General features: G+C 41.8%; 22 protein-coding genes, 1 long non-coding RNA gene and 1 other non-coding gene across 50 annotated transcripts; 12 read left to right on the top strand and 12 right to left on the bottom strand.

Annotated features, from left to right (window-relative positions):
- Positions 1 to 8,015: 8,015 nt before the first annotated feature.
- zgc:112496 (uncharacterized protein LOC541336 homolog) lies at positions 8,016 to 10,758 on the bottom strand. Its single transcript, XM_046369056.1, has 6 exons — positions 10,343 to 10,758; positions 9,855 to 10,027; positions 9,544 to 9,637; positions 9,187 to 9,346; positions 8,721 to 8,873; positions 8,016 to 8,371 (listed from the first exon to the last, which is right to left on the bottom strand). The coding sequence occupies exons 2-6, from the start codon at positions 9,986 to 9,988 to the stop codon at positions 8,196 to 8,198; spliced, it is 717 nt and encodes a 238-aa protein (XP_046225012.1). The 5' UTR covers positions 9,989 to 10,027; positions 10,343 to 10,758; the 3' UTR covers positions 8,016 to 8,195.
- wdr24 (WD repeat domain 24) lies at positions 10,463 to 18,412 on the top strand. 2 transcript variants are annotated; one of them, XM_046369053.1, is made up of 12 exons: positions 10,463 to 10,522; positions 11,002 to 11,103; positions 11,460 to 11,521; positions 11,714 to 12,197; positions 13,238 to 13,415; positions 15,010 to 15,682; positions 15,809 to 15,918; positions 16,004 to 16,119; positions 16,252 to 16,356; positions 16,497 to 16,837; positions 17,145 to 17,329; positions 17,667 to 18,412. In XM_046369053.1, exons 4-12 carry the CDS (start codon positions 11,717 to 11,719, stop codon positions 17,833 to 17,835), a joined length of 2,358 nt encoding a protein of 785 aa, XP_046225009.1. In that variant the 5' UTR covers positions 10,463 to 10,522; positions 11,002 to 11,103; positions 11,460 to 11,521; positions 11,714 to 11,716; the 3' UTR covers positions 17,836 to 18,412. The 2 variants fall into 2 exon arrangements, with proteins under 2 accessions (XP_046225009.1, XP_046225010.1); XM_046369054.1 differs by lacking the exon at positions 10,463 to 10,522 and adding an exon at positions 10,598 to 10,843.
- Positions 18,413 to 20,916: 2,504 nt separating this feature from the next.
- Positions 20,917 to 26,692, bottom strand: anks3 (ankyrin repeat and sterile alpha motif domain containing 3). Of its 3 annotated transcripts, none has more exons than XM_046367920.1 (16): positions 26,590 to 26,692; positions 26,060 to 26,269; positions 25,774 to 25,972; positions 25,508 to 25,629; positions 25,340 to 25,421; positions 25,093 to 25,210; positions 24,808 to 24,963; positions 24,533 to 24,658; positions 24,256 to 24,371; positions 23,979 to 24,146; positions 23,726 to 23,850; positions 23,406 to 23,547; positions 23,035 to 23,305; positions 22,842 to 22,913; positions 22,631 to 22,734; positions 20,917 to 22,509 (listed from the first exon to the last, which is right to left on the bottom strand). In XM_046367920.1, the coding sequence occupies exons 2-15, from the start codon at positions 26,230 to 26,232 to the stop codon at positions 22,652 to 22,654; spliced, it is 1,953 nt and encodes a 650-aa protein (XP_046223876.1). In that variant the 5' UTR covers positions 26,233 to 26,269; positions 26,590 to 26,692; the 3' UTR covers positions 20,917 to 22,509; positions 22,631 to 22,651. The 3 variants fall into 3 exon arrangements, with proteins under 3 accessions (XP_046223876.1, XP_046223875.1, XP_046223877.1); XM_046367919.1 differs by having other exon boundaries at positions 22,643 to 22,734; XM_046367921.1 differs by having other exon boundaries at positions 22,643 to 22,734; positions 24,012 to 24,146.
- A 394-nt stretch (positions 26,693 to 27,086) lies between these two features.
- lg11h8orf33 (linkage group 11 C8orf33 homolog) lies at positions 27,087 to 34,211 on the bottom strand. 3 transcript variants are annotated; one of them, XM_046369048.1, is made up of 6 exons: positions 33,623 to 34,211; positions 28,897 to 29,009; positions 28,279 to 28,787; positions 28,099 to 28,189; positions 27,790 to 27,936; positions 27,087 to 27,503 (listed from the first exon to the last, which is right to left on the bottom strand). In XM_046369048.1, the coding sequence occupies exons 2-6, from the start codon at positions 28,922 to 28,924 to the stop codon at positions 27,280 to 27,282; spliced, it is 999 nt and encodes a 332-aa protein (XP_046225004.1). In that variant the 5' UTR covers positions 28,925 to 29,009; positions 33,623 to 34,211; the 3' UTR covers positions 27,087 to 27,279. The 3 variants fall into 3 exon arrangements, with proteins under 3 accessions (XP_046225004.1, XP_046225001.1, XP_046225003.1); XM_046369045.1 differs by lacking the exon at positions 33,623 to 34,211 and adding an exon at positions 29,659 to 29,870; XM_046369047.1 differs by lacking the exon at positions 33,623 to 34,211 and adding an exon at positions 29,541 to 29,644.
- Positions 30,064 to 32,520, top strand: h3f3d (H3 histone, family 3D). 2 transcript variants are annotated; one of them, XM_046369051.1, is made up of 4 exons: positions 30,064 to 30,205; positions 31,299 to 31,440; positions 31,539 to 31,692; positions 32,066 to 32,520. In XM_046369051.1, the coding sequence occupies exons 2-4, from the start codon at positions 31,313 to 31,315 to the stop codon at positions 32,192 to 32,194; spliced, it is 411 nt and encodes a 136-aa protein (XP_046225007.1). In that variant the 5' UTR covers positions 30,064 to 30,205; positions 31,299 to 31,312; the 3' UTR covers positions 32,195 to 32,520. The 2 variants fall into 2 exon arrangements, with proteins under 2 accessions (XP_046225007.1, XP_046225008.1); XM_046369052.1 differs by having other exon boundaries at positions 30,075 to 30,205; positions 31,302 to 31,440.
- Positions 34,212 to 34,358: 147 nt separating the features above from the next.
- Positions 34,359 to 35,859, bottom strand: lg11h16orf91 (linkage group 11 C16orf91 homolog). Its single transcript, XM_046369050.1, has 2 exons — positions 35,641 to 35,859; positions 34,359 to 35,230 (listed from the first exon to the last, which is right to left on the bottom strand). The coding sequence occupies exons 1-2, from the start codon at positions 35,727 to 35,729 to the stop codon at positions 34,903 to 34,905; spliced, it is 417 nt and encodes a 138-aa protein (XP_046225006.1). The 5' UTR covers positions 35,730 to 35,859; the 3' UTR covers positions 34,359 to 34,902.
- Positions 35,860 to 36,149: 290 nt separating this feature from the next.
- LOC124048348 (uncharacterized protein C7orf50 homolog) lies at positions 36,150 to 51,827 on the top strand. The gene is made up of 6 exons (XM_046369049.1): positions 36,150 to 36,311; positions 36,648 to 36,798; positions 36,925 to 37,059; positions 50,171 to 50,400; positions 50,682 to 50,763; positions 51,139 to 51,827. The coding sequence occupies exons 2-6, from the start codon at positions 36,664 to 36,666 to the stop codon at positions 51,307 to 51,309; spliced, it is 753 nt and encodes a 250-aa protein (XP_046225005.1). The 5' UTR covers positions 36,150 to 36,311; positions 36,648 to 36,663; the 3' UTR covers positions 51,310 to 51,827.
- On the bottom strand, positions 38,315 to 49,374 carry LOC124048346 (G-protein coupled estrogen receptor 1-like). Of its 3 annotated transcripts, XM_046369043.1 has the most exons (5): positions 48,878 to 49,374; positions 42,048 to 42,094; positions 41,219 to 41,564; positions 40,404 to 40,692; positions 38,315 to 39,984 (listed from the first exon to the last, which is right to left on the bottom strand). In XM_046369043.1, the coding sequence occupies exon 5, from the start codon at positions 39,762 to 39,764 to the stop codon at positions 38,751 to 38,753; it is 1,014 nt and encodes a 337-aa protein (XP_046224999.1). In that variant the 5' UTR covers positions 39,765 to 39,984; positions 40,404 to 40,692; positions 41,219 to 41,564; positions 42,048 to 42,094; positions 48,878 to 49,374; the 3' UTR covers positions 38,315 to 38,750. The 3 variants fall into 3 exon arrangements, with proteins under 3 accessions (XP_046224999.1, XP_046225000.1, XP_046224998.1); XM_046369044.1 differs by lacking the exons at positions 42,048 to 42,094; positions 48,878 to 49,374 and having other exon boundaries at positions 40,404 to 41,827; XM_046369042.1 differs by lacking the exons at positions 38,315 to 39,984; positions 40,404 to 40,692; positions 41,219 to 41,564; positions 42,048 to 42,094 and adding an exon at positions 45,687 to 46,929 and having other exon boundaries at positions 48,878 to 49,340.
- A 2,693-nt stretch (positions 51,828 to 54,520) lies between the features above and the next one.
- Positions 54,521 to 60,280, bottom strand: gnptg (N-acetylglucosamine-1-phosphate transferase subunit gamma). The gene is made up of 11 exons (XM_046369041.1): positions 60,120 to 60,280; positions 57,441 to 57,495; positions 57,266 to 57,333; positions 57,045 to 57,099; positions 56,751 to 56,834; positions 56,525 to 56,618; positions 56,223 to 56,337; positions 56,025 to 56,107; positions 55,611 to 55,736; positions 55,361 to 55,442; positions 54,521 to 55,214 (listed from the first exon to the last, which is right to left on the bottom strand). Exons 1-11 carry the CDS (start codon positions 60,184 to 60,186, stop codon positions 55,132 to 55,134), a joined length of 912 nt encoding a protein of 303 aa, XP_046224997.1. The 5' UTR covers positions 60,187 to 60,280; the 3' UTR covers positions 54,521 to 55,131.
- A 29-nt stretch (positions 60,281 to 60,309) lies between these two features.
- Positions 60,310 to 66,490, top strand: tsr3 (TSR3 ribosome maturation factor). Its single transcript, XM_046369040.1, has 6 exons — positions 60,310 to 60,704; positions 61,283 to 61,493; positions 61,729 to 61,922; positions 65,130 to 65,297; positions 65,519 to 65,573; positions 65,694 to 66,490. Exons 1-6 carry the CDS (start codon positions 60,584 to 60,586, stop codon positions 65,860 to 65,862), a joined length of 918 nt encoding a protein of 305 aa, XP_046224996.1. The 5' UTR covers positions 60,310 to 60,583; the 3' UTR covers positions 65,863 to 66,490.
- A 355-nt stretch (positions 66,491 to 66,845) lies between these two features.
- pdpk1b (3-phosphoinositide dependent protein kinase 1b) lies at positions 66,846 to 79,518 on the top strand. The gene is made up of 14 exons (XM_046369035.1): positions 66,846 to 67,460; positions 73,565 to 73,837; positions 74,086 to 74,128; positions 74,301 to 74,438; positions 74,589 to 74,733; positions 74,939 to 75,036; positions 75,175 to 75,250; positions 75,412 to 75,480; positions 75,633 to 75,729; positions 75,915 to 76,088; positions 76,272 to 76,495; positions 76,683 to 76,740; positions 77,005 to 77,157; positions 77,347 to 79,518. The coding sequence occupies exons 1-14, from the start codon at positions 67,437 to 67,439 to the stop codon at positions 77,458 to 77,460; spliced, it is 1,686 nt and encodes a 561-aa protein (XP_046224991.1). The 5' UTR covers positions 66,846 to 67,436; the 3' UTR covers positions 77,461 to 79,518.
- Positions 79,519 to 79,712: 194 nt separating this feature from the next.
- kctd5b (potassium channel tetramerization domain containing 5b) lies at positions 79,713 to 113,857 on the top strand. 4 transcript variants are annotated; one of them, XM_046369036.1, is made up of 8 exons: positions 79,713 to 80,587; positions 98,413 to 98,521; positions 98,675 to 98,766; positions 101,890 to 101,985; positions 102,174 to 102,278; positions 109,730 to 109,855; positions 111,103 to 111,170; positions 111,744 to 113,857. In XM_046369036.1, exons 1-7 carry the CDS (start codon positions 80,366 to 80,368, stop codon positions 111,145 to 111,147), a joined length of 795 nt encoding a protein of 264 aa, XP_046224992.1. In that variant the 5' UTR covers positions 79,713 to 80,365; the 3' UTR covers positions 111,148 to 111,170; positions 111,744 to 113,857. The 4 variants fall into 4 exon arrangements, with proteins under 4 accessions (XP_046224992.1, XP_046224994.1, XP_046224993.1 ...); XM_046369038.1 differs by lacking the exon at positions 102,174 to 102,278; XM_046369037.1 differs by lacking the exon at positions 111,103 to 111,170.
- Positions 113,858 to 118,531: 4,674 nt separating this feature from the next.
- On the top strand, positions 118,532 to 129,738 carry ube2ib (ubiquitin-conjugating enzyme E2Ib). 5 transcript variants are annotated; one of them, XM_046369029.1, is made up of 7 exons: positions 118,532 to 119,039; positions 127,522 to 127,601; positions 127,781 to 127,864; positions 128,110 to 128,182; positions 128,535 to 128,644; positions 128,734 to 128,813; positions 128,941 to 129,738. In XM_046369029.1, the coding sequence occupies exons 1-7, from the start codon at positions 118,937 to 118,939 to the stop codon at positions 129,002 to 129,004; spliced, it is 594 nt and encodes a 197-aa protein (XP_046224985.1). In that variant the 5' UTR covers positions 118,532 to 118,936; the 3' UTR covers positions 129,005 to 129,738. The 5 variants fall into 5 exon arrangements, with proteins under 5 accessions (XP_046224985.1, XP_046224988.1, XP_046224986.1 ...); XM_046369032.1 differs by having other exon boundaries at positions 118,936 to 119,056; XM_046369030.1 differs by lacking the exon at positions 118,532 to 119,039 and adding an exon at positions 120,375 to 120,508.
- Positions 129,739 to 142,690: 12,952 nt separating this feature from the next.
- Positions 142,691 to 149,129, bottom strand: LOC124047601 (interleukin-21 receptor). The gene is made up of 8 exons (XM_046367918.1): positions 148,980 to 149,129; positions 147,804 to 147,948; positions 147,257 to 147,459; positions 145,893 to 146,053; positions 145,639 to 145,807; positions 145,440 to 145,527; positions 145,252 to 145,330; positions 142,691 to 143,502 (listed from the first exon to the last, which is right to left on the bottom strand). Exons 1-8 carry the CDS (start codon positions 149,047 to 149,049, stop codon positions 143,080 to 143,082), a joined length of 1,338 nt encoding a protein of 445 aa, XP_046223874.1. The 5' UTR covers positions 149,050 to 149,129; the 3' UTR covers positions 142,691 to 143,079.
- A 10,251-nt stretch (positions 149,130 to 159,380) lies between these two features.
- Positions 159,381 to 166,223, bottom strand: si:dkey-220f10.4 (tubby-related protein 3). The gene is made up of 12 exons (XM_046367917.1): positions 165,947 to 166,223; positions 165,352 to 165,508; positions 164,845 to 165,087; positions 164,419 to 164,559; positions 163,562 to 163,708; positions 162,052 to 162,221; positions 161,653 to 161,814; positions 161,321 to 161,433; positions 161,009 to 161,123; positions 160,791 to 160,889; positions 160,438 to 160,609; positions 159,381 to 160,212 (listed from the first exon to the last, which is right to left on the bottom strand). The coding sequence occupies exons 1-12, from the start codon at positions 165,986 to 165,988 to the stop codon at positions 160,079 to 160,081; spliced, it is 1,695 nt and encodes a 564-aa protein (XP_046223873.1). The 5' UTR covers positions 165,989 to 166,223; the 3' UTR covers positions 159,381 to 160,078.
- Positions 164,111 to 164,239, bottom strand: LOC123989649. The gene has a single exon (XR_006830604.1). It is a non-coding gene; the product is annotated as a small nucleolar RNA SNORA17 (small nucleolar RNA).
- Positions 166,224 to 166,341: 118 nt separating the features above from the next.
- phkg2 (phosphorylase kinase, gamma 2 (testis)) lies at positions 166,342 to 182,562 on the bottom strand. Of its 4 annotated transcripts, none has more exons than XM_046369022.1 (10): positions 182,337 to 182,562; positions 179,072 to 179,180; positions 171,526 to 171,701; positions 171,362 to 171,416; positions 171,165 to 171,230; positions 170,903 to 171,066; positions 170,672 to 170,762; positions 170,381 to 170,534; positions 170,074 to 170,199; positions 166,342 to 169,889 (listed from the first exon to the last, which is right to left on the bottom strand). In XM_046369022.1, exons 2-10 carry the CDS (start codon positions 179,164 to 179,166, stop codon positions 169,644 to 169,646), a joined length of 1,173 nt encoding a protein of 390 aa, XP_046224978.1. In that variant the 5' UTR covers positions 179,167 to 179,180; positions 182,337 to 182,562; the 3' UTR covers positions 166,342 to 169,643. The 4 variants fall into 4 exon arrangements, with proteins under 4 accessions (XP_046224978.1, XP_046224977.1, XP_046224980.1 ...); XM_046369021.1 differs by lacking the exon at positions 182,337 to 182,562 and adding an exon at positions 182,187 to 182,330; XM_046369024.1 differs by lacking the exon at positions 182,337 to 182,562 and adding an exon at positions 179,618 to 179,666.
- Positions 166,666 to 169,277, top strand: ccdc189 (coiled-coil domain containing 189). 3 transcript variants are annotated; one of them, XM_046369028.1, is made up of 9 exons: positions 166,666 to 166,843; positions 167,058 to 167,081; positions 167,190 to 167,255; positions 167,330 to 167,493; positions 167,607 to 167,677; positions 167,842 to 167,958; positions 168,067 to 168,145; positions 168,236 to 168,328; positions 168,467 to 169,277. In XM_046369028.1, exons 3-9 carry the CDS (start codon positions 167,212 to 167,214, stop codon positions 168,625 to 168,627), a joined length of 729 nt encoding a protein of 242 aa, XP_046224984.1. In that variant the 5' UTR covers positions 166,666 to 166,843; positions 167,058 to 167,081; positions 167,190 to 167,211; the 3' UTR covers positions 168,628 to 169,277. The 3 variants fall into 3 exon arrangements, with proteins under 3 accessions (XP_046224984.1, XP_046224982.1, XP_046224983.1); XM_046369026.1 differs by having other exon boundaries at positions 167,058 to 167,092; XM_046369027.1 differs by lacking the exon at positions 167,058 to 167,081.
- Positions 182,563 to 182,889: 327 nt separating the features above from the next.
- On the top strand, positions 182,890 to 196,908 carry rnf40 (ring finger protein 40). The gene is given in 21 exon segments (XM_046369020.1): positions 182,890 to 182,910; positions 183,929 to 184,077; positions 184,180 to 184,347; positions 184,461 to 184,521; positions 184,524 to 184,685; positions 184,935 to 185,132; positions 185,790 to 185,911; positions 186,118 to 186,264; positions 186,590 to 186,664; positions 186,885 to 187,004; positions 188,810 to 188,989; positions 189,666 to 189,801; positions 190,138 to 190,259; positions 191,139 to 191,398; positions 194,102 to 194,219; positions 194,428 to 194,577; positions 195,044 to 195,256; positions 195,562 to 195,687; positions 195,871 to 196,011; positions 196,250 to 196,351; positions 196,499 to 196,908. Coding segments are annotated over 20 exon segments (2,916 nt in total). The 5' UTR covers positions 182,890 to 182,910; positions 183,929 to 183,939; the 3' UTR covers positions 196,676 to 196,908.
- A 718-nt stretch (positions 196,909 to 197,626) lies between these two features.
- LOC124048336 lies at positions 197,627 to 210,883 on the top strand. Its single transcript, XR_006841205.1, has 5 exons — positions 197,627 to 202,221; positions 207,869 to 207,967; positions 208,070 to 208,213; positions 208,386 to 208,434; positions 208,629 to 210,883. It is a non-coding gene; the product is annotated as an uncharacterized LOC124048336 (long non-coding RNA).
- Positions 210,884 to 212,959: 2,076 nt separating this feature from the next.
- znf646 (zinc finger protein 646) lies at positions 212,960 to 222,020 on the bottom strand. 3 transcript variants are annotated; one of them, XM_046369017.1, is made up of 4 exons: positions 221,834 to 222,020; positions 217,228 to 220,016; positions 215,701 to 216,828; positions 212,960 to 215,434 (listed from the first exon to the last, which is right to left on the bottom strand). In XM_046369017.1, exons 2-4 carry the CDS (start codon positions 219,810 to 219,812, stop codon positions 214,819 to 214,821), a joined length of 4,329 nt encoding a protein of 1,442 aa, XP_046224973.1. In that variant the 5' UTR covers positions 219,813 to 220,016; positions 221,834 to 222,020; the 3' UTR covers positions 212,960 to 214,818. The 3 variants fall into 3 exon arrangements, with proteins under 3 accessions (XP_046224973.1, XP_046224971.1, XP_046224972.1); XM_046369015.1 differs by lacking the exon at positions 221,834 to 222,020 and adding an exon at positions 221,429 to 221,533; XM_046369016.1 differs by lacking the exon at positions 221,834 to 222,020 and adding an exon at positions 221,338 to 221,510.
- Positions 221,969 to 225,220, top strand: znf668 (zinc finger protein 668). Of its 2 annotated transcripts, none has more exons than XM_046369018.1 (2): positions 221,969 to 222,131; positions 222,749 to 225,220. In XM_046369018.1, the coding sequence occupies exon 2, from the start codon at positions 222,773 to 222,775 to the stop codon at positions 224,771 to 224,773; it is 2,001 nt and encodes a 666-aa protein (XP_046224974.1). In that variant the 5' UTR covers positions 221,969 to 222,131; positions 222,749 to 222,772; the 3' UTR covers positions 224,774 to 225,220. The 2 variants fall into 2 exon arrangements, with proteins under 2 accessions (XP_046224974.1, XP_046224975.1); XM_046369019.1 differs by lacking the exon at positions 221,969 to 222,131 and adding an exon at positions 222,142 to 222,268.
- Positions 225,221 to 225,446: 226 nt separating this feature from the next.
- On the top strand, positions 225,447 to 227,707 carry gjz1 (gap junction protein zeta 1). Its single transcript, XM_046367916.1, has 2 exons — positions 225,447 to 226,228; positions 226,476 to 227,707. The coding sequence occupies exon 2, from the start codon at positions 226,505 to 226,507 to the stop codon at positions 227,210 to 227,212; it is 708 nt and encodes a 235-aa protein (XP_046223872.1). The 5' UTR covers positions 225,447 to 226,228; positions 226,476 to 226,504; the 3' UTR covers positions 227,213 to 227,707.
- A 1,507-nt stretch (positions 227,708 to 229,214) lies between these two features.
- Positions 229,215 to 240,693, bottom strand: LOC124048332 (circularly permutated Ras protein 1-like). Of its 4 annotated transcripts, none has more exons than XM_046369013.1 (22): positions 240,466 to 240,693; positions 237,890 to 237,982; positions 236,563 to 236,668; positions 236,033 to 236,155; positions 235,533 to 235,769; positions 235,234 to 235,338; positions 235,010 to 235,084; positions 234,761 to 234,834; positions 234,336 to 234,515; positions 234,065 to 234,106; positions 233,785 to 233,874; positions 233,356 to 233,507; positions 233,116 to 233,197; positions 232,891 to 233,021; positions 232,607 to 232,691; positions 232,349 to 232,455; positions 231,910 to 232,028; positions 231,684 to 231,801; positions 231,292 to 231,432; positions 230,722 to 230,815; positions 230,566 to 230,595; positions 229,215 to 230,341 (listed from the first exon to the last, which is right to left on the bottom strand). In XM_046369013.1, the coding sequence occupies exons 3-22, from the start codon at positions 236,651 to 236,653 to the stop codon at positions 230,255 to 230,257; spliced, it is 2,163 nt and encodes a 720-aa protein (XP_046224969.1). In that variant the 5' UTR covers positions 236,654 to 236,668; positions 237,890 to 237,982; positions 240,466 to 240,693; the 3' UTR covers positions 229,215 to 230,254. The 4 variants fall into 4 exon arrangements, 3 of the variants coding, with proteins under 3 accessions (XP_046224969.1, XP_046224970.1, XP_046224968.1); XM_046369014.1 differs by lacking the exon at positions 240,466 to 240,693 and adding an exon at positions 238,216 to 238,233; XM_046369012.1 differs by lacking the exon at positions 240,466 to 240,693 and having other exon boundaries at positions 237,890 to 238,295.
- Positions 240,694 to 241,305: the final 612 nt, after the last annotated feature.

Genomic DNA, 241,305 nt, shown 5'->3' with positions numbered 1-241,305 from the left:
CACATGTCATATGAGCTATGTGGCAAATGAGACCGGATGACAAAGCCAAACTGTTTGTGCAAGAAAATGCTTGAGAAACGCTGGACTGTCGCTCTCAGGCGACATTAGATATTTGTTGATAAACACATCTTAAAACCTTGTTTGCCAGATAGAATATTTCGACACACGTTACTACATGGTTGCCAGATTCTAAATCCCCCCCAGTGTGGTGATGCCTGACGACAGTATATTTTGGTTAATGACACATTTTGGATAGAGAAACCTGCCACAAATTAGCTCATTGACTGAATCAAGAAATTGCTAAGCTTTGACTAATCTTGAAATTCCATTCACTTATTTAATTTCTGTATACTTTTTTTCTTCAGTCTGTAGTCTATCTCATTTGGAAGGTTTCTTCTGACTGCTTTAGAACACTTTTAGAGTTGCCAATGCTGACAATTGGTCTCAGACATAATCCTCAGCATACATGATTATGTCACTGACAGAGGATACAGGCATACTGAGTGTGCCATAACGAATAACTCTATGAAAGGTGAATTCTATCTAAGAGGAGGATAATTGTGCCTCGTAAGCTAAAGAATCCATAGCACACTAACCCAGAAAGGCATAGGGCTGATGAAAGGGCTATAAACTAAATACTGATGTTATTGTAAAACACATAAAACTGTTTAAAGGTCCAATACAGCCATTTTTATCTCAATATCAAATAATTTCTGGTTAACAATTAAGTACCTCACTGTGATTGTTTTAAAAATGTACTTCTTAGCAAAGAGCAATATCTCAATAAATAATTATGCTCGGACTGAGTGAGGAGTGGAAAACTGAAAACTAGCTGTTAATTTCAGAGAGGTACTTATGGGTCTATTAACGAATTGATGTCACCAGGCAGGCCAAAACTCCATCCAACCAAAACAGGCAGACATTTCAGGTGGTCTTTTCAAACAGCTCTTACACTAAAAAGGCATTATCATAATTTTCACAGTATTATTCCAACCTCATAGTGTGGAAATATACTGTATATAAAACAAAGGAGAATCGGGTTTTTGACTGCACTGGGCCTTGAATAGGAATCTTCCAGGAAATGAAAACTAAACGACTAAAGGGGTGACAAAAGCTGAAGTACAAGGTACAAGCTTCTATCTCCCCACCCTTAAAAACGCACCCAGGTCTCAGTTAAAACAGGCTTTTTAATTGTATTTTTAAATCACTGTATGTCTAATAAATCCCTGTATGTGTTTATTTGATAAAAATAACTCAAAAGATATATGTTTTATCATGTATTTCTCTGAGACTCTTTTTACCATTGAAATGTGTGGGCATGTCAATACGAATGTAAATATATTTACATACACAGCCCTGATTGGCGTATTGGATCTTCTAGACTCCAGAGCCTACCCCGCTTACCCCTTCAAAGTAGGAGGCATAGAGATCCTATTAAATGACTAATCCCTCAATGTTGCAGCCATTTTGGTCAGGGAGAAATCCAAACCAGTCTAATTAGAATTAATGGCAGTAAAGTCATAGGTGATGTATTTTCTGCTTTTCCTTATGCTGGAAAATAAAAGTAAGGCATGTGATATATCAGAAGTTGTTAAATAGAAATACTGGAGTCACTAAAACTCGTTTTTCAACCAGTCCACAAATTCCTTGTTAACAAACTATAGTTTTCGCAAATCGGTTAGGACATCTAGCTTGTGTATGACACAACTAATATTTCCAACAATTGTTTACAGACAGCTTATTTCACATATAACTCACTGTATCACAATTCCAGTGGGTCAGAAGTTTACATACACTAAATTGACTGTGCCTAAATTGACTGTGGATGTATTTCAAGGCCTACCTTCAAACTCAGTGCCTCTTTGCTTGACATCATGGGAAAATCAAAAGAAATCAATCAAGACCTCAGATTTGTTTTTGTAGACCTCCACAAATCTGGTTCATCCTTGGGAGCAATTTCCAAATGCCTGAAGGTACCGCATTTATCTGTACAAACAATAGTGTGCAAGTATAAACACCAAGGGATCACGCAGCCATCATACCGCTCAGGAAGGAGACGCGTTCTGTCTCCTAGAGATGAACGTAATTTGGTGCGAAAAGTGTAAATCAATCCCAGAACAACAGCAAAGGACCTTGTGAAGATGCTTGAGGAAACAGATTAAAAAAGTATCTATATCCACAGCAAAACGAGTCCTATATCGACATAACCTGAAAGGCCGCTCAGCAAGGACGAAGCCACTGCTCCAAAACCGCCATAAAAAACCTGACAATGGTTTGCAACTGCACATGGGGAGAGATCATACTTTTTGGAGAAATGTCCTCTGGTCTGATGAAACAAAAATAGAACTGTTTGGCTATAATGACCATCGTTATGTTTGGAGGGAAAAGGGGGAGGCTTGCAAGCCGAAGAACACCATCCCAACCGTGAAGCACGGGGGTGGCAGCATCATATTGTGGGGGTGTTTTGCTACAGGAGGGACTGGTGCACTTCACAAAATAGATGGCATCATGACGGTGGAAAATTATGTGGATATATAGAAGCAACATCTCAAGACATCAGTCAGGAAGTTAAGGCTTGGTCGCAAATGAGTCTTCCAAATGGACAATGACCCCAAGCATACTTCCAAAGTTGTGGCAAAAGGGCTTAAGGACAACAAAGTCAAGGTATTGGAGTGGCCATCACAAAGCCCTGACCTCAATCCTATCGAAAATATGTGGGCAGAACTGAAAAAACGTGTGCAAGCAAGGAGGCCTACAAACCTGACTCAGTTACACCAGCTCTGTCAGGAGGAATGGGCCAAAATTTACCCAACTTATTGTGGGAAGCTTGTAAAAGGCTACCCAAAACATTTGACCCAAGATAAACAATTTAAAGACAATGCTACCAAATACAAATTGAGTGTATGTAAACTGCTGACCCACTGGGAATTTGATGAAAGAAAGAAAAGCTGAAATAAATCACTCTACTATTATTCTTACATTTCACATTCTTAAAATAAAGTGGTGATCCTAACTGACCTAAGATAGTGACTTTTTACTAGGGTTAAATGTCAGGAATTGTGAAAAACTGAGTTTAAATGTATTTGGCTAAGGTGTATGTAAACTTCCGACTTCAACTGTATACAATGCCTTCGGAAAGTATTCAGACCCCTTGACTTTTTCCACATTTTGTTTGGTTACAGCCTTATTCTTTTTTTTCATCAGTCTTCTACACACAATATCCCATAATGACAAAGCAAAAACTGGTTTGTAGACAATTTTGCTAATTTATTAAAAAATAAACTAAAATATCACATTTCCATAAGTATTCAGACCCTTTACTCAGTACTTTGTTGAAGCACCTTTGGCAGCGATTACAGCCTCACGTCTTCTTGGGTATGATGCTACAAGCTTGGCACACCTGTATTTGGGGAGTTTCTCCCATTTTTTTCTGCAGATCCTTTCAGGCTCTGTCAGGTTGGATGGGGAGCGTTGCTGCACAGCTATTTTCAGGTTTTTGCTCTGACATGCACTGTCAACTGTGGGACCTTATGTAGACAGGTGTGTGCCTTTTCAAATCATGTCAAATTAATTGAATTTACCACAGGTGGACTCCAATCAAGTTGTAGAAACATCTCAAGGATGATCAATGGAAACAGGATGCACCTGAGCTCAATTTCGAGTCTCATAGCAAAGGGTCGGAATACTTATGTAAATAAGGTATTTCTGTTTTTTGGTTTTAATAAGTTAGCAAACATTTAATTATGGGGTATTGTGTGTAGATTGATGAGGAAATTGTTTTATTTAACCCATTTTATAATATGGCTGTAACATATCAAAATGTGGAAAAATTCAAGGGGTCTGAAGGCACTGTATATATATATATATATATACAGTTTATACAGGTTTTATACCAATTTTCTGTGCAAATAGCCTCTAAAATAGACCATCGAAATGCTTGTTTACTTGGAAAGCTGTGAGTGCTATTATATGATACAATATCAGTACTTGAATTTACAACATAACTGATTTCAGCCAGTGGATTGACGGCATTGTTTGAATGGCAAACTGACAGTTCATTTTCAAATTAATGTAATCATTCCTCTAAATCTGGCTGGCTATCTAGCTAACAAACATACAGTGCATATAAATTCTTCAAATTCATTTTTTAATACCAAATCTTATCACAGCACTGGCAAACCATGGTTGACTGTAATGTCACGATATGGGCCAAAAAACTCCATCCCACCGGATTTGATTTCCAAACAGTTTTTACAGTAAAAGGGCATTATGATAATCTTCACAATTTCAGTGTTATTTCGACCTCATAGTGTTTTTTGTAATGACGTTTTTAACTGCACTGCCCCTTTAAGTTAGTTGATCTTAATGTATGATCAGTCTCAAATAAGTCTCCAACTCTGTATTCATCGACATGCTCATTTTTCCCTCTCTCTTTTCACCATGGCATATGAGGCAGCCGTCAGGGGAAATAAGAAGTGCATATATCCTAATTAAGCAGGCAGAGAAAAGTCGTCAGGAGTGGTTTATTATCCATCTGTAAGCCAAATTACCTGGCCCTAGGCCGCCTCCAAAGACAGCAGCACTAACAACACATCTTTTACAAAAACCCATCCAATCCCGCTCTCCTTTTGGCTATGAAGCTGTCTGCTTCATCCAGACAGCCGAGGATCTGGGGGGAGAGGCATAAACACTGTAATGAAGGAGCAAGTGTCATCTACAGGCTGATATGTGACAACTTTGCCGTGTGCCAAAGTGTGACTGTGAGCGATGCAGGGAGAGGGGGAATAGAGAAAGAGGAATGGAGGTGGCACAACTCATAAAACACCACTGGGGTCGTAAAGCAGCTGTGTGTGCCTTCATATCTTGTCGTGTGCCCATCACAACGCCTCGGGCGTCGGAAGTGATGTATGGCTGTTACGCAGGGCTCAGTTCTAACAGAACCTGGGGCTCCACCAGTGTAAAATCTCTTCTTCTTTCAGTAAATGTGACAGGCCACATGATGTTGATTTGATTGCTGTCTTTTGTTTTCATCTACATAGGTGGGCCTGGTGAAGAATAGCATGAGTAGAATAGGGGCAGCCAGCCAATCATACAGTATCATGTGATCCATTTTATTAGAACACCACCACCACCTTTTTAGTGAGCGGTCTGAAGACCCCCCCTCATATATTTGTCAGTGTCCATGAATAGCCTAACACCTTGAAGGTAGGATTGTTGTTGAACCACATCCCAATGAAAGGACGTCACTGTTAAAAGAGAGTGGAACCAACGTACCATCTTGCCACGTGCCCTCCATTTTCCTTGGAGGCGTCAAACCCCTTAGTTGACATCATTCTATGGAGCCGTTCTCGAACAACTTTCCCTGTTCATTCCTTCTCTGCTTGTCCGTGTCTAAATGCAACAACTTTTGTAGCAAGCATACTTGAGAATTTATACTGTTATTAGATATTCCCTACCCCATGTGTTTTGTCATAGGTGAGCTTTTTTTTTTTTGCACTTGTCGTAACGTGATAAACTGAACATGTCATCGTGCCAATATGTTATAGTGCCATTTTGCTCTTTATTTGATGCTTTCATAGGTATTACCTTCTTACCACAATCCGTTGTGCTCTTACGGATAATGCCTTGTTACATCCAATGCATCTACACCCTAAACTTGTCTGTTGCGTTTGTGTGTGATTAAAGGAATCCAGTTAGGAGGATCACTGCACTGCATCACTGATCTGATCTGTATATTTTATGGATATGTAGATCAACCAACCTTAATGATATCAATATGCAGTATCTGCTTTAAGCTGATGCTTGTGACCAAGCCTTCTCCTAGTATGTGTCAGCGGTGTACTACTTGAACATGGGGTACTGTAATGCAGTACTGTATGAGGCAAGCTACTGTAGCTCATTAGCCAGATAAACTTATTTTCAATAAGAATCGAAGCAAGCAAACCAGCACATTACTTTCTCAGTATCCTTCTAATACAAAGAAACTTGATAGCAGTGGAATCCACACATGGTTTGACCAACATACAACTATCAACAGTTATCCAAGTTGTTTTCATCCATCTCTAGACCATTATAATACCAGTATATGGAGGTTTTGAATGCAGAATATGGTACAATATTATGGATAATTGAGGCAGTTTGGTTTAAGGTCATGTGTGCTGCTGTGGTAGTTTTCACTGGCTGTTATCTTGCATTGATAAAATGGTGCCAAGCTTCGGCAGTTAAGTTTCCAAATCCAGACCAGAGGTTGTACCTATACAGCTTTACAAAAAAATAATTGTAAAAAATTAGCAAAGAGGCTATTTTTCTCTGGGTCACCAAGAAACAAATGAAAACTAAATTTAATGTAAATATGGATAGTTTATATTAAAGTCCTCATTCATTATTTCATGATGTGTTGTACTTTTTAAATGTTCTGAACTGAACCATTTTCTATTGTATATATTTTGGTTTTATTTTGTACTGTTCATTGTATTTGCTTTAATTTAGGAACAATACGAATAAAGAACAATACTGTGGAAATGTCTCATCATCCCACCGCTATATTTATTATACGAGCCACCTTGTACATACACTACATTATCAAAAGTATGTGGACACCTGCTCGTCGAACATCTCATTCCAAAATCATGGGCATTAATATGGAGTTGGCTCCCGCTTTGCTGTAATAGCAGCCTCCACTCTTCTGGGAAGGCTTTCCACTAGATGTTGGAACATTGCTGCGGGGACTTGCTTCCATTTAGCCACGAGCATCAGTGAGGTTGGGGACTGATTTTAGGTGATTAGGCCTGGCTCGCAGTCAGCTTTCCATTTCATCCCAAAGGTGGGGTTGTGGTCTGGGCCCTGTGGAGGCCGGTCAAGATCTTCCACACCGATCTCAACAAACCATTTCTATATGGACCTCACTTTGTGCACGGGGGCATTTTCATGCTGAAACAGGAAAGGGCCTTCCCCAAACTGTTGCCACAAAGTTGGAAGCACAGAATCGTCTAGAATTTCATTGTATGCTGTAGCGTTAAAATTTCCCTTCAGTGGAACTAAGGGACCTAGCCCGATCCATGCAAAACAGCCCCAGACCAATATTCCTCCTCCACAATACTTTACAGTTGGCACTATGCATTGGGGCAGGTAGCTTTCTCCTGTCATCCACCAAACCCAGATTTGTCCGTCAAACTACCAGATGGTGAAGCATGATTTATCACTCCAGAGAAACATTTCCACTGCTCCAGAGTCCAATGGCGGCGAGCTTTACACCACACCAGCCGATGTTTGGCATTGCCGACATTAGGCTTGTGTGTGGCTGCTCAGCCATGGAAACCCATTTCACGAAGCTTCCAACTAACAGTTATTGTGCGGACGTTGCTTCCAGAGGCCGTTTGCAACTCAGTAGTGAGTGTTGGAACTGAGGACAAAGCGCTTCAGCGGTCCCACTGTGAGCTCGTGTGGCCTACCACTTCGTGACTGAGCCATTGTTGCTCCTAAACGTGTCCACTTCACAATAACAGCACTTACAGTTGACCAGGGCAGCTCTAGCAGGGCAGAAATATGATAAGCTAACTTGTTGGAAAGGTGACATCATTTGACAGTGCCACGTTGAATGTCACTGAGCTCTTCAGTAAGGCCATTCTACTACCAATGTTTGTCTATGGAGATTGCGTGGCTGTGTGCTTGATTTTATACACCTGTCAGCAACGGTTGTGTGGCTGAAATAGACGAATCCACTAATTTGGGGCGGCAGGGTAGCCTAGTGGTTAGAGCGTTGGACTAGTAACCAGAAGGTTGCAAGTTCAAATCCCCGAGCTGGCAAGGTACAAATCTGTCGTTCTGCCCCTGAACAGGCAGTTAACCCTAGGCAGTCATTGAAAATAAGAATTTGTTCTTAACTGACTTGCCTAGTAAATTTTTTTTTTTTGAAGGGGTGTCCACATACACTATATATACAAAAGTATCATCAAGTGGCACTACACATTGTGGGTACATGGGGTGAGTTAACCAAGCACCAGATGCTAACTAAATACTGTTTAAATATTTAATTTGGAAGTTTATTTGCATGTTACACTGTAAAACTAGACATACCGTAAAGACAAAACACTACGGCAATAATGTTGAGGTAGCCTGACATTCTTTCATCCCAGTCATATTCTCTATTGTTAAATTAAAGGATTTACAAGGTAGTTTTCTGAAGAAAAAAAAGTTTACTTGGTCCTCTGTCTCTTAGCTGGCCTGTCATTGGTCTCCGGGTCTGACTTATTGGGAAGGCTGTTCTCTAGATTCACATCCTTCAGCAGGGGGAGCTGCAGCTGATTGGCCACCGCCCATGCCCACAAACACAGCTCCACCCTATGGGGGGTCCAGTCCCGCTCGCTGTCCACTGAGGAAGATGGAGGCGGGTCAACAAACAACGTCAGCATAGATTACGACATGGGGTTACCACATCCCGGGTATAGTTCCCCCCCCTTCTGTCTCTTACACACACACCAGGAGGAAGCCTAATGCACATGGAGCAAAACTACAATGTTGCAGATAGATAATATTTGGACCCACTAAATATGTATCCACAAATGTGCATCACACACACACACACACACACACACACACACACACACACACACACACACACACACACACACACACACACACACACACACACACACACACACACACACACACACACACACACACACACACACACACACACACACACACACACGCTATCTCACCTTTGTTAAGTGTTTGTGTGTGTGTAGCCATCTTGTTCAGGTAGAGAGCATAGTGCCTGGGTGTGTACTGGATGGGCCCCAGTCCAGGGATACTTCCAACGGCCTCGTCGGCCATGAATGCAGCCTGCTCGGGAGCTCCTGCTGCCAATACAGCTGGAACACAAAGGCCAGTCAAAGATAGTCCAAGTTAAACTGTGCCCCTTACCAGATCGCTGTAGTTTCCTGAATATTAACTATGCTTTAACAGAGTGTTGGGAACCTCCGTCCTGCATTTTGAGCTTTGTTCATATGATTGATATGCCTAAATCAATTTTTCCCATTAAGGTGACTGAACCAACATTGTCTAGGTTACTTTTTTTCTACTCTTGAAAGGAAGAAAACATGTCAGCCTTCTCGGTCTTGTCAGTCTTAAAAATTGCCTAAAAAGTGTTTTCTCATCCTGCGAACCAGACAGAGTGCTGCTGACCTGAGGCGGTGGCTGGGCCCAGGGCTTTGAGAGAGCTGAGTTCTGTGATGGCTGCCTGGACGTCAGGGAGGAGACTGAAGGCCTTTCTAGAGCACTTCTCCACCATCTCATCACTGTTCGAGGCCACGAGCTGCTGCAACCGCGGACGGAACTTCCCCCTCTGCAGGTGATACAGTGCCAAGACATTTCACAACCAGTCAGGGAGCAGGGAGTTTAAAGAGATTTCTTTGGTCATGGACAGTAAGGAAAGTATAGTTACTAGAATTTTAATTTTAATTTCAAATTATTACCTGGAATATCAGAAACATTCACTTACTACTTAGTCAATAAAGCTATGCATCTATCTGCACTACTTACAGTGAGCTTCCACTCCATCAGTTTCACCAGCTCTGGTTGGGTGACGTATTTATAAGCACGCCCAGCGATGGCTACAGGCAGCTCCTCTTGATACCTGGCCAGAGATGAGGCTCAGACTAAATATCCCATGTTTACTTACATCAATCAAAAGGCATGCATAAATGTCATTGAAGGATTCCCCGTCCTGATAAATTGAAAGCTAAAATCTATGTGTGTTTATGTTAATTAATGTGACAGATTGACTGTAGTTGTGATGATAGTCTGCTCTTCATTGATACCTGGTAATGGGATCATATATGTGCCACACTTACCATTTATCCAAGGGAAGCAGTTTTCCAGACTTCTTGCCCTTCCCAAGGGACTTGGCCTCCACTACCTCCCAGTATTTGCCATATAACTTTCTCCAGACAGCTGGGTCTTCGCAGGTGAATAGTGTTCCACTCATTGCTTTATAAAGGGTTAATGTGCCAAAACCACCTCAGACCTGAGTGGACATTACACAGGGGAATGTTGTTATTCCTCAAAACTCCTGAGGGAGGAGGGCCTTTTCCCCTGACACACTGCAGATGGCAGCTGCTATCTAAACCTTTATATACATTGGAGAACAGAACAAGCCTCATTCTCAGTTCACAGGTCAATAGGCCTACTCTCTGTTTTGATATTCATTCTGACCCAAAATAGACTATTCAATAGATATAGGTGCATGAACTGAAACTGTATGGGAAGAACAAGAAACATGCATTCAGCTGCGACTTCAAAGTCATGATGTCAGAATAATAAAAGGTAGAAAAACACTTACCATCCACATGTATAGAACATTAATAAAATGTTACAAAACAAAGTATGAACGATGAATGAATTCCTTTCAGAACATGTACTTCCGTTTTGTTATGCTTGTTTTCGCTAGATTCATGGTAGTAACAGTTACAACTTCCGGTTCTCCAGTGCAGTGAACAACATTTTTTTTTTCAAAAGCAAGGTCAGTCCTCCAAAATTAGCGCCAATTGTTGTGCACTGAAAACATTTATATTGGGAAATAACTGTACCTTTCTCGTCAACTAATATTTTGAACCTGCTAGTAAAATAATTAGCATCATGTCATCCGACTGCTATGTTGCAACTAACGTTAAGTACTTTAGCAAGTTAACGTTAGCTAGCAAGCTTTATAGTCAGCTCCCAGGTGATGTCTGCTTGCAAATTAGACGACAAATGTTCCTTATTGAAATGCATTCATTGGCTGTGTCTCAGTCTTGTTGTGAGGTCATATCGAGAACGTGAACGACACAATTAGTATAGCTAGGTACGTTAGCTACCCTAGCCAGATCCTAGCTAATATTTATAAACATTTCAAATGGCAGGTCGTAAACTTCCCTAAACATTGCAAAGCTCAGTGGATACATTGTTTTCAGCAATGAATGGTCATCTTAGTTTTATGCGCCCCTCTGTTCTAATCTGCAGGAATCTGGAGAGCTGGGAGCATTAAGCAGTCCGCCATGCACTTCGGGCAAAGTGGGGTGAATATTCTCTTGAGCCATGTTATAGAAGACTATTGGGTTGTAGGTAAGTACTGTTTGTTGTAACTTGTGAATGTTTAATCTGGTTGCAGTAATTGTCTCAGCCTCAGTGACGTATCAGTGTAGCTACTCTTTAAAGATCATTTGATTTTGAAGAGTTGCAATGACAGTCAGGGTTTTTGCTCCAGCTTGGACCTCAGCACCTGAACAGGAAGGGACTTTGTCTAAGTAGATACTGGTTAGGCCTAGGTACTATCAGGTTGTGTCTGGCTGGTTGGAGCAAAAACCTACAGACCCACTACTGAATGGGTTCCCTTTCTCTACTCTACAAGATTAACATATACGTGTGGATGATTGTTGAAGTGGAGGATAATGACACTTTTCTCTGGTGACCTCTGACAGGACTGTATGAGGAGGCCTCTGTGTTTCTCTAGAGGCAGAGAGGATCGCTGCTGCTGTTTGGAGTAAGTCCATTGAAATGAATTAGAGATTACAGGGTCTTATAAATATGTGACAGACCACTGCCAGCAGCACAGCTCAAGTACCAAACTGAGCTCTCTTCATAGTAGCAGTGCCATCTTCTGGCGAAACTATGGGCATTCTTTTGGAATTTCCCAATATAATTTCTCCAACCACCCTTCTTTGTCCCCCACCAGGCCATGGAGAAGATGTCGCGGGTAACCACAGCCCTGGGCGGCAGTGCCATCAGCGGACGCACCATGTTCTGCCACCTGGACGCGCCCGCCAACGCCATCAGTGTGTGCCGCGATGCCACACAGGTGGTGGTGGCCGGCCGCAATATCTTCAAGATCTACGGCCTGGAGGAGGAGCAGTTTGTGGAGAAGCTCAACCTGCGCGTGGGCCGCAAGCCCTCGCTCAACTTCAGCTGTGCCGACGTCATGTGGCACCAGATGGAGGAGAACCTGCTGGCCACGGCTGCCACCAACGGGGCGGTAGTCACCTGGAACCTGGGCAAGCCGTCGCGCAACAAGCAGGACCAGCTGTTCACCGAGCACAAGCGCACGGTCAACAAGGTGTGCTTCCACCCCACCGAAGTCTACATGCTGCTCAGTGGCTCCCAGGATGGCTACATGAAGTGCTTCGACCTGCGCAAGAAGGAGTCCGTTAGCACCTTCTCAGGTATGTGTGTCTGTGGATAGTTCTTGCACTTTTGAGGTTGAACCTAGGAGTAACATTTTGAGTGGAGTGTAGAAATACCTGCCTGGTTTCCCGATAGCGATGCATTTTCGGTTTACAAGTGTTTTAACGATGCATCATTCTTACAATGGCCGAAGATGTAACATGCGCTTCCCAAAACACGACGCAGAAAGAACGTTCGCTGAGTGCGTTGTTGGAGCATGTATCAATACTGATAGGAAGAAAGGCAGCACTGCTCTTTGATCCGCTTTCTCCATTCAAATCTTACCTTAACATAATAATTATTCCACAATACTGACGACCGATCAGCTCCTAGAGTTATCACCTTACGGCTGCAAAATATTGAGGTGGCATATTCTAATGCTTACCCTATAATGCACTAAATTTCCGATTTTAATTTGGAACATCATTGCGCACATGTTGTTACACATTAAATACATTGAGGCAAAATTACAGACAGTGTAGCATCGAATAGAACTCAATTGACTGAACATGAAATTGATTCCCATATGATTTAAATGTATATGCCTATGTAGGAATGCAGTTCTCAGTTTTCATTTAGAACATCTTTTTCTCCGTCACTTGCAAAGACATTGGCAACTTTGTATTTATAGTCAACTTCTTTCCGAAGTTATCGGTGGTCACAGAGAGACAGAAACAAGTTGATTCTATGTTGAGCAGAGATCTTCTGTGTATAAAGTGACGCAGTGATGCACTTAGCTGTTCTATGAGTGGTCTGTGGCAGTTGGTAAATAACAATAGTTTTTGAAGTGCGACTTGGTTTGGGAAACGATGGTTTTGGGAAACAGCTGGGTGATTTAACGATGCTCCTACGAAGGTTCTAATCATGAACTTAACCTTGAGATGCTTTTGGGAAACCAGGCCCTGCTCATGTCCAGGAATGCCTCTGGGATACAAAACAAACAGCATCTTATTAGTTACTAAATAAACAACATAGTCGCACGACATGGTAATGTACCTGGCCTGAGAACATTACTGTTTATCAATGTTATTTTTTTCAGGTCAGTCGGAGAGTGTAAGAGATGTTCAGTTCAGCATGAAGGATTACTTTACTTTTGCTGCTTCCTTTGAGAACGGTAACGTCCAGCTGTGGGACATCCGGAGGCCTGACCGGTATGAGAGGATGTTCACAGCCCACACCGGCCCTGTGTTCTGCTGTGACTGGCACCCCGATGACAGGTAGGGAGAGGCTTTTAGAGAAAGACATGTTGAAAATGCATTGATGTTTGCATTGGTTGACCATTCATCTAACGTGAATTTTCTTTAGATACAATAATCATTCTTGCTTACAGTGTGGCTGTTGATTCACCTGATTCACCTGAATCAACAGTAGAGGTCGACCGATTATGATTTTTCAACACCGATACCGATTATTGGAGGACCAAAAAAAAGACGATACCGATTAATCAGCCTATTTTTATTTTATTTATTTATAATAATGACAATTACAACAATACTGAATGAACACTTATTAACTTAATATAATATATCAATAAAATGAATTTAGCCTCAGATAAATAATGAAACATGTTCAATTTGGTTTAAATAATGCAAAAACAAAGTGTTGGAGAAGAAAGCAAAAGTGCAATATGTGCCATGTAAAAAAAGCTAACGTTTAAGTTCCTTGCTCAGAACATGAGAACATATGAAAGCTGGTGGTTCTTCTTAACACGGGTCTTCAATATTCTCAGGTAAGAAGTTTTAGGTTGTAGTTATTATAGGACTGTTTCTTTATACCATTTGTATTTCATATACCTTTTACTATTGGATGTTCTTATAGGCACTTTAGTATTACCAGTGTAACAGTATAGCTTCCGTCCCTCTCCTCGCCCCTACCTGGGCTCGAACCAGGAACACATCGACAATAGCCACTGGTGGCATCCCTAAGTCTAAATATTACTGTCACATTGTACAACCTTCAATGTTATGTCATAATTATGTACAATTCTGGCAAATTAATTACGGTCTTTGTTAGGAATAAATGGACTTCACACAGTTCGCAACGAGCGATCCAACCTGCTGCATATACCCTTACTGCTTGCACGGAACGCAAGAGAAGTGACACAATTTCCCTAGTTATAAGAAATTCATGTTAGCAGGTTTAAAATTATATACTTGTGTATTGGTTTTAAAGGAAGGCGTTTATGGTTAGGTACACATTGGTGCAATGCCAGTGCTCTTTTTGCGAATGCGCTTGTTAAATCATCACCCGTTTGGCGAAGTAGGCTGTGATTCGATGAGAAATTAACAGGCACCGCATCGATTATATGCAACGCAGGACACGCTAGATAAACTAGTAATATCATCAACCATGTGTAGTTAACTAGTGATTATGTTAAGATTGATTGTATTTTATAAGATAAGTTTAATGCTAGCGAGCAACCTACCTTGGCTTCTTGCTGCCCTCGCGTAACAGGTAGTCAGCCTGCCATGCAGGCTCCTCTTGGAGTGCAATGTAAGGCAGGTTGGTTAGAGCGTTGGACTAGTAACCGGAAATTTGCAAAAACAAATCCCCGAGCTGACAAGGTAAAAATCTGTCGTTCTGCCCCTGAACAAGACAGTTAACCCACCGTTCCTAGGCCCTCATTGAAAATAAGAATGTGTTCTTTAACTGACTTGCCTAGTTAAAAAGGTGTAAAAAAACAACAAAAAAAGGCCACAATCGGTGTCCAAAAATACCAATTGTTATGAAAACTTGAAATCGGCCATTCCGATTAATCGGTTGACCTCTAATCAACAGCCACTTTGCTAATATATTGACCTCTGTCTGCAGGGGTTGGCTGGCCACTGGTGGCCGGGACAAGATGGTGAAGGTGTGGGACATGACCACCAACCGGGCCAAAGAGATCTACTGCGTCCAGACCATTGCCTCGGTGGCACGGGTCAAGTGGCGTCCTGAGAGGAAGTGGCACCTGGCCACCTGCTCCATGATGGTGGACCACAACATCTACGTGTGGGACGTCCGACGGCCCTTCATCCCCTTTGCCACCTTCGAGGAGCACAAGGACGTGACCACGGGCATCGTGTGGCGCCACCAGCATGACCCCTACTTCCTGCTGTCAGGCTCCAAGGACAGCACACTCTACCAGCACATGTTCAAGGACGCCAGCCGGCCCGTGGACCGGGCCAACCCCGAGGGGCTGTGCTTCGGCCTGTTTGGCGACCTTGCCTTCGCCGCCAAGGAGAGCCTCATTAGTGGCGACTCCAACAGGAAACCCTACCCGGGTGGCGACCGCCGCTACCCAATCTTCTTCTTCAAGAAGCCCGATCTGACGGAGCAGTTTGCCCATGTGTCCAGCGCCCTCAGCGTGTTCGAGTCGTCTCTGGAGAGCAGGCGCATGGACTGGTTTGTCAAGACGGCGCGCCTCTACCTCCTCGGCGGCAAACCCTTCGCCGAGCTGTGCGACCACAATGCCAAGGTGGCCAAGGAGCTCAACAGACCTCAGGTTGGTCAGTCTTCCCCTCAGAGATGAGCTGCATTCATTTACACATATCCAATTAAACATTGTTGTGGAACTAAGTAGAGTTTTAAGGATCACTAACAAACCTATTTCATATTTCCCCATTTGAAGGTTTCCACTACATGGACTATGCTTCGGCTCATGTTCTCAGATCCAGCGAACCTCTCGACACCTGGTCCAAATAACATCAGCAAACTGGGCAACCTTCCTTTAATGAACAGGTACTGACCACAGGCTTTTACATAAAACGCATGAGCTGAAAAATAGTGTGGACAAACTAAAATCCTGTTTTTGTGTCCGCCCAAGTTTCAGTATGAAGGAGATGGGGACGGAGAGCAGGCTGGACCGTAGTAAAGGAGAGAGCAGACAGGACAACATTCACCTGGAGCCTGGGAACTCGCTCATCAACAGCAACAACGACGGTGAGAGTAAACTCTAAAAACATTCACGTGACCGAAGAAATTAATCAACATATAGGTTGTTTTTGTGAACCACATTTTACTATGATGGATGCAATAGATGAGTAAACAATACAGAGATTTGTCCCACTGCAGAGAATGAGGAGACCGAGGGGAGTGAGGGACAGGCGGAGTACATGTTTGGTGACGCTGAGCTGGATGACGATGACCTCTACTCTATGGAGCACGAAATCCAGGCCGGTGAGTCTGACCCCAACACAGGTCGTATACATTCGACACTGATGCCATTTCAATGAAGGTTACAGCCATGTTTCATAGCTAGTCTATGATCTAGGCTTAGTACTTTCTGAGCATTATTCTTCTCTCTCCTGTGTTTTCAGTGGAAGAACAGGAGTACACGCTCCCCCAGGAGGCCTTCCCGCTGCGCCACGAGATCATGGACAACCCGTCGGTCCCGGAGCACCTGCAGCAGGACAAGGCCGACTCGCCGCACGCCAGCGGCAACGAGGCGGAGGTCATGTGCCTGACGCCCATAGAGTCCCTCTCCCTGATCGCCATCTCGCAGCCGCTGTTCAGCCCACACCTCCCTTCCCGCTTTTTTTGCCCCGTGGTCAGAGAGATGCTGAGCCACTACGCCGAGCAGGGCGACGTGCAGATGGCGGTCTCGGTGCTCATCGTCCTGGGAGACCGCATCCGCAAGGAGATCGACGACCTCACTCAGGTCAGAGCTAGGGATATAACAGTTGTTATGGTGAAGAACTGAAGCTTTCTAATAGGAATAATGTTGAGAATATGTATGGTTGGTTCCTGAACCAGAATACAAATTCAATGATTGTGTTGCATAACATTAATTTGGATGCTCTTGAGAATTCTGAACGATTTAACATAGCTGATTTAGTTTACAAATAACTGCTTGATTGACTAAATAATGATGGAGGTTAGAGTCTTGGTAATCTGCATGTGTTCCAAGCGGACAAATATTTTGTTTATTTCTGCATGTTCTAATAATAGCGGTGACCCTATTTCAGGAGCACTGGTACATGTCCTACATTGACTTGCTGCAGCGTTTCGAGCTGTGGAACGTGTCCAACGAGGTCATCAAGCTGAGCACTTGCAGCGCCATCACCTGTCTGAACCAGACATCCACCACGCTGCACGTCAACTGCAGCAACTGCAAACGGCCCATGAGCAACAGGGGCTGGATCTGTGACCGGTATAACTTTGACCTACCTAACACAGTAAATGGTTAAGTGAAGCGTTACTAACCTAATGAGAAACAGTGCAACTAAATGGCAAATTACATATTTCTAGATACTCTCAAATCAAATGTATTTATAAAGCCCTTTTTTACATCAGCAGATGTCAAAGTTCTACACAGAAACCCAACCTAAAACCGCAAACAGCAAGCAATGCAGGTGTAGAAGCACAGTGGCTAGGAAAAACTCACTAGAAAGGCAGGAACCGAGGAAGAAACTTAGAGAGGAGCCAGGCAAGAGGACATTTGGAAAGTTGTGCAATATAGCCACTCCACTTCTTTTCCCGTTCCCCAGGTGCCACCAGTGTGCCAGTGTTTGTGCTGTGTGCCACCATGTGGTGAAGGGGCTGTTTGTGTGGTGCCAAGGCTGCAGTCATGGCGGGCACCTGGAGCACGTGATGAACTGGTTAAAGAGCAATTCTCACTGCCCGGCTGGCTGCGGACACCTGTGTGAGTACACCTGACCCTCAGCTCCACCCCCTCCCAGCCAGCTCTCTGTGAGAGGGAGCGCACCTCACCTGGCTCACACTGGCCTGGGTCTCACACTCCAGGCTGGCCTCTCCAAAGACTGGGGTCCACAGGGGGGTGGCCATGGTAGCAGGATGGCTGTATTGGAAGATAGGTCGGTAAAACTGGAGTCCAATTCATTAAACCAGTCGGAGAGGAGAACGGGGGATCATGTACCTACCTTATGGAGCACTGTTGAAAGTTTGAGATGAGCCCGCTGGCCTATTCAGTGCTCCCTTTGACAATGACAGAAACTCAAAGTTAAGTGAACACAATAATGTATGTGTGTGTGTATATATACAGTTGAAGTTGGAAGTTTACATACACCTTAGCCAAATACATTTAAACTCAGTTTTTCACAATTCCTGACATTTAAACCCAGTACAATTTCCCTGTTTTAAATCAGCTAGGATTACCACTTCATTTTAAGAATGTGACATTTCAGAATAATAGTATAGAGAATGATTTATTTCAGCTTTTTTCTTTCATCACATTCCCAGTGGGTCAGAAGTTTACATACACTCAATTAGTATTTGGTAGCATTGCCTTTAAATTGTTTAACTTGGGACAAATGTTTAGGGTAGCCTTCCACAAGCTTCCCATTCCTCCTAACAGAGCTGATGTAACTGAGTCAGGTTTGTAGGCCTCCTTGCTCGCACATGCCTTTTCAGTTCTGCGCACAAATGTTCTATGGGATTGAGGTTAGGGCTTTGTGATGGACACTCCAATACCATTATTGTTCTTAAGCCATTTTGCCACAACTTTGGAAGTATGTTTGGGGTCATTGTCCATTTGGAAGACCCATATGCGACCAAGCTTTAATTTCATGACTGATGTCTTGAGATGTTGCTTCAATATATCCACCTAATTGGGGCGGCAGGGTAGCATAGTGGTTAGAGTGTTGGACTAGTAAACGAAAGGTTGCAAGTTCAAATCCCCGAGCTGATAAGGTACAAATCTGACGTTCTGCCCCTGAACAGGCAGTTAACCCACTGTTCCTAGGCCGTCATTGAAAATAAGAATTTGTTCTTAACTGACTTGCCTAGTAAAATAAAGGTAAAAAAAAAATCATAATATATATATCCACCTAATTGTCCTTCCTCATGAAGCCATCTATTTTGTGAAGTGCAACAGTCCCTCCTGCAGCAAAGCACCCCCACAACATGATGCTGCTAACCCCGTGCTTCACGGTTGGGATGGTGTTCTTCAGCTTGCAAGAACCCCTTTTTCCTCCAAACATAATGATTGTCATTATGGCCAAACAGTTCTATTTTTGTTTCATCAGAACAGAGGACATTTCTCCAAAAAGTATGATATTTGTCCCCATGTGCGGTTGCAAACCAGTCAGGCTTTTTTATGGCGGTTTTGGATCAGTGGCTTCTTCCTTGCTGACCGGCCTTGCTGACCGGCCTTTCCGGTTATGTTGATTATAGAACTTGTTTTACTGTGGATATAGATACTTTTGTACCTGTTTCCTCCAGCATCTTCACAAGGTCCCTTGCTGTTGTTCTGCGGTATGACGGTATGACGGCTGCGTGGTCCCATGGTGTTTATACTTGCGTACAGATGAACGTGGTACCTTCAGGCTTTTGGAAATTGCTCCCAGGGATGAACCAGACTTGTGGAGGTCTACACTTTTTTTTTGAGGTCTTGGCTGCTTTCTTTTGATTTTCCTGTGATGTCAATGCACTGAGCTTGAAAGTAGGCCTTGAAATACATCCACAGGTACACCTCCAATTGACTCAAATGATGTCAATTAGCCTATCAGAATCTTCTAAAGCCATGACATCATTTTCTGGAATTTTCCAAGCTGTTTAAAGGCACAGTCAACTCAATGTGTAAACCTCTGACCCACTGGAATTTTGATACAGTGAAATAATATGTCCGTAAACAATTGTTGGGAAAATGACTTGTCATGCACAAAGTAGATGTCTTAACCGACTTGCCAAAACAAAAGTTTGTTATCAAGAAATTGGAGTGGTTGAAAAACGAGTGTTAATGACTCCAACCTAAGTGTATGTAAACTTTAGACTTCAACTATATATATATATATATATTATTTATATATATATATATATATATATATATATATATATATTGTGTGTGTGTACATACATACACACTGTACTGTACCAGTCAAAAGTTTGGACACACGTACTCATTCAAGGGGTTTTCTTTATTTTTTTAACTATTTTCTACATTGTAAAATAATAGTGAAGACAGTGAAACTATGAAATAACACATATGGAAACATGTAGTGACAAAAACAAATCAAAATATATTTTATATTCTAAAAAGTAGCCACCCTTGGCACACTCAACTAGGTAGTCACCTGGAATGCTTTTCCAACCATTTTTAAGGAGTTCCCTCATATGCTGAGCACTTGTTGGCTGCTTTTCCTTCACACTGCGGTTCAACTCTTCCCAAACAATCTCAATTGGGTTGAGGTCGGGGGGTTGTGGAGGCCAGGTCATCTGATGCAGCATTCCATCACTCTCCTTGGTCAAATAGCCCTTACACAGCCAGGAAGTGTGTTTTGTGTCATTGACCTGTTTGAAAAACAAATGATAGTACCACTAAGAGCAAACCAGATGGGATGGCATATCGCTGTAGAATGCTGTGGTAGCCATGCTGGTTAAGTGTGCATTGAATTCAAAATAAATCAGACAGTGTCTACAGCAAATCACCATTACACCTCCTCCATGCTTCACTGTGGGAACCACATATGCGGAGATCATCTGTTGACCTACTCTGCGTCTCACAAAGACACGGCGGTTGGAACCCAAAGTCTCAAATTTTGACTCATCAGACCAAAGGTCTGATTTCCACAGGTCTAATGTCCATTGCTTGTGTGTCTTAGCCCAAGCAAGTCTCTTATTATTGGTGTCCTTATAGTGGTTTCTTTGCAGCAAATTGACCATGAAGGCCTGATTCACACAGTCTCCTCTGAACAGTTGATGTTGACATGTGTATGTTACTTGAACTCTGTGAGGTGCTGAGATGCAGTTAATTTCAGATTTCTCTGGGTCTTCCTTTCCTGTGGCAGTCCTGATGAGAGACAGTTTTATGACTGCACTTGAAAAAACATCCATTGAAATTTTCCAGATTGACAGACCATGTCTTAAAGTAATTATGGACTGTTTCTCTTTGCTTATTTGAGCTATTCTTGCCCTAATATGGACTTGGTCTGTATTTTCTGCATACCACCCCTAACTTGTCATAACCCAACTGATAGGCTCAAACACATAAAGGAAAGAAATTCCACAAATTAACTTAAGGCACACCTGTTAATTGAAATGCATTCCAGGTGACTCCCTCATGAAAATGGTTGAGAGAATGCTAAGAGTGTGCAAAGCTGTCAAAGCTAGCTACTTTGAAAAATCTAAAATATATTTGTTTTAACACTTTTTGGGGTTATATGATTCCATGTGTTATTTCATAGTGTTGTCTTCACTATTATTCTAAAGTTGACAAGTAAAAATAAAGAAAAAGTATTGAATTTGTGGGCGTGCCCAAACGTTTGACTAGTACTGTATATTTGCTGAAATGTTAAAAATAATTTTTTATTGTGTATTGCTCAGCTGGGTGGAACAGTTTGCTCTTCTAAATGAATAATTTGTGTATGTAAATAGCGATAAAGATGTCGGTCTTGATGTGGCCTTTATTCATCAGATAAGGAATCTCCAGCACTGTTTTCTATGGCAATAAAATATTTTGAAACTCAGCTGTATCATAAACCAGTCGGTGAGTGACCTTTTGAATGGGACATATTGCCATAATGCTTACGGAACTAGAATTTGAAAAGGAATAGATTACACAGACTAAATTGTGCTTATACCTTAAACATGTAATTAATAATGAAAGTAAGACTGGTATACTACAATGTTGAAAAATTACCATTAAGATAAAATTGCCTGGAAAGTTAACCTAATAATGCACAGGTTTTAGACTGCCACGACAGTATTTATTGCGCTTTTGATTACACACATTCACTGAAGTCATACTTAACATATATGAACATGAACAATAAAATGGAAAGTTTGAAAAAAATAAAACCCTATAAAACACAGTTAAACATTATAGAAGACAGTAACACAGGCGTGGTGAAAGATTAACAAGGGAGGTTACATTCAGCAGGACGACACTAACATAAAACAAAACCATATTTAAAAAAAATAAATCTAAAATGATCAATTCATGTACATGTATTCTCTTCATGTCAAAGATCAGGTTCGTTAGAAACATGAGTGATCTTTATTTTGTTTGGCTGCATCATTGATCACAGCATGCATGTGTCTCATACATATAGTATAGGATCTACAGCCTTGCTGGTTTATCAGCTTTCCCCCGACTGCACCTCCTAATTCAACTGAAGCAGTCCACCATCACCAGCACAGGCATGTGAGGGACAGCTGCCCTTGCCCGTTTGTCATATCCCTGCAGTAGCTGCCAATGGCCTCTTCCATCTTTGGCCAGGCTAGAGGCCACAACCCCTGTCCCATTCGGGAGCGCCTGGGAACACTGGTCCTCATCCCACTGTATCCAGTCAGGCCAGCTGGTCTGGCCCACTCCCAGTCCATTGAGTGTGTTCAGGGTGGCATGTTCACCCTCCGTCAGCATTTTCAGGAAGCCTTTTGAAGACAGAATTGAGACCCAGAATTTCTTACTCATGTTGATTGGGTCCTAGTTACCTAAAGAATGGTTAGCCATTCATGTTGATGGTTCGCTTTAACACCTAACGTCTATACCCACCCAGACACTCACCAGTACTGCCTAAGGCTGTTCCCAGCTGTCTGTGACCTTCTCTGGGACACTCAGTCTTCTCAGGTTCTGCAGGACAGCCTGGAGGGTCTCCCCTGGCAGGATCAAACAACCAGACACACTCAGACAACAGTAACTCTCATAACAATGGTTAGCATCCGAGCACTGGATAGATTTGAAAACCTGCGATAGTTTGTCCTACCTAGCTCCTCTTCATACGAATCCAGTGTTGTCATTAACTCCGAGATACTGGTGGACTTCAAGCCTTCTCCACCTGAGGGAAAGAACGAGAAGAGAAATAATAAGTTGCTTTCCAAAGGAGTGGCAGAAGGATATTTGGTTTTGTGCCCATGCAAATGACCCGTCATCCAACAATGCAGCTCACGGCCACCCACCTTTTCCACCAGTATCGCCTTTCAGTTTTCCATCGCCGTGGTAAGGACTGCCGTTGCCGTCGGCACTGAGGCGAGACAGGAGTTTGCAGCGGCAGGCGCGGGCCTTTTCTAGCACGGCATTCATGTCCTGGGCCAGCCTGTGGTTGTCTACCAGCTCTGTGTGCACCTTCCTCCAGGCCATCTTGTACTCCATCAGGCATCCCTCCATCACTGTGCGCAATTCTTTCTCCTGAGACATCTGGCCCTGCAGGCCCTCCACCTCCTCACACCGCTACACCAGAGAAGAAAGAGGGGTTGGGGGAGGAGAGGAGCGATGAAGTGGTTTAGAAATAAGGTTTTGGTTAGTTTTTGCTTCTTTATCGTGTAGACACCTTATGTAGCTGAATGGCCATCTCCTGCATCTCAGCCTCCAGCTGGTCAGCGTAGGCCTGCTCCAGAGCATCACTAGGTGGCCGGGCACTACTGTGCCAACGTGCAATCGCTGAGGTCATCTTGCGCTTGGGTCCAAAAAGCCTGCAGTGGAGAAAACTAAGTAAATCAGAATGGAGAGACGTGCGATATTCTATACTGCCTAGAGTAGGTCTGAGATGGACAGAAAGTCAGTAGCCGATAGAATGTGGATATGTCACAGACACTACGAGTGAGAGCTTCGGAGCCAAAGCTAGGTATGTGAGAAACCACGGCGACTTACGTGATTCCCACTTCCTTAAGGTCATTCTCTGTGAGGGTGAGGAATATCCTTAGGTCAATGTCCTGTTCCTCCAACAGGGGGAGGTACTTGGAAAAGCCAATCTGCTCCAGGAACTCAGCCAGATCCTACAAGAGGGCAGGGGTCAAAGGTCAGGTATAGATCAGACACTGCTCGAGGGAAAAACACAACAGAACTCACTGAACAGCATGAAATATTCATGAATGTATAGTGATCCAACAACACTGACACGTGCCTTGGGACCTGCATAGTTGGGACGACCACCTACAGGCGAGCGCATCCCACAGTTCCCTGGGCCACCGGGCTGCACCGTTTCACTGCTGCTACCATGGCGACCCTTGCCTTTACCGTGATGACCCTTGTTTGCGCGGCGGGAGCAGCTCTTTTTAGCCTGATCCGAGTCCTAAAAAGGACAAAGGTACATTGTGAATGGAGGACAAAAGGGCTCAATGGAATCACCATTGTGGTATGTGAATGCGTCAATGTGCAGTCACCGTGCCGTGTGTGGTTACCTCGTTACTCTCCAGCGAGCCCTCCCGGCTAAGTCCGATCACGCGGGGAATTCCCTCGCTGCTGCTACTGCTGCTCCTCATGGTGGGCATGTCGTTATCAAAGAAGGGGCTCTCATCTATAGCGGAATCACAGCAGCTGGATTAGCAACATGGCGGAATGGGTAGAAGTGTAGACTGGTATTTCTGTGTAGAGGAAACGTGTAAAGTTGCTGCTGTTCTAGGACGATCTAGTGACAAATAAGTGAACAGTTAAGTGTGCTTAACTATGTAGCCATACCTCTGCTGCTGTTGCTCTGACCATCCAGCTCGTTGATAGGCGAGGTGACGTCACGGAAACACATGCCCTCACTCTGCTCCCCGACATCACGGAATGCAATGTATCCCGGGGGTGCAACAGCTGGCTCTATAGGAATGTGAATAATAGCTATATCAAACAAGGTCCAACAGGACAGTATCTAGCAGCAGAGCAGTAATTGGATTCAGCACAACCATTTTAACTTCTTCTGTGGAATAGATACAGCTGTAATATAGAAGTAACCTAAAGAACGCTACCTGAGTGTTTGCTGGGGCCACCCACTCTGAATTTGGCAATGGCTTGAGGCCCATCGTGGATGCTGGGGCCCTTGGCTCGGCTGCGACTCAAGCGACTCAGTCTGGGGGGAGCACTGCTGTCAGAGTCCTCCGACGAGCTCAGGTCCTCAAAGTGTCCTATGGGGGACAAATGTAGGTGCAATGAGAACCTAAACTGCTCCACCACAATTGTTCCAAAAGTTGAGGTACAAAAAGGTATCAGATTTAAATGAGTAATCTTCTTAGTATGCAAGTCCTCCCCTGCACCTGCTTTGGCTTTAGGAGAGCGCATGTCAATGAGGCTGGCGATCTTTGTGTGGCCGTACATCATAGCGAGGGCACGGGCGGTCTCTCCTTTGGCGTTCCGCTCATCTACTTTGACACCCTGAGACCAGATTTATCATATACAAACTAGGTTTAGTACCCCTTCAACAGATTTGCATCAGGTACGTATTTGAGACTAACATATGAAAATGACAGTACTGTAAATACTAGCAAACGGAAACCTACTCACATGGTCAAGGAGGCATTGTACAATGATTTCATGTCCAGAAGCAGCAGCCTCCATCAGCGGAGTGAAGCCAGACCCTGGCTCTCTGCAGGTGAGAAACGTGTCATTACACACCTCATGATTGAATAGTGGGACATAGATGGTTGTATTAATTTGACTGACGATACTCACCTCACATTGACATTGGCATTGCTATCCAACAGGAACTTGACCATCTGCTGGTGGCCAGTGCTGGTGCAGTGGTACAGGGCTGTCCAGCCTCGAGAGTCCTTCAGCTCCAATTCAGCACCTTGCTTTTGGGAGATAAAACAATTAGGAAATTGTTTCATAGTGTACAATAAAACCACCACCACCCATTACACTAAAATTAAACCTAAACTAAAGTTTATTTATGGTGAAAATGTAAACAATTGTTGATTCAGAAAAGTAAATCTGACCTGTATAAGGAAGTATGCAATGCTTTCATTCCCACAGCTCGCTGCCAGCATAAGGGGTGTCAGACCTTTGCCAGTGGTGGCATTAACGTTCACTCCAGCCTCCAGCAAAAGATTAGCAATGTTGTCATGCCCAATATATGAGGAATACATCAGGGGAGTCCAGCCACCAATGTTGTTGCTGTCCAAATTCACCTCCCCTCTAAAAAAGACATAGCACGAAATTACTATCAATGAGTGTTGAGAAGCATCCAGTCTCTCTCACAAACACAATTGATGAGGTACTCACTTTTTAATACACTCTGATACCACATCATACTGGCCAATAGAGCAGGCGGTGTGGAGGTCGAGGGGAACATCCAATTCCTCAGGTCGTACTAAAGTGTTAATGTCCCCTAGCCACAGGGAGAGACTGACACCAAACTGCTCCGATTCACTCGCCTCGTCGCTCAACTCCGACATTCTCAACCCAGACCAGCTCCCACTGCACGGCTGTAATCTGCACACAAGATACCCAATTTAGAAAGGATGCCATGGAGGAATGTTTTCTAGCGAGCAATCTTTGGCCTGGTCTCATACTATATGTGTTGTAGCCAACTCTTCTGTCATTGTCATGTAGCTAGCTAAGAAAACAGGCTAAGCAAATGTGTAGCCCCTTTTTGGATGGTGCTAACAACAGCTAACTAGCTACGTTAACGTTAGCTAGCTTATCTAGCCATTTTAATATAGAAGCACACGCATAAAGTAAAAAACTAACAGAGCTGTTGGACAGAAGAAACAACAGTTATATTAAGCAATAGTTTAAACATTTAAACTTACCGTAAAAACGAGTTTTTCTTCAGTTGCCTAGTCTTCAAGACTTCTCGTTTGCTTGTGTTACAATTACATTTGCTCGGGTGACTGCCCAAAGTTGTGTAGTCAATATTCCTGGTAGTTGTAGTCATTTTTCTTTGAGAACTTAATGCCTAAAGTAAACATTTGGGTGGGTAACTTCATTTCCCATGATTCCTAGCTCCAGAAACAGTCAAGGTTTTGTGGAAACTCTCCCCAGTCAAGACTTTTTGAACCTCATGTACAGTATATTTACCCCAGTCATACAGTATTTGATTGATAGAGATACACTAAATAAGTAGCAAGAGAAACTATGGCATGAAATAGTACACACTGAAGCTGCCCCATGGGCACATTTGTAACGTTGTTCTCCCTCCTGAACTCAAGACCATTGTTGCTGGACAATGCTAACCTTTCAGTTTCAATAAATGTAGAGATGGTCGTAGATTGATGTAACTTCAATGAATTAATGCGTGATGCAGATATTTACCCAAATAATCAATTTTATTAATCAAGAGGTTTACAATACTTAATCAAACCACAAACAATAGCATTATAATCAACCGAAACCATTATTCAGATGGAGAGCATTCAAGCAAAGAACTTTAAAAATGGCTTAATTTGTATTCCTCTATAGAGTAAGACTGATTTCTTGAGCAAATACTTCCCCAGAGCAAATCAGAGGAAGTTAAAGCAGAACTCTTCATTAGCAGGAGTGAAGACAAAAGTTGAGTTCTCATGGTTCAGCACACTTGTGTTTGGAGTCTGTGCCTGTAAATTATCTTGTTGACACTTTGCATTTAATTTTAAGGGTAGAGTCTCTGTTCTACCTTCCGCTTTCCTGTGGAAAATAGACTTCTTAGCAGGGTCTGCCACTACTTTGACCTGAGCCGATGTCATTGCTGCAATATAAAAAGATAAATACTTAGTTGCCACATATTTCTATCTATCATTTGCAGTATTTCTGGTCTGACTTTAGTGTAAGCTGCATGTTTATTTTTTTTTACTTCAAGCCTGTTTAAATTTGAACTTCTATGTGTCTTGCTGTATCGTTAGATATTACTGCACTGTTGGTGCTAGGAACAGAAGGATTTCAATACACCTGCAATAACATCTGTGAAATATGTGTATGTGACCAATAAAATGTGATTTGTATTAATATCTGACTTTCTCTCTCACTCCACTCACCAGCATGAATTAATTTGAACTGCTTGTGCTTCTCCTCCTCCATCTTCTTCCTGTAGTCCCCAGACATGGCCCTCATCACCTGCCTCTTCTTTGCCAGGGGGGCTTTGGAGCTGCGCAGCGTCTTAAGGGCACGAGAGGCCTCCTCCTCTACAGACAGCAAAGACTCAAGATATAATCCCACATCAAACTTTTTATGCATCTCATAACAATCTACTTCTTCACTGTTTTTATGAAAATCTCACATTTGAATATACTGTTTATCGTACACTTCAGAGATCAACTGGATTATAGAGTCTAAACTACACCCACTCTGTTTTGGCGTAGCCTTCAGTGTAGCCATTCCCGACTCTAGCTGCTCAATGCACCAGTCCAGCTCTCTTTTCAGCTGCTGTTCTGTAGTCTGAAAAATACAACCAAAAGTTGAACTGATATACACCAGCCACACTGAATCAAATGTAAATATTAAATTCAAACAACACCATCACCCACCAGCATTGTGCCATCCTCCCCACGAGTCCCTTCTGTGTCTGTCAAGTTTGTCATCTGTTTTTGCTGTCCTTCGCTGGCAATTTTCTTATGACCAGATTTCTTATTTTTCTTGGCTTTAGAAGATGTGGTTGGTTCAGGTGCTTTAATTACTTGTTGAACGTTCTGGCCCTGAGGCTTTTCCTCTTCAGGCTCTTTCAGGGCTACATCCCCTGAGGGTACTGGTGTGCCAATTTCTTTCTCCATCTCCCCTGGTATACTAACAGGGATTTGGAAGTTGAATGCAAAACCAGAACCCTGTTCTGTAGAAGTGGTGGATGTTTTTGTCTGTAATCCTGCAAACTGGTGTTTCACATCTGAAAGGGCAGTTTCTGCCCCCTGTGCTGTTGGTGCACCATCAGGGAAGAAGTTGAAAGTGAAAGAGTTTTCACTGCGTACCCAGAGTTGTTTCTCTGTTCTGCTTTGTTGGTTCTGTTCACCTTGGGCAGTGTCATTCACCCGAGGCTCAAAGTCTGCTCCAAAACATTGACACAAATACAAGCACATGAAGAGACACAGTATTAAAACATCCTACAATGCATAATAATGTAAAGGAATTTATTGTAATGACTTGTGTCCTACCTATGACCAGTGTCTTATGCTCTGTCATGATTCACTCAGCACCAGCTATTTCCAGGTGACAACTCTGAAGACACTCATATAACTTCTGTTTCTCTCAAATGAGATGTAGATTGCTGCAGAAATATTATGCCAAAGCTGAACATGGCATCATGACATAGCTGAACATGACATAAAGTGTAACTAGCGGATGATCAAAGTATTGTTTTTGCACCCCTAAGGCCCTTTCTCACCAAGTCTGTTGCGTTTTTTGTACGAATTGTTGTTTATTACGATATAGGCTAATGATATAACACCAAGCTTAGCCTATAGCTCTAGGTCTACCTGGCTACGGCTGCTGAGTGTAGGCAATGCTCGCTGGGAAGCAGTTTCCTGCGCTTCCCTCAATGTGCTTGCGTTGCCATGTCTAGACACAATTGTATATGTTACAGTTACCTAGAATCAGTTTGTCAAATGATGATGGGGTTAAAAAAAAATAAAACAAGCAAAAGTTTACATGCTGTTTATCATATACTTCCCTGTGCTGAGACACGAACACGATCAGTCTGTCAGACAAGTTTACCTTTGTGATAAAGATCGTGTCCCTGAAAACAATTCCTATTGGTCAACATATATTTTTGGAAAGCGAAAATACGCAAAAATCAAACCTGTTTCGAATAAATAATGGCCAGATTGATTGCAGCAGGACGATATTTCACAATTGGTGTGAATGGCGTCGTATTGATTTTTTTGACGGACCTGGTGAGAAAAGGCCTTTATGCTCACCTTTGAAAAGATTCACAACGCTATTTCAAGCAACCAAATAAAAATGTTTGGTAGACTTTCTTCGAAACGACAGGCATGCACCACTGAGCTGTATCAAATACATGTGTGACTAATCCTAACTGTGGCTATGTATGAACCGGGCATGTATCAAGCATTGTGTACACGTCCATCGTTATTCCGAAATGGCAAAGTTTCCAAATACTTTTGGTTCCGCTTTTCATATTTTTGTTGTTGCCAGATGCCACTTTCTAGATTAAAAATTAACTAAAGTGTTACGTTTAAAATGTTTACCGGTAGGTTGTTTATCATTAAACGAGTCTCACACTTCGCTTGGATGAACTTGTTAGAAATTTGATTCAATTAGTAAAGAAGACTGCGTCATTGTGGTTTGACCAATACAAAGCGTTTTGCTGATGTTTGTGGGCAGGTCTACAAATCAGACAAAAAAAGTATAAATAGAATGTGCGGTTTCCCCTTAACGAGCAGTCACCGAAGCGGTTCAAGACGGTATTTGAAAAACATTTGAAAGTCTGTTTTGGTTACAGAGGTAGCTATATAATATTTTATCTAAATTAATACGGTGTGTGGTTCATGTCAATGTTCGTTTTATGTCAATGTTCGTTTTGATATTATTTAGGTATCCAAAACTATCAAGCGAGGTTTTGTTGTTAGCTAGCCAACGTTGGCTAACGTTACTGTAAAACAGAACTAGTTTGTCTCGACAGTTAACTACAGTACCTACCAAGCATAGCGTGTTTTAATGTTTACGATTTGCGACATACAAGCGACTCGTTTTGATTGTGTTGTGTGTTCTACGATTTTCGCTGAGTACGGTAATTTACCTCAACTAGGCCTTGAAGGCCATTGTGTGGCAATGGGAATATGATTCCTCGTTGTAGGCGCCATGTTACAAAATGGGCAGCTGCCTGGCATCTTCGAAGATAAACGAAACGTGTAGGTTACAAGCCGTGTAATGGTGGCTTGAATAGCAGATTAACAGTAGTTGGTGCGCACATTTCTGAACTAGCGTTCAGTTTGGTTTGCCCTTAACAATATAGTAATGAGTAGTTAATTACTGATTTTGATTGTCGTTTTAGTACCACGCCGTGGGTAGTTAGGTATCCTAACTAGACATTTTACATCGCTAACGTTAGTTTCAATTGACCCGCCACTGCTTCAGATAGTTGGCGCCCTGCTTCCAGTGTGTTCAACCATGTCCTGTTCCTGGCTAACCGACTTGCCAGTTATCAAGTGGATATCTAGTTATCGCATATTCCACACGATTACAATTATATTTTCCACAGAACGTTATTATGGAACTACACAATGCCTCAATTTGTCATTTTGGTGCTTTATTTTCTTCTATTATGGCTGTCGTTTCCTACTAGCTGCGGTAACTAGCTTGGCGGCGTTAGTAAAAGGCCCGTATATGAAGCTAATATTAGTCCATTGTCGGTATTGACTTTAGGTGCATGCCAATTGATACCTTTTTACTGCAATAATCTAGTGCACCCACACTAGCCAGGTCTCAACGGGTCAATTTTCTGTCCTTCAGTAACCTTGACTAAGGATCATATTGATCATACTTTAATACTATTGCCACCTTGTGCCTTACACATTTGATGTTGATGTATTTTCAGTAGTCAAGTAAGCCATGGCACGTACTAAGCAGACCGCCCGTAAATCCACTGGCGGAAAAGCGCCCAGGAAACAGCTGGCCACCAAGGCTGCAAGGAAAAGCGCACCATCTACTGGCGGTGTGAAGAAGCCTCACAGATACAGGTAACACTTCACCTGGACCTTCTCGATTTTCTGCAGTGTTGGACTTCTGGGCAAATGTTGACTGGCCTGCAGATACTTATTTTAAATGTGTTGTGTAGGCCGGGTACAGTGGCTCTGAGAGAAATCCGTAGGTACCAGAAATCCACTGAGCTGCTGATCAGGAAGCTGCCCTTCCAGCGTCTGGTCCGTGAAATTGCCCAGGACTTCAAGACTGACCTCCGCTTCCAGAGTGCAGCCATTGGCGCTCTGCAGGCAAGTGAACTTTGTTTTGGATTGGAAAAGATTAAGTTTGGGTTTAGTGACATGGGTGCTAATTTTAGAATTGCCCATGTTAAAGTGTTGGACCAACCAAAGTGGTGAGTGTGAGTGAACTTGGTTGTAATGGTTTGCTGCTGCACTAAAAAAGATACTTTGGGAGCATGCTAGCAGGTACCATAGACTTCCAGTCATAGCACTAAGGTCAGTTAGCATTAGCTCACAACTTCCTTCATACTGGAACTACATAAAAATAGTCTCTACAAATTAATCTGACTTGGGAATTAAAGAGCACGTTAAAAAATCAAGTATCCCTTTAAATTAAGATGTAATTGTTACTTTTCTGAGAAATGCTTGTCTTCAATTACAGGAAGCCAGTGAAGCATACCTTGTTGGCCTGTTTGAGGACACCAACCTGTGTGCCATCCATGCCAAAAGGGTCACCATCATGCCCAAAGACATTCAGCTGGCCAGGCGAATCCGAGGCGAGCGTGCATAATATGAACACTTTTTGAACTCTCTCTTTGGAGGGTGACTTGGTGGGCGGGCATGGTTGGGGCTGTGTTTTCTCTGAACTATGAATTAGTATGTACTAGTTTCAATTAATTTTTTAATGTCTCATTGGTAGGATAAAGGCTTGTGATTTATAGTACAGAAGTAGCAAGTGTCTTGCCAAACATTCCTAACCTCTCAGGTTTTGAAAGTGTATTTTAGAAATGGTTGATACCTTCAGGTCATCTTGTAATGTGCATGAGTCATGTGGAGTAGAACTGTTTTTAAATCTCATTTTGGCCATTTATTGTAAATAAACTTTCCACTACCTCATGTTTGGTTTTATTACCCCCTCTATGGACATTCTGGGCTGACTGTACTTTCTTGGTATACCTTGAGTGAGGGCTAGTAGATGTTGACCAGGTGTTGTAACGTTAATTCTGTAGAGTTGCACATTTACAATTTCTTTGACATTGTGTGATCTTTGTCTATAAAATGTAATCGCTCAGCAATTTCCTGGTTGCTGAAACTCTAAATTCACCCAATTTCTGTTTTGAAAAGTGTGAAGAATCGTTATTTTCAAACCGCTGTGATATTTTCCATAACCAAAAATTCATCTGGTGTACCAAACCGAAAGCAAAAATGCTAATACGGAACTTGCCGTGAAGACAATCTTAACAGGACTGGTTAATTTGCTCTCAATTCATTTGGTTGGGCCAACGACTTGCGACAAATGCGTTGAACTCGTTTACGCATGAAGTTAACCGCGTTGCTGTAAACCTCAAGTTACTACGTGGAATAGCATTGCGGTTAAAATAAGTCTACACATGTGAAAATGAACGCCATGTTACATTATGCCTTTTTGTTGGCGATATTTTTTAAATATGCAGCTGTATAAAGGGCAAATACAAAATGGACGTCCCGCCTCTTCGGTAGAAAACGGATAGCCCTTGAAATGAAACCAGGCTCATTAATAAACAAACCTATGGACGCAAGGACTGACCATGATATGAACATGGTTTTAACCACGTTGAGGCTATACAGGAGTTTTTACATTTCAATGTTGATAAACATTCAAACAAGCTTTTAGGTTCTCATGGAGTCCCAACTAAGCTCGGGGCATTAAAGAAGCAATGTAATTTAAGTATCAAATGTTTGAGCATGTGTCCGTTAGGCCTACGGAAGTTATCTGCATGAATTTGAGCAATAAAATCCTCATTCGATATGCTGGGATCCGCCCTGTTCAGCTGTTGCAAGAGCGCTTTTGTCACTGGTAAGAGGCAGTTCAGTGATCGAATTCAAACATTGGGTTTAAGACATTTAGATTTGTGAACCGCCAACCACAATCCATATGGCGCAAATAGCTAAAGCAGAGTGCAGTGTGCTTAGATCAAGTGATATCGGTATCGCCTTAGACTACACTTGTCATCCTTACCGCTAAGCGTTTATTGCAGTTGGATAATCTTTGGATGCCCGTCGCAGTCGCACCATCGGAAGACATAATTTGGGCTGTGTGTTAAGACTACGTTACCCAGCAGGCTACGCGGGAGGCAGATGGTTAAGGAATGCCTTGCATGGCTAAACATGGAGTTTTCCAGCTGAAGTAAATTCACTAAACGTAAAACCTATGCCCCGGTTTGTCGTAAGGAACAAACAGGCTGTAGCTTACAAATGCATATTCCTGCTCTTTTCCCGTGAACCAAACAGTGTCAGACTCGCTCAGGTGCAACCACTTAAAATGTGCTTTTTCGATGCTGATTTAAATTTGAGAAAAGTATTCTTTGCAAACATCCTTTGAATATGAAAAGTAGTTCTCGAATCTAGTTTTTCAAAAGTAATCTGAATACAATATTTTTGCTGGTAATGTAACTGATTATAGTTGCCGTTTTTGTAATCCCAACTCTGTCCATAGCCAACACTTTCCATTTTGGCGAGCATGCGCAAAAACCAGAGTGAGCATGTTCGACAAAGCAATCAGTTGAAAATGTGATGGGTCCCCCTAAACTTTTTGGTATGTGGAAGCTTGAACGCCAAAATGCTTTGTGCGCCACACCACACAGCATTTTACTCAAATCATTTTGGAAACCCCTCTGGTGGGGAAAATTTGAGATCATAGAATAGTTGCACAAACCTGTCGCCAATTGGATGGAAATGTATACCTAGACTGGTAATTAGGACTAAATTGAGGCCATTTTAATTCAAGCAAAATTACTTATACAAAGCAAACATGCTCAGTTAAAGAACATTTGAAAACCAGAGGTTTAAAAACCACAAGTGGCTCTACTAAAGGCATTTCTTCAAATACATGAACTACAATTACATTTCTGCATTTGCAAAACATTCAATGTAACAACTTGGTTAATTTCACTCAGATTTGCTTAGTGTACATGTCATTCTGCAGAGGCTTGATAATGGCGCCTGCAATTGTATGTCAAGTATAAACTGCATCAATGTTACCTTCACACCATTCTGACAACTAAATGTTCATCATAGATAGTCTAATCTTGATGAACAATGTAATGACAATTGGATTTGGGACCATAACTATTGAGCCTCTGCACTTATGGACACAGGTGGACAATAGCCAGAACATTACAATACATTTTATGAACATTGCTCATCAGCCTGGAAGCATACACCAATTGTGCATGCCATAGACATGGCCTAATCTAGCTCAAATTGTCTTAAATTATACATTTTTTTAATTGCACAATATTATCTAGATTTGCTTTGTTCTTCATCTGAGAGTAAGCCAGGTAACTGTTCATAGAGATTCTTCTCAAGCTGTTCATCAATAACCGTCTCGCCCCTCAGTGCGCACCACAGCAAGAAGCTCACCCCTAAGAGACTGATGGGGAGGACTTTCCACCACGGCCGCTGATACTTGCTTCCCAGGGACTGGTCTACATTCCAAGTCTTGTGACTGGCTTTACTGCTAGAGAACTTGATGGGTTGACTAAACTCCTCGTCATCCTCATCTGCTGGTTTCTTTGACTTAGCCAGGCAATGGGAGGTCAAGCAGAGGGTCCGTATATGGTTCAATCTCAAAAGAAAAAAGGAAAGCAACCTTTTTAGAATCTACAAAAACACTTAAAAAGCCAAAGTGACAACTGTTACAAAATATCAAGAAATTGAAATCAATACAATAGTGCTGACGCAGGAAATGTAGCTAACTAGCAATCCATGTTAACTAATGCGTAAATCTCACCTAACTGATCAAATATGAGGTGCCGGAAGCTCCAATAGAGCTCCCAAGTCAAATCGGAAGGTCAAATAACCAATGACAGTACATTGGGAACACTCATGCGAGTGATGATTTTAAAACCTGAACCAAATGTGTACTACTTTGCTAGCTTGCCTCTGTCAGGTTTGACTCATTGTCATTGAACCACTCACTGTCCATTAACGTGAACATAAATAGCCATCTGGCTATATTTCTCATATTGTACATACCTCAGCTTTGTCTTGATACCATCAATCACAATCCTACGACACAGAGAATATTGTGACGAACTAGACAAAACACGTCCTATTCTCGACATTTTGTAGAATGGTCATGTCATGGCAAAATCCTCAATTCGAAGCAGGTCATGTAACATTTTGTTACACATATAACAACGAGCAAGATATTTCACCGGATGTATAAATGTGATGCATCCGGCTGACGTTTCCACTCACGACCAAATATGGTGATGACAAGAAAGCCCAGTAACCGGCAGTGGGCGAAGATGGAGCGAGAGTGAACTGCGTTTTGTAGACTTTACCCTTTGCAAAATAAAAAATAAAATAAAAGCCGTTGTCTAGGAGAGAAAGAGCGAAGAGGCCTTGAATTGTACACTATAATCCTAAATGCTAAAGATCACAAATGCAATATACTGTGCTTGCATAAAATGTTGGACAATATTGTCATTCATCGTCATCTATTGAAATTGCAAGAACATTCACCTTGAGACTACAAGGCCCAGCATACTTAGGAACATAACTAATCTCAAATCACCAATCACCGAACTGAAATGACTATTTGACCAATCACAACAAGCTAAGCGACAACACTTCCTGATTCACAAAACGCATGTTGGTGTTCATGCTGCTGAGGTCAACGCGAGTACAATTATTCTGTTACCGTAAGTTTATTCTTATTAGTAAGTTATTAACATCTTTTGAATGTAACCTGCTGTCATTTTTTCTAACATGAAGCAATAAAGCATGTCAAAGATGCTGAAACTAAATGGCAAGCTTATAACGTTAGTGTGGTGTAATTAGCACTGTTGATAGCTAACGTTACAATAGCTAGCTAACTAGTCAGTGCAAGTGTCATAGTTAGGAATAATGAGCTAGTTTTCAAAGTAAAATTGTAGCTGAACGTCATGAGAATCATGATTTTTACCTTGACATATGTCAGTATGCCCATTGTCTAACACTGTACTGTGACGTTAGCTAACTATGCAATTATGTTTCAGGAACAAGTTGGCTATCATGGCAAAGAGTAAATCATGTGAATCAGATCCCAAAAGAAGTGGGTGCAAAAGGATGAAGTTGAATTCAAATGAGAGAGATGTCTGCATTGATGAAAGCAAAGTGAAAAAGAAAAGGAAAAATACTGACATTGAGGCAAGTATGGTAACAGTAATATGGTGATTTTAAAATGTAAAAGAGATTGCATAGAGGCATATGTCATTTCTTGTAAGCGGAGCTCATCATGATGAGATATTAAAATAAGGTCTTGCACATTCCAAGGAGGCTCCTATACCAGTCCCCACATTGTCAAAGAACACTTTAGAGGAAGTGGTGACAAATTCAAGGAAAAACAAACAACAAGCAGATGATGCACAGAAGGAAAAGAAGTGGAAGAAGAAGAACAAAACTACTGGGGTAAACTGCTATATATTCCTGCTTTATTCATTTAATTTACAGAAACATTTTTGTATGGTGACACCAGTAGATGGTGTCACACACACACACAGCTTTCTAGACATTTTTCCCCATGTAAGTGATCAGAATTATATATATTTTTATAATTATGAGATTATCTGAACACTCTGTTTCTCATTTCATTTATGTTGTAGGTTAGACCCTATTTTACATAATCTGAGGTATTTTTGTTGTGCTCGCCATCAGTTGAGACACAGCATGCCCTTCAATACAGGGTGGTGGGTGTCATGTTTTTGCTGATAAATGTTCTAAAATGGGAATACAATTGAAACATTTTTACTTTCAAATGGTAGCACAAAAATGGTTTGGAGGTCCACACATCAGAGAATGTTTATTTGAATGGGATTATCAGTTTTAAATTACACCTTCAATCTTCTCTAGGAAACCTGTTGGAATCATAGAAATAAAGATAATAGAATATACATTTCCATTTAAGTAGACATTTGACGATGGGTGGACAGGCACCCATTTTTGTGGTAGTAATTGGAAGTTCTAAATGTCAATTTATATTATATTTCAACGATGTACTAGCTCAATTGTAGTGGGTTGAAGGGATATATCCATTCTATTTCTATGATTGAAATGACACCCACCCTTATATTCAAGAGTATGCTGTCTCAACCGATGGTGGACACAAACACCTCAGATGATCTAAAATGGGTCTAAACTTATAAAATATGCGACAATGAGGAAAATCAGAGTTTAAGCTTTTTTTTAGACGTTAAAGTTTAAAATGACAAATGTTTAAAGAAAATAGTTTGACAACCCTGTTTGTAAGCTTCCATTCAGCCACGAGCAGTAGTGAGTTCGGGCACGGAACTCAGGCCTGGTAAGCAGTTGGCATTCCAATTCATTCCAAAGGTGTTCGATTGGTTTGAGGTCAGGGCTCAGTGCAGGCCAGTCAAGTTCTTCCACCCCGATCTCAACAAACCATTTCCGTATGGACCTTGCTTTGACAATGCACGGGGGGGGGTATTGTAATGCTGAAACAGGAAAGGTCCTTCCAGAAACAGTTGCCACAATGTTGGAAGCACAGAATCGTGCTGCTGCTCGGCCATGGAAACAGCCGATTTTTACACGCTACGCACTGGTCCCATTCTGTGAGCGACTGAACCGTTGTTGCTCCTAGACGTTTCCACTTCACAATAACAGCACATACAGTTGACCGGGGCAGCTCTAGCAGGACAAACATTTGAACAACTGACTTGTTGGAAAGGTGGCATCCTATGACTGTGCCACATTGAAAGTCACTGGGCTCTTCAGTAAAGCTATTCTACTGCCAATGTTTGTCTGTGGAGATTGCGTGGCGTTGTGCCTGACTTTATAGACCTGTCAGCAACAGTGTGGCTGAAATAGCCGAATCCACTCATTTGAAGGGGTGTCCACATACATTATATATACACAAAACTATCTATGGAAAGATTTAAGTCAAAAGGAGTAAGGTCAGAAAGTGATTGAAATCAGACACACCACTTAGCTGTCCAGGGCACACGTATGTTGGTGAGTTTTGATTTGAAGGATGGATGGCTGGTTTGTAGAGGCAGCAGGAGCGTTGGAGAGGTTGTGTGGTGGGACTTGTACTTTTAAGTATGGGATGGGGGCAGGAGCTTGCAGTGGGTAGGCTAGAGGGGCTAGCTACTCCAGCAGGAGCTGTCTAACTTGGCCCAGCTGATGTTTTCCTTGATGAAGCTCCTTAGCTTGTCCTGGAAGGTCTCCCCCAGGAAGCTGTAGACCAGGGGGTTGAGACAGCTGTTGGAGAAGGCAGCAAGGTTGACCATGTGGGCCGTCAGAGGGTAGTCATGCCACAGCGTTCCATCCACATCGCCTCTAAGCAGGTGCACGCTGACAAACATGTTCTGCGGTAACCAGCAGGCAAAGAACACCAACACGGCCGCAGAAATCATCCTCAAAGCCTTCCGCTTCTGTGGCCGCCGCTGCAGCCCACTGTGCTCCCTTTGAGCGTTCACCAGAACCAGGGCGATCCTCCAGTAGCAGAGGCCCAGCACGCAGAAGGGCAGCAGGAAGCCCAGCGTGACCTCCAGCCACTGGATCTGGGATACGTTCGCAAAGCAGAAGTAGAGCTCCCCAGCGTGCTGCACCTGGGCCACAGTGAAGGGCAGCAGGGTGAGCAGGGCGGAGGTCACCCAGATCAGGCAGCAGGTCAGGCGGGCCCGGGGCATGCTTCTGCCCAGACTCATTGAGCCCGCCAGCACCACAAACCGGTCAAAGCTCATCCAGGTCAGGAAGAAGACGCTGCTGTACATGTTGACCTGCAGGAACAGGGCCATGAAGGTGCACAGGGCAGCCATGTCATAGTAGTGCTCGCTAAGGTTGAACACCTCGATCAGGGAGTCAGCCACTAGGACCAGGTCGGCAGCTGCCAGGTTGACAAAGTAAAGGTCGGGGGCGGTCATGCGGCCCCTGTGGCTCAGGTTGACGGCCAGGATGAGGACGTTCCCGATGAAGCCCACGGGGAAAAGGAAGATTGTGTAGAGGCAGGAGAGGAAGACGCTGATGGTGTAATGCTGGTAGGGGTCAGGTTCCTTTCCTGCCAGCCCAGAGGAGGTGGCTGAGGAGCCATTCAACTGGTCTGTGACGTTGCTATAAATCGCAACGGGATAGTCCATGTACGCGCGCACCTCCATGTCATTGTCTGGTGTCTGTCTGTGTCAAAAGTTACAAGCTGTCATTTTGAGCCTGCAGTTGAACTCTAGCCCCAAGTTGTCATTTACGATGGGGTATCAAGGAGTTGTTGCCAGGTAAAAATCCCACATCAATAATAACCACTGCTAAGAGACTCTTTGTTTCTCACTAGAAACGCACTCTCTTGGTTCAGGTTGAAGGGTTGATGGCTCACTCACGGTGCTAAGAAGGGGATAAATAATGAAATGGGTCAACTTAAATAAATCAAATTTTATTGGTCACATACACATATATTTATCAGATGTTATTGCGGGTGTAGCGAAATGCTTGTGCTCCTAGCTCCAAAAGTGCAGTCGTATCAGTGCCCTTCAGTTGGTTTAAGTAACAACAACAAAAATAATTACTTGTTATTTATCGGAGAAGGTTTGTCCTTCGTTCTTGCGGATGTGTGAACAACCATCAATGAAAGCATGAAAATTATGCAGTAGTAAACATTTTGGAACAAAGGTAACTGGAACCGCACACTACCTGTACAGTGGCTGATGAGGACATTTCTATGGCAATATCTTTACCATATAAGAGAGAGCCAGTCTGAAGCACTTGCCCTTTAGAGGGCGAGGTAAGAGGAAAAGCAAACTTACATTGTTGACTTCCTGTGTTGTTTTCATTACCAGAATGCTTATGTCGAGATCTTTCTCACTCAGTGTAGAGGTTTAACAACAATCACCAATCAATTCTCATTAGCTTCCAACGACTGAGGCTGTGTAGACTTTCTTTACTTGCTCATCCCCCAAGTCATTTGACGTCACCCGCTCCTCAGCGTAAATAGAGATGTATGCAAACAGTCCTCTCTCTGCTGTTGTCCTCAGCTATAGCCGGTCTTCTCTACTGATTCTTCATGATTTTTCACACAGTTTTACTGTTTTTGCTCTATGGAAGGAATTTTTATTCAAGTATAATCATCCATGCACGAAGGGTGGATCATTATGTAGAATGTTCAAATATATAAATAAGGGAGTCACTGGGTATGGGTAACTTATGGGGCAACTCTGGAAACTGCCTCATATTTACACAAAACAAGATGGATGGCAGAACTGGTATGCTGTGGTGGAGAGTAGGGTATGTTGAGCCATTTTTTTCTTTTTACATTCAACGTCAAGGGAAACAGTTATGTCTAACAAAGATATCTACATATATTTCAGGATGTTGTGTATCCCTGGAAATAATACGATTTCATGTAAACATAACTGTTTTGAAAACATAGCTTGTCCAATAAAGGGTCTCTGTGTATGGGGTAAGTTGGGCATAGGGACAGGGTAAGTTGAGCCACCTTGGGGTAAGTGGGTGGTAGTTGTCTGTGATGGTAGTGGTAGGTCAAAGTTCATGGAATGGGGGTGTGATATATTTTAGATCTATATCTGAATGTAGGCATACATTTATGTTCAATATCACTTACCCTTCCATTTCTTCACCAGTTGTCTGGGACATGGATGTTATTTCGATGTGCCAATTCATGGGCAAGTTCTCTGCATTTGACACGAATCAACCCATAAAACTGGTCAGTGAGATCAGATAAGACCCTGCTACTCTATCATATCCTCTTTGACGCAGGTGCATGTTCATATTCTTTTGTCAGTGTTCCTCTTCAGTGTCATTCAGTTAGAAGTTGCATCCCTTTGCTGCTACTCGAATGTACTTTTCCCCTTCTCTCACTTCCTGTCGCTGCTCTCTCAAGAACCACAAGGGGGGCTAGACTTTTGCTTGCTTTACGTTTGTATACCTAGTGCATGATGACGTCTGCTCTGTAACAATAAAAATGCACAATATTTTTTTGTTGTTCATATCCATGACACATTGCAATAATAGTGTGCATAAAACGGACAGAATTGTATCATTAGTACGGTGACCAACTTACCCCAAGACAAACATTTTTACTATATTAGTCCACACAGCTACAAGGATGCACATTCATGCTAGACTTAATCTCCATTTAAAACATTTTTTTTTAACGAGGCAAGTCAGTTAAGAATTTCTTATTTACAATGACTGCCTAGGAACAGTGGGTTAACTGCCTTGTTCAGGGGCAGAACCAAAGATTTTTACCTTGTCAGTTCGAGGATTTGATCTAGCAACCTTTCAATTACTGGCCCAATGCTCTGACCACTAGGCTACCTTGTAGCTTATAGAGACCCCAACTGATGTTATAAAACAATACAAGCATCATGAAACTCATAACCCCAATTAATTTGACTTTCTGAAAATCATTTTGGACTAAACTTGCTTACCTCTCCATGTGGTTTCTTCCTTCAGACTCCATTTTGTTTATGGCTTCCTAGAAACAAGGCATGGCTCAATTAACTCTTTGGCTCAACTTAACCCACTCTCCTCTATATAAAGTAATGCCATCACCTACTCAACACAACTTAAGGACATGTTTTCACTGTTGGAAATGTTCTTGTGAGATCTGTATTTAAATATATCTGAGTTTGTCAATCCATTTTCAGGTGAGTCTCTGCCATCTATGAATAGGAAGCCCCTGGCTACTACCTAAGGATGCATGAACTATATCCAGTCCAAAAGAAACTTACACCAATGTTTTGGCAAGCTTCTCTTTAGTACATTCCTTTAGTAAATACACTGCATTTGGAAAGTATCTAGAACCCTTGAGTTTTTCCACATTTTGTTATGTTACAGCCTTATTCTAAAATTGATTAAATTGTTTTTTCCCCTCAATCTACACACATTGCTCCATAATGACAAAGCAAAAACAGATATGTATAATTTTTTGCACATTTTATAAAAATGGAGAAATCACATTTACATAAGGTTTTCATCAAGGACCGCTCTGTACTTTGCTCTGTTCATCTTTCTCTTGATCCTGACTAGTCTCCCAGTCCCTGCCTCTGAAGAACATCCCCAAAGCATGATGCTGCCATCACCATACTTCACCGTAGGGATAGTGCCAGGTTTCCTCCAGATGTGACACTTGGCATTCAGGCCAAAGAGTGCAATCTTGGTTTCATCAGACCAGATAATCTAGTTTCTAATGGCCTGAGTCTTTTTTTGGTACCTTTTGAGAAACTCCAAGCAGGCTGTCATGTACCTTTTATTGAGGAGTGGGTTCCGTCTGGCCACTCTACCATAAGGGCCTGATTTGTGGAGTTCTGCAGAGATGGTTGTCCTTCTGGAAGGTTCTCCCATATCCACATAGGAACTCTGAAGCTCTGTCAGGGTGATCATCGGGTTCTTGGTCACTTCCCTGAACAAAGCCCTTCTCCCCCGATTGCTCAGTTTGGCCGGGTGGCCAGCTCTAGGAAGAGTCTTGGTTTAAGAATGATGGAGGCCACTTGTTCTTGGGGACCTTCAATGTTGCAGAAATGTTTTGGTACCCTTCCCCAGATCTGTGCCTCGACACAATCCTGTCTCTGAGCTCTATGGACAATTCCTTTGAGCTCATGGCTTGGTTTTCGCTTTGACTTGCACTGTCAACTGTGGGACCTTCTATAGACAGGTGTGTGCCTTTGCAAATCATGTCCAATTAATTTAATCTAATCAATTTAATTTACCACAGGTGGACTCCAAGTTGTAGAAACATCTCAAGGATGATCAATGGAAACAGGATGATGCACCTGAGCTCATTTTCGAGGCTTATACCAAAAGCTCTGAATACTTATGTAAATCAGCTATTTCAGTTTTTTTTATTTGTAATACATTTGCAAAAATGTCTAAACGTTTTTTGTTTGTCATTATGGGGTTTTGTGTGTAGATTGATGACAAAAAATATATAATTGAATCAATTTTAGAATACGTCTGTAACGTAACAAAATGTGGTAAAAGGGAAGGTCTGAATACTTTCCAAATGCACTGTATTTCCTATGTAAGGTGTTTTCCCACTATTCAGTCATCATATTGTGACATTGAGTTTGAATGGGTTTTTGTGTAAAACATGTTTATGCAAACACCGCCACTGTCTGTTTCTTGGAAATGTTGTGTGTCAAATAGCAAGTCTAAGTGTAGAAACATTAGCACATGTCAGTTGAATTAGTAGAAATAGTCTTTCCAATGATTGTTCATGGTTTATTTGTCATTGCACAACTTCGTTTTACTCTTCTTCGTTTGAAATTTCACTATCATCATATTACAAAAGTCACCAATGAATTGTACAGACATCGTTCGATTTGCCGAAAAAAAGGTTTTCATAAACAAAAGTCAGTTGGTTGGTGAAGTAACAGTATGCTGATCATACATGAAGTAAGATTATAATCATTACATTGAAAAAGTTACAAAAAGTACATTGGAAAACAACTGTCGGAGTAACACTATTTACAGTCTTCCAATTCATGCCAAAATTAAATGTAAACAATCAGCAACTAAACTTTCAGAATGTATCCTTGCTTTTAAGTTTTATATATATATATATATATACAGTGCCTTGCGAAAGTATTCGGCCCCCTTGAACTTTGCGACCTTTTGCCACATTTCAGGCTTCAAACATAGATATAAAACTGTATTTTTTTTTTTGTGAATAATAAACAACAAGTGGGACACAATCATGAAGTGGAACGACATTTATTGGATATTTCAAACGTTTTTAACAAATCAAAAACGGAAAAATTGGGCGTGCAAAATTATTCAGCCCCCTTAAGTTAATACTTTGTAGCGCCTCCTTTTGCTGCGATTACAGCTGTAAGTCGCTTGGGGTATGTCTATCAGTTTTGCACATCAAGAGACTGAAATTTTTTCCCATTCCTCCTTGAAAAACAGCTCGAGCTCAGTGAGGTTGGATGGAGAGCATTTGTGAACAGCAGTTTTCAGTTCTTTCAACAGATTCTCGATTGGATTCAGGTCTGGACTTTGACTTGGTCATTCTAACACCTGGATATGTTTATTTTTGAACCATTCCATTGTAGATTTTGCTTTATGATTTGGATCATTGTCTTGTTGCAAGACAAATCTCCGTCCCAGTCTCAGGTCTTTTGCAGACTCCATCAGGTTTTCTTCCAGAATGGTCCTGTATTTGGCTCCATCCATCTTCCCATCAATTTTAACCATCTTCCCTGTCCCTGCTGAAGAAAAGCAGGCCCAAACCATGATGCTGCCACCACCATGTTTGACAGTGGGGATGGCGTTTTCAGGGTGATGAGCTTTGTTGCTTTTACGCCAAACATAACATTTTGCATTGTTGCATAAAGTTCAATTTTGGTTTCATCTGACCAGAGCACCTTCTTCCACATGTTTGGTGTTTCTCCCAGGTGGCTTGTGGCAAACTTTAGAAGACACTTTTTATGGATATCTTTAAGAAATGGCTTTCTTCTTGCCACTCTTCCATAAAGGCCAGATTTGTGCAATATACGACTGATTGTTGTCCTATGGACAGAGTCTCCCACTTCAGCTGTAGATCTCTGCAGATCATCCAGAGTGATCATGGGCCTCTTGGCTGCATCTCTGATCAGTCTTCTCCTTGTATGAGCTGAAAGTTTAGAGGGACGGCCAGGTCTTGGTAGATTTGCAGTGGTCTGATACTCCTTCCATTTCAATATTATCGCTTGCACAGTGCTCCTTGGGATGTTTAAAGCTTGGGAAATCTTTTTGTATCCAAATCCGGTTTTAAACTTCTTCACAACAGTATCTCGGACCTGCCAGGTGTGTTCCTTGTTCTTCATGATGCTCTCTGCGCTTTTAACGGACCTCTGAGACTATCACAGTGGAGGTGCATTTATACAGAGACTTGATTACACACAGGTGGATTGTATTTATCATCATTAGTCATTTAGGTCAGCATTGGATCATTCAGAGATCCTCACTGAACTTCTGGAGAGAGTTTGCTGCACTGAAAGTAAAGGGGCTGAATAATTTTGCGCGCCCAATTTTTCAGTTTTTGATTTGTTAAAAAAGTTTGAAATATCCAATACATGTCGTTCCACTTCATGATTGTGTCCCACTTGTTGTTGATTCTTCACTAACAAAATACAGTTTTATATCTTTGTTTGAAGCCTGAAATGTGGCAAAAGGTCGCAAAGTTCAAGGGGGCCGAATACTTTCGCAAAGGCACTGTGGATAGATTTGGTGGTCTTAAAAAAGGCATAATATTCCTGAATGTCTGGGATGGTTATTGACCTAAGGGTTATAGTCCTGAGTGTCAGCAATCTCAATATGGGGTTCCATGATGTGTCTGTGGGTCTGTCGGCCCCCCAGGCCCCGGCAGCAGTCGCGGAGTTGCCTGGTCACCTCCAGAAGGCTTTCCCTGCACGGCCTATGCAGCAGGAGCACTAACACTAGACACACACAACTCCCAGAGAACATCACAAACTCGGACACGTGCATGAACGCCCTCTCGTGATAGCTGAGATCACCAGCCTGCTGCATCCCTGCCCCCCTTACCAGCACAATGCCATGGAATAGCTGACATACAAATATCACCACAGCCACTGCCAGGAACACCGGACCTTCCTCTGATCCGGAGAGGAACCGGCTGCTGGATTTCCATTGGCGGACGCAGCCGCCTGTCAGGAGTCCCAGAAGGAGGAGGTAGGGAATTAGGCACCCCAGACAAAGCTTCGCCATGGCATAAGACCTTCCTGCCTCAGTTGGGTCTATAATACATATGCCCTCCAAATGCAGTTCCTTGGAGGGGCCTCTGAGTCTGGCCAGCACCAAGGAGCACAGGATAGAAACCAGAAGCACCAGAGCCACACAGACCCCAGGCCTCTTCAGCAGGGTGTGAGTTGGGGTGTCGAAGGTCAGGGCGTATCCCATGAACACCAGGAGCAACAGCCCGCAGAGGGATGCCATGTTGACGGTGAAGGCGAGCGCAGCACAGCCGATGTGTGTGGTCACCAGGTAGCTGGGCCGGTGTGCTACGGAAGAGAGGGAGAGGAGCAAGAGAAGGAGCTGGGAGCTGGAAAAGGCCCAGAGCAGGGAGTCCAGCCAGGCCAGGTACCTCTGGGCTCTGTAGGACCGAATTAAGGCGTAGAGTAGAATGCACGCCGAGGCCAAGCCCAGCACGGCACAGAGCGCATAGACGTAGTTGGCCCTGGATGTCAGGTCATTGGCTGCGATTTTGGCAAAGAAGTCTGAGGTGTTGAAGGGGCTGGATGTTGAGGTGTTGTTGAAGGGTTGCATGTCGGTGCTCATCTCAGTCTGGGGCAGAAAGTCTGTTTGATTTGCCTTGTGTCCAATGAGGGGGAAAAAGAACACATGGCAATTTAGAACAATAAGTGAGTACGCAATCCAATTTTCATTGATGAGATTACACAACACTGTTCCAGTTATAACATCACCATCTAATGTTCAGTCACTGAGCAAGTTACTTTGTTTCTGCAGTTACACACCAAAGACGACATTATAAACAATGCCAATACAGTCACACCAAATGAAGAGTTGATGAAACGTATAGATATGAAGAAATATCAAAACCGGTGTCAGAAGCCATGTGTGCTTTCACAGGGTGTTACTGAATGAGTTTGGACTGGTATCCAGAGGAGTTCTGAACTCAGCAAAAAAATAAATGTCCTCTCACTGTCAACTGTGTTTGTTTTCAGTAAACTTAACATGTAAATATTTGTATGAACATAAGATTCAGAAACTGAGAGACAAACTGAACAAGTTCCACAGATGTGACTAACAGAAATTGAATAATGTGTGCCTGAACAAAGGGGAGGTTAAAATCAAAAGTAACAGTAACAGTCAATGTCTGGTGTGGCCACCAGCTGCATTAAGTACCGCAGTGCATCTGCATCTTAATGTCGTTCTATTTCTGAGAGATACAGAGGCGCTTCTATCTCACCACAGCAATGGCCACGTGCCGGTCTATAGGCTGCGATGTTGCATAAACCGAGGCCGGTCCAAGTTCATCCTGAAAATATCAGGCACGTTTTCACATTTACGTTATTTAGGTAGTAGGAGAATTACAGAGGAGGCAACTTGAATTACCTCTGATTGCTTTAATTATAACTTTTACATTGCAAACTGTGAAAATGAATTTTTCATGGGAAGAAAGGTACCGGATCCTTGCAAATGGGTTCCCGGAACAAAACAGTCCAAAACTGAGTGGAGCAGGATCGGCTCAAATTTAAATGCAGGTTGTGTTGACTTTCCCCCAAACATAACGCTTTGTATTCAGGACATGAAGTTAATTTCTTTGCTAGATTTTTGGCAGTTATTGTAAACAGGATTATTGTAAACAGGATGCATGTTTTGAAATATTTGTATTCTGTACAGGCTTCCTTCTTTTCACTCAGTCATTTAGGTTAGTATTGTGGAGTAATTACAATGTTGTTGATCCACCATCAGCTTTCTCCTATCGCAGTCATTAAACTCTGTAACTGTTTTAAAGTCACCATTGGCCTCTTAGTGAAATCCCTAAGCAGTTTCCTTCCTCTCCGGAAACTGAGTTAGGAAGGACGCTTATATCTTTGTAGTGACTTGTTGTATTGATATACCAATAGGTGCCCTTCTCTGCAAGGCATTAGAAAACCTCCCTGGTCTTTGCTGTTAATTCTGTGTTTGGAATTCACTGCTCGATTGAGGGACCTTTACAGATAATTGTATTTGTGGGGTACAAAGATGAGGTAGTCATTCAAAAATCATGTTAAACACAATTTTTGCACATAGAGTCCATGTAACTTACATGACTTGTTGTGAATTTTTTTACTCCTGAACTTATTTAGTCTTGACATAACAAAGGGGTTGAATATTTATTAACTTAAGACATTTCAGCTTTTTATTTGTAACTCATTTATAGGACTAAAAACATAATTCCACTTTTACATTTATGGGGTATTGTGTGTAGGCCAGTAACACAAAATCTCAATTTAATCCATTTTACTGCACTTGCAATTTTGTCCCCGAAAGAGCATCACACTAAGATGTTACCATTTCATTCAGTTTTGCAGAAATGGCAAATTTTCCAACATATAAAAACGACACACTGCCAGCTCTGTGTTGGCTCTCTCGGCAGTGTAGAGAACCTCCCAGTCCCTTATTTCTCATAGACAGTATCTAAGAAGACATTGGTTTGTGGACTATCACCACATAGACCTCCCCATACCCTGCTTTGAGTACTTCAAGTTGGGAGGAACTCACTGCACACAAAGCAACAAATGTTTCCGCTTACCATTTTCACTTTCGGCTGGCTTCTTCTGTTTTATTTTCAGTAACTCAGTCTGCCAAGGCGATCTAAAGTCTCATTCTCTGAGATTGATGCATGTTGCGTGGATATAGGCGAGCAGAGCAAGTCATTAGGTTTCAGTGGAGAGGTTGTTGTATTTTTATTGGCTACACCCAGCCAGCATATTCTGAGAATGACGTGGTGGCCACGTGATCTAAAATCTTTTCCTCCCACACTTGTTTCTTGTGGGTTTCTATAGTCATAAAAATAAAATGTCCCTTGTTTGAGTTTGTCTGAGAAGGTGTCTGTGTTTTTCATATGAAAATACACTTTTTTTTTGGAAGTAATAGGGTTTACTTTTCCAAGAAACTAAATCCAAAATGCTACATCTTTTCAATTCATCAATCTTCTCTTGTACAAAGATACATGTGCCCTTTGCCTCTCGACACAAGTTCCTATTTTTCCTAAAGTGTTTCAGTGAAACGCAATGGCTTTGTTTTGTTTTTAAATGAAGTCTGTGGAGAAGGTCAATTGACTTTTTTCACAGTGGAAAATGCTCTGAGCATCAATGGAACTATTTTCACTGGACTTATTTCAAACTGTGTACGTCAGATTCACCCCTGTAAATACACAGAAATGGAAAATGCCTGAAGGGTGTCTGTGGTCTCGCTGTAGCTTGAATCGACACCCTGCTCTCTTACCTTCTCTTCTGCTCTCTCCCTATTTGCTCCTTTTAGTTCTAACAGCTTGAAATGTTCTTACTCCTTAGTCTTTTAAAGTGGCTCAGTATACTTTCACACGGACTATGATCTTCATTTCAGTAATGAGACAGCTGAAGTTGCACGGACTATTTTAATTGAAAAGTCATGTAACGATTGGCATGTGATGGAAGGCTGTTTATTTTCACTTTGCTAGAGACAGGATGCGAGAAGGAGCTCTTCCGATTTAACCTGAGGTGCGGTTGACCATATTGAACTTCAGAATGTGTCTTTCGCTGGCCTCACTTTGCTGTAGATACAGGAAATGGCCCTTGAACAGCCAAGGGACAGGAAGTAGCCTCAGCCCAGCTTGAGGCAAGGTTGAGAGGCAAGACACCACTCACTTATGTTTTACCTCCATCCCTTAGCAGAATGAGATATGAAATTCATCTGATATGTAGTTAAGTCCAATAAAAGTATTTTAAAAATAATCTTATCCAGTACATTGTGGAGATAATAAATATGACTGTGTGATTTAAAAAAAATCCCATTATGAAATAATTTTTATGAATAAAAAAAGACATCTGGTTTTGTTGAGCAGAGTCCCAAGCCAATCATAGTCCCAGCTGCAGCAGAAGATGAGGAGGAAGATAAAGTGATGGAGGGAGAGGAGGACTTGAGTCCAGAGGAGAGACGAGTCCTCGAGAGGAAAATGAAGAAGATTCTGAAAAAGGAGCAAAAGGATCAACTTAAAGCTGAAGGGAAGACAGAAGACAAAAATGAGGCCTCCAAACCCATTGCTCCCCAACAGGCGCTAGACTACCTTACCTGGTAAGTGAGGAGAGTGCACCATATGAATCACACCCACACACTGCGACTTCAAGTAAAACGGATATCTTCTCTTTATTGCACTCTTCACTGCTGATGTTGCTGTATGTTGGACATAAATGTCCCCAAACACATTCCAAATGGAGTACTTACTGTGCAATCAAATTTGCTACAGTACTGGATGATCACAGTAAAATGTAGCTTATTTGCAACCTTAAATACAGCATGGTCTTTCTTGAAGGTGAGCTCTGGCTTATCTATTTTGTCTTTCTCCATCTTTGCAGTTGGGCTGAGAACCGTAAGGAGTGGAGGTTCCAGAAGACCAGGCAGACGTGGTTACTACAGCACATGTTTGACTCAGAGAAGGTAAACTGTCGTAAGACCTGAGTGGAAACCCTTTTCATCCATCTAATCAGATATTGATTGTGCTTTTTACAAACACTTTTCTTGCGTGTAATCAAACCTAAACCTCCAAAGAGCAATCTTAGGGCTCCCCCTGTTGGGAGAGGTTGCTTATCTGTGTTGAGTGTCTCCTTTCAACTGCCAATTAACAGACATGGTTTTCTGTGCAAATATCCCTCCCTCACTGTTATGACACCCGTACCTGTATCTCACCTGAAAAAGAACATATAGCCTTTATAATATGCTAATTAGATAGTTATTTATTTTAAAATCCTAAGAAGTCAATGAGGCCGTAACTTTTCTTACATAAGGACAAAATCACATTCTCTGTCTCCACAGATCCCAGATGAGAACTTCTCTGTGCTTCTGTCTTACCTGGACGGGCTGCGTGGGGGGGCCAGGGACACCACCGTGCAGAAGGCTGAGACATTGGTGCGGGAGGGGGAACAGGACACAGATGCCCAGCAGAGGATACAAAGAGCCAGGGAAATCATCCAGCTGCTTTCCTGACTAACCACTACCATTATTCTAGATGATCAATCAAATACCACCACAGCACCACCACCACCACACTCAAAGGGAATAGTCAGTTCACTAGATTCTTATCTGCTGGTTTCTCAATTAATGCAGTGTGGTATATTCACTGTGTATAGAAAATTAAATGGCAACCAGCCATGGTTGCTGGAATTGTGATACCAATGAATTCCATATTATGTTCACACTTCTGTTAAGTATTGTGATGCTGTATGTTTTGTTATGACATGATGTAATGTGAATATATCCATGGTTTCATGTAATCAAACTTGTCATTTGCCAGTAGATGAGCCATTTAAAGCTGCAATATGTAACTTTTTGGGCAACGCTACTAAATTCACATAGAAATGTGAGTTATAGATCTGTCATTTGTCTAAGAAGCAGTAGATCTGTTCTATGTGCGCTATGCTTCTTGTGCTTAAGTTTTGGTTTTTACTTTTGGTTTTGTACACCATCTTCAAACAGCTGAAAATACAATATTTTTGGTTATTTCACAGCGGTTCAGATTGTACAATGATTCTCTACACTATACTTGCTTGTTTGGTCACAAACTGAAATTAGGCAAACTATTTGAATTTGAGTAACCAGGAATTTATGCATAGTGACTCTAACCATTCACAGTACTCCAGTCTAAAGCCGATTGTTAATCTTGCTGGGGATGATGAGCCCGTTTGTGCTGCATCTGTATCCTCCATGTTTGTTTGACCTGTAAAAAAAAATGCATATGCAGTAAAACAATTTTTCTGTTACAAAACTAACACATTTTATTCAGTCTTGCACACTAGACTGCTATCAAGCCACTGTTTAACTGTTGCAGTACAACAAATACAACTTTTGGGACTACTGCAAGACTTCTTGAGTATGCAGTTTGCCCCTGCGGGTGTTTTGGCCAATGGCTAATAAATTCAGTTGTGACTGCGATCAATGCCGAGAGGAGACAAGGGCCCGGTCCAGCATCAATTGTACCAGTATAATAAGAAACATAACAGTTCCACCTTTCCTTTTAGAAGGTGGGTAGCATAAACGTAACCATAGATTTGCATCCATTTTGCATACCCCACCCTACCATTAGACATCCATGTCTTCATCACTGGAAAATATAAATGGTTGAGTTTGATATCACTTAAAAGCTTACAAACAGGTTTGTCAAAACTATTTCATAAAAAGTTGTTTAATGATATAAAAGCGTATAAACTCATGTTTCATTGTCGCATATGTTGTAGCTTAGATCCTTCTGTGTATAAAGTTGACATGGGAAGGCAAAAATGATCTAACGATGCACTTAGTTAATTAGAAAACAGCCTCAGACCAGCTATCATTTTCAAATGCAACTTTACTAACGAGTGCTCTGAGGAAGGCATTAGATTACAATGTTTGACCATCACTCCATGCCATCAGGTGAGTATGTATTAATTATCAGCAATTGTCTATATGGTGTTGATGGCTATAGCTGATCCTTCCCTCCACCAAATAATGGCAGAGATAGGAATTAAGATGAATCGTTCAATTGTTCAATCATTCTCAATGGTAATGTGATTATAAACTGGGTGGTTTGAGCCCTGAAAGCTGATTGGCTGATTAGAATCTGGTTACCAACATATCAGACCGTATACCACGGTATGACAAAACATTTATTTTTACTGCTCTATTTAGGTTGCTAACTAGTTTATAGTAGCAGTAAAGCACCTCGTGGGTTTGTGATATATGGCCAATATACCACGGCTAAGGGCTGTGTCCAAGCATTCTGCGTTGCGCCGTGCATAAGAACAGCCGGTAGCCGTGGTATATTCACCACATACCACCCCTCGGGCCTTATTGCTTAAGTATACTCTATATCTGTAGAGAAATTGGTGGGTGTACTGCGTATACCTGTGAATGGCCACCACTACACATCACTTGGTTATTGAAGCTGGCAGTGACACTACATATATAGGCAGGCACAACACTGCTGTCCTTCCTTGCAATGTATGACTCTTTCCGCTTTCATTCTTTCTTCCCACCCTGCCTCCTTACACCCAGTTTTAAGCATTTCATCCCTCGTTCCCTCCCTCCACAGCTTTAAGCGTCAACCTCTCCTTCCTTCTATCCCTCCCTCAAGCCCTTGGCAGTCCCCATAATTGGAAACATTCCCTTTAATTGATTTTTTAAAATTACCATTCCTCTTCCTTGCCGAAAGGGTTGTCCTGTGTCTGAACTAGTTTCATTTGGCTTGTTGTATAATAACATAATTCCATCTTCATTCTCCACTCCATAGAGACTCTGGGTGCATAGTTAGTCCCTTACAATCCCTCACATGTTCAGTAGAGAAACACATCAGCCCATGGCCCAGTTCCCCAAAAGCATGTCAAGGCTAAATTAATCGTCAGAACCTTCGTAGGAACATCGTTAAAACTCAAATCAAAATTCGAATACAATTTTATTGGTCGCATACACGTGTTTAGCAGATGTTATTGAGGGTGTAGCGAAATGCTTGTGTTCCTAGCTCCAACAGTGCAGTAATATCTAAAAAATACACAAATCTAAAAGTAAATCATGGAATTAAGAAATACAGATATATTAGGATGCGCAATGTCGGAGATCAGAGTGTGTATATAGATGGTACCAGTCAAAAGTTGGCACACCAACTCATTCAAGAGTTTCTTTATTTTTACTATTTTCTACAATGTAGAAATTGGCACAATTGGCCCAGCTTCATCCAGTTTAGGGGAGGGTTTGGTTGGGGAAGGCAGTCATTGTAAATAACACATGGAATCATGTAGTAGCCAACATTTTTAAACAAATCAAAATATATTTAATATTTTAGATTCTTCAAAGTAGCCACCCTTTGCCTTGTTGACAGCTTTGCACATTCTAGCAACCAGCTTCACCTGGAATGCTTTTCCAACAGTATTGAAGGAGTTCCCACATATGCTGAGCACTTGTTGGCTGCTTTTCCTTCACTCTGCGGTCCAACTCATCCCAAACCATCTAAATTGGGTTGAGGTCAGGTGATTGTGGAGGCCAGGTAATCTGATGCAGCACTCTATCACTGTCCTTCTTGGTCAAATAGCCCTTACACAGCCTGGAGGTGTGTTGGGTCATTGTCCTGTTGAAAAACAAATTATAGTCCCACTAAGCGCAAACCAGATGGGATGGCGTATCGCCAGTTAAACAATAAGAATATATGTAAACAGCCTACAAGAAGAAGCCTGTTTAAGCACCTTTTTAATGTCATATGACAAAATAATTGGCATTTGGGGTCCCGAGTGGCACAGCAGTCTAAGGCACTGCATCTCAGTGCTAGAGGCATCACTACAAACCCTGGTTCGATCCCGGGCTGTATCACAACTGGCTGTGATCGGGAGTCCCATAGGGCTGCGCACAATTGGCCCAGCGTCATCCGGGTTAGGGGAGGGTTTGGCCAGGGAAGGCAGTCATTGTAAATAACAATTTGTTCTTACCTGACTTGCCTAGCTCAAGGCTGTAACTTTTCATTTTCTTAAATGTATTTTCTGGATCAAACAATTTACATCTTCAGTGTACTTCCTTTGATAGCAGAGGTATGTATGATTTCTGTCCAGACAGACAATAGAGTTGAAAAATAAATATTCTAAGGATGTAGCTATGCCATTGGGGAGTACAGATACACCTCACAGTCAAGAAAACATGGTTGTTTATCTAAAATTGTATTTAGAATAAACTTTTTTTTTTTTTAACTTGAATTCTCTAATGTGTAATTGCCATGTTTATTGTGTGACATCTGCCTTCTCTGCTGTTCAGTTAGTGGCCTGCAATATTTTGTGTAAATGTCTGGAATCCTCAGAGTAGGTCTGCGATGAGGCCGTTGTCCCCTCTCAGGTGCCGATTTTGCACAGTCACACTCACTGGAATCTTCGCCTTAGCTGTCCGTAGAGGGAGGGAAGGGTGCAAACATGTTAACATTATGGACAAATGCAATCATAACATGTTACTTACGAAGGGATTCATTTCCTACATCTATTCATGGAGAAGTATGGACTTGTACATTAATAATAATGCTCTGACTCACCTGCTTTTGACTCATGGGGAATGTTGTGTTGAGTGAGGAGACCTTGCAATCTCTCAATCTCTTCCCTCTGTTTACGGACATCCTGTATAAAACAAGCATCCGTAGAAATGTAAACTAATACAGCTTCTCAATGACATTTAATGTATATGGATAGCTAAACTAGAGCATTAGCTGAAAGCTCTAAATGTCAGGGCTTCCATTTACTACTCATGGTCACGAATGGTTTTTGGATTCTCTCCAGTGAACCTACCTCATTGCACTTCTGCAAGGAATCATGCGTCTTTGAGGTAGTTGTGATATCCGGCTTCTCCTTTACCTTTTGGTTCTTTAGGAAACCAGCATCCTCAAAAATATCCCTCAGTAGATTATTGTAGCCCTGTAATATACACATACACGTTAGAGGACTTCTTAAGCGCTTTCAAGACAAGAAGTGAAACTCCAGAGTGGATTTCGCCCAAATAGACCTGATTCCTATTTTCTCCACTAATTGGCTTTCAAGCACCGCCGACCGCTCCGTTGGGTTGAATTCCGCCTCATTGAAATTGATTAGGCCATCCCGCCTGCCGCTTTGTCTGCGAACACCTTTAAACTCCTGTGTAGTCCTACACTCATAAGTGCTATGAAAGGGCAAGGTCAATGCCTATGTTAGTAAGTAAAGTCGTACCTGCTCAGTAATGAGGTTCTCATAGCGGGCCTGTTCGATTTCATCCCATTCCATCTGCAGCTTGTCACTCAGAGTTGGGTACACTTGATGAGAGGACACATGTGTGACTCAGAACGTAAACAAGCACCATCTTAAAACGTTAAAGATGAAAAAATATATATATATTTTTTAAAGAGTCCCTGCTTTTGCTCGTCTTACCTAAGAGAGAATGTGGGTGGCATACAAGTGGGGTCTCAAAGCTTAGAGAATACACACAGGTAGTGGGCTCTGACACTTGAGCCAACTTGCTACTTCCACCGCAGGTCAGAATGACCTAGTGAAACGAGAGAAAAAAAAATGTTTTCACAAAGAACAGTAACCGCAACATTCCAACTCTGCAATGTCTTTAAAGGCCTTTCACAACGCTCGCTGACCGGGTTTGCACGTTTTACTCACAAACGCTCGCCAATCCTGCTTTGTCAATTGGCCTCTGGGAGGAATGAGCACAAGCAATTTATTACCTTTGTTTGCCTATTTTTATTCCCACAGGCATCTCCCTCTCTCATCCACATGGCCAAAAAGGTGTTGTTCACAATCTCCCACTCCTGCCAGATTCTGTTGGAAAGACAAAGGGTGTAAACTGATGAATGGAAATAATGTATTCACAGGATAACATGCTTCAAATGAATCTTATTCACTTGATAGGATGAGTGCAGTTTGATATTGTGTTGTGGAGGATCCACTCACCCCAGTATGCCACTGTAAGCGTTCCACCTGAATGACTGCTCATGCTGGGTGATGTTGTGGAATGGACAGAATTCATATTTATACCTAAACAAAATAACACAATGATTTATTTTCAAATATACATATTTTCTACACATGTCATCTTGCAGCCTTGACTAGCGGTGAATCAAACAATTGGAAAACTGGTACAGAAATCAAAGATGAGTCCTAAACAGTTTGATCGAAACTTTGCCATAATGTTCACTGCAGCAATTAGGTGTTAATTTTGTAGGCGCTCAGTTTCCCAGTACTTACGTGGACTCTATGTAACTGAAGCACTTTCCTGCTAGTCGGCGGAGATGTGCTGGTCCTATAAAGAAAGGATTAGAAATGTTATGAGAAGAGCACAAGTAAAAAACAGGGCTGTATGTATACTGTATACAGTGCTAGGTATGGTCATACTGAATGCATGCTAGGAATGGTCAGTTTAGACAGACAAGTAACTGCCAAAATAAAAGGAAACATATTCTTATTACCTGACACTGGGCCTGGAGTCACCTTGGGCTGGAGTCTACTTCCTTGGGCCAAAAAGGGATTGTTGAGCCTAGAGAAATAGGAGAGAACCACATTACACTGACTGAATTAGTATGTTTTATACATTTAACTTTTGAAACATATCTAAATGCAATTATAGAATAACATATGACTTACCCAAATGTATTTGGTTCCTCAACAATCTTCATTTTACCAGCAAATGAATAGGGGCCTAAAATATAATAATTAATATAATTTAATAATAAATAATTTTAACAAGAATAAACCATCTGCATCCACACTAAAATTAGAAACATTAGAAGAAGACTGAGGAGAACTTTGAAACTATTGTGCAATCCTTTAAAGCACCATTTTTGGGATGGTCCTCCCTCTAACATTCCGAGCAAGAATTGAAATAATAAAAAATGAGTTGCTCCTACAATCAATTACAAACTGAGCACGTTGCCTCAATCTACCGCAAGGTTTTTTAAAGAAGATCAATGAACTGATCACTAAATGTATATGGAATTCAAAGCAACCTAGCATTGCCCTTGAGAAACTAATGATGTCAAAATATAAAGGAGGCATGGCACTTCCAAATATTAAAAGATATTGCATATAACAAGATAAACCGTATACTGGCTCTACCCACCAAAAGAACCCCCTGTTGGTTAGTAATTGAAGAAATATCCCACCCCATGCCACTTAGATTGATAGATATTTGGGAAGTATTCCCTATGCAAAAAAGGCCATCCAAAAATATCTGCTTCTTGGAATGTTCTTAAAATTGTTGGAAATAAAGACGCAGTTTCCATATGTACCTCTCTCCAAGCAACCATCTGGAGCAATCCACACATATTAATAAATCAATCACAGATCAGTATTGTGGAGAGGTTAGCTAGAGATGGGAGTTTGCATAGTGGCGGATTTGTATAAAGATGGTAAAACTATGGATCTGAATGAACGGAAGGAAAAGGCCGGCTCTATCAACCATTTTGGAATCCTTCAGATTGTTCAGGCAGTCAAGTCAGAATAAATAACCATTTATATATAAACATGAGTTTAAAGTATTGGAAAATTTCATAAAGGATGTCCATTCCAAAAACCACCTGGCATCAAGTGTATAAATTCTTAAATGAAAAACAAGGGCACTACACACTTCCCTTAAGAGAGAAATGGGGTAAAAATGTGAATATTCATATACAAGTAATTGAATGGGAAAGGGTATGGAAAAACTGTTTTAAACCGTGCAGAATCTAAAACACAAATGGTTCAGTGTTATATAATTAATAGAACCTACTGGACACAAACATACACATGGCAAAAATGACAACCGACAGCAAATGTTGAAGATGTATATCAGATGATGCTGGGCTTGCGCATATGTTGGTCAAGTGTTCTAAACTGGAAGCATATTGGAAAATAATATTCTCTCTATTTCTAGGAGCAATATAAAAACAGACTACACACAAATGCAGCCTTTATCTTGCTGGGAAAATACCGCAAATGCTCTCTCATAGTTAAAAGGGTCATTTTAAGGCATTGGAAAAAAGAGGAACCGCCATCATTTGCAGAATGGCTCCAGCTGTCAATGAATAGCCAACTGTAACATTTTTGAAAACTATTGCAAATGGACATGGAAAGTCACATGAATACGAACAAATTTGGGCTAAGTTTATAGCTACTGTCTTGAAGTGATCGAAAAACGGGGAAATGTATGTAATTTATAATTAATACTAGTGTGTATTGATACCAATTGCTAATATGTAATTGGACACAAATCATGCTCATAATGTGAAATTGCTCAAATGCTAATAGTTTACCTAATTTCAGTTTGTGTACAATTGTGTTATCTAAACCGCTGTGAAATATATTTTCAATAACCAAAAATATTGTGTTTTCAGCAGTTTGAAGCTGGTGAACAAAACCAAAAGTAAAAAAAGCAAAAACTAAACTTCAGCACAGAAAGTACAGAAATGGCGCGTATAGAACATACCTACCGCTTCATTTCTATTCTCAATGAGATTGACAGATCTATAACTCACATTGCTATGTTCATTTCATCAGGTCACCCAAAAATAATACATATTGCATATTTAATTTAAAAAGTTAAACATTTGAGTGACAATTTGTCAGCAGGGTTAATCATGAATATAAAAGCATATACATGTACAATAAAATCTAGAGCCACATAATGTGAAATATATACAGTACCAGTCAAAAGTTTGGACACAACTATTCATTCCTGAGTTTTTCTTTATTTGTACTATTTTCTACATTGTAGAATAATAGTGAAGACATCAAAACTATCAAATAACACATATGGAACCATGTGTTAAACAAATAAAAATCTATTTGAGACTCTTCAAAGTAGGCACCCTTTGCCTTGACAGCTTTGCAGTCTTGGCATTTTCTCAAACAGTTTCATGAGGAATGTTTTTCCCCAACAGTCTTGAAGGAGTTCCCACATATGCTGAGAACTTGTTGGCTTCTTTTCCTTCACTCTGCGGTCCAAATCATTCATCCCAAACCATCTCAATTGGGTTGAGGTCTGGTGATTGTGGAGGCCAGGTCATCAGATGCAACACTTCATCACTCATGATTACATGTGTTATTTCATAGTTGATGTCTAAACCTATTATTCTACAATGTAGAAAATAGTAAAAATAAAGAAAAACCCTTGAATGAGTAGGTGTGTGCAAACTTTTGACTGGTACTGTATATATTTAACTGCTCTATATTTCGGTTACAATGTTTGATTTCGCAATACGCTCCTCTAAAACCTAACCCGGAATAAACGTTGAAACGACAGATGCTGTTTTGTTTGAGTACATGAATTAAGTGAAAAATACTTACTCAGCAGGGTAAGACAGAGCAGATATATCCATAGTAAATGTAGTATTCTAGTAGATGTATAATACATTATTAGTGGACTTTCATTTACTTCTTTACTAGCTATATAATCCGTGGCTATTCTTTGTTTGTTTTACAAGTAGTGGCCACGTGACCATTAGGGAAACATGGGAAGAAGTCAGCTGACCATAATACACGGTCTGCGCGTGCGTGTTAGTGCTTCCTCGGTACAGCGTGAGCACATGAAAAGTGAACGAAGTTGTTGTTTATAATTTTATTTAGTCAACTAAAGCGATACAATATAATCTCAAAACAAGAAAACACATGTTTTCTATGTCATCTTGGTAGCTTGCTTGGATGTTTACTTCTGTAGGACCAGTTGATTCAAGTGCTACAAAGTCAGGTTAACGTTACATTTTTTTTCTCAGTCAATAAACAGTAGGTAGAGAGAGTCTGACAGTTCTGACATGGGGCGAAAGAAGCAGGGTAAATTTGAGCGCCCAGTGAACAAGGGGAAAGATAAACGACACAAGATGAAGGGGAAATCTCTTGAGTGTTTCACAGAAGAAATGCATGATGCATTGCAAGGTACAGTATGCCTCTTCCCGAAACATGTGTCACAGCTAACCAGTCATGTTGTGTGTATGTGTGATCATATAACTTCAACCTGGTCTCAGAGCATGTCGTATTATTCTGTATGTAAATCCGAGACTCCATTCAGAATTATATGTTACGTTTAGTATGGTACGTATTCATTTGTATGATCTGTTTTGTATGACATGTTACAAATTACAATTCGTATTATCTGTTACTATGAGTTAGTGGTTAGGGTTAAATTTCGGAGATAGGGGAAGGGTTAGCTAAAAGGGTTAAGGTTAGGGGAAGGATTAGCTAACATGCTAAGTAGATGCAAAATACTTAGTAATAAGTAGTTGAAAAAGAAGATACAATTTAAAGTTGTCCGTGATAAGATTTGTTATATGCGTAGCCATCCACCATGAGCAACCACCCTCTTTTCGTTTGTTGCTTTAAGTAACCAACTGTCTTATGTAACCACACCAAACGTTACGTATCATACTAAATGAAGTCCCTCGGATTTACGTATAGAATAATATGAAATGCTCTGAGACCAGGTTGGTAACTTGGTTGGTTTTTCTCGGTTTCAGCCAGCCTGCATCCTGATGATGCAGGGGAGGCTGCCCAGGTGAAGTTGCCCTGCCCCCTGGCCATGTGGGAGCTGGGCCACTGCGACCCAAAGCGCTGCACAGGAAGAAAACTGGTCCGCAAAGGCTTTGTTCACAACCTACGCCTCAACCAGAGGTTCCATGGACTCATTCTGAGCCCCATGGGCACCAAATACGTCTCACCAGCAGACAGGTGAGTGATGCTTTTGACATGGCCAAAACCCTAAGCACATCATTACCACTGATAGATCAAAGGGCTGGATATAATTTGACCATACCTTTACCCTTTCACTGTCTGTGAGATCAGGACATGTATAACCGACCACAACCATCAATTTCTAATCAAGATTATTGGGGCATATCGCAATAGTATATGCAAGTATTTGTGCTGTTGAAGTCAGAGTCCTGTGTTTCCCTTTATTTTTTAGGGACATTGTGGCTCAGAATGGACTTGCTGTCATTGACTGCTCTTGGGCTAAACTTGAGGAGACGCCCTTCAATAAGATGATAGGTAGTCATCCTCGGTTGCTACCATACTTGGTTGCTGCCAACCCAGTGAACTATGGGAAGCCCTGCAAGCTGTCTTGTGTGGAGGCTTTTGCTGCCACCTTCTGCATTGTAGGTAAGACATGAGCTATTCTGCAGTTGATTCATAACCTGTGGTGTCGTATCGCATTTACCTGAATAGAAGATTTAACACAAATGCCCAGTGGTCAGATGACGCAGATGCTAAGCTACAGGACTGTTTTGCACAGACTGGAATATGTTCCGGGATTCTTCCAATGGCATTGAGGAGTACACCACATCAGTCACTGGCTTCATCATTAAGTGCATTGGTGACGTCGTCCCCACAGTGACCATACGTACATACCCCAACCAGAAGCTATGAATTACAGGCAACATCCGCACTGAGCTAAAGGGTAGAGCTGACGCTTTCAAGGAGCGGGACTCTAACCCGGACACTTATAAGATATCCCGCTATGCCCTCAGACGAACCATCAAACAGGCTAAGTGTCAATACAGTACTAAGACTGAATCGTACTACACCGGCTCCGACACTCGTCGGATGTGTGGCAGGGCTTACAAACTATTACAGACTACAAAGTGGGGCACAGCCGCGAGCTGCCCAATGACATGAGCCTACCAGACAAGCTAAATTACTTCTATGCTCACTTCGAGGCAAGCAACACTGAAGCATGCATGCTAGCTGTGCCACTAGAGATTCTGGGGTCGAGTCCAGGCTATGTCGCCAGGTGTGCGGTGTTTTCTCCGACATATTGGTGTGGCTGGGTTTAGTGGGCATGGTGTCAAGAAGCAGTGCGATTGTGTTTCGGAGGATGCACAGCTCTCAAACTTCATCTCTCCCGAGTCCGTACGGGAGTTGCAGTGATGGGACAAGACTGTAACTACCAATTGGGGAGATAAAAGGGTAAAAAAATAATAATAAACCATGTTTTTGGGGAAAAAAAATAAATGCATGAGAGCATCAGCTGTTCCGGATGACTGTGTGATCATGCTCTCCACAGCCGCTGTGAGTAAGACCTTTAAACAGGTCAACATTCACAAGGCCGCAGAGACAGACGGATTACCAGGATGTGTACTCCGAGCATGCGCTGACCAACTGGCAAGTGTCTTCACTGACATTTTCAAACTGTCGCTGACCGAGTCTGTAATACCAAAATGTTTCAAGCAGACCTCCATAGTCCCTAAGGTAACCTGCATAAATGACTACCGACCCGTAGCACTCACGTCTGTATCCATGAAGTGCTTTGAAAGGCTGGTCATGGCTCACATCAACACCATTTTCCCAGAAACCCTAGACCCACTCCAATTTGCATACCGCCTCAACAGATCCACAGATGATGCAATCTCTATTACACTCCACACTGCCCTTTCCCACCTGGACAAAAGGAACGCCTACATGAGAATGCTATTCATTGACTACAGCTCAGCGTTCAAAACCATAGGGCCCTCAACTCATCACTAATCTAAGGACCCTGGGACTAAACACCTCCCTCTGCAACTGGATCCTGGACTTCCTGACAGCCGCCCCCAGGTGGTAAGGCTAGGTAACAACACATCTGCCACGATGATCCTCAACACAGGGGCCCTCAGGGGAGTGTGCTCAGTCCCCTCCTGTTAATTTTTTTATTTTGTATTTTTATTTAACCAGGTAGACTAGTTGAGAACAAGTTCTCATTTACAACTGTGACCTGGCCAAGGTAAAGCATAGCAGTGTGAACAGACAACAACACAGAGTTACACATGGAGTCAACAATAAACAAGTCAATAACACAGTAGAATTTTCTTTTTTAAAGAGTCTATATACATTGTGTGCAAAAGGCATGAGGAGGTAGGCGAATAATTACAATTTAGCAGATTAACACTGGAATGATGAATGATCAGATGGTCATGTGCAGGTAGAGATACTGGTGTGCAAAAGAGCAGAAAAGTAAACAAATAAAAACAGTATGGGGATGAGGTAGGTAAACAGGGTGGGCTATTTACCGATGAACTGTGTACAGCTGCAGCGATCGGTTAGCTGCTCAGATAGCAGATGTTTAAAGTTGGTGAGGGAGATAAGTCTCCAACTTCAATGATTTTTGCAATTCGTTCCAGTCACAGGCAGCAGAGAACTGTAAGGAAATGGTTTTTGCAAACTATTACTCCCTGTTCCATGACTGCATGCCCAGGCACGACTCCAACACCATCATCAAGTTTGCTGACGACACAACGGTGGTAGACCTGATCACCGACAACGATGAGACAATCTATAGGGAGGAGGTCAGAATCCTGGCCGTGTGGTGCCAGGATAACAACCTCTCCCTCAACGTGATCAAGACTAAATAGATGATTGTGAGCTACAGGAAAAGGAGGGCCGAGCATGCCCCCATTCTCATCGACGGGGCTGTAGGGGAGCAGGTTGAGAGCTTCAAGTTCCTTGGTGTCCACATCATCAACGAACTGTCATGGTCCAAACACACCAAGACAGTTGTGAAGAGGGCATGACAACACCTATTCCCCCTCAGGAGACTGAAATTATTTGGCATCGGTCCTCAGATCCTCAAAAGGTTCTACAGCTGCACCATTGAGAGTATCCTGACTGATTTCATCACTGTCTAGTATGGCAATTGCTCGGCCTCCGACCGCAAGGCACTACAGAGGGTAGTGTGTACGGTCCAGTACATCACTGTGACTAAGCTTCCTGCCATCCAGGACCTCTATACCAGGCGGTGTCAGAGGATTGCCCTAAAAATGGTCAAAGACTCCAGCCACCCTAGTCACAGACTGTTTACTCTGCTGTCGCACGACAAGCAGTACAGGGGTGCCAAGTCTAGGTCCAAAAGGCTTTTTAGCTTCTACCCCCCAACAACTAATTAAAATTGCTACCCAGACTATTTGCATTGTCCCCCTCACCCCCTATTTTACACTGCTGCTACTCTCTGGTTATTATCTATGCATAGTCACTTTAACTCTTACCTACATGTACATATTACCTCAATTACCTCGACTAACCTGTGCCCCTGCACATTTGACTCTGTACTGGTACCCCCTGTATGTAGCCTTGCTAGTTATTTTTCTGCTGCTTTTTAATGATTTTACATTTCAATTTTTTACTTAACTTATTTTTCTTAACTGCATTGTTGGTTAAGGGCTTGTAAGTAAGCATTTCACTGTAAGGTCTACACCTGTTGTATTTTGCGTATGTGACAAATAACATTTGATTTAATCTATACAAATGAATTGGTTTTACCATCAGATTAACTTTAGTAGTGTTAAGTGTTGGCAGTGTCATGATCAATCATTAATTAACATGTCTTAAATGCAGGTTTTCAGGACCTGGCTGTGATTCTGCTAAGGAAGTTTAAGTGGGGGACTGTGTTTCTGGATCTGAACAAGACTCTGCTGGATCGCTATGCAGCTTGTCAGTCAGAGGAGGAGCTGCTGGCTGTGGAGAAAGAGTACCTTAACACCCCTCCTGAGAAAGAGGAGTTTGGTAAGTTACTGTTGGAGAAGTTTGGGATCAAATCCCAGGAAATATTTGGAGTTGAATGAGGGTTTGTTACAAGAAGGTGTTAAGACTGGTATGCCTTCGGAGAGAGCACTATTGATGTCATACATATAAAGCTTAGTCTTTAACATATTTTACTTTGAGTGTTTGTGTATTTCTTCAGAGACTGTCTTGAACCAAAAATGTCTAATCCATTGTCTTTGCAGATCCATTTGATGTTGACTCAGGGAGAGAATGCATGAATCTCAACAGACCCCCTCGGTAATAAAGACCCATTGCTTTGTATTGAATTGAAAATCATAATATATTTAATTAATTTCAGTTTCACATTTGTTATGCAAACTTTGTTGGTAAATGGTATTGCATTTCATCTTTGTTTAGTGTTGCTGAGGAAGAGGATGATACAGAGAGTGATGGTGAGGAAGCTGGAAGTTCTGGAACATCAGAAGATGACAACGGTGATGTCAAAGAGGAAGAGGACGATGGGGGAAAGGATAGAGAAACTGGAGATGAGGAGGAAGAGCCAGGAGAGTCATCAAAAGTGCAATGAAAAATGTGGATATTACTAGGGACTTTGAGGAGAATGGCAAGACTTATTCACTATGTGAAATTGAGTCCCTTTGTTTACTAAACATTGTATAGGTTTACATGGACACTAATTCGATATTAAACGGATTATGGCAATTGGCCAAGTATGGCAATAGGCATGTAAACAGTTTACTCTGATTATCTTAATCGTCATATGGTTACAATCGAAGTAAGCATATGTCGATTAAAACACCTGGTTTTCTGATCAATATTTTGAATTATTAGGACATATATACTGCGTTATCCTCGTTCTAGTAGTGTATTTGATTTGCCAGCACCAGTAGGTCAAGCCTCCCTCTTGAGGGAGTGAAGTGAGTTTGGAAAAACTGAAAGTAGGCTATACATTTGGAAATACTTTTCAAGTACAAACTATATGTCCGAACTCAGAATCGAGTAGGTTTTGCAAAAATAACATGTTCTACCACAGCGACCGTTTATTTTGATTGGTGATTTTTATGCATTTATTTCTCATCAGGTAGCCTGATTCCAGATGTGTCCATGTAAACAGGATTATTAGGGAAAACGTTCATTTTGCAAAGCATGTTAACGTTTTAAACGAACTATTAAATTAATCTGACTATCAACAATAATCGTATTATTGTGTGCATGTATCCTTAGACAGTGTCTATACATTCTTAATTCAGTCAAATTGAATGTAACACAATTACGCCTCTTAATACATGTTTATGTGTCAATTATGTGAGTTTAAAAAATAGGATATTGTAGCGAATTTAACCCAACACTTAGTGACATTGTCAAGGTGTAACGGTTAAGGTCTTGGTTTTGACGGTCGCTGAACCTGGGCTCGAGTCCCGGTCAGGGCTACACCCTGAATTCGCTACACTGGCGTCAGAAGTGGGAGGTCGGGGGTGTGTACACGTCAGGAACTTTGTTATAGAGAATCGTGGGGACACGTTCTCACAAAAAAGGGGGTAATGTAGCCACCTCGACAAGAGATGCATAACAGTTAAGGTGTTAGCTTGACAGTCGTTGGACGCGGGTTCAAGTCCCTGTCAGGGCTACCCACCGAATTCCCTACAATATGAACAAGAAAAGCAGCAGAGATGGATATTCAATGACATAGGCATCAACTGCAAAGATAAGATCTTGAGTATGAAAAGTGTGTGGATGGTAGAAAATATATCTGAACATGGGTTGTACTTGGACATACTAAGTTTCAAACATTTGAAAGAAGACCATGACATGAAGCATCTGCAGTGTGAATACAGTAAAGGCCTATTATTATATAGCCGTAACGTATTTCGTATGCTGCTGGTTATTAGTTATGTGATTTGAAATAGAACTAGACGTTTTGGAATTTTTCCTGAAACGACTATCGCCGTCTTCACATTGACGAGGTTCAGTCGAGACGATGCGAAGGGGGCGGATACAGGGAAGTAGGCCTATCATCTTCTGTCTTTGCGGTAACATTGTTGTGGAACGACGTCACAGCTGGAAAAATGAAGGTGCAGAGGCAGCCATTAATGGAGGTTCTGTAATCATTTTTTCCCAAATAAATACTAGCGGAAAACTTCCATGGCAAGAGCTACAAGTCAAATAGTGAGTATTGGCTCTTTCATCCGAATTTCAATTCGAAGCCGTTGCTCAAGATGTATTGTTTGGCGGCAGTTTGACAACATTTTCGATGTGTTAGGCCCTCATTTAAAACAGCGCAGCAGTACGAGGACCTCTGACTAGCTAATCAAAACATTTCGACCAGTTACAAGGAATAGTCGAAACGACCATATGAAAATATATTTGCACCTTGGTGAACTTCTAGTGAAATGGTTTGAAAACGTGCCCCAATGTATGGATGGAAATGGTCGCTTTCACTGCTTTTTTTCGTCCTTATTCAATCTAGTTTAGCCAATCCATTTTCACGGATTCCAGTGCCAATGGGCTGCATTGGCTAACCTAGCATGAGGATGAAAATTGCCGTTTTAATTAAATACTGCTAACGTTAGCTAGCTAGATTAAATCTTCTCGATTTGACAAATTGTAGTGGGACACATAGTAACTAACGGTACAAGACGCGGTCCATCTCTTTGAGGTACCTAGCTAACGTTACGTTTTCAAACCTTTTTTCACTTCAAGTTCACGGAGCTTGTTTGACTAACAGTTTGATTACTATTACTATGTTGGCTTTGTTAGCAAATATAAACATTAACTTAACGTTATAGCTAGGTAGTTTTACATTGTTTGAAATGTGGTAACGTTAGACTACTTAGATACTTTCGGCTATTATTTTGGCTAAATTAGCTAATTTGTCAATGAAGTTATCCTGCCAGCATGCTCGCTCGCTTTACTTTTAGCTAACGTGAGTTGAATTCCAGGTTGTTAGCCAGCCAACTTGGCGGTTGACTATCCAACACAGTAACTTTGCTAACCGTTGCTACCAAGCACAGCAAATGGATTGCGAACTAGTTCATGTTTTCAATATTTAGATTTTAAAATGGCTAACATTAGCTATACTGCTAGTGGGCAAGGGCTAACGTTAGCTATTTGGAAAGTAACTTGATATCTAGATAGCTGTGTCAACTTACTACCACTAGTTAATTAGGTAGGACGCTAACTTGTTGATACTTGAAGCGTCAGCTCTAGAATTAGCCGATGATGCTAACAAACTAGTTGGTTACGTTAGCAAGACTGAGACCCATGTAATGTCGCATCCTAGCTGCATAACCGAATCAATACGATGTAACGTTAGGTAGTTCGCCGATGGATAAGGAACCAATCTGGCCACACCTTGTTGTGTGTCGCGGTCGACGAGCTACAGTAGCTGCTCGCTCGAGATTTCATTTGTCCATGTTCGACTAATCATAATAATACATGTCTCCCTTTTGCTAAACTGCCTAACTAGCTGAAAAGGCTAGCTAGCTTCTAATTTCCCAGCATATACTGGGTAGCAAGCTAACGTTCGCATGTTAACTCAGTTTACAATTTTGGATTGGATATTTATAAAATCTAAAGCTTTTCATTTGGCCGGTGATAGGTCTTTTAGATAGTGCTTGTATGTTTGCCATTTTAAAGATTCTGAACATTCGTGATGCTTGCTTACTAAAAGAAACAACCATTGGGCGTCCTCGCTCACATTCGCAAACTCCTATCCAATGCTAATTTGTTTAAGATTAGCTAGCTTGTTAATGACAGGATGGTAGGCGGGATGCTAGTTAGCTATTTGCTTAGGAAAATGCACCACGTGATATAATTGTTTTTTGAGCACCAGTCAATAAAAATATATATATTTTGTCATGAATTTAATCGTATAAGCATTTGGTGTCGACCATTTGACGTCTCTCACTGGAGGACGTAAGTGGGATTTGTATTCCATGGAAAGGGTTGGGTCAGGAGTTTATCTACTTCACATTGTCTTGTCAACTAGATACATCTCCACCCCTTGTGATTAAATTGCCCCATAGTGAGCATAAGGTATGAGGTCACTTACTGATCATGATGACCTAAATAGCTAGATGATTCAAGAATGCCTACGTTATATTAATGTCATTTTTGTTGCCTTGAAGTTTTGCCTCATCCTCAACTAAGCGTGTCTTGAGTGGAACGAGCCCCAAGGTTGTAAATAGAACATAATGCTCTTCACCTGTGCTCAGACTTGGGCTTGGAGCCCTGCCAGGCTTGGAACCCTGCCAGCTATCCTTATTACACTTAGCCAACCTGTCTTCCAGACATGACAGAATGTATAGAAACAACACATGACTCAAAAGTGCAAAGGAAATACCGTCCCCTGACAGTGGGGATTTTTTTTTAACCTTTATTTAACTAGGCAAGTCAGTTAAGAACAAATTCTTATTTTCAATGACGGCCTAGGAACAGTGGGTTCCTAGGGGCAGAACGACAGATTTCTCACTTGTTAGCTCGGGGATTTGAACTTGCAACCTTCCGGTTACTAGTCCAATTCTCTAACCACTAGGCTACCCTGTCACCCCAAATTAACATGTCATTATTAGATTCTCTCATGCACATGTCGACAGTTTGGTACAGTGTGTTTTCCTGCACATGTCTAGGTTGAGTTAGCCTGCCTCCTTATGGGGCCCTCAGATCCTCCAGAGAACAGAGTTTGAGCTGTTTTTTCACACCTACACTCTTAAAGAACCGTAACTGAACATGGCATAGCGTAGCCCTTTACACTCCTACCCATATAGAGTTTGAAAATGTCTGTGTGCCTAAATTGGCTGTACAGTAAGATATGCTATACAGGACTTCAGAGCTCAGGGTTTGCGCTTCCTGACAGCCGTTCTGAACTTGAGTGCTGCACACCGCAAGAAGTTGCCTCCATCCCTCCTGCTTATTGGAAACTGTTGTAATAGTTTTTCGTCTGAGTGAGGGAAATGCTGTTAATTAAGAGGAGTTGATGTATTTGGAATGAGAGGTTGAGGATAATAAGTACCTTTGTCATACAAGCAAGCCAAACACCCTTGAGTCCAAATGTGCATTTCACATTTCTATATCATAAACGTTGACACTGTATATTACATGAGTTTTATGATCACTACGTTTGATGTACTGTTAAAAGATGACATGGCTTTATGCCTTGGGTCATTCTGAACAGAATGAGTCTGTTTGCTGTATTGTGAAGAAAATTTGACCACGCATCTGAATGCCCTCATGACTCCATTCTATGCGCACCACAATTACAATCTGCCTCTATGAATTGCCTTGTGACAGCCGAACAATGTAAGATCCTATTTTCTAATGTTGGCGGTATTACTAGCTTTCAAATGATGCCCACCTTACCCAGATTGCGATTTCTACTGGACCGTTTTTGGATTGTGTTAACAACATTAATTGTGTGATGTAGGGGATACAGGGCTATGTTCCAAACAAAACAAGTGTGCGTGCTTTAGTTCCTCAATGGCACAGCTATGATCGCATTATTCTTATCATGTTACTGAATGTATCCAGTAGAGGTTGACCGATTAATCGGAATGGCCGATTAATTAGGGCCGACATCAAGTTTTCATAACAATCGGAAATCGGTATTTTTGGACACCGAAAAGTCTGTTTTAAATTATTTATTTATTTAAATTGAATAAAAAAATAAAACATTTTTACACCTTTATTTCATCTTTATTTAACTAAGCAAGTCAGTTAAGAACACATTCTTATTTTCAATGACTGCCTAGGAATGGTGGGTTAACTGCCTCCTTCAGGGGCAGAACAACATATTTTTACCTTGTCAGCTCGGAGGATTCAATCTTGCAACCTTAGTTAACTAGTCCAACGCTCTAACCTTCTCCCTCTCATTGCACTCCACGAGGAGACTGCCTGTTACGCGAATGCAGTAAGCCAAGGTAAGTTGCTAGCTAGCATTAAACTTATCTTATAAAAAACAATTAATCATAATCACTAGTTAACTACACATGGTTGATGATATTACTAGTTTATCTAGTGTGTCCTGCGTTGCATATAATCGATGCGGTGCGTATCGTTGCTCCAATGTGTACCAAACCATAAACATCAATGCCTTTCTTAATCAATACACAGAAGTATATATTTTTAAACCTGCATCTTTACCTAACAGAAATCCAGGTTAGCAGGCAATATTAACCAGGTGAAATTGTGTCACTTTTGCGTTCATTGGACAAAGAGTCAGTGTATATGCAACAGTTTGGGCCACCTAATTTACCAGAATTCTACGTAATTATGACATACATTGAAGGTTGTACAATATAACAGGAATATTTAGACTTATGGAGATAAAATACGGAACGGTTCCGTATTTCACTGAAAGAATAAACATCTTGTTTTCGAGAGGATAGTTTCCGGATTCGACCATATTAATGACCTACGGCTCGTATTTCTGTGTGTTATTATGTTATAATTAAGTCTATGATTTGATAGAGCAGTCTGACTGAGCGATGGTAGGCACCAGCAGGCACGACAGCATTCATTAAAACAGCACTTTCGCGCGTTTGCCAGCAGCTGTTTATGACTTCAAGCCTATCAACTCCCGAGATTAGGCTCGTGTAACCGATGTGAAATGGCTAGCTAGTTAGCGGGGTGCGCGCTAATATCGTTTCAAACATCGCTCACTCTGAGACTTGGAGTGGTTGTTCCCCCTGCTTTTGTGGAGCGATGGGTAATGCTGCTTTGAGGGTGGCTGTTGTCGTTGTGTTCCTGGTTCGAGCCCAGGTAGGAGTGAGGAGAGGTACTGAAGCTATACTGTTACACTGGCAATACTAAAGTGCCTATACGAACATCCATTAGTCAAATGTTAATGAAATACAAATGGTATAGAGAGAAATAGTCCTATAATAACTACAACCTAAAACTTCTTACCTGGGAATATTGAAGACTCATGTTAAAAAGAACCACCAGCTTTTATGTTCTCATGTTCTGAGCAAGGAACTTAACGTTAGCTTTTTTTACATGGCACATATTGCACTTTTACTTTCTTCTCCAACACTTTGTTTTTGCATTATTTAACCCAATTGAACATGTTTCATTCTTTATTTGAGGCTAAATTGATTTGATTGATATATTAAAATAAGTGTTAATTCAGTATTGTTGTAATTGTCATTATTACAAATACATTTTTTAGAACCGGCCAATTTAATCGGTATCTGCTTTTTTTGGTCCCCCAATAATCGGTATCGGCTCTGAAAAATCATAATCGGTCGACCTCTAGTATCCAGTGTATTTTCAGATTTCGTTATCAACAAATGTGGCAAAAAGTACAGTCAAATGTAAAATGCACATAAAATCAATTATAATGTTTGGATTGAGTCTTATCAGGTGAACGGTTGTGTACTCACTATTGGTCACATTTTTTTCCATAATCTCTAAACTGTTCCCTTTTAATTGCTACCATGGTTATGCATCTGCTTTCAATATTTCTTCTGTTAGAAACATTTCAATTAAGCCCTATCCATTTAACCCTTTACACTACACACATCGCACCGAATGTGGATTTCCCATTCATCTACCGATTGTTCACTGCACTGTTGACGTCTAACTGCAGACATTTTCATGCATTTATACATGTGAAGACCGTGCAAACTGATTTTATAAGTACTCTCGACAGGAAAACGCTATTGGTGCGTTTGAGACAAGACATTAAACATCAAATTTGATTGGTCACATACACGTGTTTAGCAGATGTTATTGTTGGTATAGCGAAATGCTTGTTTCTAGCTCCCAACAGTGCAGTAATATCTAACAATTTCACAATACACACATCTAAGTAAAGGAATGGAATTAAGAATATATAAATATTTGGATGAGCAATGTCAGATCGGCATAGACTTAAGATACAGTATATACATATGAAATGAGTAATGCAAAATATGTAAACATTACAGTGACCGGTATTCCATTATTGAAGTGGCCAGTGATTTCAAGTGTATGTATATTGGGCAGCAGCCTCTAATGTGTTGGTGATGGCTATTTAACAGTCGGATGGCCTTGCGATAGAAGCTGTTTTTCAGTCTCTCGGTCACAGTTTTGATGCACCTGTACTGACCTCGCCTTCTGGATGATAGTGGGGTGAACAGGCAGTGGCTCGGTTGGTTGTTGTCCTCAATTGTTCACATAACTGAGAATGATTGAGCAAAATTTGATGATTTAGATTGTCTGTCTAGACAGACAATCATGCCTATGCTGTGGGTAAGTCACCTAATGTCGCCCCTTTCTCCTCTACCTTACAGTATGATGTTGTGCCCATTCAATCCAGCGTTGTCATCTGTTCCTGCCCACATCCATCAATGGTAAGAAATCAGCCCGACTCCTGCTCGCCACTTGGTATCCCAGGCGCAAGTAGCAGCCACTGTCCTAGCATGGATGGCCCCACCTCTGAGTCCCGGGCTCCAGGCAAGCCTACCAGCCAGGGCTCCGAGCTCCGGCAGGTCCCCCAGCCGCGCAAAAAGAGGCCAGAGGACTTCAAATTCGGCAAGATACTAGGAGAGGGCTCGTTCTCAACCGTATGTAGCCTGCATTCCATTTTTACTTACGAATTAGTCTCAGATAGATGGTGTTACACGCAAGCATTTTTGTAGTCATATACTCCAGTGACTCAACTTCAATGAATGTTTATTGTAAAGGAATGGCTGAGTAGTTTCAATTGATTTTAAATTAGCCTGGCACCTCATTTACCATGGTGATGAAGTGGTCTACTGCTTTAGTTGTAGAAATATATTTTCTTCAAACATTGTATATTTTTTTTCTCTAGGTTGTCCTTGCAAGAGAACAGGCAACGGCAAAAGAATATGCAAGTAAGTTGAAATGTAGGCATTCACGTCGAACTCCGCTTCCATGTGCAATACTGTTTCTCTTCAATGGTATTTTCTCAGGTTAAGGATTGTCAGAAGTGCAAAGTTTCTGTTTATCGTGTTTTCTTTTCTGCTATTTACCCTCAAATTCACTCCTAACTTTTCTCTCTTCCAGTAAAAATTTTGGAGAAGCGGCATATTATGAAGGAGAACAAGGCACAGTACGTGAAAAGAGAAAGGGATGTGATGTCAAACCTAGATCACCCATTCTTTGTCAAACTCTACTTTACATTTCAAGATGATGAAAAGTTGTGTATCCTTTAATAAGACGAGACCACGATGACTCGGAGCCTGGCTGCATCACCCACTTGCTTAGCAACTTATCTTGTCTGTATGATTAAAATGTTTTGTCTCTTGTTTGTGTTCCTTTGACGTGTAGTTTTCCTTAACAACTTGCTATCAGATTTTGGCCTTAGCTATGCTAAGAATGGAGAGCTTTTGAAATATATTCGCAAAATCGGTTCTTTTGATGAGACCTGTACTAGATTCTACTCGGCGGAAATTGTTTGCGCACTAGAATATTTGCATGAGAAGGGGATTATTCACAGGTAGGAAATGTCTGAACCGGTAAGCCTGTCATATGTTACAGGATATTCTAGTTCAATTTATATAATACATTTTTACATGACATTTTACAATATTTGTATGAATAACTAGACTTAACACAAATGAGCCCTTCTTGCTATGCCATATTCTGTTATTGAAAATGTAGGTTGACTAGGTTCCCTCACATTTGCTTATTTTGTCTTTCAGAGACCTTAAACCTGAGAATATTTTACTGAGCGAAGACATGCACATCCAAATAACAGACTTTGGAACAGCAAAGCAATTATCTTCCGATAGCAAACAAGGTAGATGTTTATCAACAGGAAGCAATAATTGCAATTTATTCCTCCCTGAACATTCCCTTATTTGATGTTTTTAGTTTAATACCCAAATTTGATCTCTTTTACTGTTTTGATCAGTCACATCCCCTTATTGTTTTGCAGCGAGAGCGAACTCCTTTGTAGGAACTGCGCAGTATGTGTCTCCAGAGCTGCTGACAGAGAAATCTGCTTGCAAGAGGTAACTGGGATTCGAGCATGGAGGACCTCTTCATAACTCGCTCGGTTTTCATCTACTCCTTTTCAGTGTTGTGCCAATGCATTGTTTTCCCATGCAGTTAGTGAATGTCTGTCCTTCTCCGATAGGATATCATATTGATATCAACTGGTTGTGTGTTTCAGCTCTGACCTCTGGGCCTTGGGATGCATAGTCTATCAGCTGGTGGCTGGGCTACCACCCTTCAGAGCTGGGTAAGTAGAGCACGATGTCTGCTTGTGGCCTCTCACCTTTTTTGTTTTAGGCTAGTACTAAACTTGTGATAAACTCATCTGGATATGACATTTTATGGAGCTGCTCTTACTTCTACTTCACAAACTGTCCTTCTGTGCTTACTTCCGACCAGAAACGAGTATCTAATATTCCAGAAGATAATCAAGCTGGAGTATGAATTTCCAGAGAAGTTCTTCCCCAAAGCGAAAGATCTTGTTGAACAGCTTTTGGTAGGTCTTGTTTTCATCAATATATTCAAAGTATTTCTGTAATATGAGCACTGTAGTACAGGATTCTACAACATGTTATGGTGAATCTCTCGATTATCCACAGACTGGATTAATAAATTGTAGTAAGATTAGAAGGCTATGGATCAGTGTGTTTGCGTATATTAATGCGATTCTGTTTCTCTCAGTCGCTGGACCCCTCCAAGAGAATCGGTTGCGAGGAGATGGGAGGGTACGACCCCCTGAGGGGACACCCGTTCTTTGAGACCATCTCCTGGGGAGACCTCCATGTGCAGACTCCACCCAAGCTCACCCCCTACCTGCCAGCCATGTCTGAGGATGACGAGGACTGCTATGGAAACGTGAGACACTTCCACCCATACTTAGAACTTGGCAACATGTAACTTGGCCACCGTGTCATATTGGCTTGTGGTGATTTTTCAAGAATCCTGTTAATTCATAGGATCTATATCTTTGTGCCATGTAAAAGCCCATGCAATAATCCAACTAACCACCTTCTGCCCCCATCTCCTGTATTTCCCCAGTATGACGACCTCCTGAGCCAGTTCAGCAGCATGCAGGTGGCCCAGTCCAGCTCGTCCCACTCGCTCTCCACTCCTGAGACCATTCCCCCAGCGCCGCAGAGGTCCAGCAGCAACATCGAGCAGTACATCCACGACCTGGACAACAACTCGTTTGAGCTGGACCTGCTGTTCTCCGAGGAGGAGAAGCAGCTGCTGCTGGACAAACAGACGAGTGGAAACCCCTGGTGAGCCCCACTCTGAGGAACTCTCTCATTGCAATTATTATTATTTTTTAATTCGGTTTGACCATGAACATTTGACGTTGGAATGTACATTGATAGTTTGAAGTGTGTTGTAAGAACTTTTGTTTACATTGCTTAGCTTTGCTTGGAAGTACTTGCTCATAACCCTTACAATTACTGGCTTACGCAGGCACCAGTTTGTTGAGAATAATTTGATCCTGAAAATGGGCCCAGTGGATAAACGGAAGGTGAGTGGAAGCCAAACTTTACATCACATCTCCAGAGTTTTCATAGTAAGTAAGTTCATAAGAGTATCACTTTGAACTTACCAAATGTTTAGTTGTTGACAATGAGGAGCAGTGTTTGTGTGTAGTTTCACTTGTTTGAGCTGGAGAAAGCTGATTCTAGGTCAGCAGCGAAGGGGAATACCACCTCTGGTGTGTAATGCCACTCTCTTAGAACTAGCCCCCTCTGGTGGTGATCTCATGCCATGTCTCATGATTCCATTGCAGGGCCTGTTTGCTCGACGGAGACAGCTGCTCCTCACTGAAGGGCCACACCTGTACTACGTGGACCCTGTCAACAAGGTCCTGAAGGGGGAGATCCCCTGGTCGCCTGAGCTGCGTCCAGAGGCTAAGAACTTTAAGACCTTCTTTGTCCACACGGTAAATGTTAACTGCAATTAACACTTATTGACGACACTGTAATGACTGTAGAAAAAAGTATACTGGCAAAAAGCAACAGTTTGTAGCTTCAAACTGACATCATCACAAACTCTGGTCTCTTCTGACTATTGACTTTCTCAGCTTTTAATAGTTTTTTAAAATTTGATCTTTGTTGGCATTTATTTACAGCCCAATCGAACATACTATCTGATGGACCCGAGTGGAAATGCAGACAAGTGGTGTAAGAAGATCCAGGAAGTGTGGAGAAAGATCTATCACAAGCACCAAAATCTTGGCCTATAGGAGAGCAGTTCCTCCTGCGCCACTCCTTCCTCCAAGCTCTGAGGCTGATCACGGAGCAGAGTAACACCCTCCTGAGTGCCCTTCACAGCAATGTAAAAAAAAAAAGAAGAGAAAAAAAAACTATTTTAGAGACGCTAGCATCTATGGCATCTAGACCTTGTTTATTTTCCTTCTCTGAAATAAGCAGAACCAATAGGGAGAAAAAAAGACCATGGGATTTAAGGTATGCTTTGCTTGTTCTTTGTGCTCTCTGTGAGGCTTCTAAATGCATTTTTCCACGTGTTGATGTGACTGCTTCCATGCACATCGGCATCTTGTATATTCTGCAAGGGAAAGGGAGAGGACAGGCTTGTCTGTATAATTCCACTGGCATAAGGTACCATTCGGACCACCTGAGTGCAAGGACTGGTTTCCTTGTTCAACCACAAAACATAATCCAGCATCACTTGTATACTAGAGCCTATCCCAACACAGTATGACACTCAACCCAGTTCTTAATCCAACATTGTATGCCTCTGTGATCAGACCTGAACTTCACATACTCCATACTTAGAGCAGACTATTGCCTGGTTCAGTATCTCACTGCAACCAGGCACTAACCAAATAAACTATATTTTTAGTCTGACCCCCATTGTCCACAGAGTATAATATTTTAATTGGTTTTCAAGGCTCTTGGTACTTAATGATTGCAGTTCAGTTTGGGTCTGTAGGTTAATGTTTCGGAGTGGATCGCTGGTCCCCAAAGTGAGGCGTAGCTCTGCTTCAGCATTGGTTCTCCGTAGACTGAGACTAAGGACAGTCCCTAATAGTAGATCCATTACATTGCCAATACGGGGTAGGTGAACATGCCACTAGCTTGTACTCTCTTATCATAAGACCTGCTTAGCTTTCCTGCATGGCCAGTTTTGTAGCTCAGCCTTGTCTGCTTCTCTCCCAGGGCACTGGCGATGTAGTTTTATTAAAGTTAAGGTGGGTATTTTGACTGCATTGGCAACCATGGCTAATATTATTGAATTATTTGGCTGTTCTTTACCATTCACTGGCTATTTCTTTGTGGTTTGAATACTTTTAGTTTTTTGGGGGTGGGGATTGTCGGCTCATCTTAAGTATGTCCTGTTTAAAACTAAATCTAATGCTGACCACCATGTTGAACAGCTTTGGTGATAAGGAAAGCATCAACAGAGCATTACATCCATAATACTATCATTTCTTGGAAGCAATCACAGTAAGGCTGTAGTCCCAGGGCAAGTTGGCAGCTTTGCCTTGTTTGGGTTATCAAGGTTCATTGGGAGTGTTCCTATGGTTTTTCTACAATGTGATACCTGGCCCAATTATGGCCCATGTATCAAGCGATTGATTTGCCTTTTGTGACTGGAGCGAGTGAATAGTAGCCGCAGGCCTCTGGTTTGGGCTGAACGTGCTTTGATGTCAGCTAAATGGTATCTGATCCAAATAAGAGATGAAATTGCTGTATCTATCTCTCTAAAGTAAGGAAACACTATAGAAAGTGTTTGCTCTCTTGCTAGACTTTTTTTTTTTTATCAAGTTGGGCGGCAGTCGGTTACATTGTATGTAATACTCTACCTGGTTTGTAACCGACTAGAACTGTGATGTACAGACAATGTATTATTGAACTCTGAAGCAAGAAATGCAATGATATTAGGATACAGTTTTTGTATTTTTATTCTTGTATAAGGTTATTTGATGGCTATTGTTTAGCCTCTAGTTCATTCTGTGTTATTTAAATTCTAATATATGAATCATATTTGGATTGAAGTCATGTTCAGGGGCCATGTTGTGTATGTATTGAGATGTAAAGCCTTTGAATGTGAATAATTATTGTAAACTATAATATTTTACAGCTTTTTTTTCTTACTATATCATATACATTTTCTATTTGCTCAGTAATTTAATCATATTTCTGATAATTTAATGAATCTGTTCATTCTCTCTCTCTGATTATTTGTGCGCTAGGTCAGTAGTTGAATGATGAATTTTCCACGTAATGCTTGGTAGTCCAGTAATTAAAGCATGTAGGGATTTAGGCATACAATAAAACCATGCCTCTTGTCTTCTGTTACAACCAGACATAATACATTTGTAATGTTTCAGCAGTCATGCATCTGTCCATCAGTTTTCTGCATAGTGTTACATTGATACAATATAAAGGCTTGCAAGTGTTAAAATTCCAACATAGCTGTAGAAATGTAGGTCTACTGTATCCTGATTTCAATAATATGTTGTGTACATTGATAGGAATGTTATGTATTTCAGAGATACGTTTGACAGTTTTCTGCCCTTTGCTCACTGCATATTATGCTATAAGTGGTGTGGTAGGCCTCTAGTAGATGGAGGAAAATGAGTGGTATCGCCTGGGGTGCATTCAGTTCGATTAAACGTATGCTGCGTTTCGTAACTGCTTGTACTGAACGACACGGCCCCACGTTCTTGAACCGGTTCTTTTTATAGCTGCTCATGTCTTGAACAAACTTGGTGTCAAACTCATTCCACAAAGGCCTGACTGTCTGCAAGTTTTCGCTCCACCTTTGTACTTGATTGAATTAAGGTCACAAATTAGTAAGGAAATAGCCTCACCTGGTCGTATTGGTTGAAAATAATAAACGCTTCGGCTCGCCGTGGTGAGTTTGATACTCCGGGACTATGAGGTGCGTTTGCGCCATTTGGATGTTGTGTCTGGAAGCAATGAGTGACTTATTTAACGGGCAGCGGTGTATTTTCAATCCACAACCCATCCCCTCTTTTTTTAAACTGGTCGTTCAGAACAGCACCTTTTACGTTTTTTTCGTACTGAACGCAGCCCAGTGAATGGCGTGGAGCCTACTGGAGAGGAAAAGCTTCCTGTCAACAGCCTCACCCAGTCATACCGGAGGGCGTAGAAGAGGGGATGGCAGAAAACAGCTCCGATACTTGTGGTTCCGTTTATCGGAGGTGTTTGACTCATTCTACCGGGGAAAAAACCCACTCAACCAGTAACGGGGCATCCAAATGGGTTCGATTGAACGTGGGGGGAACGTATTTCTTAACAACACGACAGACGCTGTGCCGAGATCCGAAATCATTTCTGTACCGACTGAGCCAGGCTGACCCCGACCTCGACTCTGATAAGGTAATGTTAGCCGAGTTAGCTAGCCTTCTCCGGGTTTCTTGTGTCATTTACATTTAAGTAATTTGTGTCAATGGTGAATAATTCAAAGTCTATGGGTTCGCCTAACTAGGTAGTCTGTAAATGTAATGGTATAATGTAGTGAAAGGGATATTTTATGACCGATTGCAAACGACTACTAGCTAGCTAGTTTATTAACGTTAATTCCAGATTCCGACAGCCGTCAAACGACGTACACTACATGACCAAACGTATGTGGACACCTGCTCGTCGAACATCTCCTTCCAAAATCATGCGTATTAATGTGGAGTTATGGTCCATCCCGCTAAAGCAGCATGTTGGTACATTGCTGTGGGGACTTACTTCCATTCAGCCACAATAGCATTAGTGAGGTTGGTTATGATGTTGGGCGATTATTCCATGTCTCTCAGTCGGTGTTCCAATTCATTCCGAAGGTGTTTGATGGAGTTGAGGGCAGGGCTGTGTGCAGGCCAATAAAGTTCTTCCACTCTGATCTCGACAAACCATTTCTGTATGGACCTTGCTTTGTGCATGAGGCATTGTCATGCTGAAACAGGAAAGGGCCTTCCTTAAGCTGTTGTCACTAAGTTGGAATCACGAAATTGTCTAGAATGTCATTGTATGCTGTAATATTAAGCTTTCCCTTCACTGGATTTAAGGGGCCTTGCCCGAACTGAAAAACAGCCCCAGATAATTATTCTCCACCACCAAACTTTACAGTTGGCGCTATGCATTGGGGCAGGTAGTGTCCTCCTCCTCGTATCCGCCAAACCCAGATTTGTCTGTCAGACTGTCAGATGGTGAAGCTTGATTCCACCACTCCAGTAGACGCTTGGCATTACGCACAATGATCTTAGGCTTGTGTGCGGCTGCTCGGCCATGAAAAACTATTTCATGAAGCTCCCAACGAACAGTTCTTGTGCTGACATTGCTTCCAGATTCTTACACCCTTGAGCACTTGGGGGTCCCATTCTGTGAGCTTATGTGCTCTTACCACTTCACGGCTCAGCCGTTGTTGCTCCTAGATGTTTCCACTTGAAAATAACATTACTTAGAGTTGGCCTGGGTAGACATGTTGGGAAGGTGGCATCCTATAACGTGCTACATTGGTAGGCACTGAGCTCTTCAGTAAGGACATTCTACTGCCAATGTTTGTCAATGGAGATTGCATGCATCTGTGCTCGATTTTATACACCTGTCAGCAAATACCCGAATCCACTAATTCGAAGGGAAGGGGTGTCCACATACACACAAGTATCTAGTTGGTACTGTTTGCTAGCTAGCAGGAGAGCATAACTGGTTCTCTAGTTACCAAGGTAGCTACAAAAATTGTAAGAGTTGGTTGATACAACGTAGACTAACTAGAATTAGCTCAAGGACATTTAATGATCATGCATTGTCATCTTAGCTTCCTGAAATGGCTCGCCAGTCGTCCCCTCCAGTGCTGTCTTTACTCTGACTACTTGTTACAATGCTTGGGTATTAGTTTGGCATTGAGTGCCTACATAAGTCTTAACAATATAGCATATTACCTTATTGAAATTTGTATTTTCAGTGCCATAATTAATTGTATTTGTTTTTTGTATTGGTGACCATGTCCAGTTTAAGGACACTGGTATTTTCCATTGAGAATTAAACATCAATTGCTGCAAGTGTTTTATGTTAATAACAGCTTTAAGTGATTGGTCGAACGGTCTTTTTGGTGAACGTCGGGAAACCGAATTGCATCTGTGAAAGAGCCGTTCAGCTGTGATTTGCATACAGCTACTACTGCTTTTTGAGTTTAAAACAATGTTTTTCTGCATATATGTTCATTATTTTTGTAACTAAATGTGGTGTATCCTCACTGCAGAAACAAATTGTGGGGAGTGTGAAACTTTTTTTTTTTTTTTTTTTTTTTGCAGGCCATTTTAAGAATTTGGCCAGGTAAAAATGTATTTGACTGCACATTTGTGGGGGTGACATAATGGTGGCCTACCTTTTTGTGCTTTAAATTGTAGATTTGCAATGTTTTTTAAATTGTAAGTTCAACCTGAGCATTAAACAAAATAGCTTATTTCCTAATTAAACTACATTTCATATTTACCTTGAATGTGTGTATTTAAAGACTACATTTGTCAAATTGAATGTTATTGTTACTACAAAGTAGGATACAGTCTCAAAATAAGTTTTCAGTCAACCAGATTTCATAGCTTTTGGCAATGGCTCACAGAATTTGTTTTGGTAATCATTTGTCCCCCTGTGTTTCTGACCAAGTCGGAAGGTTAATGAAACAATATGTTTTTTTAATGTGTCTGAGTGCTAGTATAGAAAGAACGCTGATTTGGACAGGCAGTGTTACAATCGTAACGTTTTTGAGGAAAGGTTGTTATTGTGGACGTGTTTCAATTAGGATTGTATACAAACTTTCTGTGGAAAGCTAACTTAAATCAAGTGCTTAGGTGATGTGTAATTGGTTTCCTTTCTCTGTCAGTAACTTACTCGTTCTAAGCGTAACTCACTAGTCTGCAACACTGTACCACGCGATCATGATCAAATGTTCATGCCCATTCTATTGCTTCCGAAGTGTGCTTGTTTGCAAACAAGCTAGCTGGCCATTTTTATCGTGTGTGTGATCTATTTTGGGTCTACTCACGTTATAAGGACTGCAATCATGTTGTTCTGCTAACTGGAGCATTGCATAATTTAAGTTCTTAAAAATCCATACAATTTCACCGGTCATGCTGAGTTTGTTTACTTCCTTGAGGGTACCCTGTCATTGACAATATATCTGTGTAGTCTGTCCTGCACGTGCTTGTGAACTAAAGCTGTCAAGCATGAGGTGATAGTCGATCTGACAAGAAATGTCTATGAAAGTGCAAACCCTGCACCAGGGGTAGTTTATATTTTAATTCAACCTTTTTACTATTTCACGTAACGAAAATTAAGATGAACCCTAAATAGGAAAGACATCAGCAAAATGACATATGTCAAGATACAGTAGAGAGAAGGAATGAGTCCAACTCGCTCAAACAAGGGAATGAAATCAGTGTATCAATCACTGAGTGTAGGTTTAGAGGTATTCACTGAGTCTACAAAACATTAAGATCACTTGCTCTTTCCATGACACACTGACCAGGTGACTCTGGATGAAAGCCATTATCCCTTATTGATGTAATTTGTTAAATCACCTTTAAAATCTGTATAGATGAATGGGAGGAAACAGGTTAAAGGATATTTTAAGCCTTGAGACAATTTGAGACATTAATTGTGTATGTGTGCCATTGAGGGTGAATGGGCAAGACGAAAATGTGTCTCTGAATGGGGTATGGTAGTAGGTGCCAGGCGCACTGGTTTGTGTTAAGAACTGCAGCGCTGCTGGGTGCGCACCGGTTTCTCGTCTGTATCAAGAACCACATGGGCCAGCATCCCTGTGGAACGCTTTCGACGCCTTTTATAGAGGGGGAGTGCAACTTAATTAGGAAGGTGTTCCTAATGTTTGGTGTGTGTCTGTACATGCATACATGCAGTTTGTGGGACTAGTAACAGATAGACCGACTCAGATGCTGTTGAAATGCAGTTCTTGAGGAGGAACGATTTGTGTACATCTTGCCAGCCAAGGATGACCAGACTTGGGTGGCTGCAGGTCAAGTTGTTCAGTCCCTGTGTCAATTTGTGGACAATATAGGGACGGGGTACTGTTTCACAGAGCCTGTGCTGGCAGATTAAAGGGTGTTAGATCAAAACTAAGCCTCATCTTAAAAATACATTTAACAGTGTTTTCTGTTACTCAGTAGGTGATAACATCTGTACATTTGAAATGGAGTGCAGTGTCATTTGGTACATTTGAAATGGAGTGCAGTGTCATTTGGTACATTTGAAATGGAGTGCAGTGTCATTTGGTACATTTGAAATGGAGTGCAGTGTCATTTGGTACATTTGAAATGGAGTGCAGTGTCATTTGGTACATTTGAAATGGAGTGCAGTGTCATTTGGTACATTTGAAATGGAGTGCAGTGTCATTTGGTACATTTGAAATGGAGTGCAGTGTCATTTGGTACATTTGAAATGGAGTGCAGTGTCATTTGGTACATTTGAAATGGAGTGCAGTGTCATTTGCTAACTGTCTTTTGGGACCCTGTCACATCCATAAAATTTTCCTCTAGTGTTATTATGAAAGTGCAAATATTTCTATGATTGAGGTATGCCGCACTCTGATTCGCAATGAAAATCAGAGATTTTCAAATAAGGAATTGTAAATGCATTTTTTTAACCACATTTGGGCTTTCATGGGACTCACAAGTACACTTTAATAGCCTATGCAATAACTATACAATATACTGGTTATATCTTGGTTCTTTGAGGTACAGTGCATTTTCAGATGAAGACAAAAGTATTAAGATGACATTTGGTGAATATATCTTTATATAAACACACATTTTGCACAGTCACACATAATTGTACAATTGTGGCCAAATATACATTTTCACAGTCTGCTTCCTCAGTTTGTATGATGGAAATTTGCATATGCTCCAGAATGTTATGAAGAGTGATCAGATGAATTGCAATTAATTGCAAAGTCCCTCTTTGCCATTGAAATGAACTGAACCCCCCCCCCTCCCAAATCCACTGCATTTGAGCTCTGCCACAAACGGACCAACTGACATCATGTCATTGATTTTCTCGTTAACACAGGTGTGAGTGTTGACCAGGACAAGGCTGGAGATCACTCTCTCATGCTGATTGAGTTCGAATAACAGACTTGAAGCTTCAAAAGGAGGGTGGTGCTTGGAATCATTGTTCTTCCTCTAGCAATCATGGTTACCTGCAAGGAAACACGTGCCGTCATCATTGCTTTGCACAAAAAGGGCTTCACAGGCAAGGATATTGCTGCCAGTAAGATTGCACCTAAATTAACCATTTATTGGATCATCAAGAACATCTAGGAGAGTGGTTCAATTGTTGTGAAGGCTTCAGGGCGCCCAAGAAAGTTCAGCAAGCGCTAGGACCGTCTTCTAAAGTTGATTCAGCTGCGGGATTGGGGCACCACCAGTACAGAGCTTGCTCAGGAATGGCAGCAGGCAGGTGTGAGTGGACCTGCACGCACAGTGAGGCGAAGACTTTTGGAGGATGGCTTGGTGTCAAGAAGGGCAGCAAAGAAGCCACTTCTCTCCAGGAAAAACATCAGGGACGGACTGATATTCTGCAAAAGGTACAGGGATTGGACTGCTGAGGACTGGGGTAAAGTCATTTTCTCTGATGAATCCCCTTTCCGATTGTTTGGGGCATCTGGAAAAAAAGACAAGGTGAGCGCTACAATCAGTCCTGTGTCATGCCAACAGTAAAGCATCCTGAGACCATTCATGTGTGGGGTTGCTTCTCAGCCAAGGGAGTGGGCTCACTCACAATTTTGCCTGCCTAAGAACACAGCCATGAATAAAGAATGGTACCAACACATCCTCAGAGAGCAACTTCTCCCTACCATCCAGGAACAGTTTGGTGACGAACAATGCCTTTTCCAGCATGATGGAGCACCTTGCCATAAAGTAAAAATGATAACTAAGTGGCTCGGGGAACAAAACATCGATATTTTGTATCCATGGCCAGGAAACTCCCCAGACCTTAATCCCATTGAGAACTTGTGGTCAATCGTCAAGAGGCGGGTGGACAAACGCAAACCCACAAATTCTGACAACCTCCAAGCATTGATTATGCAAGAATTGGCTGCCATCAGTCAGGATGTGGCTCAGAAGTTAATTGACAGCATGCCAGAGCGGATTGCAGAGGTCTTGAAAAAGAAGGGTCAACACTGCAAATAATGACTCTTTGCATCAACTTCATGTAATTGTCAATAAAAGCCTTTGACACTTATGAAATGCTTGTAATTATGCTTCGGTATTCCATAGTAACATCTGACAAAAATATCTAAAGACACTGAAGCAGCAAACTTTGTGGAAATTAATATTTGTGTCATTCTAAATTTTTGTCCATGACTGTACATTTTCCTCAAGTGTGTTTTTTGTTGTATATTTTCATTGGTTTTGTGTGTAGCCAAGCCTTACTTTCAAAGTGGCTATTAATATTTGACCTTTTAGACTTTGAGATTCACCAACTTTTGCTAATGTGTCATTCTCCCAAGAATGCCTGTCCATATGTCACATCCAAAACGCAAGTTGTTGTTTAATTCAATGATACTACTTACATTTTTGTAATTTGTCTACTCTTCCCCTATAGGGTTCTACAAATATACACTAACATTTTCATTTATGCTTGATAGGTCAATTCTGTGAGACATTTTGTTTCTCATTTTGTGTGCAAATGTCACATCCATAATGCTGGAGTTGCTCTTTTTAAGCATTTTGAACGAAGAGCCAAATAAGCATACTTGTTTTACTGGATGGAGTGAAATGTGCCGGCTCACCGAAAAGACTCGGAATAGACCCGTCACTACTAGTGTTTTTATGTTTCCGTCAGGCTTGTGACACTAAATACTTGTGGCGAGCAGAATCAACAACCTCTGCATCATTCAAGACTGTTGTTTTAAGGCTTGAACGCAACAATGGCGTTTGCGTGCCGAGAGTACTTGTGAACTGAGTGCAAATTGATTTTGCATGTAGAATCATGTGAAAATGTTGGTAGTCATGGCCTAGATCCGTGTAACAAGTACACTTGGATCGCCAAGCTTGTTTCACCCTCGTTGGCGCTCGATATCAGCAGACAATCCAGTAGGGGCTGGAAACTATACCGAGCTTTGATTGGTCAATAGCAGAATATTTACATAATGTTCAGCTTTCTCCAACTTTGGTCCCTCCCTGTTCATGCTCCCTTAGCCATGCTATTATCGCTCAATGGTCCCCTTCCCACTTAGCTTCCCTTCATTGAAAATGAACGGGGCTCCTTTGTTTCGCCCCAATGTGCTACGTGGATTTCCGGTGTCAGATGTCAACAGTGCGCTGAACAAACAGGAGTTCCACATTCTGTGGGACGTGTGCGACCCAGTCCAGTTGGCTATTATGTCAATAAGCTGAAAAGTACCCAGGGCCATGAGTTGGCTCCAAGTCAGATGGTACGTCAGCCGTGGCCCAGTGAGAGACTGGTGCCGGCCTGTGTAGATGGAAACAGAAGTCTGAGCTTGGGGTACATCCTCAATGGAAATGCGGCATAAGGGATTCAGACTACTGTATGGCGAGGAATGAACCAGTGCCCAACTGCGTTGGCTAACTGGTTTGAATGCTTGCATGAATGACATTCCAGCCACGTGTGTTGAATTTCCTATTCATCCGCTGGGCATAGAGGAAGAAGCAGTTGTGTATGGGCAGCACCAGTTGGTGTGATGCTGCTCACACACAAAGATAATAATGAAATGCATGCACTTGTTTTTTTCAAGGTTAACGTGAGTTAATGTAGACCAATAGTGTTTTGCTGTGACATTTTTAAAATGAGAAGAATGCTAGCTGAGGTAGGCCTAGCTACAAATAAGATTGTCATGCAATTTAGATTTTCTTGTCATAGTGCAGGGAAGTTGACTGACAGCTGAAATAAAAGCCAGATAGAAAATGGCAATTTTGCTGTCTTTGTTACTGTTTCTAGTAGGCCTAGTAACCTGCCCTGAAAATGCCGGAATATCCAACATCTCTCTCCTTTTTGTCAGTCTTGCTATCCTTTCTCCCACTTTAGCTCTGTTTTAAACACACACACACACACACTGACTGCCATCCTTAGTCCCCTTCACCCTCTGGCTGTGTGTCTGGTCTGTAAGGAACAGCTTGTGTGGATGTCTCTTTCACTGGCTTTAGTTCATGTTCTAGCTTTTTTCCAAGTGTGGTGGGGAGCCAAGGGATGTCACTCCCCTCCCTGAATGGGCTGTATGCTTGTATTGGGTGAGAATCAGGGGCCTCTGTTCTAGGGTTGGGCATTTTGAAATGATTACACTATATCGTTCATTTTGTTTGCATATCCGGATAGTCGGAATGCGTGTTTTTAAAAAACATTTTTTTTCTTCAATGGGGACTTGCTCGCATGCCCCTATCCACATTGACGGGACCGCAGTGGAGAAGGTGAAAAGCTTCAAGTTCCTCAGCGTACACATCACTGATCATTTGTTATGGTCAGTGAGGCTGAAGAGCCTCAGGAGGCTGAAGAAATTTGGCTTGGCCCCAATAACCCTCAACTTTTACAGATGCACAATTGAGAGCATCCTGTTGGGCTGTATCACCGCCTGGTATGGCAACCAAGAGGGTGGTGCGGTCTGCCCAAGAGTTTGCCCTCTGTGATTATCTGCCCTTCAGGACACCGACAGCACCTGATGTCACAGGAAGGCCAAAAAGATCATGAAGGACAACAACCACCGGAGCCACGGCCTGTTCACCCCGCTATCATCCAGAAGGCGAGGTCAGTACAGGTGCATCAAAGCTGGGACAGAGAGACTGAAAAACAGTTTCTATGTCAAGGCCATCAGACTGCTAAATAGCCATCACTAGCTGGCTGCCACCTGGTTACTCCACCTTGCACCTTAGAGGCTGCTGCCCTATATACATAGACATGGAATCGTTGGTCCCTTTTTAAAGTGACTAGTGTTACACTATTAAATGTTTACATACTGCTTTACTCATGCGTATCTACAGTATTTCAGTTAATGCCACTCTTGACATTTCTCAGCTTAAGTTATATATTCCATTATTTTACTTTAGATTTGTGTGTATTGTTACATACTACTGCACTGTTGGAGATAAGAACACAAACATTTTGGTGGTTTGGTGGAACTGCAGTCTGAAATTCGGGGGTTCCTGTATGTGGGCATTCCTACATCTGCATCTTCTTTTTTTTTTTTTTAAAGCTATGACTTTGGTAGTGTAACGACCCTGGGTTTATAAGCGCGGAAATCGACCGTGCCGCATGAGCATGCTTTTGCGGCGAAGTAGAACGCGCGCATGACCTCGGGCTCGAAGGTCGAGGGTTCGAGACCTGCTCCCTGCTGTTTCATTACAGTACATAGGCAGTGGTGCTCCATACAGTAGATGGTGGTAATTCACCATAACGTTGGATGCCAACCGCTGATAAACCCCACAAGAAGAGGCAGGGTCGACAACGGTAGCAAGCTATAGACACACCGGTAGTGTCCTTTGCCCCCGGGTGTCAGGCATTGTTTTCCTGCAATTCTGTTAATGTTGAGGGCAGGTATTCAGCATGCAGGAGCAAAGATTACTCCGGTATAAAGGAGGTGTAGGCGAGCTAGCACACTGTGTCCCTCCGCCTTCTGTGCTAGCTGGAAACGGGGCGACCGGTAGACCTGTCCCCGCCTGTCGAACACGGTTTTATCTGGAACACGGTTGAGTTGATGCAGGAAGGCCCCAAATTGCGGGCTGCAGTTGTACACTTGGGCGTGTCTGACACAAAGTAGCCAAACCAACTCGCAAGTTGGACAAACTTGTTGCTGTGAGTGTCTGTCTTGACTGCATTATATATTTTTTTTAAAGAAGCAAGCTAGCTACACTAGCCAGTTAAGTTAGTGAGCCAGCTATCAAGGCTAATTGAGGCTTTTGCTGCGCTCCTCGCGTCCTTGTCTACAACTCATATTAAACAGCCTACCTGTGGGTTAATCGTTGTAACCTACTCATTTGGCCAACTTAATTGTGTAATTGTAATTCAATTTTGCATAGGTACTTATTGTTTATGGGGCACACTTGTTTTACTAACATTTTGTAATGTCATGGTCTATCCCTGTATGTAGCAATGTCACAGAGAATTTAATTTTAGACAGCCTTTTCATTGAAATGGGCCTAAAATCTTTGTCAAAAAGAAATGAATATTGTAGTATTCGAATAACCGTGCCCAATGCCCATCCCTACTCTGTTCGTCCATCTGTCAGCAGCAGTTTGCATGTCACTTCTCCCCTCCGCCTAGGGGGGAACTACTCCAGAATGTTTTTTGCTTGACTCCCAAAACACGCTGAAACGGCTGTGTGCGCATACACGTTCAAACCACCTCATTATTGCAGTCCTACTTGGAAGACACAAGTTGCTTTCTAGAGCGGACTGGCATGAGCATGATGCTGCCCATTTAGCTTATTAACTTATAAAGGCCTATTTTGTTTGAAAATAGGTGAGTTGTATGAACTAGAATATTCCTGCTGGGCGCAGCCTTGACAGATCCCATTGGATGATGCAGCGCACTCTACGCAGATGAGCCTGTTATTTGCCATGTTTATAGGCTATAGCCTATTCGGACGGAATTAGTACAGCTGCGGCCGCTGAATACCCGGTACGCGAGATTGTGGTTGTCAACAAAGCAGCATGACAGAAATGTAATGCTAGTTTTCGAACTACCGGTAGTTAATTTTGAATAAAAATAAAGTGATCTGTGCATTTGAACAACATCAATACACCTATTAAACTTTTGGTATGTCAAAAACCGAATGAACACTGCTGCACATGCTGCCACTGTTTTGAACAGGATAGATTATACTATTTAGAACGAGCAGACAGCTCACGAACGAACGAGAGCATTAGGGAGAACGCCACAAGCACGCAAATGCAAGTGAAAACTTTATCTAACTTAATGTTAAAAAGCATGATGCGCTAACCAGTTAACGTTCATTCTGAAGTAACTTCATATTTCCGGGTTATGAGTTTAGAAAGTCTTGACATTGGCATGGGAGCTAACTATATAGCTAGCTAGCTGCTTAACAAATTCTCTACTTCGCACAATTACTCTAGCTGGCTAATTAATTTGATCATGCTTTGATACACCTGCATTTATGCTGTTATAGTCTGCACATGTTTGCCCTGTCACCTACAGTAGAACCTGACAAACCACATTAAAATTGCTCATGCTTTTTTTGTACTACTAGATCCGCGATGTGAGGCGATGTGAAGGCTCTAGCTAGTCAATCCTTAAACTCTTATTCGTTGTAGTCGTCTGGTTTCAGGTCCCAGGCTTCTATGATTTTTATTTATTTACAAGTGAATTACATTTTGCTTTAGCTTCATCTGATAGACCAGATCTAGTCACGTTTAGGTTCCCATCTTCAACCTACGGTCACGTACGAGAGACTCTTTGGGAGGAGACTAGGGCGGAGCTCCAGAAGTTCTGACTGATTGCACCAGGACGGTCCATTTACTTTGTGCTGTTTGCTATGGGCAGTTCCCCCTCGTAGCAAATGGCTGGCAATTCGCGCACGATCTGCACGGCCTTTGCGCCCACTGAGGCGGAGCTGCCGCGGCTGGCAGTCACTGAGGGTCAGTGTATTAATAGTAACTGAACAACATATATTTTTGTAATAAGGAAAATGTCCGCATTGTACCGTACTTTTGAGCATTTAAAACACAATCCATGAATTCTCCAAACTGCCACCTGTGGGGTTAAAAAAAAAAAAAATTGCACTTATGACAGCAGCTTGGAGTGGAGGTTTTTGTAACTGGGCGTGAAGATGTTTCAAGGTCATGTCTAGACTATAGATAATAGGCTACACTAATGACTCGTGCTTGGTTGCCAAGCAGCCTATACGTGTCCCCATAATATTTAAATTGTGGAATTGACATAATCATTGTTTTAGCGAACCATGGTAGACTTTCGTCCTAATAAATATATTTTTAGCTGCTGAACAGTATTTGCGTTTGAGACTGGATGAGGAAGTGAACTTGCCCTTTCCAAAAAGTTTAGCTCAGTCGCTTAGCGATCTATTGCCTAGGAAATTAACAGCCTGGGTTTCATTAAATAAACTATAGGCACAATACTTTTTATTGCACATTTAGGCCTAATTAAACAGACATTTTTTTCTATTTCAATTCACTGGCACAATGTACACAGAACAAAATATAAACACAACATGTAAAGTGTTGATCCCATGTTTCATGAGCTGAAATAAAATATCCCAGAAATGTTCCATGGGCACAAAAATCGTATTTCTCTCATTCTCTTTAGTCCCTGTTAGTGAGCATTTTTCCTTTGCCAAGATATTCCATTCACCTGACCGTTGTGGCACATCAAGAATCTGAGTAAATTGCATGATCAGTACACAGATGGACCTTGTGCTGGGGGCAATAAAAGGCCACTCTAAATTGTGTATTGTTGTCACTTGACACAATTCTACAGATGTATCAAGTTTTGAGGGAGAGGGCATTTCGCATGCTGACTGCAGGAATGTCCACCACAGCTGTTGCCAGTGAATTTAATGTTAATTTCTCACAAACGTTTAAGCGAATTTGGCAGGAAATTCAATCGACCTCAAAACTGCAGATCACATGTAACCATGCCAGCCCAGGACCTCCACATACGGCTTCTTAACCTGCAGGATTGTCTTGAGACCAGCCAGCTGGATGGCTGATGAAACTGGGTTTGCACAGCGGAATAATTTCTGCACAAACTGTCAGAAACCATCTCAGGGAAGCTTATTGCGTGGTCCTCATCCTCACCAGGGCCTTGACCTGACTACAGTTCAGTGTCGTAACAGACTTCAGTGGGCAAATGCTCACCTTTGACAACTGGCACACTGGAGAAGTGTGCTCTTCATGGATAAATCCCAGTTTCAACTGTACTGGGCAGACCGCGTGTGGGTGCGCGATTTGCTGACGTCGACATTGTGAACAGAGTGCCCCGTGGTGGGGTTATGTTTGGGTAGGCATCAACTATGGACAACAAACACTTATTTCATTGATGGGAATTTGAATGCACAGATACCGTGACAAGATCCTGAGGCCCGTTGTCGTGCCATTCATCCACTGTTATCACCTCATGTTTCAACATAATGCACAGCCCTGTGTCTCAAGGATCTGTACACAATTCCTGGAAGCTGAAAATGTCTCACTACTTCCATGGCCTGCATACTCACCAGACATGTCACCCATTGAGCATATTTGGGATACTCTGGACCGACGTGTACAACAGCATATTCCCGCCAATATCCAGTGACTTCGCACAGCCATTGAGGAGTGGGACAACATTCCACAGGTCACAATCAACAGCTTGAGCAACTCTATGCGAAGGACATGTCGTGCTGCATGAGGCAAATGGTGGTCACACCAGATACGGACATTTTTGTAAATATATATATTTTTTTATCCACGCCTCTACTTTATTTATGTCTCCAACCGATGCATATCTGTATTCCCAGTCATGTGAAATCAATAGATTAGGGCCTAATGAATTTTTTTGTTAAATTGACTGATTTACCTTGTAACTCAGTAAAATCTTTGAAATTGTATGTTGCCGTTTTATATTTTTGTTCAGTGTAGAATAGTTTTGCCATACTCATTAATAGTCTAATCCTATACTTTTGGTGAATTTACGAGGCATTGTGAGAGTATATAGCCTGTCCGCCTGCCCCCTTCTCTCTCGCTGTTGCCTGCCCCCTTCTCTCTCGCTGTTGCCTGCCCCCTTCTCTCTCGCTGTCGCCTGCTCTTTCGCTTTGCTATGAAAGATGAGTGCATGTTCAGTCTTCGGTCTGTTGCGTGTGGTGTAGTTCACGCTAGCCTACTCATTGATTAGCCCCTACGTAATGATCTTGCGAAACTATTGTAAGCCAAGAAATTGCGAAATACAGCTTTTGATTACCAATGCTCAGCTCTGATTGTCTGCCTGGTGGCCTACTTGTCTAGTTATGCCCTTCCCCTAAGTTTATTTGCTGTGAAGGATGCAAGAGTTTGAGTAGTTGCCGTTGGCTACTTCCGAGAACACTCGGTTGCAAAAATGCTGATTCCTAGGAGCCGAGAAGTCTTCCTAGCGGAATCTATTCTTGACACCCAGAAATGGGAGTCGACACCGGGAATCGACGGGCAAGGAGTCGAAGAATCAATTATTTTTGAGTCGACTCTCCACCACTACCTCCGCCTCAGCACTGTTTTGTCAGTTAAAAAAAACGTCCGTGTGCGTTTCGTTTCTCGTAATGCTCCATCATATTCCATTGCGCTCATCTACTAGCACCGTTAATCTCCATTACCACACATTCCCTTGGATTTACTGTTCTCAGTTCCTTTCATATTTGCATTTGCTCATGCAAATCTCCTAATCTCTCAATAGCCTAAATCAGTGTGTTTTTGGGTGGTTTGCCCAAACGTGAACAGCTGATCATAAATGGAGCAGCCCAGCCCAATCCCCTGCCTAAGTGCAGATTGGGCTCTCAGGCTAATGCACTACATATCCCTGTCTGCCAGCAGCTTTGACTAATGGCTACCTTCAATATAAAAAGAGCTATTCCCATCAACCATAGTCAGCCCCATAGCCAACACCTTTCAAAAAATGTTTATACATGTATTCATTTTGCACATGGGGGTGTGCAAGGCCAGTTTTTTTTTTTTTGGTCACTTCACATCCCCTCACTTGAACAGGAAGCACCAAAGGCTGATGGCTAATTCAAGTGCTCTATTTTTGGCGATGCAGTATTGTGTTTACCACCTCAGGAAATGAGTGCCTTGGTCTTCAGTCACCTAGGCTGATGCGCTTCAGAAGGAGCTTTGCATTATTCATGTTGACTGGAGCCTGTTTTGCACATTGGGGTAAGCCAGGAAGAGTGTGTGTAGGGGGGGTGTAGTAGACTCGTATGCACGGTCACCACAACTAAGATTCTCCCAAATTCTTGTTTCCAGAGGGAACTGCATCTATATTTTAAGACACTTCTTCCTGCTTTTATTTTTTTTGGAATAGTATTATATATTCACCTGACTTATGGGTCCTTTCTGCCACATATCTTAGTTGATTTTTGACTGATTTTTGTGCACAGTTCTTGGCTAATTTAAAGTGCCGGTAGAACAAGTATTTTATCAGCCAAGTATACTGGGTCAAACGTCAGGTAAGTTGTGGATGGTCCGCTATCTAATCACTTCAGGACCATAAGCTTACAGAACTCAGACTACTCATCTGAACCAAATGCAGGGCCACTCAAGTGACATTCCAGCTCTCCGGTTTTGAGAGCAACATCAATATTTCAAGAATTCCATTGCATGAAATTCTTGTTCCTTTCGCATCTAATTCTTTTCATATTCCTCTCTATTTTCCTGCTGAGAAGGCGTTCTCCACGTGGGTGAGATGTGCGGCCCGCATTCAGCGCTGGGTTCCCGCCTGAACCCTGGGGGAGGGAGGCAGTAATAATATTTTAACACTACCAGCTCCCTGCTCCTCCACTGCTGCCTTCACACTGCCACGCTCTAAACACCATGCCAGAACCAGTGACACGTCGGCACCACCGCAGGGCACTTGCAAAAAATAGGCTAGCTATGGATGACTGTACATGCTATGGATGACTGTACATGCCATGGATGACTGTACATGCTATGGATGACTGTAGATGCCTTGGTGGCCCGGCCACATGGCGATGGAACATTCCAGAAGTTAGCCAGCTCAGTCGGTCGCATAATCGAGAAGCAGTAAGCTGTGTCTCGGTCTCCCTGTCGACTGATGGTTTCCGAGGCAGAGTAAATATTTTACGTTGCTCCTGTTTTCTCCTCTACAGGAATATTCCCCACCCAGAGAGTGCTTTGGACAGGAGTGATTTTTTTTTTTTTTTTTTTTTTCCTTCCCCTTTGCCAGCCCAGCCATGATGGAACTCTTTAACGGCCTCTTATGAAGGGAAAGCTTTCAGGGGCTTCTAAAAGGAGTTGTTCATTTTAGAACTTGAGACATTAATCCATCATAAATTGTTCAGCTAAATGCGCACCGGCTGTGAGCCTAGTGAATGTGTGCCTTGAAAATGGTGGTAGAAGAAGCGGGGCGGGCGGGCGGGGAAACTGTTAAAAGGTCAGACTTCTTCGAAAATATGTACACGCACAGTACCAGTCAAGTTTGGACACACCAACTCATTCAAGGGTTTTTCTTTATTTAAAATTTTTAAAAAACTTCTCTACATTGTAGAATAATAGTGAAGCCATCAAAACTATAAAGTAACACGTGGAATCATGTAGTCAACAAAAGTGTTAAACTAATCAAAATTATATTTGAGGTTCCTCAAAGTAGCTACCCTTTGCCTTGATGACGGCTTTGCACACTCTTGACATGTGCGTAACACTAGGATAGGCCACTTGTTCAGCTCAGAGCTGACGCATCAACCAGAGACCGAAACGATGTACAGATATGGCAACACAGAGGCCTGCTTCTAAATCTAGGTGGCCTGTCCTTAAAACTGTCTATGAGCCTTCCTTGCTGCACACAAAGTACAAACATGGCACAGTAATGTTTTCACTATGTACTTGTATCTGTTTAATTTAGCAGGACTTAAGTTTGTGAGTTTTTATTTTATTTGTTTTAGGTGCCGCTACACCAGAAAATGAGTCTTATTAACTGACCTATTTCTGTTCTCCTGTACTTTCCACCTGTAACTATGGTTAAATGAATGTGTGCAGAAGAATATTAAGGAACTGATATGCAGAGCATTTGGACTAGTTCATAACCCATGGGGGTCCAGTGGGGTATTTTTGCTGTGGAAAGGAGGTCAGTCAGCCACGAATCTTCAGGTTCAGCACCTTAGAGAATGCTCTGAGACAGTTTCTCATTATTGGAAAGACCTAATGGGTTTAACAATGTTGGATGGCAGTCTATCAATGGTGAAGGAAGAGGTGTGTAATTTGCCTAGCTTTGTTTGACCAAGGCCTGGAAAGTATGAAAATGAAGCGTGTGTTGTGTAAATTATGTTGGGCCAGCTCAATGCCTCAGCTAATTTGTCTAGATCGCTGAGGCCAAGTACTAAAAAGTATGCAAATTCACACATCCTGTTGCATTAGCAAGATTTGCGTTACATTTGTTTTGGGTTTCACCCCCCCCCCCCCCCCCCTTTCATTTTTGTTGAATGACATTCACTCACCATTTCCATTTAATTGTAACTTGAACTATCTATTTTTCCCCTGTTCTCGGTGGACTCGTGTTAGTTTGTCAGCAATCTGCAGTTATCTCAATGACTTCTGTGTTTTTCAATGGAATGAAGAGGGTGGTTGTGTAATTTGTTCGGTCTTGTTTTGCATTGAAGATGGTGTACTCGTGTTTTCCCTCTTGGTCCCTTCTGTGGATTCAGTCTCCTGTTCCAAATTGCATTCTGTTCTGCTCTAATTGTTTCAACAACTCATTCCCCCAGGAGACAAAGATTTTTTTTATATATATGTATATTTTAATCACAGTACTTATCATTAGTGGGCATTCCTATAAGTACTGTGATTTAGAACATCCTGCCTTTATGTACATATCTACCTCAAATACATTGTACCCCTGCACAGTGTTATGATACTGGTACTCCCTGGATAAAGCTCTATTCTGGTATTTTATTCCTAGTGTAACCATTATTTTTAAACTGCATCATTGAGATGGGCTCATAAGTAAGCATTTCACAGTAGTCTACACCCATTATATTTGGCATATGTGACAAATAAAATGTTAAATACCACTGGTTATAACATTTTATTAGTCACATATGCCGAATATAATGGGTTTCTCCACGTGGGTGAGTATCATAACACTGTGCAGGGGTACAATGCATTTGAGGTAGATATGTACATAAAGGCAGGATGTTCTATTCACAGTACTTACTGGAATATGGGAATGCCCACTGGTTATGAGCTCAAGAGGATCAAACTCTGAGTGCTTCTGGGAATAAAGGCTAAGAGTGATAGTTGATGGCTGTGTGTGTATGACTCCTCAACACCTGCAGGGATTATGAGCCCAGTAGCTTCCTCCATCATTCATATGGGCTTATGTTGGGGTTTCTGTTTCCTGATATATGCAATGTGGTTTTGTGTGTTTTAACTTCTGTCCAGTGGTTTTCCTCTCTTCACTCAACTCTGTGGTCTTCGTCTGACAATGGTGAACTGTAAATCTTGACTTTAATTATTTTCTATCTGTTCCATTTACAGGATGACACTGGTGCCTATCTCATAGACCGAGACCCCACATACTTTGGGCCGGTACTGAATTACTTGAGGCATGGCAAGCTGGTGCTCAACAGGGAGCTGGCAGAGGAAGGTAAGACTAGACATATGAGATGAATGTTGCTACTAATGTGCACAGTGAAGCTGTTGGTTTCCAACGTCAGCTCTTAAGTATCCTCTGTTGCAGTCTGTTTTTATTATGTTTCTCATTCCTACCAGAATGAATTCTTAATGTGTGTTTTTGAAGGTGTCCTGGAGGAAGCCGAATTCTACAATATCACATCATTAATAAAACTCCTCAAGGACAAGATCAGGGAACGAGACTGCAAAACATCACAGGTCGGTGAACTTCCCAATCGCACGCTATTGATTTTTGTATTTCTTCAAAACTCTTATCCCTTCTGTAAGGATATGTATCTTTTGACCAATGGTTAAAATAAACTCAGCAAAAAAAAGAAACGTCCTCACTGCCAACTGCGTTTTATTTTCAGCAAACTTAACATGTGTAAATATTTATGAACATAAGATTCAACAACGAGATGTAAACTGAACAAGGTCCACAGGCGTGTGACTAAACAGAAATTGAATAATGTGTCCCTGAACAAAGGGGGGTCAAAAGTAAGTCAGTATCTGGTGTGGCCACCAGCTGCATTAAGTACTACAGTGCATGTCCTCCTCAGAGACCCTGCACCAGATTTGCCAATTCTTGCTGTGAGATGTTACCCAACTCTTCTACCAAGGCACCTGCAAGTTCAGACATTTCTGGGGGAAATGGCCCTAGCCCTCACCCTCCGAGCCAACAGGTCCCAGACGTGCTCAATGGGATTGAGATCTGGGCTCTTCGCTGGCCATGACAGAACACTGACATTTCTGTTTTGCAGGAAATCACACACAGATTGAGCAGGAAGGCTGGTGGCATTGTCATGCTGGAGGGTCATGTCAGGATGAGCCTGCAGGAATGGTACCACATGAGGGAGGAGGATGTCTTCCCTGTAACGCACAGCGTTGAGATTGCCTGCAATGACAACAAGCTCAGTCCGATGATGCTGTGACACACCGCCCCAGACCATGATGGACCCGCCACCTCCAAATCCATCCCGCTCCAGAGTACAGGCCTCGGTGTAATGCTCAATCCTTTTGACGAAAAATGCGAATCCGACCATCACCCCTGGTGAGAGAGAACTGCGACTCGTCAGAGAAGAGCACTTTTTGCCAGTCCTTTCTGGTCCAGCGATGGGGGGGGTTTGTGCCCATAGGCAACGTTATTGCCGGTGATGTCTAGTGAGGACCTGCCTTACAACATGCCTACAAGCCCTCAGTCCAGCCTCTCTCAGCCTATTGCGGACAGTCTGAGCATTGATGGAGGGATTGTGGGTTCCTGGTGTAACTCGGGCAGTTGTTGCCATCATGTTACCTGTCCCGCAGGTGTGATGTTTGGATGTACTGATCCTGTGCAGGTGCTGTTACATGTGGTCTGCCACTGCGAGGACGATCAGCTGTCCGCCCTGTTTCCCTGTAGCGCTGTCTTAAGCGTCTCACAGAACAGACGTTGCAATTTATTGCCCTGGCCACATCTGCAGTCCTTATGCCTCCTTGCAGCATGCCTAAGGCACGTTCACGCAGATGAGCAGGGACCCTGGGCATCTTTCTTTTGGTGTTTTTCAGAGTCAGTAGAAAGGCGTCTTTAGTGTCCTAAGTTTTCATAACTGTGACCTTAATTGCCTACCGTCTGTAAGCTGTTAGTGTCTTAACGACCGTTCCACGGGTGCATGTTCATTAATTGTTTCTGGTTCATTGAACAAGCATGGGAAACAGTGTGTAAACCCTTTACACTGAAGATCTGTGAAGTTACTTGGATTTTTTTACGAATTATCTTTGAAAGACAGGGTCCTGAAAAAGGGACCTTTTTATTTTTTTTCTGGGTTTGTTAATTATGTAGATAGACATGAGGTTTGGACCACTGGTTATCATAATCCATTCAAAAGTTATTGGTGTGTGTACCCTTTTGTAGGATGGCCAGAATTAGGGTGACTAAATCCACGGAGGCCAGAGGGGAAAAAGTTGTCAAGTTTTACGTTGCATTAGTTAGGCTGGATTAGAGGTCGACCGATTAATCGGAATGGCCGATTTAATTAGGGCCGATTTCAAGTTTATTCTTGGGCGCTGAGTTCCGATTTTTTAATTTTTTTTAATTTTTAATTTTTTTAATATGTATTTTATACCTTTTTATTTAACTAGGCAAGTCAGTTAAGAACACATTCTTATTTTCAATGACTGCCTAGGAACGGTGGGTTAACTGCCTTGTTCAGGGGCAGAACGACAGATTTTCACCTTGTCAGCTTAGGGGTTTCAATCTTGCAACCGCACAGTTAACTAATCCAACGGTCTAACCATTGCACTCCACGAGTAGCCTGCCTGTTACGCGAATGCAGTAGAAGCCAAGGTAAATTGCTAGCTAGAATTCAACTTATCTTATAAAAAAACAATCAATGATAATCACTAGTTATAACTACTAATCCAGTTTAGCAGGCAATATTAACCAGGTGAAATTGTGTCATTTCTCTTGCGTTCATTGCACGCAGAGTCAGGGTATATGCAAGTTTGGGCAGCCTGGCTCATTGCGAACTAATTTGCCATTTTACGTAATTATGACATAACATTGAAGGTTGTGCAATATAACAATAATATTTAGACTTGTAGATGCGACCCGTTAGATAAAATACAGAACGGTTTCCGTATTTCACTGAAATAATAAACGTTTTGTTTTCGCAATGATAGTTTCCGGATTCGGTCATATTAATGACCAAAGGCTCGTATTTCTGTGTGTTATGTTATAATTAAGTCTATGATTTGATAGAGCAGTCTGACTGAGCAATGGTTTGCAGAAGCAGGCTCGTAAGCATTCATCCAAACAGCATTTTCGTTCGTTTTTCCAGCAGCTCTTCACAAGCACAGTGCTGTTTATGACTTCAAGCCTGTCAGCCTAATGGCTGGTGTAACCGATGTGAAATAGCTAGCTAGTTAGCGGGGTGCGCACTAATAGCGTTTCAAACGTCACTCACTCTGAGACTTGGAGTAGTTGTTCCCCTTGCTCTGCAAGGGTAACGCTGCTTCGAGTGTGGCTGTTGTCGATGTGTGCCTGGTTCTAGCCCAGGTAGGGGAGAGGGACGGAAGCTATACTGTTACACTGGCAATACTATAGTGCCTATAAGAACATCCAATAGTCAAAGGTATATGAAATACAAATGGTATAGAGAGAAATAGTCCTACAACCTAAAACTTCTTACCTGGGAATATTGAAGACTCATGTTAAAAGGAACCACCAACCCCCCCCCCCCTACCCTTTGGGATTGCTGGCCTTTGGCTGTGAGTGCACTGTTAATCAATGCACCTGCTCCATCGTGTGTGTAGCCAGAATTCATTCAACTCGAATACCCTCTCGTCTCCCTGCTCTCTCCCCAGGCTCCAGTGAAACATGTGTACCGGGTGCTGCAGTGCCAGGAGGAGGAGCTCACCCAGATGGTGTCCACCATGTCTGACGGCTGGAAGTTTGAGCAGGTAACGCTGCCTCTCACCACGAGGAGCCAAATGTCCTCCTTTTATTTGTACTTCCCTCGACCCATAATCCTCAACGCCCAAACAATCCAATTCATGAATTGGAAATTAACCTAAAAAAAAACTGTTATATTTTCTGTGTCTTATACATGATCCGGGCATCCCTCTGTGCTCTGATTTGGTTGTTGCAGCTTGTCAGTATAGGTTACGGGCGGGCCCAGCAGTCAGAGTTTCTGCTGATTGTGTCAAGGGAGGTGAAGGGGGAGGAGTCTACTTTCCCAAGCCACAGCGGAGAGGTGTGTCCCACAATGTTCCGTCCACGGGCTGGTCACTGCATGTCCCCTATGTACCCATTCACAACCCTTTTGGCCTCTGTCCCAACTCTATGAACATTAGGCAGCCATTTTGAGTTGATTTCAATTTTAAGATGTGTACTGTTCAACAAAAGACCCAAGTGAACACAGCACCCTTTCTATGTCTGTTTGATTATCCCTTTACATTTTTGTTTTCAGTTTGTTGGTGATATGCAAGTTGTTCCACAATGATCTATTGCTATTTTTATAGACATTGTGTGGCAATATGGTATTTTAAAAGCCTGTTACATTATATGAAGTGCCCTTTTAATATAGACCACATCGAGAATTTATTTTTTTAAAGGCTTGCTAAAGTGCAAAAATTCAACCCTGTGTCACTTCTAGGATGATTTTTATCCCACTTAATCCCCAAAATAAAGCCCTAGTTATTTTGTTGCTTTGACAGTCATTTCTGAAGATGATTTATTTCATGTGATTAGTGATTCATTTACGTCTGTCCCTCATTTTAAGGTCAACCCTGTTACGTGAACTGAACTCTCATTTTTAAAATGATGAAACTATTCCTTAAAAAAAAAGATCTAACATTTGAACATCTAATAGTCAAATCCTACTATAAAAGCAGGTGAGCTGGTTCTACTCTTTGGACATTTTCCAGTGTTTTGTGGTGGAAAACTGAGCAGGTTGAGAGAAACGCGTCAACCCTGTGACTCATAAATAGGCAGGCTAGAAATGTTTCAATTGCAACCCCCTGTTGCACACAACAAGCTGCAATTCCCCCTGTCACAAAGGGATGTATGGCTGATTTTAAGAAGAAATCGTCAACCCTGTTTATTCTTTTAACCCATGCTTGTTGATGAGAGAAGAGATTGAAGCCTGATTAGGCTATTCAACTTATGTAGCCCCACCCACTTGTCCCAGTTCCTGATGGAACGCTGTTGTCTTCCACCTTATGGCCTATTCTGGCCCATTGACACACTGCAAAGAAGCAGTCGCTAAATATAAATCACACTTTTCCAAATTATTCAACAAACTGCATAGAATCTGAAAGATTGATTTATTAACATGAGGAATATTAAATACATTTTTTTACATTTCATTTAAACGCTGACATTTGTGCAGTTAGCATTCCCATAGACTCAACATGGATGGTTAGCTAGATAGCGTATTTAAACTATAATGGTTGTTATCCTCACAGGCTATTTCCCTTTTCACTCAGAGCAATACTTGAAAGGATGACTATGTTAGACACGAATACCATTGACAAAAGACAGACACAATAGATTGACAAAAACAAACTCTTACCCAATGTAAACGTCACACATCCAAATCAAATTTATTTATATAGCCCTTCGTACATCAGCTGATATCTCAAAGTGCTGTACAGAAACCCAGCCTAAAACCCCAAACAGCAAGCAATGTAGGTGTAGAAGCACAGTGGCTAGGAAAAACTCCCTAGAAAGGCCAAAACCTAGGAAGAAACCTAGAGAGGAACCAGGCTATGTGGGGTGGCCAGTCCTCTTCTGGCTGTGCCGGGTGGAGATTATAACAGAACATGGCCAAGATGTTCAAATGTTCATAAATGACCAGCATGGTCGAATAATAGTAAGGCAGAACAGTTGAAACTGGAGCAGCAGCATGGCCAGGTGGACTGGGGACAGCAAGGAGTCATCATGTCAGGTAGTCCTGGGGCATGGTCCTAGGGCTCAGGTCCTCCGAGAAAGAGAGAAGGAGAGAATTAGAGAACGCACACTTAGATTCACACAGGACACCGAATAGGACAGGAGAAGTACTCCAGATATAACAAACTGACCCTAGCCCCCCGACACATAAACTACTGCAGCATAAATACTGGAGGCTGAGACATGAGGGGTCAGGAGACACTGTGGCCCCATCCGAGGACACCCCCGGACAGGGCCACATGAGTTCCCCTTGGGGATAGATCCAGAATCTCCTCATTGCCGCCCATCAAAATTAGCCTACATTTAGGTTGTTTATGCATTTCACTATGTTGAGGTAAAAATCTGAGTATAATGCTTGTGTGAATGTCAACCCCAAAACTTGTTCATATCATCAACTGCATTACACTCAAACGAATTCAACTGCCACCATCAATTTTTCTATATCGCTAGCTTTGCTACCAGCTTATAAAAAACAGGAGTTAGTATTTAGCAGAGATTTTTAAATTTTTTATAAACCCGAAAAGGACGACTTCTAAATATTATCTAGGGAAAACAGCCAAATGTATCCTAATCGGATTTTACTAACCACACTGTGGGCCTATTAGAACACACAAATCATGATGGATTTGACTGGTTTTGATTGGGCACCAATGACGGCGTCCTTCTAGCCACGACGGTCTGCTTTCCATTGATCTCTTTACTGCATGTGTGCCGAGAGTGTTTTCTGCAGATAACATTAGGTCGTTTTCGATCTCTTGTGCCACACAACTAACTAGCCTAACATCCATGTTTTAGTATGTCATTGCTGTCTGATGAAAACCTCCGTAAGTACATGTTTTGCCAATTGTAATTATTTTACATGTAGGGTACATTGAGGTTAGCAGTAACTCACATCAATGTACCCTGAATATTTCAGAACATTCTAGGATCTGGAAAGTATATATTCCAAATAGCTTCTTGAAATTGTAGGTATGTTAATGGTCAAATATTGCATTTTTTTTTCTTAATTTCCTTAGGTGTCTAGAAGATGAGAGGTTTTCATCAGACTGCGACAATATGGGAATGCTAATGTTGCCATTTTTTTTGGCATTAAATTTCAAGAAAGAGAATTAACTTCTTTCAGATTCAGTGCACCTCATTAAACAATTTTGACCAATGTATTTTATATTTAGCTCCTCCCTGGATTTGCTGTGTCAATGGGTCTCAAATTGGAAGACGATGGCAACAAGCTGACTGCACCTTTGTTGCCAGGCTAAATAATGTGGATAGAAAGTCAATTTTGACCCCAAAGTGTCAAAATAATCAATTTTGTGACATTTTTTAGCCTTCTAAAATGTTTGGACTTTGTCAAGCAATTAGTAACTGACAAAAAAAACACAACTTACCATGATTTCCAGGAGGAAGGAAAAATAATATTTTGTATACTAAACAGAAAATGTTGACTCAATAGGGCACTTTGATACAAGTACCTACAGAGGTAGATGTACTACATGTACCGTGAAGAGATATGGAGCCATCCAGATTTGGCCTTTTAGGGGGTTTGGCAGCCACTAAAACAAATATAACTCAAACATTTTAATACATATTTAGCTTCTGTCCACTCAACTTGGTATAGAAAACATTGATCTTTCGAATGCAAAATTGGCACTAAATGTCTGTCTCCAGAGTGGCCACCTTTTGTTTTAACATATAGTCCTCTATTCACACCAGGGGTTGGAACTGGTTCAAGGAACAGAACTGAAAACCTGGGAACGAAAGTGATCTATATTGTTCCGAAACAATAACCAGTTTCAATGCTTTTAAAATAACAGTTCTAACTTTCAGGCTTTTTTTTCACCCCCACAAACACAACAAAGTGCCTATGCAAAGCCCTCACTCTGTCACTCAAACTTATTCCAGCGTCTGCCTGCCAGCTAAAAATGTGTAGGCTGCCTGCCCCTCCCCTCAAAGTATAGCCTACTGTTGTTACAAGTGTGTTTCAGAAATTATAGGGGGGGGTTTATTAGAGAAGAATGGATGAACCTTTTCAATGCTAGGTAAGGATACTATAGTTAATTCAGTGGATGTATTAACTACAGAAAGGTAAGATGTTTTTATTTTAATTCTGGTGCCGCGCTGCACACACATGCATGTTAGCTCGCTAGCCAGCTCTGGTCCAGACGTTCAAAGTTTCTCAATAGAAGCCGCTCCTCCGTAGGTATAATTCTGTTGGCCTAATTCAGATTATGCATGTCATAACAACAAGATGCTCAGTGCTTCAAGCCTCCACCCTCTCCCTACCCGCATAATTGTCACGTCTCACGCCCTACACTTGTCGGTCCAATGCATAAAATTAGCTTGCCCGCTCCATAGCAAGCTGCTCTAGCTGCGCTGATTGGCGACGTCATTTAGTGTTGAGCTAAATGTAAATTTGAGGTTTTTAAAAAGGAACCATATAAACCATAATGGGTATTTTTCTTCTGTTTTTTTTTCAAACCGGTTCAGAACTTTATTTTGCTAGTCAGAACAGTGGAATGGAGCTAATAGAGTAATGGTTCTATTTAGAACGAAACGATTCACACTGCCCTTGCCTTTTTGAATGAGTACTCTGCTCTCTTGCCAGTTTACTTCAACAATTGTGGTCAGAGTACTCTTACATTCTCATTGCTGTGTTTAGAAATGAACCAAGCTCATCTTCCAATATCCACTCAATCCACTATGGGTAAATATTTAGGACAAGCCATACCATCAGAACTGGTTGGAAGATAATAGATTTTAGCTCATCAAAGACCATTCTAATCAAAAGATTATTATATTTAATGTACATATGACTGGTAACAGGGTAAATGGCAGAATATTAACTGCAGATTGAATGCTGTATTTGAAAATTGTATATGCAATGTAGGATACTGCCCCTTTAAGAGCTTGTGTTGATTTTGTAATCTAGTTGTGGTTTTCATTAAATGTTACTTTATTCAAGCCCCACAATCAAATAAACAAACTTTAAAAACATGTTTAGAGCTGATGCTCTAAATCTAAACATTGTTTAACTACATATTTATTTTGGAATTCTTAAATTGCTGCCTAATGTCCACGAACGGCACACATGTTTTCCCCGACCAACCTGCACATCTTCTCTCGTTTGTGGCACCAACGTGAGGGGTTATAGCAGGGTAAATAGTGTTGCAGTAGCCTACTACATGGTGTGGTAACAATGACAAGCGATCCTGGAGAGCTTTGGGTTCACATTGCACTAAAAAAGAGAACCGGACCGTGGTCTTCAAACCAACCGAACTCAGACCACCTCTCGAGATGGATTCAGTTTGGCTCGCTCCAGGGGCTCTTTTGAGGGATCTGAATTATTTTGGAGCGTTCGCATTGCACCAAACTTTAACCCAAACCGACTTCACCAACAATTTCTGAAAGGGACCAAGTGTAAAATAAAACGTAGGTCATACCGCCATGTCCAATTTAGCTCAATCTCCTATTTCTCAGCCTCTGAGTATCTTTGAATGAATAACAGAAAATGTTGATGAAAATTTGCTGTGAATGAAATTGAGCAGAAAAATAACTGTTCAAAACACAAACATAAAACATCAAATTTGACTAAATGTGTAATGTTCAAATGTATGCTTGTTTTGGGGAATTAACACCAGTTACTGCTTGACAGTCTGTTTTGACTCCGAGTTGGTAATTGCAATGGCCCAATTCAGCGCGTTTAGGGTTTTGGTTTTAGGGGGTTTGTGTGCAGGCTGTAAGTGTGCGTGGATAAGCTCTGAATCTCCCCTGGCCCCACTATCCCTTTGGGGGGGTAAGAACGAACACTGGATCTCCCTCGGAGCAGGAATCTCACTAATCGTCTTATAGGGTTCCCGATGGGAAGCCCCTTAAAACACTTCGACCTTTAGCTTAAGGCTCAGCAGCAGTGAGTCCTGCGATCTGGGCATACGCATTCCGCTAACCTATTGCCCTACTTACAGAGCCACCCAGTCCTGGTTTGTGTTCATTGGGGAACGTTTTGCAACAACAAAAAAATATCATTATTATTCAGATTGAAACTTGGAGGTGTGGTACAGTACCTGCTAACTTTTAACGTTTAGCTTTGATTAGAGTAGCCTAATACTTTTGCCTCCTGTGTGAGACGTCTTTTGGCAACAACAGGGCTCCTGCAGAAGTGGCTAATGAGTCTGTATGTTGAGACATACACACTTACAGACTACACTGTTAAGTTCTCATACACTACATGACAAAGTATATGGACACCTGCTCGTCAAACATCTCATTCCAAAATCATAGGCATCAATAGTTGGTCCCCCCCTTTAATGCTACAAGAGCCTCCCACTCTTCTGCGACGGTGTTCCACTAGATTTTGGAACATTGCTGCAGGAACTTGCTTCCATTCAGCCACAAGCATTAGTGAGGTCGGGCACTGATGTTGGCCATTTAGGCCTGGCTCGCAGTCGGCGTTCCAATTAATCCCAAAGGTGTTTGATGGGTTTGAGGTCAGGGCTCTGTGCAGGTTAGTGAAGTTCTAACACACCGATCTTGACAAACCATTTCTGTATGGGCCTCACTTTATGCAAGGGGGTATTGTCATGCTGAACCAGGAAAGGGCCTTCCCCCAAACGGTTGCCACTAAGTTGCAAGCACAGACTCGTCTAGAATGTCATTGTATTCTGTTGCTTTAAGATTATCCTCCACTGGAACTAAGAGGCCTAGCCCGAATCATGAATAACAGCCCCAGACCATTAGTTCTCCTCCACCAGATTTTACAGTTGGCACTATGCATTCAGGCAGTTAGCGTTCTTCGGGCATCAGCCAAACCCAGGTGGTCATTCCAGAGAACGTGTTTCCACTGCTCCAGAGTCCAATTGCGGCAAGCTTTACACCACTCCAGCCAATGCACGTGGTGATCTTAGGCTTGTGTGACGCTACTTGGCTATGGAAACCCATTTCCTGAAGCCCCCGACGAACAGTTCTTGTGCTGACGTTGCAACTCGGTAGTGAGTGTTGCAACTGAAGACAGATGATTTTCACGCGCTTCAGCACTCGGCGGTCCCTTTCTGTGAGCCTGTGGGGCCTTCCACTTGTTGCTTCTCAACAATAACAGCACTTACAGTTGACTGGGGTAGACTTGTTGGAAAGGTGGCATCCAATGACGGTGCTACTTTGATAATCACAGCTCTTCAGTAAGGCCATTCTACTGCCAATGTTAAGCTATGGAGATTGCATGGCTGTGTGCTCGATTTTATACACCTGCCAGCAACAGGTGTGGCTAAAACGGCTGAATCCACACATTTCTTTGAAGGGGTGTCCACATACTTTTGTGTGTGTATATAGTGTATGTGCGCACGCTGACTGGTTGAACACTAAAGTTAAAAGCATTCGACTGGGTGGAGGAACATTTTGTGTTTGTCTGACCTTGTCAAATATGTATTTGCATGACATCGTATCACCTCACCGTCTGCATGTTTGTTTAATGTCCTGGTATCCCTGTCTGTTTTGTGTCCGTTTAAAAAGGAACTAACATCTTAAGGAAGCAAATATGACCCCTCACCCCCACCCACCCACACACACATGAATTACTTTCTACATATTTGGAGTCTGTAGCCAACTCATCTTTTGTGTTCTGATCTGTTTCTGGCTCTGTCTCATGTATGTTCTACGTATTATCTAATGCTTTTAATTTCTGTTCAAACTCTTCACATCTGCTCTAAGTACACTGTAATCCTCTTTTCTCTCTCTCTGAAGCTAACTCTCTTTCTCCACCCCCAGCTGGTCAGCATTGGATCCTCTTATAACTACGGAAACGAGGACCAATCTGAGTTCCTGTGTGTCGTCTCCAAGGAGCTGCACAACCAATCATATGGCCCAAACAGTGAGCCCAGTGAGAAAGCCAAGGTGAGCCCCATCCTAAGATGTGTGTACACTGAAAGTAAGCCCAATGACAAGCTTGTCTGAATGGTGGATTGTTCTAATGTCTAAATGCAACACATTTACTAACTATCCCCAGTTTACTGATGTCTACCTTCATAGAAGAGTCCATTTTGAAGCAGATAGGCTTGGACTGCTGCACAGAGTAATTAGTTGATGAATTTTGTATTTTCTGAAAAGTATATATTTAAAAAAAAATAGTAATTGACTTTGGTTAGTGTTAATTTACTGAGAATTAGCCTTCAATTAATCTATACAAATAAATGTCATAGCATTACAAATGAACTGTCAACCATTTTGTATCTAAAATCAAAAGGACAGTACGGTCATTTAGTGTACAGTTATTAGTCAGACCACACGCAGGCCTAAATCCATTAATCCAGCTTTACAAGATTGAAGTTGTTAGATTTGACCTTACACCGGAAAAACTGAAACATTTGAATCCACATTAGAAGGTTAAGAGCATAGCCTTGAGGATTATTGGGACTATTAGTGGAGAATGTCATTCTTTCTGAGGGCTTTGGGAGCAGAGCAGCAGGCCTAGCAGTGGGAATTACTAGTCCCATCTGCTGGTTCCCATGTGGGCCCAGTCCTCCGGGGCCTGCTTCACACTCTAGCTAGTCCCAGACTTGGTAATTCTATTGAATTATTGCTAATAGGCTGACAATAAGTCTTGTATTCTGTCATTGGTTTTAGAAGTCACATGGATGTAGTCTAGTTACAACCAGTTTTAGATTTATTTTCCTATTGATAGGAATTTCAGTACATTTCCACTACAGAGGCTTTTCGCTTGAGTTCAACAGTACGTCTGTATACTAAATGGACTAAGGTGCAAGGCAATCACAAACGGACATCTTGAGGGGGGGGGGGGTCTCGGATCGATTGCAAGTGAGTCTTAGTAGATATGAAAGGTAGTCTATCCTCTGACCCTTCAATGTACCTCTGTTGTGATCGTGTCTTGAACCTGAAATGTGAGTGAACCCCTTTTAAAAATCAAGTCTCAATTAGTTGTAGTAATAGTTGGTGATACATCCCCTGTTTGAGTCTTCATTTGACTGATGTTGGCTTGAAGGTAAATGTTTTGTAACATTTACGCAACCTTGTTGTTTTATACCCCACTTTACCCCTGACATTTTCTCCTTTCATTTTCATTCTTGTAAGACTTGCCTGTCTTGTCTTTTTCCTGTCCCATTTGCATGCTGCATGTTGCTCAGAGCGAGGACGAAGAGACGGATTATGAAATGAATGACTCTGATTAGGGTTGAGCACTTATGACTCAACGGTGAGCGCTCAGCTGCCCTCCATTCCTTCGACTCCCTCCATCTTACCTTTCCACGACTCCCCCATGTGTCTTTGCCCTGGTGCTTGCAACCCTGATCAATAAGCTGATTATGTCTGGGCTTTTGGTCCTGTAAGGCTTTCAACCACTTCATAAGTGTTTCAAACGCTGTCTCTAGAACTAAGGTTGGCTGCAATTGTCATTATTTACTTTTTTAGCAATGAGCAAATCTTTGTTTTGTATTGCTGGCATGGAAACCAAGTGCATGCATTCTTAGAAAACCCCTCATCCTGTCCTCGTGTGTGTGTGTGTGTGGCACCTACATGTACTCGTTTGCTTGGATCATTGTGTGTGGGAAGGAAAGGGGTCAAATCATGTCGACTTTTGTTTTAGATTCTCAATGAAAATTAAACAAAAATGCATCTATAAAAAAATATTGTACAATAAATTGATATTCAGATTTAGTAGGTCTGTCCCATTCACAGATACCAGACTCAAAGATTGAGCTTGCTGCTGTGTAGTTCCAGGGAAATTTTACTATATGTTTTAACATTTAACTGATTAATCCCTTTGCAGATTCTTCAGGAGAGGGGATCCAGGATGTGAATGATCAGTATTACTAGCACCAGGTATAGAGTACAATCGTGTGAGTCATAATGCCCATAAAACCTAACAGTCAAACAGGGAAATGGTTACAATTGTTTTTCCACCGTTCATTTTTCCCATAGGGGAAATTTTTAGAAACACTTAAAATAAGGGCTGTGTTTTGTGTAGGCTTACCCTGGGGGTGATGTTTTGATAACCGTGTAAGTCTCTCTAGGACAAGATGACTTGTTTATCAATATATTTACCCACGAAAATATTAATCGACTTAACTACTAATGTCGCTATCATAAAGAACAAATACGATGGGGATCTGGATGAGACTGCTGAATCGAGGCAAAGGTAAGTCTCTGGATGAACTATCTAATGATGGCTAAATGTAGTAATAAATTGGCAAAATGACTTAAACTTCACTATTGTGTGAACTGTCTTGTGCAAGTTTTTGAAATTGACACAATACCTGTTTAGCAAAGGTTTTCAGCTAGAGATGCTGTGCAGGAGCTTGTAGGGATTTGTAGTCTTGCATGTCGTCTACTCTGATTGCTAGTTAGCATTTTTGAAATATGAGAGGAAATAGAACCGACTACATTGATAAGTCACCTTGTCCGAGAGGGATTTACATGGTCATCAGAACATCACATCAAGCCTAAACAAAACACGGCCCTTTATTTTAAGTGTTTCTAAAATCACCTATGGGGGAAAATGGTGTGATTGGTGTGAAAGCGATTTGAAACCATTTCCCTGTTTAACGGGTATTATGACACCTCCACTGTGGGGCTCTATAACGATGCAAACATATCCTTGACAAGGAAGAACCTGTCACACAACGGAGAAGACAGTTAAGAGGGACGTACGTTTGTTTGTTTTTTCCTCCCATTTGATTTTATAATGTAAATATGAGTCTTTGTGCCTGTACAGTTACACTGGACCATTTTTGAATTAGTGGCGAATTTCTTCTAACTAAAAGTGATGAATTATAATGTTTTATGCTATAAAACATGGCCATGGTCATACACGGCCAATGATTCACTCAGGGGCTACTTTTGAGTTTTCGTTACCTTCTCACGCCAGGATCTGAAGGGTTTATGATGAGCAATCTATTATCAAGCATAAACTGCTAAAAACCTGTACTGTCAGTAGTAGTAGTAGAAGGTAATTACGCATACTTATTGAGAAATTTGTCGCAAAAGAGACCGGGATTCTTAATTTTGTTTTCAAACGAGTTTAATGCTTCCTTTTCTGGTGTGTCCTCTGTATTTTAGATGGGACTTTCTGTTTAAAGCATTTATTTGTGGGTTTAAGATATTTTTGAGAAGGTTGGGGTTTGCTAATGTTTTGGAAGGTAACGGTGAAGGAATATATGTTAATATCCTTAGGTTTGTTGATGTGCATAATCTAAAAAGTGAATTTAATATTTAACTGTTAAACTGCACGTTTTGTACACTGTATAGTTAAACACAACTTAAAATGTAAGTTGTTGTACTGGATCATAGCTAGAAAGTCTTGACAATTTAAATTGATAACTTGAGTTTTGCAATGTTTGTACATAGGTCTCTGCATATTAAGACTTGTAAATCGAGGTTCAAATGGTTGATGCGCTGTTTTACTTAGAAAACACCTGAAATCTCTTGATATCCAATAATACGGGCAATATACCTGGGCTCAGACATTGACTGTTATGTTGTAAAAAGATGTATTTGGTCTTGAAAGGCTACACATTATTTGAGACATTTTGTATTGTGTAGACCACAGCATTCCAAGCTCTAGTTGGAGGATGTGTACATTGCTTTCCTTACACTGCAACACCGTTTTAAGGGTAAAACCTGCATTTCAGGAGACTTTTTATACCAAAAAATGGTTTCTGACCGGAGATGCGGTACTGCTCAACTTTTGATAGTGTTTCCTTTTCCCAGTGGTGACCAAATCCAATGTCTTATGTGCCGCTTATACATGAACTCTGGAACTCTGGTTGCAGGCACACGCACCCTGTATGTGCAGCAGGAAACACATATTGACCCACAACTAATTTCACACACACTCTTTCCATGTAACAAACTGTTTTATATCATTAAAGGTGATTGGATGGATGCATGTTTTTGATATACATGCGTACACTCGCACGCAAGGGCTTTTAAAGTGGAAACTATGAAATCTGCAAAGAGGTTCAATTTAAATAAGTGTGTTTTGACAGAGCTAGGCTGTGTTTACATTTGCTATAGTATTCTGAAGCCTTCCAGCGATCTTGCACTCCCCACTTACCTAAACATTGACTTGTTTGACTGGAGAAAAGGGAACAAGCACGCCCCACTCTAGATAAATGCATGTAAATAGTTCACTTAATTTATGTTAACATATACATTTCCAAGTGGTTTGCTACCACGTCAATGTTAGAGCGGGTAATCTCTCGTGGACCGACTACGTAAACATACAGTTGAAGTCGGAATAGTACATACACCTTAGCCAAATAAATTTAAACTCAATTTTTTGAAATTACTGACATTTAATCCTAGTAAAAATTCACCACTTTATTATAAGAATGTGAAATGTCAATAATAGTAGAGTTATTTATTTATTTAATTACATTCCCAGTGGGTCAGAGGTTTACATACACCCAATTAGTATTTGGTAGCATTGCCTTTTTAAATTGCATAACTTGGGTCAAATGTTTTGGGTAGCCTTCCACAAGCTTCACACAATAAGTTGGGTGAATTTTGACCTATTCCTCCTGACAGAGCTGGTGTAACTGAGTCAGGTTTGTTGGCCGCCTTGCTAACACACACTTTGTCAGTTCTGCCCAAAAATGTTAGATAGGATTGCGGTCAGGGCTTTGTGATGGCCACTTCAATACCTTAAGCCGTTTTGCCTCATCTTCGGAAGTATGTCAATGTCCATTTGGAAGACCCGTTTGCGACCAAGCTTTAACTTCCTGACTAATGTCTTGATGTTGCTTTAATATATCCACATAATTGTTCTTTCTCATGGTGCCCTCTATTGGGTGAAGTGCACCAGTCCCTCCTGCAGCAAAGCACCCCCACAACATGATTCTGCCACCCATGTACTTCACAGTTGGGATGATGTTCTTCGGCTTGCAAGCCTCCCCCTTTTTCCTCCAAACATAACGATGGTCATTATGGTCAAACAGTTCTATTTTTGTTTCATCAGACCACAGGACATTTCTCCAAAAAGTACGATCTTTGTGTATTTGCAAACCGTAGTCTTTTTTATGGCGGTTTTGGAGCAGTGGCTACTTCCCTGCTGAGCGGCCTTTCAGGTTATGTCGATATAGGACTTGTTTTACTGTGGATATAGATACTTGGGTACCTGTTTCCTCCAGCATCTTCACAATGTCCTTTGCTGTTGTTCTGGGATTGATTTGCACTTTTCGCACCAAAGTACGTTCATCTCTAGGAGACAGAAAGGGTCTCTTTCCTGAGCGGTATGACTGCTGCGTGGTCCCATGGTGTTTATACTTGTGTGCTGTTGTTTGTAGAGATGAATGTGGTACCTTCAGGTGCTTGCAAATTGCTCCCAAGGATGACCCAGACTTGTGGAGGTCTAATTGTTTTTCTGAGGTCTTTGCTGATCTTTTGATTTTTTTTCCCATGATGTCAAGCAAAGAGGCATTGAGTTTGAAGGTAGGCCTTGAAATACATCCACAGGTACACCTCCAGTTGACTCAAAGTATGTCAATAAGCCTATAAGAGTCTTCTAAAGCCATGACAACATTTTCAGGAATTTTCCAAGCTGTTTCAAGGCACAGTCAACTTAGTGTATGTAAACTTCTGACCCACTGGAATTGTGATGCAGTGAAATAATCTCTGTAAATAATTTTTTGAAAAATGACTCGTCATGCACAAAGTAGATGCCCTAACCGACTTGCCAAAACTATAGTTTGTTAACATGAAATTTGTGGTGGTTGAAAAATGAGTTTTAATGACTCCGACCTAAGTGTATGTAAACTTCCGACTTCAACTGTTAATGGTACTGACCAATTTACATTAAGAATTTAGTTATGGGTTAACTGAGAAAGTGCTGGAGACGATCTTGTTTTTTCCCCCTGTGAAAGTGATCCTGTGAAAATGGTGACTAGCTCAGTCAGCTTGAGGAGACTAGTGTTGGTCTCATGAGTATTGTTGCTGTGAGATTTGTACTTTTTAATTTTTTTTTAGTTAGCTTGGTTCCATCTTAATCTTAGCAGTCTGTGTACTTTGGTCTGGATCTGTATCACAGTAGCTGGCTGCACTACCTCCTCAGCAGCATCATTTTACACACTGCTCGACTACATTCCATGGTCATTTAACTTTCACTTTTTGTGCACCAATGTCTCCAGTCTACTCTAAGATGTGCAAGTTCCCAGTATATTGGGAAGAGTCAGCTGGTTACTTCATCACAGTCCACTGTAACGCATGATTGAAGACAGTCACACACAGGCCTATTATTCCAGAGGACATGGAATGTACTTGTTCCATAATCAGAATTATAATGCTCTTGATATCGAAGATAATTATCAGAATGATGTCATATCACTACATCTGTCACTTCTGACTTACCATGATTTTATGCAATGTAAAAATGTTACTGGGCTAGATGTATGGTCTTGCATAGGTTAACTTCAATAAAATGGTTTGCATTTCACATGTGTATCTCTGTTCTTTTATACAGTTTGTAGCAGCGCACTCAGATTTTTTTGTAAGATTGTGTACATAAATACTTCGATAAAATGCTCAAATTAAAACTACATCGTTGGGGGAAATGGGACAAGACGAGGCAACAAAAAGAGTCCAAAAATGTATCTAACACTGTCACTAGTGGCAAAAGCAGTGCTTAATTTCTACATTTTGGAGGCGCTGGAACAAAAAATGAGCCGGAGAGCGAGGTGACCCGGAGTGCTCTGAGGTTCCAGTGCGCATGAGAAGAAAAGAGAAATCTCCTTTTATAATAAAGCTTTGAATGCTTTTCTCATATTTTTGGGTACTGGCGTAGAGGCGCTTGTGGAAGTTGCACACATGGGTAAAAATGTGTAGCCTAGTGTTCGGGGAAAATGTGGCCTTTTTATAAACGCATTTAGTACAATTCTACATTTTAAATACCTGGAGACTTAAGCAGAATATTTATTTTATACCTAACAAAATATCGAAATGACAGGCTACTTTAACACTGACAAACAGAATCTGAGAAATACAATCGACCTTCAATCCATCAACAGCATGGACTTAGGCGTGTGTGGAGACACACACATTGTACAGTACGAGGAAATTAGTCTTATAAAGCTTTCCAGTTTCACTGACTCACCCAATGAATCTCAACTCATTCACCGGCGATGGCCGATGCGCTCGTGCCAAAAGCTTATCTCTCTCGTTTTACTTGGTAAAACAATGCTATTCGCTCAATAGGCCTATTTGGAAGTTGATAAACAGACAAACATTGGCAGTAGAATGGCCTTACTGACAGATTAGTCTTCTCTTTTCAGCAGGATCAATTTGCTGTCCAAACTGTTTTCCCGCGACTGTATTTGAAATATTGCGAAAGGCCTGTTGTTCACTGACAGATTTGTCACACGTTCCCGACTGTAGGCATTACTCGTGATTGGGCTACACAATCCACAGCACAGGGAATAAAAGAAAGCTTGACCATCTGTGGCTAAACTATAGGCCTACTCCTGGTGTAGTAGTCCGAATTATTGCATTTCTTTCTGAACAAGCAGGAGCAATTGTGTAACTTTGGTAAATGTATTACACTATATCAGGGGTTATGCGGCTCAAGTCTATCAGAGTACAGCGGGATCATATAAAGTGAGTTTCATTATACTCCTGTGCGAGGTACAGGCGCGCTTCTACGTAACGTTTATTAGGGGGCTGCCAGGAGAATTACGGAGGAGTCCACTTGAATTAGCCTAACTAATTTGTACATTGCCAAAAGTGATAGTTATTTTTCATGCCACAAGAGGTACCGGGTCCTAGAAAATGGGTTCCGGAAGGACATTGTCCAAAACAGAGTTGCCGGATGCTGTTCGGGCAGAATCTGACTCAAATTAGGCACCGTGCAAAATGTCTGTTTTACCTGGAGAGGGAAAATAATGATCATCCAAACTTCATAGCACCTTATGTTGTAATCATATTCAAATAAGCCAATAGTTTCAAAGGAGCAATTATCAAACTTCATGTAATGACGGCCTCTTCACATTTATTAAACAGACAACGACAGACCTGCTGGTCACTCTTACCAAATTGAACTGATACAGTAAACGTAAACAAACAGCGCCCTCTAGTGTTATTCATTTGAAAATGCTGGTACTGTGTCGTCACTAGTTCCCCCAGCCACAAAGTCATATACCCCGTCTATTTCTACACAATCTGATTTTTTTTAAACAAATTTTACCAACCACGCTGCTAACCTCATGCCTAACCCTATAATCTTAAATTTAGAGCAAAAAGCTAATTGTTGTTTTCATGAATTTCCACAATTTAGACGTTCATCCACGTTCTCCAAACGGGTTGCACCACTTCACCACTAAATTTAAATCTGGATCAGTACGGTTTTAAACTATGATTAGTGACATGTTACATCAATATATGAGGTATTTCGTGAGTTGAAACGAAGTAGCTACCCTACTTGACAAATGAGGCCACAAAGTTGCTGTTCCTTGATAAAATACTAACAATGTAACGTTAGAAGTACTGCAACTCCACCGTGAAAGGTTCTCATGGGTTGGCTGATTTGAGATAAAATCCGTTATTTGTCAGTACTAGACAGAAAACGAATTCGTTAGCTCCTGTAGCTAGCTAGTTTATAAACTTAGCTAGCTAGCCTACAATCTGTATTATTGTAATTACCTAACGTTATTTAGCCACCTGATCGGGGCACGTGAAAGAAGTTCAGATTTCTCCGTTTTATGAAGAAAAAAAAACAGTTGTCGGAGCTGATGGAGGAATTTTGTAACGTACTGGAGGATACAATTACAGACAACACGACTGTCAAAAAGAAGGAAGACACTTGAGCCATTTTATTCGACAAATGTAATGCTCAACACGGATTAAAGAAGAAGGACCCAAATCGGATGAAAGCGTGCTGGAATTTTTTTCAAAGCAAAAGTGAGAAAGGATACGGCAGAGGTGAGGCGGGGGCTATTTCAGACCGGACCCGGAGGGGTGCCTCCGTCCAAAGGAATGAATCCCATCGCCCAGAAAATATGGGAGATGATTCCCCAGCAGTTTGCCCCTCTCCATATCCCCTATGATGACGACGGACAATTTGACCAACCAATATTTAGTAAGCATAAATAACTGGTAAATATAAATTCCTATAATGCACGTTAAAACTAACGTTCATGCTAACGTTACTTCACTACAATGTTTTTGTTATCAGGCCCGTTACATGTTGCATAACATCATCATTCGTACCAAGACTGGGCAAATCATTAACCCCAATTCAATTGTTGTGCAAAATGGGCACGTAAATAGCCTACTAATAATGAGTTAATTATCATAAACTCAACAGGATTTAACCTGTCACTAATTATTCTTTGAGGAACTCGTTTTGGTCTCTCCACAGTAGACATGCTGCCATTTAATCAGTTAAACCACATAAAGTGGCAGTTTAGAATTAATCTCCAATCTAAATGTTCTTTTTATTTTTTATTAATTGATAAACAGATTTCAAATGAATCTAGGTTTAAAGTGAAAACTAAACTTAGAGGAAGGATTTTATTTTACTAGGATTAATTTAAAACTAGGTTTAACATTTGGTGCAACAAGATTAAAAAATACACCTTGATTTAATCCAGTTTAAGAGTTAATCCATGTTGGTGCAACCCTATTTCTAAATTAAGAGTTACATTTGCACCCTCATTCTGAATGGTTAAGGTTTGGGATAGTGTGAAAAATAAAATAAAAACAGTTCCGACTGGGATTGAACATGCAACCTTCTGATCCAGAGTTCACTCATCTGCCACCGAGCAAAACCCAATCCTACTTGATGGTAATAGTGCTCCGAAAGGTTGCTGGTTCGAATACCAGAGGAAACTAGGTGAAAAATATGTTGCTGTGACCTTGAGCAAGGTACTTAAACCTAAATTGCACCTGTAAATCACTCTGTATAAGAGCGTCTGCTAAAAAATGGTTTTATTTTTTATAATAATTTTAAAAAGGGGTCCTCAGGACATAGACATCCAATTTCGATGTCGGACCTTCAACGATCTCTCTCAAATGTTTAGGATGTAGCCAATTTTGACTTTGTGGCTGTGGCAACAGGTAGAAAAAAATTGTGCTGCTCCTTTAAATTTTTAGTCGTCTACAAAATTGCCTGTTTGCACTTATTTGTTATATTTCATTGAATATGACTATGTCTAAAATTATTATCCAATTTCTGTGCACATATTGAATAACTTACATGATGGAACATAGTAATAAATGCATGTTCATCAACTGTCGTTTAAGAATGCAAATTGTGCCCAAATCAATGCAGACCACATTGTGAACGTTGTAGCCACTTAATTGTCAGTTATTTCAATTAACACAAACTAGTAACGTGATGATGGTACATCAATCTCTCCATAACCCCCAATTAATTATAAATATTTTCAGGCGGTTGGGAGGTTGCCTATGTCACTGGTCCTGTTATTTAGCCCGGACAGGAACGGGTGCTTTTTCAGGAGGGAAACTTCACCAGGGTTTTTCTTGATTAAAAGACGATTCATTCATACAGTTAAATAATACGAGTCATTATAGCCATACAGCAAGGTAAGCGAATGTCGCCCAACAATTTTGTATTTACGCAATACAAGGTTAGCTTTACTATCTGCCTGAGTTTGCGCCATTTTCGCTAGTTGGTTGATGCGTAAATGTGCGCCAGTTTGGGAAGCCCTAGGTTCTTTGTCCTGCTCAGTCATGGGTGGTATTGCAAATTCGTGTGAGGTTCCGCTTTAAGCCAAAGCAAGCGGACCAACATGGCAACTAATACGTATGGCTTCAGATGAGAAGAACGAGTCTCGTTGCCACAACGACGTGTAAAATCAACGACAAGTGCGCAAGTCTATGGTTTTTCAGTTTGCCAGCCGCGCGCCACAAATAGCCAGGGTACTTGCGCATGTTGTTGGCCAGTTTCTGTCTTGGAACTTGCTGAGTTATTTCTTTCTTACATGACTATAGTCGCTGACATAACTAGCTACCTTCTAACGTGTTTTAGCCACAAGCGGACCAGAGAGATTTTGCTCAAACATGCTGGACTTGTTGCTGGTACAGATGAACAGCCGGATGTTATGCTAATAGCTAGTAGCTATGATGTAACTTAGTGACGTGTAGTTCGCTAACTATTCGACGATTCTTTATTTTTTTTACTACTTTTTTTTAAACTGACGTGTCATGCTGTTTGAGTGAATCGATCCTTTTGGATTTCGTTTACCTGCTGGCCGTTATGACTAATATAATGTTTAATACGCGCTCCTCCGGCTCAGCGGCTCCGGAGACATGCTCCGACCAAACAACTGTAAAATATTTTTTTATTTAACCAGGTAGGCAAGTTGAGAACAAGTTCTCATTTACAATTGCGACCTGGCCAAGATAAAGCAAAGCAGTTCGACACATACAAGAGTTACACATGGAGTTTAAAAAACACAGTAGAAACAAGTCTATATACGAAATCATGCTGCAGCAATAACATAACAAAAATACATGGTTATAACTGTTAATTTATCTCATGTGTAAGAGTAAATGCAATTAATTAATTATTCAATGTTTTGTTGAACTGAAACATGCATACAATGAGTTTCTGCAACAACAAAATAAATCCGAAATGAATCGTTTTGGTGTGTTGCAGATTGCAAATGATATTGTGTTTATCACCCTCACCACAATCAAGCAATGCATTCCGTCACGAGTCGTTAACCATCTAGTCCGATTGCTGCCACAAATAAACCTGGTTTAAAATGTATCAAGAAATTGTATTATTTGTATATAGTAATCAACAAATGTAAATAGTTTTAAATTACACTTTTACAATTCTGTCACAAATGACAGCTCAATAAGCCCCTTATGGTGAACGAGAAGCTTGTAGAATCATTCTTTGCATTTTCAGTTTTAGAATTTGCAGGTCTAGGCTCCTGCATGCTTTGGGCATAGATGGTAACATGCAGACTACTCTGCTCCACACTCATGCTCCAAGGACATTCTCTTGAGTATGTTCTTGTGAGGACAAGCGTGTTCTTGTGAGGACGAGTGTGTGGAGAACGCATTAAAACATTACAATTTAGAAGCATTTGCCCTACTGTATTACCTCAAACTGCACTTCCCCATTCACTGAACCTTCTTTCAGCCAGGACACTGGTAACAATAGAGACTAAACCAGATCTACACAAAGCAAACATTTTACTTGATAATGATCAGCTACTAGATGTTGAAACATTTATGGGAACTTACTTCCATTCAGCCACAAAAAGCATTGGTGAAGTTGGGCACTGATGTTGGGTGATTAGGCCTGACTCAGTCAGCGTCATAATTAATCCCAAAGTTGTTCGATGGGGTTGAGGTCAGAGCTCTGTTCAGGCCAGTCAAGTGCTTCTACCCCAATCTCGACAAACCATTTATGTATAGACCTCGCTTTGTGCACGGGGGCATTGTCATGCTGAAACAGGAAAGGGCCTTCCACAAAATTGGAAGCACAGAATTGTCTACAATGTCATTGAATGCTGTTGCATAAAGATTTCCCTTCACTGGAACTAAGGGGCCTAGCCCGAACCATGACAACAGCCGCAGACCATTATTCCTCTTCCACCTAACTTTACAGTTGGCACTATGCATCTGCCAAACCTAGATTAATCTCTGACTGCCAGATGGTGAAGCGTGATTCATCACTCCAGAGAACGTTTCCACTGCTGCAGAGTCCAATGGCGTCGAGCTTTACACCACTCCAGCCAACACCTTGGCATTGCACATGGTGATCTTAGGCATGTGTGCGGCTGCTCGGCCATGGAAACCCATTTCATGAAGCTCCCAACGAACAGTTCTTGTGCTGACGTTGCTTCCAGAGGCAGTTTGGAACTCTGTAGTGTGTTGCAACTGAGGACAGATTATTTTTACGCGCCTCAGGGGTCCCTTTCTGTGAGCTTGTGTGGCCTACCACTTCGCGGCTGAGCTGTTGTTGCTTCTAGATGTTTCCACTTCATAATAGCAGCACTTACAGTTGACTGGGGTATCTCTAGCAAGGCAGAAATTTAATTAACAGACTTGTAGGAAAGGTGCCACGTTGAGCTCTGTAAGGGCCATTCAACTGCTAATGTTTTGTTTATGGAGATTGCATGGCTTTTTATTAAAAAATGCCAGACTCTCCCTAACCCGGACGACGCCGGCTGCGACACAGCCTGGGCTTGAACCCAGAGTCTCTGGTGGCACAGCTAGCACTGCAATGCAGTACCTTAGACCGCTGCGCAACCCGGGAGGCCTTCGAAGTATTAGGACATTTAATCAATGTTCCAGTGGTTTATTAGATCTGTGCATGTACTGGCACCGGGTAGCGCAAGCCTCCCTCTAATGCGCAAGTAAAGTGAGTTTGAGAAAAACTGGAACTATGCGTCTTATACATTTCGACTGTGAAATGATTTATATGTCCAAACTCGGAATCAAAAAGTACTCGCAAAAATGACATGGTCAGTGCAGTAGAAAGTTTATTTTGATTGGACATTTTCTGCATTTATCAGAAACCCCATCAGTAGCCAGGATTATTAAGGAAATTGTTCTTCTTGCAAAGCATGTACACAGTTTAAACTATTATATTAACCTATCCACAGACATTCCATTGACCAGATTGCCGTACATTCAACAAATCTGATCTAACAAAGTGGATATTGGTCAAACCTGTCATGAGTTACGTGGGCTAACCAGCCCAATGTGGTTACTTACAGTGCATTCAGAAAGTATTCATACCCCTTGACTTTGTCCACGTTATGTTTTAGCCTTCTTCTTAAATGTGTTTTTTTTTTTAATAGGTTTAGAATGTGTTTGTTTTTTTTTCCCCAAAAGGGGTGGGGGGGGGGGAATCACAAGTATGCCGACCCTTTACTCAGTACTTTGTTGAAACATCTTTGGCAGCAATTACAGCCTTGAGTCTGCTTCTTGGATATGACACACCTGTATTTGGGGAGTTTCTCCCGTTCTTCTCTGCAGATCCTCTCAAGCTCTGTCAGGTTGGATGGGTAGCATCTCTGCACAGCTATTTTCGGGTCACTCCAGAGATGTTTGTTCGGGTTGAAGTCTGTGCTCTGGCTGGGCCACTCAAAGACATTCAGAGACTTGTCCCGAAGCCACTCCTGCATTGTCTTGGCTGTGTGCATAGGGTCGTTGTCCTTTTGGAAGGTGAACCTTCGCCCCCCCCCCAGTCGGAGGTCCTGAGTGCTCTGGAGCAGGTTTTCATCAAGGATCTCTTTGTATCTTGCTCTGTTCATCATTCTCTCTCCTGACTAGTCTTCCAGTCCCTGCTGCTGAAAAACATCCCCACAGCCTGATGCTGCCACAAACCATGCATCACCGTAGGGATGGTGCCAGGTTTCCTCCAGACGTGATGCTTAGCATTCAGGCCAATAGTTCAATCTTGGTTTCATCATATCAGAGAATCATGTTTTTAATGGTCAGAGTCCTTTAGGTGCCTTTTGGCAAACTCCAAGCAAGTCGTCATGTGCCTTTTACTGAGAAGTGGCTATTCCACAATCAAGGCCTGATTGGTGGAGTGCTGCAGAGATGGCTGTTCTTCTGTAAGGTTCTCCCATCCCCGCAGAGGAACTCTGTTAGTGACCATCTGGTTCTTGGTCACCTCCCTGACCAAGGCCCTTCTCCCCCGATTGCTCAGTTTGGCCGGGCAGCCAGGTCTAGGAAGAGTCTTGGTGGTTCCAAACTTTTTCCATTGAAGAATTATGGAGGCCATGTTTTTCTTGTGGACCTTCAATGCTGCAGACATTTTTTCGTACCCTTCCCCAGATCTCTGCCTCGACACAATTCTGTCTCAGAGCTCTATGGACAATTCCTTCGATGATACATTTAAACAGGATGCACCTGAGCTCAATTTTGAGTCTCATAGCAAAGGGTCTGAATTACTTATCTTACTTTTTAAAACTTCTTTCTTTTTTTATACATTTGCTAACATTTCTACTAACCTGTTTTGACTTCATCAGTATGGGCTATCGTGTGTAGATGCTGAGGATTATTTATTTTTTTTAAATCCATTTTAGAATAAGGCTGTAATGTAACGAAGTGGGAAAAGTCTAGGGGCCTGAATACTTACACTGTAAGTCCAATTTGGATATATTTGGTTGTTCTTGCTGCATAGCATGTAGAAGTCCCTTTTTCAGGTTTAGAAGAAGTGACTCCTAAATTCTTACTCCCGCTCGTATAAGCTGGTTAGTATAGCAAGCATACAGAAATCAGTGGTGGTGGTAGTCAAATTAAATTTGACTGTAATGCAGTTAATTGGTAAGTATGACATGAATATGTGTTGGAGTTTACCTCCATACAAGCATTGTACTCTGATTTTTACCTCAACATAGTGTGAAATAAACGTTAGCCCAAATTTAGGCAAATTTTGCTCAGGGGACAATGAGGAAACTCGTGATCTTTCCCCGACACGTTGCCACGGTAATTCCATTGTTTTGGTCTAGTTCGATTGACCTGTTTTACAGCGTCTATACTGAACTATAAATGTAACAATTTTACCGAGTTACAGTTCATATACGGAAAACGGTCAATTGAAATAAATTCATTAGGCCCTATTAAATGGTTTTCACATGACTGGGCAGGGGCACAGCCATGACAGAAATACTTCTGTTTCATCAGATGTCAGGGTGGCTCTTCTCAGACGATTTGACAGGTGAAGAAGCTGGACTGGCGTGGTTACATGTAGTCTGCGGTTGTGAGGCCGGTTGGACGTACTGCCAAATTCTCTAAAACGACGTTGGAGGCAGCTTATGGTAGAGAAATGAACATTCAATTCTCTGACAACTGCTCTGGTGGAATTTCCTGCAGTCAGCATGCCAATTACACGCTCACTCAACTTGAGACATCTGTGGCATTGTGTTGTGTGGCAACTGCACATTCTATAATGGCATTTTGTAGTCTCCAGCACAAGGTTCACCTGTGTAATGAGCATGCTGTTTAATCAGTTTATTGATATGCCACACTTGTCAGGTGGATGGATTATCTTCGCAAAGGAGAAATATTCACTAACAGACATGTTAACAAATTTATGCGCAATTTGAGCGAAATGGGCTTTTAGTGGGTATGGAACATTTCTGGAATCTTTTATTTCAGCTCATGAAACATGGGACCAACACTGTTTTTAATCTTTGTTCAGTATATTAGTGACTCAAATTAACAAAATGAGTCAAGATTTGCTCTTTGTACAGAACGAGTCAAAGATCAGTCAGTAAAATCACTACTATGATGATAGCTGTGCTCAGTCAATGACTATCAGACTAGATTACAAACCCCAAAGTGTCAGTTCAGGAAATGTGCCATCTGTAATACTTATTTGGTGCTCTCCATTTACCCATTTTATTCTTGAAGAGTACAACTCGTATGCCTAATGAACTTAGCTAGCTAGTACGTTATCTTACCCCTTCATAACAACGGCTGGTTTACTCTGTTTGCCGTGTTTTAAAACGATGTAACATTAGCTCGCTAGCTAGCTATTGCTACGAAATGCATGACAACAAGTATGCAGCCCGCGAGGACCAGAGTTTTGGATGCATAAAACTAAAAGCCTATGATACACACTGGGAGGTTTCTAAGGATGTAAAGAGGGGAGATGGACGTAGCTAAATTGCTAATTACATAAATGTTAAACCCCAGTCTACAAGGGACACAGTTTATGCTTGCTATAGTTGGAAAATAATGTGATTTTTATATAACCAAAGATTGTTGGTGTCCATTACTGGAAGTTACAGGAAAGCCCCATACAAACCACCACCATAGATTCTTCAGCTAACCTGGTATTGGCAATACAATCTTCTTTCTCGATGCTGGAAAACATTTCTTAGAACCAAAGATTTTTGGTATTTTATATCACATTGTATCCCTGATAAACTGTAATATGTTAAATTTGACTGATTTAGGCTGGACTTTGTAAACCAGATATCAACTTCGGCCTTCCAGGAATCTTGTTGCGTTTGGTACCTTTGTGCACCGGAGTGTACAAAACATTAGGAACACCTTCCTGATATTGAGTTTCACCCCCTTTTCCCCACAGAACAGCCTCAATTTGTCAGGGCATGGACTCTACAAGGTGTCAAGTGTTCCACAGGGATTATGGCCCATTTTGACTCTAATACTTCCAACAGTTGGCTGGATGTCCTTTGTATGGTGGGTCGTTCCTGATACACATGGGGAAACTGTTCTGCGTGGAAAAATCCTGCAGCGTTTCAGTTCTTAACACTCAAACTGGAGCACCTGGCACCTACCATGTCCCGTTCAAAAACACAAATCTTTTGCCTTGTCCATTTGTCCTCTGAATGGCACACATAGACAATCCATGTGTCAAGGCATTAACAATCCTTTAACCTGCCTCCCCTTCATCTACACTGATTTGCATGGATTTAACAAGTGAAGTCGGTATAAGATCATAGCTTTCATCTTGTCTGTCCGTCATGGAATGAGCAGGTGTTCCTAATGTGTTGTACAATTGGTGTATGCCATAATGACACAATCCTAAGAAATTAGGTCAAATGTATGTACACGTCTTTGAAAGCACACGTTTGTCACCTCTGCTGTTTCAGAAAGCCCACCAGTCATGTCAGGTATTGCATTGAGCCGGCTTGCTCAGGAGCGCAAAGCGTGGCGGAAAGACCACCCTTTTGTGAGTAGCAGTGTGCAGTTCTAGACTTTTTATTTATAACAGTACCTTTTTTTTCCTTTTCTTTTTAAACTATGATAGGGATTGGGGGAAGTGTTTTATCCATTATTCAAGATCTTTGAAATGAAGGTTTATTTTTGCTTAATCTCACTGTTTTACTGTTTGATGCACCTCCATCTAAGGGCTTTGTGGCTGTGCCCACGAAAAATCCAGATGGAACAATGAACTTGATGAACTGGGAATGTGCCATTCCTGGGAAGAAGGGGGTAAGTACAGCCATATATCTACACATGCAATACAGTTTCAAAGTGGAGGTACCGAGTGACTTTGTTTATAGCATTTCGCCTGTGCATAGTATTAGGTCATTTCTAGAAATGTTTTTGCACCAATACTATGAAGTGGACATCTTGTATGAAACCAAAGAAGGCTAGGATGGGTCATAGTTCATCCTTGATCTTCATAGTCTGCAAGTGTTTGTGATCAATTATAAACACTTACGACTCCTCCCCAGACCCCATGGGAAGGAGGCTTGTTCAAACTGCGGATGCTGTTCAAGGATGACTATCCTTCCTCGCCCCCAAAGTGTGAGTTTCCTTTTAACCGGTCTTCTGTTTTTTATTTATTTATTTATTTATTATTAGAATCCCCATTAGCTCTTCCTCATGCAGCAGCTACTCTTCCTGAGGGCAACATAAAACATGGCACAATACAGAACGTTGGGAACAGCTCAGTATTCGGGCCCAATACTTTAAAAATGCATCCTTCCCTCTTCCTTGACGTAGTCACTGATCTGACACTAATTTGATTGGTGCAAGGTTGTTTTTTTTCACCAATTCAGTCAGGTCAGGTGATCGCCAAGGTAGGAAGAATGTATTGGAACAGACCTTAAGTCGTGAGAGGAGTTCTAGTTTAACTGTACTGATTTTTATTTAATAGGTAAATTTGAGCCTCCGCTCTTCCATCCTAACGTGTATCCGTCAGGCACAGTATGCCTATCCATTCTAGAAGAGGACAAGGACTGGAGACCCGCCATCACCATCAAGCAGGTTAGGATATGCTGGGGATCAACTTACAAGCTATAGCCACCAAATGGCTATGCCCAACTGTGATTTTTATGTTTTGTCATTTCTTACAGATCCTATTAGGAATACAGGAACTCTTAAATGAGCCAAATATCCAGGATCCAGCCCAAGCAGAGGCATACACAATTTACTGGTGCGTTCTGCTAGTATCGAAGGGATGCCTTCCTGTTTGCCGTGTTGTTTTTCGGATAGGGATATGGTGGAATTAACACTAGATTCTGATCTTTCTGTTGTTTTACTAAACCCCTCTTTCTTTTCAGCCAAAACAGAGTAGAATATGAAAAAAGAGTTCGAGCACAGGCCAAAAAATTCTCCCCTTCGTAAGGGTGAAGGCTTGGCTTCGGCAGAAGGAATGGGTCAAACGCGGATCACCTCACCTCTGTTTCTCTATGAATGTGCCCCTCTCACATCGGGACTTGCTTATAAGGACTTCTATTTAAAACTGATACATTCTGTGCCATCCTCTTTTCCTTTTTTTGTTCTTTACCTCTGGGTTGGAGTGTGGCAGGCGCTGGGATGAAATGGGAGCCGTAGCACCCCGGCCGCTTCCTTTTTTTTTAGCCGTATTACTTGTCTTGTGGTGCGAGGGACAGAGCACAGTACCGGTTTTGCCATCGACTCAAAATAAGCCTCTTTTGAGGAAGAGAACGTCTTGGTTGTCTTTGTCTTTTGTTTAATTTCTCTCACTGGGTCTGTTCCTTTAAATAAAAAAAACACCCCTCTTGTATTTTCCTTGATTTTTAATTCTGTAAAATTAGCTATTTACTTAAATGTCAGTATTTCAACTGCTGTATAATTAGTGGCACTTTTTATACTGTATCTCACTAGTTTCTCTAGAATGCTCGGTCTGATTCTCTTATGCAGGTTTTCTATTCAGCATGCTGTAATATAAAATAATCTGCTGCCTTGGCTGTCTTTTTTTTCTTTTGTTATTTGTAGTGTTTGCAAATTTTTTTATGGCCTCGTCTCAATGCAGGTAGGCTTACTTCTGTATTAAACTCTATTTATAGGGTGCTTTGTTCATGTACGTGTTAGACTAAATAAACTGTTTCTATAAAGCCATTGTTATACTTTCTGTCTCGCAGTGAAACTAGTGTTTTAACAAATGCTGGCATAGAATTGTTATAAAAGCTATAGCTGGACCCCCCCCCCCCCCAAGAAACACTGTTTATATACCATATTTTGTACCGATGTTTGATCATCATAATACAGTAAAAAAAACATCACACTTTATCAAGAAATTTGATTTTTGACTTGAGTGGATGTATTTTGTTTACGTGATAATGATCAAAATACAGTATATTTGCACTTTTTTATTTACTCACAACATTTTAAAACAATTAAGGTTCTTATCCCTTGAGTAAGAATGAGCACAATGTCTGTAGATGAAGAGGAAATGCGGCTTATGTACAATATATTTTCTAGCCTCTTCAATCCTAATGCGTATCTGTCAGGCACAATATACCTGAAGACGAGGACTGGAGACGAGCAATCACCATCAAGCAGGTTAGAATATACTGGTGGTTAACAAATGCTGAAGTGGAAATGTTTTAATGGCTGTAACTGACAACACCCCCCACCCCAAAAACTATTAAAGACACTTTCAATATATCATATTTTATTGAGATAGTATATTAAACTGTGTTTGAACATTGGGATTCAGAGTAAGACATCACACTTGATTTCCAGATTATTGAGGTAAAATTAAAAGAACATGATTATAATATAGGATATTTGCACCAGAGGTTGGTGGGAGGAGCTACAGGAGGACAGGCTCATTGTAGTGAGCTGTTACAATGAGCCTGTCCTCAAAGCTCCAGCCGTCTCTGATTTGCGCTTTATAATTTACAAAAACATGTTAAAACAAGAATTGAGGATCTTATTATCCCAGTAAGAATAAACACGTTTTCTGTAGATGATGAGCAAATGCAGTGTATTTACAATAACTTTTCTAGCCTGTATTGTATTCAATTATTTATATATAGACTAGATTACTGATAGGGGTGCTGTGTTAAACTACCCTGCCTCAATCTTGCCACCCCCCCTACCATTGTAAAACATATTTTGGAAGCTATAGAAATGCATTTATTAATGTCTACATTTGTTTTTCATGTGTATTCTTTACATACACTAATGCATGCTATTATGTTATCTAAACAATATATACAGTAGCAGTCAAAAGTTTGGACACCTACTTATTCCAGGGTTTTCCTTTATTTTTACTATTTTCTACATTGAAGAATAATAATGAAGACCTCAAAACTATATGAAGTAGCACATATGGAATCATGTAGTAACCAGAAAAGTGTTAAACAAATCAAAATGCACTACTACTAAAAGTTTGGGGACACTTTTAAATGTCCTTGTTTTTGAAAGGAAATAACATTTTTCTAGGCAGAGTTGCAAAGAAAAAGCCATATCTCAGACTGGCCAATAAAAATAAAAGATTAAGATGGGCAAAAGAAAACTGACACTGGATAGAGGAACTCTGCCTAGAAGGCCAACATCCCGGAGTCTCCTCTTCACTGTTGACGTTGAGACTTGTTTTGCGGGTACCATTTAGTGAAGCTGCCAGTTGTGGACTTGTGAGAGGTGTCTGTTTCTCAAGGTAGACACATTAATGTACTTGTCCTCTTGCTCAGTTGTGCACCGGAGCCTCCCACTCTTTCTATTCTGGTTAGGGTCAGTTTGAGCTGTTCTGTGAAGGGAGTAGTACACAGCATTGTACAAGATCTTCAGTTTCTTGGCAAATTCTCGCATGGAATAGCCTTCATTTCTCAGAACAAGAATAGACTGATGAGTTTCAGAAGAAAGGTCTTTGTTTCTGGCCATTCTGAGCCTGTAATCGAATCCACAAATGCTGATGCTCCAGATACTCAACTAGTCTGAAGAAGGCCGGTTTTATTGCTTCTTTAATAAGCATAACAGTTTTCAGCTCTGTTAACATATTTGCAAAAGGGTTTTCTAATGATCAATTAGCCTTTTAAAATAAAAAACTTGGATTAGCTAACACAACGTGCCGTTGGAGAACAGGAGTGATGGTTGCTGATAATGGGCCTCTGTACGCCTATGTACGGTGGGGCAAAATATTAATTTAGTCAGCCACCAATTGTGCAAGTTCTCCCACTTAAAAAAAGATGAGAGAGGCCTGTAATTTTCATCATAGGTACACTTCAACTATGACAGACAAAATGAGAAGAAAAAATCCAGAAAATCACATTGTAGGATTTTTTATGAATTTATGTACAAATTATGGTGGAAAATAAGTATTTGGTCACCTACAAACAAGCAAGATTTCTGGCTTTCACAGACCTGTACCTTCTTCTTTAAGAGGCTGCTCTATCCTTCACTTGTTACCTGTATTAATGGCACCTGTTTGAACTTGTTATCAGTATAAAAGACACCTGTCCACAACCTCAAACAGTCACACTCCAAACTCCACTATGGCCAAGACCAAAGAGCTGTCAAAGGACACCAGAAACCAAATTGTAGGCCTGCACTAGGCTAGGAAGACTGAATCTGCAATAGGTAAGCAGCTTGGTTTGAAGAAATCAACTGTGGGAGCAATTATTAGGAAATGGAAGACATACAAGACCACTGATAATCTCCCTCGATCTGGGGCTCCACGCACTCCACGCAAGATCTCACCCCATGTGGTCAAAATGATCACAAGAACGGTGAGCAAAAATCCCAGAACCAGACTGGGGGACCTAGTGAATGACCTGCAGAGAGCTGGGACCAAAGTAACAAAGCCTACCATCAGCAAGGGCATTGAAGATGAAACGTGGCTGGGTCTATCAGCATGACAATGATCCCAAACACATCGCCCGGGCAACGAAGGAGTGGCTTCGTAAGCAGCATTTCAAGATCCTGGAGTGGCCTAGCCAGTCTTCAGATCTCAACCCCATAGAAAATCTTTGGAGGGAGTTGAAAGCCTGTGTTGCCCAGCAACAGCCCCAAAACATCACTGCTCTAGAGGAGATCTGCATGGAGGAATGGCCCAAAATACCATCAACAGTGTGTGAAAACCTTGTGAAGACTTACAGAAAAAATTTGACCTCTGTCATTGCCAACAAAGGGTATATAACAAAGTATTGAGATAAACTTTTGTTATTGACCAAATACTTATTTTCCACCATAATTTGCAAATAAATTCATTAAAAATCCTACAATGTGATTTTCAGGAAAAAGTGTGTGACTGTTTGAGGTTGTGGACAGGTGCCTTTTATACTGATAACAAGTTCAAACAGGTGCCATTAATACAGGTAACAAGTGAAGGATAGAGGAGCCTCTTAAAGAAGAAGGTACAGGTCTGTGAGAGCCAGAAATCTTGCTTGTTTGTAGGTGACCAAATACTTATATTCCACCATAATTTGTACATAAATTCATTAAAAATCCTACAATGTGATTTTCTGGATTTTCTCCTCTCATTTTGTTTGTCATAGTTGAAGTGTACCTATGATGAAAATTACAGGCCTCTCTCATCTTTTTAAGTGGGAGAACTTGCACAATTGGTGGCTGACTAAATACTTTTTCCCCCACTGTAGATATTCCAGCCATGGTCCTTCTGGTCCTTCTGTAGCTCAGTTGGTAGAGCATGGCGCTTGTAACGCCAGGGTAGTGGGTTCGATCCCCGGGACCACCCATACGTAGAATGTATGCACACATGACTGTAAGTCGCTTTGGATAAAAGCGTCTGCTAAATGGCATATATTATATTATTATTATTATTACATTTCCAGCTACAATAGTCATCTACAACATTAACTACACTGTATTTCTGATCAATTTGATATTTTAATGGACAAAAATGTGCTTTTCTTTCAAGAACAAGGACATTTCTATGTGACCCCAAACTTTTGAACGGCAGTGTATATTTTATATTTGAGATTCTTCAAAATAGCTACGATTTGCCTTAACGACAGCTTTGCACACTCTTGGCATTCTCTCAACCAGATTCATAAGGTAGGTACCTGGAATGCATTTCAATGAACAGATGTGCCTTGTTAAAAGTTCATTTGTGGAATTTCTTTCCTTCTTAATGTGTTTGAGCCAATCAGTTGTCATGTGACAAGGTAGGGGTGGTATAGAGAATATATCCCTTTCTGGTAAATGGCCAAGTCCATATTATGGCAAGAACAGCAGTCAATGCACATTTACATTACATTACATTTAAGTCATTTAGCAGACGCTCTTATCCAGAGCGACTTACAAATTGGTGCATTCACCTTATGACATCCAGTGGAACAGTCACTTTACAATAGTGCATCTAAATCTTAAGGGGGGTGAGAGGGATTACTTATCCTATCCTAGGTATTCCTTAAAGAGGTGGGGTTTCAGGTGTCTCCGGAAGGTGGTGATTGACTCCGCTGTCCTGGCGTCGTGAGGGAGTTTGTTCCACCATTGGGGGGCCAGAGCAGCGAACAGTTTTGACTGGGCTGAGCGGGAGCTGTACTTCCTCAGTGGTAGGGAGGCGAGCAGGCCAGAGGTGGATGAACGCAGTGCCCTTGTTTGGGTGTAGGGCCTGATCAGAGCCTGGAGGTACTGAGGTGCCGTTCCCCTCACAGGCAAGCACCATGGTCTTGTAGCGGATGCGAGCTTCAACTGGAAGCCAGTGGAGAGAACGGAGGAGCGGGGTGACGTGAGAGAACTTGGGAAGGTTGAACACCAGACGGGCTGCGGCGTTCTGGATGAGTTGAAGGGGTTTAATGGCACAGGCAGGGAGGCCAGCCAACAGCGAGTTGCAGTAATCCAGACGGGAGATGACAAGTGCCTGGATTAGGACCTGCGCCGCTTCCTGTGTGAGGCAGGGTCGTACTCTGCGGATGTTGTAGAGCATGAACCTACAGGAACGGGCCACCGCCTTGATGTTGGTTGAGAACGACAGGGTGTTGTCCAGGATCCAGAATGCGGAACATCTCAAGAACTTTGGACATTTCATCAAGTGCAGTTGCAAAAACCATCAAGCGCTATGATGAAACTGGCTCTCATGAGGACTGCCACAGGAAAGGAAGACTCAGAGTTACCTCTGCTGCAGAGGATAAATTCATTATAGCCTCAGAAATTGCAGCCCAAATAAACACTTTGCAGAGTTCAAGTAACAGAGACATCTTAACATCAACTGCTCAGAGGAGACTGTGTGAATCAGGCCTTCATGGTCTTATTGCTGCAAAGAAACCACTACTAAAGGAAATCAAAAAGAAGAAGAGCCTTGCATGGGGCAAGAAACACGAGCAATGGACATCAGACCCGTGGAATTCTGATCTGATGATTCCAAATTTGAGATTTTTGTTCCAACCGCCGTGTCTTTATTAGACTCAGAGTAGGTGAACGGATGATCCCTACATCAGATCAAATGTTATTGTTCACATACGCGTGTTTAGCAGGTGTTATTGCGGGTGTAGAGAAATGCTTGTGTTTCTAGTTCCAACGGTGCAGTAATATCTAACAAGTAATACCTAACAATACACACAAACTAAAGTATAGGAATGGAACAAAGAATATATCAATATCTGGACGAGCAATGTCAGAGCGGCATAGACTAAGATATAGTAGAATAGAATAGAATACAGTATATACAGTTGAAATCGGAAGTTTACATACACCTTAGCCAAATACATTTAAACTCAGTTTTTCACAATTCCTGACTTTTAATCCTAGTAAAGATTCCCTGTCTTAGGTCAGTTAGGATCACCGCTTTATTTTAAGAATGTGAAATGCCAGAATAATATTAGAGAGAATTATTTATTTCAGCTTTTATTTTTTTCATCACATTCCCAGTGGGTTAGAAGTTTACATACACTCAATTAGTATTTGGTAGCATTGCCTTCAAATTGTTTAACTTGGGTCAAATGTTTCAGGTAGCCTTCCACAAGCTTCCTACAATAAATTGGTGTGAATTATGGCCCATTCCTCCTGTCAGAGCTGGTGTAACTGAGTCAGGTTTGTAGGCCTCCTTGCTCACACATGCTTTTTCAGTTCTGCCCACACATTTTCGATAGGATTGAGGTCAGGGCTTTGTGATGGCCACTCCAATACCTTGACTTTGTCGTCCTTAAGCCATTTTGCAACAACTTTGAAAGTATGCTTGGGGTTATTGTCCATTTGGAAGACTAATTTGTGACCAAGCTTCAACTTCCTGACTGATATCTTGAGGTGTTGCTTCAATATATCCACATAATTCTCCTTCCTCATGGTGCCATCTATTTTGGGAAGTGCACCAGTCCCTCCTGCAGCAAAGCACCTCCACAACACGATGCTGCCACCCCCGTGCTTCTTGGGGTGGTGTTCTTCAGTTCTATTTTTGTTTCACCAGACCACAAAACATTTCTCCAAAAAGTATGATCTCTGTCCCCATGTGCAGTTGCAAACCATAGTCTGGCTTTTTTAATGGTGGTTTTGGAGCAGTGGCTTCTTCCTTGCTAAGAGGCCTTTCAGGTTATGTCAATATAGGACTCGTTTTACTGTGGATATAGATACTTTTGTACCTGTTTCCTCCAGCATCTTCACAATCTTCCTCCAGCATACTTTTGCTGTTGTTCTGGGATTGATTTGTATATTTCCGCACCAAAGTACGTTCATCTCTAGGAGACAGAATGCATCTCCTTCCTGAGCGGTATGATGGTTGTGTGGTCCCATGGTGTTTATACTTGTGTACTATTGTTTGTACAGATGAACGTGGTACCTTCAGGCGCTTGGAAATTGCTCCCAAGGATGAACCAGACATGTGGAGGTCCACAATTATTTTTCTTAGGTCTAGTTTCTTTTGATTTTCTCTTGCTGTTAAGCAAAGAGTCACTGAGTTTGAATATCGTCCTTGAAATACATCCACAGGTACACCTCCAATTGACAAAAATGATGTCAATTAGCCTAAAAGAAGCTTCTAAAGCCACATCATTTTCTGGAATTTTCCAAGCTGTTTAAAGGCACAGTCAATTTAGTGTATGTAAACTTCTGACCCACTGGAATTGTGATGCAGTGAATTATAAGTGAATTAATCTGTCTGTAAACAATTGTTGGAAAAATATCTTCTGTCATGCACAAAGTAGATATCTTAAATGACTTGCCAAAACTATAGTTTGTTAACAAGAAATTTAGGGGGGGTTGAAAAACCAGTTCTAATGACTCCAACCTAAGTGTATGTAAACTTCCGACTTCAACTGTACATATGAGATGAGAAATGCAAAATATGTAAACATTATTAAAGTGGCCAGAGAGGGACACAGTACAGAGGATTCATGACAGGGACCTGAAGATACTAAGGTAACACTTTACCTAGAACCAACAGGTAGACTGTATGTCTTAATGCATTGAGACTTTTCACAGGAATGTAATATATAAACCAGGATATAGAATGATACTTTTCAAAGGAATGTAGTATATGAACCAGGATATAGAATGAGACTGGTAGCTGCCAGAAGCCTAGTGGTTAGAGCGTTGGGCCAGTCACTGAAAGGTTGCTGGATTGAATCCCTGAGCTGACAAGGTAAATATTTGTCGTTCTGAACAAATCAAATAAAATTTTATCGTTCACATACACATGGTCAGCAGATGTTAATGCGAGAGTAGCGAAATCTAGTTCTGACAGTGCAGTAATATCTAACAAGTAATCTAACAAATTCACAACGACTACCTTATACACACAATGTAAGGGGATGGAATAAGAATATGTGCTGCATATATAAATATAAGGATGCGCGATGGACGTGCGGCATAGGCAAGATGCAATAGATGGTTTAAAATACAGTATATAGATATGAGATGAGTCATGTAGGATATGCAAACATTATTAAAGTGGCATTATTTAAAGTGAGTAGTGGTACCTTTATTAAATCAATTTCTTAAAGTGGCTAGTGATTTGAATATGTATGTTGGCAGTCTGATGGCCTTGGGATAGAAGCTGTTTTTCAGTCTCTCGGTCCCAGCTTTGATGCACCTCTACTTGACCTCGCATTCTGGATGATGATAGCGGGGTGAACAGGCAGTGGCTCGGGTGGTTGTTGTCCTTGATGATCTTTTGGCCTTCCTGTGACATCGGGTGGTGTAGGTGTCCTGGAGGGCAGATAGTTTGCCCCCGGTCATGCGTTGTACAGACCGCACCACCCTTTGGAGAGCCCTGCGGTTGTGGGCTGTGCAGTTGCCGTACCTGGCAGGGATACAGCCCAACAGGAAGCTCTCGATTGTGCATATGTAAAGGTTTGTGAGGGTTTTAGGTGACAAGCCAGATATCTTCAGCCTCCTGAGGTTGATGCGTCTTCTTCACCACCATGTTTGTGTGGGTGGACCATTTCAGTTTGCCTGTGATGTGTACGCCGAGAAACGTAAAACTTTCCACTTTCTCCACTACTGTCCCGTCGATGTGGATAGTGAGGTGCTCCCTCTGCTGTTTCCTGAAGTCCACAATCATCTCCTTTGTTTTGTTGACATTGAGTGAGAGGTTATTTCCCTGACACCACACTCCAAGGGCCCTCACCTCCTTACTGTAGGTTGTCTCGTCATTGTTGGTAATCAAGCCTATAACTGTAATGTATTTTGCAAACTTAATGATTGAGTTGGAGGCGTGCATGTCCACGCAGTCATGGGTGAACAGGGAGTACAGGAGAGAGCTGAGAACGCACCCTTGTGGCGCCCCAGTGTTGAGGATCAGCGGGGTGGAGATGTTGTTTCCTACCTACATTCACCACCTGCGGTGTGGCCCATTAGAAAGTTCAGGACCCAGTGGCAGAGGGTGCCGGTCAAGACTCAGGGTCTCAAGCTTAATGATGAGTTTAGAGGGTACTATGGTGTTGAATGCTGAGCTGTAGTCAATGAACAGCATTCTTACATAGGTATTCCTCTTCTCCAGATGGGATAGGGCAGTGTGCAGTGTGATGGTGATTGCATCGTCTGTGGACCTATTGGGGGTAAGCAAATTGGAGTGGGTCTAGGGTATCGGGTAGGGTGGAGGTGATATGACCCTTGACTAGTCTCTCAAAGCACTTCATGATGACAGAAGTGAGTGCTACAGGGCAATAGTCATTTAGTTCAGTTACCTTAGCTTTCTTGGGAACAGGAACAATAGGGATTGAATGAATATGTCCATAAACACACCAGCCAGCTGGTCTGCGCATGACCTGAGGATGCGGCTAGGGATGCCGTCTGGGCCGGCAGCCTTGCGAGGGTTAACAAGTTTAAATGTTTTACTCACATCGGCCACAGAGAAGGAGAGCCCACAGTCTTGGGTAGCGCGCAAAGAAGTTGTTTCATTTGTCTGGGAGCAAGACACTGGTGTACGCGACGGTTCTGGTTTTCTTTTTGTAATCCGTGATTGTCTGTAGACCCTGCCACATTCGTCTCGTGTTTGAGCCATTGAATTGCGACTCTACTTTGTCTCTGTACTGACGCTTTGCTTGTTTGATTGCCTTGCGGAGGCGCCAGTGTGGTTCCCACCCTGAAGCATGGATGAGGAGGTGGGATGGTGCTTTGCTGGTGACACTGTCTGTGATTTATTTAGAATTCAAGGCACACTTAACCAGCATGGCTACCACAGCATTCTGCAGCGATACGCCATCCCATCTGGTTTGCGCTTAGTGGGACTATCATTTGTTTTTTAACAGGACAATGACCCAACACACCTCCAGGCTGTGTAAAGGCTATTTGACCAAGAAGGAGAGTGATATAGTGCTGCATCAGATGACCTGGCCTCCACAATCACCCGACCTCAACCCAATTGAGATGGTTTGGGATGAGTTGGACCGCAGAGTGAAGGAAAAGCGACTAACAAGTGCTCAGCATATGTGAGAACTCCTTCAGGACTGTTGGAAAAGCATTCCAGGTGAAGCTGGTTGAGATAATTGCAAGAGTGCAAAGCTGTCATCAAGGCAAAGGGTGGCTACTTTGAGGAATCTCCAATAAAAAAATATATTTCGATTTTTTAAACATTTTTTGGTTGCTACATGATTCCATATGTGTTATTACATCGTTTTGATGTCTTCGCTGTTATTCTACAATGTAGAAAATTTTAAAAATAAAGAAAAACCCTCGAATGAGTAAGTGTATCAAAACGTTTGATTGGTAATATATATATATATATATATATACACTGCTCAAAAAAATAAAGGGAACACTTAAACAACACAATGTAACTGCAAGTCAATCACACTTCTGTGAAATCAAACTGTTCACTTAGGAAGCAACACTGATTGACAATACATTTCACATGCTGTTGTGCAAATGGAATAGACAACAGGTGGAAATTATAGGCAATTAGCAAGACACCCCCAATAAAGGAGTGGTTTTGCAGGTGGTGACCACAGACCGCTTCTCAGTTCCTATGCTTCCTGGCTGATGTTTTGGTCACTTTTGAATGCTGGCGGTGCTTTCACTCTAGTGGTAGCATAACCCACACAAGTGGCTCAGGTAGTGCAGCTCATCCAGGATGGAACATCAATGCGAGCTGTGGCAAGACGGTTTGCTGTGTCTGTCAGTGTAGTGTCCAGAGCATGGAGGCGCTACCAGGAGACAGGCCAGTACATCAGGAGACGTGAAGGAGGCCGTAGGAGGGCAACAACCCAGCAGCAGGACCGCTACCTCCGCCTTTGTGCAAGGAGGAGCAGGAGGAGCACTGTCAGCCCTGCAAAATGACCTCCAGCAGGCCACAAATGTGCATGTGTCTGCTCAAACGGTCAGAAACAGACTCCATGAGGGTGGTATGAGGGCCCAACGTCCACAGGTGGGGGTTGTGCTTACAGACCAACACAGTGCAGGACGTTTGGCATTTGCCAGAGAACACCAAGATTGGCAAATTCGCCAATGGCGCCCTGTGCTCTTCACAGATGAAAGCAGGTTAACACTGAGCACATGTGACAGACGTGACAGAGTCTGGAGACGCCGTGGAGAACGTTCTGCTGCCTGCAACATCCTCCAGCATGACCGGTTTGGCGGTGGGTCAGTCATGGTGTGGGGTGGCATTTCTTTGGGGGGCCGCACAGCCCTCCATGTGCTCGCCAGAGGTAGCCTGACTGCCATTAGGTACCGAGATGAGATCCTCAGACCCCTTGTGAGACCATATGCTAGTGCGGTTGGCCCTGGGTTCCTCCAAATGCAAGACAACGCTAGACCTCATGTGGCTGGAGTGTGTCAGCAGTTCCTGCAAGAGGAAGGCATTGATGCTATGGACTGGCCCGCCCGTTCCCCAGACCTGAATCCAATTGAGCACATCTGGGACATCATGTCTCGCTCCATCCACCAACGTCACGTTGCATCACAGACTGTCCAGGAGTTGGTGGATGCTTTAGTCCAGGTCTGGGAGGAGATCCCTCAGGAGACTATCCGCCACCTCATCAGGAGCATGCCCAGGTGTCGTAGGGAGGTCATACAGGCACATGGAGGCCACACACACTACTGAGCCTCCTTTTGACTTGTTTTAAGGATATTACATCAAAGTAGGATCCGCCTGTAGTGTGGTTTTCCACTTTAATTTTGAGTGTGACTCCAAATCCAGACCTCCATGGGTTGATAAATTTGATTTCCATTGATCATTTTTGTGTGATTTTGTTGTCAGCACATTCAACTATGTAAAGAAAAAAGTATTTAATAAGAATATTTAATTCATTCAGATCTAGGATGTATTATTTTAGTGTTATTTTAGTGTTCTCTTTATTGTTTTGAGCAGTGTATAAATATATATATATATATATATATATATATATATATATATATATATATATATATATATATATATATATATATATATATATATATATATATATATATATATATATTTAGATGTTACTGTCCCCACTACAACAAAATATAAACATTTTCCTTGAAACATTTAATTGAAATACTGTAGAATTCCATTAATTCCTATGGAGGACTGCCCTTTTTAGGGAGTGGCAATATGGCCGACCGGTGGCTTCAAAGCCTCTCAATGACCAATACATGGCATCAGCAATCCAGAGTTTATATACATCATTGATTAAATTAGAGAAGTGTCAGGACCAGGGTTTTCCCAAACTCGATCCCATCATGAAGCTTTGATTATTTGAATCAGCTGTGTAGTGCTGGGGCAAAAAAATGCTGTTGGGGTGAGGTCATACCATGGATCATTTAGCCATTTGATTTAGAATTTTAGGACCCCTTTAGGGTCCTATCTTTTTTAATGTATTTGTTAAAATATCGAATTTGGCCTTTACTACGACAGCCCATAGAAACACATCAAATAACACATTCATAAATGGATAAAAAGACAGTCAAAAAAGGTATCATAAGGAATAGGGTTTTGAAGTGTCTGTCCTATATCAAGGAGATATAAGAAAGCTTAGGAAATATATATATACTGAACAAAAATATAAACACAACATGCAACAATTTCAATGATTTTACTGAGGAAGGAAATTAGTCTTTTGAAATATATTGATTAGGCCCTGGATTTCACATGACTGGGCAGGGGCACAGCCATGGGTGGGCCTGGGAAGGCATAAGCCCAGCAGCTAGGGAGCCAGGCCCACCCACTGGGGAGCCAGGCCCAGCTAATCAGAATGAGTTTTTGCTTACAAAATAGAAATTCTCCTCTTCATCAACTGTCTGGGTGGCTGGTCACAGACAATCCCACAGGTCAAGAAGCCAGATGTGGAGGTCCTGAGCTGGCATGGTTACACGTGGTCTGCGCTTGTAACGCCGGCTGGACATGCTGCCAAATTCTCTAAAATGACATTGGAGGCAGCTTATGGTAGAGAAATAAACATTCAATTCTCTAGCAACAGCTCTGGTGGACATTCCTACAGCCAGCATGCCAATTGCATGCTCCCTCAAAACTTGAGGCATCTGTGGCAAAACAGCACATGTTAGAGTGGCCTTTTATTGTCCAAAGCGCAAGGTGTAATGATCATGCTGTTTAATCAGCTTCTTGATATGCCACACCTGTCAGGTAGGTGGATTATCTTGACAAAGGAGAAATGCTCACTAGCAGGGATGTAAACAAATTTGTGCACAAATTTTGAGAGAAATAAGCTTTTTGTGCGTATGGAAAATTTCTGGGATCCTTTATTTCAGCTCATGAAACATCAGATCAACACTTTATATGTTGCATTTATATTTTTGTTCATTATACATAATATATGTTGTTTTTTTACACATATTTAACCCCTTAATTTCGTTGGCACAAAACTACCTCCATATTTCCATTCATTTGTGTGGGTTACCTTTAGACAATGTTTTCGTCACCAATTTTCGGGATGTCTCCTGGTCTGACTAACAGCGCTGTAGCTCTGCCAATTTCCACCGCAGATGTGGAAGGGAGACATGGGCGGATCTGGCGGATTGAGACGCAGCCCATATAAAAAACATATCTCTAACTTAAACTGACTGATTTGGATGGGGATTTTGTATTATGTTGCTTAGATTGACGCACCGGTGCGTCAATAGACTCTAGGGGTAACTTCCTGACAATTCCCAGTGTCTGATAGGGTGCAGTAGTCACTGCTGCTGTTCACGTTGCTGTACCAGGCACTCTCCCGCTCCAGAGATGTGGTGCTGTGCAGCCAACACCCCGAGTCTGCTTCGATGGTGCTCTCTGGCTCACTCAGAGACACACTCTTCAGTGGGCCTCTGGGTGCCGGGAGTGGTGACCCCTGAGATACAGCATAAGCAATGCCCAGGAAAAGCGCATCAGACACTGGGTTAGACAGGTTGTCGCTGGGGCCCTCCTGGATCATGTGATGGGGCACCAGTGAGGAGTGGTCATCATCCCGGACTGGTATGGTCTCAGTCAGGGTGTCGATTTGCAAGGTTTCCTCTGTCTTGAATAAGTCTGCCCCAGAGCCTGGGGTCACAACCCAGCTCTACAACCACAATTACCACAGAGTGTGTTATTGTAATGTTCACGTCTCATTGAGAAGTATTAAATGCATCAAGGGTGATACAGTGCCTTGCGAAAGTATTCGGCCCCCTTGAACTTTGCGACCTTTTGCCACATTTCAGGCTTCAAACATAAAGATATAAAACTGTATTTTTTTGTGAAGAATCAACAACAAGTGGGACACAATCATGAAGTGGAACGACATTTATTGGATATTTCAAACTTTTTTAACAAATCAAAAACTGAAAAATTGGGCGTGCAAAATTATTCAGCCCCCTTAATTTAATACTTTGTAGCGCCACCTTTTGCTGCGATTACAGCTGTAAGTCGCTTGGGGTATGTCTCTATCAGTTTTGCACATCGAGAGACTGACATTTTTTCCCATTCCTCCTTGCAAAACAGCTCAAGCTCAGTGAGGTTGGATGGAGAGCATTTGTGAACAGCAGTTTTCAGTTCTTTCCACAGATTCTCGATTGGATTTGACTTGGCCATTCTAACACCTGGAAATGTTTATTTTTGAACCATTCCATTGTAGATTTTTCTTTATGTTTTGGATCATTGTCTTGTTGGAAGACAAATCTCCGTCCCAGTCTCAGGTCTTTTGCAGACTCCATCAGGTTTTCTTCCAGAATGGTCCTGTATTTGGCTCCATCCATCTTCCCATATTTTTTATATATATATATATATATATCTTCCCATCAATTTTAACCATCTTCCCTGTCCCTGCTGAAGAAAAGCAGGTCCAAACCATGATGCTGCCACCACCATGTTTGACAGTGGGGATGGTGTGTTCAGGGTGATGAGCTGTGTTGCTTTTACGCCAAACATAACATTTAGCATTGTTGCCAAAAAGTTCAATTTTGGTTTCATCTGACCAGAGCACCTTCTTCCACATGTTTGGTGTGTCTCCCAGGTGGCTTGTGGCAAACTTTAAACAACACTTTTTATGGATATCTTTAAGAAATGGCTTTCTTCTTGCCACTCTTCCATAAAGGCCAGATTTGTGCAATATACGACTGGTTGTTGTCCTATGGACAGAGTCTCCCACCTCAGCTGTAGATCTCTGCAGTTCATCCAGAGTGATCATGGGCCTCTTGGCTGCAACTCTGATCAGTCTTCTCCTTGTATGAGCTGAAAGTTTAGAGGGACGGCCAGGTCTTGGTAGATTTGCAGTGGTCTGATACTCCTTCCATTTCAATATTATCGCTTGCACAGTGCTCCTTGGGATGTTTAAAGCTTGGGAAATCTTTTTTGTATCCAAATCCGGCTTTAAACTTCTTCACAACAGTATATCGGACCTGCCTGGTGTGTTCCTTGTTCTTCATGATGCTCTCTGCGCTTTTAACGGACCTCTGAGACTATCACAGTGCAGGTGCATTTATACGGAGACTTGATTACACACAGGTGGATTGTATTTATCATCATTAGTCATTTAGGTCAGCATTGGATCATTCAGAGATCCTCACTGAACTTCTGGAGAGAGTTTGCTGCACTGAAAGTAAAGGGGCTGAATAATTTTGCACGCCCAATTTTTCAGTTTTTGATTTGTTAAAAAAGTTTGAAATATCCAATACATGTCGTTCCACTTCATGATTGTGTCCCACTTGTTGTTGATTCTTCACTAAAAAATACAGTTTTATATCTTTATGTTTGAAGCCTGAAATGTGGCAAAAGGTCGCAAAGTTCAAGGGGGCCGAATACTTTCGCAAGGCACTGTATAAGTCTTCCTTACCCTGAAGTCCCCCTCACAGTCAGCGTAAAGGGACTGGAAGTATGGTGCTGGAGTTGGGATGAAGGTGGATTTATTCAACCTGCAATATATGAGACGTTTCCACACCCCATGAATTACATGATAAATGACATGCATCTGTTCTTCCACCCACTGTAGATGTCACCAAAGGTAAGGTAATCCAAACGTACCTTACGATTGGAATGTAGCACAGAATTAGCAGTACTGGAACCAGCACACATAAGATGGCAGTAAATGTGTTTGTTGGAAATTCTCCGACTAAGGGGACAAAGAACATTGGAAGAGCATTAGACTGTAGAAACACAGCACAGGTAAGGAGTGGGCTCAAATTGTTCTAGTAAAGTGCCTAATGTCTTGACGGAACCATACCTTTTAGTGTGGGATCAGTCCTCCAACGAACCTCCGTTGCCCATTCACTCCACTGGCCTTGATACTGTTGTTGGTTGGGGATGGACCTCACGTTTACAGTGTACTCTGTGTCTGGCTCAAAATTTTCATTGTTCACTGAGATATTAGTTGAGTGTGGAACTTCGACAACCTGTGGGGAAAAATACGAGGAAATAGATCCATTTATTCTCCGGCTTTATTTTAGAAACATCTTTTGCCGTATTTGAGTGTCATACGTTGCCTTGGTGGCCACTTCTGTAGAACCAGAGTTGGTACTTCAGGTTGTCAGACAGAAGATTGCCAAATTGTAGATATTTCTCATAGCTACTCATCCAGGTAACACGGTGCTGACTTGACATCCGGCTGACGGTGAGATTGAATGGTGCATTGGGTTTGACTGGGGAGAGAAAGACACCTATGTCAAAGCTTTGGGATGGAATGAAAGTGTCCACAAAAAGAAAAGCTTCCCACGGGCCGGTCTGCTCATTAGGCAGCATTAAGCGGTCATCTACGGCAGCGCGTTGACGAGGGCGGCATTTTCTGAGCTAAACTGACCAAGACGCACCTCCAACAACATTTAAAACCTCACATAATTCTGCCCCAAAACAATGACAATTTCTCTCAACCAGTGGCACGTGTTTTTTAGGTGAGCGCTGATGCCGCCCTGTGATAAGCAGTGTCCATTCCCAGCGCGGCTATCCAGGGTGCTGTTGGAGAGAAGCATGGCTGCGCCGCTCCACCAACGTTCCGCAAAAACATAATCCCACATAAATCATGTAGCAGATATAGGATATGGTTGAAAGAGTATGGAGACTTTTCTTTAGCCCCACAGGCTGGAGATAAAATGTAAGACAATGTAATGAGACGGACACTTTTTTCACATCATGCAGGTTTCTCTGATCAAATAGCCTAACGTAAATGGTGCTCAATCACATACAAAATGTGCTGTTATGTGAACAAACATCATATCCTGCAAACAGGACAGGTCAAGGTAAAATGGACAACCACAACTTTTGTCCAAGAGTTTCACCCCATTGTCATGATCAGTGGTTTCAAGTTTGATTCCGTATCCAACTTTTATTCAGAACCACAAAATTAACCTGATGTCAACGTCCTGGAAAATATGTATTTTAAACATATGAAAAATACCTTTTCACTTTTCATTTCAAGACCTAAATTGAACCTAACTTCAACGTCTGGAAAATACGTCTTTATGACATCTTTTCAACTTAATTTTGCATACTGGGACTATTCTAGTTTTGGGGGGCAGCATTTTGTGGTCTAGCCTAGGGTGGCAGAATTGCAAGGACTGGCCGGTTATGCTTTACTTTACAGTGCCCTTATTACTGTGTAATGATTCCTGTAATTACAGTGTACCAAGTATTGTCATTATTCATTATTACGCTGCAGTTACAATACTTGTTATACTGTAATTACTTGAGTGAGTTGCACAGTAATAATGACACTGTAACTTGAAGTGTTACCTAGCTTCCAAAACCAACAACTTCAACAAGTAGCTATGCTTGTCAATTGAAGTTTGCATATGGGTAGGCATATCACAAAGTCATGTTTGTATTGTAATTCTGTAATAAGCACTTACTATGCTTTACTGGCATGTATTCCTTATCCAGCAAGGTGGCGCTTACATGTCCATTGCTTCTGTTGTGATAGAGAGTGATCTTAAATCTTGAAGTGTCAAAAAAAAAATCGGGCTCCTCATCAGGATCTGGATCAACAGCAGAATCTGGATGGGAAGTGTCCAATGAACAGGAGTAATAGCCATGGGTTTTCTTCAGCTTCCCACTGTGTAATGAGTGGACGTGAACAGGAAACAAATCAAGCGGGAAACAATATGAAGTCATAACATGTCATTTACACACATTGCCTCAGTGTGTACTGTGTATACAGTGGTTCTTAACCTGGGGCACATGGCCTATCCACAGGGGGTACTTGGGAAGAATAATAAGAACATAGCCCACTGCTAAAATGCACAAGAGGGGTTACTTAGTCGGTACTCCAGGCAGAGCAAATGTGGTACCGGGGGTAGACTAGGGGTACATTAACCAAAAAAGGTTGAGAACAACTATACTAATACATTTAAATGAATGTACTCAAATTTTAGCAATATTAAATAGTGGGGGTCTCACCCATCAAATACCGTCCCGAAAGAGAGGTCCTCAATACGCAGCCAGTAAGAGGACTGGTCTGTATGAGCAACCTCTGGCAGGATGCTCAGGGAACAGTTAATGGTGAACAGGTAATCACTTACACAGTCAAGGCTATATTCATGACCTGGAAGAGTCCACAAGAAATACAACTGTATAAGCACTGAAATCACACAATGGTGCTTTACACCAAGGTTTCCCAAACTAGGTCATGGGGCCCACCCTGGGTGCACGTTTAGTTTTGAAAGCTTAATGATGAGTTGGTTATTTGAATAAGATTTGTAATGCTAGGGCAAAAAAACAAAAACGTGCACCAAGGGGGGACTGAGGGGGGACTGCCTCAGGACTGAGTTTGGAAAACCCTGCCACACTAACCACAATATCCTTATCTCGCACACCACAGAGAAATACACATTTCACATACAAATTCAACACAATATGTAAAATATGTAAATGACATGTTTTGATGCACTGTAGGATTAAACAGAGGTGTGACCAAATTAATACGCTTCCTTACCAAGAAATACAAAATGTATTTAGCAAAGAATGAATTACATGTGTGTTACATCGCATTTATTTCACACAGAATCTGTAATGGCTTGCAAACCATTACAGACTACACACAGACACCCTCAACTTACAATAGTCAACAGTCAATATTACATTTATTTGATAATCGAGCAAATTATGGTAATATTTGTTTTTCATATTTAAAGTTGATCATTTATTCTCCAAATTGTTTAACTGTAAACCCATGCCATTTGTTGTTATATATATATATTTTTTAAAGGATTTACTCTTGTTCTTGATCAGTGGAACTAAACCTGACACATGTGATGGTGATAAGTGTGTTAATGAACACAAAGCTTACAAAAAAGAGGCGAGTTCAGCAGGACACATTTTGGAATGTTCAGATAGAAATAGGTTACGTAGAACAAACATGCATCTCTGACATGTAGAACAAAGGAATCATGTCTGCTCTATTCATGGCATTTCTGTCTGCAACATTCGACAACGTTTAGCAACTGAACGTGGACCAGGTGTGTGCCAGGTTTTTCAAAAGGGTATGTCTTGTAAGCTTCTGCTAATGTGGTGTTATACAAGCAGTAGAACTGTTTATCAAGTTAGATCAATGTTAATTGTAAATGAGGGGTTTACCTGTTGTGGTATGATTCCCATTCAGGCAGACGATACTGTAAGACAGGACAATGGTGAGGAGCAGCCACATACTTCTGTATTCCCTGGGACACGTCTGTTGTTAACATTGATCAGGTATGGCATTACGTTGCTCTACTTTGACCTGACCTGGTCTTGTACCAAAGGAGCTTGACTGAGGTCTCTATGACAAAACAACTTGATGCCTTGAAACTGAAAGTGGGAGGAGGATCCAGATTGTGACTTTATTCGGATAGCTATCACCTGCCGCTGTCGTATGAGGTGGAGGATGTGTTTTTTATTTTTTATAAGAGCAGTTTGTGGGGGACTTGAAGAGTTGATTAAGTGGGTGGTGTGCTCTGTAACCGTCATTCAACTTTAAATAGATTCAACACTAACAAACGGTGTAAAATGTGTAGAGCAAAGAACTATTGAGTTGTCAGATGATTGACAGTTGCCTGCTTTAATTAAGAGTTTATCATCCACTTTGTTTAAATAATATCTATATTTTATTAAATAAAAAATTTTCTGTTGACCTTTGACATTTAGTTTGGTTAAAATGATAATTAACTGTGTGATCTTTTTTGTAGGCAAGCCTGATATTCCTCTATTCTTGGTGGGAATTACATAAACAATAATAACATTGATCATACTGTCTGTACTACTATATACTTACATTCAGTCTCTTACCCATAAACAAAACTTCTGTAACTATCCATAGTAATTGCAGTGAGGGGAGTGTTCCTGTTCGAATGACTGTGATCTGTATCTTTAATCTATTCTTGTCACCACAGTATCTTCAGTCTTTTCTTGCTGCTTCACTATCTCAGCCATCATGCCATGCCAAGGCTGCTTGTTTGTGAAGATATTGGATAAAAAAACCACTCATAATTGTGTAGTTATATATTTTAATATGTATATGGCACTGGATAAGAGGAACGAGCACATATTGTAGTAGAAAGAAAGATATAGAATAAGAAGGAGATGTTTGTGCTCTGTAAAGAGTGGGGATGTGTGAGTGAAATAGGGTGAGTAAATGTGTTTTTGTGGTGGTGCATGATTCTACACTGGACAAAAATATTAACCTTTACATGTTGGTCCCATGTTTCATGAGCTGAAATAATTGTATTTCATTTCATTTCACCAGGTAGGCCTGTTGAGAACAAGTTCTCATTTACAATTGCGACCTGGCCAAGATAAAGCAAAGCAGTGTGACACAAACAACAACACAGACTTACACATGGAATAAACAAACATACAGTCAATAACACAATATAAAAAAAAGATCTTCCTCGCCCTCCATTTGGCAAATCTGACCATAATTCTATCCTCCTGATTCCTGCTTACAAGCAAAACTTAAAGCAGGAAGCACCAATGACTAGATCAATAAAAAAAGTGGTCAGATGAAGCAGAAGCTAAGCTACAGGACTTTTTGCTAGCACAGACTGGAATATGTTCCGGGATTCCTCCGATGGCAATGAGGAGTAAACCACATCAGTCATTGGCTTCATCAATAAGTGCATCGATGACGTCGTCCCCCACAGTGACCGTACGTACATACCCCAACCAGAAGCCATGGATTACAGGCAACATCCGCACTGAGCTAAAGGCTAGAGTTGCTGCTTTCAGCTTTTTTCTTATAACCCTGAAGCTTATAAGAAATACCGCTATGCCCTCCGATGAACCATCAAACAGGCAAAGCATCAAAACAGGACTAAGATCGAATTGTACTACACCGGCTCTGACGCTCGTCAGATGTGACAGGGCTTGCAAACCTTTACAGACTACAAAGGGAAGCACAGACGAGAGCTGCCCAGTGACACGAGCCTACCTGACGAGCTAAACAACTTCTATGCTCACTTCGAGGCAAATAGCACTGAAACATGCATGAGAGCACCAGCTGTTCTGGAAGACTGTGTGATCACGCTCTCCGCAGCCGATGTGAGTAAGACCTTTAAACAGGTCAACATTCACAAGGCCACAGGGCCAGACGGATTACCAGGATGTGTACTGCGAGCATGCGCTGACCAAAAGGCAAGTGTCTTCACTGACATTTACAACCTCTCCCTGTCTGAGTCTGTAATACCAACACGTTTTAAGCAGACCACCATAGTGCCTGTGCCAAAGAACACTAAAGTAACCTGCCTAAACGACTACCAACCCGTAGCACTCACGTCTGTAGCCATGAAGTGCTTTGAAAGGCTGGTCACGGCTCACATCAACACCATTATCCCAGAATCATTTGCATGCCGCCTCAACAGATCCACAGATGATGCCATCTCTATTGCACTCCACACTGCCCTTTCGCACCTGGACAAAAGGAACACCTATGTGAGAATGCTATTCATTGACTACAGCTCAGCGTTCAACACCATAGGGCCCTCAAAGTTCATCAATAAGCTAAGGACCCTGGGACTAAACACCTGATAATGGAATTTATATGTTTAAATTACTAATTTAGAATATTCCACCCTGAAACCATATAATTGTACGAAATTGATTATAGTCAGTAAAATTATAATTAATGATGTGTGTAGTTTTAGTCAGAATTAGGGTAAAACAATATATCTGTACAATATATGTATATTTATAGTATAGAATTAACCAGGGAGGGGAGGTATATGCAGTCTGAGGATAAGAGGAATGGGTATTATGGTCCGAAATGGAGACAGAAATACGGGTTTATGGGGCGTCTAGATGTGGACAAGCTGGAGGTTATAATAGAACAGATGCATGAAACCTGTGGTAATAACATCCAGAAACAATCAGAAGGTTTGGATACAGCCAGGGTGTGGCTGTCAGAGGCCCGGAAAAGAGTATAAGGTAATAATAGAAGGGTTTAGGAGAGATATGGAGGGACTGCCCGAGAGTTTTAAACTAAATGCAGGACAATTGGAAATGGCTGTCCGACAGATAGTGAGGAAAGACTGGGCAGCAGTGAGGGGAGCCTGGGTTCCAGGGCAAGGAGGAGAACCGGTTTTACCATGGGCAGGAGATGGGGATTATGCAGACAAATTGACACAGCTCTGTAATAATCTTAGCGACTATTACCATAGACATGCAGAAAGATACATGAGTGTAAACAAGGGGATGGGGAAACTGTTTGCCAGTATTTATAGAGACTGAGAGACGTGTTGAATGCTAATAGTGGACTGGTAGATCCTAGACAGGGAGAGGACGGACCTTACCATCAACAGTTAAAAATAGCCTTATTGAGTGGTATGAAGCCTGACATTTGCCAAATCATAAAAGAGACTCTGATAGGGTGGGGAACAGACACATTAGCCGAAGTAAAGAGGTATGCTATACACCATGAGCATAATGGCAAGGAAAAGAAAACTAAGAAAGAACAGACAGGAGCAGAACATTTGATTGCCACTCTTGGGGAAATTGCAGGAAAGAGCAGGAAGGGTTTTAAAAAGAAAGGGGGAAACAGGGAGAGTAGAAAGTGGATAGAACCCGAGGACAGAAAGTGCTACAACTGCAATAAAACAGGCCACATGGCAGAGGATTGTAAGGCCCCACCAAGGGAGAGTGTCATGTATTGTCATATATTGTCATGTCTTGTCCCTGTGCTTTCTCTTCTATTCGTTTCCCCCTGCTGGTCTTATTAGGTTCTTTCCCTCTCTCTATCCCTCTCTCTCTCTATCGTTCCGTTCCTGCTCCCAGCTGTTCCTCATTCTCCTAACTACCTCGTTTACTCTTTCACACCTGTCCCCTATTTTGCCCTCTGATTAAGTCCCTATTTCTCTCTCTGTTTCTGCTTCTGTCCTTGTCGGATTCTTGTTTGCTGTTCGCTGTGTACTTGTTCCGTCCTGTTGTGTTTTGCCTATCATCAGATGCTGCGTGTGAGCAGGTGTCTCTGTCAGCTACGACCCGCGCCTACCCGAAGGGACCTGCAGTCTCCAGCCCCACACGTCGATTTCTGTTATCCCCGTTTGGACATTTCCTCGATTAAGGATTCAGGATTATGTTATTTTCTGTTTGGACTTAAATAAACTCTGTTTCTGTTAAGTCGCTTTTGGGTCCTCACTCACCTGCATAACAGAGAGACAGAAGAGGGAACGTAGGCGAATGAGAGAGCGAGAGGAGTAGTAGGAGCAAAAAGGCAAGTGTAGAGAATCGGTGAGAGAAAGTTACAAGAAGGATATCAGCAGGGAAAAAATGATGTGCGTGTGAGACCTAATAACTTATCAAAAGTCATAATAGTAATTATACCTAAATTCTGAGTAGGAGATAGAATGACAAGAGTCAAGAGAGGAAAGGAAAAGAGAAGATAAGGGGACATACAGAGAGAAAGAGAGAGGCAGAGACAACGAGAGAGAGAGAGGAAGGAGAATCCTCGCTGGGGAAATGCTTGGACCTTTAAATTAGGGCTATTTTCTGGGAATTGTCTCGGTAGTAATGCCTGATTTTACGACTATAGACAATTATAAAAATAGTTATTTGCGTGGAATCTCTATAATTTCAAAAAGTGCTGGTGGTCCAACGGTAGATTTATTGCCTACCATGCGTGAGACTCAGGTTCATATCTCAGCCTAAGCACCAATTGACTAAAATCTGTGTTTCGGATAATAGTTGAACTATGGACATGGTGTTTGTTTATGATATGAACTGAACATTTTAATAGCTTGTTTAGGTTAAATTGAAAGACTAATTCATTCTAAATAATAACGAGACGATTTCGATGTAATACGTTGTCTTGCCTAAATTGTCAGAGTCTATTTAGAAGATAGCGAAGGAGTCAGGCGCAGGACACAGGTAAGAGTAAAAAAACACTGTATTTACTCAATCCAAAAATCCCGTTATCAAACAAGGACAAAACAGGATAGAACTCCAACACACGAAAGAAAATCACGCACAAACAGAAAGGGAAACCAGAGGGTTAAATAAGGAACATAATTATGAGATGGGAACCAGGTGTGTAAACAGACAAAACAAACGGAAAAATGAAACATGGATCGGTGGCAGCTAGAAAGCCGGTGACGTCGACCGCCGAACGCCGCCCGAACAAGGAGAGGGAACAACTTCGGTGGAAGTCGTGACATAAATGGTCTGCTGGAATAACCTGTGAATTCTAAATAATTAGCGGAGATATAATTGTGATAGAGTTGTGCCCATCGAAATGTGTTTTTATTCTTATGGATTGACTGGTGTCGGATAAAAGTTTTGTGATAGTTTCTGGTTATTGATTATTGGCTTGATTGTTTAGGCAACACCAGTGAATTGGAACAGAAAGTTGATGAATTCTAACATTATAATCTGTTTCCATTACATGGAACAATGTCAGGTCAGCAAAGTGGATTGCAGGTTGAGTTCATTTTATTTTAAAGGGACAGTGCACATTAATCTCAGTCGTGTGTGTCTAATGGCAGGGTATTCCTATCAGCATTTTGAGAGACTGTTTGCAGACAGACTGAATGTTGCAAAGCAAGCTTGGGCCAAACTAGTAGTAGGGGAATTTCATAGATTTAAAGTACAATATTGTGTCCAAGGGTAGCGCATGTTCAATTAAGTACATATAACCATTGAGGAAATGTAAAACTAATGATTGGAGAGAGTACAATGGAATTATCATTATTATTAGGTTTTGTTTGTAGTCAACGTTTGGGTTTCTGAATCGGGGTAGTATAATGAATGCTGACCAAGTGTTTTTTTCTGTGAAAAGGAGTGATTCATTGTCTCTCTTTGGAAATGTTTTCTGGGGGCTGTAATCTTGAAGGGAGTGAGTGAGATAGAGGCATATTTCTACTAAATTGAAAAGGTCTGGAAATATTTTGTTTGTTTTTAACCTAGGGGTTTGAGGAGATTTCCATTTTTCCTAGAGAGACGATATCTTAAAAGGGGGTACACACACATATGGAATTTTAAAAGTTTTATTTTCTGAATTTGAATTAAACACTGGAATTATTTTGATAAAGGAATGTTTCCACAGGCCACAATCAACTCTATGCAAAGGAGATGTGTCGTGCTGCATGAGCAAAATGCTAGTCATACCAGATACTGACTGGTTTTCTGATTCATGCCCCTACTTTCTTTTTTAACAGTATTGGTGACCAACAGATGCATATCTGTATTCCCAGTCATGTTAAATCAATAGATTAGGGCCTAATGAATGTATTTCCTTATATGAACTCAGTAAAATCTTTGAAATAGTTGCATGTTGCATAATCTATTTAATTCAGTGTATATAGAAGATAAGTGCAGATACAGAGCTCCTGGTCATGTGTCAAAGTTGGTCATATTTGAGTTTGTATATACACATTGGCACACATAGTGAACACATAATGACAGTGTTGTGTTAGTTCACCTGTTGCATCACTGAGCTATCTAAAGAGTCATATTGTGTATATATAGAGAGTTGGGCCAATGCGGTTTCAGTCTGATAGTTGCGAGCGAGCCACTTTCACCTACATAGACATTGCTAAGTGATAATTGATGCTTCTGCTTTGTGCTGCTTATTTCTGATAGTTTTCAAAACCTATGAAGATGTCCAGTAAAGATAGATTTGTTGACACCACAACACAGTACAGACTTAGATACACATTATCCTGAATGCTAATCACTAACAACGTCTGCTAAATTCGCTGCTCGGTTTTGCTTGTTCACAGCAGGTCATTTCATATGGAATTATCAGACACGCTCTCGTATCGTTACGTCACCGACATTTGGAGAATAAAGACGTTTACATGGCAGCCATTCTAAAACCTGACCGAACTCCCTCTCTATATGGCTCTGATCTAAACTTGTGAATTGACTACTTATTTTTAGGGATAAGAGTTTTTCCTGACCATGTGACCTCACCAGGAAATACTCCTGTCCTAAAGTGTGAGAGATTAGTAATTGACAATAATAGGTAATACACCTTTTTTTAAATATTTTTTTTACAGGGAGGCAAGAAAAATAAACTAATATCCTCACCATACAGCAAGCAAACTGGGATAACTAGTATAACTTGGGCCTAAATCATGGTAACCTAAGTTTGTGAGCAACTTTCACTAATCAAGTGACAAGTTTGTGGCAGAGGAACAGTAGAGGTTATTCTTTTATCTCACAGGAAGATGCTTATAAATGTCTTCAGTCATCATTGCCAATATTATTGTCAGTTCAAACTAAACATCATTAACACAGGAAGTGTGTTGCTTTATTGAGAGGAAAGGCATCTTTTAACTCCGCAGACAACGTCTAAAGTTAGTTTTGGTATAAGGTTTCACTCAGACACAGAATAGATAGGCTACATCAGAAAACATGTTTTGTGGTCAAATTAATTTACCACAGGGCTTAACTGTGGCCTATTCTTATATCTGTGAAACTCAATTGCTCTCTGTGTTCAGCAATACAGTAAGTGCTGAAAGCTTGACTGTTATGGTATCGGAATTACTTTTGTAACTGTTGTGCAAGAGGAGAAATCATGAGTCATTGGTTTTTATCTACATCTGAATCTGCTGGATGTAGTGTTTCCAGATCAGCAGTGAAGATTGGTATATTCATTAAGTTCTTTGACTAAAAGTATTTCCGTCCTTGACTGCGATAAAGAGACCAAAAGGAGATAGTGGGGAGAGAAGATACTAACTTCCTGTACAAAAACAACATCAACACAGAGTAATGGGTTTACAAGATGTTTTATGCCATGGCTATAATTTAACACATTTAACACATTTGTCCCTAGAAATGTGTTCATTTACAGGTAGAAATACATTCAACATCCACTGATGTAGCTAGCAAGTTTACTAGAAAGCTACAGTAGTTGCCTTGGTAACCAAACAAACAGACTTGCTTGTTTAGATCATTGGTTCTCAAACTGTGGGGCGCGCCCTGCCTTTTTTTAACGGAACTCAGTCTGGCTTTAAATTTTCTCTTGAAAGTTATAATAGTCGAATGCACAAGGAGTCATTTTGAAATTGGGTAATGCATCAACAGTTTTCCTCTTGTCAAACCAGTCATTGCATACCTTAGAGAGCTATAATGTGTCAGAAATGTCCAGATCAACTAGCCCATGTCAGCTAGGTTTTTTTAGACCATACATTCTGTTGTAATGTTTGAGTCAGTCAAATATCACATGAATGCACATTAGACATGGCAAAATGTATAGAATTGCATGAAAAGTAGCTTTAAAACTGCTAAATGTTCTCTGCATCCCATGAGAACATTTTTATAATTTCAGGAAATAGACTTCAAACTTGCAAAATGTTCTCTCCACCAACAATAGGGGTGTGAATAGTTTGTGTCACGAACAGTGCTTGTGCCCATAGAAATAGACGTGGCTGAAAATCGAATTCATCAATGCCAATAATGTTTTCAATTCGACTTTTGCCTTCAAAAGCAGCTCAAACATAGAACATGTAAGGATGAACTATAGCCATTGAACGCTACCATGCTGATATACCATGCATTACAGGAAAATAATGCACGCTCTAAATTGTCCTTCAAGCCAATCAGAAACAAGTATTCAACAATGCCGTAGTATAAAAATGATTAATCAACATGACAGTTTTATACATCAGTAAACATTCTATCAATAACAATTTATGGCAAATTCCACATCATTATCTTAAATAGAGTCTCTTTGCAGCTTCAGGAATCCAGACTAATTTCCTGGTGGCACCGGTGCTACTTACATTTTAGGTTGGTGGCACCAGCCCATAATTTGGTCGTACCAAACTTGTTGCAGCATCACGCAATAGGAAAAAATGACCAGCCATTTTAAAAAGACGTTCACAATGCTACTGAGATGATATGATTCAGAAAAAGCTGTCTTAAGATGAATGCTGTCTTAAGATGAATTTGTAAGTCGCTCTGGATAAGAGCGTCTGCTAAATGACTTAAATGTAAATGTAAATGTAAATGAATGCACAATCTGTAAGTCGCTCTGGATAAGAACGTCTGCTAAATGACTACAATGTCAACGGAAAATGGAACATGTCCAAGCAGGAATGCATGATCAATATATTTTGACATGCACCCTAAACCAGTGATTGTCATGAATGGGTTGACATTTAGTCTATTGTTGCTATATTTTACTCTCAAAATAGGGATCCAGAACTGCAGATTTCTTCTGTTAAATAGATATAAATTTGCTTGCATCTATTGTGTGTACAAATATCACATAGGCTAATTCATTTGTAAACTCAAAATGCATTAGTTAGATAGCTAAATATAATATGCCGGTAGTTAGTTGTGTAATTGATTAATCTAACAGTAATTGTAATTTCCTAAAAACTTTGCAGCCCAAACAACTACCTCTTTCCCTACTGTATTTAATTTATCTATTTATTTTGCTCCTTTGCACCCCATTATTTTTATTTCTACTTTGCACATTCTTCCATTGCAAATCTATCATTCCAGTGTTTTACTTGCTATATTGTATTTACTTTGCCACCATGGCCTTTTTTTTGCCTTTACCTCCCTTATCTCACCTCATTTTCTCACATCGTATATAGACTTGTTTATACTGTATTATTGACTGTATGTTTGTTTTACTCCATGTGTAACTCTGTGTCGTTGTATGTGTCGAACTGCTTTTCTTTATCTTGGCCAGGTCGCAATTGTAAATGAGAACTTGTTCTCAACTTGCCTACCTGGTTAAATAAAGGTTAAATAAATAAATAATATATAGGCCTATGCAATCACCGCAAATGGCAGATGTGTGCTTCCCGCACTCCACTACGTATATCTAAAAGATATAGCCTGCCAGATAGTTTGGTTAAAAACTGTGCTTAAACAGCTAATATTGAGACTTGAGAAATAAATGTAATACCTTTCAGAAACCTTAGACCCTCCTCTCTCCAACAGCCACAACAGCTTCTAAACTTTTATTTTCCCACAATTGAATTTTGAAATGTTACAATCAGAATGCATTTTGCTCTCCAACTAACCTACTTGGGAGCAGCAAGGGAGAAACAAGCACAGGGCAGACCTGACTATTTCATTCAGGGATCAGAAAAATGGTGCACTTTAGATCTGACCAAATCGTGGTTTTTGCCGCCCCCCAAATAGCACATTTTGAGAGAAGTGAAGTGACCAGCTAAAAATGGCAGCTCGCACCGATGCAACCAATTCAAATGTAACTCGCAAAGCCAAGTCAAAGCCCAGATAACAAATGTTGCTTCTGGGAACATTTTTGAGAAGGTTATTTTTCTAAGAACCAAAGGAGAACCTTTAGGGAATGTTATGGAAACATTCGCTGGGAAGATCTCAAAATGCGACTAAATGGTTGCAGTCTAGAGCCCTGCAGCTGTCTTGTTACACTGAGTATACAAAACATTAAGGACACCTGCTCTTCTCATGACATAGACTAACCATTTGAATCCAGGTGAAAGCTATGATTCCTTATTAATGTCACTTGTTAAATCCACTTCAATCAGTGCAGATGATTCCTGTGTGTATCAAGAATGGTCCACCGCCCAAAGGACATTCAGCCAACTTGACACAACTGTGGGAAGCATTGGAGTCAACATGGGTCAGTATCCCCGTTGAATGCTTTCGACACCTTGTAGAGCCCATGCCCTGACGAATTGAGGCCGTTCTGAGGGCAACAGGGGTGGTGTTCCTAATATTTGGTATACTCAGTGTATGTTGCACATATGAGATTATGTGGAATGTAGAAAAAAATGGAAAACATGAATATGTTACACTTTGATAATGTGGAGCGGAGCCTTAAGACTGCAATCAATATTAAATAAATGAATTGGACATATTTATTATACATATTTCTTATAAAAATGTTTCAGTTCAAATATGATCAAACAGCCTGCACAAAACAGGTATGCTGTGCAACAATGTCATTCTAGTGGTTACATCTACCAGACATCTAAGCACAATATATAATTCAGAGGACCTAGTTGCTGTTTTTCAGATAACATTTAGTCATATGTGTTCCTTATTGAGACTGAATCATAACCTATACTCAATGACGTTGATTAGTTGTTACGTATTTTTCGTAAAATCTAAAAAATACTTTCTGTAATCTCAGGTGTTGAAAAATATCAAACACTTATCCGATACTACCTGGAATGCACATTGACAATTAATACTGTGATATAATTGTAAGGGTAAGCCATTAAGGCTCTGCTTCTGCTTGATTGAGTTGTCCACACTTGGTATCACTCACAAGCCAGTTTGCCATCGAAGGAGGAGAGCGTGATGGCAAAGGCCTGCAGGGGACACATAGGGAAGCTATAGTCCATGGAGAATACGTCCTCTGCCACCCGACCAAACTGCATCACAATGTAGTCCTCTGGAAGGGAGTGTAATTGTCCCATAGTCAGCAGGGTGGTGGGGAGTTGGATAGCAGTACATTATAAAAGGGTTAGTTGGCATTGGAGGCGGGGGAATTAAGCGAATTAAGGCATTTTTAAGACACTACATGCAGAAATATAGAAAGGGTATTCTAAGACAGTTTATAGCCAATCAGGCGGCCTAAAGCACCTCTATTTCTCAGCAAACAATGGCTCTATCTTACCGTTGTCAGGGTGAACGATTTGGAAGTTTTTGACGGAGGCCTGTGTGACTCGGCCGTGGAAATTGAGAACGTAGGACTGTGTCTGTTCATTCCAGCTGGGGGACTTGTTCATGAGGCACACTAGGTTGTCAGTGTTACCATTCTCATAGCGGGAGAGCAGAGACTCTATATCCTGAGAGATAACAGTAGATGAAGAAGAGAGTGGTAAACAGACTGGCCGTACCATATCTTTATTTATATAGGTACTCATTCTATTCTCTTATTCTATTCTGCATCATATGTATTGGTTTAGTGGCCTGATGAATTTAACATTAGGTCTCAATCTCAGGAGTCTTAGGTGTCGATAAACATACACTTTTTGGACGAATGCACACTCTCTCATCATTCTCCATCATGCCAGGAATAACCACCGTCATTTTCCTGGGGCCTTTGAAACCTAGAACATTCTTCTCCTGAAAGACAAAAATACAGAAGAGAAGGTCATAGTTATTGGTCGGATTAATTTTTTTATCAGGAGGCAAAAGCCTCTTAAGGAAGTCATTGTAAAGATGTAAAATTAGGTTTGACTCACATAACAGATTGCGGCAAGCTCTTGCCGAACTGACTCACACTCTTTGACGAAAGGCTTCTTATCTGGGTTATCCCCGCCGTCAAACACTGTGAATTTGGTGCCTAGCACATTTGATCTGAAAGAGATTGATCATACGATTTACATAGTACTGTGAAGTTAAACAGAAGAACGGGACAGATGGGCACAATAAATAAACAGACAGACAGACAGAATGGAAAAAAATACTAAACTAAATTAAAAGTTGGTCACAAATGTTTTTTAAACTTAAAAAAAAAAGTATGGTTGAACATAGATCGGTTGGGGGTTAGTTACCTTAGTTTGCCTATATAACTGTCTGTGTCTCTGGAAAGTTCTGTTGGATCAATGGAAATGAGATAATTGGAGGTTTTGCACTTCTTCCTCTTCCTGCCTGCCATTAAAAACACCTGAGAGAGGTAGAGAGAAAGAGGGGTATTAAGGGAGGATGGAGGGAGAAATCAAGAATGGACAATGAGAAAACAACAGTTACATGAGTGCAATTATTCTGATGATCAAACTGACATAAAGGCTGGCCAATCATATACAGCACAAGGAAAGACTTGCAGCAAGAGCATTCACATTGGCCAGCCATATATTCCATTGAACATTTTCTTTAGCACCCTTACCCTCTTCCCATCCTCCTTCTCCATATGGAGATAATAAGTGGGGTACATTCCTTTCTCCACGCCCCGCCTGTCCCGAGTGATTCTGCACTGGATTGTCGTATCTCTAGGGGCCGGATGCAGGGCAAACTTTTCAAGATCTTCAACTGACACAGGAGTTGTCACCTGAGAGACAGAGACAGGAAGGAAATGGGAAGGGTAGGGAGAGGGAAGGAGAGAGAAGAAAGAGGAAGAGATGGGAGGAAAGATGTTGATCAATGATTTTTTTTTGACATAAATTGTCTGAATGAAAGAGATATTTATAAGGTAATGGCTACCATATCTAGGTTAAAGGGAAAATGGTTCATCTCTAAAATGGACAAACACTGTTCTTTTAGAGTGACGTTTTTATCACACTCTTACTCTTCCAATGTTGTCGTGGCTGTCTGAGGTGTCCTGCTGCCTGTAGTTGGAGTTAAGCAGTGCGCGATTGGCTTTCTCAGCTTTTTTAGTCTTTTTTGGAGTTTTCTCTTTTTTCTCTCTTTCAAGAATTTCATCTTCCTCCCTCTCATTGTCACTTATTTGGCACCTTGCTGTAGCAGTGGATACAACATATTCAAAGTTATTTCATGTACACAAAAGGGAAACTCTTTGCAGTATACCGGAAGGTTAGTTTAGTTTATACCGGTAATTGTACACTGAACAAAAATATCAACACAACATTTGCCTCATGCAGTGCGACATATCTCCTTTGCATAGAGTTGATCAGGCTGTTGATTGTGGCCTGTGGAATGTTGTCCCACTCCTCTTCAATGGCTGTGTGAAAATGCTGGATATTGGCGGGAACTGGAACACACTGTCGTACACTTCAACCCAGAGCATCCCAAACATGCTCAGTGGGTAACATGTCTAGTGAGTATGCAGGCTATGGAAGAACTGGGAAATATTCAGCTTACAGGAATCGTGTACAGATTCTTGAGACATGGGGCCTTGCATTATCATGCTGAAACATGAGGTGATGGCGGCGGATGAATGGCACGACAATGGGCCTCAGAATCTCGTCACGATATCTCTGTGCATTCAAACTGCCATCAATAAAATGCAATTGTGTTCGTTGTATGTAGCTTACTGCTGCTCATACCATAACCCCACCTCCACCATGGGGCACTCTGTTCACAAAGTTGACATCAGCAAACTGCTCGCCCCCACACAATGCCTTGCACACTGACTGCCATCTGCCCGGTACAGTTGAAACCAGGATTTATCCATGAAGAGCACACTTCTCCAGCATGCCAGTGGCCATCGAAAGTGAGCATTTGCCCACTGAAGTAGGTTACGACCCCGAACTGCAGTCAGGTCAAGACCCTGGTGAGGACGACGAGAACGCAGATGAGCTTCCCTGAGACAGTTGCTGACAGTTTGTGCAGTAATTATTAGGTTGTGCAAACCCACAGTTTCATCAGCTGTCCGGGTGGCTAGTCTCAGCCGATCCGGCAAGTGAAGAAGCTGGATGTGGAGGTCCTGGTCTGGACTGGTTACATGTAGTCTGCGGTTGTGAGGCCGGTTGGACGTACTGCCAAATTCTCTAAAATGATGTTGGAGGCGGCTTATGGTAGAGAAATTAACATTCAATTCTGAAAAACTGCACATTTTAGAGTGGTCTTTTATTGTCCGCAACACAAGGTGCAGCTGTGTAATGATCATGCTGTTTAATCAGCTTCTTGATATGCCACACCTGTCATGTGGATGGATTATCTTGGCAAAGGAGAAATGCTCACTAACATGGATGTAAACCAAATTTGAGAGAAATAAGCTTTTTGTGCATATGGAACATTTCTGGGATATTTTATTTCAGCTCATAAAATACGGGACCAAACCTTTACATGTTGCGTTTATATTTTTGTTCAGTACACCTTGCAAACGTATGACTCACATGTGTTGAGGTGTTGTTTTTTCTTGGGTGTTCCTGGGATGGGGCTTTTTGACCAATCCTTTCTCTCACCATCACTGTCCCATTCTGGCGTCTCAAACTCTACTACGGAATCTATCTGAATAGCTGGAGACTTAGTGATAGTGTTTGCTGGTAATTGAGAGAAATATAAAAATATGGTAATGCTGAAAGGTAGTCATGAAATGTGTTATAAAATATTTTGTGTTGCTCTGCATATTGTGTAAAGTATGTAGCTACAGCATCCAAATAACTTTGCAGTCACATCAACTTTGTTCTGAATATGTTTTGTTTTTCTGGAAATCATATCTACTAGTTAGTCACAGGAAACAGATTAAAGCAGCCTTATGTCATGTCTTCACAGAACATGAAGAGAATGAGTTATACAGTACATAACTTCGGGTACTTTTTAAGGTTAGTCCAAGTGCATTGCTGATAGTTCTAGAGTACATCAGTTTGATAGGACGACAACAAACGTGCTTGATCAATGGGTTATAGACATACACCTTGCCCTCCTGAGGGAGGATACCTGGGTCTATCTGGCTCGGTTCCGTACCCGATGCCCACTGAACAGGGCAGTCAGGCTATCGTGAGCCATTTACTGTTTGCCCTTTCATAGCACAACAGTGGCATTGGAGCCAAAGTTACGTCTCAAGGGGCAAGGCCTACAGATGCCTTTAGCTGTAACTCACATTCTTCTATAAAACACAAACCAATGACAAAGCCTTCAAAACCAAGCCTTCTGAGCAAGCATTTGTAACCATGTCTGTGCACATCTCATATACGGTGGCAGAGGTTATCATCACACATTCAGCATTGTGTATGACATTTGTATCTCTTACCCTCTTGTTCATCAGTCTTGTTTTTTTTCTCTTTACTTGGGGTGTGTCCTTTCAATTTGTCCTTCTTTGTTTTTTTCTCTCGCTTCTCCTTCTCTTTCTCCTTCTCTTTCTCCTCTCCCTTATCCTCATTCTGTTCTAACTCTAAAACATAAGACAGAATAGTATTTTTTACTACATTTTGAGGACCATCTTTCTATTCCTCCTTGAGGAAGCCTCCTCTGACAAACAATCACAGATACGCACACACACACAGCAAACACACAGCAAAAATACACAACCCACACACACAATATCCTGTGTGCGTCATGTGTGTGTGTTGTGTATTTTTGCTGTGTGTTTGCTGCTGTTTTTGCTGTGTGTGTGTGTGTGTGTGTGTGTGTGTGTTTGTGTGTGTGTATCATATCTCATAGGATAAAATGATCTCACGTTTTGCTTGCGCCTTCTCCTTTTTCACACCTTTCTCTTTCTTCTCCTTCTCTTTCTTTTTCACTTCTGCTGGGCCTTCATTTTCTGTACTAAGTTTAGGCTTTGGCTGGCTGTCAATTTCCACATCTATAGTTTTGGTGATGATGGGTTTCTCGGGGGGCATCTCATCTGTAGCATCAGTGGTTTTTAGGCTGAGCTCTCCCAGAGTAATTTCCTCCAGTGGGTTATCATGGGCTTCTTCAGCTGAAGAGTATAACATGGCCATTACAAGTCAGGCATACAGTACTAGATGGTTATTGGTAAATTATGTACAACTAATAGTTCTCGCCTACATCTGGACAGAGGTCGTAACTATTCAACAATATTTTATTCTTGATAAGAATGGTGTCAATATGGGGATATGTATTTGTAAGGCTGATAATGCAGGCCACCCAGTTGTATGACTGTTCTGTGGTTCAGTATACTGTATTGTGAGAGTACTATACATTGAATGTTCATATCACCAACCATTTAAGGAGTTGTTGCTCTGGGATTGAGTAATCAACAGGTCTGTGTCATCTGCTCCAGTCTTCTGCTTGCTTTTCTTGGGTCGAGCGTCCCTATTGGCTGTGACCATTTGGGTATCGGCCCTCCTTCTCTGCTGCTTCTTCATCAAAAGTGAACGCTGAGGGAGATTTTGGGCTTAATCTTAATTCCGAGATTGCATCAATGTTCTGCCTCTCCATCGGGTTCAAAAACACAATAACCACTTGCATCACTTTCAAAAGAAGTTGACCTATTTCTTTGATTAGTTACCCTTTCATATAGGTTAAGAGTTCATTCTTATTGTAAGATTGTCATGTTTCATCTATACCACTAAATGTAAAATGTTACATTGTTTCAATATTCACAATTTAAACCACACATGATTTTCTTTCGAATAGGTTAATAAATTGAGGTTTATATAGTCTAGTATCTAGCGAGACTGGTTGCTTTTATTTGGCTTATACACTGGATCTGTAGACCACATATTTGGTGACATTTGCCTTTATCACACAATATTGTCACGAATGTCAGTTTAGAGGAAGTCATCTGAATTATAGTATCATTTTGATTTCCTTACCTGATTGTCCAGCTTTAGTTGACGCAATTCTGGGTCCTCCATGGCTAAAGTAATTGTACTGTAAATAACACTCCAATAGGACCGCTAATGACCGTCTGCTGAGGAGAAGATACCACACTATCTAAATAGATTTACCTGGACAAATGGTCAGCCTGCAGACAAATAACACAACTAATGCGCACAGACAGATTCTCAACGTAAAAACATGAAACGTGTTTCATTCTATCTCTCTCTCTCTCTCTCTCTCTCTCTCTCCCCGTCTGACATAAGCATATGCACCTGCATGCAACAGAAGGTAAAGTGGATTAAGAGGGATAATGTTCTTAAACTCCATGGCATAGCACATGCAGTATGGACTGGTGAGTGGTGACAGAGCTGACCAGTGACAAATAACATTGAGTCATTGAAAGAGTCATGTTTAATGTGTAAGAAGAAACATAAATGCATTAAAAAGAACTTGCATAATGTGTCATGCATTTGATATATAACTTATTTCACATACATCTATACGAAAAGTAGGCATATTAATTGATTGTAGCCTATTATTAATTTGCTATAATGAAGCAAAGACATCCCTTATAGGCTATTGGTCTTCTATTTCTATGAGACTTCAAACGAATTATATTGCTACAGCACAGAAGCAGCGAAAAGTATTTATTTCAACCTTTTGTGCTTGAATGTATTATGAGGGGGCTTGAGTTTATTATACTGTGCGCGCAATGCATTGGGAAATCTTTACTGTTGGTGCGCCACCGGAAAAAAAAAAAACGGTGTTGCTAGGACACGTTAGAGTAAACAAAAAAAGTGTCATCTAGCATTTTTTTGCTGATGCAAATTAGTTTAAAATCTATTAATGTATATTTAACCAGAGAAATGATTTTGGCTGGGAAAATAAAGGTAAGAGAGGGTCTGACCAACTAATGTTAGCTTTGCTAGCTAGCTAGCTGTCAACTGAGAGCTTGGCCATTTAGCTTTCTAGGTACAGTAGCAAGCTAGCTAACTGTTAATGTAGCTGTATGCCCCGAATTCATTGCTACTCAATTGGGGGCATTTTTTCTTCTATTGCTATATTGTAGATACATCTTAATTAATTGAGTACTTTCTTTTATAGGAACCTGACCCCCTGAACCCAAAAGTATTGCTATGGTAGAGGGGCACGTACAGCCGTATTCAATATTTTTCTGCAAACTAACGTTATAGGCTTACAATTCGATTGAAATCCTCTATTTGTGTGTGTTCACAGGGCAGATGTAAGCTACAGTGACATGGAGGAAATTGAAAACACCAAGGCCATACCAGAGCTAGAGAGGTCTCTATCCTTGTTTGTGGCCACACACACACAAAATCCCTGACATTGTGGTTAACTGGTTACTTTTTACTCAGAACTCTATGCCGTGTGCTGGGAGTAAACATTCCTGAGCCGAGGAGGGGAGTCCTGCTGGAGCTTTATGTCCACACAGTGCTGTTCTGTAGAGAGAGCAACTTCAACAGGGAGCAGACATCTGTCCTCCTCTCCATCGTCAAGAGCATGCATCAGGCTAACACTGGTAATGGGCTACTGCTCATAGTTTGGTCTTGTGCTCTTTTAGTAAGAGGAAGACAGTTTTATGTCAGCAGCATTGACTCTGCAATGTTAATAACTTTGCGTTTCTTTGTTCAGAAACTCCACTCAACAATATGAGCCGTTGCTATGCATACTGCAGTGAACTTCTGCTCTGTCACTCTGTCAGGGTGAGTTTGTGTATCCGAAGAGGCAATACTGTTTATTCCCACATGTTCTATTTACTTCACAATCTCACCAATGTATGAATTGTAATTCAGTCTTGTGTTTTGGACATTTTCATGGACAAGCTCTTACATTTCAACATTATTCTATTGTTTTCTACCTGCCACAGAGGCCTCCCTTCAGTATCAGCCTGTTCAGCTCTGAGGACGTGACCCAGATCTTGAAGTATCTCCTTAACAACTATTTTAGACATTACAATCTGTACAAGTACATATTCACCCCTCAGGTAATCTCCACACATTAGATATCTGGGAGCCATATATTTTTCTAAATAAACACACACATTGTTTTTATGGGGCTAAACTGTGACTTGAAGTTAGTGTTTTGCTCTTAGGTTAGATTGGATCTGTCTTTTTCCTACTCTGGCATGCCAGACGAAGACCCTGTCACTGAGACTGACGCAGTATCATCAGGTCGGTGTTATTGCGCAAGCTCTGAAATATCCACCATACCCATGTGATCAGAGGAACAGTATGAATTAATGTTTTATCTGCGTGCACCAGATGGGAACGGCAAGAAGGAAAACGAACCAGAGGCGGCAGAAGGGGAGCAGCCCATTGAAGCAATGAACACAGGTCCAGAGATGGCTAATACAGGTATTACATGGTTGCTCATGCAAGGCACCTGTATAGACTAGAGAAATTGTGTTGTAACACGCCTGGTTCTAAATATCGACACTTCAGTTGCAACTTGTGAAATTTCCTGTTTGTAAAAGTGTCTCTTTTCTCTATTAGATCCATCGCCCAAGTCAGAGTTGAGGACGATAATACAACAGGAAATGAGAGAGGAGATGATACATATGTCAAGGCAACTAGAGCAACGATTGAAGGAAAGTGCAGATCGGCTAAATAGCGCACTGACTTCACTGGAGACCAATCTCCAAGGCAAAAAGTAAACATCAAAGCCTGATTTTTATCTATGCATTTCATTCTGTTCTTTGCACTAAAACACGTTAGTCAAATTTGAGATATAGGTTATTTGTGGGTGTCTGTCAGTAAAGAGGTTGATTGCGTAATCATGTTTTTGTTAACTCCTTTAAACACAAAATCAACACACAAATATTACAAAGTAAATCGGTTACTTTCATTATCAATAAAACATTGGTCTTTCACAGTTGTAACATTATTGTACACCACTTATTGAGGAATGCCATTTTAATTCAGGCAAAGGAACACTTAGTTGAGTAAATCTCAAACTGGACTGAAAAGGAATGCTATTGGTTACAATAATTGTCGTATTGCACTAAACACGAAACACAGAAAGGAAACTAATCTGACTGGGGTAACAGTTATTTCGTCATTTCCTATACCCTGAACTCAAACTATCAGTGGAAATTGGAAAACTATATTTGGAATGTTTAATGTTTCTTCTGCAATCACTAACTTTCCGCTATGTTATTTTAGATTCAGTAAGAATATATGATTGATAAAATACAGGTTTAGGTAGCAAATAGAAGTAAACAATGAAAATAATTATGTTATGTCAACTCAATAGAGGATGTCATAGCATTAAAAAATAAAAAAACTTTTTCAAGCATTAACTGCACCATCGGTATGGATATATGTTCACCTTTTTTGCCCTATGTGTACAATATAGTGCATTGAAGTGGCTTTGTCACTTTTGCTTCCTAAAACCATTGCCAGCGGATTTGAGTAGTCTCAAAAAGCACTCTCTTGGACCCTAAAAATTAACACAAAATTCTCATCTCTGGATCCACAACGATCTCAAATTCCACTTAACCATAAATAATAATGAGCCATTATTCGCATTAAGGCAAACATGTCACTGACCATAAATTCCTCATCCTATGTAACGAGACCTAGCATTCACAAAGAAAAAATATGCACACCAAAATGTCAAAACTGTTAAACTACATAAAGCTAATGCGGTTACTAGAACAAGTATGATCTTTTAAGTTTCAAAGTCCTCTAAACCAAGAAGCATTATTTTAGCCGTATTCTGGAAGAGGGCAGCCCTGTTTTGCTGCTCCCCTTTCTTAACCCAGTGTCCATAGATCCTGAAGGCGCAGCCGTCGATTAGTTTGCGCACTCCCTTCAAGGAGTAGGGGTCTCTGGCCAGGACCTCCCGCGTCAGTGGCCTGGCTCTGCGGTAGCGACAGTACATGCGGATACAGGCTAGCACACTCAGGATCAGTACCTACAGGAACATGGAAAGGGACGTGAATTAAAACAGACACATTAATACTTCACAACATCCCAGAAGATCCCCATCTTCCAGTCAAAGCACGAATCCAATTGGATGCAACGGAAATCTAATTCTGGCTCAGCGGTTCATTTTACGGTCACCGGAGCCAAATAACACAAAATACATCGAAACTTACCCTGAATGTCTTCCGGGGACTGAAGTGACGCATCTCGTCCCTTTGGTACTGCCTAAAGAAGGAATGAGCCAAGGCTTGTTCAGCGTTGAGACGGACAATTGGGTCCACCACCAGCAACCTGGTAATCTAACAGTTGTGAAAGAGAGAACAAGAGAGAAGTCCTAAAACAATGCCAGTCGGAGAAAGTGTTTCAATGTTCATATTCAACATATTCTTTGATGACAGATGGTATTAAAATCCACCTTGAAATATACAAAAATCAGCCCACGAATCATAGATCGGAAATAGAGACAGGATGAGGTCTCACCAGATCTTTGACGGTGTCAGACCGGTCATCCCACTCTGGGGAGCTGAACTGGTAACGGCCCTCCATGATCATTCTGAGCATCAGCAGCTGTTTGCGGTGCCAGAAGGGTGGAGAGCCAGCCAACAGGGTGAACAGAATCACCCCACACGCCCAGCTAACACAGAAAACCAGATACAGTGTCAGGAACAGAATCTTCACGGATTCATAAAATAGTTTGGTGCTCTTATATTATAAATAACAAAATGTTCTTAGGACTATCTGATTACTGAAAGTGATCATTTTAAGACTTACAGGTCAACTTCCTTCCCATATCCCTGATGCGTCTCATCCATGGAGCATTTCAGGATTTCAGGGGCCAAATAACCTGGTGTCCCACAAAGCTCTAGCCGTTTGGAGAGAACAAAGAAAGCAATTACACATTTGAGCTATGTGGGCAATTAATGGATTTTGTCTTCAACTTTTTATTTTGTTGATGAGAGTAAATCCAAAATGCAGCGAGTTCATTTCATTCTTCCCTCTCACCTCTCAGATTCTTGCCTGGCTGAAGCTGGACAGAGAATCCAAAGTCAGAGAGTTTGATGTGTCCCTGGTCATCCAGCAGAATGTTTTCAGGTTTCAGGTCCCGGTGAACTATGTTGAGGGAATGGAGGTACTGGACAGCTTCCAGGAGACATCGCATCATACACCTGAGAGAGAGGTGGAGAGAGAGGGAGAGAGAGAAATTGAGAAGATCTGGAGTGCATTTCTGGCTTGGGTTATAACGGACCAAAATCTAGACACTCACCTAGTTTCCTTCTCACTGAGAGTGACCTTCTCTGTCAGGTAGTCGAAAAGCTCTCCACTCCTCATGCTGCAAAAGGAACAATAACGATAGAAAACTTGAGTAGGTCGAAGACTACGAAAAGACAGGATAGTTCAAACGCATCACAAAACACAGCTACACATGTAATAATATATTAGGCTATATAAATGCATACTTACAGGTCAAATACCAAAAATATGAAGGTTGTTGACTCATAGGAATCAATGAGAGTGACTTGGAGAAAGAGAAATAAAAGTATATCATTAGCATATTGCATTTCAAGAGACACAAGTAAGCTATTTTAATGCCCTTCGGTACATTGGTGAAGGTAGTACAAACTCACTGATAGAGGAGTGTCCTTTGACCATGTTAAGAACCTGGATCTCCTTCAGTGTGGAGCTCTTCACCTCTTCCAGCTGCTGTGCGGTCATCTTCTCAGCTGTGATCTCTATAATCTTCACTGCCAACTCCTGCCCTGTGTGCTTGTGCACACATCTGCGCACCACACTACTCACACCTCTGCAAGGACAAAGAAATAGATATCGTAAAGTGTCAATTCAAATTGGCTGAGTAGTCAGGCCAGATGAGCCTGATCTGTGTTTGCCACATGGGGCAATTATTATCAGAATTGTTTCCTGAAAACAACCAAATTGCACAATAAATGCAGAATTTTTAAGTAAAAGACAGACAAGTTATGGCATTGCTGTTTGTAAACAGCTACATTTTCTGGGCGAGTGATCATAATCTTCGGGCAACTGAAAAGTACTCCTGACTAAGGGAGAAAAAAAAATGGCTTTTGTGATAGAGGCACCAAATTTCACACACAGCTAGCTAGGCATGTCTAAATAAGTATTTTTGGCTATAGTCCCAACACAGATTTTGTCCATTCCCCCCTGGCAGCCATTTCCAAAATGGCTGCAAACCAGCTTCATAGACGGGTTGATTGTTTAGCAACAGAACCGACGCATGCGCAACTATGGGGCAAAACAGACAGGGTTGGCTTAGAATGTTGACAACATGTAAACAATATTTAGTCTCCAATGTTTATTGAAAACATAAATACATTTGCAATGAGCATTTGTGGTCTATCAAATACATCTTAACAGGTTAGCTAGTTAGTGCATTTTTAGTCACATTAGCATTGACATAAAATCAGTCAATTCCTAAAAACAAGGCATGGTATCATGAACAATATTAAACTACAGTGCCTTCAGAAAGTATTCATACCCCCTGACTTACTCCACATTTTGTTGTGTTAAAGCCTGAAATCTAAATGTATTAAATAGATTTGTTTCCTCTCACCCATCTACACACACTAACCCGTAATGACAAAGTGAAAACATGTTTTTAGAAATTGTTGCTAATTTATTGAAAATGAAATACAGAAATATCTAATATACATACATATTCACACACCGAGTTTATACTTTGTAGAAGCACCTTTGGCATCAGTTACAGCTGTGAGTCTTTCTGGGTAAGTCTAAGAGCTTTCCACACCTGGATTGTGCAACATTTGACCATTATTCTTTTCAAAATTCTTCAAGCTCTGTCAAATTGGTTGCAAGAACCATTTTCAGGTCTTGCCATAGATTTTCAAGTAGATTTATGTCAAAAGTGTAACTCGGCTACTCAGGAACAATAACCGTCTTCTTGGTAAGCAACCACAGTGTAGATTTGGTGTTGTGTTTTAGGTTATTGTCATGCTGAAAGGGGAATTCATCTCCCAGTGTCTGGTGGAAAGCAGACTGAACCAGGTTTTTTCTAGGATTTTGACTGTGCTTAACCATTAGATGTTTTTTTTAATCCTGAAAAACTCCAGTCCCTTTTTTATTTATTTAACTAGGCAAGTCAGTTAAGAACTAATTATTATTTACAATGACGGCCTACCCCGGCCAAACACGGACAATGCCAGATGTTAAACAGCCTGGATTCGAACCAGGAAATGTAGTTACGCCTCTTGCACTGAGATGCAGTGCCTTAGGGCTCCCGAATGGCGCAGTAGTCTTAACGATTACAAGAATACCCATAACATGATGCAGCCACCACTATGCTTGGAAATATGGAGAGTGGTACTCAGTAATGTGTTGTATTGGATTTTCCCCAAACATAACACTTTGTATTCAGGACAAAAAGTGAATTGCTTCGTTACATTCTTTGCGGTATTACTTTAGTGCCTTGTTGCAAACAGGATGCATGTTTTTTTTATTCTGTAGAAGCTTCCTTCTTTTCACTCTGTCAAGTATGTGAACCCTTTGGAAATACCTGGATTTCTGCATAAAATTGGTCATAGATGAAGATCAAATCCAATTATAATTCCCACCAATAGACAAACAGTCTGTTTAAACTAATATAACACTCAAACAATACGTTTTCGTGTCTTTATTGAACAAACCATGTAAACATTCACAGTGCAGGGTGGAAAAAGTATGTGAACCCTTGGATTTAATAACTGGTTGACCCTCCTTTGGCAGCAATAACCTCCAACAAAAGTTTTCTGTAGTTGCAGATCAGATCTGCACAACGGTCAGGAAGAATTTTGGACCATTCCTCTTCTCAAAACTGTTTCAGTTCAGCTGAAAATTACAGGCCTCTCTCATCTTTTTAAGTGGGAGAACTTGCACAATTGGTGGCTGACTAAATATTTTTTTGCCCCACTGTACAGTGCATTCGGAAAGTATTCAGACTCCTTCCCTTTTCCCACATGTGGTTACGTTACAACCTTATTCTAAAATAGATGAAAACAAGTATAAATCCTCAATCTACACGCAATAGCCCATAATGACAAAGTGAAAACAGTTTTTAGAAGTGTTTGCATATATATATTAAAATATACCTTATTTACATAAGTATTCAGACCCTTTGTTATGAGACTCAAAATTGAGCTCAAGTGCATCCTGTTTCCATTGATCATTCTTTACATGTTTCTACAACTTGGAGTCCACCAGTGGTACATTAAACTACACACACACACACACACACACACACACACACACACACACACACACACACACACACACACACACACACACACACACACACACACACACACACACACACACACACACACACACACACACACATACACAATATATATATATGTGTATGTGACTAGTTTCAGGAAACTAGGTGTATGTTGCACGTTTTTTTTTGGGCAGAAATGCATTCTGGAACATGTGAACTTTAACATGCCGTAATAACAAACTTATATGCCATCTGTAAATACAAATATAATTGTTAAATCAAAGAGCCTAGTTGGTTTAGCCATGGAAAAAGTCAAGAACCTTCCCGTTAGCCATGAGTGGCTGAGATAATGGATGGGCTGGACATGCCGAGAGATGAGCTTGGATTGGTCTGGCATTAAATTCAGTGAAATACCCAGTGGAATCAGTATGATAGCTAAAGATATGGAGAAAATTCTGGCGTTTGATTGCAAATATGCAGAGTGAGTCGAAAAGAGAACACACGGAAGGCTGTTGTATAAATCACCTGTCTCTGGATTACATCTTCAAACTAAGGGCAACAATGGAATCCATGACAGAGGGAGAATCATCCATCCATGAATACGGATAAGATAGTCTAGCTAACTACATTTACAGGTTTCTAATTTTGTCATTAAATAGTTTTCATTTTAAGTACAAGCGCACTGTTAGCTAGCTAACATTGTGTATGATATGATCTGTGTAGTAATATTTTATTCATACCTCAGAGCCATTTGCATTGCTAGTTATAGCCTAATGTTAGCTGGCTAACAAACTTTGATCCTGGTTGGTTAGTTACCTGCAGATTCATGCAGGGTAGTAACCATATGAGTTGGGACTATGGTTCATTGTTTAACTAACTAGCTAGCTACATGTCTAAAGAAAAGGCTCCACTATGCAAGTAACCATTTCAATAGAATGTTCATTATGTCACTGCGACAACTGTCAATAGACATAGCTGGTAAATTCGCTCTGGCAATCTACTCTAATTTCAGATTCAGAGCGCAGAATAACTGACAAATTTACAAACAAACAACACCGGTCAGTAAACGTTGGCAAAAAAAAAACGTAATTAAATTGTTGCCAGCAGCACAGTTACAATCACCAACGCTCTGGATAACATAACAATAGCCTAACCAGCTCTGCAGGGCGAGTAAAATGGTCAGAGTGAGCTGTTCTCTCATTTGTATCCGGAAGTAGTTAGTAAGCTAGCCAACGTTAGACAGTTAGATCAGAACGCTCGGATCAACCCTACTCCTCGACCAGTGTGCGCTCTGAATTTACAGACAATCTGACAACGCTCTGAGTTTACGAACGGCCAGAGCGCAGATTGAATTTACAAACACACGCGTAGTATAAATCAGCATTTAGTCTTGAAATCTTTATTTTTTTTGTACATGGCCTCATATTTTCATCATTGTTTTTGTGTGTAGCCAAGCCTTCCATTCAAAGCGTCTGTTAATATGTTACCCTAAGACTGAGATTCAGACTTGCCGATGTGTCTGTTCTCCCAAAAATGTCTGTCCATTTCCGTCACATCCATAACGCAAGTTGTTGTTCCATTACTTCAAAGTAGTATTGCTTAGAACATTGTAATTTTTTGTTTACACAAAAATACACATTAACATTTATGCTTGATAGGTCAATTCTGTGAGACATTTTGTGTTCAAATGTCACAAGGCTTATATTCGCCTCCACTGAGGCACTGGGCCCCCGATTGCGGAATAATTGACACATTTTTTATCTGGTACTATCCCCAGGGTCTGGAAGGCGGCTCATGTAAAGGTGGTGACCCTTATGACCTTAATAACTCACCCTATTTAAAAACGTTATTGCCAAACTGAAATATTAGAACACTTGATTCAATCTCAGCTGATATATATGAAATATATTATAAATGTAAAATCAGTCAGGTTTGAGACCAGGTCACAGCACAATCTCTGCTGTATCCCTGGTCATACGTTATGTGGTTAATTGTATGGATAAACGGCAACATTGTGCTGCCGTCTTCATTGACTTGTCGAAGGCCATCGATACTATTGATCACTCACTGCAAATTTAGAGGCTTTCATCAATTGGCTTAGCCCGGGCTCCGTGTAAATTGACTGTATATAACAAATAGAACTCAGTGTAAATCCGCTGATGGTGTTAAATTGGACATAACAACAAACAAAAAAAGTGTCCCACAGGGGTCAATTCTTGGTCCAGTACTATTCACTAATTACATTAACAATATGAGTTTGTCTGTTAAAAAAAAAAGTTCCCTGCACTTGTATGCTGATGATAATGTTGTGTATGCTATTGCCCCCCGTGGTTAACCAGGCTCTTTCTGAACTGCAGCCTGTCTTAATGCTTTACAACAAACCTTTATTGAACTGAAATTAGTATGGAATGCAGGTAAAACCAGGTTGTTTTCCAGAACACATAAAAATGTCTCTGTTGATTTAAAATCGGTTTTCAAGTCCGGGCCACTCAAGGACATTCAGAGACCTTTCCCAAAGCCAGTCCTGTGTTGTCTTGGCTGTGTGTTTAGGGTTTTTGTCCTGTTGGAAGGTGAACCGTCACCCCAGTCGGAGGTCCCGAGTGCCCTGGAGCAGGTTTTCACCAAGGATCTCTCTCTGTACTTTGCTCCGTTCATCTTTCCTTCGATCCTGACTAGTCTCCCAGTCCCTGCCACTGAAAAACATCCCCACAGCATGATGCTACGACCGCCATGCTTCCCCGTAGGGTTGGTGCCAGGTTTCCTCCAGACGTGACACTTGGCATTCAGGCCAGAGTTCAATCTTATTTTCATCAGACCAGAGAATCTTGTTCCTCATGGTCAGAGTCATTTAGGTGCCTTTTGACAAACTTCAAGCAGGCTGTCATGTGCCTTTTACTGAGGAGTGGCTTCCATCTGGCCACTCCACCATAAAGACCTGATCCGCCGATTGCTCAGTTTGGCCGGTCGGCCAGCTCTAGGAAGAGTCCAAACTTCTTCCATTTAACATTTAAGAATGATGGAGGCCACTGTGCTCTTGGGGACTTTCAATGCTGCAGAAATGTTTTGGTACCCTTCCCCAGATCTCTGCCTCAACACAGAGAGGCTCCTGTCTCGGAGTTCTATGGACAATTCCTTCGACCTAATGGCTTGGTTTTTGCTCTGACATGCACTGTCAACTGTGGGACTTTATATAGACAGGTGTGTGCCTTTCCAAATCATGTCCAATTAATTGAATTTACCACAGGTGGACTCCAATCAAGTTGTAGAAACATCTCAAGGATGATCAATGGAATCGATGCACCTGAGCTCAATTTCAAGTCTCATAGCAAAGGGTGAATACTTATGTAAGGTTCTAAAAACCTGTTTTCGCTTTGTTATTATGGGTTATTTAGTGTAGATTAATGAGGAAATAGTCAAGGGGGTCTGAATACTTTACAAATGCACTGTATATAGAACTGTGGTGCTTAAACCCACAAAGCGCTGATTGGCATGTTAGGTGTAATTGAATAAGGCTTCAGCGAATGAAAAGCACGATGTGAGATGTCAAAACAGAGTCGACAGAAAGAGAAACCATTTGAACTAAATGCCTTTGTGAGACCATTCAACCTTTACAAACAGCAAGTAAAGGTCTAAATAATGACGTTATAGCTATCGTGCCAATGCAGATTGAACTTATTTTACTCTAGGGCACCAGTTTTGCAAAATGGCTGCTAACCAGCTCCAATGGACAGGATTCACATGGCCATATGTCATAAATAATTGGTACATAAAGGCCAATGATGGCTTAAAATGCTTGAGGTAGTATGGAGAACACAAGAAAATGGCCCAAGTATGCCAGATATGTATCCTTTAAAATGTCGTCACAGCCCCCCCTTGAACATTGTAAGTCAGCATTTGGGGCTGTGCATTACAAAATGGCAATTTGAGGGCACCTTTTGACCACTATTCTGCATACATTTTAAAGGATACATATCATAGGGATCAGCGCAAGTTTTTCTCAAAACAGTGCAGATATGGCTGCAGTTGACGGCTTTGGCTAAGCAACTGCTAGCCTAGGCAACTGCTGTTTGACATTAAACTAAACTAGAGTGTTAATCCCAGTGCTGAGCTAGTGCATGGCAGCTAATTCTTGTATGACGTGTTTGGAGAATGAGGTGAAATAAGCTACAGCAAGGTGATAATGGCTGGAGTCAATTCTGCTTGTTTTTGCAGTGCAGTAAATAAACTTAATGTATACACTTTGCCATACCCTAGGCTTATCTGAAATGACGCACTGAGCCAGAGCACTTTGCTCTACGGATTAAGGTAGAAACACAATTACACTACTGTAATTGGGTTTATTGGATATATTTACTTAATATTTTCTAAAATGTATGTTACAATTGTTATGATGGTTATTTTATTCAGTCTTCATCCATAATCATTGTCTACACAACACCTGCTCTTTCCATGACATAGACTGACCAGGTGAATCCAAGTGAAAGCTATGATCCCTTATTGACTTGTTAAATCCACTTCAATTAGTGTAGATGAAGGGGAGGTAACAGGTTAAAGAAGGATTTTTAAGCAATTGAGACAATTAAAACATGGATTGTATGTGTGTGCCATTCAGAGGGTGTATGGGCAAGACTAAATATATAAATGCCTTTAAAATGGTGTATGATAGTAGGTGCCAGGCGCATCAGTCTGCGTGCTTCAAGAACCGCAATGCTTTTATTGTGTTCTCAACACCATCTCAAACATTGTAAGCCATCACTGAGCTGTGTCTACCTATTACTTATGGAGATATGACCATGTGACAAAATCTGTGATGGCACTATAGCCCAGAACACGTCTTAGGTCGTGTCCCCCTAAAATGTGACGCTTAGCCGCTGGACTATAATGTGCTTAGGATCTATTCTTGTGTGAAGTGTGACTTAGTAACTCACCTGCCAATCACCTCTTTCGGGTCATATTTCTGGTAGAACTCCTTGGCTCCCACCCAGTCAGGTAGTTCATCTCCAATCACTATATCTCGAGTCATGGTGACAGCTTAATCTATAACATGATCAGAACATTACAGTGTTATTGCTACTTGGACAGGATGCTCTGAGAGCTTTGACAAGATAATCAAATTGATCAAGGGTGACAGGCTACATTTAGCTTGAATTTATCTAATGCACAACAAATTGGTATATTATATACAGAATGAGACATTTGTAAAGCATGCCATGACAGTGAACATTTTATATTCTGAATCAGGTGAGGATATAGAACAATCCACACATTTGAAGATTTAAATCTGAATATCCAATATAAAACACATTTTACCTAGCTGCCTAACACATACCTACTGGCGCTATAAAAAGTTGGGTAAACCATACTTTCCTGAGGATATTTTGTCTCAAATTTCAAGCAGCAGAAGGACAAACTGCACAGACAACCGGTCATTTATATGACTTTGCACACAAAACATATCAGGCTATATAACATACCAGTCAAAAGTTTGGACACACCTAATCATTCCTGGGGTTTTCTTTAATGTTACTATTTTATACATTGTAGAATAATAGTGAAGACATAAAAACTATGAAATAACATGTGGAAACATCTAGTAACCAAAAAGTGTTATAAACAAATCAAAATATATTTTATATTTGAGATTCTTCAAAGGTGCCACCCTTTGCCTTGATGACAGCTTTGCACAATCGTGGCATTCTCTCAACCAGCTTCATAAGGTAGTCAATGGGAATGCATTTCAATTAACAGGTGTGCCTTGTTAAAAAGTTCATTTGTGGAATTTCTTTCCTTCTTAATGCATTTGAGCCAATCAGTTGTGTTGTGACATGGTAGGGGTGGTATACAGAAGATAGCCCTACTTAGTAAAAGACCAAGTCCATATTATGGCAAGAACAGCTCAAATAAGCAAAGAGTATTATTTTAAGACATGGTCAGTCAATGCGGAAAATTTCAAGAACTTTGTTTCTTCAAGTGCAGTCACAAAAACCATCAAATGCTATGATGAAACTGGCTCTCATGAGGACCGCCACAGGAAAGGAAGACCCAGAGTTACTTCTGCTGCAGAGTTCATTAGAGTTACCAACCTCCGATTGCAACCCAAATAAATGCTTCAGAGTTCAAGTAACTGACACATCTCAACTGTTCAGAGGAGTCAAATTGCTGAAAAAAACACACTAAAAGACACCAATAATAAGAAGAGACTTGCTTGGGCCAAGAAACACAAGCAATGGACATGAAACCGGTGGAAATCTGTCCTTTGGTATGATCAGTACAAATTTGCGATTTTTGGTTCTAACCGCCGTGTCTTTGTGAGACGCAGAGTAGGTGAATGGATGATCTCCGCGTGTGTGGTTCCCACCGTAAAGCATGGAGGAGGTGTGATGGTATGGGGTGCTTTGACAGTCAGTGATTTATTTCGATTTCAAGGCATACTTAACCAGCATGCCTACCACAGCATTCTGCAGCGATACACCATCCCATCTGGTTTGCGCTTAGTGAGACTATCATTTGTTTTTCAACAAGATAATGACCCAACACACCTCCAGGCTGTGTAAGGGCAATTTGACCAAGAAGGAGAGTGATGAGTGCTACATCAGATGACCTGGCCTCCACAATCACCCGACCTCAACCAAATTGAGATGGTTTGGGATGAGTTGGACCGCACAGTGAAGGAAAAGCAGCCAACAAGTGCTTGGCATATGTGGGAACGCCAAGACTGTTGGAAAAGCATTCCAGGTGAAGCTGGTTGAGAGAATGCCAAGAGTGTCCAAAGCTGTCATCAAGGCTACTTTGAAGAATCTAAAATGTAAAAAAATAAAAAATAAAAATAAATGTTTAACACTTTTTGGGTTACTACACATTCCATGTGTTATTTCATAGTTTTGATGTCTTTACTACTATTATACAATTTAGAAAATAGTAAAAATAAAGAAAAACCCTTGAAGAGTAGGTGGTACTGTAGAGTGGTACTGTAGAGTGGTACTGTATATATACACACACACCAATTAAATTGTCTATTACAGCCTGATTAATCAGACTAAGTTGCCACTGGCTGAGTTTCTCAAATTCACGACATGTTTAAGTACAGAAACGATGGAATTCAGCACCCATAACCGGTTTAACTCAACTATTTATGATGGAATTCAGCACCCATAACCGGTTTAACTCAACTATTTATGATGGAATTCAGCACCCATAACCGGTTTAACTCAACTATTTATGATGGAATTCAGCACCCATAACCGGTTTAACTCAACTATTTATGATGGAATTCAGCACCCATAACCATTTTAACTCAACTATTTATGATGGAATTCAGCACCCATAACCGGTTTAACTCAACTATTTATGATGGAGTTGAGCACCAACTAGTTTGGACGGACTGGATCTCCGATGTCACATAAAATTAAGTTTTTATTAAAAACTACAGGTTTTAATACCCCCAAAATAGCCCACACTTTATACGACATTGTTCTACTTAATTGCGGTCTATTCTTTGGGTGCTGAAATCAATCGTTTTTTATTTAAAACATAATTTCATGTGATGCCGGAGATCCAGTCCGTCCACACTACTAGTCGCATTTCAATTCCATCACAAATCGTGGAGTTGTGTTTATTCGGCTACAACAACCAAATAAAAGCTTGCATTTACAAAGGACAAACATAGGTACAAGGAAAGCATTAAATAATTGACATTTGTACAAGTATCGACTGACAGCGACTCGACGTAGTCGGACTCCAGCCAGCCCACACAACTCTATCGTATGTAGTTCCGTAAACTCGGCTAGGTTGCCACTTGCCAGTTACTGTAGCTACCTCTAGCCGGATGATGTAGCCGGCGAGTGCTGTAACTTGGCAAAACATGTATGGCAATACACCACCAGCAATTGACATAGATACTTACTGTAGCTAGCTACACACAAGAAGACAACTTATTTTCATTTTGACCGATTTGATCACAGCAAGGTTAACTAGCTGCTAACGTTAGCCATCAGCTAACTAGCTGCACACGTTTAAATTGGTTCACGCGGTAACGTTACTTACCAAATGCGATCAAACTACAAGATTGATAGAAGATAAATAGCGTCGAGCATCCGACTGATAATACTACCAAACTGAAGGGCAACTATGTCATTGCAAATATTTGCAGGGTTTCTAACGTTAAGCTACCAAATTGATTGTTTACATTCTTACCTCCTTGCCTTAACACATGAACAAAAATGGTTCTTCTTCAATGGGATTTAACTGCTGCTGGCATCCAATGTTAATGGAGCATTACCGCCACCAGTTGGACGGAGTATTGAATGAGAAAATACAAAAACATTGCGGGAAAACGACATACAAAATACCAAATTAGGCACACCAACTAACAAAAATCGTCCGGCTGCATTCACAATGAGTTCAACTTTTCTTAAACTTCTTCTCCACGAACATGTATTTACATACAACAATGCATATGAAGGGGCTGTAGACTGTAGTGCCATCATGAGGACGGAGTGAGGCGTGGCATGGACTAAACAATATTTCACATAATTAATCGTATAACACAACGTTGGGATAGTTATTGAATAATGACAAAATGTGTATCGCATGCATTCTACATAGTAAAAAAAACAGCGAGAAACGGACTACAGGACCTTTGATTTGAATAAAAACGACTTTCTCATCGGTACACTTACCGTGCCGTACAGGAAACTGCTTAAATAATTGCCGTCGTCATCTCCGGTTAGTGACTATGTTTTACAAATTATTTTTTTTGCTGGTGAAGGTTTGTGATAGTTGGTAGTGATCTTTAAATAAAAACGTGTGATTGTATGTAGTAAACATTTCACAGTGATTCGAGTGCATAGGCCGTATAACTCTAATCTGCTTGCCGGGTAACGTTAGCATTCATTACAATTAGCATTAGCCTGTTAGCTAGCTAGATTCTTTCAAACGTTAGTTATAGTAGCTAGTAAAATATACACTGTATAAAAATGTATGTGGACACCCCTTCAAATTAGTGGGTTCGGCTATTTCAGCCACACCCGTTGCCAATTCGGCTATTTCAGCCACACCGGTGTATAAAATCGAGAACATAGCCATATATTCTTCAAAGACAAACATTGGCAGTAGAATGGCCTTACTGAAGAGCTCAGTGACTTTCAATGTGGCACCGTCATAGGATCCCACCTTTCCTTCAAGTCTGTTAGTCCATTTTTTGCACTGCTAGAACTACCCTGGTCAACTGTAAGTGCTGTTATTGTGAAGTGAAAATGACTTAAGGGCAACAATGGTTCAACTCCATATTAATGCACATAATTTTGGAATGAGATGTTCGACGAGCATGTGTCCACATACTTTTGGTCATGTAGTGTACGTTAAGCATGCAACTACTGCTATTTAGGTAGCTAACATGGATAGCTACTCTGCCAAGTTTTGGATGCCCACTTGCAGGTTTACATATTCCACACTTCAGAAATGGGATAGCTAGCAAGTTAGCTAGTGGGACATCCTGGCCTTCATTGAATTGGCATATACAAATCTGAATTAATTTGCCAACTTGGGCAATTCAAAGCAATCCACATCAATTATTTGGAGTTGTATACCAAATAGTAGATAGTTTCAGTATCATTTTCTAAATTAAACTTCAAAAGTTGGTGTTGACACGGGGAAGTGATTAGTCTTGTCATCATAAATATCTCTTCGTAGAGGCCATAGGCAGCTGACAAATGAAGTTGTTCAAATGAAACACCCCCTTTTCATCGGCTTTGTGTCCTAAAACGGCTGTCACGCTTTTGTTGCAGAAGCAGCAACCATGTCTGGCACCGGGGGAGGGAAGCGAGCCTCAGGTGGGGACAGCTCCCCTGGTCCACCTGAGAAGAAATGTAAAAAAGAGGAAAAGACCACCACCACTCTCATTGAGCCCATACGCATTGGGGGAGTGTCCTCTACGGTTAGTCATCTTTTTGTCCCCCACAACTGGGTCTTGTCTGTGCTTAACCATACAGGAGGGATGTTTTAATTGATCTTCTTTATTGTCACGTGACGTCTGCAGGAGGAGATGGACATGAAGGTGATCCAGTTTAAGAACAAAAAGCTGAGTGAGCGTCTGGAGCAGAGGCAGACCATGGAGGATGAGCTGCGGGAGAAGATCGAGAAGCTGGAAAAGCGACAAGCTACTGACGATACCACACTGCTCATTGTGAATCGCTACTGGTCCCAGGTACGTACGTCCTACAATCATTTGCTGCCGTGAAGGAACATAGACATATTCTCAACTTAAAGTGTAACCCCCCCCACACACACAGTCTATTACCCTCTTTCTCTAACTTCCAGTTGGAAGAAAATTTTCACGTCCTGCGCCAACGCATTGACCCCACGGTGGTCCCGGCACCCCCGCTACTCCTGTTTCTACCCCTACCCCGATGGACGCGGATGGCATGATGATCCCACCACCCCCTCCCTCAGCCCCACTCCCAGTGCCAGAACACGAGGAGAAACGGCCTCCACCACCCGACGGTATGGAGATAGCCCGTGAACCACAGCAGGACTCTACAACCGGTAAAGAGGATTCCTGCTCTCTCTCAACCTTTTTCATCTACGCATATCTAGCCTCTGATCAGAAGTAATGTTATCTCTGAGTCCATTGCGTTGCCACCGGTAATAACTGGTGTGAGGTACGGCAACATCAAGCACTAAACCTTTCTGTCACTTATCACTTACTTGTAGGCCGTCTTTGTAAATACGAATTTGACTTGCCTAGTTAAATTTAAAAAACACATCCTAAGTCTTCTCATCCTGACTGTTTAGCCCCGCCGCCCACTACTACCCTCAGTGAGAGTACCAAAGCCTTCCTCTCCACTTTGGACAACAGCAGTGAGGAGGAGCTCAGCCTGCAGCTGCGGGACAGGATGCAGTTCAGCAAGGAGGCCGCTGCCTGCATGGTCTGCGTCTTCGACAGGCTGCACAGCCGCATCAACGGCCTATGCACCCAGTTCCTGTCCTCAGGTAACTATTCAGACTCGCTTATCATGACTCTGGAGTTTTTCACTTTCTGTTTGTAGCATCATGTGGGTTCTACATTTAGCATAATTATGTAGAGGGGTTCCCAACTATGACATTCACTGTGGTCCCTAGTGTGACATTCACTGTTGTCCCTAGTGTGACATTCACTGTGGTCCCTAGTGTGACATTCACTGTGGTCCCTAGTGTGACATTCACTGTGGTCCCTAGTGTGACATTCACTGTTGTCCCTAGTGTGACATTCACTGTGGTCCCTACTGTGACATTCACACTCGTCCCTACTATGACATTCACTCTGGTCCCTACTATGACATTCACTCTGGTGCCTAGTGTGACATTCACTCTGGTGCCTAGAGTTACATTCACACTGGTCCCTACTATGACATTCACACTGGTCCCTACTATGACATTCACTCTGGTCCCTACTATGACATTCACTCTGGTGCCTAGTGTGACATTCACTCTGGTGCCTAGTGTGACATTCACTCTGGTGCCTAGTGTGACATTCACTCTGGTGCCTAGTGTGACATTCACTTTGATCTCGTGTTAAATTCCTGTAAGTCGCTTTGGATAGAAGCATCTGCTACGTGGCAAATGCAATCACTAGTTGAGTAACCATAGTGACTGTGATGTCTTTGTCAGCGTGTGACGATGACAGCCAGGAAGAGATGCTCCGTCTGAATCGTACTCTGCTAGAGGAGAATGGCAGACTGCAAGACCTGGCCTCCTCCCTGCAGGGCAGACACCACAAGATGTCTATGGAGGTATGTTACCTCACCCTGTCATGTATAGTGTGTGTGTGTGATTGGTATGCCCACATCTCCATAGTGTCGTCTTTCAAGCTTTTGTATCCTCCTCAATGTGAATGTCTGCTAGTTCTCATCGGTGGTAATACATGGCGATTTGTGTGGACTCATCCAACCAATTTCATAATCACATTTTTGCTCTCATCTCTGCTCCTCTTTAACAGTACAACGAGCTTGTGGATAAGGTGACAAGCTCGGAGACCAAGGTGTCTGAGATGGAGACTGCTGTGGAGGATCTACAGTGGGACATCGAGAAGCTCCGTAAGAGGGAACAGAAGCTAAACAAGCATCTGGCTGAGGCATTGGAGCAGGTGTGTGTAATTTGTGTGCGTCGGTGGGTGTGTACCTAATTTACTTTGTGTGTGTAATGGAGCAGGTTATGCATCGATGGCCAGCAACAAGGCTGAAGCAGCAGAGCATGCCGTCCATTGAACAGCAGTTGTGTGTGTGTGTGTGTGTGTGTGGGGGGGGGTTTATTGATGTCCTTCTGTATGTACATGGGTAAAATAATGTCTTGATGTTTTATTGCGGAAATGAGGACTGTAACCACGTCTATATAGCTATTGTAATATGTCTGGGTTTGTGTACTAATGTATGGGCCAAGTTCGCTAAACCTTCTCTGATTGTTCTGTCCAGTTGACCTCTGGCTACTACACCACTGGCAGCTCAGGGGGGCTACCCGGTGGCCAGATCACCCTCAATATACAGAAGGTGAGTGCAGACTATTGTCCAACCACTATTGTCCAATTGTCCATCTTTGAGCTTCCCTTCCATCTTGTTTTGATACATTGTTGTTTCCAACCCTGTCATATTTATTTAAATTTTTATTTAACTTGGCAAGTCAGTTAAGAACAAATTCTTATTTACAATGACGGCCTAGTGCCCAAAGTGATACAAATTAACTCCATATTGTAATTATTATATCTGTTAGTTTGAGAGCCTGAATGCAGAGTTGGAGCAGAACCAGGAGCTGGCCAACAACCGCATGGCAGACCTGGAGAAACTACAGCAGGAGCTCCAGGAGGCTGTCAGGGAGAGCGAGAAACTCAAGGTAGAACAGCATCCCCCTCTGAGGGAATACAAGACAATACGCTGTGCATTCTGTTATGTCAGCTTAACAAAGGAGATGCTCACTATTCAGACAGTCATGAGTCAGATGTCATGTCAAGGATGATTATAATTGTAGAATGGACACAGTGGCTTCAGAATATAATCATAACCCTAGACTTATTCCAAATTATGTTGCTCCAGCCTAAATTCAACAATGATTAAAACATAAACATCACCCATCTACACACAATATCCCATAATGACAAGGTGAAAACATGTTTTCAAATTGATTCAAAATTCAATGACACTCCAAATTCAGCTCCGGTGCATCCAATTTCCTTTGATCATCCTTGAGATGTCACTACAACTTGATTGGAGTGCACCTGTGGCCAATTCATTTTTTTGGGCCAAAGCATGTCAGAGCAGAAGCTATACCATGAAGTACAAGGAACTGTCCATAGATCTCTGAGATAGAATTGTGATGAGGCATATATCTGGGGAAGGGTATAAAACAATTTCGACAGTGTTGAAAGTTTCCAAAAGCGCGGTGGTCTCCATCATTGGGAATATATGGCCGTCCGATCAAACTGCGCAACCACAAAGAAGGACCTTGGTCATGGAGGTGACCAAGAACCCAGTTACCACTCTGACAGAACTACAGAGTTCCTTGGCTTAGATGGGAGAACCTGCCAGAAGGATAACAGACTCTACAGTGCTTCACCAATCTGGGCTTTGATCAAAAGGCACATGACAGCACACCTGGAGTTTGCAAAAAGGCTTGTGAAAGACTGAGAACATAAGGCAAAATATTATTTGGTCTGATGAGACAAAAATGTAACTCTTTGGCCTGATTGCAAAGCTCTATGTCTGGAGAAAACCAGGCACAGCTCATCACCCATCTAACACCATCCCTACCGTGAAGCATGGTGGTGGTGGCAGCATCGTAAGGATAGAGGGAACAATGAATTGAGCCAAATACTGGCAAATCCTTGATGAGAACCTGTTTCAGAGTGCAAACGACCTTAGACTGGGGGCGAAGATTTACATTCCAACAGGACAATGACCCCAAGCATAAAGCCAAAGCAATGCTGGAATGGCTTCAGAACAAAAATGTGGAAATTGTTGGATGTGTTCGGTTCTAAACAAGGTTCCAAACAATGTTCCAAGTTTAACCCAGAATCTAACAGGTGGAACAGCTTAAGCCCAGACTTGAATCCCATTGAACATTTGTGGAAAGACTTGAAGATTGCTGTTCACCGCCGCTCCCCATCTAACTTAACAGATCTTGTGAAAATCTGCAAGGAACAATGGGAGGAAATCCAGATGTGCAAAGCTGATACAGACATACACAAGATTATTCAAAGCTGTAATCGCTGCCAAGGTTCTTCTACAAATCATTGACTCCGGTGTCAATTACAGATTTCTTTATTTAATTCTCAAGAAATTAGCAACATTTTCGAAAAACGTGTTTTTACTTTTTCATTATGGGGTATTGTGTGTAGATCGGTGAGAAAAAATATAAATTTAATCCATTTTGAATTTGGGCTGTAACACAACAATGTGGAATAAGTCATGGGGTATGAATACTTTCATAAGGCACTGTAAACACTTAAAACAAATGTTAGTGTTTATAATTGTTTTATGTTATGATAACTGAATGTATACTCTGTATGTAATTTCTTGGCCAATGTTCCCTTGTCTGTTTGCTCTATCCCAAATGAATTGCAGTCATTTAGTTTTTCACCATGTCCCAAGGTGTCTTACAGTGTATGGAGGGGGGGTTAATTCACTCACTTACCTTTTCAGTTGGACCTGAAAAATATTCCAGAGGATGTGGTGAAAGAGACCGCGGACTACAAGTGCCTGCAGTCCCAATTCTCCCTGCTCTACAACGAGTCTTTGGGGGTGAAGACCCAGCTGGATGAGGCCCGGGCCCTGCTCCTCACCGCAAAGAACGCCCACCTCCGACAGATAGAGCACATGGAGGTCAGGAGCACTGATTTTGCAGAGCACGGCTATTTAGAAGAAGGTTTTTACTTGCAATGGTTATGATCCATGGTTAATTTACCTCCCTTAGTTGAATGGACTGATTGTCGCTCTGCATAAAATAATCGGACAAATTACTGAAGTGTAGGAGGGAGCCACTGATTTTAAAGTAACAAACATTTCAGCGTATCAGATCTGGGTTCAAATAGTATCCACCCACCCCTGCTTGTGGTACCAGGTGGATGGGTTTTGCAATTTTGGGACTATTCCATTGTTTTCATTGTGCCAGGCACACTCAATCAAGCGCAGCTAAAGTATTTGAAAGAAAACAAATACTATTTGAACCCAGGTCTGGCATGTATATCATGAATACGCTAGGAATATATGTGGTTAGAAAGGTATTTTGTACAGCCCGGGTTACAGCGGCCCGGGGAGCTGACTAGCTCTGCATTCCACAATGGTGTGTCATTGCCATGGCTACAGTGCCTTGTGTTTGGGCAAAACATGACCAATTTGGTGTAAGCAGAAACAGACAGGCTCTCTTTGTATGTTTGGAAAGTGGATCGTGTCACAATCAGTAAAAACTGGCTAAAACTAGTCAGGACGTCAGAGGTTTGGTGTGACGTTGCCGTTGGACTGCCGCCAACAAAAGCTGTGGCGCTTGTCATCTGTTCAGAGTGACGAGCTGTCCCTACAGAAGAAGCTCCGCACAGAGGTCATCCAGCTGGAAGACACGCTGGCCCAGGTGCGCAAAGAGTACGAGATGCTGCGCATCGAGTTTGAGCAGAACCTGGCGGCCAACGAGCAAGCAGGTAACGTCTCATCTCCACAACACCTCTCACTCCCGAGGCTTGTTTCTATCATTAACAGTTTCCCATAGAAAGCAAAAATTTCTCAGTGAGAATCTTGAATGGATGATTGTCAGTCTTATTCCTTTTTTCCCCCCCACCCTCTAACCAAGGATGTTGACTGTGTTTGGGATGAATGTCCTATCCTGTTATCACTATCCATATTGCTCACTAGTTTAAGCGATACTTCACAAGTTTAGCACACGCAGACTACAGTCAGACAAAACAGAGGCTCTGACTGAAACGCACGGTCATTGTTTCCTTATCAACCCTTCTGTCCCCCTTTGATCTTTCCCTCAGGCCCAATCAACAGAGAGATGCGCCACCTCATCAGCAGCCTCCAGAACCACAACCACCAGCTGAAAGGTGACGTGCAGCGTTACAAGCGGAAGCTCCGAGAAACACAGATGGAGATCAACAAGGTAGGGCGGCGGATCCTCTACGTGGGACCAATAGACTTTCTTCTGAATATATATATCATATTTTTATATTAAATTAAATTCTGCATATTTAATCAATATGCGGAAAGAGCCCGGCAATTTTTCTAACCAGATGACCTGACCAGGTCAGGATAAATTCTGGACTAGAGTGCTGCTACCCGACCTGAGCCCGACAGGGCCCCGACATTATACATCGGGTTAGGGTAGGGCCCAGTTTTTTTTTTCATCAGTAACATTTTGATGCTGAGCCACTTGCGTGTGCTCGGCAGCGCAGTACAGTCATATCTGACTAAGATCGTAACATGGTGTCAGAAGTACTTCATCCTCGTCAAATATAAGACGGGAGAGATTATTTCACAGAAACTAATGGTCCTTGAGTTGTGTCTGAGTTTAGAGTGACCGAAAGTAGCAAACCGCTAACTGCTCTCTCGTGTCTCTTCATTGAGCAGAGCAACCCAATCGGATCCGTTGCTATGGATACTCCGACTCAGAGCTGCAATGAGCAGAGTGAGCTGAGTGCAGGGAGCAGCTAATGGATTTAGTATTGGAGGAAGTTATTTCTGGTTTTGGGCAGGGCCCTGAATTTACCAGAATCAATCGGCCTGGGTAGGGTAGTGCTCGCTTAAAATGAATCCCCTTGCAAGGCTCTACTCTGGACCCTTATTATACGCTAACTAGAACCTTGAGTTTGCCCTGGTGAGGTGGTTCGGTCATGTGGTTCAACAAAACTTGAGCTGCACAATATTAGGTTAGTAGATGAGGATCAACGTGACTTATTTGAATCATGATATTTGCTATGAAAATCACTGATCCACGCGATTGATGTCTCACATCCATTTTCTATCCCTGCCCCTATGTCAGTTGCGGTGTCAGAGTGGTGACACCGGGCTTCTGTCATTGGAGGAGCCGGTGAGCGACAGCCTGGAGGTGAAGAAAGAGGAGGATGAAGACCAAGAGGAGGAGGAGGAGAGGAGGAGGGAGCTGGAGAGACAGCGGGCCCGGGAGAGAGAGAGGGAGACTGAGAGGGAACGAGAGAGGGAGCGAGAAAGAGAGCGACAGCGCAGCGAGGAGTTGAAGAGGAAAGATTCGGACACCCTGAAGATGCTGAGGGCGGAACTTAAGTATGTTTTGTTTTTGATTATAGAACCCACAACTCCCATTTTTCATATTATACTGAATAAAGTAGGGGTGTGCAGATCTGTTCATATTCGTAATTCGATCTGTTTTATCTCACATGATACTCGTTATCAGATTTACTTGTGATCGGAAAACCTGGAAGTGACCTTTAAATGCAGGTAAAGCCTATACCACAAGTGCACATTACTGTACTATAATTCAGAGTGCATCTCAGAGCACATCGTTATGTTCCTTCACACATTGTTGGGGCAGCAGGGTAGCCTAGTGGTTAGAGCGTTGGATTAGTAACCGGAAGGTTGCAAGTTCAAACCCCTGAGCCGACAAGGTACAAATCTGTTGTTCTGCCCCACTGTTCCTAGGCCATTATTGAAAATAAGAATTTGTTCTTAACTGACTTGCCTGGTTAAATAAAGGTAATATATATTGTTCAAAGTTAAGAAATGATCCTGACAGCTGAAAATGCATATGATTGACTGACTTAGTCCTATTCAATTATCAACAAAATAGGCTAATATATAATGCGTGGATGGCTACTGCTGCCTGCATTTATTCCAGACCCAGATTTAGTTGAAGGTAATTTGCTTTCCCCGTGTTTTTATATATATTTTTTGCTTTCAAAAAGAGCAAAAATGTTCTCTCCCTACACTTATGCCACAACATTTGTACCATGAAAATGAACTATCTGCATTTGTCATTTTCAAATGTGAAAATGCCTGGGCGAGAAACAAATTATAATAGCAAGCAAGCATGGGCTTAGCACGCGACATAAAGACAGAGGGAGCGGCGACTTGTTCTAATCCGTCTTCAAGAGAGCGAGAGTTGCACCCCTTCTGAAAAAACCTACACTCGATCCCTCCGATGTCAACAACTACAGACCAGTATCCCTTCTTTCTTTTCTCTCCAAAACTCTTGAACGTGCCGTCCTTGGTCAGCTCTCCCGCTATCTCTCTCAGAATGACCTTCTTGATCCAAATCAGTCAGGTTTCAAGACTAGTCATTCAACTGAGACTGCTCTTCTCTGTATCACGGAGGCGCTCCGCACCGCTAAAGCTAACTCTCTCTCCTCTGCTCTCATCCTTCTAGACCTATCGGCTGCCTTCGATACTGTGAACCATCAGATACTCCTCTCCACCCTCTCCGAGTTGGGCATCTCCGGCGTGGCCCACGCTTGGATTGCGTCCTACCTGACAGGTCGCTCCTACCAGGTGGCGTGGCGAGAATCTGTCTCCTCACCATGCGCTCTCACCACTGGTGTCCCCCAGGGCTCTGTTCTAGGCCCTCTCCTATTCTCGCTATACACCAAGTCACTTGGCTCTGTCATAACCTCACATGGTCTCTCCTATCATTGCTATGCAGACGACACACAATTAATCTTCTCCTTTCCCCCTTCTGATGACCAGGTGGCGAATCGCATCTCTGCATGTCTGGCAGGCATATCAGTGTGGATGACGGATCACCACCTCAAGCTGAACTGGCAAGACGGAGCTGCTCTTCCTCCCGGGAAGGACTGCCCGTTCCATGATCTCGCCATCACGGTTGACAACTCCATTGTGTCCTCCTCCCAGAGCGCTAAGAACCTTGGCGTGATCCTGGACAACACCCTGTCGTTCTCAACTAACATCAAGGCGGTGGCCCGTTCCTGTAGGTTCATGCTCTACAACATCCGCAGAGTTGCCTCACACAGGAAGCGGCACAGGTCCTAATCCAGGCACTTGTCATCTCCCGTCTGGATTACTGCAACTCGCTGTTGGCTGGGCTCCCTGCCTGTGCCATTAAACCCCTACAACTCATCCAGAACGCCGCAGCCCGTCTGGTGTTCAACCTTCCCAAGTTCTCTCACGTCACCCCGCTCCTCCGCTCTCTCCACTGGCTTCCAGTTGAAGCTCGCATCCGCTACAAGACCATGGTGCTTGCCTACGGAGCTGTGAGGGGAACGGCACCTGTACCTCCAGGCTCTGATCAGGCCCTACACCCAAATAAGGGCACTGCGTTCATCCACCTCTGGCCTGCTACCACTGAGGAAGTACAGTTCCCGCTCAGCCCAGTCAAAACTGTTCGCTGCTCTGGCTCCCCAATGGTGGAACAAACTCCCTCACGACGCCAGGACAGCGGAGTCAATCACCACCTTCCGGAGACACCTGAAACCCCACCTCTTTAAGGAATACCTAGGATAGGATAAAATAATCCTTCTCACCCCCCCCCCTTAAAATATGTAGATGCACTATTGTAAAGTGGCTGTTCCACTGGATGTCATAAGGTGAATGCACCAATTTGTAAGTCGCTCTGGATAAGAGCGTCTGCTAAATGACTTAAATGTAATGTAAATGTAATCCAGTTATGGCAGCAGGCTCAACCCGCACCCCGCCCATTTCTTGACAGACAGCCAAACTAGCCAATTGAGTAGTACAATTTATAGTACACAACGCTTCATTCACACTGTTTGAGAGATGCGTGCTGGCAGCTGAGAATGACTTTGTTCCCCCCAATCACTGATAATTACAAAAAATACTCATCATAATCCTATTCAGAAAATTCACCATATCTGTTAAGGTACTCGTTTTGACCGATTACTCGGCACACCCCTAAAATAAAATATACTCTCATATAGTAGAAGACCTTAACACATTGTCTCATTCTAAAGTTAGGTAGTGCTAACTCTTCTAATGTTCATTCTCCTTTTCACTCAGGAAAGCCCAGGAGTCTCAGAAGGAGATGAAACTACTTTTGGACATGTACAAATCAGCTCCCAAAGAGCAGAGGGACAAAGTGCAGCTTATGGCAGCAGAGCGCAAGTCTAAAGCCGAGGTTATATTTTAAAAAAATCAAGAATCTCACATGTAAAGTTAAATGGTATTTGTTGGGTCCTGCTACTTTGTATGTCTTGTATTCTGTATAAAAAAATTGAATTGTCTATAAAATCTTGGTCACAAAAAAATAAAAAAAATAATGAGGTGGTAGAGTGCCTATGTGTTTGTCCATGTGTTACATCTAAATCCCTCCCCCCGTGTCCCAGGTGGATGAGTTGCGGGTGCGTGTTCGAGAGCTGGAGGAGAGGGAGAGGAAGGAGAGCAAGAAGCTGGCTGATGAGGACGCTCTCAGGAAGATCCGTGTGGCAGAGGAGACAATCGACCACCTACAGAAGAAGCTCACGGCCACCAAACAAGTACTGTATATCCACTACACAATCAAAGCTGTTGCAGAGTTGTTGAATATGTTAAATGTCACAATTGCAGTGTGTTTGTCTTGGCTTTGCCATTGCTTTTTATTATTTTTTTACCAGGGATTTCAATGGAATTTGACTTCTTAAGCAATCTCGATGCCGATAAGTGAGTTGTTACGATGCTATTCAGTGGTATTTGAATTACATTAGATGAGGTGTCATTGTGAAGTCAGTTGATACATGTTAGTTACAATCACATTGTGTGATCCGTTCGGGATACATTGCAAGGTAACACTGTGTGACCTAATGTTTTCATCCGCCGTATTGTATCAGGTCTCTCTCTCAAAGAGATTTGACCTCAATTAAATTAAACTACATAACTGACAGTAAAATGGAAAAAACTAAACAAATGCCAACTCTATTCCAACCTCCCCCCCCCCCCCCCCCCGTACCGCTCCATTCTGTCCAGGAGGAGGAGGCCCTACTGAGTGAGATGGACGTGACGGGCCAGGCCTTTGAGGACATGCAGGAGCAGAACAGCCGGCTGATGCAGCAGCTGAGGGAGAAGGACGACGCCAACTTCAAGCTGATGTCAGAACGCATCAAGTCCAACCAGATCTACAAGCTGCTGAGGGAGGAGAAGGAGGAGCTGGCTGACCAGGTGCTCACCTTCAAGACCCAGGTGAGAGCGACTGTGGAGGATGAACTGTCAGCATCGTGTGTGTTTATTTTCAGGGCAACTTACAAAAGCGGTGGATGTAAAACAGGTGCGTAAACTCATTCATTCGGCAAGGCAGACTGTTTTATTTATTAAGAGACCCCTGGGTCAAAAAATAGCATGTCTTGGGCTGCATGTTGTTCATCCCTGATGACTATTGAAATAAAAAAATAAAAAAAACATTTGATTGTAGTCCTGATAATGCTTGTGTTTCTGAGCTAATGAGGAAAAAGGTCTGATTGATTGGTTCCCCTTGCTGTCTGTCACAGGTGGAAGCCCAGTTATTGGTTGTACAGAAGTTGGAGGAGAAAGAGGGCATCCTCCAGAGCTCACTGACCAATCTGGAGAAAGAGTTAGGAGTTCGCATACAAGCACTAGAACTCAACAAGAGGAAGGTAGCAAAACAATACCACTTACAATTTTAAACTCCCCTTCTTCCACAGTTACCTTACCAATACTACTACTCATAGTACTACTACTTTTACTATTGGTATTGTAATAATATCACAAAAAGGAATAACAATACCACTGTTATTAAGGACAATACTATCTGAGTGTCTCTTGCCCCTCCATCTCAGGCGGTGGAGGCAGCCCAGCTGGCTGAGGACCTTAAGGTGCAGCTGGATTACACCCAGTCCAAGCTGAGGAAGATCCAGGTATCTGTGTCTGAGAACCGCAACGCCAGAGAGCGGGAGTTGGGCAACCTCAAAAGAGCGCAGGTACACACAACTACGGACAAGTCTGTCCTTTCCACATATGTATCCTTTATTTAACCAGGTGAGTCTCATTTTGTAAACGTGAATGTCTTTTCTTTTCTTTTTTTTCGAGGGAGCCCTGATGTTAATTTGTCAAACCCCTAAAAGCCTTCTGTGGGAACGGGTCATTTTGAGTGTGAATGTTAACTGTCGTTTTAGTCTAGGCTCCTAAAGTATTCGACTGTGTCTGGCTGACTTATAGGAGGACCTGTCCAGGCTACGACGAAAGCTGGAGAAGCAGAAGAAAGTGGAGGTGTACACTGATGCTGATGAGATCCTGCAGGAGGAGATCAACCAGTACAAGGTAATTAAACAAATACACACATCCTGATGGCCCGGCCTTGCTTTTGTTCGATCAGTTACATGTGAGAAGGTTCACATGTTGCGGGACATGGGTGCCACTTTATTTTACAGCGTTAACTGTACATTTTCTGTACTCCACACCTGGCAGGCGAAGCTGCGTTGTCCGTGCTGCAACACCCGCGACAAGGAGACCGTGCTCACCAAGTGTTTCCACGTTTTCTGCTACGAGTGTCTGAAGACTCGCTACGACACCCGACAAAGGAAGTGCCCCAAGTGCAACTGTGCCTTCGGGGCCAACGACTTCCACCGCATCTACATCACCTAACTGCCGAGGAAAAGAAGAGAACAGGGATAAGGGAGGGGAGGAAGAAAATGAAAAAATGGATGGAAGTGAGTGTGGTTGGAGAGCTTAGTTTTGTCTTTGCTTTCTCGAAGGACTTTCATATATTGCGTCATTGCCGGTTGGTGCTAGTGACCAAACAGATAGTTGTGACTAAGTGAGAGTCTATAAAACCGAAGTGCACATACCAAGGTATTCATACTTCTGGATACTCTGTTTTTGTTTTTCTGTCACATCTTTGTTTTTGGATCAGGTCTTGCCCATGTGGTAATTAACTTTTAACTAGGTCTTTGTCATGGCCCTGTATGATTTGTTTACACTACCGTTAAAAGTTGGGGGTCACTTAGAAATGTCCTTGTTTTTGAAAGGCAAGCTCTTTTTTTTGTCCATTTTTAAAATAACTTCAAATTGATCAGAAATAGTGTACATACTGTTAATGTTTCAAATTGCTATTGTAGCTGGAAACAGCTGATTTTAAAAAGAATAAAACATTATTATGGAATATCTACATAGGCGTACAGAGGCCCATTACCAGCAACCCTCACTCCTGTGTTCCAATGGCACGTTGTGTTAGCTAATCCAAGTGTATCATTTTAAAAAGCTAATTGGTCATTAGAAAACCCTTTTGCAATTATGTTAGCACAGCTGAAAACTGTTGTTTTGCTTAAAGAAGCAATTAAACTGGCCTTTAGACTAGTTGAGTATCTGGAGCATCAGCATTTGTGGGTTCGATTACAGGCTCAAACTGGCCAGAAACAATTACCTTTCTTCTGAAACTCGTCAGTCTATTCTTGTTCTGAGAAATGAAGGCTATTCCATGTGAGAAATTGCCAAGAAACTGAAGATCTTGTACAACGCTGTGTACTTCCATCACAGAACATTGCAAACTGGCTCTAACCAGAATAGAAATGGGAGTGTGAGTCCCCGGTGCACAACTGAGCAAGAGGACAAATACATTAGTGTCTAGTTTGAGAAACAGATGCCTCACAAGTCCTCAACTGGCAGCTTCATTAAATAGTACCCGCAAAACACCAGTCTCTATGTCAACAGTGACAAGGCGACTCCGGAATGCTGGCCTTCTAAGTAGAGTTGCAAAGAAAAAGCCATATCTCAGTCTGGCCAATAAAAATGAAATATTAAGATGGCAAAAGAACACAGACACTGGACAGAGAAACTGCCTAGAAGGTCAGCATCCCGGAGTCGCCTCTTCACTGTTGATGTTGAGACTGATGTTTTGCTGGTACTATTTAAAGAAGCTGCCAGTTGAGGACTTGTGAGGCGTCTGTTTCTCAAACTAAACACTAATGGTTCCAGCTACAATAGTCATTTACAACATTAACAATGTCTGTACTGTATTTCTGAGCAATTTGATGTAATTTGAATGGACAAAAAAAATGTGATTTTCCTTTAAAAAAAACAAGTACATTTCAAAGTGACCCCAAACTTTTGAACGGTAGTGTACATGGACTTCCCCAGAATCGTCCTTGACAAACACCTGTATGTGCTTATTTCCAGTATTCTAAGAAAAGACCACTCTGAAGAACTGAGATTCAATCTCTGGATGCAAGTCTAGTTGAGTTGTGTACAAATGCGACTCAATTCAGTAAAAATGGACTTTCTTTCATTATCGTAACGATCACGTTATGTTCCTGTGCAGAGATTTCACCAGATAATACTGCAGCGCTTTGACATGAAATTTGTTTTGCCACTTGTCCTTCAGACAAGTAGGACAGATTTGTTTTTTTTTTGGTCAGAAAGCTCAAGTCACCAAAGAGTGATACTTAAAATTGTCGTATGATTCAAGGAACCCCTTTACAATATAAAAATGACCATTGTTGCTACCGTATAGAGAATCAGACAAATGTAGGCTACCCTCTGCATTATGGGCTTCTTTGCATATTCAAGCCTGTCTCAAAATAGAACACTGCCCCTTTTAGATGCACCTGGAGGGTGATTGGCAACCCTTTAAATAGCCCTCAAAAATATTGCACAGTTACAATTCCAACCGAATACGTTTTGTCTTTAATAAATAATCGACTCATGTAATGATTGAGAATCAAATGGCTACAGTAGGTTTCTTAAAAGAACGGTAACTGACAAAGACATGTTTATAACATTGTAAGGCTGAAATATTCAGGTTTCAGTGGGGGTTTATTGACCGCACTGTTCAACCAATCCAATAAATGTGGAGGAAGAGTTAAGATGGAATGTCACCTTGTTTAACGTCCAAAAGCACAAGTCACTTCCCAGGCTCTTTCCATTTCACCTGAAACCCGAACATCCGGCGGAGGCTACTATGAAGCTATTCTAAGATTTTAACGTCAGAATGACATTGCCAATGTTGAATAGAGGGGGTATACCAGCTTTCCAATGGTGTTAGATTTATTCCTCAACTTCCAATAATAAATACATTTCAGATGTGCTATCCCCAAAATAATCATTTGGTTGTGTTTATGAAGGTCTTTGCTAACATTAGACTGAGTTTTATTTTTTATTTTTTAAGAACACAGTAGCATTTTCATTCATTTTACTGTAGGCTATCTGTAAAAATGGGGGAGGGGGAACCACAAAGCACCACAATTGTGTTCAGTCATCACACAGAAATCCATTATAAGTACGTTTTGGAAGGTCTTATACAACCCGGTGCAGTCCAAATGGTGTTTTTCCTGTGTTTCGTATCATTGTACAACAGTTGATGAAACAAACACTGTAAAAGTGTGAACAAAATTGATAAGTGTTGTTTTCTGATAGTTCCTGCTTGAAAATACAATATACACAGGACCTTCAAATCAGCCTGTTTGCATGAGTGGGAGTTTCTGCTTGCCTGGTGGGAAATTGGTTAATAAACCAATAACAAAGAGAGTTCCAAACCTCTGTTAGTAACAGCAAGTTTTTCCCTCCCCACTTAGACCACTCCCAGACAGTCTTAACAAAAAATCTTGCTTGAGAAAGTTTTTTGCAAAAAATATTGTTGTTCATTTGAATGGAAAACTGTTACAGTAAGGCTCTTGTTATCCAGAAATGATTTGATGTTGATATAAACATGGCTGAATTGGAACTTTTTAAGAAAAAAAGTGACAAAGAAAATGTATTTCAAAAGAACAGAGTAAAATATTTTCAGTTTTATTTTATTACTAGAAGTTGTTGCTTAGTAGCCTCGGCTATGCTACCTCCAGTACTCTGTGTGGAGTGCATGGAACAGCGTTTTTGGTTGGGAAAAGTTATATTTTGAAATAGAGCTCATCTTGGTTATTTGGCAAATAAAGGTCTTTCTGATAGATAAAAAATGACCTGCAAGAACCTGTAGGATGATTAGAAAATGCTGATTTTTGGTTAAGCTAAGTTAATTACAAACGCTTCAATGTTTCTCTGTCTCTTCTCGGGCCCAAGCACATTGGCACACATGCAGGTGATTGATGCGCACAACATTACATTTCCAGGATTTTCATGACCGTACCTGTGTGCTGACCAACAATTAGCTATAACTGGGCAAATAACTCCCTAACCAGCAAGGAATATCAACAAATGTGCACATGTGGCTACAGATAGATCTGCTCAAAAGCACATTCTTATTCAAATTATTTTTTTTGATATTGTGATTCTTATTTTTACATGTCTTTTTTTAAACACAACATCTTGTGCTTGTCTGACACTTGTTTTTACTTGCCCCGGACAATCTGAAAGTCAAGCCTCACTATTGTCAATAGGAATCATTCGACACAAAGTAGGCAGTTTGTAGTTTGCCTCAGAATCAGCACAGAAAGGAGTGTTAAGGATCACCTTGGGCTAGATCTTCGTGTGTTAAGCCAGTTATGACCAATCCTCTTGCTACCACCTAGTGACTCAGTCACACACAACATCTGCAGGTTTTAGTGCCTCATTACTGATGACATCATTTCAGTGGAATAGTCAGCTCATGAGTGTCATACTAAGTGGGCTGTCCCATCCAAGTCCTCCAAGACTACTTTGTTAAAGTTGACTTGTACATTAGTCACAAAACATCTGTTAAAACCATATAATAAGCCTTTAATGGAACCTCTGAACACCATTTTCCTCTGTTCTCTGTTCTGATGATGTTAACAGTATAATGAGAGCTTGGTAATGCGTTTGAAGTTAGCTCCTGTGAGAACTAAAATCATAACTGGCCTCAAAAAACCACAGTGAGACTCTGGTGATCTAAAGTCAATGGCAAAAAAATTGTTTATGTATTGGTTCAAAATAAGACCTCTATAATATTTTGATGTAATGTTGTGTCTGGGTATTGGGATTGGTATAAATGAGTAGAGTGTGTGGGCTCTGATTGTGTGATATGAACATACATGTCATTCGGAACATACTAGTGATCATTTTGTATTTCACAGTGTAGAAGTTGTTTTCCTAGTAAAAACTTGAACTTGTGCATCATGAGTTGAATACATTTCCTCATCGTGGGGTTTTCTGACCTCTTCTCAACATTTTGGGAGGTCAATAATGGGAAAGCATTTGATCTTGCTAAAAAAGCAGAAGTATCAAATGCACATGAGTCTGCGAGTGTTGCAGTTCCCACTTGTGCGCCTAACATTTGGTTGCCCAATACTGTATATAGGAGGAGGGGTTTTGCGTTGTGTTTTTACAGATGTTGCTCCTTCCTGAGGATGGTAAAAAGAAAAAGAAAAAAGCTCCTTTGACAGTCAAGTGTTACATTTGCATACAACCATATGACCATACAAAATAATATATACCATACATGTATACAACAAATATGAGATGGTGAGATTTTAAAAAACAAACAAAACAAAAAAACACTGCAACAGTTCCAGAACCTACTCATGTGAACCAAGATGAGGATCCTTCTCTGTAATTGTATTAAGTTCCCTGTGGTGTTTCTCAGAAAAATACCACTTTGCATCACAAAAGTTCCTCTTCTGTGAAGTTTTAAACAACCCTGAACGTATTCAACCCCAGTGTAAAAGTGCTTTTCTTCACTGCTTATGGGATCCATATGCAACTGCCGGATACTTGTATTTTTTGGCAGTGCTCAGTGAATGACGTGACAGGCGTGGTAATAACAATGAGAACACAATTAATTCCAGATCTTTACAGACTTTGCACTCCGAAGTTGGCTAAAGGAAAATCAAAAAGGGTGCGGTCATGGTATTTTAGTTCTGCTGGTTCAAATATACATATTGTGAATGATCATTGACATTTTTCGCTTTACTACAATAAACGAAAGTAAAATGTTTTATCGTTCGAAAGTTTCCTGCCTGTCCGGACGGCAGTACTCAGAATGTGAGTACAGTACATAGGAAATGACTCATAGGAGTTGAACTGTTAGCGTGGGTGTGTACTCTATTAAAACAAGGCTCAGACTACTCCGGGTGACTCATTGTGAGGCTAGCTTTTCCATGGTGAAAAACAAAACGGGCTTTTCATCAGATGAACTTTCGGGAATTTCGTTTATACAAGAAACATGGCTTCAAGCATTATCTGTGCGCTTTGTGGACTTGTCATTGCGACTGTAGCGAACCTAAACGGCGCGAACGGGCAACAAAGTAAGTAAAATATGTTTTATTGAACTTGTATGGATATAGATAAACTCGAATCATATGAAGTATTATCTTTTGATCTATGTAACGCAAAGACAAATGCTTATATACTTTTCGATCTCAATACTATATTGTAAATGCGAGGAGACGTTATTTCATCAAACTTTTAATCGCATGGGAATTCGTGTTTCATTGACCATCATGGAATCATCGCATGGCTACTCAAATGGAGTCGGATAAAAGAAAGGGTTGCTTATGGAGTTGCTTCCTCTACCAGCTGCCTTCTCACCGGTTCCGCATTCCAATCGCCTTATTTCACTCCATCCATGCCCATGGGTGAAAAGGACAGACCTGATTGATGGGGACACTTATAGTTGGCAAATCATTATCATTTCTTTCCTTTCTTGAGGGGTAAAAGTAAAGTAAAATTGTGGACTCTTGACAATAATATAATTCTTTCCATTCCCAGCACAAGAATAATTCATTTATTGAGGTTATTTTCTAGTGTGGCTCTTATTGCTGAGTGGACATCAGACAAAACTGTGTTATGTCTTAAATGCACGTGAGACTGTTTCGTTATTGACCAGGGCAACAATATAGCTAATGCTGAAATGGGGTTTCATCCAGGCCCTACGGATGAATTTAGGATTTTGCAGGTGGTGATGCTGTCACTCAAAATGTGTTGATTGCTTATGTTCACATATCAATTTTAACATTACCAGTCCTGGAAGTCAGACACAGATGAGAAATCCACAGCAATTCCCGATAACATGCACAATCTGCTTCTTCATGAATAGTATTTTACCATGGAAACTCCAACTGATTGTTTGATACTGTAGATTTAATGCAAGTGTTGACTTGTCTCCAATTTCCTGCACACCTTTTTGTCTTACATCATTGTGCCACTCAGTTCTGACCTATATGCTATTGTTTCATTTAGTTTCAAAGCAGCTGATGGGCAATTCCACGGAACACCACTCCGACGCTGATTTTCCACTTTCAAATGTATGCCAAGCAAAAGCCGTTGATGGACAAGGATAACATTGTACATTGAACCATTTACATACAACATTTCACAACAACACATTTACTGGAGGAACTGTGGAGATGCAAAGTTTGGTAACAGAAATGTGGCAAAATTTCCCAGAAACTGTTAAATATGTGCCCTGAATTAAGATTCAAAGATATCTGCAGAACGAATGGGGTATCAGCTATTACATGACACCTTGAGTTAGAAAAAAACTATTTTGGTTATTCAACTTTAGTAAGTGAAGTGGATTTACACCCGTTAACAGAATTATGGTTATGGATTTGTATCATGGGTCTGTACTACACAGAAATGCAGAATTATGCATTCTCTTCATGTTGATGTATCCTGAAAAAGGTATACAAAGATAGAAATACGCAATATCATCCGTGGCATATATGGGTAATATTCTACACACTAGCTATTATTCTACAAAGATCCGCCCCCAAACAAGACCCAATTTGGTTGGTCCGGACCAGACCAAATCTGAACCAATCATAGACGTCCATGTTTCACAAGTTTGGACATCACAGCACAGTAAAGTACAGTACAATACAGTAAAGTATAGTTCAGTACAGTACATTATACTGTCCTCTACTCTAATGTGCTCTACTGTACTGTACTACATTTACATTTACATTTAAGTCATTTAGCAGACGCTCTTATCCAGAGCGACTTACAAATTGGTGCAATCACCTTATGACATCCAGTGGGACAGTCACTTACAATAGTGCATCTAAAACTTAGGGGGGGGGTGGGGTGAGAGGGATTACTTAACCTATCCTAGGTATTCCTTAAAGAGGTGGGGTTTCAGGTGTCTCCGGAAGGTGGTGATTGACTCCGCTGTCCTGGCGTCGTGAGGGAGTTTGTTCCACCATTGGGGGGCCAGGGCAGCGAACAGTTTTGACTGGGCTGAGCGGGAGCTGTACTTCCTCAGTGGTAGGGAGGCGAGCAGGCCAGAGGTGGATGAACGCAGTGCCCTTGTTTGGGTGTAGGGCCTGATCAGAGCCTGGAGGTACTGAGGTGCCGTTCCCCTCACAGCTCCGTAGGCAAGCACCATGGTCTTGTAGCGGATGCGAGCTTCAACTGGAAGCCAGTGGAGAGAACGGAGGAGCGGGGTGACGTGAGAGAACTTGGGAAGGTTGAACACCAGACGGGCTGCGGCGTTCTGGATGAGTTGAAGGGGTTTAATGGCACAGGCAGGGAGCCCAGCCAACAGCGAGTTGCAGTAATCCAGACGGGAGATGACAAGTGCCTGGATTAGGACCTGCGCCGCTTCCTGTGTGAGGCAGGGTTAGTACTCTGCGGATGTTGTAAAACCTACAGGAACGGGCCACCGCCTTGATGTTAGTTGAGAACGACAGGGTGTTGTCCAGGATCACGCCAAGGTTCTTGGCGCTCTGGGAGGAGGACACAATGGAGTTGTCAACCGTGATGGCGAGATCATGGAACGGGCAGTCCTTCCCGGGAGGAAGAGCAGCTCCGTCTTGCCGAGGTTCAGCTTGAGGTGGTGATCCGTCATCCACACTGATATGTCTGCCAGACATGCAGAGATGCGATTTGGTCATCAGAAGGAGGAAAGGAGAAGATTAATTGTGTGTCGTCTGCATAGCAATGATAAGAGAGACCATGTGAGGTTATGACAGAGCCAAGTGACTTGGTGTATAGCGAGAATAGGAGAGGGCCAAGAACAGAGCCCTGGGGGACACCAGTGGTGAGAGCGCGTGGTGAGGAGACAGATTCTCGCCACGCCACCTGGTAGGAGCGACCTGTCAGGTAGGACGCAATCCAAGCGTGGGCCGCGCCGGAGATGCCCAACTCGGAGAGGGTGGAGAGGAGGATCTGATGGTTCACAGTATCGAAGGCAGCCGATAGATCTAGAAGGATGAGAGCAGAGGAGAGAGAGTTAGCTTTAGCAGTGCGGAGCGCCTCCGTGATACAGAGGAGAGCAGTCTCAGTTGAGTGACTAGTCTTGAAACCTGACTGATTTGGATCAAGAAGGTCATTCAGAGAAGATAGCGGGAGAGCTGGCCAAGGACGGCACGTTCAAGAGTTTTGGAGAGAAAAGAAAGAAGGGATACTGGTCTGTAATTGTTGACATCGGAGGGATCGAGTGTAGGTTTTTTCAGAAGGGGTGCAACTCTCGCTCTCTTGAAGACGGAAGGGACGTAGCCAACGGTCAGGGATGAGTTGATGAGCGAGGTGAGGTAAGGGAGAAGGTCTCCGGAAATGGTCTGGAGAAGAGAGGAGGGGATAGGGTCGAGCGGGCAGGTTGTTGGGCGGCCGGCCGTCACAAGACGCGAGATTTCATCTGGAGAGAGAGGGAGAAAGAGGTCAGAGCACAGGGTAGGGCAGTGTGAGCAGAACCAGCGGTGTCGTTTGACTTAGCAAACGAGGATCGGATGTCGTCGACCTTCTTTTCAAAATGGTTGACGAAGTCATCTGCAGAGAGGGAGGAGGGGGGAGGGGGCGGAGGATTCAGGAGGGAGGAGAAGGTGGCAAAGAGCTTCCTAGGGTTGGAAGCAGAAGCTTGGAATTTAGCGTGGTAGAAAGTGGCTTTAGCAGCAGAGACAGAGGAGGAAAATGTAGAGAGGAGGGAGTGAAAGGATGCCAGGTCCGCAGGGAGGCGATTTTCCTCCATTTCCGCTCGGCTGCCCGGAGCCCTGTTCTGTGAGCTCGCAATGAGTCATCGAGCCACGGAGCGGGAGGGGAGGACCGAGCCGGCCTGGAGGATAGGGGACATAGAGAGTCAAGGGATGCAGAGAGGGAGGAGAGGAGGGTTGAGGAGGCAGAATCAGGAGATAGGTGGGAGAAGGTTTGAGCGGAGGGAAGAGATGATAGGATGGAAGAGGAGAGAGTAGCGGGGGAGAGAGAGCGAAGGTTGGGACGGCGCGATACCATCCGAGTAGGGGCAGTGTGGGAGGTGTTGGATGAGAGCGAGAGGGAAAAGGATACAAGGCAGTGGTCGGAGACTTGGAGGGGAGTTGCAATGAGGTTAGTGGAAGAACAGCATCTAGTAAAGATGAGGGTGAGGTCAAAAGAGGAGAGGAGTGGAAAGAAGGAGGCAGAGAGGAAAGAGTCAAAGGTAGACGTGGGGAGGTTAAAGTCGCCCAGAACTGTGAGAGGTGAGCCGTCCTCAGGAAAGGAGCTTATCAAGGCATCAAGCTCATTGATGAACTCTCCGAGGGAACCTGGAGGGCGATAAATGATAAGGATGTTAAGCTTGAAAGGGCTAGTAACTGTGACAGCATGGAATTCAAAGGAGGCGATAGACAGATGGGTAAGGGGAGAAAGAGAGAATGACCACTTGGGAGAGATGAGGATCCCGGTGCCACCACCCCGCTGACCAGACGCTCTATACTATACTTCTCTTTACTGTAATCTACTGTGCTTTACTATACTCTACTTATCTTTGCTGTACTGTACTGTACTTCTCTGTACTCTATTGTACTGTACTCTACTGTAAAACATAAACGTCTATGATTGGTTCAGATTTGGTCCGGTAACAAACCATTTTCTCAAAGTACATTGTCCATGTGGTTTATATGCTGAATGACAAAGTCACAAATCACTGGCTAGACCTCTAACCACTTGTGTGGCCTTTCGAGCTCAAGGAAGAGGAAACTGTAGGCTTTATCTCATTGATACTCTACATCACTTCAATGAGTGAAGCTATTGACGTGGAGATGTCAAACCTGCCAAGCAGTGTCAGAGTAACCCTAACTCTGTAAAGTAACAGGTTTTTCATCACATGAACTATGTTAAGTGCTGTGATCACTACAGTGAATTTTACCATCCGGCTTTATTCTTTACCGGGTTGAATGAACATTGCAGACCCTTTATTCCGTACTTAATCACCTTAGATATAAATTGGCACATGCCTCTTCGAAATGAGTCTGGTACTGCTGCCTGTGGGTTCTCTAAAAGGATATGAGGTTTCCGGTGTAGTGTCTCTCAGGGGACACACTGTAGACATTTTCTCTCCAGTCTGTGTCTTGTATGTCTGTCAGTTCACTGCTGTTATGGTAATGTTTACTCCCAGTCTCACCACACCTTCTCTAGAAGTCAAACACACCAAAACAGTGTGTCAGAACCTCATCTTGATAACACACATCCTGCCATTCACACACAGCGTCTCACCATGCTTGTGCACGCAAAGCCAATGAGTAATGTTGATTTGCATATTAAGTGCCTCAGTACGAGAAAATCAAAGGAATTCCCCAACTCATTTCATAAGAAGAGGAAGCACACAGTTTCTCGGATCTTCTCTATTTCTTTGGACTTGATGTCATACGATTTCTTTATCATTGGGCAAAAACAATTCCTTTCTCAGACCGCGGACTAAGTGCATACCTTTTTATTGTCCGGTTTTAAAAACATCTACAATAAGATAAATCATATTTAGGTTGCTGTCTAAAGACTATTCAGGCAGATCCGTTGTTCTCATTGACCAATGTTGAAGGAAAACAATATATACTCTCTCTCTTCCAATAGTTCATTTGTTTTGGTGAGGTAGAGGAACATTTCCCAATGAGCATATTGAGTCACAAATTGTTGTCATTCAAACGGGTAAAAGCTGTAAGAGAATTATAAGCATTGTCTCTCCATTTCATGTTTTTCTCACAGACCTATGCAGCAGTTCAGAGTTCTGGAGTTCGGACATAGACCAATGCGTATCCTGCTCATCGTGCAAGCAGTATCCAAAGACCCCTTCGTGTAACACTTGTAAGTCAAATCCTTAGCTAAGGAACATTCAACCTTTGTATCCTACAACTAAATCATTCCCATGCTTAATCGTATGCCTTCGACCATTATGTCCCCTTTCAGGCACATTTACCAAGGAAAGATCTGATGTCTGGAGACTGGCAGCCATTTCCAGCTTCTCTGTGCTGGCAGTTATTCTGGTCGCTGCAGTATTGATCATTGGAGTCATGGTGCATCGACGCAAGGCGCAGAAGAGGCCCCTCCGTGGTAGGGCTCAAGGCTACCATCTCATGATAAACTAACATTGTCAGTCATGAAACGTATTGTAGCACGATGATAGAGGCACACATACGTTTGTAGCATTAAGACACATTGACCTCTTTGGGGTCCCGGTGAAAATACATAGAAAGAAAATCAGCATCGTCTTCTTGTTCTGCAGAACCCATTGAAGAGACAACGGGACCTCTTTACCAAGCGTAAACATTTCAGTAAGTGCGCGTTCCTCAAATTTGTTGATGTGTGACTGGTCGATGATAACGGTTGTCAATTATTATACGTAATTACACATGTAAGTAGCCTACATAAGTATATGTAAATATTTCTGTACGAGTTGTAATTATGTTTTGAAATAATGGGGATGCTCGGAGGGAATTAACTAACAAATCTCTCATTACTTCCTCAGCCTCATCTTCCTTCTGACATTGATGTGACAGAACCAAGGGAACATCTTTGGATGACCAACCGAAACAGAATCATTTTTGTACAATGGATTATACTCTGACCACAGGGTATTATTTGAGTGGAGTTTGACCATTTAATTTATTATACTGTTAGTAAAGATGTGTTCACACACACTCAGTGTGTTTCGGAACGGAGCTCTCACATAGAACTGTGTTAACAAGCGCTGTCAATCCCCTACCTTGTCTGCAGTCAGACTGTACTCTGAGTAAGACAATGTAGTTAGTCAAGAGTATCTCTCACAGCTCTTTTTGAAATGATGGCCTTCGAGTAGTGATGCTAGGTTGAGCTTGTCTAGATATTCCAATATTCTATCTATCGATAAGTTGTTCAATCAATAAGTAGTTTAAAAAACAGTAGTGAACATGAGACACATCTTGAATGATGTGGATTTCCAACCATTTCTGTCAATGCTTAAACACCTATTGTTTTATTGTAGCTTATTAGGACGAATACCAACTACCGAACTGTCTCGACTTGCCATCAGCGGGATAAAAGGGAATACAGCACAATCGTGCTTCCTGGGCCAGGTTTCACATACTGTACTTCTATAAGAGTAACGTTTCTATTTAACATCCTCGTGATAATGACAAGTAAAAGGGAAATGTTAGATTATAAATTCATGTTGGGCACATTTTGGCAATTTGAATGTACTTTTAGGGCAATTTATCCAGTCTGTGTTTCCATGTAGGAACTATATGCACTTAGAGCTACTTAGAGCTACTTGTTTTTTAACTCATCATTTTTAAAGGAGTAGAATTCTTTTAACAGTATCGTACACTGTACTCTCTAGGATCTTCCAATCAAAAGAGGCAAAGGGGAAAATAAGTGAACTGATTATGAAACTGCGTATTGGACATTCTTACACAGGTCATTTAACCATTATACTGTAGTATGTGTGTATGCAGGATAAGTAGTATAACACAGGGGCTTGCAAACTGTCGTGATGGAAAAGTTCAAGGTGGTCCAGAATCCTGTGGGAATGTGTTTATATAGTTCAGGGATGGGCAACTTTGATGGGGGTGAGGGCCACAAAAAAAATCTGAACACAATCATGAGGGGCCACTGTTGTGCCGCCACACAATTCTACACATCTCGCAATATGGTGGAGAGAAACGTTTGCAGTTTGAATGATATCTTACTGAGACTGACTAATAAAATCAATGAGCACTAGACTAATTTACCAATCTAAAAAATGTTAGCTGACATGGACTAATTGAGGAACAAGAAAAACTGCCGATGCACAACCAAATTTCTAAATGGCACCTTGTGTATTCTACTATTCTAACTCGCAACAGTAAGTTGAGACCCTGACTAAGCCCTTCCACCTGTTGCCAATCCCTGGTATAGTTTATACTGTTTTTTTTCTTCTTTTTGCAATTAAATCCATTCCCGATGGACAAATAGGGAAACCTTAGCGTTGTGCTCTCCACAGTTGAAACAATGGAGATGAGTCAATGCTTGTGTGACATTTTTTAACACTATTAGACACTGACTGCCAACCCAGGAAGGAACATTGCAATTTAGGGAAAAACAAACTGAACCCTATTGAAATGTATAACCATGGTATAACTGTGTACTCATCTTCAAACTAACTCAGAGCACAATTTTAGGGCTTGTGTGTCAGGATAATGTGGGTGGCTGAATATGACTTAATTCACATTACTGACAATATTACTTTCTTATCAATATTAAGTGGATATGTATACCAGCAGCAAGAAAAGGGTCATTGGACAATTTTTATACAGATATTGTTTTCATATCTATTTATTTTGAATGATATATTTTCTAATGTTTATAGTTACATGTGGTAACAGCTAAATGTATGAATAAATACTGACGAAGGGACACTTGTAAAGTTGTTTGTAAAACCTCTGACACCAGCTGACCAATTAGATTTGTTACTGAGCAATCATTTGGGGCTCTATTCAATCGGTGAAGTGGTACAGATTGTGCAATAGCAGTGTAAAGGTAATTTCACATTGAGCCGTCATATGCAGCATTTACCATGAATGCAGTCTCCGCTAACGCGGAAACAGCCTTTAAATTTCAACGCTAAACTTCCGTATTTGGATTGAATATTGCCCTAGTGAATGTACTTTGTCTGTTTGGGTTATGTACATGAGTTAGTGTAGTAATAAGCATGGTTACAAATGAACTGACTTTTGTGTTATATAGAATAAAATTATGAATCCCATAGATTTGTTGATGTGTAAACTTTATGGCCTAGATTCAATCCGTAGCGCAGAAGAGCCACGATATAGCACGATTGAAATTTAAAGGCAATAATCCCGCAGTCACCTTCACCGTAAACGTTGCATAGGTCAACTCAATCTGAAATGACCTTTTGTTTAAATTGTGCTATAACACGAACCTTCCACTCTACGGATTGAATCTCGCAAAGTTGTTCAACTGTCCAAATGCACACATTTTGCACTCACTACAACCATGTACTGTGTTGCATGGATAGAGGCTTTGGTTTGGAACCAGGTACTATTGTGTATGAGACAGGCCTTGGTTTGGAACCAGGTACTATTGTGTATGAGACAGGCCTTGGTTTGGAACCAGGTACTATTGTGTATGAGACAGGCCTTGGTTTGGAACCAGGTACTATTGTGTATGAGACAGGCCTTGGTTTGGAACCAGGTACTATTGTGTATGAGACAGGCCTTGGTTTGGAACCAGGTACTATTGTGTATGAGACAGGCCTTGGTTTGGAACCAGGTACTATTGTGTATGAGACAGGCCTTGGTTTGGAACCAGGTACTATTGTGTATGAGACAGGCCTTGGTTTGGAACCAGGTACTATTGTGTATGAGACAGGCCTTGGTTTGGAACCAGGTACTATTGTGTATGAGACAGGCCTTGGTTTGGAACCAGGTACTATTGTGTGTAAGAGACAGGTGTTGGTTTGGAACCAGGTTCTTCATAAAAATTAAATTTGTTTAAAACCAAGTTTGAAAAAGACATGAACTCAAAAATTACCAACACAATTTTAAGTCATTTAATTTTAATAAGTGATTTGTTAAGTTTCTAATTAGCTAAGTTCATAGTACTAACAAGGAAGTAAAAATCTACATTTCAAAGTGACAAAATATATACAAGGTTATATAAATAAAATATTTCAGACTTGAGTTTTCAAACACTAAATTCAAATCAAATGTGGCATATGATTTTTATTATACTATAGCCAATTTAACAGTAACTTCATGTAAAGGAATTTTTTGCTATGAATGTACAGAGAACACAGCTAATGTTTTATTTAAAATATTGACAAAACTGTGGGAGATGCACATGACACATGTAGTCGTGTCACAAAATGAGGCGTACGTTAACAAGTGCCAGAAGAGATCATAGTAAATCTGACACCTTCCCACTTGCAAGGTTTAAACAGAGATCAACTGGCATCATTCTCTACATGCAGACCATTTCAAATGTTCACGGCTTAAAATACATGTTGCAATTTCATGTAATTAGGGTATGAGAGCCGAATTACAGAAATGAACCATAATGTATTTGCCAATTCAAATAACACACACACAACAACAAAAAAAGACGATCTCTGTTTAGATGTTGGTAAGTCTGCCATCACCATGCAAGCTATTCTAAGTGTACAGTAGTTCTGACTTCTGCAGTAACCTTTTGTGTGAGTTGTAGAATCTCTGTGTCAGGATGGCCATGTGGTTTGTCTTCTGAATCAAGTAATATAATTTTACCCAGTGGACAAGCATGTCTGATACAACAATGAGAAGAAAAAAAATGTTAACCACAAGATGTGAACTAACTAAAATATATTGGCAAAATGAGCACTAAACATTTCTAAAATGGCAACCTATTGCTTACAATATCGGTAGAATGGAGAGAACAACTTGCATGCATCTCGACTGCTCACGTGCAATTAGAATTTGAGGTGTTGGGAGCTGACGCCTTATTAACAATGTGCTCATGATACAGGCCTAGAGAACTATAAAAGTTGTAATTATTACAGTGTATTGTAGCTATATGCTATAATTTATCTTAAATAAACTGTGATAGCTTTAAATATCAGTTTCAGGAATTGGCAAGGCTCTTTGATGAGGTATTTTATACACCTTACCTGTCCTAAACATATTTACAATTCATAATATATGAAATACAAGGCATAAAGAAAGCAAAGAAAAACACCTTGTGGTGTACTGATACAACACCCTCAAACAAAGGCCCTCTGCTGTTTTAAACCTAAAAAAGGGCCTCTGCTTCCTACTTGTGTTTTCCAAAACATTTGACATTAGTGTGTGACTGAAAAATAACTGTTGTGTGTATGATAGGCACCTTATTGTTTTCTAAACTTTTTCTGGTAGGAATAGTAAACCAAAGATAATTGCACGTTTATGTAAAGGTTAAGTTATGACCAGAAATTGCTGATTCCAAAGACACCAAACCATTTCGCAAAATAGTGGTCATCAACACCTGCTTCTTGATAAACGTTGAGGTCAACATGGTTGAAGTTAGCAACCAACGATATTGACTTTGCTAACACTTAAAGCTTGTGATAGGTGAGTGGTTAGAACAAGTTTCCGTAGATTCATCTCCACATTTTCAAAGTTATAAAATAATCCATAATACCATTTCAACATAAATAAAATAAAACCATTAAAATGAGAGAAATAGGAGACTAGGATTTCACGCCACAATAATGCTACACTTTTGACTTATATTTTAAGAACTAGCACTCAAACGTAGTTTTTAAAAGTTTGAGAAGTCAAAAGCATGCGTATGGTATTGCAACATTCATGCAATTTTTAAAAGTGTGTGGGGGGGGGGGTTATGGACAAAAGGCTACAATTCTTATTTTAACAAGACATGGGTGAGAAATGGCACATGTAAAAAAGAAACAAGCCATGCCCAACCCAGACACCGATGATCATCTACAATGCTTTGCACGTCAGATATTTTCCGTTTAAAGATGAAAAACCTGAGTGCCATCAGGACCATTATCCTGGGTTTATGCATTCCTACCTGTATTGGAGTTGCACCAATTGAGAATAATGGAATTATAGATTGAGGAATTTCCATAGACGCTACATAGTATTTTTTTTTTTAAGAGTCAATGTTCTCTTTACATGTTAACATTAATTGAAAACTGATCTATCAAAGTATACACAGAAAAATAAATGAAAAGAACAGGAATAAATTATTAAATACGTCCATTTAGCATACAATGCCTCAAACATGAACCCAAATATTATCATTATTAAAACCATATATTTGATTTCATGATTTCAGTAAATACCTTTGATATCATCCTCTGGGTAGGACTAGAGGTCATCTCCTTTAAAGCGACAGGGTTGTCCTTATTGAAACCACATCACAAAAGGTCAATTGACCACATCTCTAACCTATGGCAACACTGAACAGGATTCAAGGGCAAATATACAGCCCACACTTGTGATGAGCACAGCAGAGAAATTAACCTACGGAGGCACAAAACACAGTAATAGATAGCAAGAGGAAATAAATCATGTCCTATAGTCCTCACTCCTGTAGCGCTAAACGATTCAATGGCTTTGTGCAAACATTCAATCCAATCTGGGACTTTTTAGTGTCACAATCCCTACTAGAGGTAAGATCAGAATTCCTTCCACGAGTCCAAAAGTGTATGACCAAAACAAAAAAAAAATGAAAAGTTTGTGAGGCAGCTTTGAAGAGCTCAGCATCAAGACTAAACGCTGTCTCTACTGGGGCTTTGAGGAACACCCGTCACTTTACAATTACTGATAGGGGCCCAGGGGAGACTAATATAAGTATTCGACTCTACAATGGTCTGAGGGGTTGAAGAAAACTCTCACCTTTTGAATCCCGACTCGACTCAGAGAAAAGAGCCCATGTCCAAGTCCATGAAACTGTTAGCATCCATGCTGAAGGAGGACTCATAAACCTGGGCACCACTCTGGTGCATCTTTTGGTGGTGGCGCAGATTTGACTTGCTGGAGAAGCTCTTGTCGCACAGCAGGCAGGAGAAAGGCTTCTCTTTGGTGTGCATCCTCCGGTGGCAGATGAGCTGGGTGGACACGCGGAAGGCCTTGCCGCACTCCAGGCACTGGTAGCGCTTGGGCTCTGTGTGGATGCGCCTGTGGTTCTTCAGGGCCATCAGGTTAGTGAACTCCTTCTGGCACACGGAGCAGAAGAAGGAGCCCGTTTTGTGGCTGTTCTTGTGATTGAGGAGGGAGCCGGCGTGGCGGTAGGTGCGGCCGCAGTGCTCGCACACGTGGCTCTTCACCCCTGTGCAGTGAGCCTCGTTGCTCTCCTGCTGGTCCTGAGGGTCGGGCAATGCCCCCGTGCATGTGGGCAAACGCCGGTATCAGCTTGGGCATGCCCTGGATCCCCACGGGTTGGTCCAGTTCCGAGCCCCAGCCTAGGTTGTCCTTTAATTGCATGCTGTGTTGTTGGTAATGCCCCTGGGCCCGGTGGTGCAGGTCCTGGTGTTGCTGGTAGCTGGCCGGGTTGGGGAAGCTCTGATGGCAGGGACTGCAGACCAGGGTGCGTTCCTTGGAGTGCACCTCCATGTGGCTCTGCAGGTGGGAGACGAGACAGAAGGTCTTGCCACAGTCTGGGCAGCAGTGGCGCTTCATCTGGGAGTGGACATGGAGGGCGATGGGGTCGGGGAAAGTCTGGAGGCACAAGGTACAGTGGTGGAGGTTTTCGGAGTGCGTCTTTTTATGGTTGAGCAGGGAGCCAGAGTGGCGGTATGAGCGTCCACACAGGTCACACCTGCAGTAGAGAGACATATTAAAATCCCTGTTCATGAAAATAATTTACCTTGGGCATTAATTGGCAAAGAAAACCTTGCTTTTACTAATCGAATATAAACAGAGGAAATAATTACAGATTTAACCTAAAACTAAACATTAAAAAATAGCCATTAAAACCATTAAAACAGAAGGGAGAAGACAAAAAAAAGGGGAGGGGGTCATTCTAACAACCACCATGAAGAAGTAGGACTTACATAACGAGTTGATTATGAGACAGTAACTCACATGAAGCACTTGTCTCCACCACCATCTCTGTGATAGCTGTCACCAGCTTTAGCCGAGTCATCCTGACCCCTGCTCTGGCAGCGGTGCCTCTTCAGCCCAGACTTGCCCTGGAAACTCTTGCCACAGTCTGGGCAGCTGAAGTGACTGGCCACCCTGGTGTGGACTTTCTGGTGGTTATGGAGAATACTGGCCAGCCGAAACGCCTTCCCGCAGGTCAGGCAGACATGCTTCTTCTTCTGTGTGTGAATTCGTGTGTGGTTGCGTAACGCCATGGGGTTAGAGAAGGGCTTAGAGCAGAACGTGCAGCTGAAGTGGCCGGACTTATGGGTGTTTTTATGATTCAGGAGACTGCCTGCGTGGCGGTAGCTGCGATTGCAGATGTTGCAGGTGAATGGTCGCTCCTCTTTTTTCAAGGACATGCTAGTTTGTCCATCACTGCCCTCTGATGAGTTTGCCAGTGACCCACAGGTATGGGCTGTGAGCTGGTCTGCCGATACAAATGTCAGTCTGCACTGCTTACATTTAATGTTTCTAGCGCGTCTGCGACCACTTCCCCTGACCCCCCCAGGCATATCCTTTCGGAGGTGTGCGCAAATATGGTTAGACAACTGCTTCTTTCCCCTAAAGGCCTTACCACAGTGTTGGCAACTGTGTTTTTTGACTGAGAAGTGGATGCGCAGGTGGTTCTTCATAGCCAGTTGGTTGGAGTAGGTGTTGTTACAAACAGAACAGTAGTATTCACCAGTCTTGTGAGAGTTCTTGTGGTTGACCAGACTTCCTGCGTGTCGATACGTTCGCCCACATTGGTCACAGGAGTAGGGGCGAGGGTCGCCTGCCCCCTCTGATTTGACCTCAATCTGAGACGCTGTAAGAGCCCCTTCCCCCACACTGGGTTTCTTTAGGTTGACGGTTGGTCTACGCTTTCTGCGGGTGGTGGTGGCGGCTTGGTTGGCAGGTGCATTTAACGAGTGCATTCCTCCCTCTGACCCGTTACCATTCATCTGCATGAGGGCCTGAATCTGATTGTTGAGCTCCTGTATTTTGGCCTTGTTCTCCTTGTGAATTCTTAGGTGGTTCAATAGCTGCTTCTGTATCTTGAATGCCTTCCCACATTCATTGCAAGTATGCCTAGACGAGGGGACAAAGAGTGAGGATAATCCTTTTTACAAAGCACAGAACATTTGAGCATGAATGAAGTTATGACAAGACACAAAATACATCTATGGCAATAGCAATTTTATAGGCAATATATTCTTGGATTCTTCTACAAGTACGTAAGCACTTGTAAAAGAAAATGCTTGCTGTTAGGGCAGGGTCCAATCACCATTTGTTGGCATTCAGGCAAATTCAACTATAACAGTGTAATAACCTAAACCTTGGTATGTAGTAGTACAAATTAATTGGGTCTACCACATGTGTACAATGTAGCTTCTCTGGTTATATACAGGATATGTCAAATTACAGGGACACTCACTTATCAGTCGAAGACAACTTTTTTCTGTGTTAGCAATTACGTTGAGCAATTACCTCTTAACATCAAAGTGGGTCCTTTGATGGTTCTTAAGGGCCAGTAGATTGTAGAAGCGCTTCTGGCAAACCATGCAGCGGAATACTCCCGTTTTGTGGGACTTTTTATGGTTGAGAAGGGAGCCAGCATGTCTGTATGCTCTTCCACACTGATCACACTTGTACTGGCGATCACCATTGTCTAAATCCTCTTTCATGGGTCCTAATTCTTTACGATTGACAGAGTTGCCCATTTCAGTTCTCTCATTACTAGATTCACTTTGCCCATTTGCTGTACATTGATGTGTCTCAAGATGATGGTAACTGGTGCAAAATGTACCACAATTTCCACAGATGATGCTGTCAACTTCCTCTTTGTGCCTAGCTCCATTACTATTGTCCATATGTACGTGTTTAGCGTCATCTGCCTGTGCTTTATGGTGCGAGAGCTGATGGGCAAGCATGTCCTGCTTCTTGGCAAAACTCTCTCCGCAAGTACTGCAGATCATCAGACCCCCATCCACCTGCTGTCTCTCTCCAGGTTCCTCCTCTTTTTCAGCCTCGAGGGAGGACATGGAGGAGGGGCCGGAGCTTGTAGGAGTGTCATGGGATTGAGTGTGGCCACGAAGATGACTCCTCAGAGCCCTCATGCTTGTGTAGCGGTTCCCACACACTGAGCACTGATAGAGCTCACCGTCATCATCTTCATCATCCTCCTCGCCATCACCACCGTTTAACTGCTCCCCATTCACGACTTCCTGGAAGTTGTGTTCACCAAAGTACCTATGCCCAGGGCTGCCATTCAGTCCCTGGAATGTTACATGATCCCCTGGATTTCCCATGGAGCATTGGCCATTTGTGTCCTGGAAGGTTAGGTTACTGTCACAATCATTTGACATGGCCTCCTGCTGCTGTTGTAGCTGGGGGCATATGTGCGACTTGATCCCTGCGATGTCTGCAAATGTTTCGCCACAGTCGGCGCACATGTGCCTCTCCATCAGGTGTTCGTCGTGAGGTAGGTGCACTGTTCTTTCCTGGGGAAAGGTGGAGTCAAACTGCTCGTGGAATGATCCTCCATTGTCGTGTTCACCCTTGGTCTCCTGAGCGAGCGCCATCATACTGCTAGCATCACCATCCTGAGAGGAAAAGCAGGCCTGCTGGTTCTCCAGTGTCAGGGGCTCGGTAGACAGCCAGTCTCCTTCAGAGCTGAGGTTGAAGGAGGACGGATGGGCCCTGTGGATGCGGATGTGGCTGCGGAGGGCAGCCATGTGTGGGTAAGTCTTGCGGCAGATGGAACACTGATAAATGCCCGTCTGATGAGACCGCTTGTGGTTGATGAGGCTCCCTGCGTGCCGGTAGCTTTTGCCACAGACCTGGCACTTGAAGCGCCGCTCAACATTTTCTGTAACTGAGGACTGTTCTGCCTTCCCTAGATCGTCAGCAGAAATCTCAGAATCTAAGATTGAGGGCTCTTGCTGAGTGTTCAAGATGGATTCGTTACTGGAGTGGTCAGAGTATATTTGAACATCGTTGATCTGCTCCCCCTGATTATCCATCGATGGAGTATTGTTTAGAGGGGGTGAATGAAAGTTTGAGTCAGGAGAATGAGTGACACTATGGTCATAAGTGCCATGATAACCCTCAGATGAACTTTGAATGTGCCCAAATGACATAGAGGAAGAATTATGCATTTGGATGTGTTCCTGGAACTCATCATCATTAGGAAACATCACTTGACACAGGTGGCAGAAATGTACAGCAGCCTCTCTGTTTGAGGGTGAAAACTGCTCTTGTGCTGTGCCTGTGTAAGTGACTTCCGTGGAATGGGTATCTGGCCCACTTCTGGACTTATGGGTTCTCTGGTGACTATGGAGGGCAGCAAGATTATTGAACTGTTTAAAACAGATAGGGCACTCAAACATCCCTACTTGGTGAGACTTTTTATGATTGATCAGGCTTCCATGGTGTCTATATGACTTTTCACACTGATCACATTTGAAAGGTCGATCCCCTGCTTCATCAGAGCCTAGATTTTCACTGTAATGTGCTGAGATGGGGATAATCTCTGCCCCCCCCTGACTAAGGCCATTATCAGATATAATATCCATCCTTGTGTCTTGCTGGTCAGCCACAAAGACCAACTGCTCATGAAGGTCTTCATTATCCTCAATTTCATCTCGATTCTCAATGGGAGAATATTCTGCAGCTGCCCTCCTACCGGCTCTCCTCTTTGACTGCCTGGATAGATGGACCTTTTGATGGGTGGCCAGCTGAGTAGCTAACCTAAAGGCCTTCCCGCAATCCATGCAGGAGTACTTCTTCTGAGATGTGTGGATGCGCAGATGGCTCTTCAGGGCCAGAGGGTTTGAGAGCTTCCTAGCACATACTGGACATTGAAAAGAACCCAACTCGTGTGTTTTCTTATGGTTAGCGAGGCTACCTGCATGCCTGTAACCCCGCCCACATTCATCGCACTTGAACTTGCGATCTTCCTCTTGCTGGGAGTGACTATCCATGTGTTCCAGAAGGCTTGGCATGTTGGAGCACACTGTGCCACAGTGTTTGCAAGGGAAGCCTTTGGTCCTGCCAGGCTCCTGCATAGCCATTACAGAATAGTACTGCACATACTTGAGCAAGACAATTGTGGGGAAAATACATCAGATTCCCAGCTCCTCCGTATAACAAGAGCGTATCTATTGTACGGTCCAAATAGGAAGGCAACACAATAATGTGATTGGATCATTTAGTACCACTCCATTGAATATGAATTTAATTTATGGGGTAGAAAGGCTGCAGGTACACCATGAGGGCTGTGGGAAAAAAATGTAAAACAGAATTGATCATTTGGCATAATATGCACAGTCAATGTATTATTTATTTATCAATGGGATAATCATGGCCTACTAACGCAATTGGCACAAACTTATATTCAAAATGTAGTTTACTGATGCCACACCTGTATTACTATTAACATGTTAAAGGGGTCAGTGGGTAGCCTAGCGGTTACAAGCGGTACGAAACCTCGTGCCGATTAGGTGAAACATCTGTCGATGTGCCCTTTGAGCAAGGAACTTAACTCTAATTGCTCCTGTAAGTCGCTCTGGACAAGAGCATCTGCTAAATGATAAAATGTTAAAGGCTTGGTGTGAGACTTAATATTGAAACAAGGGTTGTCTCTCATCTGGAAGTATACAATTCAAGCGGCAGTAGCCTAGTGGTTAGAGCGTTGGACTAGTAACCGGAAGGTTGCGAGTTCAAACCCCCGAGCTGACACGTCCCCTGAACAGGCAGTTAACCCACTGTTCCCAGGCCGTCATTGAAAATAAGAATGTGTTCTTAACTGACTTGCCTGTTTAAATAAAGGTAAAATAAAAATAAATAAAAAAGCAGGCAATGATACATTAGAGATGAAGTAGACCATATCACTGTAAACTGGACAGTCGTGGTTTGAAAATTATTATAATTATTACGAATTTTGAAGAACCATAGGGTAGCTAATCACAGATTGGAATGTGGCTAATAAACAAGGCTTAATATATTTTACTCCGCTCAAATATCGTGTTAATCGGTTCAGTAACGCAACATGACAAACTCTCCATATGCAGCTACATACAGTGTACAGCAGCAATACTTTTCCTGTTTGGCCTAGCGACATAAAATGTCGTTAACGTTACCGTGAACTGAATGACAAATTCTTACTTATTTACATGAAATTTAAATGTATATATATCCGAATTGACTAAATTTAGGAATTTAACTAGTTTGTTACTTGCGTGCTCGCTCGGTCCCAAACTATCCCAAAAATATTTTGTCCGATATAAGTTGAAAGTGGCTAGCTAGCTAGCTAGCACACACAGCAATAACCTGACTAGCGCGACAGCCAGCCGCATAGCTATGTCAATAATGTGGAAAAACAATACCTTGGTCAAAACAACTTAAAATGTCAAATGGTTGAATTCCAGTAGCTACATTTCATATGTTAGGTCAAAACACGCACCACAATGGAAAAGCTGTTGTTTTGCGAGCAATCCAATGCTGAATACAATAACTGCTAGGTAACGTTAGCAAGTAGCATCATCATGCTTAGCTAGCTAAACAAACATTGCAGCAAAAAGCGATACTCTGTTTTACCATCCATTTGATTCGTGCGTCCTGTCAAATATATTCTGTAGTTTCTGATGTAACCTATGGCATTTAAATCCAGGTCAATGTTTTTCCTCACCACAAAGCTAAAATGTTATTGATAATGGACAAGTCTTCCTCAATTGTCTTTTTTTCCTCCTTCATTCCATTCCATTACACATTCTTCCTGCTCTTGTTGCTAGGAAACAGGATATGTGTACCACTCAAATAAGTCCCCCTTCGTCGTTCTGTCATACGCACATAACTGTGCGTTGTCTACAAAACTATTTGTGGATTTGTCATGTAAAATTATAAGATGGACTGGTACGTAAACTGACATTTAAAACACTTCTTAGGTGACTAAAACGTTTTCCATCCCAATTAGGCACTAGCTCATTCAAAAAATTAACAACCCATCTGCGCGACATCAACCATCCATCCAAACATTTGGCAAAACAGGAGCGTGCTATTTAATTATTTCCCCTCTCAATAGAACACCTCTTACCTGTAGTTCTTCAAAATAAAGCCATTCATGGGGTTCTCCGACAACTTGCTAACTGTGAAATACACTACAGTTGGTCAAGTATGAGAAAATCCATAAAGCCAACGTTTAATATTTACATGAAATTGTGACCCACGCAAGTGCTGCACTGTTGCACGCTCGAGAATAGCGCTCTCGTCATGGTCCTAAAGCCGTCCTCCTCCACCAACACCAATCATAGGGCTTCACTGTAAACGCAGTTATTGGGGCTTCATATCTGGACATTTTAACTGATCCCGAATGCCCGAAAGAAGATAAAAAGGTAAGCAATCGTTTTAATATCATAATACACATTTATTCCAAATACAGATGCGGAGCCATCTCATGCGAGGATGACCCCAGAGGGCGAATGAGCTTGTTCAGCCGGTCCTAAAGCCAGCCATTTTGAGTTTAGCACAAGTACGCTAAAATCGCTTCAATTGCCAATTTTTGTTGAATTATTGTCTCCTGATATATGCGCCCCAGTAATAATTTAACTTGGAAAACGCACGTTATTTTTTCAAAGAAATTAGATTTATTTGAGATCCGTGTTTTTCATGCCAACTTCCTTTTATAACAAGCGTTTAGTTTAATTGTCCCTGAGGTCCTAATGCCAGCCATTTTGAGATTTATCCCTCCACATTATTAATGAAACGTTGCCTCACTAGTTTTCCACTGCTACCTAAGTGCCTTTGTCATGTCCTCTCAACCAGTACAAATTATATTTGAAAACATGATATAAATGATCTTGGATTGAGTTTCAATCTGCTCACTATTTTATATGATTGTAAAATTATTACTGCCTACTGAACATTTCCCACGCTTGTTTAAGAAATGCATGATTGAATGTGTCATCTTCAGATTCACTTATGTCTTTTCCTTATATTCTAATTTCCTTAGCATCACAAGCATATAACTTAAAGGATGGCCTCTCCCCAGCCTGGCAGCCCAACACCTACAGAGCAAGACACCCCCCTTGCTGAACCGAGTGAGGAGAGCAAAGAGCTGGAGGTAGAGGAGCCCCCTGTAAAAAAGAGAGGCAAAGGCAGACCTCCAAAGAAATCCAAGCATTCTTTCAAATGCTCTGCCTGCCAGGAGGCTTTCAGTAGCCCCTTGGCTCTCCGGAGCCATAAGCTGTCTGCCCACAGTAAGGAGCAGCAGGAGCAAAAACAGCACACATGCTCTCAGTGCAGCAAAACGTTCCCCAGCAGAGCCCAGCTCTCCAAGCATCAGCGCTCTCACTCTGCTCAGCGCCCCTTTCAGTGCGATCAGTGTCACAAGGCTTACAAGACCCCAACAGAGCTACGCAACCACAGCCGCTCCCATACAGGGGAGAAGCCTTTTGTCTGCACCGAATGTGGCAAGACCTTCATGCAGGCCATATGCCTGCGTATTCACATGACGCAGCACAGCGGCGAGCGGCCATATTCTTGCCCCCATTGCTCCAAGAGCTACCCCACTCTGTCCAAGTTGAAGGTGCACCTGCGCTCTCACACGGGGGAGAAGCCCTATTTTTGTGCCGAGTGCGGGAAGAGCTTTGCCGACCCCTCTGTTTACCGGAAGCACAGGCGCAACCACCAAGGCCACCGGCCCTACTCCTGTGATAAGTGTGGGAAGACGTACACTGAGCTGAAAGACCTGAAGAACCATGAACGGTCTCACACAGGAGAGAAGCCCTACCTGTGTTCAGACTGCGGCAAGGCCTTCTCCCGTTCCTCCTCCCTGGCTTGTCACCTCCGCATTCACTCCCAGAGCAAACCCTACCAGTGTGAGCAGTGTGGCAAAGGCTTCACTCAGCTCTCCTCCTATCAGTCTCACCTGCGCACTCACTCGGGTGAGAAGCCATTCCTCTGCCCGCAGTGTGGGAAGATGTTCTCAGACCCCTCCAGTTTCCGCCGGCACCAGAGGGCCCATTCAGGGTTCAAGCCCTACCCCTGTGATAAGTGTGCCAAGAGATTCCGGCAGCCTGCCGACCTGGCCGTACATCAGCGGGTGCACTCCGGGCAGCGGCCCTACAAGTGTCAGAGCTGCGACAAGGCGTTTGTGGCGTCCTGGGACCTGCGACGTCACATGCTGGTGCACACAGGGCTGCGGCCCTTCTCCTGCACGGAGTGCGGCAAGTCCTTTGCCGAGCGCTCCAGTCTCAACAAGCACCGAAGGGTGCACTCCGGCGAGCGCCCATTCAAATGTGACCTGTGCTTCAAGTCGTTCGTGGTCTCCTCCAGCCTACGGAAGCACGAGCGCACTCACCTGGCTGAGAGGCCTGCGTTGCTACCGCAGCAGGCGGTACCCGAGACAGTTGCAGCAGTCTTCCTCGCTCACACATCCCTCCCCCAATTCTCCTGTTCACACTGTGACGTCACCTTTGGGACCTGGGAGGAGGTTCAGGCCCATGAGGCTCTTCACACTGTTTCCCCTCTTTCCACCACCGTGGCCCCCCTGCCCATGGGCCCACACGTGTGCGCCACCTGCCGGGAGGAGTTTGTACTGCTGTCTGACCTGCAAGCCCATGAGAAGATGCACCCCAAACCGCGACCCCACGTCTGCGACAGCTGCGGCAAAGGTTTCCTCAACAAAGCCGGGTTGCGGAAACACCAGCGGATCCACTCGACCAACCGCAACCACGTCTGCCCCCACTGTAGCAAAGCCTTTCTGTTTGCCGCCTATCTCCGCAAGCACTTACGCACCCACCGCGACCCCCTGCCCACCTTCCCCCTCTCTGACACACACATTGCACACACGGAGCCTCTTCCCTCGCCACCTCCACCCATTGAAGTTTCCTCGTCTACTCTTGAACCTGGTGCAATTTGTCTGACTATACCGGTGACGATTCCTGTGACTGTTCCTGTAACCTTTCGGACCACGCCTATGTATATCGATAAGGAAACCGACTCTGAAAAGACCGTAACTGTTTGTGTTGAATGAATTATGACTCAACAGCCAGATGCCTTGAATATTTTTAACAATAGTATGGTTATAAAACAGCTTAGTTCCCATCCTTAAACAAAGGTTATTGATAGCCTATTGATAACAATTTGAAATAATGAGACTTTAAATTGCCCTCAACTGTCTTGTGTGTAGGATGACATGTATTTGTGATTTAAAATGTGTTATTTATGCTATATAACGTACATTATGTTTTATACTATACGATACCTGACATCTGTCATCAACTTATTTCAAATTTCATTGTCATGATTTGTTCATAAAAATGTATTGTTTTGTGTCATAGGCTATACACTGAGCATACCAAATATTAGGAAGACCTTCCTAAATTGAGTTGCACCCCCCCCCCCCCCCGTTTGCTCTCAGAACAGTCTCAATTTGTCAGCCATGGACTCTACAAGGTGTCAAAGCGTTTCACAGGGGATGCTGGCCCATGATGACTCCAATGCTTCCCACAGTTGTGTCAAGTTGACTGGATGAACTTTGGGTGGTGGACCATTCTTGATACAAACGAGAAACTGTTGAGAGTGAAAAACCCAGCAGCGTTGCAGTTCTTGACACAAACCGGTATACCTCACACCTACTACCATACTCTGTTCAAAGGTAACTTAAATATTTTGTCTTGCCCATTCACCCTCTAAATGGCACACATACACAATCCATGTCTCAAGGCTTAAAAATAATTATTTAACCTGTCTCCTCCCCTCCATCTTCACTGATTTAAAGTGGATTTAACAAGTGACTTCAATAAGGGATCATAGGTGTTCTTAATTTTTTTGTGAACTCAGTGTATATTGATTACTGTGTAGGCTAAACTGCTAATCTCAATTCCACGGTTAGGTCATTTATGTCTAAACATAGGCTATAACATTGTTTGAGTCATGATATTAAGTCATGGTTTTTTTTTCCATGGACTGTTGTGTATTTTGATTTCTATTCACTTGTAATTTTTGCGATGGAATATGTAAGTAAACAATTTACTTAATAGCATTGATGGACTGAAGTTGCCTTCCTGTGAAATGGCTCTTTTTATGAAAAACCTGAATGCCTAAATTGACCTTTTGGAGAAGAATCATCATGTCTTATGCCTAATAATATACAATTACATATGAAATACATTCAGGGTATATGATAACATTATATTACAGTTAGACTCAAATACATATAATAGTTGCCTATGGTATCATCAAAAGTATGATGATAACAGAGAATAGAACCATATTTTCAACCAAAACACCTTACACACAGACTTATACTAACAATAGTTTAAAAAGGGAGGGTCACTGAGGAAAAAAGAGAAGTACCATTGGGTTGGAGTCAGCAGAATAAAAGGTGAGACATGGTAACACTGATGCTGATGACAATGCCATTTTACAACCCAATAAAAGGTTTTCAACTGGCATACTATGAGGTTCATGGCAATTCCTTTTAACGGTAAGTTGACATCTCCTATTATTACAGCAGCTTTATGTCAAATACACCAGGGAAAAGTGTTGAAATTAAAGTATAGTTGTAACCATATTTTAATATTTACTGTAATCTTAAAACATTTCTTTTAACGTTGAATATTATTGTTGACAAAATAAATGTTTATTGCTCTGCAATGCAAATATGTGAACATCTATCTTAATACATTGCCTGATGTGGTACCTTTCTTCTCTTTGCTCGATCACTGCTACAGTAGTTTCATAACAAAGACAGGCGGAAATAATGGCAGCCATCGTAACAGGGCTCATCCCAATCCTCCGCACGGCAGTGGACACCACCACCACCTACAAGTGCCGCTCGCTGTGGTTTGGCTTCCTCTGCATGCGCCTGGTGGTTCTGTTCATGGCCGAGATGCCCTGGTTCAAGCTGGACTCGGACTTCAGCTGTAACACCACCCAGGACATGTGCACCCGAAGCTGCTTCAATCAACAGTTTGACAGGCCTATCATGGTGGCCTGGAACTTCTTCTTCATCCTCCTCATTATGTCTGTCCTCCTCATGGAGCTCTTTGCCTCCCACCTCCGCTCCGCTGCCCAGAAGAGGAGCTCCCGGCAGAGGAAATCTACCGGGGAGTTGGAGGCCCAGGGGAAGAGTGTCAGTGTGCCTGAATCCGAACCCCCAGGGAAGATGGTGATTGACCTCCACAAAGACAGGGGCACTGTGGGCTTCTACCTGCTCAGCACCGTGCTGCGTATTATGGTGGAGGTCTGGTTTGTCTATGTGCTTCTGTCCTGGAACCTACCTAAAGTAGATGAAGGACCATTCAAGTGTAAATCAGGTATCTGCCCAGAGATACATATTTGCTTGGTGAGGGCGGCACCGGAGAAACGTATGTCTATCTATGCTTTAGTCTCTGTTTCAGGCCTGGTCATTGTAACTTCTGTCTTGTTCTGTTTGTACTCTATTTTCCACTACCTCTGTAAATGTTGAGCCTGCAGGGAACCCATACTGCACCATTTTAACTATAAATGTGTAATGTGTAGGTGTAACATTGGATTTACTGTTTTCTTTTTTAAATCATGTGTCATGTCTGTGCCAGCTCAAAAGGCTAATAATGCTAAATAATCTGTCCAAGTTTCCTACATTCTCATTATTGGCAGCAGTTTTTACTGTTCAAACTATGTTTATGGGTGTAGAAACACCTATCTGATGGTGTGTCTGAGTCAGGCATTTCTAGTGCTTTCTGGTCAGGGTGATGCTAAGTTAGAGAGGGAGTGATACAGTGCCTTCAGGAAGTATTCACACCACTTGACTTTTTCCACATTTTGTTGTGTTACAGCTTGAATTTAAAATGAATTAAATGTAGATTTGTTTTGTCTCTGGCCTAAACAAAATACCTCAAAATCAAAGTGGAATTATGTTTTTAACATTTGACAAATTAATAAAAAATTAAAAGATGAAATGTCTTGAGTCAATAAGTGTTCAACCCCCTTGTTAGGGCAAGTCTAAATATGTACAGGTGTAAAATGTTGATTGGCAAGTCACATAACTTGCATGGACTCACTCTGTGTGCAATAATAGTGTTTAACATGATTTTTCAATGACTACCTCATCTTTGTACACCACACATTAAATTATCTGTAATGTCCCTCAGTCGAGCAGTGAATTTCAAACACAAAGACCAGGGATGTTTTCCAGTGCTTCGCAAAAATGGGCACCTATTGGTAGATGGGTCAAAATCAAAAAAGCAGACATTGACTATCTCTTTGAGCATAAAGTTAATTACACTTTGGATGGTGTCAATACACCCAGTCACTACAACTACTCCGTTGCCGGAGAAGAAGGAAACCGCTCAGGGTTTTCACCATGAGGCCAAAGGAGACATACAAACAGTTACAGAGTTGAATGGCTGGGATAGGAGAAAACGGAGGATGGATCAACAACATTGTAGTTACTCCACAATACTACCCTAATTGACAGAGGGAAAATAAGGAAGGAGGAAGGAAGCCTGTACAAAGTACAAATTTTCAAAAACATGCATCTGCGGGGCGGCAGGGTAGCCTAGTGGTTAGAGCGTAGGCCTAGTAACCGGAAGGTTGCAAGTTCATACCCCCAAGCTGACAAGGTACATAATCTGTCGTTCTGCCCCTGAACAGGCAGTTAACTCCCTGTTCCTAGGCCGTCATTGAAAATAAGAATTTGTTCTTAACTGACTTGCCTAGTTAAATAAAGGTAAAAATAAAAAAAAAAAAAAATCCTGTTTGCAACAAGGCACTAACGTAATACTGCAAAAGAAATTGGCAAAGCAATTCACTTTTAGTGCATTCGTATTCAGACCCCTTGATTTTCTCTACAATTTGTTACCTTACAACTTTATTCTGAAATTGATTAAATAAAACATTTTCTCATCAATATACACACAATACCCCATAATGACAAAGCGAAAACAGGCTTTTTGAATATTTAGAAAAATGTAAACATTTAAAAACAGAAATACCTTATTTACATAAGTATTTAGACCCACTCAACATTGAACTCAGGTGCATCCTGTTTCCATTAATCATCTTGAGATGTTTCTACAAATTGGAGTCCACCTGTGGTAAATTCAATTGATTGAACATGATTTGGAAAGGCACACACCTGTCTATAAAGTCTCACAGTTGACAGTGCATGTCAGAGCAAAAAACAAGCCATAAGGTCAAAGGAATTGTCTGTAGAGCTCCCCGAGACAAGATTGTGTCGAGGCACAGATCTGGGGAAGGGTACCAAAACATTTCTCTAGCATTGAAGGTCCCCAAGAAGACAGTGGCCTCCATCATTCTTAAATGGAAGAAGTTTGTGGGAGAAGGGCCTTGGTCAGGAAGGTGATCAAGAACCCGAGAGTCACTCTGACAGAGCTCCAGAGTTCCTTTGTGGAGATGGGAGAACTTTCCAGAAGGACAACCATCTCTGCAGCACTCCACCAATCAGACCTTTATGGTAGAGTGGCCAGACGGAAACCACTCCTCTGGAAAAAGGCAGATGACAGCCCGCTTAGAGTTTGCCAAAAGGCACCTAAATGTCTCTCTGACCATGAGAAACAAGATTCTCTGGTCTGATGAAACCATGATTGAACACTTTTGCCTAAGTGCCAATTGTTACGCCTGGAGGAAACCTGCCACCATCCCTACAGTCAAGAATGGTGGTGGCAGCATCATGCTGTGGGGATGTTTTTCAGGGGCAGGAACTGGAAGACTGGTCAGGCTTGAGGGAAAGATGAACGGAACAAGGACAGCCGGACAATAACCTGAAACAACACCAAATCTACACTGGAATTGTTTACCAAGAAGAAAGTGAATGTTTCTGAGTAGCCAAGTGACAGTTGACTTAAATCTACTTGAAAATCTATGTCAAGACCTGAAAATGGTTGTCTAGCAATTATCAACAACCAATTTGACAGAGCTTGAAGAATTTTGAAAAGAATAGTGGGCAAATGTTGCGCAATCCAGGTATGGAAAGCTCTTAAGAGACTTACCCAGAAAGATTCACAGCTGTAATTGCTGCCAAAGGGGCTTCCACAAAGTATTGACTCAGGGGTGTGAATACTTATGTAAATGAGATATTTATTTATTTCAATTTCAAGACATCTGCAACATTTTCTAAGAACATGTTTTCAGTTTGTCATTATGGGGTATTGTGTGTAGATGAATACATTTTGAGTGCAGCCTGTAACACAACAAATTGTGGAATAAGTCAAGGGGTATGACTACATTCTGAAGGCACTGCAGGTACAAACCCATTTCACTTGCTATGTGCCATCGCAGTTCTGACATGACGTTCTGACAGTGTGCATAGATAAGAACATTCTATTTACAAATAGGATGAACAAGTACAATATCGACAGTTAATGCTATTTTAAATCATATATTTCCAGATGTAGAATTTTTTGTTAGATACATGAATTAGTCAGATTTGTGTATAAATAGGCCTCCCCAGAAGTCGGTAGGACTTGAATAACTTCCAAGGATATCAGGCATAGTCAGTAGCCACCAATCAGTGTTGGTGCTTTTCCTTCAGTGAAATAGACCTGTTGCTGTTCTTCATGCTGTACAGCAGTGCAGCACCCATGTCTGTTAGAGACTGAAGCGGAGAGAGATATGAAGGAGGGAGATTAGCAGGGTAGACTAGAGGAAGTTAGGGGGTAATATTTGGATAGGAGCATGAGATTGCGAAGGTAAAATAGCATGATTTTGTGTATCTGCATTGTACGTTAGATATTACCATAGAGGCAATTGTAGTCTGGGCGAAAATATGTTGTAATGTTCATATCAGGGTTCTATATCGATGGATATGTTATACATTACCTGCAGTGTATCAGAACGTATGGATTGTCTCTAAAATGGGGGAAAAAACAATGACAATTAGTCTTCAATTACTAAACAGAATGTATTGAAGAATGCACCATCATCTCACACAGTTTCTCTTTCACAATCATCTCAATACTGCACACACAGACCTACCCTTGTGTAGTTTTGTAGGCTGTTGTGTATAGGGTCCATGGTTTTAAGCCATTTTGAATAAATCAGTTTGTCTTCTGCACTTCTATCATACTCCCTGAAAAGGTAAAAGACAAGCATGTTGTCACGTATACATGAATACAAGTTGACAAATGCCCATGTACAGCAGAAATGACCAGCCAACACACAAGCACAAACGTGCGCATGCTGATACACGTATTCACACTCTCGCTCTCACCCACACACAAAAAAACAGGCCTTGTTCACTCATGTGAATCTGGCTGTCAGTCTCACTCACTAATTAGCGGCCATTCTGAGGCTCTGCCTCCACACACGCACACGCAGGCACGTGCACGCACGCACAGGCACACACACACGCACGCACACGCACGCACACACACACACACACACACACACACACACACACACACACACACACACACACACACACACACACACACACACACACACACACACACACACACACACACACACACACACACACACACACACACACACACACACACACACGTTTTGCTGTCCGTCAACCTTCTCACTAAATCATTCACTCACAGGGCTCTCTCCATCAGTTCCCTCTGTGTCTCCCCCTCACTCTTTGCGTCTTGGAAGCGGCCCCTGACAGCTAGAGCGGCGCTGGCCTGGGATGAGTTGAGCTGAATTATAGCTAGAAACAGAGAGGAGAGGACCACTGAGCTGAGAGGGAGAGGAGAGAGGCATACAGTGTTAGGCTACTATCATGGCTCCTAACATGGTTGTCATCATCATTATTCTCCTATCACATTGTTTTGCAAATGGAGTGGATTGAGATGTGTGAACACATTTCTATAATTCTTTGACTTGAACTAGTCTTTCTGGTGGATAAACTGGCAACGAAAGGCATTTCTGAATTCACATGTCATGAATGCTGGAAAACGCTGGAGTGAGTTCTGGAAGTGTCCCATTACCTGTCATCCGTCACCTCTTTATCAGCCGTCAGCACTCTGAGCATACTGTGTCCATCCTCCTGTCTGTATCTCAGCTGCAGCTGAACAGACACACGGCCACCTGCCACTGGGGCTGACACTAAACGTCAGAGAAAGAAAAATAATATTACAAATGTATTCCTCTGTGAACTTCATCCCCAATCCTTAAATCTTTGACCGGGTCTTCTCCTCATCCCGCCGTTCTCACCCTCTCCCTGTGAGCTGTGTTCCCTCGCTCCAAATTGAAAGGTGATTTCTGTGTCTGATGCCACATTGCCCACCTCTCTGGTCACCCTGTTCCCAGCCTCCCTCTCTCCTTTCACACACCTGGCGGAAGAGCGAATGAGGGCGAGAGATGAAGGCCTTTTCCAGTCAAATCAGGGATCTCTGTTCAAATGTGTCGCTGGTGTGACAGTGCTAGATTTCCCATTCACAATTTAGGATTGTCAATTCACCCCCCCAAAAACTGATTGAGGATGAGCATGCAACTGGGGTTCCTAAGCATTTAAACCACTTAATTTTAAATACAGATGGTGACGTACATACACATTACGAATGCATTATACATATACAAACATCTACCCACACACATATATACTATATTTGAAAATACACATGAATATACAGATGTTTAATTCAACACTTACAGTGTTGTGGGGAGCAGCAAAGTGACACTACAGTGTGTCGCTATCGTCCTGTTCTCAATAATCTCCTCAAATTCAGTGTATAGTTCATGTGGACTTGCTATCACCACCTAGGGGGGAAGAATGACACGTACAGTACCATATTAAAAGACACATATTGAACAATGGACTCTGATCACATATGGGCCAAATAGGACTGTAGCTCAATGACATACGCAGCACAAAGGAGAGTAATACAAGATGATTTATTGTATCACATACCTTTCCGCTTGTGCAGTCTGCTAGTCTCCCCAGCTCATCAAGTCTGCAGTCTGTCCCCTCGATAGCCAACACTGATACCGTCACCCTAGGAGAGAAAGGGTTACATACTGTAAGCGCTTGCTTATAATATTCAATAACTGAAAATCACTTATGACAACACCTAAAAGGCTATCAACATAGTCTGTAAGAAAATGAGCTATTTCAAGGTAAAATAGGTTCTCCACTGTGATGCTCAAATAGAAGTGAAAATGTAGCTAGTGAAGACAGTACAGAGTTGCACCGACCCCTGGCTAGCAGCGTACTCCCCCAGGTCGTGGTAGAAGATAGTGGAGGAGAGGCAAGGTCGAGCATCAATGCCCTCCACCTCCAGATTCCCCAGGTCTGTGTTGGCCTTTCCATCTGTGCAGATGATCACCTGGGAAGAGGGCAATACATTATATTGGTACTACATCATAAACAAAACAGATACAGTATGTATTCAGAGCACTGGAACTATGGGACTGACTGACCTTTGACCCTGGTTGCCGAGAAGCCATCGCTATGGCTACAAGAGAAGCAGGACCTAAAGCCGTGGCACCACTCTCAGACAATCTTTTAATGAAAAGAGGAAGTGACAACATACCATTATTTAATACAATTATGACTTCATTGGACCAGTTTGGATGAGTCCATGGCTTATTTGCTCTTGGACCACATGGGCCCTTGAATTAAAATGTAGAGTTTGTTTTTATTGCCCCTTTCAACATTACCCTAGAATCTCTCTCTGTAGACAGTCCCTGGTCCTGGAGAGGGGTTGTGGGCTGGGGAAGCTGAACGCTGCTTCCTTAAGGTATTCACTGTCAATCAACTCCGCACCCCGCAAGAAACGCGAGGTGAACTCGTCATATCCATGCAGAGTCACCTGTCAAGACAAGCATCAGTGGATGATCTTAAGATACAGATCAAAACAACTTCAGATTTACACCCAACTATTGGACAAATGCATCCAAATATTGAATCCAAAATCAGTGAATATGAAATGAAATGTCACACACAAAACATAGATTTGATACCTACAGCACCCCCCCCCCCCCCCCCCAAAAAATGTTTATGTAAAGAGCATGAAAACACGATTTCGTTAGATATCAACATGCATAAGTAGTCAATCATGTCAATGTGAAATGGGTGTAATATTGAACCTGATTGTTGAACGTGATGAGTCCCACTCGCATGTGTGGTTGTGTTTCACTCAGCTTCCGAACACTCTGTAACACTGCTTCCTGAACAAACTGGTGTAAAATCCGCAAGGGTGTTATCATTACCAGCGTGTACACAACCGCAGACCATTATCAATTCTAGCGAAGCAAATGATTGTGAATCTGCCACTGCATATTTCATTTACTGGTAGTTACTACGATCATCACAATATCTCCCAAATGTATCCACTTATGCCCATTTAAATAATCAAAGATGGTTGACCTGAAGACGTGACCTGTAGATTGGCTGTTTTCCTTCCAACACCTGGCACAAGAAAAAGAGAGAATTTCACAGTATATACTGTGGCCAGTAGAAATGGTCAGAAATACAGCTTCAACCAGCACTGAATGTGAAGCTACTTAAAACAGAAAAATATGCATTTTACAGAACAAAATTGACTATAGAGGTATCCCTAATCACATGTATTCTAATCTAACCGTACAGAGCCTGGGGAAAACACTGACAAATAACGCTAATGATCTTGTGTTCAAACCTGGGAGGTGATACTCATGGACGCTGAGATGTCGATACAGAACAGGAGCAGGGTGTCTGTAAGGGCCAGGGCCTTGTCACCAGGGGTCAACAGGAAGACACTGTCCCGGCAACCGAGACAGGTGGAAGATGAGGAGGTAGGTGGTTCCAATGATGACTGGCAAAAATAACAGACATTCACCTGTAGAGCAACAGAGAGATAATGGAAATGTAGTTGTTTGAGAGAAATTGTACCTTCAGTAGTCATGAATTACAATACATAGTAGGTATAACTTCACTGAGGTTTACTGTAGGTCTACCATTATTGTTGAATCATTTGGAAGGCATGAAGATAGAATCATAACAGTGATTACCGCTTGACCACTGTGATTATTTGATCATATTGCGTAGGATTCATATTCAAGAGAGTGTGAAAGGTCAAACTACCACATTGTCATAGAAGGAGTCCAGCACAGAGCCACACTGGGAGCAGCAGGTGGGCTCTCCCTCTATGGTGAACGCTGTGATTGGACACACGTTGGTCAACACAGACAAGCAAGTTAGACTGTGACATACCGAGAGACAGTATAAAAGTCAGGAGTATCACACAGAGAGACAGTGAAAAGTCAGGTCAAAGGCATTGAGTATCATATACCAAACATTATCTCAGAATGATAGCAGGAATTGTCCACTAACCGTTTTCCTCTGATATCAGCTCCCCCAAACTGACTAGGATCACATTTGGATTCCCCACCAATGGTTCCCTTGATCCTGTGTAGTAAATGGCCATTAGAAGTTGCAATTGTGCTTTGTATCTTTATTCATGAGCGCCTACATTTTTTTCTTTTCAATGAGGAATTATCTAATGAACTGTGAAGATACTGTATACTAATGGATGTCCATAATGAAACAGGATTTACTGGAGGATGAAGAGGAGGACTTTGAGGAGGAGAAAGAATCAGGCAACAGAACTAGGTATTCTGGACAGGACTTCATAAAGGAAGGTCTTGGTGGCAAGGCTGGAGCTAGAAGTAGAGAGAATCATGTTTTTCAACTCTGGTTGTAGTCATAATCTTCATCACATCTTTATCATCACACGCAAGACTGTTTGTTTTGTTGGCATCTTAAGATGTGAATTGCATGAATGGTGGTATGGTCTGACAATACTAGCTTTGAGCCGAAACAATGAATGTCTCTTGACAGGACATTAACCAGTTACCTGACTTCTGTGCAGATCCACAGCTGCCGGTGGTGTTTGGATGCTTCATCTCTTCCCCACTGCCTTCTGGGATATTGTATGAGTAGTCTGGATCCCATGGATGACTCCCAATGTCTGGCTCCTTCTGTGGAAGGTCATAGGTCAGCCTCTGGCTATTGGAAGGGAGAAGGGAAGGTGGGCCTGGGATTGGCTGGACGCAAGCAGGCGATTGAGATCGCATGAATGGGGGGAGCAGAGCTGGGGAAGGTGGAAATGGACACAATGTTAGCCACAATCTCAAGAGTTCACTCATGACTTTTGAGACACTGAAATTGAACTGTATATCCTAAAAATGACAGTATACATTGAATTCCCCAGTACAGTGATGCTAGGAAAAACTGTCCATTGAGCTGTTTGAGATGTGAGCTGTTGGGGCGAGCCTGGAACATTCCCTCCTCTTCTAATACGGAAGGCTGAATTCTCATACATTGGCAAGGGGTTGGGAGCTGTCTTCACCTCACCATTTTTAAAACATTTCTCAGTGATTCTCTGTTCTGGAGAGTGGTGTTGTTGTTTTTGTAGTTGTGCTGGAGGAGGAGGGGGAGGACTGCGGGGACGGATTCTGTTTGGGGGAGGAAGGAGAGCTGGGAGAGATGAGAGACAGAGCATTGTTAATGTTAATGTCTACTACACAGGATTCATTAATGAACTGGCAGGACAGTGTTTGGGCAGCAACGGGCATTCAGACAGGATGGGATTCACTGACTGGACATTCACTGACTGGACATTCACTGACAGGACATTCACTGACAGGACATTCACTGACAGGACATTCACTGACAGGACATTCACTGACAGGACAGTGTTTGGGCAGCAACGAGCATTCAGACAGGATGGGATTCACTGACAGGGCATTCACTGACAGGGCATTCACTGAGAGGACATTCACTGACTGGACATTCACTGACAGGACAGTGTTTGGGCAGCAACGGACATTCGGACAATGTTAGCAAGATTTAATTTGAAGTGTGTCTGAAAAATTATAACTCACCTGAACGTTTAACTGCAATTTGTGGTTTCGTGTGGACTTCCCTCTGATAGGTTGATGGAGGGACATAAACAAACCCACAGGCAAACTCCATTGGTGGTCCTACCACCTAAACAGGGATAATCAACTAGATTCAGCTGCAGGCCAATGGTCAGGACGCAGGAACATAATTACAAATCATTTGTACACTGCAAATTGACCCCAAGAAGACCAAACAGATATGATATTTGACAAAAACATAATAATTTCAAACCGTACTTACATTTGTATATGATCACATACATCTCTCTATTATGTGTGTGAAAACTTTGGAACTTGGAGCTGATTTGATGGTGTTTTTACAGTCTTTTATGTCCAACAATAATTTAAAAATCCTCTCAGCAGCCTTCACTGATATATATATATATCCACACAGTTCCAGGAAAACGTACGGGTACACCTACTCATTAAAGGGTTTTTATATATTGTAGAATAATAGTGAAGACATCAAAACTATACAATTACGCATATGGAATCATGTAGTAACCAAAAAAGTTGAAAAGTATAAAACAAATCAAAATATAGCCATCAATAAAAAACAAACAAAAACACATAAAAAACACCTTCACTTCCCTTTCCCCCTACTATTGCCTTGATGCCAGCTTTGCACACTCTTGGCATTCTCTCAACCAGCATCATGAGGTAGTCACCTGGAATGCATTTCAATTAATAGGTGTGCCTTGTTAAAAGTTAATTTGATTAATTTATTTCCTTCTTAATGTGTTTGAGCCAATCAGTTGTGTTGTGACAAGGTAGGGGTGGTATACAGTACTATTTGTTAAGTCCATATTATAGCAAGAACAGCTCAAATAAGCAAAGAGAAACGACAGTCCGTCATTACTTCAAAACATGAAGGTCAGTCAGTTTCTTCAAGCGCAGTCGCAAAAACTATCAAGCCACCGGGCCGCCAGTTGGGGTACCCTAACCTAAGGTAAGGACATGGACATTAAAACACATCAAACCAGTCACCAGGATGTAGACACTTCTATCACATTGTCAAACTCTTATTTCTAAGCCTTTGTATGTCATTGTGATCTTGAATAAATCTTAATTTATTGCATCCGATGCAAGCTAATTACAACTAGATTAAAACACTGATGCAAACACACCCATAGGATTAGTCCCTGACAATGCTATCACTGTCCATGTAGTAGTACCAGTCAAGCTCCAGAAGAAATATTGGTAACACAGTAACTAATGTTAACACACCTCTGTGGAAAGAACGGTCAAGTACAGGATAAGATTTCATTCAATGAGAGCTTACTCCGTCATACAAATGAGTCTTACTTACGTATGCAAAGAGTCGTGAACAGTGACGGTTCAAACTTGAGTTACTCCCAGTCTGAAGTGTTAGGAGTGAGTGAGTGATGCCATCACTCCTTCTCTGTGTTATAATGTAAAAAGAAAAACCTGTTTAACAAGTTTGTCCAATTCAGTGTATACATTATCTAACATGGAATGGAAACAAAACACACGCACACAGCACTGTAGTACAGTCAGTGTAGAGATTGCAGTGGACATTGCGTTGTTCCACCTTGTGAATATTCATGTTTGTAAAAGTTTATGTTCAGGGAGGGTATCAGCACAGATCAGACAGGTTTGAACATGGACACTTACCACATACAGCACCAGTCAAAAGTTTGGACACACCTACTCATTCCAGAGTTTTTCTTAATTTTTAGTATTTTCTCCATTGTAGAATAATATTGAAGACATCAACACTATGAAATAACACATATGGAATCATGTAGTAACCAATACACAAATCAAAATATATGATATATTTGAGATTCTTCAAAGTAGCCACCCTTTGCATTGATTACAGCTTTGCACAATCTTGGCATTCACTCAACCAGCTTCACGAGGTAGTCACCTGGAATGCATTTCAATGAAAAGGTGTGCCTTGTTAAAAGTTAATTTGTGGAATTTCTTTCCTTCTTAATGTGTTTGAGCCAGTCAGTTGTGTTGTGACAAGGTAGGGGTGGTTTACAGCACTATTTGTTAAGTCCATATTTTAGCAAGAACAGCTCAAATAAGCAAAGAGAAACGACAGTCCGTCATTACTTCAAAACATGAAGGTCAGTCAGTTTCTTCAAGCGCAGTCGCAAAAACTATCAAGCACTATGATGAAACTGGCTCTCATGAGGACTGCCACAGGAAAGGAAGACCCAGAGTTGCTTCTGCTGCAGAGGATACGTTCATTAGAGTTAACTAGGTGAACGGATGATCTGTGCATTTGTGGTTCCCACCGTGAAGCATGGAGGAGGAGGTGTGATGGTGTGTGGGTGCTTTTCTGGTGATAATGTTGGGATTTATTTATAATTTCAATGCACACTTAACCAGCATGGCTACCACATCATTCTGTAGCGATACACCATTACATTTTTACATTGAAGTCATTTAGCAGACGCTCTTATCCAGAGCGCCATCCCATCTGGTTTGTGATTAGTGGGACTATAACTTGTTTTTCAACAGGACAATGACCCAAAACACACCTGTAGGCTGTGTGGGCTATTTGACCAAGAAGGAGAGTGATGGAGCGCTGCATCAGATGACCTGGCCTGCACAATCACCTGACAATTGTACGTGTGGAGTACAGGGATGAGGTTGTCATTAAAAAATAATGTTAAACTCTATTATTGCCTCCCGAGTGATGCAGTGGTCTAAGGCACTGCTTTGCAGTGCTTGAGGTGTCACTACAGATCCATGTTTGATCCCAGGCTATGTCACAGCCGGCCATGACCGAGAGACCCATGAAGTGTCGCACAATTGGCCCAGCGTCGTCCGGGTTAGGAGAGGATTTGGACGGACGGGATTTCTTTGTTCCATTGCACTCTAGCAAGTTCTTGTGGCAGGCCGGGCACCTGCAAGCTGAATCCGGTCACCAGCTGGATGGTGTCATTGGTGCGGCTGGCTTCCAGGTTAACTGAGCAGTGTGTCAAGAAGCAGTGCGGCTTGGCAGGGTCGTGTTTCAGAGGATGCGTGGCTCTTGACCTTCGTCTCTCCTGAGTCCGTAGGGTTGATGCAGCGATGGGACAAGACTGTAACTACCAATTGGATATTATGAAATTGGGGAGAAAAAGGGGTAAAAAATAAAAAATAATAAACGTTTTTACTCTTACTGCACACAGAATGAGTCCATGCAACCTATTATGTGACTTGTTAATCTATTTTTTACTCCTGAACTTATTTAGACTTGCCATAACAAAGCGGTTGAATACTTATTGACTCAAGATCTTTCAGCTTTTCATTTTTTATTAATTTGTAAAACTTTTGAAAAACATAATTCCACTTTAGCATTATGGTGTATTGTGTGTAGGCCAGTGACAAAATATCTCAATTTAACCATTTTAAATTCAGGCTGTAACACAAAAAAATGTAGGGAAAGTGAAAAGGTGTTCATTCTTTCTGAAGGTACTATATATAGAGAAAACTTGGGGTGCCAAATAAAATCATAGCGGGCCAAATTTGGCCACCAGGCCGCCAGTTGGGGTACCCTAACCTAAGGTAAGGACATGGACATTAAAACACATCAAACCAGTCACCAGGATGTAGACACTTCTATCACATTGTCAAACTCTTATTTCTAAGCCTTTGTATGTCATTGTGATCTTGAATAAATCTTAATTTATTGCATCCGATGCAAGCTAATTACAACTAGATTAAAACACTGATGCAAACACACCCATAGGATTAGTCCCTGACAATGCTATCACTGTCCATATAGTAGTACCAGTCAAGCTCCAGAAGACATATTGGTAACACAGTAACTAATGTTAACACACCTCTGTGGAAAGAACGGTTAAGTACAGGATAAGATTTCATTCAATGAGAGCTTACTCCGTCATACAAATGAGTCTTACTTACGTATGCAAAGAGTCGTGAACAGTGACGGTTCAAACTTGAGTTACTCCCAGTCTGAAGTGTTAGGAGTGAGTGAGTGATGCCATCACTCCTTCTCTGTGTTATAATGTAAAAAGAAAAACCTGTTTAACAAGTTTGTCCAATTCAGTGTATACATTATCTAACATGGAATGGAAACAAAACACACGCACACAGCACTGTAGTACAGTCAGTGTAGAGATTGCAGTGGACATTGCGCTGTTCCACCTTGTGAATATTCATGTTTGTAAAAGTTTATGTTCAGGGAGGGTATCAGCACAGATCAGACAGGTTTGAACATGGACACTTACCACATACAGCACCAGTCAAAAGTTTGGACACACCTACTCATTCCAGAGTTTTTCTTAATTTTTTGTATTTTCTCCATTGTAGAATAATAGTATCAACACTATGAAATAACACATATGGAATCATGTAGTAACCAATACACAAATCAAAATATATGATATATTTGAGATTCTTCAAAGTAGCCACACTTTGCATTGATTACAGCTTTGCACAATCTTGGCATTCACTCAACCAGCCTCACGAGGTAGTCACCTGGAATGCATTTCAATGAAAAGGTGTGCCTTGTTAAAAGTTCATTTGTGGAATTTCTTTCCTTCTTAATGTGTTTGAGCCAATCAGTTGTGTTGTGACAAGGTAGGGGTGGTTTACAGCACTATTTGTTAAGTCCATATTTGAGCAAGAACAGCTCAAATAAGCAAAGAGAAACGACAGTCCGTCATTACTTCAAAACATGAAGGTCAGTCAGTTTCTTCAAGCGCAGTCACAAAAACTATCAAGCACTATGATGAAACTGGC

Source organism: Oncorhynchus gorbuscha, linkage group LG11, assembly GCF_021184085.1.
Source record: "Oncorhynchus gorbuscha isolate QuinsamMale2020 ecotype Even-year linkage group LG11, OgorEven_v1.0, whole genome shotgun sequence".
Classification (NCBI taxonomy): domain Eukaryota; kingdom Metazoa; phylum Chordata; class Actinopteri; order Salmoniformes; family Salmonidae; genus Oncorhynchus; species Oncorhynchus gorbuscha.
This window is presented reverse-complemented; position numbering and strand designations above follow the sequence as displayed.

Coding starts and splice junctions, on each gene's coding strand:
- gnptg (XM_046369041.1), bottom strand. CDS start 60,186: ATGTATTATACATCTACTAGAATACTACATTTACTATGGATATATCTG. Junction 57,334..57,440: donor GAGGAACCAAATACATTTGG/GTAAGTCATATG, acceptor CTATTTCTCTAG/GCTCAACAATCCCTTTTTGG. Junction 56,338..56,524: donor ATAAAAATAGGCAAACAAAG/GTAATAAATTGC, acceptor TCGTTTCACTAG/GTCATTCTGACCTGCGGTGG.
- tsr3 (XM_046369040.1), top strand. CDS start 60,584: ATGGGGCGAAAGAAGCAGGGTAAATTTGAGCGCCCAGTGAACAAGGGG. Junction 65,298..65,518: donor TCCTGAGAAAGAGGAGTTTG/GTAAGTTACTGT, acceptor TTGTCTTTGCAG/ATCCATTTGATGTTGACTCA. Junction 65,574..65,693: donor AATCTCAACAGACCCCCTCG/GTAATAAAGACC, acceptor ATCTTTGTTTAG/TGTTGCTGAGGAAGAGGATG.
- pdpk1b (XM_046369035.1), top strand. CDS start 67,437: ATGGCAAGAGCTACAAGTCAAATA. Junction 74,129..74,300: donor AACGGCAAAAGAATATGCAA/GTAAGTTGAAAT, acceptor TCTCTCTTCCAG/TAAAAATTTTGGAGAAGCGG. Junction 77,158..77,346: donor AGACCTTCTTTGTCCACACG/GTAAATGTTAAC, acceptor ATTTATTTACAG/CCCAATCGAACATACTATCT.
- wdr24 (XM_046369053.1), top strand. CDS start 11,717: ATGGAGAAGATGTCGCGGGTAACCACAGCCCTGGGCGGCAGTGCCATC. Junction 13,416..15,009: donor GACTGGCACCCCGATGACAG/GTAGGGAGAGGC, acceptor CTCTGTCTGCAG/GGGTTGGCTGGCCACTGGTG. Junction 16,120..16,251: donor CATCAACAGCAACAACGACG/GTGAGAGTAAAC, acceptor GTCCCACTGCAG/AGAATGAGGAGACCGAGGGG.
- ube2ib (XM_046369029.1), top strand. CDS start 118,937: ATGAATCCCATCGCCCAGAAAATATGGGAGATGATTCCCCAGCAGTTT. Junction 128,183..128,534: donor TCCTTCCTCGCCCCCAAAGT/GTGAGTTTCCTT, acceptor TTTATTTAATAG/GTAAATTTGAGCCTCCGCTC. Junction 128,814..128,940: donor GAGGCATACACAATTTACTG/GTGCGTTCTGCT, acceptor CTTTCTTTTCAG/CCAAAACAGAGTAGAATATG.
- si:dkey-220f10.4 (XM_046367917.1), bottom strand. CDS start 165,988: ATGGAGGACCCAGAATTGCGTCAACTAAAGCTGGACAATCAG. Junction 164,560..164,844: donor GGAGAAGGCGCAAGCAAAAC/GTGAGATCATTT, acceptor CTTATGTTTTAG/AGTTAGAACAGAATGAGGAT. Junction 162,222..163,561: donor AAAACAACACCTCAACACAT/GTGAGTCATACG, acceptor CCACTGCTACAG/CAAGGTGCCAAATAAGTGAC.
- kctd5b (XM_046369036.1), top strand. CDS start 80,366: ATGGCAGAAAACAGCTCCGATACTTGTGGTTCCGTTTATCGGAGGTGT. Junction 98,767..101,889: donor GAGACTGCAAAACATCACAG/GTCGGTGAACTT, acceptor CTCTCTCCCCAG/GCTCCAGTGAAACATGTGTA. Junction 102,279..109,729: donor TCCCAAGCCACAGCGGAGAG/GTGTGTCCCACA, acceptor CTCCACCCCCAG/CTGGTCAGCATTGGATCCTC.
- znf668 (XM_046369018.1), top strand. CDS start 222,773: ATGGCCTCTCCCCAGCCTGGCAGCCCAACACCTACAGAGCAAGACACC.
- LOC124048348 (XM_046369049.1), top strand. CDS start 36,664: ATGGCAAAGAGTAAATCATGTGAATCAGATCCCAAAAGAAGTGGGTGC. Junction 37,060..50,170: donor AGAAGAACAAAACTACTGGG/GTAAACTGCTAT, acceptor TTTGTTGAGCAG/AGTCCCAAGCCAATCATAGT. Junction 50,401..50,681: donor GCGCTAGACTACCTTACCTG/GTAAGTGAGGAG, acceptor CCATCTTTGCAG/TTGGGCTGAGAACCGTAAGG.
- zgc:112496 (XM_046369056.1), bottom strand. CDS start 9,988: ATGAGTGGAACACTATTCACCTGCGAAGACCCAGCTGTCTGGAGAAAG. Junction 9,347..9,543: donor TGATGGAGTGGAAGCTCACT/GTAAGTAGTGCA, acceptor TATCACCTGCAG/AGGGGGAAGTTCCGTCCGCG. Junction 8,874..9,186: donor GGGCCCAGCCACCGCCTCAG/GTCAGCAGCACT, acceptor TTTGTGTTCCAG/CTGTATTGGCAGCAGGAGCT.
- anks3 (XM_046367920.1), bottom strand. CDS start 26,232: ATGTCGGAGTTGAGCGACGAGGCGAGTGAATCGGAGCAGTTTGGTGTC. Junction 25,630..25,773: donor TTGCATACTTCCTTATACAG/GTCAGATTTACT, acceptor ATCTCCCAAAAG/CAAGGTGCTGAATTGGAGCT. Junction 23,548..23,725: donor CTTAAGGAAGTGGGAATCAC/GTAAGTCGCCGT, acceptor TCTCCACTGCAG/GCTTTTTGGACCCAAGCGCA.
- znf646 (XM_046369017.1), bottom strand. CDS start 219,812: ATGGCTATGCAGGAGCCTGGCAGGACCAAAGGCTTCCCTTGCAAACAC. Junction 216,829..217,227: donor ACCCACTTTGATGTTAAGAG/GTAATTGCTCAA, acceptor CCCCTCGTCTAG/GCATACTTGCAATGAATGTG. Junction 215,435..215,700: donor GGTGGAGACAAGTGCTTCAT/GTGAGTTACTGT, acceptor TCTCTACTGCAG/GTGTGACCTGTGTGGACGCT.
- LOC124048332 (XM_046369013.1), bottom strand. CDS start 236,653: ATGGAGTTTGCCTGTGGGTTTGTTTATGTCCCTCCATCAACCTATCAG. Junction 232,692..232,890: donor GAGTACGCTGCTAGCCAGGG/GTCGGTGCAACT, acceptor TTTCTCTCCTAG/GGTGACGGTATCAGTGTTGG. Junction 231,802..231,909: donor ACACAGCTCACAGGGAGAGG/GTGAGAACGGCG, acceptor TCTGACGTTTAG/TGTCAGCCCCAGTGGCAGGT.
- gjz1 (XM_046367916.1), top strand. CDS start 226,505: ATGGCAGCCATCGTAACAGGGCTCATCCCAATCCTCCGCACGGCAGTG.
- h3f3d (XM_046369051.1), top strand. CDS start 31,313: ATGGCACGTACTAAGCAGACCGCCCGTAAATCCACTGGCGGAAAAGCG. Junction 31,441..31,538: donor AAGAAGCCTCACAGATACAG/GTAACACTTCAC, acceptor TGTGTTGTGTAG/GCCGGGTACAGTGGCTCTGA. Junction 31,693..32,065: donor CAGCCATTGGCGCTCTGCAG/GCAAGTGAACTT, acceptor CTTCAATTACAG/GAAGCCAGTGAAGCATACCT.
- lg11h16orf91 (XM_046369050.1), bottom strand. CDS start 35,729: ATGTCGAGAATAGGACGTGTTTTGTCTAGTTCGTCACAATATTCTCTG. Junction 35,231..35,640: donor GGTATCAAGACAAAGCTGAG/GTATGTACAATA, acceptor TTTTCTTTTGAG/ATTGAACCATATACGGACCC.
- LOC124047601 (XM_046367918.1), bottom strand. CDS start 149,049: ATGTGGCTGCTCCTCACCATTGTCCTGTCTTACAGTATCGTCTGCCTG. Junction 146,054..147,256: donor ATACATGCCAGTAAAGCATA/GTAAGTGCTTAT, acceptor TTCTCTCCCCAG/TCAAACCCAATGCACCATTC. Junction 145,331..145,439: donor TGCTACATTCCAATCGTAAG/GTACGTTTGGAT, acceptor CATATATTGCAG/GTTGAATAAATCCACCTTCA.
- ccdc189 (XM_046369026.1), top strand. CDS start 166,775: ATGCAAATTAGTTTAAAATCTATTAATGTATATTTAACCAGAGAAATG. Junction 167,093..167,189: donor AACCCAAAAGTATTGCTATG/GTAGAGGGGCAC, acceptor GTGTGTTCACAG/GGCAGATGTAAGCTACAGTG. Junction 168,146..168,235: donor GACTGACGCAGTATCATCAG/GTCGGTGTTATT, acceptor TGCGTGCACCAG/ATGGGAACGGCAAGAAGGAA.
- phkg2 (XM_046369022.1), bottom strand. CDS start 179,166: ATGACTCGAGATATAGTGATTGGAGATGAACTACCTGACTGGGTGGGA. Junction 171,417..171,525: donor CAAAGGACACTCCTCTATCA/GTGAGTTTGTAC, acceptor TCTTTCTCCAAG/TCACTCTCATTGATTCCTAT. Junction 169,890..170,073: donor GTCCCCGGAAGACATTCAGG/GTAAGTTTCGAT, acceptor ATGTTCCTGTAG/GTACTGATCCTGAGTGTGCT.
- lg11h8orf33 (XM_046369048.1), bottom strand. CDS start 28,924: ATGACAGAGCATAAGACACTGGTCATAG. Junction 27,937..28,098: donor GAAGGCTACGCCAAAACAGA/GTGGGTGTAGTT, acceptor TGCTGTCTGTAG/AGGAGGAGGCCTCTCGTGCC. Junction 27,504..27,789: donor GTTCAAATTAATTCATGCTG/GTGAGTGGAGTG, acceptor TTTATATTGCAG/CAATGACATCGGCTCAGGTC.